The sequence below is a fragment of the Balaenoptera acutorostrata genome, chromosome 3 (assembly GCF_949987535.1).
Source record: "Balaenoptera acutorostrata chromosome 3, mBalAcu1.1, whole genome shotgun sequence".
Classification (NCBI taxonomy): domain Eukaryota; kingdom Metazoa; phylum Chordata; class Mammalia; order Artiodactyla; family Balaenopteridae; genus Balaenoptera; species Balaenoptera acutorostrata.
Window position 1 is genome coordinate 165,539,091 of NC_080066.1, and position 243,793 is coordinate 165,782,883.

A 243,793-nucleotide genomic window follows, 5' to 3' on the forward strand; every position below is an offset into this window, starting at 1 on the left:
TACAGCGAGTGACACAGGAAGCAGAGAGGCGGCAGGGTCAGGGTTGTGCAGGCCAAGAACGAGGGGAGCCTCCTGCAAACAGAGTAGTAATTATGAAGGGGAGGCCGCTGTGTTTCCAAGTCCCTTTTCCTATTTGTCAAGGATTTGCCCAAGGTCATGTTGGACCAAAGTCTTGAATCACCACTTCCATGAAATGACCCAAGTTTTCCCTGCAATAAGTAGCACACCACCACCAAGCCACTTGCCTCTCCCAGGACAAAGGTAGGAAGCAACTCCAGTAGAAAACCCAACACAAGCAACTCACAGGCTCCCCCCTTATTGGCAGAGCTGGGAGCAGGCTGTGCTCACTCCTCCAGCCCCCATATCCTTTGACTCTGTCATAACCACTCTCAACATTGGAGGAAGGAAAAGATTTCTATTTAAAACAATCAGGGGTTGCAACTTCTGCCTTCTAAGGAAGTGGCACGATCCACCTCCTTGTAGCTGATTTTTCTGTTGAGCTGTCAGGTTGATAGGCCTCTTGGGATATGAGGAGCGAGGCCACTGATCTAGTCTACATGTGTGCAGAGTGAGCCAAGGAGAGCTAAATCGCTTTGCTTAATAAAGCCACCAGAATTTTGGAGCCAACTTCAGACACCACCAGGGAGGGGGCTGGGATCTTGGGAGAAATGGGGATGTAGTGTAGTTAGCAGTAATGGCGGGGGTGGGCAGGGGATTAGGGAGGAAAGTGGCAGGCGGAAAATCCCCCAAAGGCTGGGATAGCTAGTGAAATTTGTTTCCTATTCTAGGCAGTGCTAAGATCTCTTCCACTAACCCCAAACCTTCAGATACACAAAGAGAAGTAGCTATATTTCATTCATCCTAGGGTGACAAGGGCAAAAAAAAAAAAAAAGAAGTTATAAGAGGCCAGGAAGAGTGAAAGAGGGAATTCAGTAGGATCAGGAACATGGAGAAAGGAAAGAACCAAAGAAATCCAAGGCTCATAGAAAATCCCTGGATGTATTTGGGAGAACACTAGATCTCTCAGAATCTCTCAGGACTCCACCCTGGCAATTTGGTTACTAAAGGAGAGAGCCCTATTCTGGGGAGACAGGAAGACATGGGGCCCGCATTGCAGAAGGAGGGGAGTTGGCTCATAGCTTTCTCGCTGCCCGTCTTACCCCAGATCTTCTCAGCCATCCTCCCGTCCCCTCGTCGGCCTCACTAGAGTCAGCTACCCTCAAGCTCAGCCAGAAGCCTGCTCTGCTGATTCCATTTTTCTAACTCAGGTGGCCTCTCTCGCCATCACTAGCACTTGCCCTTGTATCTTATTTTGTCCAGACGTTCTTACTTCTGTGGAGCACCCACACCAAGATTCTGTGCTTGACTCTCGGGTTCATGTGGATAACATTCCCTCTTCTTCCCTCCCTTCCCTCATTCCACTCTCCTAATAACTCATCAGAACCAGAGCAGAGAAACAGCCCCCCTCCTCATGCCCTTTTACAGCTGTCCTGTTCAATGCAATTCAATTATAAAGACTTTCATTGTCATGGACATCATATCTTCCCCCAGATTTATTAAGTGGTGAAAACACAGAAGAAGATCAGTCACAAAATGTCTAATGCTGACTTTCTTTTAGAGTTTGTAAGGAGGCATTCCCAAAACAGTCATCCATCTTTGTCATTCTAAAGCTCTGTCCCCTGAATATTGGACAGTCGGGCTGTCAATGGCTGCAGACTGGCTGATGTCAAGAGTCACCAATTCAAGGCAACTTTTATTACTTTTTAGCAGGAAGTATATACTACTTTTATTTCCAAAGTCTTGTTACATTTTTTTAAATTAATTAATTAATTAATTTATGGCTGTGTTGGGTCTTTGTTTCTGTGCGAGGGCTTTCTCTAGTGTGGCAAGCGGGGGCCACTCTTCATCGCGGTGTGCGGGCCTCTCACTATCGCGGCCTCTCTTGTTGCGGAGCACAGGCTCCAGACGCGCAGGCTCAGTAGTTGTGGCTCACGGGCCTAGTTGCTCCGCAGCATGTGGGATCTTCCCAGACCAGGGCTCGAACCCGTGTCCCCTGCATTGGCAGGCAGATTCTCAACCACTGCACCACCAGGGAAGCCCTTGTTACATATTTTTTACCAGCCTACCACAGCTATGTCCGGAATTAGTTCCCTAAGGCTGTCATTTCTAAATATTCTGATCCATCTAGGCAGGACAGACCCCACAGGAGTAGGGCAGAAAACATGATAACAAACGTCAGGAAAAACTGGAAAGCCCCATAAGTCTCTACCTAAAATCTGATTCTACAAAATGCCCTTTCGCTTCCCTCAGTCCCACAACCTGGCATGCTATTTTTACCTCCTAGTCAGGACACAGAAGCAACATAAGAGTGTGCAAAACTACCCCTACTTTCTGGTTCCAGCTAGACTGGGACTCTGCCACTCACTAGCCGTGTTTACCTCAGGCAAGTCCATCTATTTTCTCTGAGGGTCAGTTTCTGCATCAGTAAAATGGAAATAGTTATTCTACCTGGCAAAGTTCTTAGAAGAATTATATTATATCATGTATGTCAAGTACCGAGCTGAGTGTCAAGGAAAGAGTGGATCCTTAGTGAAGGTGACTGTCCTTCCCTCCACCGCCCTCCCTCTTCTCAGCTGACCAGGCTGCACCCACCCCTTTGTCCTTTGACATGAGGATCATTTCCTAATCTGGGGGAGACAGTGGTTGGGAATCAGCTTTGCCTTTTTCTCTTCATCTCCAAAATGTCACATTCAACTCCATCCTTGGATACGAAGGTAAGGAGATGTCTTTAAACCTTCAAATGCCTGACAATGGACAAATGAGCTTATCTTCAAATAAGATGGAAGCTTATCCTCTACTAGCAACACTTTCTGGAGTGCCTGGGTTTCCAATGAGCTTCTAATGTCATCAGAGCTCCTGGGCTTCAAGCCACCATGATGCTTTGTGTCAGCTGAGCTGGATCATTACATCCTCCTGGAAGGAGACCAGGTTAACCAAAACAAGTCCTTTCTTTAATCATTTGACAGCAGACCTTCAGGTAGTCAGAGTACAACTACAAGTTTAGACCTCTGTGAAGCCCTTGAGAAGTCATTAAAATTGGGAGAGTGAAGTTGTTCATGGAATCAACCAATCACATAATGAGGAATCCTGGACTAGGTTTTTCTTAGGCAAACATGTCACAAGTTAACATCAACCCAGCTAAAAGGAAATGCTCCATGCAGGGAACTTATATGGGTCAATTCAAAAACTGTTTATTGAGCACCTCTTTTTCCTGGATCCTGGTGGGGAGAGGAGGGGCATAAACATGAATCAAACAAGATCCCTATCCTCATGGAGTTCCTAGGCTCTTCGGGGAAACAAACACATAAGCAAATAATGATAGCAGCAGAACTGAATATATTAAGTAGCAGAAAACAAAGTTCAGAAAGGTCTCCCAGAAGAAGAAACGTTCACCCATAAAAAAGGAAAAGGAGTTTTCTAGTGGACAGAAACTTGGGCAGGTCATTTTAGGCAAAAGGAAAGCAAGTGCAAGTTCCCAGCAGGTGAAAGAGCAGGACCCATTTGGAAAATGTAAGAACACTGGTAGAGCTGAAGCCCGGGAACCAAGGGGACCAGCGGGCGCACAGCAGTCTGGGGCCACCGGGCAGGAGCAGAGACTTGATCCCATAGGTGATGGGAAACCAGAGAGGGAAGAAGGCATTAGCACCACTGCTTATCGCATTAGCAGCAGTGTGAGAAGTGAGCTGAGGGACAACTGAGTACCACTGTCCCATCTGTAAGGTTCACACTTCAGAAAAGGAAAGCTGGTGAACAAATAAATGCCCAGAGATTCTCTGCTCTGTGACACGGATACTGTGATCTTCAGAAAGCACGGGTGGGGGCGGGGGAGGAATCTATTTTGTTGACCATTCTCAACCTGGAAGAGTTGCTAGAGAGGATGGGAGGGTGGGTGTATGATATGCCCTCCATCTAAAGCTTCGACTGAAGAGTGTTCCAAATAATGTGGTGAAATTAACATCTGAATAATTCAGGTGATGCCCATACTGTCAAGGTAACATGTTACCCATCTACCTGTACTTCGGTTCAGTATGAGTCCAAAGAAATCCACTGAGAAGACTCTTGACTCAGTGTGTGCAGGCAGTGGGCAGAGAGGCCTGACCTGGCCTCTGGGATGTGTGACTCCAAGGAGTCACTGAACATAGCTAAGGTCGGGAGAGCGGACCAGAGAAATAGGAAGCTCTCTTTTATTTCCAAAGTTTATTATCTATCTACATTTGTGTGGGGAAAAGTGGAGCTAGAGAGTGATTTCAAATTCACAGAAATAGTTCTCATTGGAAAGTGCTTTCTGCTAAGAAATGGCATTGCCGGGGGGATGCTGGAAAGAGAGAGAAACCCAAGCCTTCTGCTGGAGGGGCAGGCTGTCTGGGGGGCCGGGGTATAGGAGGTAGGGAGCATCCCAAATGCAGATGTCAATTTCTTTGCCCCCCGAGTTCACTTAAAAGTGGAATATTGATGCAGACAAGAGGCGGAGAATGTGAGGTTGTTAACACCTGGAAGACAAGAAAGAATTTCCCTCTCTCTAAACCCAAAGGGTCCCTGGGTTTCTTGGATGGGCCTCTGGTTTCTCTCTTCCTCTACTGTCTATAGTGAATTTTCTGTCCTTTCACCATTAATTCCTCCCCACCCCCTTTTCAGAATTAAGGAGGCCCTAGCAATCCATCCACATTTGACTCATCCATCCATCTTTTCAGGGCTATTCCCCCACCCCACTACAGCCTGGCCCTGTGTTCCTGCTGCTATAATGGAGCCTTTGCTGGCAAGGGTCTCCCACTGAGTTTCCCCTACGCCCACCTTCCCCAAAGAAGGCAGAAACTCCTTATGGAAATGTGTGATCTTACGTAATTTTGTGTCTGGCAGGACTTATAGGTATATTTATACCACTGGCAGCGTACTGGAAACAGAGACCTTCATATCCTATTGCTCCAGATGCTTCAATCCATGGCATTGGGCAGCTTCTATGCATAAGGACTTAGCCGCAGGTGCTATCAGGGACAACAGGAAATAAACAACAGGGCCCTCTTTATTAGGATCTCACAGTTTAGTTCTACAGATGTTCCCCAGGTTATGAGATACTCATGGGCAAATTTCCCCTTACACAAATGGTTCCTAAAGGCACTGGCTACCATTTAAGAGATGGTAAAAGTGTGCCTTTCTCAAGTAGACACAAAGTAGTCTTGAGCACAGATGCAAACCAAGGAGCAAGAGGAAGGAGGGAGGGGTGGGAAAGGGGGGACTTTTGCTTTCAGCCCCATGTTTCTGAATCGTCTGGATTCTTCCTTCATCAGCTCACATTACTTCTAGGTTTTGTGGATTATTCCCTCTCCATCAACCTAACGTGCATCCTGTTATTGCGTCTTCATTGTTATTGGAGATTATAGTTCAGGGGAAGGTATAAGTCATTTTGAGGACATAGCAAAGAAAACACAGAGATCTTAATTCATTCTGTGGCCAGTCATGGCTGATTCAAAAGGTTTAAAAGCTATTCCCATCTTGATGACGTCAGGGTGATTTGTGGGACATTGGGGTGGCTTCTATAAAATGAAGGCAAAAGAAATATATCTTCTTTGTCAACTTATGGGAAACCTGACTTGTACATGGAAAAGGGTTATTGCTTTAAGCAGGGATGCATCCATACACATTGGCATATAACCAAGTATGCGCACATACACACATCATCAGGTGACTAAAGTATATGAGAAATACCAACTGAGAGAGGCCCATCTGTGTCAGTAAGCGTCAGGAGCTAGGAAGTCTGGAGGACAGCAAGGCCGCATGGAGGAACTGAGTCTTGAGTAAGAGTGGGTGGGATTTACAAGGGGAGGAAAAAACCAGGAGGCTCCTATCAGAGGAGGAAGGCTGCCAAGCATTTCTGCAGAGCCAGAGGAGCTAGTCTCTATGTGAATGGACCCATCTGCATGCAAGGTTAATGTAGGCAAGCGCCATGAAATACGCACCATGAAATAAGAGTAGACAAGTAGGATGGGGACACGACGTGCAGGGCCAAGGACTTTGAAGTTTCTCCAGTGAGAAGCTAGCAGTCACTCATTGAGGGCAGATTCATGATAGCAACTGTGCTCCTGGAAGGTTCTCTGCCATATCCTGACATTCATACAGTCCCCAACTTTCAGCATCACCTATAGACCCTTTTCCAAACTGAATGCAGAGGGAGGGAGACGCAAGAGGGAAGAGATATGGGGTTATATGTATATGTATAGCTGATTCATTTTGTTATAAAGCAGAAACACTCCATTGTAAAGCAATTATACTCCAATTAAGATGTTAAAAAACCAAACAAACAAACAAAGTGAATGCAGACAACGAGAGGGCTGCTCCTTTTTACAAACTGAGAGAAGGAAGAACTAATTTTTTTTTCCTTGGCTAGTTTCTCTCGCTACTCCATAGTAACTTACATATTTAGGCTTTGTGTATGCATTCATCAGGTACTTCTCGGGGCAGATGGAGACCCGGGGGTTGAGACATCTCAGAATCTTGGAACAAGAAAACCTCTGGAGCCTCAAATCATTTTCAGAAATGAGAGACTGAGTCAAGTGTGTGCAGTCATAACAAGATACAAAAACAAGAAACCAAATTGCCGTTCAGTCATATAATTTCCCACTGGAAATGGAATTTATTTAGTGAACTTCAATGCTCCTGGAGGGTTTTTTGTTCTTGTTCCCTATTTAATTAGACCCATAACTCTAGTTATGCCCATTTCTTAGAGGAGCTTAACTACATAGGGCGCAGCCATTAAAAAATCATATAGAAAAGAGTATTTATTAATGTGAGAAAATGTAATGCATTGCTAAATGCAAAAGGACAGTGTGGTAACACTTTTGTAAAAGCAATATAAATATTGTATGCATTTATATATATTTATATATAAATCTGAGAGGGAGAAAAACTAAACCAAAATATTAAGTTATGTTTCCATGGAGGTGACTTGCAGATGATTTTTATTGCTTTTCTTCCCTCTAGTATCACTCAAGTTCAATATTTCGTATGTATTTTTAAACTAGTAAGGAACTGCGTTATTTTTTTTAATTGCACAGGAATTTGGGATGGGATAAGACCCAAGGATTATAGTTTTGATTAGAGGAGATTCCTGAGTCCTTTGCCTTTCTCTTTCTAAGCAATTTGACGATAGCAAGGGTCAAAAGAAGTCCCTGGTTGATTTAAATCTGTTACCATTCCTCCACTACTTGCCAATGCAGGCATTTTTTTAGGGTGTCTCTCTGAGAGAGAAAGAATCCAGGCATTTTCACAAGTGATTAAACTCATCTAGCTAGAGTGGGAGGGAGAATGACGGATACCCATGTAAAAAGACAAATGATAAATAATTCAAAGCATTTAATCCATAGTTTTTGTGTGTCCTCACAGGCCCCCAAACACTTAGTGTCCTACAAGGACTATCTAAGTTTATGGCTGCCAAAGTGATGTACATTTCATTTAGATGACGAATCACCTGTTTCCTCACCTTCCAAATCATAAACAGTTGCACTTAATGCATCTCACCACACTGCTATGCAATGCAGAAGAGAAGAGCTTCTTCGTGAAAGGCAGCTCTATTTCCATGCTGGACATCACTTACCCAGGCCCTCAGTAGGAGACCACAGACAGATAATGCCCTGCCTGCAGCCCAAATGCCACAAAACACACTAATATTATTTCTCTTAATGGTTTCCTTACACTACTGTCCAAAATGAATCTGCTAATATGTAACAGGACTTATCAAAACAGGTTTCTGCTTCTTCCTTAGTACTTATCTTGAAAACCTATTGGTAATTACCATTATTGGGCTTCATTTTGCCTCTGTAAGTCTTAGAACAGAAACTAGAGCTATCATACATGTTCTCTATCTACAGTGTGGTTTTGTTTTCTTGGAATGCAGTGCCATCTAAGCTCACAAGAGATTGGCAGCAGCATGACAGACTGGGACACCAAACAGAGGGGACAAATTTCCGTAATGGAAGGTATCTTCAATATCCCAGACTCCTAATGCTCTCCATTTCTCTCCCTCTCTGAATTGAAAAAACAAAAACAAAAACAAAAACCAAGCAGCCTCTGAGATAGCCTAGCCCTCAATCAGATAAGGTGAAGGTTAAAACAGTATTTGAGCCAATTGGCTTCTCTTAATATGCCATCGCAACCAGTGCTTTTCAAACTTTAATGTGTGTCTGAAATCACCTGGAGATCTTGGTAAAATGCAGATCCTTAGGTCTGGGTTGGGGCCTAGGATCCGGGATTTCTAACAAGCTCTCAGATGATGCTCATGATATGACTGGTCCACAATCCATACTTCGGGCAGCAAGGACCTTGACCTTTCCAACCTTGGCACTTCTGGATCCCTTTGGTTGAGATAACTCATTAAAACCAACTTTGCGTGACAGTGACTCAATATAATCAAAATTTAATCTGGAGTAAAGGGCTCACCCCTGACCAGGGAATATTATGAAGGAAGTCCAGTATCTTTGTGCCCTGAACATTTGGCAAAATGCGGGAGGAAAAGGGAGGACAGCATGAGAGAGACAGGAAGTGACATAGAGTGGAGGACATATCCATGGTGCCTCCAGAAGCTAAAAGCGTTTTTAAAAACCCTTAAAAAGGGTTTTTAAAGTACATTCTTTATTGGACCAAAAAAAAAAGGCACCAAACCAACTCCAGAAATAGAACCAGAACAAATCTGGTTCTGCTGATTTTCTTAACTACTTCCTCTTGGAATCCAAAATGGAAGGATTTTTAGGAAGAGAAGAAAAGGGGATCACACTGCCTGTGCCTCTGTAGGTGACTTATGCCTGCTGAAGGCATTAGGAAACCAATAATGAGGCTCTTTCTGCATTCAATACTAGAAATGCAACTGGACAACCAAATGAACTACAGGGCAGATTAACTGAATCGGTTATGGTAATGAGACTCCTTCATTCCTAATTTCCAATGTTTTGTGACTTATGGGATGTACATGAATTAAGTATGCCTGGGAAGGATACATTTACTTCCTTCCTAGTGAAGCATTTGCACCTGCTCTTTCTCTGAGTCTATCAAAGATGCCCATTCTGCAGTGATTTCCATTTACATAAAATGGATAAGAGTGTACAGGTGTGCTCAGATACCCCCATACCATAGTGCATCAAGGGTAGAAGGGATTGTATACCCGGACTCTCAGATTCACAGACAATTCTGAGGCCCACAGTGACTTGTCCAAGTCCAACTTCCAGTTGAAGGAATATTCTACCAGATCAGGAAAGGGGAGTCATTTATGGAAGAATCACAGAAGCTCCATACAGTCTGGATGTGTGGATTCCACATGGCCCAAATTCAGAGCTCAGAATTCCTTTGCATTTCCAATTTGCAAGCTTTAAGGAAAGAGCAAAAGGCCAAAGAGGGAAATTTTCACAAAAATGTATACTGCCCCTGCTGTGACTGCTTATAGAAAATAGTAGATTCCTGAAAGAGGTGCAGAAGCTGAGAATCCAGCTCTGAATCACAGCCCTGGGGACCGGATGGGGGACCAAACCAAGGACCGAACAACAGGTCCCCATGGCAGGTAAGGGGTGGACCCCTGGCCCCTGCGTGAAAGACTGTGCTTCCACTCGAAGGAAATTATTTTCATTGCCCCAGATTACCATCACCAAAAACAAAAACTTGGACCTGACAAGCTGGGCAAGAAGCTAAGATGCAAGGTAGAGGGGTGTATTGTCAGATATGTAAGGTCTATAACTGCCTGTAATTGCCAGGGTGACCTTTTTAAAAAGCTCTTCAATGTCATAAAAGGAAGAGAAGAAAGACAAAGGGGTTCATACTAGAATCCTTTCATGCTAGGAAAGAAAAAGTGTTTGAGATGCCCTGACCTCCACCATCAAAAGGTTTCTTGGGGAAGTGGCCTGATACCAGCTCTTCAGCCTCATTGATCCTGTGCTCCCCTCCTTCCCTCCCAGCCAATCCCCGCTTCATGGCTTCTCTTCCTGTTCTGGAAGAACTCACAGTGAGACTCATAGTGAATCCTTTCCCGACCCCTTCGGACGTCCTCAAAGTCCTAGTCCCTTCTCTTCCAGCCCCATCTGCCCTATTGCCAACCTTGGATCGGTCCAAACATTCTCCCCCGACTGTGCTTCTTCCTCTGTGCTGCTGAGCACTGCTTGACAAAGTCACCTCACAGGGTCTGCAGCCTCTCCTGGGATCTCAGTGTCCCATCACAACCCTCTCCCATATCCCACCACAGCTACTCCAAAGCTTCACCACTCTTACCAAGTCCCCATTGCATCCCCAACTCCCTGCCCTCAGCAGATCGGCTTGCCTCCTACTTCCCAGAGGAAAATAAACCCACAAAAGAGTCAGGCAAGCTCCTTTCTGCCTATGAATCTATCTAAATCTGCATCCATCCCTCCTCACTCCATCGCCTTCAGAGAACATTATCTATTCTTATGTCCAAGGCAGTCCCACCACCAATGCCCTGCATGCATCCCCTCTCTCCCCTCTTCCTGGCCCAAGACCCTCCCTGGTGCTTCCCCAAGCCCCCTTGTATTCTCAACCTCTGTCATTAGGTTCCTTTTGTACAGCTTTAAATATGCCCCAGCGCATGCCGTACTTGTGGAAGAAGCAAAGGTCTCCACTGATCTTCCCTCTTCTCTTGCAAGTGCTCTATCTTCCTTGCTAAGCTCATCAAATAAATCTGCTATGCTTGCTCCCTTCACTACCTCCTTTAGCTCACTGCAACCGCGCTTCCCACCGCTGCACCATTGAAAATGTTCTGGCAAAACTTGTAGGCACCTCCTAAATAACAAAACGAGGCTCAGTGGACTCCTTACAGACCTTATCGTATGTGAACTCCCTACTACTCCTTTCTCCCTTGCCCTGCCCTAGCCCAGGCTCTGGCTCCCTGTGATCTTCCTCTTCTGTTTCTCTCCCCCCACTCCTGCTTTACTAACTTCTGTTGGTTTCGCTTCTACCTTCGGCATGTGCCAAGATTCTAGGCTTTTCCCTCCATGTACTTAGTAGAGGGCTCTTCCCCACTCTCATGGCCTTATCTCCTGGATGAACTAGTGGACCCAGAATAACCAAGTCCTTTTCTAACCATCTCCTGGTCTGAGTTTTCTAAAGAACCCACAGGTACCTCATTTCCTGACTGATTCTTCCTTTCCCACAATTTCCAAGTACGAAGAGAGACCCACTAAATCCGGGTGCCTTCACAGAGGAAAGGGTCTCACAAAGCGAGAAAGGTTGGAGATGCAAGAGAGAGGAGGAAGGTCTCCACAAAATCAGGAAAGAAGGGGATTATTGAGGGCACAAGTAGAGGGCTTAGCTTTGGAAATAACATTTGTTCCTCTGAGGGAGAGAACTTAGTATTTACTGAGTGCCACCCGTAGGTGCCAGTATTTACTGAGTGCCACCCGTAGGTGCCAGCAAGGACTAAGCATTTGGCTCAGTTTTCTACTCATAATAATCTTATGAGATAGGGAATATCATTCCTGTTTTATAGAAGAGGAAATACATGCCAAACAAGGTTCATTAATTTGCCCAAGGTCACAGAGCTAGTTAAGTGCCAAAGTTAAGACTCAAACTGAAACCAGGTCTCTGCAAAGTCATTGTTCCTAAGGCATGAGAGAGATAAAACAAGGATCTGGGAGAGAAAGAAATATGAGAAGTCTGACAACCTTCTGAATATGAATAGAAATAGAAAGAAAAATAGGATGTCACAAAATTTAATAAACTCAAAAGCCTGGGAGAATATTTCCCTATGTCTTCCCATTGCCCAAGGTCCTTTTCTCCAAAAAATCCAATAGTCATCAAGCTCAATAGTATTTCCCTTCCAACTGATTTTTTTTTTTTTTTTTTTTTTTTAGAGTTTAAAAGTGATCCCTGATCAGATTCAGGGCCAGTTGCTTCTCGGAATGTTTGGTGATATTCTTTTTAAAGTTTAATTTTTATTTACTTATTTATTTATGGCTGTGTTGGGTCTTCGTTTCTGTGTGAGGGCTTTCTCTAGTTGTGGCAAGTGGGGGCCACTCTTCATCGCGGTGCGCAGGCCTCTCATTATCGCGGCCTCTCTTGTTGCGGGGCACAGGCTCCAGACGCGCAGGCTCAGTAATTGTGGCTCACGGGCCCAGTTACTCAGCGGCATGTGGGATCTTCCCAGACCAGGGCTCGAACCCGTGTCCCCTGCATTGGCAGGCAGATTCTCAACCACTGCGCCACCAGGGAAGCCCTGATGTTTTTTTTAATGTGTTAAATCTCATTTGTGGTCTTTTCTTCTTATACTGAATTTTGAGTGGAAAAGAGAGGGAATAGAGATGCTTTGTGCTTTCATCTGCTGACTTTTTTTTTTTATTTTAGTATTATTGTTTTTTTAACATCTTTATTGGAGTATAATTGCTTTACAATGGTGTGTTACTTTCTGCTTTATAACAAAGTGAATCAGTTATACATATACATATGTCCTCATATCTCTTCTCTCTTGCATCTCCCTCCCTGCCACCCTCCCTATCCCACTCCTCTAGGTGGTCACAAAGCACCAAGCTGATCTCCCTGTGCTATGCGGCTGCTTCCCACTAGCTATCTATTTTACATTTGGTAGTGTATATATGTCCATGTCACTCTCTCACTTTGTCCCCGCTTACCCTTCCCCCTCCCCGTATCCTCAAGTCCATTCTCTAGTAGGTCTGCATCTTTATTCCCGTCTTGCCCCTAGGTTCTTCTGACCATTTTTTTTCTTTTTTTTTTTTAGATTCCATGTATATGTGTTAGCATACGGTATTTGTTTTTCTCTTTCTGACTTACTTCACTCTGTATGACAATCTCTAGGTCCATCCACCTCACTACAAATAACTCGTTTCATTCCTTTTTATGGCCGAGTAATATTCCATTGTATATATGTGCCACATCTTCTTTATCCATTCATCTGTCGACGGACACTTAGGTTGCTTCCATGTCCTGGCTATTGTAAATAGAGCTGCAATGAACATTTTGGTACATGACTTTTTTTCAATTATGGTTTTCTCAGGGTATATGCCCAGTAGTGGGATTGCTGGGTCGTATGGTAGTTCCATTTTTAGTTTTTTAAGGAACCTCCATACTGTTCTCCATAGTGGCTGTATCAATTTACATTCCCACCCACAGTGCAAGAGGGTTCCCTTTTCTCCACACCCTCTCCAGCATTTATTGTTTGTAGATTTTTTGATGATGGCCATTCTGACCAGTGTGAGATGACATCTCATTGTAGTTTTGATTTGCATTTCTCTAATGATTAATGATGTTGAGCCTTCTTTCATGTGTTTGTTGGCAACCTGTATATGTTCTTTGGAGAAATGTCTATATAGGTCTTCTGCCCATTTTTGGATTGGGTTGTTTGTAGTTTTGATATTGAGCTGCATGAGTTTATCTGCTGACTTTTGTCTTTCCTCCTCCAATCTCATCTTTCCTCCTCCATCACCTATGGGGATGAAGAAGTTTTGTACACTCCAATTTGCTTTAGGTCTTGGCACCCTGGGCATTCAACACTCACAATAGATACTCCCTGGGAGCCTGGATATATTTTCCTGAGGCTTAATCTTGGTCACTGCCTTTCACCCTCATCACTGACTTTTTTTTAATAAAAAAACTTAACCATTTGTATAATTTGATTGGGCTCTTGTGGGAGGGTGGAGGGGGAAGGTGGAGTAAGAAATCTGTATTATTTCCTTGGCTTTTTCTCTAAACTTACTATGATTTCCTGTCAGCCAAGACAGTGATCCCTCCCTCTTTTGCTTAGTTTTGGAAATATTGTGAAGATCAGCAAGAACTACATTGGATGGTTGGTGGGTGTATGTGGTGTGCATGTGTGCACATTTATGTATTGAGGGGTGGGCTGAGGGCATTGCCTCTGAGGGCATGACCATTGAAAACCACTTCTCTTGCAAGGTTACTTACCCGCCCCCCCACCCTGGGGAATTAAAAACTAAGAAATCAGGCACTCTCTCTAAATATTATAGCGAGAAAGGGAAAATGATCTTGACCAATGGTATCAAAATCCCAACATTAGTCCAACTATTTAAGTTTGACTTCTAAATTTAGCTTCAGCTAGGTGTTCAATAAACACCTTTGCAGTGCAAGAGTCATTCAGAAATTATTTAACGAAAGGACACTATGTTGATGTCCTAATGTTTTTCTCTTTGTCTAATGAACGCATCCAATTAGACTCAAAATTTTGGTGATATACAGTGCAGTAACAATGGTCCTTGTACCCCTCCAGGCTTTGTTCAGCCACAAGTTGCCTAGAAAAATCCATCCATATTTGTGCCAACTCCTCAGAGGAGCTTTCCCCTTGAGCTTGTATTAGAGAACAGGCTACCTGTTCCTCTGGAAAATCTTTGGTCCCAAGTCATCATGAAAATCATACTGAAGAACGGACCAAACCCCATAAAAACCACAGGTAGAAGGAGAAAAAATGATGAGAGTTGAATAAATTGGATCTTAACCTTGAGATTCAAGGTGTCGTCAGACACACACAGGGAGAAGACTGTGCTGTGTCTCTGAAGGGCTGCAAGTGTGGAGAGGAGCAGACCACAGGACAGTTTAACTGAATGGAACCTTGGCGAAGGCAAGATGCCACAGCAACCCTCCAGTATCAGGGGGGAGGGCCTTTTGTGGGATGGGGGTGGGGGGAGGTGGGAGGAGCTTCAGACTTTGACTGAAGTCAAAGTGAACACGTGACTCTTCTTCCATAGTCACTATTCATTTTCTTGTTCCTCTCCCACTTGATTATAAGCCACTTAACTTATCTCAGAGCCCCAGCCCAAGCCTGGCACATAGTAGGAAGCCAATGAATATGGAAGAATGGAAGGAAGGGAGGAAGGGGGGAGGAAGGAGAGAAGGTAAGACAACTGGAAAGCCTACATACAGACACAAGTGAAACAAGAACTTAAAATGAGCAGCAGGGCCAGTCTCAAGTAGACAGCTGAAAGACCCAGAAAGTCTGTTGGAATTTCTGAAAACTTCAGTGGGCTCAGCTCAGTGGAGAAGAGGTCCAAATTTTCTCTAGTGGCCAAGACAAGAAAGCCTGAGGACGGGGACAGAGACAGTGTCCCTTATTCTTTGTTCCCCTGAGGGCCAGGGCCAGAAGTGACCACAGAGCCTGGCAAACAGGCAGACAGGTGTTCCTAAAAACCATGTTGAATGAACGTGGAGCTCATTTCTAAAGCCCTTTCCAGCTCTGACGTTATGGGACTCTGCCTTTCAGGATCTCTTATTTCAGGCAAATCCCTCTGACACGCCTGGCAAAACAGAGAAGGATGAAACTGCATTTTGAAGGATAGAAAGTGGTAGAAGCAAAAGCTTGACCTTGGGAAGCAATCTCCCTGTTCCAGCCTGGGGGACTCCCTGGATTGCTGACCAAACTAATGTTTTCTCCAAGAAAGACCATTCTGCCCACTGATGGCAGCAGATACTGTGTTGGGAGAAGAGCCACAGTACAGAAACCATGGTCCTGATGACCCATTTGATTGATGGGTACACTGCAGAACTCCGTTCCACATTTTCCCCACACTGGAGCCCTCCATATCCTAAGAGGAGGGGTAGCTCCTGACTTCAGGCATATTCCCACTCTTCATTCCATTCCCTTCTGTTCTTTCTAATGAAGGAGCTTAGCCTGGTTGGCCTTTCCTAAGGATGAATGATTTAGGGAAACTGCTCTGCGCCTTAACACATAGGCCATGGTGGGAAGAATTACTAATGTGAGTTTTGGCCTGCATTTATGAATGGCAGTCAATCAGTATAGAAGGAAAGAAGGAAAGAGGGGTTGTAGAGAGAGAGCAAGGGAGAAAGGAGGTAGGAAAGATGGGAAGAATGAAGGGAGGGAGGGATGGAGGAAGGGAGGGAGGGAGGAAGGAAGGAAGGAGGGAGGGAAGGAAGGGCAAAATACAGACGCAGATGAAACAAAAACTGAAATTTAGAGCGGCCCCTGTCTCAAGTCCAGAGCTAAAAAACCGTGAACTTTTTGTTGAATTCGTTTCTGAGAATGAAGACACTGAATCAAATTTCTAAATAACTAGTTTTAGGTCTCAGTGCTGCCACTTTCTAGCTGGGTGAAGAAGTCCCTTTAACCAGATTGTCTGATGTGTGAACTCTTGCTTTTCCTAACCTCACAGGACCGGAAGTCCTTTATAAATCCACAGTACCGTTTGCTCATATGGTTCTGGGTTTGTGTTCCTAGACAGCATTTTAACTGGACCCTTTTCTTAGGCTGGGCTCTTCCTCACAAACCTTCAATGCTCCCCCCACACCCCCATTTGGTCCTTCCATTCTAACAGCATTCATCCATCCTTGAACCCACCTTGACCTGCCCATATCTGTGCTTTTGTTCATGGCTCTGCTCTGCCCAGAACACTCACCTACCCCCACCCCCAGGCCAACCACCACTCACTCAGGCCCCTTCCTGGAACCTGCCACGACCCCGCTGCCAGGTGGCAGGTGGGACCCCTTCTTCTGGGCGTGACTCTTTCATTGCAGTGGTCACATTCTGTGACATTTATCAGCTTTATGGGTTTCACCCACACTAGACGGTGAGGTCCTTTGGGCAGAAACACTATCTCACCTCTATCACTGCATCTCCGCCTTAGAGCCCCAGACCCGGCACACAGTAGGCATTCAATGTTTGTTGGGTGAAGGGATGAATGAATGAACGATCATCTTCTCTCTGCGCTTAAAACCCAGGTGTCCTTGAGAAGACTGAAAACTAAGTTTGAAACCACTCTATTTGTCACTCCCTCCCTCCGTCTTCTCAGTAGGTATATATTTTGTGCCTTTTTCTCCTCGTACCCTCTCTCATTTCTCCTTTATTCCCCTTTGCCACTTTAATGGCATGCCAGCTCCCAGATGCCAAGCAGTTTACAAGGCTGGAAGTCTGGCAGTAGTGACACAAGCAGAAAGCATCAACTCCCAGCGATGGCCTGGGTCAGCTGGGAGCATCAGGAGACAGAGACCCTCCTGAAATCTATTCCTAGGGACTCAAAGTGTGTGCTGGAAGACAGTGTTTTCTATTTTGAGTGAACCAAGGAAAGCCTTGGCATGTAAGCATGGCCGCCACGTCAGGAATGCTGTATTCCAGTCTGGACCCCTCCCCACTCATGCTGGAAGTGGGCAAATAGCAGCTGGAGGGCCCTCCGTCAGGATTACTACAGAGGGGACACGGGCTCTGCAGGACAGTTGTAATACGTGAACTCAACATTCCCTGTATTGGCAGGTCTCAATCTCTGAGGGCAGTTTGGGGAGACTGCAGTGCGTTTTTGACTGGGGCTGTGATTCTGACTTCCTGTCCCATCCCCCTTCCCCTTCCTCCCCCGGGAGGGAGACTGCAGGGTGGGGAGGGGAGGGCTCCTTGGCCTGGCCCCGTCGGAGGGAAGGCGGGGTCTTCTCCTCCCCTGGGTTCTTTCATGGTCCAACCTATGAAAAGGAAAGTGAATATTAGGGTTACAGAGAAAGGCAGTTACCAAAACGCCACAGTACCTTCTCCCTGCTTACTCGGGACGGTGCTGGCAGCAACAAGCTCCATGGCGACAACAGCGACGCTTTCGGCGCCTTTGGCACAAGTGCTCCGGGGCCTTCACGTGATGTACGATGTTAAGCGCCAGCCCCAGGACCTTCTGGCGTCTTCCACGGCTTACCTGCCAGTTTGAATATTGGCACAAGCCCAGATCCCTCGGCCGAAGAGGACAAGGATGAGTACTGCGTGAGAGAGTCACTCTCAGAGACTCTGGGGACGATTTAAGAGACACTTGAGGGGCTGGCGCCCCACAGGGCAGCTGTGGGGGGAAGGGACGGGGCCCGAGGAATGCTGCCGGGTGGCTGTTCCCGCTATTCCAGCTCCCAGCGAAATGGGTGGTTTCCCAGAGTTTCGTTGCATTCGGAACCACTGGACTGAGACGACTCCTGAGGGCAAGTTTGGGAGTAAAGAGAAATGATGACTCCGACTCCAGACCCAGGAAGGCACCCTGGGTGGTGGCGTGGAGCAGAAACCTGCCTGGGGGGACCGGGAGAGTGGAGAGGACCGGGCCGCCTGACAGCAGTGAAGGGAGAGAGGACGACCACGGGGGCAGGAGAAGGCAAAACCGCCTTTGCTCGTAATTATCCAGTGACCGGCAGGGAGGCTTTTGCTGGCCCACGTGGGCCCAGAATACGGCGCTTCTGAGTACTTTGCCAGGCCTGGGGGTCCCAGGGGGTGGGAGGCAGGCTGTGTGCAAGCCAGGGTAATGGGATGCAATGCCACTGCGTGTTACAGCCCTGCCTAAACAGGGCACACGGGCCCTGCTGCAGCCGCAACCCACATGGCGCCCATTTCTGCACTAGCGCCACCACCCTCCTTCCCAGACTAACCCCGCTCAGGGCACGGACCTTTTCATAAAAAACAAAACAAAACTGGAACCGTCCACAGAGCAGAGACTGAACCCCAAAGCACGCAAACACGATTAACACCCCCAGCTACCTAACCTTCCCCACGCCAGCTTTCCTGGCCTCCTCCGAAGGCCGAAGGGAAGAGGGCTTTTCCAATGTGAAATGATCTCTAAATGCCAAGAGGTATTTTTGAATAGGATCATCTAGGACTTGAAATCCGAATCCAGAGGAAACGGATAGATAGATAAAACGGTATTGACCACAGCCAAACCCTCCGGCACTGCAAGAGGAACTTCTTGCTGAAGTTAGCCAGCCGGCAGGAGACTAATCACACCTCGCCAGCAGAATACCCAAGGAAGGGGAACCCGGCACGAGGGGGCGGGGGAGGAGCAGCTGCTCACTTGCATTTTCTCTCTCTCGAGCCAATCGTCCAGGATGGGAGGTCAGTTGTGGCCTTTGGGTGATGTCCCAAATGTCCCTGTGATGATTTACCCACCAGATGGAACTGCGCTCAGCGGCTTCTGAAAGGATGGAACAAGAGACGGAGACAGAAAAAGAGGAAGGAGAAGACACTACCTGGTCTCTTCCATTCTGTACTTGTACCTCTGCTGGATGGCCCAACACGTTTTCTGACAAGTAGAGAATTTTCTGACTTTCCCTGGTGGCGTCACAGCCAGCCCCCCACCTGAGCTCTCACTCTTCTCGGTCCCCAGAGACGGAGGGGGCCGGAAGGGGCAGGGAGGGCACTTTCGTGTATCACTCTTGGAGCCTTACTAATTCAGTGCTTTAGCTGAAACACAGGGAAATGGGGGGGGGGTCTGGGGGGGAGGTCTCAACGGCAGGTGGCGCCCCTGTGATTTGCTGCTCATCTTCCAGCCCAGGGGGAGGACCGGTCCCCTAACTCCCAGGGGCTGGTAGCCTCACCTTAGGAAACTCATCCAAGTGACCGTGGGAAGAGGTGAGGTGCCCTGGCCCATCCGGTGCCTTTGATGACAAAGAGGTGGCATCTCCAGGGGGCGGTTGCCTCTACTAGGGTATGGCTTTCAAGTTTGGATTAGAAGCTTCCCTGCAGGGAGGAGCCAAGGAGAAAGTGGGATCTGGAGCTACGCACATCTTGATTTTATATCCCCGGCCTGTCACCCACCAGTGTGGCCGTGACGTTGGGCAAGTCCCCCCGCCGCAGCAAACAGGAGCTACGTTTCTGTTATTATAGACAAGGGAGACTGTCAAGCTTGAACTTCTCGAAGGGCCTGACAAGCCAGCAACTATTGAAAGGCTCTTCAGTTTCTCTTAGAGCTAAAACATAAATAAAAAGGAAAAGAGAAGTTGAAAAGGGGAAACATACTCCAGAAGAAAAAGACTTGCCAAGACCCAAACACTGGGTCGGATATTTTTTCCACCGGATCAGTTCTATTCTGGATACAGTAGCCCTGGGGTATTCTAACCCAGAAAATTCTAATCTCTAGATTTTTTTTTTCCTTTTAATCTTTTGTAAGAGGTCACCTCGCGCTTTGTTCTAATCGCCTTTGGGACATCTTCTGGGTCTCTTGTCAGAAAAGGCCCGGAAGCCTGGGCTTAAAGACACAGAAATGGGGAAGATCCCCATGGCCACGAGCACAGAACACTGCTTTCATTTAATGAGGACTCACGTTGTACACTTCCCTGCTCCGTCTGTCTTCGAGTTCTCTACACTAAACCAGCCCACAGGGAGATGACAGGGCACAAGTCCTGCTTAGTAAAGTCCCCTGATGCTTCCATACATGCGTTTACCTATCCTGTAACCATCAACAAAATCATTTGCCTCCCTTCAACAGACGGAGCTGTTTGTGCAAAGGCACAAACCCGGACACACTGCTTGGGCTTGGTGTACAAGTCAGTGCCGAAAGACCCCTGAGGACTCATGCTGGCCTGAGATGGAGGCGAGCATTCTCGGGGTCTGGCCTCCAGTCTCCAAAGATCCCCTGGTCGCAGTCGAGTGCGCTTGGCACGTGTTTTCAGACACGGGTGGCTGAGTTGTTCTGTCTTGAGCACACGGTTGAGGGCTCTCAGAGCCGCCGGTCCCATGAAACCTCTTCCCCTGTCCCGGAGCACAGCACAGGGGCAGGTGCGGAAATCCTGGGAGAAAACCATCTCCCAGCACCCGGCCCTCCACCCACCCCATCTGAAAGGGCCCTCCCTCGCCCCTTCAGCTCGGTACCCTTTGGGTCCTTTTTATGGCCTCGGGCCACCTCTTCTTCCTCTAGACCTCTTCTGAGATCATTTTTCCAAAACGTCTCACCGGCTCAGTGTCTGGCCCCCCTCCAGCCTGAGGTCACCTTTAGATCCTCGATCTGTCTCTGTGCCTCGGGCAGGGGGGGAACCCCTCTCCCCCAGGAAGGTCGGTGCTCCCCCCTCACCCTGTACCTGGACACCCTGGAATGTCGTCCTTTGTCCCACCCCGTGCAGAGCCCACACCCCCGCTGGGAAGCAGAGCCCTGGTCCCACAGCCCAGGTACACTTTGCAAGCACCCCCCTCCAGGTCTTGCCACGCTCCTTTTTCCTTTTTTCACTCTTCTCTCCCCAGGCCGCAGGAGTGTTTTTTCCAGAATGAAAAAAAATATTTTGTCTCTTTGTTTCTGGGAGACATTTTTGCCTGGATCTCCATACCTTTTCCTCTTTACCAGTTTTCATTATTCTGTTCGTTATCCCCTAAGGATTCAGACTTTTGAGAAATTTAAAAAGGCAGGGAAATGCTAGGCTCTTTCTGCTTTCCATCCAGTCACATCCTTCTCTTGCTTGAATTGGGGCAGGGGGCGGCGTACGCAGAGGGCAGACTGAAGAAAGGAAAAAGGAAAATTTAAGGAGAGAGAAAAATGTTTATACTGCAGAATAATCATCCAGCCTCATTCATAACCTGCAGTCAACTTTGGGGGATAAAGTTCTTCCCTCTAGGAGCTCCTTAAAGGCCTGGGAAGGAGAGGGGGAGAGGGGATGGGGAGGTGAGAAAGGTCCCACTCCTCTCCTCGACACACACACATGCCTCTTTTCTGGAATAAGTCCTCCCTCAAGTTAGCTGGAAATTGGTCCTGGGTCCCAGATCCCACCATGCTGAGCTGGTAAAGAGAGACAGCCCAGGGGCGGGTATAGAATATGCTGGGTGGGTGGGTAGAATACGTGCGCCTGAGGATGTCTGGAGTTCAGTTCTGTGACCTGGTTTGGCCATAGGGTTATCTGGATCCCTCTCTCCCCACATGGGACCCCCAATTCTGTCCCCGTCACCCCTCCTTTTTCCCTGAGGGGGGAGACAAACTCTGCTCAGCACCACCCTCCCACCCACCAAGGCCGGAAGGGGATAGAAAGCAGGAGCTCAGCCGAGGGTGTTCTTCGCCTCTAGTTAGAGGAAACCGCCTTCCCCATCCTAGTCTCAAAAAAGGGATTATCCAGTCTGAGGCACTGCCCAGATACAAAGTGTTTCTAGCATCGGAATCTTCCACAACTCTTCTGTTCCTGCCTTAGGAACGAGATGATACAGGTTCAAAACAAGAAGATTCATTTAGGACAGGAAAAAAAGGTTTAGGTGTGCAACAAATAGTGAAGCCTTTTATTTTCTGTAAATCATTATCATTTCAATTTCAAGGTCCATCCTACCAGGAATATAGGCAATTTCTACTTGGGTTGATGGTTTGGGCTGGGATCCTGGGACCCTGCACCTGCCCAGAGCGCCCCCCGGCCCTTCCCGCAGGGCTGCCCTGGGGCTCCTCTGCTGAAGCCCATCGTGCCATGTCCCATGTCCTCTGTGTGGGACCCCACACTTCTCTCTGCTCTGTCCCCAATGTAAGGAAATGTCTTCTGACGTGGGGAAGCCTCTTTCCAAGCCCTGCACTCGGAGTCACTGTGCTTCCTGTTAAATGAAATCCTCCTGCGTGCCCGGCTTTTGAAACAAAGAAGCAAGGAATCCTGTTGCCATTGTATTCCTCCCTTGAGGAAATGAAGCCAGAACCTGGGAGCTGCTTGATGTGAGACAAGAGGGAGGGGGAAACACGGGGAGGAGAGAGAGAAGCTGCTATACTGTGTCTTCCTCAGTCACACTCGCTTCCAGAAGGAGTTACAATTCCTGTTGTGATCAGTGAAGGGTAGAGCTTATCTTCTGTTCATCTTTTAAGTTTGGTTTAGAGTTTGTGATTTATTTCAGAAAATGTCTTACAGCAAAGTAATCCCAAGTGAAGATTCATTTGTGATATCCTCAGGACCAACGGATCAATCTCAAATATTATTATGCAGAATTCTGATTGGGAGCCATTCACGTTCCCCCGTTCCCTAACCAGTTGTACTATGTATGCCTTCTTTAAGATGCCACCTCTTACAGGAAGCCTGCTTTGACTGTCACGGTGCATACCAATCCTCACGCTCTCTGAATTCCTAGCACTTTTGTGATAATTCCTTGTATTTTTGAACAGAATCACATACAGTCGTATTACGGTTCTTCCTCCAACCAGACTGCAGGATTTTACCGCCCCAGTGCACATTGCACAGCACTACCTAACTACAACATGAGATCCTTGAGGGCAGGAATCAAGGCTTTGCCATGCCCTGTCACTCTCCCAGGCCCTCACACAGAGTGGGGCTCCGTAAGTATTTGTTAAATGAATGGATGAATGGATGGATGGATTGGACGGATTGGATGGATGGATGGATTGTACAGACTTAACCAATTATAATCACCATTAGCTATTTCTTCTTTTTTTCCCCTCTCAGCAATAATTCAGTGGAGAAATTGGTTCAAATTCACATTCACTCATGGAAAGAAAGGAATGTCCCATTACTTTTCTTCTTTCTATGGAATCAGACAACTACAGAATGTTGTTTAAGGCACAGATTACTGTTCTACATAAAATGTTGAAACTTAGAGCCATAGATTATGCTAGCATTATGTGTATTTCTATTTCATACATTTGCAACTTATGCTGTTGATTCCAGAATGCTGGAGTTGTCCAAGGTTCTTCATTTCAAAACAAATTTCTGTCTTACTGAGGCCTTGCACTTGTTCTTTGCCTCAGGTGTCTGTAAATGACTCAATTTTGAGTCATTCATATAGGCAGTTTGTAGATAACAGATACTGGAAAACATTTTAAAGTTATCATATTCCAAGTGAGGAAAACAAATCTGTATTTATCCTGAATGATTCCAAGTGATGAATCCTTAAATGACCTTTAAAATTCATTTACTAAACATTAACTCTTTCAAATGGGTTATGTGAGACATTTCCAAAAAATTCTTTGTTAGTTTTAGATTCTTGTAATGTATTTTTAAATTTATTTCCTAGAACAAGTCATACATAAAGGCAATACATAAAGGCAATGGGTGAGTGTTGGCTTGTGTGCCAACTCAAATTCACACAGCCATGTGTGCACTGGCATTTTGAGACTGAATAGTTTTGTGTTCAGGGTGTGTGTGCACCACTCTTGTTCCTGGGGTTGATGTCAATTCATAGAAGTGACGAGGTAAAAGTCGCCATTGGGGGTCAGTATTCTGTCTCTAGACCTCTTCCCAGATACTTTCCATATACCTGGACCGCTACCCTCTGCCCTGGGCTCCCCTCACACACTGCATCCTTCCAACCTCCCCTCCAGCTCACCCCAGATTTGGGCTCCCCTCCTCTGCTCCTATTCTCCTCAGAGGCCCTTACGCAACACCATGGTTTTGGATTTGCTGTTGATCCAACAAATATCTTTTGATCTCCTACCGCGTTCCTGGCACTGTGACGGGCCCGTAAAAACAAAGAGGGAAAGAGGTCTCCCTCTAGGGGCTCTCGATGTGCGGAAGATAGACAATGACACAAATGGGGTGACGGTTGATACCAGGGGATCACTGGAAGGCCATGTAGTCCAGTCCTGGAGGCGCAAGGAGTTTTCCAGAAAACTGATCCCCACGGCACAGTGGCCAAGAAATAGAGCAACCATGAGACCTCTCTGGGATTCTCAGGGCCAACTGGAGAGGAATTTGAGGGGCTGGAGCCCCACCGGGCAGCAGGGCAGGGCCAGAGGAATACTGTTTTATGGCTGTTGCTGTGATCCATTCCTATGAGGCCAAGCAGAAAGCCCTTTCCAATAAAAATATCATATCTAGGTACTTTGGGGTTCTCTAAGAAATGCAAGTCCATTTACTATCATTTTGGAAAATTCTTAATCTTCAACAAAGGTATCTAGTTATCCTACCCCTGTTCTCAGAGTGACTTAATGCTACTCAGTTCTAAATGCTGTACCCTCATGAGGCAGTGTGGGTGAATGATGCCTTAGTATTATTCTGAAAATAGTTCTGGCCTCATGGATACCATGAGAGAATCTCAGGGATGTAAGAAGGTCACTGGACAATACTTTGAGAACTGCTAACCTTGAGTACGGTCTTAAAATGGATTCTGAGAATGCACGTGGATTAATAGGGAAGGTATTCTACAACTGATGAAAATATCTGCCTTGGGCATAGGTGTAAGGAGTGGTGGCACATTTGTCATATATTTGACATCCCAACAAAACATAATTTCATATTTCCTAAGGTCATAGACATTCAAACTGTATCTCTAGTAATAAGATTGGTTTTAAAATAAATATTCCATCATCCGTACATCTATATGAGAGCTATCCATCAAAGTAGTCACCTTTAGAGTCTAGTTATTTTAATATCACTGTGATTAAAATTTTGGAGTTCTTTGTAAACCCCAAATACAAATCAAATTCATTACTTTGTAGGCAAACTTGATTTTGACCAAGATGATACTCAAGAATTGGACAAGTCACTTATCTCACCAGTCTTGGCTCCAAATGACTTCCAATTCACGAAGAAATTAGATCTGCCTTGAAGGATGCAAATGTGCTATCATGAAGGGTACTAAAATTATTCCACCAATAATTCGAGTGTCTATATTGTATCAGGTGGTGCTCAGTGCTGGGAATGAAAATGAGAGGCTGAGTTCCTGCCCTGAGGAGCTTATCATCTGCATCAGACAGACAAGGAAACCAGCTGTTAAATCCAGTATAGCAGATGCTCGAGTTGAGGGGAGGCCACTGTGTTAAGGCAGCTAACTCACTCTGAGGGGAAGGGACAAGTGAGGGAAGATTCCCCACAGGTACGTCTCCAGCTCAGTACTGAAAGACTTGAAGGAGTCAGGTGGCGGTGGGACAGGGAAGGTGGCACATAAACGAGGAGGACTTTCAAAAGGGACAGCACGTGCAAAGACCTGGCAACAGAAGAAGAAAGCATGGACCATTGGGGAGCTTGCAAGTAATCCAAAATTGTGGTGGCAGAGACTGGTGTGCGAAGAGGCAGAAATACACGTGGGGCCTGGGCTAGACCAGAGCTTTGGGGTTTTATCTTGAGGGCCAAGGAGATCCACAGACCAATTTGTATTTTGGAAAGATCATTTTGAATTCCTACTACGCACCATGCACCATGCCCCAGGCCCATGAAAATGAAGCCCATGAAAACAATAAAAACATGAAACGGATCCGTCCCTGCCCACCCATGACCAGTTGTCGCATTGGGTTAGCCTGGGCGCAGTTCTTGGCTTTGGCTACTGTGGCAGCCACTTGGCCTTGCTTAGTCCTGCAGCTGGGAACTCACCTTTGACCTCACGGCACGCCTCTCTCACAAACAGGACGGGAGAGACACTGCAGACAAGTCAGAAAGAGCCACATCACCTTTCCTGGAAAAGTGCTCAAAGCACATGTCCCTCGCAGCTGCGTGATCTGGTGAAAGAAACTCAGGTTTGGAGCTGACTCACTTGGGTTCGAAGTGTCTTATTCTCTCTGAGCCTCAAAGTCTGCATCTACAAAATGAAGAAACCCAACTTGTTTCGTTTGGAAGACCAAATGGCATGTTTGTAAACTGCCTAGCAGAGTACCTGGTAGGTAATAGGTGCTCAAAAATGGTGGGCGTTTTATCTCTACCCATCATGACAAGCCCATGCTTGGTGGATGCATAGCAAGGGCAAAATCAAATACAGCTTGAAGTGTTGGCACCCAAGGAGTTGTCCATTTTATACTGGCAGACTTGTCACAATGTCCACATTCAGTGTTTCACCTAGAAAATGTGACATGCTGTCCAACCCCCAACAACATGCAATCAGGATCAGATAAAAATAGGGAGGTGAAAGTAAATGTGCAGTAACCATACTGGGTTAAGATTCCTCTTCTTGGGTTGCTGTGGGCTCCCCCGCCCGCAAGACAGCGAGTTTCCATCAGCTCTGCCCCGATGAAGGCCAGCCAGCAAGCAGCCTGTCCCCAGACGACCTGCGGTCCTGAGTATAGCTCCCAACCCAGCCACTATGAACCACGTTTGGCCCACAAAAGAAAGGAAAACAGGAGAGACATCGGATTGGATCTTCCAGAAGGTCTTTGTTGCAGTTTTCTCCATCATTGAAAAAAAAATTACATCATCAAATAAAGACAATAGCAGCACAGCTTATTGAAATGTTACAAGCAAAGTTGCTTTTGTACTTTTCCTAAGAACGTTACGAAATTCCCTCCTCCCCTGACCCTGCATTATTTTCTGTAAAATGCCTTTTTTTTTTTTTTAAAGCACCATGAAATCCTACAGAGAGAAAAATAGGTAAAACACCTCCACACGTGGGTTCATCGTTGTCACGGGGTCCCCTGCCTATGACTCTGGGATGGGTAAGAGACCAGAGGCTGGCATGTGGGTTGGTTTGCGTATCGCTTCTAGGCACCCCTGCACGTTCTCACTTCAAGCCCTGATGGCAGAGTGGAGGCTTCCCAGCTGTCCCGGACAGCACGAGACCGCTGTATAGATGGAGTGGGAATGCTCTCAAGGAGTTTTTTGGTTTTTTGTAATGCACAGGGAACTATCTGAGATTTTTCACTTAAGAACTGAGAACAGAAAGATTCCAAATCTCTTAGGCACCTGTGAAAACGATCACGTTCGGTAAAATCAGAGACACCTCTTATTTCTCCTCATTGCCACTGCACCGATGTCACATGACTTGGGGACCGCCCTGGGAGGACTGAGGCTTCCGTGGACTGTGGGTGGGGTGGTGAAGTAAGTACAAAGCAGCTGGCTCCTCATGCAAGGACAGAGGCTGGGACTTTATTTACAGCCCTGGAATCAGCATGCTATTCCAGTGTTTCCATACGCAGAATTCACAGCACCCACAAAGCCAAATTAAAGTCACCTGTGTTTCAGAGAGTTGCCATCTGTATTTTCTAAGGCCATTACTAGCTCTTACACTCTGCCACCAAGAGCTCCCTCTGTTCACGCAGCCACTGTCTGCACACAGTTGCATCATAACTGTGAGAAAGAATATCACCCTCCCCCCTGAAAACATTAGTGGGATGCAGGAAGCAGAGACATGAAATGCAGTACTGGCTTTTTGTTATCTTTTTTTTTTTAGAGAGTCTCTGCATGTTTGTTTGTTTTCCTGTGCCTTTCCTGTGGTTCAGAAACCATAGTGCACATTGGAATGGTCTACATTCTTACCCAGTACAGTGAGTAAAAATCTGCCCTACCCAAATTCTGGCCACATTCTCACTAACCCCCAAAACTAAGCATACAAATACATGAGCAGCATCGACAATCGACTCAGCCAAGAAGCATCATCTCAGAGGGAGGCAAGGGTGGTTTGCTAACGTCTGGTACAGCTAGGACTTTCAACGTGGAACAGTCCTCACAGAACCCAAAGCAGCCATTTCCTCTGTGTGTGTGTGTGTAGGGGTCTGAGTAAGAAATGTCTGTCTATAGTATATGAATTCATACGGTAATCAAAGGTAAACTTTACTACAATTGACTGCAAATAATCACAGCTTAAAATTCTTTAGTCTTAACACCATGCAAAAAATGCCCACATGGCATGAGTCCCCTAGGTGACAGTGTGCTGTAAGGTGACAGAGTGAGTCTACACAGGGCACAGACCTAATGTGGATACCAGGCTCCCAAATACATCTGGTCTCCATCAATCACCAAGAAAACAAATCCCAAAGGGCAAGAGACTAAGCTCTCATCTTCGCCTAAAATGAGTGGGGCCCGTTAGTCACTGTTTACAAACCCAGGTAGTAATGTTCTTAATAAATTTAATTAACTCAGGGACCAGGGAGTGTTTGGTCAGAGAACTGCAGAACTAAAAGGGACCTTAACGATTAGCTGTGTTCCACTCCCTTGATGTGCTGATGAGGTAACAGAGATATAGGCAAGGGGCCTGAGGGGCCTAAGATCACAGTCTGGGACTGGGGAGCACAGACAAAGAGTCGCAGTCACCTTAGCTGTAGGTCGGGGACACCCCTACCTACACACACGTAAGGCCCTTCCCCAAAAGTGATAAAGTCCTAGAGTCACTATTGGGTTAGGACTGGGCATTGAGCTGAAGTCTCTCCAAATTGTCCCTTGGTTCTCACCAGATCCGTTGTGGAGGAAAAATTCAATACCCAATTACCAGGAGAAACAACAGACCCTGCACGCTGAAGTTACTGCCCCTGTGCTCTATCCGTGTGCAAAATCAAAACGTTTTCTCCAGGTTGATGGTGGGGTGGGGAGTGCAGGTTGGAAGGACGGGGCTGTGCCTATGCGTACGTAGAATTTGTAGTAGCTTTGCCTTATCCACGCAAATTCTACGTGTTGCTTGGCCCCATCTTAAAAAGGTAACTTTCAAGCAACTCCAGAACAACTGGCCTCCCCCCAGATCTTAGCTTGTACACACGAAGTGAAGTCTCAGCTTCTCCTCTGGAGAGTACGTTACATCTTGTCAAACTCTCTGCCCACAGAGCTAATGGATCAATCTCCACAAAGGATGGGCTCTTCTTCGACTTTATTCATCAGGGCCTCGGCCCCATCTGTACTTGGGGAACTCCCAGGCAAGGGCTATTTTTGATCCCTCCATATTACTGTGATTTGACTCATCTGGGCGAGCATTGACACACACACCAACGCCTCTTCTGTTTGGTAAAGTGTGCAGCTTAGAGCTTTGAATTGTTTTATTCCAGCTGTATGCCGAGTTCCTGCAGGATAAGCAAGTAAAGTGCAAAAGCGTGCGTTCAAAGGGCATTTTTAACAATACAGAAAGGATGCCACCTAGAGCATTCCCAAAACTAAAACCAAAATAATGTCCAATAAGCGTCTGCAAGGGCAACTCGTTAGGCCATGTTTACACAAAGACCTCATATCGTCTTGGTAGTAAAGATCTTCTCCCCACCTCTGTATGCTGTGTCCATGAAACTAGAAAGACACACATGCACACACAAACACAAACACACGCACACTCACATTCACAAGGGTGCATGACATGGACGCTGTAGCAAAGTCAAAAGCAGACTTTGGTCAGACAGACTTTGAATACCAGCTCCACCACCTTCTTGCTATGTGCTCTTAGGTAAGTTACTCACTTAGCTTCCCTGAGCCTCTGTGTCTTCATCTGTATAATGGGTTTGCAAACACTTCCCGGAGAGTATTGCTGGGAGGTTTCAGTGAGCCCACGCCCATAAAGTGCCTCATCTAGAGCCTGGCCCATGGAAGCCACTGGATACAAGACAGGGAGGCCGCTTGGCCAGATTTGCCTATAGGGTCTAGAATTTTAACCCACTATTATAAAGAAGGTACCAAGTAACAGAGGGTGGAAACCCAAATGAATGAGATCCTTGGACAGTTTAATCAGGAAGCTTTTAACTTGACAGAATAAGAAAGTCCCAGTTATCTACCAGTTTTTTAAAACACATTTTATGTCAGGCTGGAATGATTCCCATAGTAAGAACCAACACCCACACCCGCATATACATCGTTTTCCAAGTGTCTATTTATTACTATGTGGACACAGGATGTCACCAGTGAGCCACAGCCCCGTGGAGGCATAAACGGAAACTGACCTCGGACAGGAGGGGTCTCATCAAACTTGATTCTTATTTGGCTCCTTCCCAAAAGCAATGCCAAAACTTTAAATAGAGCTTAAAACGGGGGGGGGGGGGGGGCGGGGGGCAGGAGGGCTGCATGTGCTCTAGACGAGGGAGAGCTGTGCATTTTGGGGAAATGGGCAGAAAGAGGTCTGCCGTGGTTCCAGTAGTCAAGGATGTGGTGGGTATAATTTTCCCTGAAAGTCCAGAAAGCATTAGATGGTTTCTGGAAGTCTCTGCTAGTCCTGTGATCTTGTGATAAATCTACTCTGGGTATTAGTTATGTGACATCTGCGAACAGTGGCACCGACCCTGGAAGGCCCATAACCAGCAACTTCCCAGTGTTGCCAGGTCCAAATGCTTAAGTGTGTGGCACAAATAGCTAAGTCTGAACCAGTATAATGGCCAGCCAACTCTGAAAAAGGCTGAGGCACACACAGGATGGTTGGCCTAGTACATGTTTTTCCCTTTCTGATAAAAATTCACTTAGAATCTTCCTCTCCAAACCTATGACTAGCCACTCCCCCTTTTCCTTCACTGGATGTTCTAACCTCATGGAACAATCATAATTATCACCACGTGTTGGTTACTGTTTGCCTAGAAACAATCAATCCCAGCGGTGTTCCAATTTTAGTGACTAGCAGGTGCGAGGAGAGAAAGGAGCAAAGGAAAATAAGTGATGCTTTCGGAATAAAGGAACACCCACACATGAAAGTGAAATCTTTCAAATACTTCTTTTAAGTATTATTTTTTTTAAATGGCAATAATGGCACTTAAGCTGCAAGCAATGAAAACAATTCAATCTCCTTGTACAAGGGTTGGTTGAGGGATTAATTTTCCTTTTGTTTGCAGATAGCAAGATTGGGCCTCGGATCACTATGTCTACCCTAAGACACCCAAAGGGACAAGAAGCCCTGAGATGGAATGATGCCATGGTCCTCCTTGGTGTGTCTCAGACATGCAGGATGTCTATAAAAATTTAGGATCAGCTAGACAGAACAGCAAGCCACCGGCATCATGCAAGGCAATAGTTTTGGTATTCCCCCCCCCCCTTATCAAAAGAAATTGTAACAGAAGTTCCACTGGAAAAGTGAACATGAACATTTCAAAAGCCAGTTTATTTTCACCATTGCACCCACTGAGGAAAATGCATGATTTTTGCCTGTAACCATGCAGCGTCTGAGGCTGAGTTTTCACCAATGCTTGCAAGTTCTTTTGGACTACCTGCCCCTGTGAGAAAGACAAAATTCAGTAGGCTTCTGTCATTGGTTAAGGTAGTATCCACAGTGTGATATGTTTGTGATGTTTTTTTCTTTTGTAATGAGGAAAGCCATTGCACCTTTTAATATGTGTGCTCTGATTTGCTTCCAACAAATTCCAGGTGCTCCCGGGTCCCAAGGACATTCATTTGGAGCTTAGAAAGGCTAGGTATGCACTGAACGGTTTGTATCAAAACTGGAGCTCAGAGCAACATTCCAAAATGTCCACTCTAACCCAAGTTACAAGTACCACTTCACCCCCCAATCCAGTCCCCTTCTGTGTGCGCACACATCACTAACGGTAGGTTCAGGAAATGACTCCATTTGAAAGACACACCTGTTCCTTTCAGACGGCTGGTCTAAGGAATAGCTGCCCTTTTCTACCCGCCACAGCGGGGCGGCGCTTCACTGGGGCACCGCGTCGCCGGGACGTGCCCTCGACCTCTGCGGCCGTGACCTCCTATGCCTGCGAAGGCTCCCTGGGTGTCCTGCGGTCGGTCGTGATGGAAAGTGAAGCCCTTGTTCTTTGATTCCTTTTGGCAGAGCAAGCTTTCTCAGTCGTTATGGCACAGTGAAATAGACTCTCCGATGCTATGTAATTTCCGACTCACGAGAAGTCTTGTTTAAGGCACGTGTCTCAGGGTGAATTAAAAAAAAGACAACAAAAAACAAAACCCACAACGCTCGGTCAAGTCCAGGGTCCTTACCGTTTAGCTTCTGCCTTCAAGTAACGCGTTGTCCTCGCCCTCCCTGTCTTTGGTGTCGGCGGGGACCGCGCCATTCTCCATCTCGGCCTGCGGCTGGATGCAGTCCGTCAGCACGGCCGTGCTGGAGTGGTCCGGGTTGCACACCTTTTCCGCCTCCTCCTCTTTCTTCTCCTCATCCAGGGAGTAGTTCCGGAAGGTCCTGTAGATCTTCTGAACATCCTCGGGCAAGGTCCTTCTGATGTCCTTGTTCTTCCTCTTGGTGAGTCTGGAGGTGGACCCGAACTTGTTGATGATGTTGTCCTCGGAGGCGCCCTGCCCGTGTTTGCTGAGCTGCTCGGAGCCCTGCAGGCGCAGGTTGTTGGGCCGGTTGTTGATGCTGTCCTGGGACGAGGCCTTGAAGCGGCCCGCGTCCAGCGCGGCGAACACGGAGCGCTTCTCCGGGGAGAGCATGTCGAGCGAGTGTGCCCGCTGGTCCAGGCCCAGGCGCCGGCGCTCCATGCTGCGGAGGGTGGCCGCCCGCTGCAGCTTGTCGTGGATCTCCACGCTGAGCCGCCGCCGCGTCTCCCGGAACTCCGCCGTCACGTTGGCCTTCCACTCGGCCGCGTGCGCCTTGATTTCACCCACCTGGCGGAGAGACGGGAGAACAGCCGCGCGCTGAGGCGGTTCCGCCCCGCCTCCGCGTTTCCACCCCGCCTCGGCGATCCGCCGCAGGCGCGCAGCCCTCGGGTGTCCCCGCGGGAAGGAGGCCGGGGCGGGGTCGGCATGGCCCAGCGGGGAGGGTCGGGAGGCCGCCTCTGCCCTCGCCCTTCCTGCTGCCTAGACACCCACCTCCGAATGGCTCGGGTCTAACGTGGCTCGGGAAGGCACACCTGCTGGGGAACCCGACGGAAGCTTGAGATCTGGAGACCGTGACTGAGGGAGAGGCGTTTGGCATTCTGGGGCAGAGGTCACTGTTTGGAGTCGGACAGGCCTGAGTTCCCGTTGTTTCCGCCCCCTTTTTAATCGTCTGGCCTCGTTCCTCCAACATAACTCCGGGGCGGTCGTGCCTAGCTCACAGGGTTTTTCCTGTTACGTGAGGCAGGCATGCATCTAGCTTGTTGTTCAGCAGACACAAAGCAGGTGTTCAGCAGGTCCTTTGCCCTTCCCTGTCCCTCCAAGATCGATCTCTATCTGGGTAAGGTGACCCACCTGTCCCAGTTAGCCTGGAAATGTCCCGCTTTTAAAAGGGAAAGTCCTCAGTCCTGGGCACACGGGTCAAGGTGGTCACCCTATATCTGGGCCGTGCTATGGCCTTGTGCTAACCCTGGTTTAAGAAGACCCCCCCCCCCAGGGCACATGGTAACCAAATTTCCAGGGTCAAGGTGCAGGAAGGGGGCGTGTTCTGCCAAAGCCCACAGAACACACTGCCTTAGAGTGAAGTTTTGCATGAGGATCAATCCCAAATCTCTGGGCTCTTTTTCAGCAGGGCTATTAGTTAAAGTCTCATGCTTTCCTGTACAGATGAGTAACTCGGATTTTTGCATTGAGGAACGTCAGTATTTATGTTGTGGCTTTCTCTTTTGTTACAGCTGATTTTCAGCAGGTCAGTTAGCTATCTGGGGAATCAGACTGGAGAGTGCATTGACATGGCTTATGCAAGCCAGGAAAATTAAAGCATTGCCCCCAGGAGTGATCTGGGAGATGTCTCCATTCAACAACGCTCTCCTGGGGCCTTCCACATCAAATGACCGCGTTCTGGGAAGGGAACAGTCACCCTTAAAGAGGTTGCCCCTCTTTGTGTTTCTTTGGGTTTTATCTCCTTTCCTTTCTTTAGCACTTTCCTTCTCTTTACTTTGCCCTCCTTCTTTCTTATTTCTTTTCCTCTCTTTCCAGATGAACTACGTGGACATCTTTTTTAAAAAGCAAAATCTACCCTTCCTCCTTATGCCTTCCTTTTCTTGCCTCTGTGTAGGTTTCCATGCACATTTATTTGAGGAAGGAAAGGCTGTGCGCCCCTGGCCACAGAGATATACTTGTTTCTACAGATCTGACAACCAAGAGGGTGCATAAGTGAAAGGGACCCCTTGAGTTCACTTCCCCATGGCCAGCCACAGTTCAGTAACTTCAGTCTCATAGGGAATTGAGAAAATTTCACATATTTGCTGATTGGGGACAATTGCACACCTCCCTCAACTGTAATCTACCTCTGCTATGTTTGTTTGTTTTTCTTTTCATTTCTTTTTTAAAAATAAGTTGTTGTTTACTAGTCTTTCCAGGAGCTGTGGGCTGGTGGGTCATCAGATTTTCGCACCTGCCAAAAAAGGATCCAGAAATAACTGCTATTCCATTTAGCCTGGCGTTTAAAACAATTGCAGGATTCAAAACGAGGAAGCCTAGGAGCCCTCCATTTAGTAGGACACAGTCTAGCCCATAGAATAGAGATAGGTAATTCTTAACACGAGCTTATCTGATCTCAGGAACATTCACAGAATCTGGAAGGGGGTCCTACCTCTTCTTTTGTCTTTTTGGACAGAACCCGTAGCCAATCTCCGATCATACTGAGGACAGCTGCAAAGTAGGCAAGGCCAACAAGGATCCAAAACCACACTAGGGGCTTATACCACTCCCGGTAATTGATGCCAGCGTTTCCCCCTGAAAACAACCAAACGTTACTTTAACCAGGATCTAGCATATGGTCTTCGCAGAGCAAACATACCCCAGTCTGCGTGGCAGAAATGTTGTCCATCACCATCTAACAGCTACTAGGCTTGCTGTAATACACAATGTGACATCGGTGGGATGGCAAGGAAAAGACGTGTCTCTTCCTTAAAGTAGCCTGGCGTGTGGCTTAACTTCCTCTGAATCTTGACTACTAACCATAATACTCATAACAAAAAATATTCAGTGGCCAACTTGATCCACCTAGTCTAAACCTGAGCTTGACGATGAATGACTTGAATTAGAGGACAACAGAGCAGGCCCAGGTGTCAAGTTTTTCTTAAACTGCCTTAAATTTAATAAAAATAAAATATCATTAAATAATCCCGAATGGTTTGGAACTCTTGGAACCATTTCCTTCTTAAGCACACATGCATTTACCAAGAGATGAGTAGACGTATGGAAGTAATATTAGACTTAATGGTATTCCTGAGACTCGGACCCAAGCAATAGTGATTTAATGCTAACCAAGGGATGGTGTTTACATGATGCTAATCCATAGGGTCAGTTAGACTGAGCAATTAGAATCACCGTGCTAGAATGAAAAGGGACCTTCAAGGCCAGCTAGTTCAATCCCTTTACAAATAGGGATTACAGTAAAAATCCATCAGACCAAATTGACTAGTTGCCTGACTGCATTGACTGGCTGTCCCATTGAAAGGACCAGTCATGATTCCAAGTAATTAGCCTATTTATTCTAAGGCCTCCTACAGGCACTGCCTAAGGTAGCCATGCAAAAGGGGTTCCAAGCCCAGCCCCCTCTCCTAAAGAAGTAAGGAGGCTCCATGAAATAACTTCCAGCCTTGCTCTCACCCTGTGAGATGTCGTTGCCCACTGAAGCAGGCAGGTGGCCATTTCTAAGACAACCAACTTGAGCCATGGATTGGTAATTACGGTACCACATGGTGGGTGATCACTGGACTTTCCCAGTGGGGCATGTTTGTAACCTCATCTAGCATCCTTGAATCCATACTGAGCTCTTATGGTATCAAGAATACCTCCCAAAGGCAGCTGGGCAGGCACTGTGGCTTGTGGCTCTTTTCGGGGTGACCAAACCCACTTTGCAAAGCCGCCCGCGAGGTCTCCATAGCTACAGCCACTTCTTAAAATTAGAATTCCAAATTTTGCTAAAGGGCTCTGTAGCAAACCACCCCCCCCCCTCGGTTTGGTGTAGCTGCCTTGTTTTTCCCTTTCGGGCAACTCTCCCCGCTCAGCTTTCTCTAGGATACAGTTGGAGTTTCTGCAACATTAAGTGGGGTTTGAGGTTCATTTCATCTCTGCGCTAGGCTAGAGAACTCTGCAGCTTTCTCCTTGGAGCTATCTAAAAATAAATATTTACCTTCACAAGTCACCATCACCCAAAAAAGATTGTCACTAGGGCGCGCTAGCGAACAAGGCTGCCTGTTCCTTTATCAGCTGCTAGCCTGGGATGCAGAACTCGGTGTGTGCTCTCAGTCAGGGTCCAAAATGCTTGTAATGTTGTTAGACTGTCCTAAGGTGAGTCAGCTACAAAATAAACCAGCACTTGATCCTGCACGGTGATCGCTGTTCTGATAGATATTTCTGAATTGATGCCCTGTCAAATCACAGCAACGATCAGCTCTTGTTAATGTATCTTTTTAAATGACGGGCACCCTTCCCTTTTGCTCTTAAAAGTATTGCCAAAAGGTTGTGACACACTTCCAGTGTTCTAAGGCATGCCATTCTTCAGATTGGTCTATGTAAGCCCTGGAAACTGCAGTTTAGAAGGGCCTGGTCCAATTGCAGTCAGCACCGTGAATTATAGAAGACCCGAGTCTGCGGAGACTTCAGGACAAAGGAAATATGGCTCTGTAATCTGTGGTGAGTAAGGGAATTAAAACAGTGCTATGCAGGGAACCCTGCTCGATATTCTGTAATAACTTAAGTGGGAAAAGAATTTGAAAAAGAATAGATACATGTATACGTATAACTGAATCACTTTGCTGTACACCTGAAACTAACACAACATTGTTAATCAACTCTGCTCCAATATAAAATAAAAACTAAAAGAAAAAAAAAAAGAAAGGTACTCTGTGGGAGACATATTTACAGGTACAACCACCGTTATCAAAAACCCATGGGGAAAACATGTCCATTTTCTCTCACCCAGTTACAACAAAAACAGACTTTAAAACATTCTAAGAATTCTCCGTGTTTATCTGTAGATTTGCCCATTTGCTCCATTAAAATCTTCCACTGTTAAAGATCATTAAAAAAAAAAAAAACAGTGGTAGTGGCAGTCACACCCTTACCAGGTAAGTAAACATCAGGTCAAGTGTGCTGGTGTGAGCTACGTGGTCACAGCCCATGGTGGCTCATAAGGATAAATAATAAATTTAAATCACAAGTAATTTTTTAAATCTCATATTCCCAAGGCTGTGCTATTTGTGCCCCAGATGAACAGATTGACAGATGGAACTGAGCACTTGGTTAGAGAGCAGGGTTTACCATAAGTGCCCTCCAGAAGACGGTCCTCCAGACAGGCCACTGTTAGCACAGGGGGCTGTGCAGCACAACAGAGTGCAAATGATGCTTTGGGGAACTTAAAGATGTTGGTGAGATAGCTCTAAACTGCAGCTGCCGTTACATGTGTTTACCTGGGATCGGAACCTCAGCTGAGTTTTCCCACAGTGCAGCTATGGAGGACGCTAAGGAATTAACCAGACAGTGGTCCTCTTACTTCCCTCATTTCTCTGTGTGGTGTCTTTCCAGAGCTTCAGGCCTCTCATCAAATGGCATCAAGTGACCTCTTGCCCAAGCTGAGGAGCTGCACAATGGTTCAGCACTGTGCATGAGGACAGACTGGTGGGGTCCCAGGCCTCGGGCTCTTTGTAAACAAGTTTTAATCACTTTGATTTTGCAGTTCTTAGTCCTTAGCCAATAAAAAGGAAGAAAAAATTAAAACTGCTCTTTCTACAAAGTGGACTTCAGTCTTCATCTTCCCAGTTGGAATAGCTACAAAATCACTCCAGAATTAACCTGGAGATACCCATGCACCTGCTGACCAGCCTTCACACCCTCTCCAGAATTTGCTGTTTTCCAGATTCCGGGAGAGGAGATCCCTGTCCTCTATAAATGTATAACTTATGATAGAGTTGCTTGGTCAGAGTGTTCACTTCTTGAAGTAGAAAATGATCAACTCTCTGACCACCTAGAACTATTCCGTTAGGAAAGAGAAAGATGGCCTCCTCCTTCTATTCCTGCCTTCCTACCACACTCGGAAAGTGGTACACGTAAGAAGTCAGATCTCATCTCAATTTTCAAGCTCCCAGTCCCTAGATGAATTTGATGGTGGTTTTCTTTTGCTTCCTTAAGCACAGTTCATTGGCATTTATTTTTACAATGAAGGCTATTTCTCCTATATACATTCATGCAGAATCCATTCTAATATTATATTCCCTTGGGGCAGTTTTCAGTTCCTGGTAGTCACCTGAGTCTTAAGCCTTGCATCCGGACATGCCCAGGACAACTTTTGCAGAGACAGTGGCTCTCACCTCAGCGTCAGGCAGCTTAATCTGCAGATCACTGCAGACTAGACTCTATGCTGATTTCTCCAGAGTTTCATATTTGCCACTTGCTAATACAGCCTTTATCAATTGATTCAAGGAGCCTTAATACAATTCAGAAGTCCAAAATCCAAAGAGAAATTCACTTCACTCATAATTCATACGGTGATAAGGGCAATCTGCAACCTGGGGAGGGAGAGGCTGGCTTGCTTTCAAGGCAGCGGCCTGCTGCTGTTTACACCGCACAGGACCACGGGTCTGAAACAAGCCCGGGCACAGCAGCAGTGAGGCTGAGCCTTTTTCATTTGCTTCTCCCGCATCTTTTCTCACGGTTTGGAAAAGCACCGCCAACAGAATATCTTCCCCACCAGGGCCCTGGTAACTGGGATGCCCAGGGTGCTTACCTGCCACAAAATCACCAAAGCCAACCGTGGTGAGAGTGACCACCACAAAGTAAATGGACTCCAGGGCCGTCCACCCCTCAATGTATTTGAAAATGACGGCGGGGATTGTCACAAACACAACACAGCCGGCCAAGATGAACAGGATAGTTGAGATGACCCGGATCTTGGTCTGACTCACTTGCTTTTTCTAAAGAACAGCAAAAGAGAAAGAAAGATAGGCAAGTCAGCTCCATCACCCTGGATTCGGAAGACAGAGGTAGAGAAAAAAACATCAGTGGCTTTGAACCTCTCTTTGGTCATGGGCAGCTTTGTGAGAATCTGATGAAAGCTGTGGACCCTCTCCTAGACAAATGCACATTCAGAAGTTTTCAGGGGGTCTAGGGGTCCTTGGGCAAGAAACCCCACTTAGCTTGGGGTTTAGCAAAAGAATCATGCCCATGGAGTCCAGAGATAGACTGGAGGCACACTGGTGTCCTATTGAATGGCACTCAAGACAACACTGGCATTGCATCTAAACTGAATAATCCCTTAAGGTCTTCTCAAAGCTCCCAATTTGCCATTAGAGACTGTCATCAGGGGACCCTAGCACCATTACTCAACCAAAGCCACATACCATCATAAATATATATTTAACATCAGAGTGCCTGGACCTTTGTACATTGCCTAGATTGAGTTTCTGCAAAAGTACACATTTACGTCGTGGAAATCCTCACCATGTCATCTCTTTTCTAGTCGTTGCCTTCCGGTAACTTAGAGAGCAGAGAACCTCCAGAGTACCGAGAGAACTTTGCATTCATACACCTCATTTTACAGATGCAAAAAGAAGCCAACAAGGGTAAGGAGCTTGCATAAAATGCTGCTAATTAGGGGCAGAGCCAAGATGCGAATTCTGGTGTGATCTCAGTGTGGTGCGCAGTGATGGAAACCGACTTTCAAGTTACTCAATGATTCACCAGTTCAAAGTTGCCAGAGTGCTCCCCTAAGGAAAGAAACCAGACTACCCTCCGTGAAGAATAGGCCTTCCTGATTCCCCTCTCGGAAGGAAGACTGAGAATAAAAACTTGTCACTGAGCGATCCTGTCACTGTCCAGGAATTCCTAAACGTTCATCCCAGCAGGGTCACGTCAGCCAGGTTTCCCAGGACAGAAATGGTCAAGAGAGATTCTTCTACGATCAGCCACTCGGCTCGACCAGGAAATGCTAGGCAATGACTAGGTCTCCAAGATAGGAAGGTTGATGATGATTCTGTTTCCCTTCCTCTCATTCTCCTCTTCCTCCTTGACTTATGGAGACAAACATCAGTAGCACCTCTTCACTGGAAAACGCCAAGGGACAAAAGAGCTGGAAAAGGAGGGAAGAGGCTGCTCTTCTCTGTAATCATGCCTCAAAACCATCCGTCCCACCGGCCTGGGGTCCTGAGTCCCAGGCATGTTCAAGACGGCAGAATGGAATGGGCAGGTAAATGATAGGAATAGTGGAGAATATTTATTTGCACAAATCTCAATCAGCACTATTTACACTCCAGTTCCTGGATCAGTATATTCCCCTAAATATTCGTAGGAAAAGCTAAAGACATACAATCCTTTATAAAAAGGAGTCAAGTTCTCCAACTCCTAAGAGAGTACTCAGTATATAAAGTGGGAACAGGAAAAAAGAAATTGATCCATGCTTTTATATAGTTCCCTCCCCATCTCCTCAGAAAAGCCATCAGAAAAAAAAAAAAAAGATAATTTATTGATATTTTTGAAACTGCATATGAAAACACGATTTTTTCACAAATGCAAGTACTGTGACAAGATAAATTACCTGAGAACCACAAGGAATGTTTTTACCCATTTCATGAATTTCCAAATAGGATATTATAGAACTTAGAGAGGGCAGTTAAGGCCCCTCTGAGAATCCAGGAAATTAGTTATTATTAGCCTAGCTTTGTTTGTAAACATGTACAAAAATCCAAAGCCCAAAAAGAGATTTTTACCATAGATCATTAAGTTAATCTAATTGCCGGCAATGGGAACATCATTTTCTCCCTCAGTAAATCGTCCTCCTCAAATGCATGATGACATTAAAGTGACTTAAATGTTTGGGAGACACTAGTTAAGTCAGAAATTAGGATGCGAATGCAACTGCAATCCAAATGAGGTTGAGACTGGCAAAAGAGAGCAGCGTGGACGGAGGAAGCTGGAGACATTCCCAGGCTCCAGGAGGTGGGCAGAAGGGAAGATGGCACTGGACAGCATTTGTTTGGTAGAGGAGAGGAAGGTGTGTAACAAAGGCTAGATGGTGGAGTCTTAATTGCATCATCTGTTGGAGAGTTTATCTGCAAGATAAACATTTCACCACTTCTCACTGACCAAGCCAACCAACACGTCCCTGGGCTGCTTCCTCCAGACATCCTAGGGTGATGCTCAGAGAATCCTTGGAGAATTTAGTCATCAGAGTATTTTAGGAACTTACGAAATCAAGTGTCTTGCGTGCGCGTGCGTGTGTGTAGGTGTATGAAATCGCGTATACCCATACTTCACTATAAAAGGAAGAAATATGGGTGTAAGATTTTGGCAATATCTGTTATTCTGGATACTCATGTTTTTGCTGCCCTCTAGACACTTAAAAAAAAAAAAAACAGTTGCCTTAATTGAACATTTGAAACTGTAGCTTTCAAGCTGGAACCACAAACACGTCATCCCGTGATCTCTGGGCTTCTTATCCTCATTAGCTCTGCACCCATTCACTACTACGGTAAAATGGTGTTTAAGAACTTGGCGTCTAGGGGCAGCCTGCTTGAGACACATCCCATCCCCGCTGCTAAATGACTGAGTGACCTTGGGCAAGATTCTCAATTTTTCTGTGCATCAGTTTCTTCCTCTAAAAATGGAAGTAAGAGAATCCACCTCATAGGATTGTTTGGAAGATTAAACAAGTGTGTAAAAGCTCAGCACAGGGCCAGCTAAATGCTTGATGATTGTTAGCAATCATCTCTGATGTAAAAGTTAAAGGCTTTCCTTAAATGTGGGCATTCCCGGATTTAATGTTGCCCTTTGCTACTGAGGAATGTTCCCTCACATCTGGCTTAAGATAATCTTTGTTTAGCTTCAGGTGGTCACTGCTGGTTTTCCCTTCCTGGATACATTATCTCCTATAATTACCTCCTTTTCAATAAGAAAAATGTCCTCATTCTCCCTTGGTTCTTTTGTGCTGACTCTGGACTGAGCTCTCAGACAGTCTCAGCTCACAATCTTGGAAGCTTTTTTATTTGCCTTTTAATTAATTTCCCCCAAGTTTTTCATCATCCTTGTGAAACTGACAAGAATTGCCTTTAATGGTTGCGGCGTCAGGAACCAGCTGCAGAGGGTCCCTGAAAGGCACAGCCCTTGGGTTCCTTGAACCACCTCCCTAACTCCCCCGCCACTTAGGGAGTCAAGCTGTGTTTCCATGGTGGGGTTGCTAGGCAAAATCCCACTGCTTGTTTACCGGTAGGCAGAGCAGCTAGCAAAAAGCTTTGTGAGAGCCCAGATCTGACTGAGCTAATGTGTTTTTAGGCTAACAAAATTGCTATCTGGGAAGAGATGGTTTGATACAATATTTGGGCAGAAGTGATAGAATAGTTGTACATATCTATCCAAATCTTGTTTTCACACTTTTTTGATTAGAATAGATGATGTGGTTCTTCCTTCTCCTTATGCAAATGGTATCATGCAATACTATTTCCTGCGTCTGATTGGCACTAACTGTAGGAATTTTTGAGGAACTCAAACCACACCTCCTGTACAGTTCTTTTAGTTGTCAAAATTATGTGCAATTGTTCCAAAGAGCAAAATACATTTCATAAATGGGAGGCAGGGGCGCCAGCTCTAAGAGCTCTCCTTTGAGAGAGGATGCATGTGCTGACAATTCTGGTAGTGTTTACTTGTTTCAGACCTCAGAGGACTAAGCCACACATCCAGTTCTCATCAAGCATAGTGGTCTTCCCCTGTTTGTTTACTTCCACAATCTTATTTTAGAGAACAAGTATATTTCTGTTCATTTGTGGACTATTTCTTTTTTGATTTTTTACCCCTCTCTAATATCTATTCTTCTTTTCACTTTTATGAGATTTCTTAGAATTCTGAGATTAGCAATCCAGATTGTTATGTATGGCTGAGAAACTGTCTATTTGCTGTGATTTTTAGCCAGGACATTGGGGATTTTATTCAATAATAAAGACACTGCAATAAAAACCCTAGGACAGGAGCTAGACATGCAGAGCTCTAGTTTATGGTTCAGTTTTGTTTTGTTGAAATGCAAACACATCACCATGGTAATACAACTGAACTGAGAATGATTTCTCAAAATGGAAAGATAATAGGAGCTGCCTCACAAAAGAGTTGACTTTATTTTCTGACACTATTATGTTTTTCACAAAGATTTATTTTTTAAAAGTCCAATTCTAACTAGTGGTTTCAACATCACAACGAATAGCCGTGTAGTACCAGCAATTCTATGAACTATGAGGAGAGCTGTTAAACACCATTTGCCTATAATCTCCATGGCACAGATACTATAAACACACATTAGTAAGAATCGTGCAGTAAAATCTCCGTGGAGCCTACTGAAAATGTCCTACTCAAAAGCAGGATAGTATCAATACCAAAAAAAAAAAAAAAAGTTATATCTAACATCTGACTCTGAGCCACGTTGCAGCACCCAACAGATTTTTGGCCAGTTCAGTGCTTTGCTGGTATGGCCATGCAAAGTTTTTGAAAAAGCTTTTGGTGTATACAATTAAATTGTTTTTATCACTGAAATGCCAACATAGGTGCACCTGGGATGAAGAAAAATTAAAATCCAGAAATAATCATAATTCTCAGCTGTTCCACTCCGAGAACAGTTTAATTAAAATCTTTGAAAGTTTTCTGTTCAAAAATTCCGTGGCTTTTAACATTTGAAGATAATTCTCTATTGGAACACAAGATTTTTTTGCACTTAAAATTCAACCAGGTAATTCATTCAGCACATAATTTTTAAGAACGTTTTACATGTCAGAGGTTGTTCTAGTTGCAAGGGACACAGGAGTTAAAAAGAGAGAAAGTTCCTTCCTCATGCACACAAAGTCTAGTTGGCTGGGGCAGGGTGGGAACATCTGAGTCTTTGGCCAAAAACAGTCTTTGTGGTGCTGTCCATGGTGCCCAGCCCTGGTCTGACCATTGAAGGCAAAGTTATTACCTAATGACATCCCAGTGATTAAAAATATCACCTGGTAGAGAAGAAAGGAATATTCTTGTAGCTACTGTAAGTGGAATACAAAAGTGTGCCACCTGTAATAGAAGATGTTTGGATCTTTGTTAGCTATGTCCCAGAAATCAGAACAACACATGAGTGATGACACCAATGGAGGAAACACCCAGCTGTAACCATGGCTGAAGAATGTCCTTCTCTTTAACTGAGGTATGAAAGGCAGGCCCATGGTAAGGAGAGGAGGATGGGGACACCTCCTGATGAGCCACATCAACAGAGTAACTCCTGGCAATCCTGATAGATGCCACACCCAGCTGCTCACCTATCCAAATTCTAAATTTATTTTACCCAGATTTCAGCAGCAACATGAGCAATGTTCCCACCCAAAAATGCCCTCTCCACCATCACACACACAAGCATATAATAATAATACTACAGTAACTAGGCTACAGACAGCTGAAAGGTAGACTCACTCTTCTCCCTCCCTTTGCTAACGAGGGTTCAAGGTCATAGTTCATTGGCCAAACAGTCCACAGTAGCCAAGACACAAGAGCCCCCGAATAGAAAAAGTGTTGCTTCCCATCCCTGCTGCTTTTTCCCTTGTTCATGGGGCTCCACACGCTGTAACACACAGGCCTCTCTCCAGCCTCTGACTCTGATGCAAGAACTGAGAACTCAGCCTCTTCCTCTCTTCTTCCTTTCGGGAACAAGCTGCCCTCAAGAAGTACCCCCTTGTGATCTCCTGTCTAATTCCCAGGTTGTATTAGGAAACCCATTTTTCCACAAATATAAGCCAAATTCTCCAGTGTTGAGGGGACATAGTAACATTAGGTTGGAATCTGTCATCTCCTTTGTCTTATTTCTCAACTGGTACATACCTTGGGTGGGAAAGAGGGGATGCTGTTTATTTGGTTCTTTCAAAGACCCCAATCATCTCAACTCTGTTACCATGTTTTTTTTTTTTTAATTTGGCGATAGCTCAGTAATTATTCCACTATGAAGCGGGGAAGGAAGTCAGACCATGTACTGTGGTGCAAAAATAAATAAATAAATAAATTTTTTTTTAATGGTTTTGGAGGTATTAGAAGCCTTTCAGCTGGGCTTGTACCTCTCTGTTTGAGAAACAAAGAAAACAGAAGAGAAAGAGATATACTTGAACTTTTGAGTTAGACTGGAAACAGAGAAGTTTAAATAAGAATGGAACACAGCTTCATAGAAAGTCACCCAGAAATAAATCTTATACTGGGAAGCCCTGCATTGAGGCAACTTGACAGAAGCATCCAGAACAGAGAAATTTTCTTTAGCAGAATATTTCCCAAGCTGTGAGTGAAGTTGAATCCTATAACTTTTCTATTCTTTCATTCAATAAGTATTTATCAGGCACTACTCTCCATCAGTTACAGGGCTAAATCCACGGGTGAGAAGAAACAGAATGGCCCCCAGCCTCACAGAGCTAGTCGGGGCAAGGCAAACATTAAATAATCACACAAGCAAGTATATCATCACAGCTTGAGAGAAGTGCTATGAAGGGGGAAGAATTCACTGAATGAGAGAGTGTAACAGGAAGAACTCATGGCACTGTTTGCCTGTCCTGTTCGCCCATATATTGTCCATATATATGTAATACCTCAAGATTCACCCATGGTAGTAAAGGGGGTTACTGCAAATGATTCAAGGCAGGACACTGGTGCTGGAGAGAAACAACCCTGCAAGGAGGCCAAGGAGGTGCTAAGGAACTCAGACTTGATGTACTTTTTTGGTTGGTTCCTGCTCCTGACAGAATTTTCATTGATAGCCTCATGGCAGAGTCATCCAAAGTGGGTATCTCCACATCCTGATAGACTTGTCCTCTTTGTATCTTACTCAAATTTTATACAAATCCCTCAAGGACTTTCCAAGTTCCAAGTGTGTATGCATTGTGGGCAAATAAATCCATAATTCATCTGTGTTTATTCATCTATCATTCTTCCACGATTATTAAAGAGTAGCATTGTTCTTTAATTTGATTAGAATGGATTTCATTAGAATGTGGATTTGATTACTGAGCCTGCGCGTCTGGAGCCTGTGCTCCGCAACAAGAGAGGCCGCGATAGTGAGAGGCCCGCGCACCGCGATGAAGAGTGGCCCCCGCTCGCCGCAACTAGAGAAAGCCCTCGCACAGAAACGAAGACCCAACACAGCCATAAATAAATAAATAAATAAAATTTAAAAAGAATGTGGATTTGATTAGACATGACCAGACAGAAGCCTATTGGTATTACTAAATGAACACACACAATAAATGTCCCAGTTGTTAGTCAATTGGCATATTTTTTTCCTTTTAAGAGAATTAAGTTATATAGAAACCCTTTAATGGAGCTTAATGTAACGACTAAAGTATACCTTCATCTTTCATGAAATGACTGGGCTGTTTAGCTATGCAAATGATAGCAGGTGTGGACATCACATGCTCTATAAGATAAAATAGTAAACAGTGGTCCACTCTTAGGTAGGAGTTGTGTCTCTGCAGGTAATAATTTCTTTAGAAAAGTATTCTCTTTAAACTAGAAGTATTCTCATCTAGTTTTAGATGACTTCAATCCTGCAAAGTGTTTAGCAGAGACACATGCTTTATTTGAACAGTTCTCCACAGAAGACCAAAAGCGGAGACCCCCAAAGACAATTTTTTAAAAAGACATCCAGGCCTCCTGATGTTCTCCTCATGTTGAAAAAAGACTAGAAAATGGACTTGGACCCACCCTGGTGACACACAGCCTGCAGTGTGCTGTTCAGGACCATCGTGATGCTGCTGAAGGCCAACTAACCACCCTATTATCATGTTGTGATGGAATCAGATCACAGGGCATGACCGCTTTAGAGGACACGGGTCATTCCTTTTTGTCCGCCCATCATCTGAACCTCCTTCTTTTGTTTGGTGAAAGGCAGAGACCTCCCTCCTCCCAGCACAGAAGCTGAAGAATGCCAGCTACACACTTTCCCAGCCTCCCTACTACAAGGACACAAGCATGCAACCCAGGCTTCCCAAACCAGAGAGACGTAAGTCAGACTTTGAACCAGGCACTACTGAGCGGATGTGGCAGAGTGGATTATGAAGTGTTCATCTGAAGCTTTTCTGCGTTTTCCTCCCTCACTTTTCTCTCTCCGGCATCCCAAAGACCACTCCTAAATGAGGGGTGATGATTCTCAGAGACATCTTACAGAACCACTTCTTCATCTCCCAGAGACTAGATAAGACTTGGCTAGGGATGGAGACAGAGAGGGGGCAGAATGGCCACTCAGCCTGGAAAGGGAGGAAGGAGGGAGGGACTGAGTCTTCCTAGGGTCTTCCAAGCACAACCCCCAGTGTGCAGGACCAGAGGCAGAGAGGAAGGGATTCGTTGTAGAGCTCTCCCCTAGGGTGGGCACCACCTGCTTCACCACTTGTGCACAGCCCACCACCTGCTTCACCACCTGTGCACAGCCCACCACCTGCTTCACCACCTGTGCACAGCCCACCTCTCATGAGTTCTGGATCCTCCTAAGTCTCTTCAACAAAGACTGAGGGGCTTGGACACTGAGCGGGGTAGAGATGCGGAGGGGAGAAACTTGCCCCTGATCAAGGTGGAGTTGAATAGGACCAGATGGGGGCTTCCATGGTGCTGGGCAGGAGCGGGAGGGGGCAGGCAGCAGTGAGCACACAGTGGTGTTGTAGAAAGAGGCATGGACCATGTGGACTCCGTTCCGGGACTGTAGCCCCAATGGTGGTCACGAGGGTGGTTCTAGTAGCAGCATCCAGGGCCCAGAATCAGTGGGGTCAGCAGGGCTGGCTGCTGTCTGTGCCAGGCAGACATAGCAGTGACTTCTTTCAGGTCTAGTTCTACGGGTCATTGTTCTTGGCTGGGTACCTTCCAAGTATAGATCTCCATCCACCTCAGGGATGTGAGAGCTATACAACAGCCTTTAAAATTTTTTTCTTTTTTGCTTAACTTAGCCATAGTTGGTTTCTCTTGATTCAGCTAAACTGCCACTCCTGGAGGTGAGGGTAAAACTGGCTTCAGCCACTCGGAGGTGGGTCAGGGACATAGCCCCACAGGGTCCCCTGCCGGCGCCAGAATTCTGGACTCCAAGATCAGCCAGAACTATAACCAGATGTGATTTAACTGCTTTGGGTAATATCTCTCTGACATTCCTAAATCTTCAGAAAAGTCTTCTTAAAAATTGCAGCTAGTTTCGGCTGTGGTACAGAAGAGGCTACATCCATTCCTGGGCTGAAGGGTTATAGGGAGAGCAGTGCCAGCCTCCTTCTCCAGGCCAGCAGGGCAGGAGCAAGTACCAACCGAGGCAGAGGGGTCTGCCACCTGCAGGAGGGGGCCAGGAGCATTGCCAAGAGGGGTCCGTGGTTAGAGGCGAGGTTGGTAATCTGGAGCGGTTGATGGGGGAGGACACAGGTTGTGGTCAGGACAGATATGGGCACACACGAGTGATACCCCCTGCAAGTACTAGAAGAAAAGACAGCTGGGAGGGGCCTGCTGGGGTGCCAGTGAAGCAGCAGGCATTCAGGCTACACATAGATGCAAAGAGAAAAGACTCAGAAGTACAATTATCAACGTCTTAACGGTGGACCTCTTTGGGCAACGGATTTTCATGTGATTTTTTTTTTCTCCTTTGTACCCTTCTGTGTTTCCAAAGTCTCTACAACGACCATCTATTCCTTTTGTAACCTTTACAATGAAAGAAAAGGAGGAGAGGTGGAGAGAACGAGAGGGAGAGGGAGAGGAGGAGAAAAGGGAAAGACAGAAAGTGTTGACCATGCTCACAAACACTGCAATAGTTCCCCAGAGAAATCGCACGAAGCCCTGGAAAACTGTACAGTTTGTCTTTCTTTCTTTGGGGAAGGGGTTGACAACCATGCCTTTGAGGGAAAACTGGAGAGAGAAGGAAAAGTAGCTACTCCCCGTGGTAAAGTAAGAGAGATGGGCCTTGTCTGAGGCTTCAGAATCCCAGGGACGGTTGCCAGAGGTGGCAGTGGAAGCTGTGAGGACGTGGCCTTGTTCCAGTTCAGTAATTGCATCCTGCCCGCTGCCCATGCCACCTCCCCTCCCTCCAGGATGCGGCAACCCCCTTCCTGAGCAAAGCTGTTGAGGAGCCCCACTGTTGGCAAGCACGTGCCATCCCATCTCAACTATAACTCCAGTTATTTTTGCAGCTTAGTCTCTAAAGGGACTGGATCCTTTACTGGTGCCCAAACACTGCACCAATCCATGCTTCTGTGTCTTTTTCAAGGTGGTTCCTTCTGCTAGGATGTCCTTCCCTTTTTTACGCTTGGAAAAGTCCTGTTCGTTCCTCAAAACACAATTCCGACATTACCTCCTGCAGGAAGCCTCTGCCTTGTCAGTTACCGTGTCCTCTTCCCTGCCGTCTTTATTCCTTGCAATTCACCCCGAACTGCCGTCTTCCTGCATGTGTGTCTCCCTACCTTTGCATCCCAGGTGCCCTGCACCGTGTGTTTTTCTACACTTGCTGCCTCTTTCTTGGCACCTGGGGAAAATATGAGAGCAACTGTTTAAGGTAAACTGTTCTATGAAGGAACTAAAACTCTTCATCCAGCAAGAGATAAAGTGTCAGGAGTTTCTAATGTAAGTGGCTCATAAGAGTATACATGACAGGCACAGGCAATGGACATACACACGCACGCACACAGGACGCTTTTGTTGAATTGAATTGAATATTAACAGCACAGGAAATGCCTCAAGGCGAGAGTCTTGACATTTGAACATGGCCATTTACACGAGAATAGAAATTATACATGTATAGTCCTGAAAGTTACACAGGAGCTTCCTGGAAGTTTTTTTATAACCCCGTTTGGTTTATAACACCTGAGGACGTGACTGGTAAATCTGTGAGGGTGTTTGTGGTCTCCTGGCACATAGTAGGTGAGGACAAGAATGTTTAGACGTCCTATGATACAAGAGTTAGTGGCACAAAGCAGAGGATTAGCCCAAATTTACTGTGAGTTTTGTACAACCCACTGAGAAAATTTTATGTGTATGTATAATTACCTGAGCTGAGAATGTAACTCCCTTTTAGGTATACACACACACACACACAATTTTTTGCACAGTTTCAATATAGGCTGAATTTTATAAGACTGTGACTCCAACATCAATCGCAAGAAGGCTGAATTTTGACGAGTTGGAACCTTGCCAAGAGCTGTTCTCCATCTTGGAAACCCCATCACTGGCAGGAAAGTCCCTTGTGGCAGCTTAGTCACTGATACAACACACCTGGACCAGCCTCTGCATCCTACATGTAGATGCGAGGGTCTCACTGCTTCAGTACTTCTCCTGGGGACTCATGACCAAGCACCTATTACAAAAACATGATTATTTTGTTATAAATTACCTTCCTTTTTTTTTTTTAATTTATTTTTATATTTATTTTTGGCTGTGTTGGGTCTTCGTTTCTGTGCGAGGACTTTCTCTAGTTGCGGCAAGCGGGGGCCACTCTTCATCGCGGTGCGCGGGCCTCTCACCATCGCAGCCTCTCTTGTTGCAGAGCACAGGCTCCAGACGCGCAGACTCAGTAGTTGTGGCTCACGGGCCCAGTTGCTCCGCGGCATGTGGGATCTTCCCGGACCAGGGCTCGAACCCGTGTCCCCTGCATTGGCAGGCAGATTCTCAACCACTGCGCCACCAGGGAAGCCCAATTACCTTCCTTTTATTCCTCCTTCATCTTGTAGCTAGAAAATGGTGTGTAGATAAGTTGTACTACCTATGAAATTTGTTTCCACGTAGTAAAGGGGCAGTAATAGTTGCTCTAAAAGGGGGTGTTGGGTATTACAGGGATGAGAACCACTGAGAAAGTTAACTGTACATTGTATTGGAGGTTGACTTGAGAAGTCTGTAAGATCACACTTACAGGTGTCTCTCGATGAGATAAAAGTCCATGTGCAAAAAGCATTATCAGGGCACAGCTCCCCTACTGGACTGCCCTTTCATCAAAATAATTGCATCTCAAAGGTTAAAGCCGTTTGGTTTTTTTTCCCATTGACATTTATTTGCATGCGATACTACTTTTGATTTCAAGGGCATTTTCTATATCAAAATGTATGAGTCTAGTCATTCTCACTCACTCCTTCCCCAGGTGTGGGTGCTGGGCCCTGCGCTGGAAACTGTGCTGAACGGGCAGACAAACCTGTCCTCACGGGGCTGATGGGGTGACAAGAATCAAACATGAAACTCAGATTCAAGGAGATGAACGTTACCTAGGCATGTAAGGTGCTATGGGAATACAAGGTGCTGACCTTATTTAGGACTCAGAAAACCCTCCCTGAAGAGCTGACGTCTATGCTGAGAGCAGGAGGAAGACGGGACAGTGTTTGAAGCACCATAAGTATCACATGCAAAAAGCTGGAGATGAAAGAGGGTGGCACTTCGGTGCAAACACACAGACCCTTGGAATTTCCCCGGTGAAAGCAGAGATTTCTCCCCAAACACGATCATCAAGGATCTTACTCTAAGAAAGAATGTTAACTGTGAGAAGCTTTAAAAATTTTTTTTAATAATTTTTTTGAAGCATAGTTGACCTACAACACTTATATCAGTTTCAGGTGCACAATATAGTGATTCGACATTTCTATATGTTACAAAATGATCACCACGGTAAGTCTAGTTACCACCTGTCACCATACAAAGATATTCCAATATTATTGACTATGTTCCCCATGCTGTACATTTCATCTCCATGACTCATTTATTTTGTAACCAAAATTTTGTACCTCTGAATCTCCCACACCTATTTCACTCATTTTTAAAAAATTCGACCAATATGAATTTTTCACAGAGTCTGGTTGGTGAATTCATTTCTTTTGTTGTTTCCCTAATAATGGGAGAGAATCTGAATTCAAGACATTCCTAAAAATATTATTAAAACTAAAGGCATGTGATCATTTATTAAAAAACTAGAAAAGAGGCAGAAAGCAACATGCCCATTTTTCAGGCAGGGCCAGTCTCATCCACCCTCCAACTACCCCTAGTAGAGGCTCCCAAAAGCAGGTGTCACATGTTTATCCGGCCATCTGGACAGGTCTTCTTCCTCCTCTTCCCTGGAGAAAAGGTTGACAAGCCTCCAAAGGGGAGGTAGAAGAGAAAGACACCTACCAGAAATACAGAATCAAAGGGCTAAGGACAACTGAGACTTTTTTCAAGAGCAGCAGAGACAAGAAGCAAATAGCGATGTAAGGAAAAGGATGAAAGCCAAAAAGAAAGTGGTAATAACACTGCCAGAGCACCATATGGCACTTAGATGGCATGCATTTCATTTTAAATGTTGATATTTGCTTTCTTGTTAGTTTTGGTGCCAACTCTGTTACCGTCCTTGATAAAATTCATTTTGAAAAAAATCACACGGAAGCTTCTGTGCCCTATCCTTAAAATCATACATAAATTCCTTTGCTTTTTTTTTAACTGCATGCTCTAGATTCCTGTTTCTAATTGTTCAAACTAAAGTGCAAAGCATTGATCGAATCAGAAGGGAATGTCCTGGTGACCGATGCAAGATGCCCATCAGATTCATTTGTGCCTATTCAGCAGTGAGATGGAAGCTGGGGGAGGGGGGGAATGTGGATGGGGAGACAGCCAAATATTAATAATAATAATCTGACATGAGCCCTTCAACCATTCCCCAGGCTCAGGTAGAAATATTGTTGATGTTTTCTACAGTAAAATGCATTTCTGCCAAGGAATGGAGAAAAACTAACCCAAGGGACATTGTTCAGTCTAAGCGGAGCCATGGTGGCAGGAACGCAGTATCTAAACACCAGCACAGCAAAACCCGTCTTCCAGGGAGGGGGTCTCTCGTTGACATTTGAGGAGCCATTTATCTTTGGGGAGGAAAGCCTTGGAACTCTTTGATGCTTTATAAAAAATATGTACAGGTCTGTGTGTTCAAGACCTAGTAAGAGCACATGCAAGCTGAGAGGCAACCAGCATGTAGCTAAAATAAATTCTTTTTCATTCTTCAATTTTCCTTTCACCAGCATCTATCTATGTGGTGGAATATCACGGACATGTCTGCGTAAGCAGTTGCAGCCAGTGAAATGCAGTCAAAGATGAAATGCACAACCTCCCCGCTTGCTCAGATGGAACAGCAGACCTTCTGGATTCTTCCTTTGCTGAATCATGGCCGGTGCATCTTTTCCTCCCAAGGCAATGACTGACGATTGGAGCTCTATCCCAGGCCCACGCCCTCCTGCCCATTGGATTCCCTCTGTCTGTTACTGCCCTTTTGCCTCCATTTCTCCAGCCCCACCCACCTCCACATCCATTCCAGGAAGGGTAGCACTGAAACCTGCATCAGTAAGCATCTCTTCTTCAGTCGGGTTTGTTGGAGGGGGATGCATAGCCTATACTCCCTGGGTGTGTGAAAAGGAATCTGATTCATTTCTCTTTCCTCTCCAACAAATTCACCATCAATACTTATTTACTGAATGCCTCTAAAGCACTTAGCACTGAGCAGGTACCAGAGGGGTACAGAAAAAGAAAGGCAGGGTATCCCTTAGCTTCAAAGCCCTTATGTTTTACTTAAAGAGAACAATCCATTAGCTACACAAAACGGGTCCATCATTGAAAAAGTGTGTGACGTCAAATACACAAGCTAGAATTCACAAGGCCCTCCCCTGGGCTCCCTAAGCTAACAATGTGCTTATCATAACAATGAATAACATTTCTTGAGTGCTAACTGGATGCCAGGCATTGCTCTCAGGCATCAACTAAGTGCCCAAAGAGGTAGCTACTATTTTTATCCCCATTTTTCAAGGAAGGAAACTGAGGCACAGCCCGGGGTCACGTGGCTGGTGATCAGGGCTTACGCACTGAGGCCATGTGACTTCTGAGGCCACCTGCCCCAGCCCTGGTCTCACTATGGACACTGGTCTTCATACATGTCTGTTTTCTCCTTGGAAGAAGGGACTGTCTTTGTTTATGGCCACGCCCCCACCCTGTTGAGAACACAAAAGGCGTTATTTGATAGCTGCTTATGAAGTCGACCTGGGGAGAGGTATAAAGGAGCAACCAGAATGGGGAGCTGGGGAGTGAACCATTATGAGGTGAAGAAAGGATTTCAAAGCAGCAGTGAGGCCAGGTGGAAACCAGGCGCCAACAGCACGTGAGGCCCAGGTTGGCCTGGTGGTGAACCACCCTCCCTCCTAGCAACTCTGGTGCATGGCCAGAGCCGAGGAAGCAGAGTGGGAATAAGCGCAGGGACACAGCTGGAGGTGAGAGCGGGAGGAGGGGAGAGGGTTTAAGAGGGACGCAGGGCCCAAGCACAGCCTCTCCACTTTGCCCCCCATGTAACAGAATGACAGTCTTGGAGCAGCCCAGATTTCAGAGGACAATCAGATAGCAAGTTACCAAATGCTGTGTTTGTGGCCTATACAAGTTGAAGAAAAAAAAGAAAAGAACAAGTGCTGGTGAGGATGTGGAGAAATTGGAACCCTTGGGCATTGCTGGTGGGAAGGTAAAATAGTGCAGTTTCTCAAAAAATAAAACACAGAATTCCCATATGATCCAGCAATGCCATCTCTGGGTATATACCCAAAGGAATTAATACAGGGACTTGAACAGATACTTGTACATCCGTGTTCATGCAGCATTATGCACAATTGCCAAAAGGTAAAGCAACCCAAGTGTCCATCGAGAGACAGATGAATAGATAAACAAAATGTGGTCTATATATACAGTGGAACACATCAGCCTTAAAAAGGAAGGAAATGCTGACACACGCCACAACATGCATGAATCCTTAAAGACATTACGTTAAGTGAAAGAAACCAGTCAGGAAAGGAGAAGTACTGTATGAGTCCATTTATATGAGTATCTTGAGCAGCCAAATTCATAGAGACAGAAAGTAGGATAGAGGTTGCCGTGGGCTGGGAGGTTGGAGGGAATGAGGAGTTCCCGTTTAATGGGCAAAGAGTTTCGGTTTGGGAAGGTGAAAAAGTTGTAGAGGTGGATGGTGGGGCTGGTTGCACAACAGTGTGAATGTGCTTAATGCCACTGAGCTGTACATTTAAAAATGGTTAACATGGTAAATGTTATGTATATTTTACCACAATAGAACAAAATAGACATAAAGAAGAAGCTGAAGCAGGCTCTAAAGTATCCAGCAAATTCCTGGGGACACAAATGAAGAGACGCTCACTGAAACAGTGACTATGGCCAGGACCAAAATGTTAATTCCCTGGAAACAGGGCGACTTGAAAAGCCAGGGTTGCTCTGTACTTTCGTACTCAACTTTTCTGAGTACGGGAATCCCTTTTGAACATTAAAAAAAAATCCTCAATCCCCACACAATAATAGGACGCTTGGTACCCATTGATTGTGCAAACCCATAAAGAAAAAAAAAGCTACTATGAATCCAGGAATCATATTATTAAATGAACTTAAGTGACTTATGGATGACTACCCCTCTATGTACATTTGGGAAAGGGTAGTAAGTATATAAAGGAGACGTTATTTATTCTATCTACCAGTAATGCTTGAAGCACAAAATAATGCTCTAATCCTTTAAAATCAAAGCTCAGGCCCCTGGGGACCCACCCCCCACAGGGTGAGAACCACAGCTCTATCCTAACAAGAGACTAAAACTCAGCAGTAAACTTCCAAGATATAGTGCAAAACCATTAAGTCAAAAATGCTATGAGGCACAAATGCAGCTCTCCTCAGAAAATAAAAAAACAAAGCATTTTCTCCACCAAAATACAAAGTGTAATTCCTCTAACAGGAAGGCACGTTTCCTAGGCTCGGTCAGTTTGGGCAGCCCTTCCTTACTCAAAGCCATCAGTCTGCTCTGCAGTGTGACCATACCATGCCTACCATGCTGTCACCCCCAAGGGAGCGGCCTCTTTGGGGTGAAAGTTCAGAACACCAGCACACCTCTCAGTAATGATGTATTCTAAACACTTTCCCTTTCCTAAAACAAAAAGTTCTAAAGCAACTTGGAATTTATCAATGACCACTGACACACCAGTCATGGACCACATACCCTGCTCCAGGATGGGCAGACTCAACGGCTCAACAATGGCATCTCTCAATTTTTAGGAACCTAATTTGTCGGAAGATACACTAGAGTGTTTTTTACTCGCTTGGCTCACAGAAGTAGCATGAGGCTAAGTGTAAAAGAAAAAAAGGATTTTTAATATTGATAAATGTAATATAAAAAAGATAGAGAGTTCTATAAAAGGGTAAAGGATTATTATTCTGTTGTATGAGTGTCCTCCAAAGGACCCAAACTATCCTGTGAAAATTGGTGATGAAAGGTGAACATGGCAAATCATCCACCTATGAGGCTGGTTTTATGATACTAATAAAAATGTGAGTACTAATAAAATTCTTGGATTAAATTCATAACTCAGAAGTACCTGGAAGTTTTAAAAACAGCTTACCATACATACTAAGGCATCACTGGACTTTCAGTAGTTCCAAAATGCAAAGGTATAAAATGTTTTCATCAATAAATCCCCTGGGATTCTAGGAAGTGACCATCTCTTCCATGGGCAAGACCTGGCAGGTAAGGAATGCCCATATAAACGTTCCAGAGACCTTCCTCGTTTGGATGGTGGTTTAGGAAGAGCTTCTTCCACCACTTTCCCTGAGGTTAGGACTGAGTGAAATCCCCAGTGGGAATTAAGATCTTGATGTTGATGCCCTCAAACTCCAGGTTCTCAAAACTGTTGAGGCAATCTGATGAATCCAGAAAAAGAAGAATGCTTTTGGAAAACAAGACCAGCCACCTCGGCTCACCAAAAAGCTTGGCTTAGAGCTGTATGTCCCTCTTATTGTCAACACCGAGTGGGCTGTACACAGTGGAGAAATGAACAGAAGAGTGGAGAACACAGTCTGCCTGGCAACCTGCCTCACAGAGGTGGGCCCAAACCAGTCAGCCATCGAGACAGTACAAGCCCACTTTCACATTATAAGCCCACCTTCACATTAATCACACAGCAGACACGAGCAAGGGGGTATTTATTTAAGTCCTAGGTTAATCTCCAGGAGAAGAGAACACCAAGAAAGAGATGTTTGCCATCGAGGAGCCAGATTAAGGAGCTAGAGCAGGTGCAGAGAGAAGAATCCGAGGCAATGGTCCAATTCAAAGTATCCATAGATGAGATAAAGCTGGAAAACTAAAACCTTTTGAGAGCAGATAAAGACAGGGCCAATATTAGCTTTTTTCTCAACTGGCCATCTTTGTCTGTCCTCAGGTCTTACTAAACCTTTCATGAAAGACTCTACTGAACCATCAGATGCTATCCCTACCTTACAAGAGAAAGAAGGAAGGACGGATAGTGGAAAAACTAAGTCTGTGCATGCACATTGGGATGGGGCAATCTGGCTTGGAATCTCTGCTGTCACTTATGGGCTGGGTGACCTTGGATAGTTCACAGAACCAGTCCAAGCTTTCCAATCTCATAAAACTAAGAAGGCAAGAATGGTCCTTTGAGAGGGTTGTTGTACAGCTTACTCTAGGGAAAGCCCACAACCCAGCGTCTGGCATATAGTAAATCCTCAAACAGATGAGCAACTTATCTCCAGAATTCCATACTGAGCCCCAGAATACTCAGTCTGCTTCAACCAAATCCCACTAGACAAATGACAAATCCAAGTCTCCCTACAAAGATCCCTATATACAGAAGTTTATAAGTGAATGCCCTTCCTAAAGTAACAATCAGATTCCCAGAAGTTACCTGTGATCAAAGTTGGCCAGAAAGAAAGAAAAAAGAGTCTCTGTTCAAGCTACCTTAAAACTATTTAAATGGTAAATGCTATCCAGGCAGTATTTTAAGTAGTTATATTTTAAGCAGATTTGATAGCCTTGCTGTTTATAGGAAACAGTGAAGATGCATTTTAAAGGCCATTAAAACCTCCCATGGTGGGCTTCCCTGGTGGCGCAGTGGTTAAGAATCTGCCTGCCAATGCAGGGGACACGGGTTCAAGCCCTGGTCCGGGAAGATCCCACATGCCGCGGAGCAACTAAGCCCGTGTGCCACAACTACTGAGCCTGTGCTCCAGAGCCCACGAGCCACAACTACCGAAACCCACGCGCCACAACTACTGGAGTCTGCGCGCCTACAGCCCGTGCTCCGCAACAAGAGAAGCCACCTCAGTGAGAAGCCCGCGCACTGCAACGAAGAGTAGCCCCCGCTCGCTGCAGCTAGAGAAAGCCCGTGAGCAGCAACGAAGACCCAAGGCAGCCAAAAATAAATAAATAAAATAAATTTATAAAAAAACAAACAAACAAAAACCTCCCATGGTGATCCCAGATGGCAACAGGAAACACCAAAGGGACACTGGCCAGTTATCAAAGATAGACAAGAAAGAGGAAGAATCATGTATTAGATTAGTCCCCAGTGGGCCAGCTAGAGAGAGTGCTGAGATGGTATGCCTGCTGAAGAGTAGCGGAACCAACTATCTTTGTGTATATCATCAGAATCAAGTCCCCAGGCATGTTCCCTTATTGGTGAGAAATGATCTTATTCCCAGAGTATAAAATTTCTAAAGTCCTCTCCAAGGACCCATCTGAGAGAAGAGAATTCCGAGTGGGAACGGCACTGGCATTGAAGAACTGGACAGGACCGTGGATGGAAACACCAGAGCTTGTGTGGAAGATTCAGCCAGGGGACCAGGGCCCACCCCTTGGGACCTGTGGGGCAATTGATCCCTTAAATCCCAGCAGAATCATGGTTCTTACCTGGATGATTTTGCCCTCAAGGGGATATTTAGTAATGTCTGGAGATATTTTTGGCTGTCATACCGAAGCACTGATGACACTGGCATCTAGTGAATAGAGGCCAGGGAAGCTGCTAAGCTTCCTACAATGCACAGGACAGGTCCCATGACAATTATCCAGCCCAAGATGTCCATAGAGCTGAGGCTGAGCAAGCCTGCATCACAGGAAGGGAGAAACGAAGGACCATCATGGACAAACTGTGTCACGGCTGTGATTAAGAGATGCTGTGTAGTCTGTTTTGTGGATGTCACTTATATAGTTTGTCCCAAGTGCACATCTGGGACAATATTCTTAAATTAATTCAGCTGTTCTGAACCTGGTTGAGAAAGCTTTAAAAATATTTGCCTTCTGTGCATTTAAAAACAACTACCTCGCACCCCCTTCTAGCCCCTGAGGGGAAGTAAGAAAGCAGTTGTTCACATTAAAAACCAGGGTCTTGGGCTTCCCTGGTGGCGCAGTGGTTGAGAATCTGCCTGCCAATGCAGGGGACACGGGTTCAAGCCCTGGTCTGGGTAGATCCCACATGCTGCAGAGCAACTAGGCCCGTGAGCCACAATTACTGAGCCTGCACGTCTGGAGCCTGTGCTCCGCAACAGGAGAGGCCACAATAATGAGAGGCCCGCGCACCGCGATGAAGAGTGGCCCCCACTTGCCACAACTAGAGAAAGCCCTCGCACAGAAACGAAGACCCAACACAGCCATAAATCAAAAATAAATAAATAAAAATTTAAAAAAAAAAACAAAAAAAAACAGGGTCTTCTCTCTGATCAAAATAAACTCACAATATTCATGTAACATTAGTCCTACTGGGTTATTTCTCAGGCATGTTTAATATGGTACACACTAGTGGGGGCATGTCATAGAGGCAGAAAGACACATGTACACACACATAAACACACGCAGACCCTCGGGCGCTCTCAGCCCACCATCTGGCCCTCCCCGGCCCCCCGCTATTTAGGCAAGATGCTGGTTTGCATAACTAGTACCCCAACGAACTTTTCCACTAATACTAGGAATTGGAAATTGTAGTTGAACCCACAGAGCCGAGAATAATACCCAGTTTCCAAAACAAGGGTTTTTATCTTCTTGACATAATAATAATTTCGTTATCCCCATTGCTGCTAGGGACTAGTTCAAAGACACGCTGTGAGAAACAAGTCTCCTGCCAAGGGTGTTCTTCAAAATCTTTCTTTGACTCAGGCCAGGCACATGGCAGAGGACTCCAGGAGTCCTAGGCTTTCTCCACCAGCCCGTTCCTACAATCCAAAGTGATCAATTAGCCCACTAATTGAACATCATTACCAGACTGAAATTGTCATCACCCTGTTGTAAGCATTTGGTGGGTTCTAAAGTCCCCAGGTTATCACAGCACCGATAAGCCTAGGGTAACATGTTACTATTTGTCAGCTACACCCAGGCTCCTTTCGTTCCAAAGGCAAATACACATTTCTGCTGTATCCTTGGGAGGGAAGCCAAAGAAGAAAAAAAGTGTCCCTTGGTTTTAGAGATAATATCAGAAAGCCTGCTGATCAGCCAGATAAAAAAAGGCAGCTGCTTCCTACCAGAGGCCAAAGTCCAGCTCAGAGCAAGAAAATGGGATCCAGTCCAAAATCTGACCAGGTTTCCTACAGTATCCTATCAAGTGACAGTCGGCCCAGCCCAGAAAAAGAGCCAGCCCACAGAAGGGGAAGAAGAGGCTGCCCACTTCCAAAATCTGCTTTGGGGGCTTCCCTGGTGGCACAGTGGTTAAGAATCCACCTGCCAATGCAGGGATACCGGTTCAAGCCCTGGTCCGGGAAGATCCCACATGCCGCGGAGCAACTAAGCCCGTGCACCACAACTACTGAGCCTGCGTTCTGGAGTCCGCAAGCCACAACTACTGAAGCCCGTGCGCCTAGAGCCCGTGCTCTGCAACAAGAGAAGCCACTGCAGTGAGAAGCCTGCGCACCACAACGAAGAGTAGCCCCCGCTCGTCGCAGCTAGAGAAAGCCCATACATAGCAACGAAGACCCAACAGAGCCAAAAATAAATTAATTAATTAAATAAATTTTTTTTAAAAATCTGCTTTGGAACCCAAGTAATCCCTGCTCAATCCCAAGTAATTACCCTTCCTTGCTAACTGCCCAGATTTCCTGCTGGAAACCTAGGAAGAATTATTTTTACTTTATGTTATATAAATACTTATAAATTATCCCAAGTCCAGGCTCACTCACTCAACTCACTGTGTGGTTTTAGGCAAGTCACTTAACAAATCAGGGGCTCCATTTTTGTTGGATGCGATATGAGTTTCACTGGAGATGTGTTCCCCAAAGAGTGATCCATGGGCCACCTGTATCTAAATTCCAGGGATGCTTGTCACCCTAGAGCGGAGCCAACAGGTAGTCCCAGGGAATCTGCACGTGACATTACTAGTACTCACTTATTTTCCCATCCCCTCCCCTTCCTGGAGATCAAACAATGCATTCCAGGCCCTCTTTGCAATTGGATAGAGCAGTGTGACTTGTTCAGGCCAGTGGGCTGTGACTGGAGGCCAAAGCTTTGAAGAGCCATGCCATACCTGGCTCTCTTCCCCTGAAAAACCCTGAAGTCTGGAGAATTGCCCAGGCAGCAGCAGACCTGGGGGAGAGGGGTGAGTAAGCTGGTGGTGTTTGTTAGGTATCGTATAAGTTAGCCTCTCCTCAGTCAAGGATCCCAAAGGCCACCGAATTTATCGATACGTAAGGGGGAGAGAGGGCGGCATCACTGTGAGTGGTCTGTGTGGCCAGCAGTTGACTGACACCTGTGGCAGATGCTGTCATTTGCTTACCCCAACTTCTCCTTTGCTCCCAGCATTCTAACTTTGCTCATCACAGCCGGAGATGAAACATGATTCCTCTGTGCCTTGGGGTTCTGAAACTTTAGCAGGCATCAGAATCACCTGGAAAGCTTGGCAGACACAGATTGCTGGGCCCCAACTTCTCTAAGAATTTCCACGTCTAACAAGTTCCCAGAGGACGCTATTGCTACTGCTGGTCCAGGGACCACACGTTGAGAACCAATGGTCTAAATCAATCCACCCCATTCTCCTTCGTCAATTACTCACTTTCCTAAGCTCCCTGGTGGGTAGGAATGGTCATGCAACCCAGTTCTGGTCAAGGAGACAGAAGAGGAAGTCTGCAGGGAAAATTTGGGGCAAGATTTTTCTCCCATAAAAGGAGCCCTTTTTGTCTTACCTTAAATGTGGTTGAGTAATCAGAGAAAGTCAAATACTATATGATATCACTGATATGTGGAATCTAAAAACTACAATAAACTAGTGAATATAACAAAAAAGAAGCAGACTCACAGATACAGAGAACAAATTAGTGGTTACCAGTGGGAAGAGGGAGGGGGTAGGGGTAGGGGATTAAGAGGTACAAACTATCATGTATAAAATAAATAAGCTACAAGGATATATTGTACAATACAGGGAATATAGCCAATATTTTATTATAACTGTAAATGGAGTATAACCTTTAAAAATTGTGAATCACTGTATTGTACACTATATTGTAACCTACAGTATTGTATATCAACTATACCTCAACATAAATAAATTTTTTAAATGTGGTTGAGTGAAAACATGCTATTGGGTCCTGAGGCAGCCATCTTGCAAACAAGGTGGTCACAAGCCTGAAGATGCAAAGCTAAGGTGCCAAAGACAGCAGAGCAGAAAGAGAACAAACCTGGGTATATGCATGTGATATTGTGATTGAGAACAAGAAATATGTATTTGGTCTTGGTCTTTCCTGGCACAGGGCTCCTAAAACCCTTGGAATTTCCTATGATGAGAGCCATAAAGGTTCTTTTGTTATGTTAATGAGGTAGCTTTGGAATCCCCTAAAGATGGGGGTTGGTTACCAGGGAAACCAACCAGGAATAGAGGGCTGGAACTTTCATTCCCACCCCACCCCACCTCCAACCACCAATTTCCCAGGAGAGGAGAGGGGCTGGGAGTTGACTTGATCACCAATGGCCAATGATTGAATCAATCACGCCTATGTGATGAAACCGCCATAAAAACTCAAAAAGGAGGAGATCAGAGAGCTTCCAGGTTGGTGAACCATAACACCCCACATGCCACCATGCCAGGCCCCAAATTCCCTGGGGACAGAAGCTCCACTGTTTTTGGACCTCACCCTGTGTACCTCTTCATCTCACTTTTGATTCATATCTTTATATATCCTTCGTGATAAACCAGTAATCTAGTGAGTAAGCTGGTTTCCTGAGTTCTGTAAGCCACTCTAACAAATTAACTGAACCCAAGGAAGGAAGATGCTGTGGGAACCTCTGATTTTTCGCCATTCATCAGAAGCACGGGTAACAGGCTGGACTTGCAGTTGGCATCTAAAGTGGAGGGCAGGCTTGTAGGACTGAGCCCTTAACCTGTGGGATCTGATGCTAATTCCAGACAGATAGTGTCAGAATTGAGTTGAACTGTAGGACACCCAGCGGGTGTCAGAGAACGACTTGGTGGTGTGCGGAAAAATCCACACATTGGAATTGGCACCAGGATCCTTAACTTGTCACTGGGAAATGGATGCACCAAACCTGAAACAATCTTCCCCTAGCCTTCTTGCTGTGCGAGATAAGTAAGTGTCAAATTCTTAATCCACTGTAAATTGACGTTGGGGGCAATGTCCATTTTCATGTTGCACGTAGAAGAACTCCAGCTAGAGTAACACTCCGTATCTCTACCCTCACTGCTCAGCCAGGCGGTGGCTTACCCAGTGGACTCAGCAGAAGGGACTGAGCTCCCTCAGCTCAGACTCTTTCATCTCTTGTTTGAAACCATCTGCTGCAGAGAGCTGCACTGTTTTGCTCTCTATGATGTAGCAAGGTCAGTGGAGCAGACCCTGCCCTCACTGAGGAGGCCTGTGCTACCAACGACAGAGATGGAGTGGGAGGCAGATTTTCTAAAATGACCATGGAAGATGCCCCTCCCTAATCCCCAGAACCTGTGATATGATGAGCGATTACTCCCATGACTCTGTCATGTTATAGGGCACAGTTCACGTTAAGATAGGGAGATTGTCCACGTGGGTCTGATCTAATCACATGAGCCCTTAAAAGCATAGTGCTTTCTCCAGCTGATGGGAGAGCGCAGAGGGGAAGTCATAGAGATAGAAGAAGGGTTCCATGCTGGTTTTGAAGATGGAGGCCAAGGAATGCAGGCAACCTCAAAGGTAAGAATGGCCCCCACCTGACAACCAGCAAGGAAACAGGACTCTCAGTCCTACAACCACAGGGAACTATTCTTTGCCAAGACCTGAATGAGTGTGGAAGCAGATTCTTCCCCGGATCCAGAGCCCAGCCCGGCCAGCACCTTGATTTTAGCCTTTGATATCCTAATCATAGAACCCTTGCCAAGCCTGCCCAGACGTTTCACCTACACAACTATGACATAATAAACTAGTGTTGCTTTAAGCATCTACATTTGTACTAATTTGTTACACAGCAATAGAAAACTAATACAGCAGGGAAATTCTTCGAATTCAGGGTGAAAATGGTTAGTAAGTCCTTTTGGCATCAAAGCTAAAGCTACATTCTCTGATGAGCTTATCAGCAATAAAGCTGACCTTTTAATCTCCATCTGACTCCTGTGTCTATTTCTCAATTAGTTCTGAACTCCAGAGGGGAAAAAAAAGTTTTCATTTATTCACTGCATAAAAACCCCAACAGTCGGGCATTCAGGAATGCTTGTGGCATTTCTATATAATACAATAAGTCTCCACAATTCTTTAAAATGAGGCTCAGACGTGGAATGGGATAGAAGAAACCAAATCATATCACCTCAGAATATAGGCACCCAGATTTTATATTTTATCTTTACTCCACTAAAAATCCTCTCCTTCCTAGAGCTGAGAGAAAACACACCAGATGAATGGAAAGACTTAATCAGTGAGCAGGTGAAAAGATAAATAAATAAATAAACCTTCCTCATGGGAACTAAAACTTCACAACCCCAAGCTTTGTTGGTTTGTACAATTTTCAGTTCTCAAATAATCACCTAAGGGTAACGGGCCTCTTAGATGTAGTTTAAATGAAAAGAAAAAAGCTTTGAGATTTTCCACCAAAACTGCATGCAGCAAGCAAACTGCTGCAGAATCAGTTGTTTGTAGTTTCAGGAAGTGCACCCATGTTCCTCCTGGAACTCAGACACCCCTTCCACAGCCCCCTCCAAATGTTCTGCAAACGCATACATAGTGTGCTGCCAATTCGGTAATATACTGCCGCTCCTTCCTAAAAGACTTCCAGTCTTTGATGGCACTGCAAGGACCTGAGTGGGCCATCAGCATAAAAATGAAACGTGAGGGGCTTCCCTGGTGGTCCAGTGGTGAAGAATCCGCCTTGCAATGCAGGGAACACCCGTTTGATCCCTGGTTGGGGAACTAAGATCCCACATGCCACGGGGCAACTAAGTCCATGCGCCACAACTAGAGAGCCCTCGTGCCACAAACTACAGAGCCCACGTGCTCTTGGAACCCATGGCACAACTAGAGAGAAGCCCACGCGCCACAAGGAAGAGCCCGCACACCGCAACGAAAGATCCCGCTTGCCTCAACGAAGATCCCACGTGCCTCAACTAAGACCTGATGCAGCCAAAAATAAATAAAATAAATAATAAACTTTAAAAAAAAAATGAAACGAGATTTTGAAGGCTCTGTCCCAGCGTCCTGTGAATGATCCATTTGAGAGACATCTTTAAGGGGAAGAACAGTCCTCTGTACTTGCAGTCCGAAATTCGTTATGGGAACTAAGTCCCCAGTTTCGGTAGCAGATGTCATCAAAATGGTTGCAACTTCTTCCCTCATTTAGAATACAGTAACCAAATTTTATTTTTGCTAAAGGGGGATTTCAAACGCCTGTAGTCTGTTCCTTTCTTTCTACAAATAAACTCAGATCTAGAGAAGCTATATAAAAATAGAAATGCCAGATCAGTCATTTCTCCATTTGACTCCTGTTCTTCTGAGTGTTTAATCCGCCAGATTCATTTTTCTCTAAATCAGAAGCCAAGAGGACACGGCTAAAAGGGTACCTCTGAGAAGTTCAAAACTGCTCTTGGAGACAAGGTTGCCACATCTGGTTTAGGGAGACGAGCATCTGAGAAGCACAGAAGCTGAGCACTGATGGTTTCCATGGTGATCACGGGGCCCAGGTGCATGTTCTAATGAGGCCAGCCAGCATTTCGGGGCAAAGACTGTGGAACATTCCAGGAAAACCCCCATGTCACCGAGCTACTCATGAAATTTGAATGGGTGGCTAGCCTGCCAACAAGTGCTTCTTTCAGGAGACACACAGCAGCACTGAACTCTGTGTCTGGCCCTGTACCAAGCTCTTTTCCATACGTTATTTCATTTAATCATCACCCAGACCTTAAATTTAAATTCCATCCCATTTTGGCGATGAGTAAACTGAGGCAGCTCACCCAAGATCACTGAGCTTATAGAAGGTGGCTCTAAGCCAGCTCTAGTGCCTTATTCCTCCACTCAACTCTACCAGAATTTCTGAAACTGGTAGCTCTCGAGGGGAGAGCTACCTTGCATTCTTCTAAGGAGAAGTTTATGTCATGATTTCTTGTCTCAGAGGGGAAAACAAGCGCAGCCTTAGAACTTACCACTGATCTATCTTTGCCCATCATTGCCAGATTCTGAAAAAGATCTCAAATTATCATTTTTAAATATGAAGTCATCATGAGAAATAATTCCCTGAAGAAGGTTTGAAAGACTTGAGAATTATGTCAAAACTGAGAAAGAGAGCAGAAACGACCTTACACCTAAGTAAAACTAGTGTTCTGTTAAACTATGTGAACAGGTGTGAGCTAAAGGGCTTTGGAAACCCCAGTCCAATCACGTCTACTCCACATGCCTGTCACTGATGCCAGGAATGCCATCTGTAGAAAATAAATAATTCCAATGAGATTTTTGTCCCTTGTTTAAAGGTGAGTATTCTCAAGAGGAAAAACCTAATTAAGGCAATAGCAATCATCAACACCTTAGTATGAATTAGTATGTTAGTGTACTACTGCTGATGGAGCACTCAGCAGTGGGGGGGGGGGACCATGAGGAGACAGATACATAGCACAAAGCAATGTCTAGAAAATGCAGGCTTCTGGAAGAGGTCTTAGAAGCCAGAATCAGCCTGAAGATGCTGTGCTTGGAAATAAAGTGAAGGAGCTCTAAAAACAAAATGGATGGATTTATAATTCTCTACTTTATTGCCAACACACTAAGGAACCCATCTTCCACCTTTCATAAGAAATTGCGTATGCCTCACCTCTTCAGAAAATCTGTGTTGGCAAATCTATACTTAACCCTCTTGTGTTGTGATTCCAGGAAGACCGACAAGAGACAAGAGTTTAGGCACAGTACCTGTGACTACCATGGGCCAAAATTAAAAATACGACCATAACATTGAACTATTCCCTTAAAAGTGCTAATGATACAATAACACCCTGGTAATTCCTTCTGGATCCTGTCAGGCTAAAGCCAACTGGACCACAGAGGTTAGGGTTTAAATAGATGGCAGTACTCACTCGAAAGACCTTCTCCACTCTTGCAATGCTCTTCCCAAAAATGGTTCCAAGTTGGTCTCCAATTCCAGCCAATAAGAAACCAAAAAGTGGAATTCCAAAGATGGCATATAAAATGCAAAAGATTTTGCCTCCTTCAGTGCTTGGAGCAATATTCCCATACCCTGGTGAGAAACAGTAAAAAGAGAGAGGGAGAATGGTGAGGAGCCAGAGAAATTACAGCACTGAACGAAAGAATCCGGACTTCTTAAAGGGTTTCTCCATTCCCCGCCCCCCACCCTCCACTTCATGAGTTTTAGGAGCAGAACTTCATTTTCAAGGCCCTATAAAATTCAGAACATTGTTCCATTGCTTCTCTTCCTTCTCTCCCCGTAAATACTTTCAAAAGGATCCAGGTTTCCAGGATCTTATTGTGTTTCGTTAGATGACATTTTAGGAAATCTATCATCACCCAGAATTGCATTTCTGATGGGAAATGGTACAGCCCATTTCAGAAACATCAAACATCTAGGATGTGTGTGGTTTAGGGATGCTGAACACCTGAGAAGGGTTCAGCATTGCCTTTTTTAGATTTAAAAAGAGCTTCTCCCTTACAGCCTCATCCCATGGCCATCCCCTCCACCTGACAGGCTGTGGTTGTCTCCAGCATTTGCCTTCTTAGGGTGATGGGTGCTCCACATTAAGGAGGATGTGTGGTCTAGTACAAATTCAGAAAGGACCCATGGATCGTACAGCCCTACCCTGGGAAAACGGTAAAGAGTGGAGGAGGGAAGACTTCGTGCTCTTGCTCACACTGACAGTGATGGTTACCTCTGCCCGGATTGCTTTCTCTCTTTCCTGGGAACTCCGTATCATCTGAGTCCTGCCTCTCCTCCCACCAATTTTTTTTTTTTTTTAACATCTTTATTGGAGTATAATTGCTTTACAATGGTGTGTTAGTTTCTGCTTTATAACAAAGTGAATCAGTTATACATATACATATATCCCCATATCTCTTCCCTCTTGCATCTCCCTCCCCCCCACCCTCCCTATCCCACACCTCTAGGTGGTCACAAAGCACCGAGCTGATCTCCCTGTGCTATGCGGCTGCTTCCCACTAGCAATCTATATTACATTTGGTAGTGTATATATGTCCATGCCACTCTTCCACTTTGTCCCAGCTTACCCTTCCCCCTCCCCATATCCTCAAGTCCGTTCTCTAGTAGGTCTGCGTCTTTATTCTCGTCTTGCCCCTAGGTTCTTCATGACCACTTTTTTTTTTTTTTTTTAGATTCCATATATATGTGTTATCATACGGTATTTGTTTTTCTCTTTCTGACTTACTTCATTCTGTATGACAGACTCTAGGTCCATCCACCTCACTACAAATAACTCAATTTCGTTCCTTTTTATGGCTGAGTAATATTCCATTGTATATATGTGCCACATCTTCTTTATCCATTCATCTGTAGATGGACACTTAGGTCGCTTCCATGTCCTGGCTATTGTAAATAGAGCTGCAATGAACATTGTGGTACATGACTCTTTTTGAATTATGGTTTTCTCAGGGTATATGCCCAGTAGTGGGATTGCTGGGTCGTATGGTAGTTCCATTTTTAGTTTTTTAAGGAACCTCCATACTGTTCTCCATAGTGGCTGTATCAATTTACATTCCCACCCACAGTGCAAGAGGGTTCCCTTTTCTCCACACCCTCTCCAGCATTTATTGTTTGTAGATTTTTTGATGATGGCCATCCTGACCGGTGTGAGATGATATCCCACCCACTTCTTGCACCAAGGATTATCAGGTGCTAAATAAATGTCTGTTGGTGGAAAGTATGTTTAAATACAAAAGAATCCTTTTATAGCCAGGTCTATTCATATGTTATGTCAAATAGTGCTTTGAAAACACCAACACCTGCATTCTCAAGAGTTCTGCAATTAGGTAAGTAACTGATGTCTAGTGAGTATTCGGCTTACTCTGTATGACAGGACTGAAGAAAGTGGTGCTGGAAGAAAAAGGCTTATAGCATTAGCACAAATTATACAGAGATGAGACTCTAAATTACTTGTTACTCACTTTCATGCCAATGAATCTTGCAATATTATGCTAACTAGTGTCTAGATAGTCACCTAACTATTCTCCCATATAAGGCAACTCATGTGGAGCCTATTTCTAAATCCATGCAAGAAGTGAGTTATTGGGCTCATGGCTTACTGGCATTTGGGGGATGCAACAGAGTAAAGATAATGTTGATGGTTGGTCCATCATTCATCCCTATGGGCCTGGAGAACTCACTGTCGCTATCTGCCTTTGGGTGATGAGTCACCTGGTTATTTTCCCTTTCAATTTTCCAGTCACAATCATTCAAACCTCTTATCAAAATTATCTAAATTATAGCTTCTATTTCTTAAATGACTGTTCAGGCAAGCCTTCCTAATCTTGCATTTCTTTTATTCACCATGATTTTGATTTAATTGTGCAAAAAAAAAAAAAAAAAAAGGCTCTCAGAACTTTTTTCAGGTGTTTTCAGGAACTTGGACAAAATCATTTTGTAAGCATTTCCCTCTAGAATAATCCAATTTACATTAAGATAGCCCTATTAAAAAAGGAATAAAGGTGCCTATACAGCTCCACTTTATGCAGAATTATGGTGACTCTTGGAAATATTCTGGTAATTTGTGGAAACATGATTCTTGCTTGCCTGTCTCATAACTGCCTGATTACTGTCAAGGAATATAGGTTTTCTTTTAGTCTGAATATCTCAGAAAGAAGCACATTGCAGACACAGGCAGACAAACTGAGGCTTTGAACTTGCTTAATAGGCCTCTTATTAGCCCTAACAGGGGCTGCACCCCTTCCTCCAGCTTTTAGAGAGGATCTGCCCCACCACTTGGGTAAGGATTGTGCTCAGGGGACATTCCAGTGTCACCTAAGGAGCATGAGAGAAAAGTGGGAAGATGAGGCTCGAATCCAATACCACCTCCTTCTACCTGGTTGGCCTTAGGCTCGCTTCACCTCTCCAATCCTAGTATTAGAGGGGTTCAAGGACAATGTGGGGAAAATCAGTGAACTGTAAAGTGCTACACCAATGCAAAGTGTTAGTAGTAGTATTACAATCAGCTCCTTACTTGTACAGTGTTTCACAGAACTAAACACTAAAATAAAATTAGAGCAAAGTTCTTGGGCACTAGTGAAGTAATATTCAAATTGTAACAGGGAAGAACCAAATCTGACTACATATTGGATCTGTTTCTTTTACTTTAACCTTTGCTTCCTGTTGCTTTTTTTTTACAATTCACCTATTTAATGTGTACAATTCAATGAACTTTTTTTTTAACATCTTAATTGGAGTATAATTGCTTTACAATGGTGTGTTAGTTTCTGCTTTATAACAAAGTGAATCAGTTATACATATACATATGTTCCCATATCTCTTCCCTCTTGCATCTCCCTCCCTCCCACCCTCCCTATCCCACCCGATTCCTGTTGCTTTTGTTCACTAAAAGGATAGTGTCTGTACACAATGGCTTGCCTCGGGGAACCCTGCCCCTCTGCCTGAATGTTAAACCCAAGTGCCTTTGTTCAGGGAAACATCCAGACCCTGTCCACCTGTGGATGGCTACAAGAAAGGAGAAATTAACACATCCCCACCCTGAGGCTGGCCATTTCAGGGGACATTTGCAAGTCTTATAGCCTTTTTACTTTACTTCCTCATCTCCTCTCCCTCTCTGTTCTATAAAAGAAACTGGCATCCAGACCCCCAATAAAGATGGTTTATTGGAGACACTAGTCTGTCATCTTCTAAAGTCAAAGTCGTTATTCCTTGCCTCAACACCTCGTCTCTGATTTATTGGTCTGTCGTGCGGCAAGCAGAGCGAGCTTGGACTTGGTAACAAAATCAGTCTTTAAATATATTTCAGGCCGTCACTTCACATTGGACATAAAGTAATTGCTGTTCTTGAGTAATGCTGTATTTTGTGTGTGTGTGTGTGTGTGTGTGTGTGTGTGTGTGTGTGTGTGTGTATCTGTGTCCCCTGCCTCTGATGAACTATATGGAAAGATGGTTCTCCAGTTTGACCCTCAACCCTGTTACTCTGAGAAAATTCCATAAATTACATTTTAGAGCTTTGCTCTAAACAGGAGGCAACAAGAGGGCCACATTCCTGGATTTTTGCCTCTATTTGTACTGGGCCTGCTAGACTTCCCTGCCCATCCTTCCAGAAGGCTTGATAGAACTTTGAAGTAAGGTATAACAGTGGCTCTAGAACTCGAGACTGCAGGGATTCCTGTTCTGATTCTTCCACTTACTAACTCTCAGATCCTGGGCAATTTACCTTTCTGCCTCGCTTTCTGCGACTGAATGATGGAGCTATTAATAGCACCTACCTTATAGCTTAAAGAGTTACATGTGAAGCATGAGTAACCTGTGGAGATTAAATACATGTGAAGCATGAGGCGAAGAATAAGCCCTCAGTAAGGGTCCACAATTATCATCTTGCCCCAGGTTTTCTGTGGGAAGGAATCATTTCTAAGCCATGTGTCTCCAGGAGAACTAAGCCCCAGGAGAAAACAGGGTTGGTTCCTATTTTCCCTCTGGAAACTCCAATGTTCTCCTATAGCACCAGGACAAAGGACAAAATGCCCGTGCCCCAGGCTGGGCTGACTCAATGGCTTGGGTGGGCCCACAGCTGGATTTGGGTTGTGGGTATCCATGGGGCAGCAAAGGCTGGGAAGTGAGAGGCAGCTGGTCGGGCAGAACTAGCCCAGGACGTTAGAATTGGATTTCATAAAGCAGAAGAAGTCCCAGGAGCTCCTCCGCCAACTGGCTTCTGGTGACTTTTGGCAGGAGATGACCAGCCCAGAGAGAACATTCTGTTGTGAACGAGAAGGACCAAGGCAGTGCTTAGCTCTGGTCACCCCTGGCTAGAAAACAGCCCAAGCCCTTTCCAAAGAGAAAGCTGGTGTTTAAAGAGGACTTAGGCATGAGTAGCGCACATGAAACTCTTCCATTTGCTGTTTACATGCCAAAGTCAAATCTTGGGCAAACCAGGTGCTATTCAGCTCTGGTATTTGGTTTAGAGTACATGTTCTCAAAGCCTACTGTCTGTGCATTTATGGGCGTGTGGCCTGTGCAGTCACACGGAACCCCACACTTAGAAGAGTCCCATGCTTGGTTTAATGCTCTGCCCTGGCCATTTTGTCATTCTTAATCTTTTTTTTTAGCAAAAGACTGAATTTTCATTTTGCACTGGGCCTTGTGCCTTATGTAGCTGGTGCTGGTGAATAAATCTAGGCTCCATGGCTTACCGACCTTGAGATACTGAACAAGCTACTTGACATCCCTGGGTCTCAGTCTTCTCATTAGTAAAATAAGGCAAATAAGAGTACCTACCTCATGCGGTTAACGTGAAACTAAGTGAGATAATGTATGCGGAGCACAGTTCCCGGCACCTAGTAAGTACCCAGTAAGTGTTAGCCGCAGTGACAGCTATTCCCAAAGCCATGGGCTAAACATCCAATCCAAGTGCTCATCAAGTAGAAATAGCTGCCTCGGTCCCTTGGCAAGTACAGTTCTTAACTGAGGCCACCAGGCAAGGAACACAGTTACTGACTATCGTCTGGGACCTGATGAGGGGCTCTCTAGGATATGGGTAGAGCCAAGTGACTTAATCCAAAAATGCCTCAAATGCAGAATTCCCTGGCAGTCCAGCAGTTAAGACTTTGCACTTCCACTGCAGGGGGCATGGGTTCCATCCCTGATCAGGGAAATAAGATCCCACATGCCACGCAGTGCGGCCAAGACAAAAAAAAAAAAAAATGCCTCAAAGATGAAATCTAATTGCATTCCATAGCTGTTGGTGAGAACTCAATCATTTTCTGCCCTTCCACGAGTGATGGTTTGTGGGAAAGAATCTGCACACAGGAGTATCATTCCTCCAGCTTAGAAAAACTAGTTGCTGGAGACCCACCAGCAGAGTCAACAACTGAGGCAGGTGGGACTTTCTCACATCAGAATTAGTTACTGAGAAAGGGAACAGGGTGCACAATGGCCTCAACAAAGACAACAGTCTAGTCTTCTGGCATGGCTCCTGGTTTCAAGAAGAGCCTGAATGTTCTCCCTTTTCCCATACACTTGTAGATCTTTCTGTATATCTGAGCACAAGAAAACCTTATTTTTTAAAAAAAAAGAAGCTTTGATATTTTCAGATCAAAGGGACCTCTGATACGGAGTAATATCACTGCTTCTCAGGAAAAGACTATTATTCCTAAGATCTCTCTAACACATTCTAAATAATGAGCACATTTTTTTGTGTCTGAATAGTACATAGTACATAGTACTCAAGAGAGTCTTTCTGGAGAGCAATTTGGCAAGCCTTTAAAAGGTCCAGGCCCTTTGACACGGCAAGCCCTGGGGGATCTTTCCAAGGAAACAGCCAGAGATGACGATCACCATTCATGAACAAAGATTTTCATCGTGATGTTACACTATCACAAAAGTAAAAACTGCATAAGACTCCAACAACATATGATTACAGCATTGATAGTAGAGCCAATGGAACCCATCAAAGCCTATGTTTTTCAAAGAACCTTAGTAATATGGGAAAATGTTTACCGAATTATGTCACACATTATGTGAAATCAAGCAAGCGTGCTAATGTATGCGTATTTCACAAATAATGAAAACGCTCCTCAGCTCCAGCTGCTCTACTGCCTGTGTCCTAAATGACGGAAAATTTCTCAGCACGAACGGGAAGAATTAGCAGGCTCTTAGTTTTCTTATAAGCCTTGCTACCACTTGTGATGAATGAATTTACCACTAAATAATTGGGGAAAAAACCTTATTTCCTCACTTCATTATTCTTACTAACATTGTACTTATGTTTTCCTTAGAATTCTCTAATGGTATGACTCTCTAAAGACCCTCCGCCCTGGAGTCAAAATTTAGCCAGCTAAATGGTGTTCAACTCACAACACATTATTTTTCAATTAAGACAAAGTGAGAGAGAAAATAGCGTTTTCTCCATTGAATAGAAAAGGACCCAATCTCTAACACTAACACTGAGCCATGATACTGAAGCGGACTTGTGGTTTGGGTTGGGTTTTATTTTTGTTTGTTTTGCTTTACGCTTGTTTTGTAGTGGTTTCCTGTTCAGCCTCCACCTTCTTTCATATTTTGGGAAAGGTCTCTGTCCTTTGCCCAGATATGACACAGTGTCCTGCCTCTCACTATAGAGGCGACAGCATCCCAGGTTGCCAGGACACCAGCATATGAACTTAGGGGCTTACCCAGTAGGAAGCTCTAAGACTTTAAATCAAGAGCAAGTAGCCCAAAGAAGGTGGGACACTGCAGCTGCAGTGGCCAGCAGGGTCAGGCACTGGCTATGATGTCAGAGGATACTTACTGGCCCTCTGTGATCTCTGAGCCATAAGTGTGCATTGGCTAGAATTTTTCAGTCTTAGGCGAGATAAAACCCAATGCACACTTGCTTAAGGAAAAAGAGAAATGTACAGAACCCAGTAAATAGCAGGATATTTAACATGTATTTCTTAATTCTTCATGGGTAGCTTCATTCCAAGCTCAAAGGATGCAAGCTGGACCCCGCTTATCACTCCTCTTTTGTTACTCTGCTTCTTTACTGTTAGCTGAATTCTAGGCAGAAAAACCCTCAAGGGACGAAAATGAATGGTAGGGTCCCAGGCTTATCCTTTTCCCAATTTACATCCAGTAAGAAAGAGAAGTCACTTCCTCCAAAGCTCAAGCAAAAGCCCAGGAATTGGCTTGCTTATTGGCCTAATCCAGATCTCATGTCTGTCTCTGAACTCAGGGCTGTGGCCACGCACATGCAAGGCACTGGATTTCTTTTTTTTATGGTTCTAATCTAATTTTAATTCACATTTTTAAATTTAAGTATAGTTGATTTATAATGCTGTGCTAATTTCTGCTGTACAGCAAAGTGATTCAGTTATATATATATATATATACACACACATTCTTTTTGTTATATTCTTTTCCATTATTGTTTATCATAGGATATTGAATATAGTTCCCTATGCTATATAGAAGGACCTTGTTGCTTATCCATTCTATATGTAATAGTTTGCACCTACTAACCCCAAATATCCAGTCCATCCGTGCCCCACCCCCTTCCCCCTTGGCAACCACAAGTCTGTTCTCTATGTCTGTGAGTCTGTTTCTGTTTTGTAGATAGGTTCATATGTGTCATGTATTAGATTCCACATGTAAGTGACATCATATGGTATTTGTCCTTCTCTTTCAGACTTACTTCACTTAGTATGACAATCTCTAGGTCCATCCATGTTGCTGCATTATTTCATACTTTTTTTATTGCTGAGTAGTATTCTGTTGTATATATGTACCACATCTTCCTCATCCATTCATCTGGCAGTGGACAGTTAGGTTGCTTCCATGTCTTGGTTATTGTAAACAAAAGGCACTGGATTTCTCAGTCTAGACAAGGTGATTCTTCCCCTGTGGCCTGGGAGCCAAGTGTGGGGAAGGCGACCATTAGGGAAATGGTTGTCAGGACAAGAGTGAGTAAGTGAATGGGTGCCAAGCAGGAGAAACTGAGTCATTTGCACAAACTCAAAGATTCCAGTGTAAGCACATTAAAAAGGGCAGAAGATGTTACACATCAAATGTTCCTCATTAGGCGGTTGGAACCACCATTCCTCAGTTACATAATGTCACGTGGGTCAATGAACACAGTTGTTCAATAAACCAAGCCCTTGGGATCTTAATGAGTTAACACGATAAATGGGTGCGCATCCCAGCGTAGCTATAATGTTTTTCAGTGCATCATATAGGCCACTGATTTAGCCATCTTATAAAAATAAGAATATTAGAATTTTCTTTTTTATTTAATATACACTAATGTCTCATGGGTCCAATACTGGGCACTGGAGTGCACTTTCCAAAATGTACTTCTTGAAGTGGCCTAGACTTTCTCAATTTCAATTATTTTACTATAAATCCCCCTAAAACACATGACACATTTCCCCATCTTAATAACCAGACTGTTGAACACAATCTAACCTGACATTGGTCTTCTCTGATCTACTACAGTGATGCCCTCGGGGGATGCTGAGGCGTATAGCACTTTTTGCCATTACACCAAATGGTGCCATGTCATCCTGCTTCCTTTGTTGGATGCTGTGGGATTGAGGACAAATATGACCTAATCTGGTCTGGAGTGTCTGAAAGGTTTCTAGGCCCTAGACTCACTAGCGTAATGCACACCTCTACTAATTGTATAGTTGATCTTAATGTATTTGCAGATTTGCAAGCGTGAACCTAGTACATCATATGATTAAGAGGCATTCTAAAAAGGAATGACAATTCTCTCTCACTCCAGTTTTCTTATTGCACATAACTTTCTTGATTGCACCGATGTAAAAAGAACACAGGTCCTAAAGAGGAGGTCTATAACCATAAACAAAAACCTGCGCCTCTAAACAACGCTTAGCTTCTGAAACTTGTGCCAATAGGAAGTCAATCGTCAAAGATGCATCCCCCAAAAAAGGCATACTCTCCAACACCAAAAAGTAAGGGAGAGGGAAAAACCTCCCAGAAGGCAAAGCTGGGCCTCAGAGAGCTATGAGATTTGAGAGATTTGAGCTATGAAAGAGATTTCCTCCCAAAGAGTATAAACAAATGTTAATGAAGGAATCCTCCCACTTCGAGGGCAGAAGAGCCTCCCACTGTCTGTCCAACATTGCTATGAACCGGTGACTGTTGTGTGTCTCCCATTCTTCTGAATGAGAATTTTTATTGTAGTGTGACTTCACTACTTTACTACTAAATGAGGGCAGATAACTCTCAAACTCATTTTCAGCAGAGCTGGGAGAGGGATGCAATCTACAGATTCCACCATATATGTAAGGATTACCAAAAGAAGATGAGATTGCACAGAAGCAATATGGGAAAATAATACAGAGAAGAAGTACAGAGAATGATGAGAGGGTCCATAGGTGGCAAATCTCAGAAAGTGCCAGCAAAAATCCAGTTATGAAAGTGAGTGTCTCACCTTGAACTTCAAAAAAGATATCCCTATATGTACCAAGTATAGAATGTAGGGTGAAGAGGGAGAGCAGCAGAAGCCCCCCTAAACTTGATCTGATCCAGAAAAACAGAAGAGGCAGAGCTATACAGAGAATAACACAGATGGGCCATATTTGCAGGAAGCACTCTGTCTCTTTGACAATAGGAAAGAGGAGAGTCTTGGCATGTGCTACCAGAAAGGTTACCTGCTTCTCCCTGCTCTCCTCTCCCCAGCCCATGGAAATGTTCCGCAGAGAGCTGGTCCAGGAATATCCAGTTAATTTGGCATCAAGTATGTGAAAAAGAAACTGGTCCAGGGGCTTCCCTGGTGGCGCAGTGGTTAAGAATCTGCCTGCCAATGCAGGGGACACGGGTTTGAGCTCTGGTCCGGGAAGATCCCACATGCCACGGAGCAACTAAGCCTGTGCGCCACAACTACTGAGCCTGCACTCTAGAGCCCACGAACCACAACTATTGAACCTGCACGCCACAACTACTGAAGCCTGCGCACCTAGAGCCCGTGCTCTGCAACAAGAGAAGCCACTGCAATGAGAAGCCCATGCACCGCAACGAAGAGTAGCCCCTGCTCACCATAACTAGAGAAAGACCACACACAGCAACAAAGACCCAACGCAGCCAAAAAAATAATAAAAAAGAAAGAAACTGGCCCAGCATAAATATAAAGCTTCCATTTTTTAAAAACGTGAAAGAGCAGCTAAACTTACCAGTGAATGTGAGACACTCAGCAGAAAAATGTTGTCCCAACCAGACGAAAATTGGAAACAACTATGAAGTAATCACCTCTAAGAATCATCACAGAGAAACCACAAAGATGCAAGAAATCAGGGAGGAAATGGTGAGATAACAAGTGCAGATGAAATGTGAGCTGAGCTAATAGAATGCAGGGAAAAAGTAGGAAAGAAAAAAGTCCCCTAATGATCACAAAAATGAAAACAAAATTGGAAGAAGCACATGGCAGAGTAGGCACTGTGAAAAAACAAAAAAAAAAAAAGAAGAGAAGATAATACTAACAAGTTGAAAACCAAAATTTAAAGATAAAAAGAAGTAGAGGGAAAACACTAGACATAGAAGACAAGCAAAGAAGTGATGATAGGTGTATAACTGGAATCCCCAAAGAACAGAACCAAAATCATACAGCAGAGAAAATGTTTAAAAATAGCAATCAAGGGGCTTTCCTGGTGGCGCAGTGGTTGGGAGTCTGCCTGCCAATGCAGGGGACACGGGTTCGAGCCCTGGTCTGGGAGGATCCCACATGCCGCGGAGCGACTGGTCCCGTGAGCCACAACTACTGAGCCTGTGCTCCGCAACAGGAGAGGCCGCGGCAGTGAGAGGCCCGCACACCGCGATGAAGAGTGGCCCCCGCTCGCCACAACTGAAGAAAGCCCTCGCACAGAAACGAAGACCCAACACAGCCAAAAATAAAATACATAAATAAATAAATAAATAAATAAAAGATTACCAAAAAAAAAAAAATAGCAATCAAGAAAACTCTCCTGAAATAAAAGGGACAAAACCTGGTAGTGTTATCAGATGAAAGATAAAGAAAGAACCTTTTGAGTAGCTGAGCAAAAAGATCAAGTCTCTTATAAAAGGGAAAAAATTGTCTGGCATCAGGTTTCTCCACAGCAACATAAGCATTGGGAGAAAGTGGAGATCCAACAAGCTCCTTAAAAAAGAACATGTGAGTCAAGGGTTTCATTTCCAGCCAAACTGCCCTTCAAGTATAAGGCTACCATTTTGAACAACACAAGAACCCAGGGAATATTGCTCCCTGGAGCCATTCTCAAGGCAACTACCTGAAGAAGAGTTTCAGCCAAGCAAGTGATGGTGACAAAAGCTATAGCAAAACCATGATGAAAACCAGGGCTAGAGATGAACACCAACAATACTTAACTGTAGAACTATTACTAAAACAGATGGGAGGGCTTCCCTGGTGGCGCAGTGGTTGAGAACCTGCCTGCTAATGCAGCAGACGCAGGTTCGGGCCCTGGCCTGGGAAGATCCCACGTGCCGCGGAGTGGCTGGGCCCGTGAGCCACAGTTGCTGAGCCTGCGCGTCTGGAGCCTGTGCTCCGCAGCGGGAGAGGCCGCGATGGTGAGAGGCCTGCGCAGCGCGATGAAGAGTGGCCCCCACTTGCCACAACTAGAGAAAGCCCTCACACAGAAACGAAGACCCAACACAGCCAAAAATAAATAAATAAATTAATTAATTAATTAAAAAAAAAAAAAGTAACTGAAGTGAAAACCAATTGAGGACACAAAACAAGGCAAAAATATAAAAAAAAAAAAAACAAACAAACAAACAAAAAAAACAGATGGGAGTACCCAGGTAGCAGAACAGAATAGCAGAATGTGAAATATACACCCTGATGTTACAGAATGATACAATGAGTAATAATTGATAGTGGAAGAAGAAAAGAAGTTGAGATGCTGAGTAAGTTCCCTGACTGCATTATATATAATAGCTGAGAGCCAAGAGTTATTAAAGTGGGCAAATCTTCTAATGGTAGCCTAAGCATATTTAATAATGTAAAAGTAAACATTAAAAGGATGGTGTCAACTAAAATTGCGTGGTGGAGAAAGAGAAGAGATGTCATCCCCCATAATAAGGAACTAATAGATACTACTTAAAGAATAGAACACTAAGGTTATTATATGCGATTATAATTATAAAGTTAACCCCTATGACAAATCGTTTAATCCCTATGGCAAAAATACAAAACTCCCCAAGTATCAGAAAAAAGACACACACAAAAATTGACAAAAGACAAAAATTGGTGCAGGAAGGAAGTAATCATAGCTCGCCTTATAATCAGTTGTGAAGAGGAGCATTTACCTAGCAAAATAATGCAACTATTCACATTCACTTTTGATCTAATTAAACTATACTGGGAAGGAAGGAGGACGGGAAGAGAGCCCTTCTACAGTGGGGTGGGGAGGAAAAAGAGAACTAATTCTTCATCTTCCACAACAGGAAGTCAAGAAATCATCTCTAAAATAAAATTCGGGAAGTGTAATACCAATGTGACATTTAAAGACACGGAGATGAATTTCAAAATAATCATGCAAAAGAAATGAAAGGGGTTGCCCCAGGGGAGGTGAAAAAAGAGGAGAGGGGCAGAGACTGCTGTTTTACATAACAAACTTTGTAGAACACAGTTTGGCTGTTTAATGTATAACTTCAATAAAAAGTACACTTTTTAAAAAAGAACTTGAGCTCAGCTGATCAGTTCAGAGGTTCATTTTTTACCCTAACCTTTCCATGAGGTCCTTTCAAACGAAAGTTTCCCAGGTCTTTCATTTTGAAAAATGAAATTCTTCCTTGTGCTCTACCTTTTATTGAAAGCCACCACACAAGTACTGCATTAATCTGACAGTGTTTCATCAGCCTCCTTTGAACCTCCAGCTGCCATGTATTCTATGAGGACAAAATGTTGACTTCAGTGCCATTACTCAGGAGGGCCTGCAGAGGAAAAGATACTTGCAAATACATTGATACCTATGGTGGTGATGACAGTTCCAGCAAAGAAAAAGGCACTTCCGAGGTCCCAGTGACTGCTGTTGTTAGAAGAGTTTCCTACGGGGCTTACTCCTGCGTTGTCAGCGTCAAGAGCATGCTGCAAGGAAAGTGAGAAAGCATGAGGTTCAGTGGAAAAGCTTACCAAGGGGCTTCCCTGGTGGCGCAGTGGTTAAGGATCGCCTGCCAATAAATCCAGGAAGATCTCACATGCCGCGGAGCGACTAAGCCCATGTGCCACAACTACTGAGCCCGCGTGCTGCAACTACTGAAGCCCACGCGCCTACAGCCCATGCTCCGCAACAAGAGAAGCCACCGCAATGAGAAGCCCACACACCGCAATGCAGAGTAGCCCCCGCTTGCCACAACTAGAGAAAGCCCACGTGCAGCGACAAAGACCCAAGGCAGCCAAAAAGAATAAATAAATAAAATAAATACGTTTTTTAAAAAAGATTGCTTTAAAAAATAATAAGAAATGAGTGAACAAACTAAAGTAATAAATATAGGCACATGATCTTCCCAAAGGTGTGAGAAGAAAGCAATTTAAAATAAATAAGATTATAGAAAAAAAAAAAAGCTTACTAAGATTTCCTTGCTCAAGAACCTGCAATGATCTATAAAGGACTGGTTATGTGGATGAGGGTACAGTCATAAAATGAAATACTATTGTTACAGAGAAAAGCACAGGCCCAGATGGCACAACTTGTGCTAAAGTCCATCGTATCAAACCTGCACTTAATACCTGACTTTATTGCAGTTATGACCTTCCCCAGAAATGTAATCTTTTTTAAATATTTATTCTTTTCTTTTAGTGAAGTATAGTTGATTTACAATATTGTGTTAGTTTCAGGTGTACAGCAAAGTGATTTAGTTATTGTTTTTCAGATTATATTCCATTATAGGTTATTACAAGATACTGAATATAGTTCCCTGTGCTAAATCCTTGTGCTTATCTATTTTATGTATAGTACTTTGTATCTGTTAATCCCATACTCCTAATTTGTCCCTCCCTCCCTCTCTCTCCCCTTTGGTAACCGTAAGTTTGTGTTCTGTGTCTGTGAGTCTATTTCTGTCTTGTATATAGACTCATTTGTATTATCTTTAGATTCCACATACAAATGATATCATGTAGTATTTGTCTTTCTCTGTCTGAGTTACCTCGCTAAATATAATATTTTCTAAGTCTATCCAGAAATGTAATCTTAATCAACGAGTCTGGAATTTTCTGGTCAGCACCAATGAGGCAGCCTGTCTCATGGACCTGCTCCATCCCCCAGAGGAAGAAGAGGTAATGTGCATGATAAAACCCCTGCTATTCCTTCCCCCCTCTACCCCCAAAGAAGATGTCCTGACCTAAAAAATAATCCTTTCTTTTCTTTGATAATAGCTCCTTTGCCCCACTCTCTTCCTATAAAAACCTTCCATTTTGTACAACCCCTCGGAAGACCCCTCTAGCTGCTAGATGGGATGGTGCCTGATTCATAAATCATTGAATAAAGCCCATTAGATCTTCAAATCTATTCGGTTGAATTTTGGTTTTTGTTTTAATTTTTTGGCTTCGCCGTGTGGCACGCGGGATCTTAGTTCCCCGACCAGGGATGGAACCCACGCCCCCTGCAGTGGAAGCGCCAAGTCTTAACCACTGGATCACCAGGGAAGTCCCTGAATTTTGTTTTTTAACACTATACATCCACTTGTTAAAATTAGAAAATTAGTTTTAAATTGGGAGAAAAAATCCATATATAGTATGTTGCCATTTATGTAAAATTTGCAGTCATAGGATTTACCCAATCCTGGCAGAAGTTATGCAAAACGCATACATCTTGTTGTGCATATGCATAGAAAGATGTCTAAAAGGACTGGCGCCCAAAGTGGTCCCTCCCGGAAGGCAGGGCTTCAGTTCCTTTTCACTTTCCTTTTTTCTGTTCTGTTGGAATGTTTTACACTGAGCTTGTTTCAGGAGTTAAGAGCTTGGGCTCCTGGGTCAGACTCTCATGGTTCTGCTCGTTAATCATCTCAGACCCTTGGGCAAGTTATTTTAACCTCTCTAAGCCCAAATTTCCTCATTTGCAAACTGGGGATAACAATGCCTTCCCCCACAGAGTCGTTGTGAGGATTAAATGAGATGATTCATGTAATACGCTTAGCCCAATGCCCAGCACTGTGTCAGGGTTTAACAAATAGTTGACAATTTTGTGACTGTCATTTCACTGTCCCCCCAACACACACACACACACACACACACACACACACACACACACACACGGCTTCTTTTAAAAATAAATAACAATGACTCCTCACTGGCTACCGGATTTGGAATTCCATACACCTTAAAATTCCCAGTGACTTGGCCACATTGATGTTCCAACCTCATCTCACACTATACTATAAAAGCCTCCAGCCCTGGGCAGGAAACTCTATGAGACATCCCCTCATACTTCTGGAACTTTGCTTTGCCCTCCCACAAAGGTGCCCACCCTTCAGGGTCTAATCTGGGCCCCATTTCTTCCAGGAGGTTCAGTTTGTACCTTGTAGCCTCCACGAAATGCCCCCATCCCAGGACTTACGCTTCTGCCCCCATACATTTAACGGGCTTTTTGATCACACACTCCCTTGCCAGAAATCCTTCCCTACTCTCAGCATGCACAGAATAAGGTGGAAAATTCCTCAGCAGCCCTTCCTGAGCTGACCCTGCCAAACTCCTTCAGGCCAGGGGAGAGGGTAGGAAGAGATTTCAATCAGGTGAGCTGTGGTGAGGAAAGTAGGGGCTTCAGACGGAGGTGACAGAAATATGAGCTACTTCTAGAGTCTCCATTCCCTGGACAAAATTGTAATAACCCCATGTGAATATTGCCAGACACAATTAAATATTGCAATGGGATTATATTCATCCTAAATAATGCCCATAAAGCTCTGTTAAAACAAGCAGACAGTGGTTGCCATAAATTAGATTAGAACTGAAAAAGTCAATCATTGTTAGTAACATTTTGCCTTCATTGATATGAGATATTTCCAACTCTTTAGACCAGGGATCAACCCTTTTCCAGAAAAGGTCGGACAGTAATTGTGGGCCACATATGGTTTCTGTTGCAAACCCCCTAGACAACCGACTGGACAAAAGAAAAGATCTCTTTTGTTTAACTCTTTAGTTTATTCTTTCCTGCCTCTAAGAACATGAAATATTATACTGACCACTGTTTCTAACATAAACCCTGGCACCTCAGAATTTGAAATCCAGCTGCATGGGATGTGTCTTTGCCTGTGGTTTAAATCGGCCTAATCTACAAGGATCACTTATTCATCGGGGGCTATGCAATTCTCTGCTTTAGAGAAAAGACAGATGCCAAGTCCTTTCTGCTGGTAAAATATCCATTGTCACTATACTTTGAGCGCCATCAGACCAAGCCCCAGGCCTTAACTAGTGTTTATAGCCTCATAGTCTATTCAGCTCTGATGGGACCACCTGGAAATAATACCTCAGGGACAGCTCCAGGCCCCAGTCGCTTAGGTAGCCACAGATCACACCATCAATACCTAATATTTACAACTTCTATGAAGCTGCAAAAAGAGTTTGGGTTCAATCAGGTCTCACTGTGCTGAGAATTACACATAAATATCCTAAGCAGACCAAGTGCTGCGTATAAAAATACAGATTTGCAGCAAAGACAGGCAGGGATAATTATTTGCTTCATCAAAAAATCCAAAGTAAGATTCCTTTTCAAGTTTCTTTTCTTTGAATTATGCAATTTATAAATATTTAATGTTTACATATGTAACCCTGAAGGAAAGTGTCTATCGGTTGAAAGGAAAGGAAATTAACATTTGTTGAGTGTCTACATTGAGGCAGGTGTCTTAGAAGTGTTCTTCCATTTTATCCCTTCCACAATGTGTGTGTTATTCAATTTTATCCTTTCTACAACTTGCAAGAACTTACGGAATATTATCGCTCTTTCGAGATCAGGAAACAGGCTCAGGAAAGTTAAGGAACTTGCCCGAGGTCACACAGCCAGGAAGTGGAGAATCCAGAATTCAAGCCTTGACTGGCCCAGAGCCACGGTTTTGCCCTTTCCTCTGCATATGGTACCCAGGACACACTCCCCCTCCCCCACCCTGTGCTCCCCTCCAGACAGAGATGAGGGAGAAGTCTTGTCATTGCCCAAGAATTTAGACAGAAGGGACTTCACAAGCGATCATTTCTAATTAGACTACTTCTTTGAACATGTCAATGGGGGCACCAAACTTTATTTGGCTGCTGGAGCTGGTGAGAGCTTAATAGCTCAGCATTAAATTTTAAATTAAAAATAAATAAATAAAAATGGAGAAAGGTTGATTTTATAGCCTGAAAGGGAGGGAACAGAGAAAAGAGAGAGAAAGCCCCGAAAAAAGAAGAGAGGAAAGCAAAAGAGACAAAGTGTCAGTTGAGCTCAGTTACAGCAATGCCCAAGACTTGTGAAAAGCAGGTCCATCTAGGACCCAATTTTAACTTGCTTCATATGTGTGATATAAATTCCTCTCTCGCACCCCCAAATCTTCAGTAAAGTGGGCTATACAAGCAAATGCCCTGGGGAAGTGGTTTTAAATATAAGGACTGTTATGGGCACTGTGGGCCAGAATGTGATTTAAAACTAGAAGTAAGAAGGAGAAAAATAAGGCCTCTCACAAGTCACCAACCTCTTGGTAAGACTTTAGAGGATCCCCAACCCCAGGAATGAGGTCTGATTCTATCTAGATCATATAGATCAGAAAGACTCCAGCAAACAAGCAGAATTAAAATGAATTAGCAAACTCAGGTTACATACCTACAGGGGAAACCCAGTATAAATGGACTGTTATCGCTTGAACCAATAGCATAATTTTTAACTCAATAGTTCTGATTGAATTCATACTTCTAACATTATTAATTTTCTAAAGTATTTTCTAATAATCTTAACTGTTTGAACTCAAGTAAAGCCTTTTAAAATTAAATGCATTTGCTTTTAAGTGTGTTTGTTTTTTTTCTCTCCATTCAGGCTGCAAAAGTGAAGATAAGCCAGCCCATTAGAAGTGTCCAAGCACGTAGATAATGAAATGACGAAACAGAGCCATGTACAGTCTGTCTTAAAGGATCAGTTATAGGGTACAGGTTCAATCAACATCAGCATCATTTTAAGCCACAATCTCAGACTTAATGAGCATCACGTGTTCAATTACAAGATCAACCACTACCAAGCTCAGAGAGGTCTTCTGAGGATCAAAAAGAAAAAAATTAAACTACATGTTATGTGAGAGTTTCAAGCTTCAGGAAAAACATACTATAGATAAGAGCGACTCATTTGAAAATTTAATTCCACCCCTTTTTGAATTTCCTTTTTAGCCTGTCAGTTAGAACTTCCAGTTCCTACCCAGTAAACAATTCATAAATGAATGTTTCAATCAATAAGAAATGAGTGGGGCTTCCCTGGTGGTGCAGTGGTTAAGAATCCGCCTGCCAATGCAGGGAACACGGGTTTGAGCCCTGGTCCGGGAAGATCCCACGTGCTGCGGAGCAACTAAGCCAGTGAGCCACAACTACTGAGCCTGTGCTCTAGAGCCCGCGAGCCACAACTACTGAGCCTGAGTGCTGCAACTTCTGAAGCCCGCGCGCCTAGAGCCCATGCTCCGCAACAAGGAGTAGCCCCCGCTCACCGCAGCTAGAGAAAAGCCCACACACAGCAACGAAGACCCAACACAGCCAAAATAAATAAATAAATAAAATAAATACTTTAAAAAAAAAAGATTGCTTAAAAAAAAAATAAGAAATGAGTGAACAAACTAAAGTAATAAATGTAGGCACATGATCTTCCCAGAGGTGGGAGAGGAAAGCAATTTATTTCTTTGTAATACAGACAAACATAAGAAAGTAGTCCAACACAAAGAAATATAATGCTTGTCCTATTTTTTAAAAAATAAAGAAGGAGGAGGAAGAGTTGGTGACAGTGGTAAGATCTAAAAGAATCTGTTTCTAACTTACTTACAAAACAGACTCACAGATCTCGAAATCAAACTTCTGGTTACCAAAGGGGAAATGTAGGGGGAAGAGATAAATTAGGAGATTGGGATTAATGTATACACACTGCTATATATAAAATAGAAAACTAACAAGGACCTACTGTATAGCACAGAGAGCTATATTTGACATTCTGTAATAACCGATATGGGAAAAGAATCTGAAAAAAAAATGGAGATATATATATGTATATATATCTGATTCACTTTGCTGTACCCCTGAAACTAACACAACATTGTAAATCAACTATACTCCAATAAAAATAAATTTAAACATCTGTTTCTCACAGAGAGTAGAATGGTGATTGCCAGGGGCTAGAGGGTGGGGAGGGCAGATATTGGTCAAAGGGTACAAACTTCCAGTTATAAGATGAATACATTCTGGGGATCTAACATATAGCGTGGTGATTTCAGTTAATAATACTGTATTATATACTTGAAGTTACTGAGAGGATAAATCTTAGATGTTCTCACCACAAAAAAGAAATGGTAATTATACGACATGATGGAGATGTTAGCTAAGGCTATGCTGGTCATCATTTTGTAATAAATAAGAATATCAAATCAATACGTTGTCCACCTTAAACTTCCCCAATGTTATATGTCAATGATATCTCAATAAAACTGGAAAATAAATAAAACAATCTCTTTTCTTCCTGCTTCCTCTATCCTACTTCCTCCCCTGCATTAGGACCACCAGAAAGGTATAACAGAGAAACTGCAGCCTCTCCCAAAATGAGAAAGGGATAAAGAGCCCTCGAAGACCGCCCCCCACCAAACTCCCCTGGTGCTGTCATCCCATGAGGCAATGCTGGGCTGCATAAATCACTGTTCCGGGCAGCACAAGATACCATCATGAGTGCTAGCGCTACTCTGGGATGAATGATGGCCCACGGGGGACCACTAACTGTCTGTGGCTTTTCTCCTATGATCTGTGTACTTGGTGAGACAATCTGTTTCTCTGTTTCCTCATATGGTACCAAAAAGGAAGACAAACAAAGGTGGAGCGGTAATCACTCAGCTTGTCTGAGATTGAAGAATGTAGCCGATTGGCACCATATACACGGACGCTAATAACCATGGCGATGGTTTGATTTACTGTCCAAACCAGGACACTTGCAGAGGGAAAAGGGCCTTGTTCACTATTATGCCTGGACTGCAGGACAGGCATAAGACAGGACGTATGATCCTTTTACTAACAGCCCACACTACGGGGACAAAAGGAAATGACCTCATCTGAGGGCACAAAGGTGGCTCTAGGTCTACAACGTTCTTAATCCCGAGAGGGCACAGCCAGCAAAAGGATTTATGAAGGAGGTATTTAGCCAGGGGTCGAGGCAAGAGGAGGGGGTCATGGTGGAAAGTGGCTTCATAAATGCATTCAAAGTGGGCATACTTTCAGCCATTAATGGACAGAAGGAAAGCCACAACCCCTGGGAGACAGAGAAGGGCAACTGGCAGACCACATTCATTACAACTCACAAATGCCCCTAATGACTCAAACCCCTGACAACAGGGTAGCAGCATCCTTCCACCGCCTCACACATTTGTTGCGGAAGGGCCTCAGGTGAGAAGTGGAAGTATGATATTAATTTGTTCGCCGCAGTTGCTTTTTATTTCTCCTGCTTCAGAAGCATTTCACATATACATATTTCACAGCAGCAGAAGTGACCGTGCTGGGGCTGGGGCTGGGGGCAGGGGACGGGGCTCCTTCACGTCCAAGTGCAAAGCCATATCATATACATACTTCAGACAACAGTGGGAGGGCATCAGAGAGGAAACTTGGAGCCACCCCCAGCAAGGCACTTCTTGATTCCAAGAAGTCTTCACTTCAGTACAGAAAGAGAGAGAGTATAAGCACCTCATATCTTCCTCTTGCAACAGAGAAAGTTCATGGATAAAGTGCAAATGTCTAGCCTGTGCAAGGTCCTCAGCTTCTGTGAGCCTCAGTTTTCTCATCTATAAAATGAGGTACCCCTCCCTGCAGGGTTGCTGTCAGAATTTGTTTTAATGTATACATGACTTCAGGCAGCGTGCCTTGTCATTTCATATGTGATGAGGTTAATAATAACAGGAATCCTGAGTACTTATCAGTGCATAGATTAACTCAGTTAACCCTCGTGGTAACCTGTGAGATGGGCATCCCCATGGGACACGTGAGACGGATTAGTGAGTACCTTGCCACATCTAGTGCCCGGCAAAGCTAGCAAGTGGATACTCTTTGCATTGTCAACAGGAAGATCATCGTCCTAAATGCTAGAAAGGCAGCTTCTCTCTGTGTTCTTCTTTCTCCCCATCTCAGACCCTCTTAGCCCAGCTCCTTGCCTCTCTGGAGAGCAGGCTGGCTCCCCCCCTAGGCTGGGACACCCCAAGTGTCTACAAGAGGTCGAGGGAGAGGGGGACTGATGTGCACAGGTCCTCACCTCCCACCCAGGCAGATGGCCAGTGTGGCAGTCAGGCCTGTGCCGGCCCACAGACTCACCACCTCAGCGTCTCCCACAAATAAACACTCACAGAAACCAGGCCAGGCCATAAAAAGGCAAAGAGAGAGGCACCTTCCGTGCCATGGGGGATATGGTGATGGTGTTTATTTTCCTGCTGCCCTAGGTATCTAATTGTGTGCAAATATTAGCCTTTCCTCTGTCCCCGGGGATTCAGGCAGCAGGCTTTCATCGGTGCTTTACGACCCGGTTATAAATGTAAAGTGAAGGTCACCTGCAGATTGGACAGCGAGAGTGGAGAATTTGTTTGAAGAATAAGATAGAGAAACCCAAGATGAGCTAGAGAGCACATCCAGAGCCTATGGTCTGAGGAAGCTAGCTTTCCTTGCTACCACTAGTTAATTCTTTGGGGAGAAAATGTTCTAAAACTCAGTTCCTTAGCACCTGGGTATACACTAATGACTAATGTAGCCAAACATTGTCATATGGGACCAAGCCATATTGGCAGGAGAACTTCTACCTTCCAAATTGTGCCTTACAATGTAGAATTACTTTTCTCTGTCTCTTTGACTACCTGGAAGGATGAAATAAGAGACATTTTAACGCATCAAGTCCACTAAGGAAGCAGAGATATATGTGTGTGCTCTGATAAGATCAATAAACTTTCAGACTAACTAACTGTCGTCCTTTCATCTCAGGTTGGACTCAGCCTCTACAGGCTGAAAAACAAATCTGCCAAGTGATGTTGAAAAATCACCTTGGTCCTGAGGAGAATGCTTGACGTATGCACCGCTCTCTCTGCACTTGAGATTATTCCTATCAGAGATGAGTCTCTCCAATTTCTGGGGAAAAAAAAAATTCTTTTACTGGGCTACAAAAGCAGCTCCAGGAATTCTGATTCACTGCCGTGTGAGCTAAACCCAAGATGACTATTCCTTCCATCGTCACTGCATTGGAGAGAGCTTGAAATTTAACAGATGATTAATAACATCATGAAAACGAGATGCTTCTGCTATCTTGTTTTCACTGTAGCTTTTCACTTGGACTCTTTCTTACTTTTGAGTGCTGGATATTAATCCCAAATTAATATTTCATTTCCTGCGCCCCTTAGAAAATGCATCAGCACCTTCTACCAGCACCTCAGCTCTCTCTCCAGTTTGCAAACCTTTTTTCTAATGCTCATCTGTTATGTCACTTTCTTCCACCTGAAAAAGGACAATATAGGGAAGTAGGAATTTGTACTTCTGATCCTCATTTTTCAAAGAACAAAAGGTTAAACCCTCCCTTCCTCAGTAAGGCTAACCCTCATCCACAAGCTTTCCGTCTCTTCCGCCCATTTCTACCAAGAATGGAGAGAAAATACATGTTCTCAATAGATACGGATAAGCGACTCTCAACTGCAGACCTGAATGACACATCGTGTACTGTGGTTTTACATAGAATCTATTGGCCCAGTTCAACACCTTATGTGGAGATGCAAAGCCATGTCCCTCTCGAGCACAACCAACAGATAATTATTATTCTCCGTAGTCTTTTCACAGGAGAGTGAAGGTCCTTCTGGGGGTCCCACAGATTGAGTCAGAGACTCCTGCTCCGTGAATAAGGGCCTGAGTGTTTCCTTATCTTCTGGCACCAGTCACGCTGGACTTTAACTACTCAAGCCACGTCGGTCTCCCCCAGCAGGAGCAGAGCATCCTGGTGAAAAAGCGTGGGTTCTGGAGCCAGGCGGCCTGTGTCCAGATCCCAGTTCTATCTGTCACCTAAGCTTGGGCAAATTATCTAACTTCTCTGTTCCCCAGCTGCTTACCCTTACCTCGAAGGATCACTGTAAAGACTAAATAACTTAATGAACATGAAGCATTTAGAGCAGTGCCTAGCCACAGTAAATACCACGTAAGTGAGCTAGTGAGACAATGGATTCTGGAGGACAGGGAGTAGACATCTTGCATCATTTTTTATTTTATTTTTCTAATCATCCATCTAACACAGCACCTGCTTCATGGCAGGCATTCAGCAAATATTAGTTATTAAAATGAATACAACTGATTATGAGTAATGAAAATAATTGTATGAGCCACACACCACCAAAACCGTGTTAAATTAACGAGTCACAGATGTAGAAAACAAACGTATGGTTACCAAGGGGGAAAAAGTGGGGGAAGGGATAAATTGGGAGATTGGGATTGACATATACACACTACTATATATAAAATAAGTAACTAATAAGGACCTACTGTATAGCACAGGGAACTGTACTCAATACTCTGTAATGGCCTATATGGGAAAAGAATCTAAAAAAGAGTGGATATATGTATATGTATAAATGATTCACTTTGCTGTATACCTGAAACTAACACAACATTGTGAATCAACTGTACTCCAATAAAAATTTTTAAAATAAAAAAATAAATCTTGTTAAATGAGATTTTTGCTTCACCTTCAATGAGGAGCAAACACATGCACATTTGTAGATAAATGTGGACACCGACACCATAGCATTCATTTCTGGATTTTGTTTTATTTTTATGAGAGTTTTTTAAGAACATGGACTTCTCATTTGCAAATTCATTTTCCTAGTGTCATGCCAATTGCCATTAGCTCTTTAATTTCTGGCTTAAAAGCTTTAGATCTTCTTCCCTAAACAGTGATGGAATCAACAACCCCAGGGATAAAAACAATAATAATAATGAAGTGTAAGCCTATAGAGACAGGCCAGGGGCCGCAAGCCCGATCTTGCACACATTGAACGATCTTCTGCATGACCACTTATCTGAAGACAGGGCAGTGCCTCTGACTTCAGGGCAACAGCCAGGGGAGTTGCTTCAACTTGCCAGAGCTGCATCTTTGGGCACAAAGATGCCGATCCTGCGCTCACCAGAGGTCACCTGCTGCCTCGGCTGTGGTCCAAACTTCCTGCACAAAAGGCTGCTTGGAGGAAGGGAGGGCTCAGGGCAGGGAAGGAGAAGGCTTATCTGGCTTTGCACTCACTCACAGCAAGGATTTCCACTGGCTGCTGAGTGGATGGCTCAGGCACCATCTTTTCCTTAAAACCATTACGTTACTAAATATGTAAAACTTTGGGGCTATGGACACCAAGGGAATCTGCTCATGCATAAAGAACACGGAAGAAATACTCTTGACAACCAGACCGAGAGGAAAGGTCTTCTAGAGCACAGAAACAAAATCACTTTCTGCTTTGCTTCTGTGAAGGTTCTAAATGAAAGGGGAGTTCCCTGGCGGCCCAGTGGTTAGGACTCGGCACTTTCACTGCCATGGCCTGGGTTCAATCCCTGGTCAGGGAACTAAAATCCTGCAAGCCTCAGGTGCAGCCAAAATAAAATAAAATAAATAAACGAAGGGCTCTTGGTCTCCGAAACAGATATACAAGCACCATTCATTCATTTCTCAAACTGTAAGCAACTTCTACGGGTCAGCCACTGTGCCAGGCAGCAGGGATATAAGGATAAAAGACACAGACTCAACCTCAAAAAGCTCACAATCCTGGGAAAGAGACAGGTGAGAAAATGATGACTAGCTAATAGAGTCTAATAAGCATAGAGGCAAATGTGAGTGTTTGATGCTACCAGGCCAAGCAAGTAGCATGGAGGGTCCACGAAGGCTTCTTCCAGGCCTTGAGTTTTGGCACCTCTGAGGATAAATCAGCTCAGAAATCCAGAGCATAACACTTAGCAAAGTGCCATAGTTGGCACTCCATAAATGTTTAGCTGATGAATGGATGAATGTATGACTAAAACCCAGCTCATAACTACCACTGCTATACTCTGGGTTTCTATGAGGGGCCAAAATGGCAATGGACTGACTGATCGGATCACGTCACCCTGCTGCTTGAAACAGCCAGAGCTTCCCAGGGCTCTTAGCATAAAATCCAACATCAGGCCCTGCAGGGTGTTGCCCTTGCCTGTCTCCAACCTAAATGCCGACCAATCTCCCCTTGTTAATGGACCTCCGGCCACCTACACTCCCTTTCTCTCAAGTTCCCAGACATCCCGGCTTCCTTCCACCCACAGGGGCCTGACAGCTCCCTCCGCCCAGAACCCTTGTCCTACTAATCAGGTCTGCACACGTGCCTCACAGCTCTAGCTCCCCCACCCCTTTGCAGCATTCATCTGGTTTTATTTACACTTACTTCTGTGATTATATGCATAAGGTTTGCCTCTCCCACTACCAATCAGTAGGGTGACCATATAATTTATCTTTCAAACCACATTTGAGAGGAAAAGGGCCACTGTTCACAAATATTCCAGGTCCACAAAAGCTGGGATGTTTGCCCATCCTAGCTATAACACTCCAAGAGGTCGGGGACCACGTCTGCCTTTTATTCACCATCATGGCCCCAGTACTTAGCATTGAGTAAATCAATAAATTTGTCAAATTAATAAACGAATGAGGGAGTGAGTAAGCAGATGAGTGAGGGAGTGATTTGGGGTTTGGCAGAAGAAGAGAATGGTAAGTGTCACAGCCTTGGGAAATGTTCGTGGGTCATGCGAATTAACCAACATCTCCTGCTTGTGGGGAGAAAGTTTGACAGCTCAAGATCTCTGGCCTTCCCTTTATCTGCAGAATAGCAGCTTCGCTCACCATGACAACATCAAAGGCCCATGCCCAGGACCACAGCATTGTACCCAGTCCTCTCCTGCAGCCGCCCATATCTCAAATTAACTCCTCCTCCACCAGTGAAATGAGTCACTATACCAGGGGCCCACAGTTCAGCACCTGGCCCTGGCACAGATGCTCTCCGTATGTTGGGAGGGTTAAAAATCCAGGGGAGAAGGAGGAGAGGGATCTGTGTCAGAAAGCAAGCACTGACTCTCAGGAAGGAGCTTTCCCACTCTGTGGTTTAAGCAGATTTTCCCTTAGGAGGAATTTGTCCTGATACAATTACACACTCTCCAGCCCCATTGTGTCGAGCCAGGGATAGAAACTGATGAAGAGACCATGGGCTCTGGAGTTGGAAAATCCAGATTCCAGGCCCACTTTTGCCACTAGCTAGTTGCAAGGACTTAGCCAGGGCACCTAGCCTTGGTAAATGGGGACAGGAACAGCGGCTACCACTTGGAATAATGGGGAGTGAAAATGAGGCTCAGGAACACACGTAAACTGCCTGGCCCCAAGCCTGCACACAGTCAGGGCTTAATCAGTGGTGTCAAACAGTATCCATCAAATACATCTTGAGGCCCCAGCACCGAGCAAAGGATCCAAGACTCTAACCATTTATTAGCAAAGGATAAAAATCCCTAAGCGATCATACAGTGAAAACCAGTGGCAAAGATCCTACCCATCAACATAAAAAGTCACAACCTGAAAAATGACCACTACAGAGCCTCATCCACACAGGCTGAAGCATTCTTCCCTCCCCTGTCAGTCAGCGAAGCCTCATGATTTTGTCCCTTGACGGTTACAGAGGTTGAATGTTTTATTGCTTTCTCCAAGATGAGTCATGTGGGAAGTTTCTAAAACAATTGCACTGAGGGCAGGGAAGTAAGGAATTGTGGCACGTGAGAGCCTGGAGGATAAAGAAGTCCTTGGGATGGACTGACTGTCTAATTGAGTTGATGGAAACTGCGACTTCCAAAACCTATTCAATGTATTGGCTGGGCCAAAAGAGTTTGTTGGGGTTTTTCCATAAGATGTTTGGAGATGAAAGCTGGACAGGGGGAAATAGTGTTTCCTAAATGCCAACTCTATGCCAGGCACTCTGCTGAGTACTTATGTGGGTTAACTCACTCCCTCCTCCCATTATGCCGAATGAAGAGGGACTGCCCCATCCCCATCATAGGAAAAGTAGCCTTAGGCTTAATAGCGTTAAAGACCTAGTCTATCTGACTCCAATGCGCATGCTCCTTCCCCTCCTTGACACCCCCTTCTTTGAAAACGCTACAGTCCATATTTAGAGTGCTGTAGTACCGTGTCAGCCCACATTTCCCTAAAAATTTCTCTTTCTCCCTCCAATCTTTTCCTTGGGGTAAAACCTTTAAGAAAAGGCTCAGACGTAGTGTAGGGGGTACTGACCGTTGACACAAGTGAGCAGTCTAGCACAGCGCTTAGACCTATGGGCTCTGGAGTCCGGCATTCCCAAGGCTCAAATCCCAGTTTAACCACCTATCAGCTGTGTGGCCTTGGGCAAATTACTTAATTTCTTAGAATTTATTTGTTCATCCATGAAATTGAATGATGGCAATAGATCCTACCTGTAGGTTTGTTGCAGGGGTTAAATGAATCAAAGGATTGAAGCACTCAGAACATGCCTAGAGGAACGTAAACAACCAATAAGTGGTAGCTATTTTTTATTATTACAACAGCTCTGCAGGAAATTTCCCTATTACTGTCATCTGCAGACTCTCTCACGGAGTCTCAAGGGTAAGATTCCAGAGATGAATGGGTCTTCTGTGTCCTCTGTGGACAGAACTGCTGAAGCCCAGCTCAGGTTAATCAGCCTGCCCCAGGGCACCACACTAAAAGATGGACGTGCCTCACTGAGGGATAAATAGCAATCAGGCCCAGAGGATGCAGGGCCTTTCACTCAGTCACACTCTGGAGTCACTGGTCATCCCATTGTCTGGGTGACCCACTCCTTGGGGCTGCCTGAGCATTCTGGGTCCCTGAGGTTCTCCAATATGTGTTTCAAACCACACAGAGGAACAGTCAGGGTGCACAGAGACCATGGAGCCAGCCCCAGTGTCTACTTAATAGATCTGAGGCCAAGTGTCCCCATCAAAGCTGCGATGATTATCTAGGCGGCAGGGTAAGCCCTGTAAATGACACAGAAAACTGCTAGGTTACTTCCCTGGGCTCAGGCCACATCAACACAGCAAATGGTGTTAGCAGCCCAACTCAGCACTCAGGGGAGTCATTTCTGCGAAGGGGACTTTACACTTTAACAGTCGAAGCAAATCAAATTTAGTATTTGAAGCCCCAAAGTGCACTTCAGGAGTTTTCTTCTCTTTTCCCTTGGCAGAACCCCAGGATGCGCGTAACTTAGAGGCTTTCTACTCCCCACAGCATATCCTGCTGAAATAACAACAGAAGTCATGCTGGGGCCCTTAATGAGACAGGGCGAGAGCCCCGTGACCCCAACTAGGTAGGGTCTACGAGCCCCATGCCAGCCTGAAGAAGCTACAGAAGACAGACATTTGCCCTTCATCTTCCTAATAAAGATTTCTCGGGGTCTACGTCTCTCAGGGAGGATTTGAGGCAGGAGGTAGATGGGCCCCAGGCTGGGCAGCTGGAGTTTGTCCCCTGTGGACAGATACGCCAAGATGAAGATAATATTTAGCAGGAGAATAATAGGAGAGGCTGAGCCCTGCCCAGAAAAAAGATAAGAGACCACATATTTCGCATTGTCGAGGCCGAGGAGACCTTCCCGACTGCACATGCACAGAAAGGCTCCTTGGAGGTCAAAACGGGAGTGATGTCAACCTACCCATAGGCCTCTTCCCTAGAATCCAATCTTGGCTAGGAGATGCATGCACACGCTTGGGAGGACCCTGAGATAAACCAAATACGGACTCAGAACCAGGCAAAGCAAGATGACTGGCCAAAGGAAACCTGGAAGAAATGCCCCATATAGGTGATTCAAACTACCGTGAGGGCGCGACTCTCTCTCTGAGTCCGCCCATGTGTCTAGCCACACGTACTCTTTTTCCTCCTAATAAACACTTTGTTTCACTAAAAATAATAATAATAATTTAGGGGTTCTCTATATTTCTTTTTCCTGCCTTCCCTAACAAATAAATAGTAGCGATCACAATAGCTCAAAGTAGCTGAGCTTTTTTGTTTAATCTTCAGACCTCCCTAACAAGTGGACACTATTATCATAATCGTCACTTTACAGAAGGGAAGCTGAGGCCTGGGGTGACTCTCTTGCTCACCCAGGTCACACAGCCCACGGGCAGAAAAAAAATTTAACACAGGAAGATTAACTCCAGAGTGTGGGTGCCGCTCGCCGGGCTACCACACCCACATGGCCTCTGCTTGAACAGGCAGGGAGGTGGAGCGCAGGGCAGGCACTCCAGACATCTTTGCTGAATGGGACATGAGTCGTTTTCAAGTTTTCTTTGTCAGACTCTCTTAAATGTGGCCCCTTCACTGTGTCTCAGCATGGCCCACCGATGAGGTCCCAATATGCTTCCGAACTGGTCTTACTTCCTCCAATTTCTCCTTCCTCCAACCCTACATCCTCATCGCTAAAAGAGTTACCTTTCCAAAGAAAGTTTCCATCGTGTCACTACCTTCTTAAATCTTTCAGTGACTACCCCCACTTCCCGCAGCACAAAGCCCAAACCGCTCGGCAAGGCTCTCTGGGCACCTCTCACATCCAGCCCCTGCCCCCATCCCAAGCTCATCTCCCACCACCTGCCCACACCTCTCAGCTCAAGGCACACGGACCACCTGCACCTCCCTCAACGGGCTCCACATGCCGCTGGGATGCCCTTCACGGTAGGTCCTGAATGATGAACTCCTTCCGTATTCCACGTTTCTGTTTCAATGCGTGGTGTTTAAGAGAACAGGACAGTGTCAGACTGCCCAGGAGTGAATCTGAGATTCCACTCACTAATCAGGTGTCCTTGAGTGTGTGACTTCACCTCCTGCTGCCTCAGTTTCCTCCTCTGCAAGTGGCACAAAAGACTATCCTCATAGAATCGTTGCAGGGACTAAAGGAGACAAATAGCCACGAAATCTTCCCTGACCTCTGTTTGCCCCACTGGGGCTCCACTCCAGTGATCCTCGAAAAGACAAGAGATCACAGACGCTGGGGAAAATGTGGAGAAAAGGGAGCCCTCGTGCACTATTGATGGGGTTGGAAACTGGTGCAGCCACTACGGAAAACAGTACGACGTTTCCTCAAAAAATTAAAATCACAACTACCAAATGATCCAGCAATTCCACTTCTGGGAACACATCCAAAGGAAACAAAAACACTAACTCGAAAAGGTATCTGCACCCCCATGTTCATAGTAGCATTTACAGTAGACGAGACGTGGAAACAACCTGAGTGGCCATAGATTAATGGATAAAGAAGTTGTGAGTTATATATATATATAATGTAATATTATTCAGCCATTAAAAAATGAAGGAATCCTGCCATTTGCAAAAACATGGATGGACCCTGAGGATATGCTCAGTGAAATAAGTCAGATGGAGAAAGACAAATGCTGTATGATTTCACTTATATGTGAAATGTTTTTTAAAAATATTCATAGGAAAAAGGATCAGAGATGCGGGGTGGGGAAAGGGGAGTTGGAGGAAAGTGGTGGAAAGGTACAAACTTCCAGTTATAAGTCAGTCCTCGGGAGGTAATGTACAACTTTATGAGTATAGTTAACACTGCTGTATGCTATATATGAAAGTTGTTAAGAGAATAAATCTAAGAGTTCTCACCACAAGGAAAAAAAAATTTTGCCCTTTATTGGATCTATATGAGGTGATGGATGCCAACTCAACTTTCTGCAGTAATAATTTCACAATAAATGTTCAAACCATTATGCTGCACACCTTAAACTTATACAGTGATATGTGTCAATTATATCTCAATAAAACTGGGGAAAAGGGCTTCCCTGGTGGCGCAGTGGTCGAGAATCTGCCTGCTAATTCAGGGGGCACGGGTTCCAGCCCTGGTCTGGGAGGATCCCACATGCCGCGGAGCAACTAGGCCCGTGAGCCACAACTACTGAGCCTGCGTGTCTGGAGCCTGTGCTCCGCAACAAGAGAGGCCGTGATAGTGAGAGGCCCACGCACCGCGATGAAGAGTGGCCCCCGCTCGCCGCAACTAGAGAAAGCCCTCGCACAGAAACGAAGACCCAACATAGCAATCAACCAATCAATCAATAAATAAATCTTAAAAAAAAAAAAAAACCAACCTTAAAAAAAAAAAAACGGGGGAAAAAATAGCTCCATTCCAATGAATTCTAGTTATTGGTTTATACGCCTCTTCCTCTAGGGTTTCTCAATCTACTGCCATGTGAAGCTGGATGATTCTTTGCTATGAGTGGCTATGCTGGGCATTGTTGGATGTTGAGCAGCGTCCCTGGCCTCTACCCACTAGACATCTGTAGCATCTCTCCAACTGTGACAATTGAAAATGTCTCCAGACGTTGTCAGATGCCCCCTGGAAGCAACCCCCGCTCCCCACTAAGAACCACTGCTTGAAATTCTGAGCTCCTTGAATAATACTATAAACAGCAGCAGCAATATCTATCTTTTTTTTTGAGTGCTCACCACGTGCCAAGAGCAGTTCAAAGCCATTCTCATGAATTCCAGAATTTAATCCTCTCAATATCCTGAGGGGGAGGGATTTTCGGCACATTTTATTGATAATGAAATGGAATCACAGAGAAGTTCGCAACTTGCTCAAGGTGTATTTTATCTTCACCTTTTCTATCCCCAGCACTTAGCTTGTTACCTGATGTAACAGAAGCTCAGTAGCAACTTAAAGAACGCGTAGATGAATTAATTAATGAAACAGTCCCCTCCATAGCAGCGTCTGGGTCAGGGATGGTGACCTATCTGTCACCTTCGGAGTCCCATGATACCTCATAAAAGTAGTTTAAGTCTTTGGAAAATCCCTCCCCAGCTATGGCCCTTTTAAGCTATCCAGGCATTTCACAGGGGTTAAGCTGTTCCAGGTATTCCGTTTTTATTATTCATAACATGAATTACACCTTCCAGATTAGCTTTATGAGGGGTTCACTCAATCCAGCCAAGAGTCCTGACACTACCAGATAAATACCATTGACCAGCCAGATACAACAATAAAAATATCGGTGAGATACAATAATACTAATTCTCCAGCTTAGAACACACCACACTGAAAACCCTCCCAAACACTGTGTTTCTTATGAGCACTACACACAGTGCTGCTCAGAGGTGTGGAGTGGAGAGGATGCCCCCTGGTCCAAAAGTGTGGACACTTTCATCCTATGAAGGAATCAGTGAAGGGTAAACCATAATAAATTTTTTTAACATCTTTATTGGAGTATAATTGCTTTACAATGGTGTGTTAGTTGCTGCTGTATACAAAGTGAATCAGCTGTACGTATACATATATCCCCATATCTCCTCTCTCTTGCATCTCCTTCCCACTCTCCCTATCCCACCCCTCTAGGTGGACACATAGCATGGAGCTGACCTCCCTGTGCTATGCGGCTGCTTCCCACTAGCTATCTATTTTACATTTGGTAGTGTGTATATGTCCATGCCATTCTCTCACTTCGTCCCAGCTTACCCTTCCCCCTCCCTGTGTCCTCAAGTCCATTCTCTACATCTGTGTCTTTATTCCTGTCCTGCCCCTAGGTTCTTCAGAACCATTTTTTTTTTCAGATTCCACATATATGTGTTAGCATACGGTATTCGTTTTTCTCTTTCTGACTTACTTCACTCTGTATGACAGACTCTAGGTCCATCCACCTCACTACAAATAACTCAATTTTGTTTCTTTTTATGGCTGAGTAATATTCCATTGTATATATGTGCCACACCTTCTTTATCCATTCATCTGTCGATGGACACTTAGGTCGCTTCCATGTCCTGGCTATTGTAAATAGAGCTGCAATGAACATTGTGGTACATGACTCTTTTTGAATTATGGTTTTCTCAGGATATATGCCCAGTAGTGGGATTGCTGGGTCATATGGTAGTTCTCTTTTTAGTTTTTTAAGGAACCTCCATAGTGTTCTCCATAGTGGCTGTATCAATTTACATTCCCACCCACAGTGCAAAAGGGTTCCCTTTTCTCCACACCCCCTCCAGCATTTATTGTTTGTAGATTTTTTGATGATGGCCATTCTGACTGGTGTGAGGTGATACCTCATTGTAGTTTTGATTTGCATTTCTCTAATGATTAGTGATGTTGAGCATCCTTTCATGTGTTTGTTGGCAATCTGTATATCTTCTTTGGAGAAATGTCTATTTAGGTCTTCTGCCCATTTTTGGATTGGGTTGTTTGTTTTTTTGATATTGAGCTGCATGAGCTGCTTGTATATTTTGGAGATTAATCCTTTATCAGCTGCTTCGTTTGCAAATATTTTCTCCCATTCTGAGGGTTGTCTTTTCGTCTTATTTATAAACCATAATAATTTGATTCTTGACTGACACAGGTTCAGCATTTTTAACTGCTTAGCCTACAAAAAACTGTGGGTAAACACCAGTATGAATCCTGACATCAGAGTAGATGGAGATCTTAAAGTATCCCATGTCCAGGATTGATAGTCAATGGGTATAAAGGGAAAAAAGAGGAAATGCTTTTTGTTAAAGAGCAAGGAACTCCAATGCCTTTTGACTCTGCTAAAATTCTGGAAAGTGTTGAACATAAAGCAAATGTTTAAGAGAGAATCAAGCTTATGCTAAAGTAAACACTACTTCAAGGGCTGTAGACTCATTGGGCAAGGCAGGGTAGAGCCAGGCAGACCTCACTTTGAATCCCAGCTCTGTCATGTTGGTGGTTGGAAAGTTACTCAACCTCTTTTAGCATCAGTTCTTTACCTGTAAAATGAGTATAACTATACCAAGTTAGAAGGTTGTTGGAGAGATTAAATGAGATGATGGGTAGAAGGGGCCTAGCTCATAACGGGTGCCTACTAAAGGGTATATGTTTTAATTGTTTTAAAAATGATCTCAAGGGCACGTGCACACACACACACACACACCCTCATTTCATAGAGAAATCTTCGAGGTCAAAGGATAGGTCTTAACAGCAACACCAGAACTAGAATCTCTACCCTCCTCCATCCTGTCCTTCATTCTGGCCACTGAATTCTTTCATAAAGGAGAAGGCCAAAGAATGGACAATAGAGAAATACTGAATTAATAAATAAATGCATGAATAAGCTCAGATGTCTCATGGCATCACCAGTGTTATAGATTTAGTTTGATAGCTCATCCCAAAAGCATTTCTCTATTGGGTAATAATTAGATGTAAAGCCATGCAGAGGCTACACATGGATGCAAAGATAATAAGATATGATCCCTTTCCTCAAGATCTCATTGTCTAAGGAAAGAAAATTCAGGCACAAGTCTAGATTCAATTCAGACCACCGTTTAGGTTATTACATGTATTGCAACTAAATAAAAAGTATCTCACCACATATCACCAAAACATGTATAAGTTCCTTACTTAAAATTACTCCAGAATTATTTCCTCCATTCTCTACGCCTTTATGAGCCTTAAATCTGGCACAGATTAGTGCCAGATTGGTAGCATTTTACCATGAAAGGAGAAAAAAAAAAAAAAAAAGACAAGGCCATCTAAGAAAGAGTGATACGAAACACTGCCCCTTGACCTTTAGAATTGTAAGGTTTTATTTTTTAATAAAAACTGTAGGATATAGGTATGAAACTATATGTATTCCCAGGAAAAAAATGTATATTTCTATTAATCTAAGAGTCAAGTCAGATTATAGAAACTAATTTAAAAAACTACAACTACGGGGCTTCCCTGGTGGCGCAGTGGTTGAGAGTCTGCCTGCCAATGCAGGGGACGCGGGTTCGAGCCCTGGTCTGGGAAGATCCCACATGCCGCGGAGCAACTAGGCCCGTGAGCCACAACTACTGAGCCTGCGCGTCTGGAGCCTGTGCTCCGCCACAAGAGAGGCCGCGATAGTGAGAGGCCCGCGCACCGCGATGAAGAGTGGCCCCGCTTGCCACAACTGGAGAAAGCCCTCGCACAGAAACGAAGACCCAACACAGCCAAAAATAAATAAATTAATTAAAAAAAAAAAAAGACTACAACTACTATGAAGGGGCCAGATCACAAGCAGCCTCAGAATCCCCCTACCCTATCAGCGTAGCTGGAAATAGATAAATAAGCCAGCCCAGACTTGTGAATCCTACAGAATCCTAATTTGTAGTAGCCATTAGAATTTTTTTTAGCCATTAGAATTTAATGCTGGTGGGACTTCCCTGGTGGTGCAGTGGTTAAGAATCCGCCTGCCAATGCAGGGGACACAGGTTCAATCCCTGGTCCGGGAAGATCCCACATGCCACGGGGCAACTAAGCCCGGGTGTCACAACTACTGGAGCCCGCAGCCACAACTACTGAAGCCCGCGCGCCTAGAGCCCGTGCTCCGCCACGAGAGAGGCCACCGCGATGAGAAGCCCGCGCACTGCAACGAAGAGTAGCCCCCACTCGCCGCAACTAGAGAAAGCCCGCGCGTAGCAGCGGAGACCCAATGCAGACAAAAATAAAATTAATTACTTTTTAAAAGAAAAGAATTTAATGCTGGTAATCCCAGAGCCAGAAGGAATTGTGAAAGTTGTCCTTTCCATCCCTCTGTCTTCCAAACTTTAGAACCCCCAGAAAGATGGGACTCTCCCTTGCCTCCATAAATGTCACCGCCCCCCACCACTGCTCCTCGTGGCTCAGGAGGGCGTGTAGATTGGAGGCTGCCATCCTCCCTCACCTCCAAGGTGAAGCCCATCTGCTGGGCTCTAAACCACTTCCCTTCCCTCTTCCCAGGACTCGGTCCTCTCCACCTTTCGCTCACTTCTCAAGCCTCCAGTTTCGCTTCCTCCTGTCATGCCACCTTAGATGACTCCCTGTCTCCCACATCCCTTCCCAGCCTCACATCACCCCTGCCAAGCCGCCCCACCCCTTCCTCTGCCTTGTTTCTGTAGGCGGGGGCCCAAAGTTCTCTGCCTCCATTTTTTATGAACATTTTTTCCTTAATATCCAAGGCATGGAAGGGCTTTAGTACAGTGCCTGACACACAGTAGGTGTTCAAAAATAGCAACCTTGATTATCCCTGTTACTGTTATCCTTATTATTTCATCCTCACAAATCCACCAAAGCCTCTTTCAAGTCACTAACACCCTACCCATCCCACAGCTGGTGACCTTTTCTCTGCTCCATTCTCATTCACCTTCGACAGGTTAATACATCCCTGCTTGTTTAAAATTCTTTCTTTCTTTGGCTTCTAGGCCACCCTCTTACCCCAGCATCTCACACAGATTTAAAAGTTAATCAGCATATATAAGTGGCCTTGAATTTGAAAATCCAAAGCCCTTTGCCTGCTGCAGCCTCTGGCCACCACATGCAAAAGCAGGTGATACAAAACAGCCTGCTCCTACGTTGTACATGTGACCCCTCTTCCCCCACATTGTCACGGGTCTCCACTCAAGTGTCACCTCCCAGAGAGGACCTCCCTGACCATCAGGAGCACCTCAACCAACGGCAAAGCTCAGTGAGCCAGAAAGACAAAACCAATGCCACGCTCTCCCCCCCCACAGGTGATTCTACTGTTGACTCACTCCGTGCTCACCTGAATCAACGTCTCCAGCTCCTGTGGGCTCACACAGATATGATCCCGCAGGAATTCTGCCTTCTCCAAGGCAATAGTGTTCTTTTGACTGCTCTCAAAGGGCTGTTCCAATGCCCGGAAGACGAGACCGCCCGTCACGAGGTAGACCACCACGACCACGAAGATGGCAACCACTGTTTTCCACTTCATGACGGTCTGCAGGCCCCCCTGGGAGGCACCTTCCATTCTGGCTACCACCGTGGCTCGGGAGGAGATGGAGAGGCGTGGGGCCGCGTAATGCCCGTTAGTGGCGCCCTTGGGCTGGCACACCGGGGGCGCTGCTGCAGGAACGGCCACTGAGAAACGGGGTGGGTGAGAGGGGAAAAGAGAGTTTGTTTATAAACACAAAGCCCAAAACTTGTCGGAAACAAAGCACAGATGTCTTTCTCAAGCCAGCTTTCAAATGTGAGGATTAAAAATTGGTTCACCAAGCCTGCAGTGAGGGAATTCAATCAGTTGCTAGGTGCCTGTTGAATTCTAAAAAAGCGAGCACCAGGAGTTCTAGTTTTCACCAAAAAAATAATATTAATTGAGTCTGAAATGTTTATACTTCTCTACAAGGGTCCAAATTTGAAAGCCATGTCTCTGTTATTTCTCATTCATTTTCTCCCTTAGGTTCCTTGTTAAGTGTTGTGTAAGATACACAACAACCCATGATATTTTAAAAAGAGACATATTCTTCAATTTGGAGAGGAAAAGGTAGGAGAAGGATACCCAGCAGAATTGTCCAAGTGCTGAGGGCTAGGTAATACCAAGAGTATAGAAGAGATGAGCATCTAGCAAGTTTAAAAGTTCTTTTATCCAGGTCTATGGTCACAAAACAAAAGAAGGGTGAGCTTGCTATAACGAAGAGTCAAAAACCAAACCCAGTGACTCTCAGATCAAGATAGAGAAGCAGGAGGACATGGAACTCACCTCCCCCTACGAACACATCAAAAATACATCTACAGCTTGGGACCTGTGCTCTTGGGACGGCACTCAGAGGAGAAGGGAGATTTCATGGGTGGAGACTCTCCCTGGGAAGTGAGTGGTTCAAGCCACATATTGGGTGCCCCAACCCTGGGGTCCTACAAAAAGAAGACGAGCCCCCTGGAGGGCTGGCGGGACTAACAGGAGGGCTGTGGGAAGCCTGGGCTCAACTCAGGAGGAGCGTGCTTGTGCTGGCTTGCTCCTGAAGCAGGGACGAGAGGGCACATTGAAATCAAGCAGGTGGCTGACTGGTTTCCCATGACTTCCCCAGTGTGTACACCAGCCTGATCCAAGTGAACATTCCAGCCTTGCTTGCCTCCCATCACAGCTCCACACTGGAATGAGAGCTGCCATGACCAAGGAAAGACCTTAGTCGTGAGGCACTGAGGTAGCTCAAACCTGAAGCAGCATCTGAGGAGGGCCGAGGCAGCCATTGCTGTCACATACAAGTGGCACGTCAGAGGCAGTCCAGATCTCTGATGGTGGCTGGACCGGCACAGACTGTACCCCAGCCCTCACTGAGTGCCCGTGCTAGCTCCTCTTGCTCCAGTACTGTTCTACTCTGGAGTGAGGGTGCCAGTGCTGGGAGAGGGAGAGCACGTACTTGAAGGGAACTGAGCCAGTTTGGAAGCCCAACCCTCACGGCTTCTGCTCTAGCAACTGGGAACCTGACCCTGCTCCCCCATAGGGTGATGATGGACACTTAGCACAGAAGATTCAGCTCACACCTGCTCCAGCCCTAGTCCCTCCGTCTCCATCCCCACCTCCTACCAAGGTGATAGCTGCCAGCACAACCTGAGGAAAGATATGACTTGTGTTCACATCAAATCCAGCTCTCCCACCAAAGCCACTGGGCAGACTCAGACTGTAAAAGAATGCTCCAACATAAGGAGCAATAGGTAACAGTTCTACCTAATTTCATAGAGACAGAGAAAGATAAGGAAAATGAGAAGACAGAGGAATTTTCTCAATTGAAAGAGCAAGAGAAAACCCCTGAAAAAATAATTAATGAAATCAAAGTAAACAAGTTACCAAATGAAGAATTCAAAGCATTGGTAATAAGAATACTAACTGAATTAGGTAAAAGAATAGATGAGAATTTTAACAAGGAACTAAAAAATGTAAAAAGAAGAACCAGTCAGAACCAAAGAATACAATAACTGAAATGAAAAACACACTAGAAGGAATTAACAGCAGATGAGGTGACACAGAAGAACATAGAAGGGATCTGGAAGATAGAATAACAGAAATCACCCAATCAGAACAGCAAAAAGAAAAATAAATTAAAAAATGAGAACAGTTTAAGAGATCTCTAGGATAACATCAAGTGTACCAACATTCACATCATTGGGGGCCCAGAAGGAGAGAGAGAGAAGGGGGTTGAAGATATATTTTATGAAATGATGACTGAAAACTTCCCAAATCTGAAGAAGGAAACAGATATCCAACTCCAGGAAGAACAGAGAGACTCAAACAAGATGAACCCAAACAGACCCACACCAAGATATATCATAATTAAAGTGGCAAAACTTAAAGATAAAGAGAGAATTCTAAAGGCAGCAAGAGAAAGACCTAAATGTAAGACCTGAAACCATAAAACTCTTAGAAGAGAACATAGGCAAAACCCTCTTTGACTTAAACTACAGCAATATTTTTTTGGATCTGCCTCCTAAGGTAAAAGAAATAAAAGCAAAAATAAACAAATGGGACCTAAATAAACATAAAAGCTTTTGCACAGCAAAGGAAACCATTGACAAAACAAAAAGACAACCTACTGAATGGGAGAAAAGATTTGTAAATGATATGATCGATAAGGGGTTAATATCCAAAATAGATAAACAGCTCACACAACTCAATATCAAAAAACCAAAAACCTCAATTAAAGATGGGCAGAAGACCTGAACAGACATTTTTCCAATGAAGATATACAGATGGCCAACAGGCACATTAAAAAATCCTCAACATCACTAATCATCAGAGAAATACACATCAAAACCACAATGAGGGCTTCCCTGGTGGCGCCATGGTTGAGAATCTGCCTGCCAATGCAGGGGACATGGGTTCGAGCCCTGGTCTGGGAAGATCCCACATGCCGTGGAGCAACTGGGCCCGTGAGCCACAGTTACTGAGCCTGCGCGTCTGGAGCCTGTGCTCCGCAACAAGAGAGGCCGCGATAGTGAGAGGCCCGCGCACCGCGATGAAGAGTGGCCCCCGCTTGCCACAACTAGAGAAAGCCCTCGCACAGAAACGAAGACCCAACACAGCCATAAATAAATTAATTAATTAATTAAAAATAAATAAATAAATAAAATTTAAAAAAAAAAACCACAATGAGATATCATCTCACACCCGTCAAAATGGCTATCAACAAAAAGTCTACAAATAACAAATGTTGGCAAGGATGTGGAGAAAAGGGAACCCTAATACACTGTTGGGATTGTAAATTGATATAGCCACGATGAAAAACAGTATAGAAGTTCCTCAAAAAAACAAAAATAGAATTAGCATATGATCCAGCAATTCCATTGTTGGGTATATATCTGAAGAAAATGAAAACACTATTTCAAAAAGATACTTGCACCCCAATGTTCACAGCAGCATTATTTACAACAGCCAGGATATGGAAGTGTCCATCAACAGATGAATGGATAAAGAAGATGTGGTATATACACAGAATGGAATATTACTCAGCCATAAAAAAGAATGAAATTTTGCCATTTGCAACAACACGGATGGATTTGGAGGATATTTTGCTTAGTGAAATAAGTCAGACACAGAAGGACAAATATTCTATATCACTTATATGTGGGATGTAAAACATAAAACAAACTAGTAAATACAACAAAAGAGAAACAGACTCACAGATATAGAAAACAAACTAATGGGCACTTCTCTGGTGGCGCAGTGGTTAAGAATCCGCCTGCCAGTGCAGGGGACACGGGTTCCAGCCTTGGTCCGGGAAGATCCCACATGCCGCGGAGCAACTAAGCCCATGCGCCACAACTACTGAGCCTGCACTCTGGAGCCCGCAAACCACAACTACCAAGCCCACGTGCTGCAACTACTGAAGCCCGTGCACCTAGAGCCCATGCTCCGCAACAAGAGAAGCCACCGCAATGAGAAGCCTGCGCACCGCAACGAAGAGTAGCCCCAGCTCGCCACAACTAGAGAAAGCCCGCGCGCAGCAACAAAGATCCAAGGCAGCCAAAAATAAATAAATTTTAAAGAAAACAAACTAGTGGTAACCAGTGGGGCAAGGGAAGAGAGAAGGGACAAGAGAGGGGTACAGGATTAAGAGGCACAAACTACTATGTGTAAAATAAATAAGCTACAAGGATATATTGTATAGCATAGGGGATATAGCTAGTATTTTATAATAACTATAAATGGAGTATAACCTTTAAAAATTGGGAATCACTATGTTGTACACCTAAAACTTATACAATACTGTAAATCAACTAAACGTCAATAAAAAAAATTTCAGTGGCTTAACATAATAAATAAATAAATAAATAGATAGATAAGCAAGCAAGCAACAAGGATGTATTGTACAGCCCAGGGAAATACAGCCATTTTTTGTAATAACTTTAAATGGAGTATAACCTATAAAAATATTGAATCACTGTTTTACACCTGAAGCTAATATAATATTGTAAATCTACTATACTTCAATTGAAAAAATCAATCAGTGTAAAGAAAGTTTGGGGGCTTCCCTGGTGGCGCAGTGGTTGAGAATCTGCCTGCCAATGCAGGGGACACGGGTTCGAGCCCTGGTCTGGGAGGATCCCACATGCCGCGGAGCAACTAGGCCCGTGAGCCACAACTACTGAGCCTGCGCGTCTGGAGCCTGTGCTCCACAACAAGAGAGGCCGCTACAGTGGGAGGCCCGCGCACCACGATGAAGAGTGGCCCCCGCTTGCTGCAACTAGAGAAAGCCCTCGCACAGAAACGAAGACCCAACGCAGCCATAAATGAATGAATAAATAAATAAATGAATAAGAAAGTTTGGGTTTCTGACAACTACTAAAGGTAAGGAAAAAGAAAGGTGGTGATAATGAGGGAAGGAATCAAAGACTGGTGTTATATTCTGATTAACTTGGTTTCCTGAAAAAAAATAGAATAATAAAATAGACCCTAAATGTATTTCTCAATAGAAAATGCAATGACTTACATGTAATCACTCCTGATCTATTAATGATAGAATTTTTCTTCTATTTTCCTCAAATAATAAGTTATTGGAAAAGAAATTTCCCCTAGTTTGAACACATCGAATTCTCAAAGGTCCCTGCTCTCTGTAAGGGCAATTTCATTACCTTGGATATAAATATGTTAATTTGGGGACTCTTCTGGAACGGCAGGAAGTTCAGCGCAGTGTCACACACAGAATGGTATCACACATTTCAGAAATCAGCCTGGTGCACAACGAATGGCCATTTTCCTTCGCTTTTGTTCTCCCTTTATAATACTAATGCTTATTATGGCCTCTGTCAAGGTGCAGCTTGGCTGTTGTGTAAACAATGTATATTAGGAGATAACAAACCTAATCACCTAAGTGAGACAAACAGTCCCACGCGTGAGAGTTAAACTGCTCTATCTCTGCCTTGGGGAACTCAGGGTAAATAAAAGTGTAGGAATGTCACTCCTCCTCACTCAAAACACCAATGACCCTGACAACACCTGGAAGAATCTAGTTTGTTACGTCTGCCTTTCCTCGTAGAACCTCAAAATCAGATTTTCTCTTTGGAAACCAAAGTTGAATATCAGCTTTTTATTATACATTATTTTATCAAATAAGTCAGTAAATGTTACATTTCCTTCTGACCTACATGAACACAGAACTCTCTGGAATCTCTGACCGAAAGACTTAAGAATTAGAATTAGCACCCTGGGCATTATGTTCTTGCTAATATTCCCTAAAGGCATTACATTCAGGTTCCAACTTGCCCTTGTTGATACAGAGAAGTCTAGCCCTGCCCAGGCCTGCTTTCTTTCAACTTTGTCCTCATTTCCTATTCTTTCGCCCCCCTTCACTGTATCTTAATCCCTTGCGCCTCTCACCATCACCATGGCCACCAGCCTCATCCAGGCCACCATCACATCCTGCCTGGTCTAATCCAACAGACTCATAAGTGACCTCCTTGCTTCCACTTTCACCCACCTTCTGACCCATAAGTCTGGGGGTTAAATACCACTTCTAGAAGCACCTCCTACCCTTCCCCCTGCTCCCTCTGTGGTCGGCAGAATAACAGCCCCCAAAGATGCCCATATCCTCATCCCTGGGACCTATGAATATGTTACCGTACATGGCAAAAAGAACTTTGCAGATCTGATTAAGTTAAGGATGTTGAGTTGGGGAGATTATCCTGGGTTATCTGGGAGGACCCAGTGTCATCACAAATGTCCTTATAAGAGGAATGCAGGAGGGTCAGAGAAAGAAACAGATTTAAGGACAGAAGTAGAGGTCCAAGTGATGTGGCCATAAGACAAGGAATGTAGTCCATCCCTAGAAGCTGGAAAAGACAAGGAACAGATTCTTCCCTAGAGCCTCCAGAAGGATCCAGCCCTGCCTAGACCTTAATTTCAGCCCAGTAAGACAGATTTTTAACTTCTGACTTCCAGAACCATAAGATAATAAATTTGTGTTGTTTTAAGCCACTACGTTTGTGGCAATTTGTTACAACAGACACAGGAAACTAATACACCCCCCACTAAATGAGGTCCCCCTTGGCCCCCAGTCTCTGCACTATGATGTTAACAGAACCTGATTTTTCATCATCCGACTTAGAGCTCCAGGAGGGCAGGCACCGTGTCGACCCCCTCATCTCTTGTACCCCAGTAACCTGCCCAGTGCCTGACACATAGTGGGAAGCCAATCATTGATGGCTGATTAAAAGAACCTTCTAATGAAAAATGAAAGGCAGGAAGAAATGTTGGCACTTCCAAACCATGCCTACAGTGGTGGATGGCGGGGTCATACGGAAAACAGCTTGACATTCCAGCAGCACTGGACAAGTCCTCCAACACAGCAGTGCTCTGTTCACACCTCCACACCTTCACGTGTGTTCCCTCTGCCAGGAGCCTCCTCCCCACCCCCATCTGCCTGGGGAACTCCCGTCCTCCTCAGTCTCAGCTCCAAGCTGCCTCCTCTGTGAAGCCATCCTGGCCTCTCCAGGCAGACTCGACGTGACCGTCTCCCCACAAGACTATGAACTCTTTAGAGTCAGAAGGCTTGACTTTTCATCATTGGATCTCCATTTCTTGGCACAGTGCCTGGCCAAGAGCAAATATTTGTTTTCTGTTGTTGACGACGATGATGATGATGATGACTCCTTCGGACTATAAACAGAAGCCCCATCAGAATCACCACCACCCTCAAGAGCAAGCATTTATTTAGCACCAGTGGGCTGTGCTGTGGTGGGGATAAGGCACGGTCCCTCCCAGCCTCACGGGGTTGACAGTCTACTTAGTGAACATGCTCCACAGTGTCGGGTAAAAAACATTAGGAGGAAGCCTCTCTGGGTGACAAATGATGGCCCTGAGCATAGAGACCAGTTTCCTTCACTGACCTGCATCATGGATGATTCCAGGGCTTCTAGCACCCCTGAGGCTGGGCAGAATTGGGCTTGAGACAGGTCTTTCCGGGCCAGTTCCTGGTGCCAGTTTGCTAAGAGACTGAGCCTGGGAGCAGAGTTTGAACAGAATCCACCAATCCCTGAGTTTCCAAAACACCAGAAACAAAAACCAGAGAGTTTTTGTCCCAAACCCACCAGTGTCGGGGTGACCTTGAAACCGACACTTAGTTTCTGTTTCCTTATCTGACATATGTGAATAACAGCGACCACTTTTTTTTTTTTTTTTTTTTATCCCCTCATGGTTCTTGGGAAATGCAAGCTGCCCTGACTTAACTGATTGGAGTATATTTGTACATATCACGAGTATTGGCAGGGACCTCAGAATGTTACAAAACCTTTTGTGCGTTTGATGAAAAATGGAGGAGGTTGCTTTAGCTAAGATGACTGCACATTTCAATGGTTAGAAAAGGGTTTGGTTTGTGTCTTTTCCTTAACTTGGATAAGTTTACAAAGGATTTTTTTTTAATTTTTTAACATCTTTATTGGAGAATAATTGCTTTACAATGGTGTGTTAGTTTCTGCTTTATAACAAAGTGAATCAGCTATACATATACATATATCCCCATATCTCCTCCCTCTTGCGTCTCCCTCCCACCCTCCCTATCCCACCCCTCTAGGTGGACACAAAGCACCGAGCTGATCTCCCTGTGCTATGCGGCTGCTTCCCACTAGCTATCTGTTTTACATTTGGTAGCGTATATATGTCCATGCCACTCTCTCACTTCGTCCCAGCTTACCCTTCCCCCTCCCTGTGCCCTCAAGTCCATTCTCTATGTCTGCATCTTTATTCCTGTCCTGCCCCTAGGTTCTTCTGAACCTTTTTTTTTTTTTTTGTAGATTCCATATATATGTGTTAGCTTACAGTATTTGTTTTTCTCTTTCTGACTTACTTCACTCTGTATGACAGACTCTAGGTCCATCCACCTCACTACAAATAACTCAGTTTCGTTTCTTTTTATGGCTGAGCAATATTCCATTGTATATATGTGCCACATCTTCTTTATCCATTCATCTGTCGATGGACACTTAGGTTGCTTCCATGTCCTGGCTATTGTAAATAGAGCTGCAATGAACATTGTGGTACATGACTCTTTTTGAATTATGGTTTTCTCAGGGTATATGCCCAGTAGTGGGATTGCTGGGTAGTATGGTAGTTCTTTTTAGTTTTCTAAGGAACCTCCATACTGTTCTCCATAGTGGCTGTATCAATTTACATTCCTACCAACAGTGCAAGAGGGTTCCCTTTTCTCCACACCCTCTCCAGCTTTTATTGTTTGTAGATTTTTTGATGATGGCCATTCTGACTGGTGTGAGATGATACCTCATTGCAGTTTTGATTTGTATTTCTCTAATGATTTAGTGATGTTGAGCATCCTTTCATGTGTTTGTTGGCCATCTGTATAACTTCTTTGGAGAAATGTCTATTTAGGTCTTCTGCCCATTTTTGGATTGGGTTGTTTGTTTTTTTGATATGGAGCTGCATGAGCTGCTTGTAAATTTTGGAGATTAATCCTTGGTCAGTTGCTTCATTTGCAAATATTTTCTCCCATTCTGAGGGCTGTCTTTTCGTCTTGTTTCTTGTTTCCTTTGCTGTGCAAAAGCTTTTAAGTTTCATTAGGTCCCGTTTGTTTATTTTTGTTTTTATTTCCATTTCTCTAGGAGGTGGGTCAAAAAGGATCTTGCTGTGATGTATGTCATAGAGTGTTCTGCCTATGTTTTCCTCTAAGAGTTTGATAGTGTCTGGCCTTACATTTAGGTCTTTAATCCATTTTGAGTTTATTTTTGTGTATGGTGCTAAGGAGTGTTCTAATTTCATTCTTTTACATGTAGCTGTCCAGTTTTCCCAGCACCACTTATTGAAGAGGCTGTCTTTTCTCCACTGTATATTCTTGCCTCCTTTATCAAAGATAAGGTGACCATATGTGCGTGGGTTTATCTCTGGGCTTTCTACCCTGTTCCACTGATCTGTATATTTCTGTTTTACAAAGGATGTTTTAATTAATCCATTTCTTCTGCTCAGAAACCACAGTTGCTCTCACTCGAATACTAAGTTGCCTTGTGACCTGGGATCTGCCACTGGGGCTCTCTGTGCCTGGAGCCACCAGAGAAGCAAAATCGGCCAGATGGTGGTGACAGTGGTGGTGCAGATAATAGGAGTTCCTGCCACTTATGGCACGGTCACTTCGTGCCTGTCACTCTGAAAAACACTTGTTTACATTGTTACATTTGGTCCTCACCATGAGGTATTATCTCCCCTGTATGAGTCCAGGTCCTCCCAGAAGCAGATGCCAAGAGGAGATTAAATGTGCAGGGCAGAAATAGAGACACAGAAGTAGAGAACAAACGTATGGACGCCAAGGGGGGAAAGTGGCGGGGGGGGTGGGGGGGGGTGGGTGGTGATGGTGGGATGAATTGGGCGATTGGAATTGACATGTATACACTGATGAGTATAAAATGGATAACTAATAAGAACCTGCTGTATAAAAATAAATAAATAAAATAAAATTCAAAAATTCAAAAAAATAAAAATAAATGTGCATGGATTTTATTAAGGGAAACGCAGTCAGGTGGCGAGGACAGCCAGCAGACACACTGTGAGTCTGACCCCGCTGATGGAGAGCGGGAAGGAAGGGTGGGTGTGGGAGTCCTAGACCACCTGCAGCCCAAGAAGCCTCAGCACGGCCATCAAGGAGTTCTTGAGCCAGAGTCAGCCATCTGAGGAGTCCTGTGTCTCCCAGGAGAGGCCTGCTTTAGGGTCCCTGCTGCCCTCGGCCACGGGCTGGAAGCAGCCCACAGGAAGTGTGTCCACAGAGGATGTCAGAGCCGCAGCCGGACTTTTACTCAGTTATACTCCCTCCAGCTGGAGGCCTGCGTGGCGCATGCCTGCTCACGGCCACTACACATGCCCACTTCACAGACAAAGAAACTGAGACCCAGGGAGCTTAAAGGACCAAGCCCAGGTCAGGTGGCCAGAAAGTGGTGGAGCCAGGATTAAAATTAGAATAACCTGACCTCATAGTCAGTTCTCTGGACCGTAGGAACAGAAAACTAGGAAAAAAAGAAACTCCAGGTGGAAAGAGCCCTTTCATATAAAATGTGTCAATAATGGATGAGGTATATAAAGTAATGGCCTGTCGGACTTCACAACGCCAACAGAAAAGGATTTGGCAGCAAAAGTGCTGCCAAGACTTGATGAGAAAGAAAATGTTGGAAGACAGTAATTTTCATTTTAAAATGTTTCCTCCCAAACAGTAGCCCGTTCCATTTTTTCCGTAAATGTGGGTGGATATGGGGGCACATGTGGAAATCTTTTTCTTCTTGTTTGAATTTGTTCAGTTTTATACTATTCAGGCTTTCCCAAGCCCCGTACACTTTACCGCATCATCCATTCATACATTCAATCAACAAACACATGAGTTCACCAGGCACCATGCTCGGCCCTGGGGACGTATACATGAATAGGACACATCCCTGCCTTCAGAGGGAGTGGGAGAGTTGACAAAGATCTGATGCAAGATCCAGTTTATCTTCACAAAGCCTTCTGTGGCGGGCCGTGGTCATTATCTATCCCCCTTGGACAGGTGAGGAACTGAGGTCAGGGGAGGTGACACTGACTAGCCTATCACAAGCTAGTAAGCAGTGGCATCCTTGGATCCAGCTTCAGACCCCTAACCCCGAGTAGCCCCACTCCTCCACAGCACCTGGAACAAAGGGCATTCGGGATGCTGGGTATCGAACGGGATTCGAGGTATCCCAAGGACGTGAAATGCAGCCACCTTGGAGGTACCACTGTCACATAGCAACATGACTCTGCCTATCAACCCACGCAAAGTACAGCTGTGACTGCAACACGCTGGTGAGAGGCAGGGAACACTTGTCTCCCCTCACCAACCACCACCAACCCCCTCGGGTCTGGAATTGTTCCAGGGCCACCTGCATAGGCAGCTCAGAGCTTCCAGAGAGCGCCAGGTTAAAGCTGAGCCTGGAATCCCCAAAAGGCTTCCTTGGCTGGACCAGAGGGTGGGTGTTGGGAAGAGGGAAGGAGAGACGAGGAGGAGACCATTCCAGCCCCATCATCCCACGGTTGTCACAGCAGCTGGTTTCAGCCATGATCTGCCTCTAAGAACAGCCAAGAGAATGTGTGTGTTCCCTCTGATTCCACATACCTTGCAGCCAAACCTTGTTTTTCCTGTTTCCATGTGACAGATTCACCTTAGACATGATCAAGCTGGTCCTGGTAAGAATGCAATGACCATCACTGTAACAGCCTTTATTTTAAAATCCAATTATTAGAGAAATGCAAACCAAAACTACAATGAGGTATCACCTCACACCGGTCACAATGGCCATCATCAAATAATCTACAAACAATAAATGCTGGAGAGGGTGTGGAGAAAAGGGAACCCTCCTACACTGCTGGTGGGAATGTAAATTGGTACAGCCACTATGGAGAAAAGTATGGAGGTTACTTAAAAAACTAAAAATAGAGTTACCATATGATCCAGGAATCCCACTCATGGGCATATATCCAGAGGAAACCGTAATTCGAAAAGATACATGCACTCCAATGTTCACAGCAGCACTGTTTACAATAGCCAGGACATGGAAGCACCCTAAATGTCCATCAACAGAGGAATGGATTAAGAAGATGTGGTACATATGTACAATGGAATATTACTCAGCCATAAAAAAGAATGAAATAATGCCATTTGCAGCAACATGGATGGACCTACAGATTGTCATACTGAGTGAAGTCAGACACAGGAAGACAAATATCATATGATATAGCTTATATGTGGAATCTAAAAAAAGGGTACAGATGAACTAATCTACGAAACAGAAAGAGAGGTACAGATGTAGAAAACAAACTTATGGTTACCAGGGGGTAAAGAGGGGGGATAAATTGGTAGATTGGGATTGACATATACACACTGCTATATATAAAATAGATTACTAATAAGTACCTACTGTATAGCACAGGGAACTCTACTCAATACTCTGTAATGACCTGTACGGGGAAAGAAGCTGAAAAAGGAGTTGATATATGTATACGTATACCTGATTCCCTTTGATGTACAGCAGACACTAACACAACATTGTAAATCAACTATACTCCAATAAAGATTTAAAAAAAAAAAAAAGAATGCAATGACACTCAGTCTAGACATACTAAGTAACCAAGCCATGTCCCCAAAATGCCACCACAGACGAGGCTCACCCTTTAGGTTTTATCATTGCCCTCTCCTTCTAGCCCTCCTTAAAAACTTCAGGCTTTGTTTCCAGATGGAAGAGGCCACGGTATCGTGAAATTTCTGGGACAGAGAGCCACAACAATGGGAAGCAAGACTGAAAGGGGAGGAAGAAGGAGGGAAGAATGTGCTGCCACCTTGACTCGGCTCTGTCCTCGCCTCCTCTCACCTGAATTGCTGGGACAGCCTCCCCCCTTAACTGCATCCTCCACATCCTCCAGGGGGCCTCTCCAAGGCGTGGATCTGATCACATCCACCTCAGCCTCAAGCTCCACTCCAGGCACCACGGAGCTTCAGAAGAACATGCAGGCTCCATGGCTTGCGGCAAGACTCCCTTCCAGGACCTCGTGCCTGCCTGTCTCCCCAGCCTCACCGGCTGCCACACCCCACACACAACCTTTGCCCCAGCCAAATCAAGCAACACCCAGGCCCCTGCATGCCGAGCCCAGAGGAACAGGTCTTGCTTCCCAATTCCTTTCTCCTTCTCGCTCTTTATCTGGCCAACTGCTCCTCATACTTCAAAACTCTCTTCATGTGTTACCACCTCCAAGAAGTCCTCCCTGACTGCCCACCCCCCAGTACAATCAGATGCCCTTCCCCTTGAGATTTTCTCTATGTCTCAATGTGGAGCTTAGCACAGTGCCTACAGCTGGAAGGCTCCTAGGTACAGTTTGCTCGTTCCTGAATTCATTCATCCATCCATCCATAAATCTGCCTTATGCCAGCATGTATGATATCAAGTTTGCACGCGTGCCCAAAGGAAAGTTTGACTGCTGAGTTCACTGAAGCTGGTGCTAGTGGTTGTTGTTGTTTTCCCACAGACAGACATCCTGAGTCAAGGTGTTAAAGTTCTCAGAAAGCAAATAGTCCAAGGAGAGCTTGTAATCCACTTCACTGTGCTCCAAACGCTCAGTTCTGAGCTTTCTTGTTCTCTTCACAAAGGGCTAGAAGGTTCTCTTTTACTCATGGGTGCAAAATATTTGGGGGGGGGGTTAAAAAAACATCCGTTGAATGGAATGAATCACCCTTGGTGAATCACCTCTCTGGTAGCAAGCAGGCAGAATTTCCCTCCAGCCTGGGGTTCCTCTGACTAGGACCAAACAGCATAAATTTGGGTTTGAGGACCCAAAGGCCGAAGCCCTGGCCCATTAGTGCACCCCCAGCCTGAGAAGAAAACACAGGTTGCTGGATTCATTCGGAGCTCAAAGGATCACTGACTTCTTTCTCAGGACTAGTAAGCAGATGGTTTCTCCTCATCTTCCCCAGCTCTCTTGTTGTATTTATAAGCCAATGGCATGGCACAAAGCCAGGGGTCTTCACCAGCAGACAGGGCCTGGAGAATGAGGCTCTTGGCATGGAAGCCTCAACTCAGGCAGTAGCACAAGGCATGGAGAGGAGGGGGTCAGAGACAAGGGGTGTTAAAGAAGTAAAATCCACGGGTCCTAGTGATTGACAGAAAGTGAGAAGTGTGGAGAGGGCAGGGTCCAGGATGACACCCAAGCACCTGGCTGGAAGAGCGTGGTGTTCTCCAGGACAGAAGAGGCAGGAGGCCTGGGTTTGCAGCTTCTGGGCACATCCAGGTGGCCATACCCAGCAGACATTGGACTTAAGGGGCTGGAACTCAGGGACAAAACCTAGCTGGAAGCCTAGGTTTGAGAGTGACGAGAATACAGGTGATATTGAAGCCACAGGACTGGACGAAATGGTCCAGAAGGAGATGCAGAATGAGAAGAGAGTAAAAGATGGTGCTCAAGGGAGCAACATGTAAGAGACAACAGAGAAAGAACTAGAAAGAATGAGAGAGCAAAGGGGGAGCACCAGGGTGTGGCTTCCTAGACATCAAAGGTGGTCAATCTTTTTTTTTTCCTTTTTTTTTAAATCAATTAATTAATTTATTTTATTTTTGGCTACATTGGGTCTTCGTTGCTGCGCATGGGCTTTCTCTCTAGTTGCGGCGAGCGGGGGCTGCTCTTCGTTGCGGTGCGCGGGCTTCTCATTGCGGGGGCTTTTCTTTGTTGCGGAGCACGGGCTCTAGGCGCGCGGGCTTCAGTAGTTGTGGTACGTGGGCTCAGAAGTTGTGGCTTGCGGGTTCTGGAGCACAGGCTCAGTAATTGTGGCACAGGGGCTTAGTTGCTCTGCGGCACGTGGAATCTTCCCAGACCAGGGATTGAACCCGTGTCCTCTGCATTGGCAGGTGGATTCTTAACCCCTGCGCCACCAGGGAAGCCCCAAAGGTGGTCAATCTTATTCCACTCCACTCCCAGCATCATTCCCAAGGCCTGGTCTGCGAGAGGTCTCAGGGTGTGTTTGATGAGCTGATTACTGTCTCGTAGGATCATCCTGCCGCTCATTAATGGCCTTCTCATAGACCACTTTCTCTCCCTGGCTTCCGGGAAACTCTCTTCAACAGACCTCTGTGCCAGAATTCCTGGGCATTATAGGTTACTCCTGGTAGCAAGCGAGATGCCGTTATTGCTGCGGTGAAATGAACTCTCACTTAACGCACACGAGCACAGAGAGCCAAGAAGCAGAGCTATTTCTTGTATGTGCTGAGCTGGTCAGAACAGCCCCGGCATTTCCCACAGGTCTGCTCACCTTTCGGGATCCAGGGCTGCCTACCTTCTGGTTCTGCCAACAGACCCCAGACTCTGCCATGTTGGCGAGATGCACTCATTTGTCTTGACTCCATGGTCAAGGCTGAAAGGTGCACAGCCACAGCTGGGGTTCCTTTGTTCCAAAATGCTTCATGAATAATATATTTTGTCTCCTGCTGTAAGTTTTTCCTCCACAATTTAAATTAGCTAGAGCACTTTTAAAAGGAAAGATTTTTTCCCCTTCCCTTTGGGATTAAAAATAATATAAACAGCTGCAGTTCCCAAAATACCTCCTTTACCCTGGGGCCAAGCGTTTGAAATCCTATTGTCAGGACCCATTCCTTCGAGCTAGGTTTGCCTTTCCCAGGTGTCACATCAAAAGCAGTTAGTTACCTCTCCTGCAGCTCTCTGCAGGGGACCCCTCCCAACCAGGCTGGAGCCAAGTGATCCTTCTAAAATTCCAATCTAGCTCCTTCTTAAACCCCCGCAGTTACAATGCCACGACTCTTTACATGGCCTCAGGGTCCGTGTTACTTCGCCAGCCCTACCTCGCCCTCCACACGCATTCCTCCAGCCTCAATGAAGTCCCTTCGGTATCAGTGGTCACAAACACATAGATCCTGAGTAGTTGTATTCATTTAACCAATTATTTTTACAGATCCACAGCAGAAAGGAAAACCAAAAACATAGTGTTAATCCATTAGGGAGAAAGATTCTGTGACTTAAGTCCATAACCCATGCTAGTGCCTAATTCTCTAACCTCAGGAAATCTGTTCATTGCATCCCACCCTATGATGGTGACAGAGGTGGCTACAGGTACCTTGATAAATTCCATATCTATCAGAGCATTAAATACCTTGAAGTGATGTGTGCACTAATGTTTTACAATAACGAAAAATGAAGGGGTATTTAGAAACTTGATGTGTCATTTGTTCACTTATTCAGCCAATACATGCCAACTTTGTGCCAGGAATAGTACCAAACTCTACACTCAGAGTTCGGGCTGCCAAGCCACCATCCACCAGGAAGCTGAAAAGGATCAATTCTTTTAAGAAGTGCAAGGCCAGTGAGGCCTCCATGTAGCTTTGATCTGTCTTCTACTCTCTGCTTCCTCTGCTCTGATCCAACCTGCCTTTCCTCTCCCATTCCAAACCTTTCCAAAGATACCGCAGGAACCCCTGCTGCGGAAATGAAGACTTCCCCTACTTCCTCCACATTCTTCCCTGACACTTGGGCTTCCCCTGAGGATAATGCCCTCTAAGGGTGGCATTCAGGTAGAGGTTGCTCAATCTCCCTCACCCACAACATCAGGACCAGGCTGTCCCAGAAAACCAATACTCCACACTCTGTCAAAGCCCCTGTTCCTTTGAGACCCAAGCCCTCTGGCTCCTCTACTTCCTACTCTGCTTTATGGCTGTCAGTGGTAGACCTGACTTCTCCCCGAGGCCTTCCACCATCCAGGTCCTGCTTTCCTCCTGAATGATTTTAACATCCCACAGAGAACCCACCCAATACCCACACCTCCCATTTCCCTGATTTCAGCACCATTACCATCTCCATTCCACTTCAACCACTGACTCAGGTCAGGTTCCCCAGAAGCAGATCCCGAGATGAAGATTGGTTTGTAAGCAATTTATTTAAGCAGTGCTTCCAGAAGAGCCCACAAGGAAGTGAGGAAGCAGGAAAACGAAGGGCAAGAAACCAAGCAAGGGTGCAATTCCAGGTGAAGCCCCTGGTCTCTGCCTGAGCCCGCGGGGACTCTGCAGCATAAATTACGTCCCTGCATTTGTCTCGTCCTAAAGCAAGGGAGCTAGGCTTTCACTCCTGTGACCTGTCACTGGCTACAGAAAACCCCTAGGGGAGACAAACACCCTGAAACACTGCTGAAAAGAGGCACCAGTAAACCAAGGGAAGTCCTCTGAAAAAGGCTGTGGGCACGCGCTACAAGGGGAAAGGACACAGACGCTGGAGGACGGGTGCGCAGGGCCGGGAAAGCGCGCCGGGAGAGCTCGTGGGGCACCAACAGCACCCACGACCACTGCCTCCTCTTGGGCCACATCCTGAACCTCGTCATCATCGTCACGAGAAATGTCCCCGCCTCAGAAGTACTCAGTTAAGGAAACCCGCTGCTGACTTGCACATCGGTTCTTCCGCCTCTCTCCCTTAATTACTCCCCCATCACATCCTGCCTCTACTCTCCCGCCCTCTCTCATGCCCTCCCCACGTCCTCTTTCTTCCTACTCCACTCAGCTTAGACTCCAGGTTCAACACTACGCCCTTCAGCTCACAGACTCAACTCCCTTCCCTCCTGTCCTTTGCTGGAACTACCTGGAAGTAGCCCCTTCTACATTATTCCTCTTCTCTGCACAAGGTCCTCATCCAGGCTGCTGAACGCTGCCAGGGAAACAGAACAGGCTCAGGGATTGCTGCCATTCTAAATCCAGAGTGTCCTTCCTCAGCTGGCCCTCAGTGCCGCGCGGCAAGCTGCCCTGATTCCCTGCTCAGAGATGGCAGTCAGGTTACATGTCTTGAAGATATTCAAGTGTATCTCACTATAAACAAACCTGGAATTGTATATGAAAATCCCTCTGCAAGATGTATATTTACTTTCCAAAAGGATTTCTTGCAAAAAGCATTTAAAAAGCAAGCTCTGTGTGCCTCTAAAATGGGCTTTGGTTTATGCTTATCTATTTTTAAGAACAGTTTATGTAGAATGAGGTGTGCCCTCACTGTGCCCTTCTCCCAGGGTCTTTGAGATGGAGTCTCAACGCCCCAGTACATTCTACTTTGCAAGCAGCCTCAGCCGTCTTCACTCGCCAATGTAGCTAGCTGCTCAGTGTACCCTGCTCATTCATTGTCACTTAAACTCCAACAAAAAACTTAGATGGAGAAAAAATTGGTTTAGGTGTTTCTTCCTCCACTGTGCCTACTAAGTTGCAAAAATGAACGAGACCTGTCAAAGGGAGAAAACGGTTTCTACAAAACACCCTACAAAATGGCTCTGCGTTTCAGCGTCACCCTCTGGATAATTTCCTCTACAGCCGCTCCTCTAATGCAGTATCAGTGCTGCTGACATCAGCAACATTTCTGTGATTTACTGCAAATGCAGCTCTCAAAGGCTGGGAGTAAGCGAGGGCGAGAGGAAGAGAGAAACCTGAAAGAGAAAAGAATTAGTCCTCAAGAGGCTGGGGAGACAGCGACGCAGAAAAAGTACCAATCCAGTTCTCTGAAGAAGTGTTTTGAAATATTCTTAATAGCTCTAATTAGTGAAGTCTTCAAGGAATCAGCAGACTTACTTAAAAATTGGGGGAGGAGATCTTTAAAAAGTGAGGAAGGGAATCTTCAATAAACCTAGCAACACCTAGGTTTGCGGGGGGGACCAAATGGGATCTGAGGAAGGCAAGAGTCAGTGCTGCCAGGGAAATCCTAGGGCTAAACCAGCTTCCACGGGAAATTTCCACACCAGAGAGCTGCTAAATGTAGGTTGGACCTTCCTGCTAGACCATCACCTCACTCCACCCCCAAAATATCTAGAGGGTAAATGCCTCCAGAGACCCCGTGAACATGAACCCTTCCATCTCTGAATGGTCCACAGTCCCAATCCCAGTGCACAGTATACAATAAGAGCTCAATTCATGTTCACAGAATGGATTTAACAACTGTTTGTCAAAACCTTTTGTGCTCAGGCACCAGAGGGCACAAGGTGATGGAACGGAACCCTGCTGTCTAGGAGCTAACAAGGTAAAAGGATGGATGAATGGGGGCGGCGGGGTGTTATCTTCTCTTCCACTCCCATGTCATTCAGAAAAGGCCCAGCACTCAAGGATCTAGAGAAGGTGTCCAAAATCTCAGAGAGCAAGCAGATCCTTGTACGGATCACACGGCAATCTACCAAGCTGCCATGCTGGTCCATAAGCTGCTCCCCAAGAAGCAGGTCATAAAGCAAGGGTGTACAGAGTTTGCTTTGACATCCTTTTCAAGGGTTAAACCCCTCTTCCACACTACCAGCTTCTTATAGACCCTCAGACCCAAATCTGTTACCCAGGCAAACTCTCCATGTGATGAATCAGTCGCAATTACGCAGCCACTGTAAACACATTTCCTTTCAAGGAACTGCCCTGTTATAAGAACCATGGGACATTATTCAAAATCCTATAGCCAAACACAAATTAGATATTGAATACTGGCACACATTAGGGCTCAATAAATTAGTTTAGAATGTAAGTACTGCATTCAGCTTGCCATGTAAAGGAATGTTTACTGTGGGTGCAAGATCCTCGTAAATGGCAAAGCTTGGGGAAAACCACAAGAGAAAAGAAACATTTTCATAGAGAGTTAAATCTAACCTTTGGGTCCTCCAGTCTTAACCAAGGAATAGAATCTTCATAGAAAATCCTAGCTGATATTTAATTTGACATACACTTTGGGTTCAGCCTGTACTTAATTGCTTTGAAATTGCCTCTGAAGAGGTCATTTGAAATACAGTCTTGTGGTTATGTCTCCTTCACCTCGCAGAAGGAGAAAGGAAGGCATAGAAATTGGTCTGACCAATTAAAATAGTGAATGGCTCAGCCCGGCTGTCTTGGAATTTGTGGGCATTTCCAAGAGTTCCCTGCTATTTAAAGATTTTTAATGGCCCCTCACAAGCCAGATGCATTTAAGCTGCTCTAATTGCGAGGTGCCGACCTCAGCATAAGCCATATGCTCCACAGCCACAGTGCTAAAGTAGGTTATGTCATGAAGTACTTGGTTTCTCAAGCACAGCCAAGAGTGCCACACCACTTAATTCATTGAGAACCTCCATGTGAGGCCCATTCATGGCGTTCTCTAAGTAGCATCACAAGTACAGGGGTAGCTTCTTTCCATTCAAATGTCATTGTCAGCTACGTTTCCCCACAGCACATAATGCAGTCTCTCTCAAACCAGCATTTGATGAGTGCCCACTAAGTGCAGTGCACAACCTGCACAGCTGTGCATGGCAACCCTGCCTCCCAAGGCAGCTTCAGCTCGGTCAAGTTTGTGATCTCCCTACAATCTGGACATGAGCTAGAAATGTTCTTGGGCCTGAAATTTCACATTTCCTTTTATCACAAGTGAACGATTGCTGGATGCATCTATCAAACTCTGCAGTCTGTTAAAGGAAGAGGGCGATCATCACATTTTAAGGCTATTTTTAAAATCACTTTCCATCAAGAAAACCCAATGTGAAAAAGTAAACTGAAAACAAAGATCACAATATGATCACTCTTTCTGGGACATATTTACATACTACATCAGTCAGGATAATCTAACAGACAGATGATCTAAATCTAACTGAACTTTTTAAAAATGGAATAAACTCTTTCTCCCTTTACTATGACTTTTGGTTTTATGGATTTGTGCTTGCATGGGCACTTTAAAGGTTATTTTCTACAGCAGATGATAATGCAGATTTTACCGGCAGAAGAGGTTTTAACTAGTGACTGAGCTCTTGAGCCTGGAGTTAAAATAAAGACAGTGATACCGCTTACAGACCAAATCTTTAAACTAAAAATATCCAAGAACGGTGTGGAATACATCAGAGGTGTTCAAACTTTTAGAACAAAACTCTTCCATCAAAGGGTTCTGTTCTAAAAGTTTGAATTTTCAGTGGAAATTCAATTGAATTGAATGAAATTTAAACTTTAAGTGGAAATTATAGATATAGATACAAAATTCCATTTGAAGGAAGGCGTCAGTCAGAGAAACCTAACAGACATGAGATACAAATCAAACTGAACTCTCCTTCAAGTGGAAGGGTTTTGTTCTAAAAGTTGGAATTTTGCGTGGAAATTCAATGGAGTTGAATAAAATTCAAACTTTAGGTGGAAATCACATAGATATAGATGTAGAATTCCATTTGAAGGGAGAATTTTGTTCTAAAAATCTCAACGCCTCTGATCTATTCCACACTGGTCTTGGATATTACATATTGTATTATATATTACTAATACAATATATTAAATATTAGATATATTAAATTATATCATTATATATCGCATTGTGCATAATATAATGTAACATAATATAATGTCTCAAAGCAGACCAAATAGTTGGAATTTAGGGCACTAGAGTCATACCAGCTTTACCTCCCTCTCAATCCCTGCACTGGGTCCCCAGACCCCCTTGTGACCCAGAAGATTCATGGAACACAATTGGAAACCACAAATCTGGAGGAAAGAATCTGGAGAAAGAGAACCACAGAGAATATCCAGAACTTGCGTTCTAGTCCCAGCTTTGCACCAACCAGCAGCCCTGCCACCTTCAGCATCTACTGTGGGAGCAGAAGACCTGGGTACAAATGCCAGCCTGTGTCACTTAACCTCTCTACTACTCTCTCCCTTACCTATAAAAGGGGTACAGTAAAGTAACCTGCCTCATTGGATTACACTGCAAATAAATGATATCATACTCATAGGGTGCTTAGTATATCAAATGGCTGCAGTAAGTATTTAATAATTGCTGGTTATAATAATAATTAATTAATAGATAGGGTCTACAGAATGAGAAATGTGTTCCTGAACATTGAACGTAATGCTAACTGAATATGTTTGCATTAAACTCATTTTGTGTCTTGTTTTGACTAGTTTTTTTTTTTTTTTTTGGCTGCATTGGGTCTTCATTGCTGCACGCGGGCCTTCTCTAGTTAAGGCGAGCAGGGGCTACTCCTCGTTGCGGTGCGTGGGCTTCTCATTGCGGTGGCTTCTCTTTGTTGCGGAGCACGGGCTCTAGGCACGCAGGCTTCAGTAGCTGTGGCAGGAGGGCTTCAGTAGCTGTGGCTCGCGGGCTCTAGAGCGCAGGCTCAGTAGTTGTGGCACACGGGCTTCGTTGCTCCGCGGCATGTGGGATCTTCCCGGACCAGGGCTCGAACCCATGTCCCCTGTGTTGGCAGGCGGATTCTTAACCACCCCGCCACCAAGGAAGCCCTTGACTAGTTTTACTGTAGCTATCATTAGGGATTGTCATTTCTCCCTCTCCAGAGACTACTTAATTGAAAGCCAACAGTATCCGTTTTCACCTTTTAGCTTGTTGGCTTCCTGCGGTATCTCGAGTTGCCCCCACGGCAATTAACACAGGGCCCTGCACAAAGTCAGCATTCCATTAGGGTTTCTTAAATGAGAGAGGGCTTACCAGTCCTAACAAGTCAACCTTTGAATTCTAACACAACTTGGGTCGAGAGGTCAAATCCGTTAATAGATAAAGGAGACCCTGACTTCAGAGCATGTCCCAAATGTAGAAATGTATTGGATCCTTTAAGCCAATCAGCCCCTCATAATTGGCCTCCCGGTTAAGCCTCAAGGCAGACTGTAATTTTTCAGAACCAGCCACAATATCTCCCATACCACAAACTCTTCTCACTCTGTGACTTTGATATTCCTCCCTTGTGAAGGTGGAACCTATGCCCCTTTTCCTGGAATCTGGACAGGCTTGTGACTAAGGCAGAAGGGACACTATGGGACCTCCAAAGCTGTCATAAAAGATCACAGCACTTCTTCCCATTTCTCATGGGACACTCACTGTTGGAACCCAGCTGCCCTGCTGTGAGGAAGCCCAAACAAGGCCATGTGGAGAGACCACTCGGAGTGGTCCTGTGTAGGTGTTCCAGCCCACAGCCAAGCTAAGATCCCAGCTGAGGGGCAGTATCAACTGCCAGTCACGTGAGCAAAGATGCTTCCAGTTGATTCCAGCCCCACCCCCAACCATTAACACCCGTAGCCTTCGAGTCTCCCCAGGTGAGGCCCCAGACGTCATGGACTAGAGACATGTCATCCCTATGAAGTCCTGCCTGATTTTCCAAACCACAGAGTCTATGAGCAAAATAAAATGCTAGTTTCATGCCAGTAAGTTGGGGTGGTTTGTTATACAGCCATAGCAACAGAAAGTGGTTTTAATTCATATTATAGAAGAGGAATTGCTCATAAAATTGAACCATGGCAAAACCCAGGAACAGAACCCAAGCATCTTACAGATTGACCAATAAACAAGATTCTAAAATAATGTTCTTATTATATATAACACAATTCACTCTTCCATCTGTTGAACACACCATATACAGAGCAAATAGTAACATTCAAATCATTACCATTTATTGAGTGCTTATTATGTACCAAGGACCATTCCAGATACTTTACACATATTAACTCATTTAAAATTACTCTATGAAGTAAGTACTAGTATTACCCCATTTTACAGATGAGCAAACAAAGCACAGAAGGACTACTAAGAAGCAGGGCTGGGATTTGTCTTGTTTAGTTTTGTTTTGGCCACGCAGCTCGCAGGATCTTACTTCCCCGACCAGGGATAGAACCCAGGCCTACTACAGTAAAAGCTCGAAGTCCTAACCACTGGACCGCCAGAGAATTCCCAGGGCTGGGATTTGAATCTAGCAATCTGATTCCAGAGTGGGTACCAGATTGCAGTGCACTTAGGGATGCTTCTCAAGCCTTATGCCATGAAAAATACTATATGTGAAGCAACTAGCACAGTGCTTGGTACGTAGTCAACACAATGAATACTACTTCCTTCTCCCCCCTCCACTGACATAATTTAGGTGTCACATTTTCTAAAGCAAAAATGATGCTCTTCTTAAGCCAAATGGACACCTCTCACATTTTGTTTCACTCCTTGTTCATCTGACTGATGATTTCTACATCTTCATCCCCAGCCCTGACCTTTATCCAGAACTTGTGGATTTAACTGTCTATCCAATCCAGCCAACTCTTCCTTCCAAGAATATCCTGATTTCCACCCTTCTCCCCAGCCCAACCCCACTGCCCAGTCCAAGCTGCACAACAGTATCCTAACCAGCCAGCCTCTTCCTCTGCTGACCCTGTTTCTGCCCACTCACCACACCGCAGCCCACAGCCCAGGAGACTTCTAAAATGCAAATTCAACCCCACCACTCCCTTGCTTAGAACCCTCCTGAGGATTCCTGTTACCCTTCCACGAGCATCCACCTCCCTCCCTGCCTCTCTCTCCAACCTCACCTCCTTCCTCAACACCCTCCAGCCTCACTCGTCCTCCAGTTTTTTCCAAGTTAGCTCCCACCTCTGGGATTTCCCGTTGCTGAGCCCTCTGGATGGAACATGCTTCCCCCGATCCTTGCAGGGCAGCTCCTTCTCAACGCTCTGGCCCTGCTCAATGCTACCACCCCAATGCAGAAAGGCTACTCTCCACTCTCAGGGCCACTGACTCTCTAGCCCACTGCCTGACCTTATTTTCTTCACAGGTGAAATTGTATTCTGTACTTATTTGCTTGGTTATCATGTGTCTCCCCCACTGAAGTATAAACTCACCATCTAGGGTATTAGATCTGATCTGTTTTGTTCATCGTTGCATCCCAGCAGCACCTAGATTAGTGCCTGCTACATCACAGATGTTCAATAAATATCTGTTGGGTAAAATGAATGAATCCAGGGCTTCCCTGGTGGCGCAGTGGTTGAGAATCTGCCTGCTAATGCAGGGGACACGGGTTCGAGCCCTGGTCTGGGAAGATCCCACATGCCACGGAGCAGCTGGGCCCGTGAGCCACAATTGCTGAGCCTGCGCGTCTGGAGCCTGTGCCCCGCGACGGGAGGGGCCGCGATAGAGAAAGGCCCGTGCACCGCGATGAAGAGCGGTCCCCGCACCGCGATGAAGAGTGGCCCCCGCTTGCCGCAACTGGAGAAAGCCCTCGCACGAACTGAAGACCCAACACAGCCAAAAATAAAATAAATAAATAAATAAAATCAAGTAAAACTTTAAAAAAAAAAAAAAATGAATGAATCCATTTACTGGACTATAAATCCTTGGCAGTCAGGAAAGAGTAATTATTCATCCTTGTATCCCAAATTTTGAACCCAATGTCTTTCCCACAGTAGGTAGTGAAAGAAAGAAACAGAGAAGGGGGTAGGGAGGAAGAGTAAGTGAGAGAGAGTAGAAGAGAGGGAGGGAGGGAAGGAGGAAAGACAGCCACGATATACCACTGAATTTTTCTGATCTGTGATTTTATACATGTAAAACCTTACAAATATCCAAAATTTAAGTCCCACACAGTATGCATTTAATCAGTCATCATTACTGAAAAATAATTACTCAAAATGGAGACAGTCTTAAAAAGCCAGAATGCATGGACGCCCTAACTCTATCTGCCAAAATTTTTTTAATACATTTATTGGAATATAATTGCTTTACAATGTTGTGTTACCTTCTGTTGTACAATGAAGTGAATCAGCTATAAGTATACATATATCCCCATATCCCCTCCCTCTTGAGCCTCCCTCCCATCCTCCCTATCCCACCCTTCTAGGTCGTCACAAGCATTGAGTTGATCTCCCTGTGCTATGAAGCAGCTTCCCACTAGCCATTCATTTTACATCTGGTAGTGTATATATGTCAATTCTACTCTCTCACTTCGTCCCAGCTTCCCCTTCCCCACCGTGTCCTCAAGTCCATTCTCTATGTCCACATCGTTATTCCTGCCCTGCACTAGGTTCATCAGTACGTTTTTTTAGATTCCATACATGTATGTTAGCATACAGTATTTGTTTTTCTCCTTCTGAATTACTTCACTCTGTATGAGACTCTAGGTCCATTCACCTCATTACAAATAACTCAATTTCATTCCCTTTTATGGCTAATACTCCATTGTATATATGTACCACATCTTCTTTATCCATTCATCTGTCGATGGTCATTTAGCTTGCTTCCATGTCCTGGCTATTGTAAATAGTGTTGCAGTAAACATTGTGGTACATGTCTCTCTTTGAATTATGGTTTTCTTAGGGTATATGCCTAGTAGTGTGATTGCTGGGTCATATGGTAGTTCTCCTTTTAGTTTTTTAAGGAAACTCCATACTGTTCTCCACAGTGGCTGTATCAATTTACATTCCCACCAACAGTGCAAGGGGGTTCCCTTTTCTCCACACCCTCTCCAGCATTTGTTGTTTGCAGATTTTTTGATGATGGCCATTCTGACCAGCGTGAGGTGATACCTCATTGTGGTTTTGATTTGCATTTCTCTAATGATCAGTCATGTTGAGCATCTTTTCATTTGTTTGCTGGCAATCTGTATGTCTTCTTTGGAGAAATGTCTTTTTAGGTCTTCTGCCCATTTTTGGATTGGGTTGTTTGTTTTTTAATATTGAGCTGCATGAGCTGCTTGTATATTTTGGAGATTAATCCTTTGTCAGTTGCTTCATTTGCAAATATTTTCTCCCATTCTGAGGGTTGTCTTTTCATCTTGTTTATGGTTTCCTTTGCTGTGCAAAAGCTTTTAAGTTTCATTAGGTCCCATTTGTTTATTTTTTATTTTATTTCCATTACTCTAGGAAGTGGGTCAAAAAAGATCTTGCTGTGATTTTTGTCAAAGAGTGTTCTGCCTATGTTTTCCTCTAAGAGTTTTATAGTGTCTGGCCTTACATTTAGGTCTTTAATCCATCTTGAGTTTATTTTTGTGTATAGTGTTAGGAAGTGTTCTAATTTCATTCTTTTACATGTAGCTGTCCAGTTTTCCCAGCTCCACTTATTGAAGAGGCTGTCTTTTCTCCATTGTATATTCTTGCCTCCTTTGTCAAAGATAAGGTGACCATATGTGCGTGGGTTTATCTCTGGGCTTTCTATCCTGTTCCATTGATCTATATTTCTGTTTTTGTGCCAGAACCATACTGTCTTGATTACTGTAGCTTTGTAGTATAATCTGAATTCAGGGAGCCTGATTCCTCCAGCTCCGTTTTTCTTTCTCAAGATTGCTTTGGCTATTCGGGATCTTCTGTGTTTCCATATAAATTGTAAAATTTTTTGTTCTAGTTCTGTGAAAAATTATCTGCCATAATTTAACAAGCTTTTTTTTTTTTTTCTATTAGCCAATCTGTGAACATGTCTAAAATGATGTTATGTCTCCTAAGCTCAAGGGTGCAGTCCAACGGGTGGACACAGAGTTGTCCTGGCAGGAAAACAAGATGGGTAAAAATCCACACCCCACCCCGCACAGCCTGCCCACCAGCAGGAAAGAATCCAGGGACCCGCACATGTGGTGGCACCACAGCTCAGAGCGGGGGGCAGGGGGAGAGCACTTTCTGGTTTCAGGTCATCAGCCCAGTGCAGACTCTGGGTAGACCCTCATAACCTTCTTCCTCTCCTTGTCTGAGCAGTGTCTAACCTGTTCCAGAGGAGCTCACACTGGTCAACCCAGCAGTTGGTTTGGGCATTATAACCCCACTCAATCTGGAGGGCAATCTTCACCTCTGCCCTTCATATAAATTTTCCATTTCCACTGAAGGTAATTCTGGCAAAGATCAAGAATGATGTGGCCTTTAGTATTCAAATGTTTCCCTTCAGATGCACCTAAATTTACCTTCTTTTTGCCCTTTAAAATCACCAAGTGGTTTCTACATGAATCACTAAAGAGGAATTCACTGGGCTCTTCCTTTTCTATTCACACACTACCTCAGGTTAAAGCAAGACTCTGTGAGCATGATGTTAAATGATCTTGGGGAGGGACCAGTTCAGTGGGATGATTAACACATGCTATTAGATTCTCCTGAAGACAAGGAAGCATTTGCCCAAAGGTCAGGGCAGGTTTGACCAAAACTTGCAGATTTGGACCATGGCAGGGACGGAAGAGATGTAGCCTCTTCCTCCCCTGGGAGCTCTGCCTGCTGGCCCTGGATCACAGCCACTTGTGTGATCTGCTCTACTGAAGCTGGTCAACCTTTATTTACATATGCGACTAAGAAGAGAGCCAGAGGTGTACCCATGCATCCTTCTAGGGGCATATATAGTACAGTAATTAACAATACAAGCTTAGAATCAGACATAACCGGGATCGTGTCATTAGCTCTTGGATGTAGCTAATAGCTATTAGTGGCTTTTAGAAAAAGTACTTAAACTTTCTAAACCTTTTTATCCTTAAAATGGGAATAACACCTTTCCCTTAATGCTGTGATGAGACTTCAGCAAGATAATTCACTTAAAGTGCCTTGCATAATACCTAGCATATAGTAAATGCTCAATAAATGCCAACTAGTATGATTATCACTAATATCATCATCAACATATATCTATTTTGGCATAAACATTGTATCTTATTCATTTTTTTATGCCCAGCACTAAGCAGAGGATCTGGCACACTGTAGATACTTAAAAGATAATTTTTTTTTTTTTTTAAAGGATTTTCTTATTTATTTATTTATTTATTTATTTATTTTTGGCTGTGTTGGGTCTTCGGTTCGTGCGAGGGCTTTCTCCAGTTGCGGCAAGCGGGGGCCACTCTTCATCGCGGTGCGGGGACCGCTCTTCATCGCGGTGCGCGGGCCTTTCTCTATCGCGGCCCCTCCCGTCACGGGGCACAGGCTCCAGACGCGCAGGCTCAGCAATTGTGGCTCACGGGCCCAGCTGCTCCGTGGCATGTGGGATCTTCCCAGACCAGGGCTCGAACCCGTGTCCCCTGCATTAGCAGGCAGATTCTCAACCACTGCGCCACCGGGGAAGCCCCTAAAAGATAATTTTTAAATAATTGGTGTGGTAAGCAGAAAATGACAATTAAATGTGTCTATGTCCTAATACCTGGAACCTGTGAATATTTACCTTACATGACAAAGGGATTCTGCAGATATGATTAAGTTAAGGATATTGATATGGGGAGATTACCCTGGATTATCTGAATGAGGCCAAAGTAATTACAAGGTCCTTATAAGAGGGAGGCAGTTGGGCCAGAAGGCGATGTGAGAACGAAAGCAAAATCAGAGTGATGCAGCCACAAGCCAAGGAATGTAGGCAGCCTCTAGAGGCTGGAAAAGGCAAGGAAAGAATTCTTCCTTAGAGCCTCCAGAAGGAACACAGCCCTGTTGACACCTTGATTTTAGCTCCACAGAAGCCATTTCAGACATCTGACCTGCAGAAGATATGATAAAAAATTTGTCTTGTTTTAAACCATCCAGTTTGTGGTCATTTGTTACAGTAACAACAAATACAATCAGTGACACGTACAGGGTGCTTGCTCTGGGCCAGGCACGGTGTATGTCTCTTTTTTTTTTTTTTTGCTATTTATTGAAGTATAGTTTATTTACAACGTTGTTTTAGTTTCAGGTGTACAGCAATGTGATTCAGTTATATATATGTATGAATGTATATATATATCTATTCTTTTTCAGATTCTTTTCTCATACAGGTTATTACAAAATATTGAGTACAGTTCCCTGTGCTATACAGTAGGTCCTTGCTGTTTACCTATTTTATATATAGTAGTGTGTATATGTTATTCCCAAATTCCTAATTTATCCCTCCCCCCAACTTTCCCCTTTAGTAATGTGTACGTCTCTTGTATGCTCTCATTAAGCCTCACCAAAGTCCAGGATGGAGGCTCCACTCTACTATGGGTGAAGAACAAAGCCTTTACAGAAAAAAAAACTTAACAGAAAATTCTTGCTGACTTTCCTACAGGAACAAAGCCCTAAGTTACATGGACACAAGAAAACAGCAAAATCAGTTCTGCACATTGGGCAGTTGCTATTTTCAGAGCCGGAGGCAGATCTTTTCATTCACAAAAAGGGCACCCACCAAGCCAGTATATGCGGAAGCTTCTAGGTCAGTGTCAGGAGACCAAGGAGGCAGGCGCTCACCTGGCAGAACTGTGCCCTGAGAAGGCATCCATTGTCACAGCCTGATAGGTGGCCCTCTGCAGCCGAAATGGACAGCACCCAGATGCTCTTCATTCCCACACAACACGCACAAACTGTGTTTTTCACCAAAAAATCATGAACAGGACAAGCACTGCAGAACTGTGAGGAGTGGGAAACTCTCCGTGTGGTCGACACCGAGGCTGGCTCTCCAGGCACAGTGGTTTCACCGTGTGCACAGGAGCCAGCCTTCAGCATCCAGACTCTCTCTGCCCCACCGTCCATCTTGTGCGCCACGTCTGTCTGCTTTATGTAACGGACCGCCCTGCGAGGTTTTATTTGAAGAAACAGTTTCTCTGCCACAAGGCAATGTTAAGTGGAGCCTTTTCTGTGGTCTCGGGGTTTATACTGAGGCCCCAAGCACTTATCTATGCAGAAATTGCTAAGATGAGGTCAAGCTAGTTCATAAACCCCCTGCCACCTCTGACCCATATAAGAGAGTTCTCATTGGAGAAAAGGCATTTCTTAGAAGAAAAAATATAGCATTGGGGGGCACTGGGGCAAAAGGGCAACAAGAGAACTGCTCAGAGAGGTCAGAGAGGGTCCCAGGAGCGTGGCCCCCCAGCTGGGTGCTTGCTGAGCTACAAACGTTGCAGGTCTGCTTTGCACCGTTCCAGATAAGAGTATGAGACATTTGTTAGAATTCCAGGCTGCTATATTAATTGCATGACCCCAGAATGCATGTGAATGGTGCCCCCTGGAGGTGTGCAATGAGACAGGCCTGAGAAAATCAGCCCTGGGTTCCCAGAGTTTGGCCTGTAGTGGCTGGTTGAGGACAGAGGGCAGCAGTGGAGCGGCCTGTTCTCCCCAAGTTTGGCAGCATGAAGATACATGATTTCTCAGGGGCCAAGTGGGCACTGGGACGGCGGGGAGGGTGGCTGGCTTAGAGCCTTCATAAAAGGGCCTTCCCCAAGAAGTCTACTCACTTGAGAAAGAAAAAACTCAGAGTGTACTCGGGGCAGGTGCCCGGGGCAGGAGGCGGGGAGACCAGTCAGGGAGGGCATCACTCACATCTGCAGCAGGAAAGCTTAGAGGTCTTCACGGGTGGGGCCGGGTTGGGGGGTGGCCAAGAACCCACAAAAGCTCTTGAATGCCTGTGAGACAGAGGGTAGGTATCCCATGGCTACAGATCAGCCAGGTATCATAAAACATTCTGCCTTCTCACCATCCCTCTCCCTGCCACCTGACTCTGGAGGAGCCAGAGCAGCAACGCAGGCGGGCAAGGAGTGTGGACAAGGAAAAAAAGAAAGCAAACAAGGCCATTCTTGTCCACTGCTGTGGCATCTCAGGCAGGCCTGACCTGCAGGAAAAGGAGAGCTTTGAATTGAAGGAGAGACTGATGTTTGTGTTTATGTTAAACTGGACTTTTGAAGGCCTGAAAATAATTTACTTTTTATTTTTATTTTATTTTATTTTATTTTATTATTTTATTTTATTATTTTATCTTATCTTATCTTATCTTATCTTATCTTATTTTATGTGCCTGGAAAAGCTGTGGGATATTTCTGAGATATCATCCAGGGTTGGCCTAACAGAACAGAGTGAAGGTAGCAGCTGAAGATGAATAAAGCCATTTTCTCTTTGTACTCCCGACAAGTCCAACCCATTTCATAAACCGATTACACAGCTTTAAAAAAAATTAAAAGTTCTGTAGCCACCCGCTTCTTTTTACAGATTCATATGCCCATTCATTTATATTTCCAGCCCTATCCTCTAAATTCCAGTCTCCTATCTCCAACTGTCTGGTTAAAATTTCCACTCAGATATCTGACAGGCTTTTCAAATCCCACAGAGTCAAAATAACAGTTGATTAAAATTAATAATAACAAAATAAAACAAAAACCCTCAAGTCTTCCTATCTCAAAAAATGGTACCACTGTTCTCCCGAGCTGCTCTGTCCACAAACCTGGGAGTCACGTTTAATTCTTTTTCTTACAACCCTCGACACAGCTTCCATCAGCAAATCTTGTGGATTCCATCTCCAGAGTATAAATCAAACCTGTCCAGCCGTCTCCATGTCAACTGCCACTCTCTTTATCCAAGCCACCATGATTCCTTGCCTGGACTTCAATAACCTCCCCACCAGTATCCCAGCTTCCATTCTCATCTGCCCTCTCTCCCCACCTCATCCCTTCTCTCAGCATCCATGAGCAGCCATGTTGTAGCAAAATCACCCTGATTTTTTTTTTTTTTTGGCCGCACAGAGCATTTTGTGGGATCTTAGTTCCCCAACCAGGGATCGAAACTGGGCCCTTGGCAGTGAAAGCGCGGAGTCCTAACCGCTGGACCGCCAAGCAATTCCCCACCCTGATATTCTTTAAGGCAACCACTCCAGCCCAACTCTCAGCCCTTGTGCTGGACTTTTCTGGGCTCCACTCCGAGCCTCTAGGCCTGAAGCACATGACCCAGGCCAAGCCAATCAGCACATATGATCCCTGCCCTCTCCCACTATTGGTGAAAAGATGAGTCTCTGACCCTACACAGGCCAGTCAGGACCAAGAATTCAGATGCAAGCTTTTCATTTGAGCCTTAGAGAATTTAGCTTTCTTTTTCCTGAAGGATATGAATCTGGAAGGATGAAGCCCAGGAGCCAGTGGCAGCCACCTTAGAACCACCAAGAAGGAACCTGCCCAAGAACAGAGCGATGCAAAAAAGACAAAACAAGAAATGAGGAGACACTCAGTGCTGGATGCATTTAGTCCTGAGCCCTAGATTGAACTCTACCTGGACTGTTCAGTTATGAGACTCGATAATCCCCTTTTGAGCTGGATCCCATTGGGGCCAGGTTCTCTGTCATCTGCAATAGAAATTATCCTAACAGACACATCGGGTTATCCAGCAGCTGTGTTTATGCCCATGAAGCTCAGGTCTCAGTCGATCTTGACATCTAAATGGCCTCATACCCGCTACATGGGCAAATCCCACAAGAGGTTCTGATTGGTCTCCAGAGCACCAATTCCAGCATCACCATTGCCAGGTCAGCATCAAATCCTGACCCCCAAAATTACTGGCCTTTCCTTTCTCCACCTAAACTTAATAAGCAACTTAAAGAATACTGTCCCAACTTTCCCCTCTTCGTGTCTTAATAATGTTGCTCAGGGCTTCCCTGGTGGCGCAGTGGTTGAGAATCTGCCTGCCAATGCAGGGGACACGGGTTCGAGCACTGGTCTGGGAAGATCCCACATGCCGCGGAGCAACTAGGCCTGTGAGCCACAACTACTGAGCCTGCGCGTTTGGAGCCTGTGCTCCGCAACAAGAGAGGCCGCGACAGTGAGAGGCCCGCGCACCGCGATGAAGAGTGGCCCCCACTCGCCGCAACTAGAGAAAGCCCTCGCACAGAAACGAAGACCCAACACAGCCAAAAATAAATAAATAAAATTTAAAAAATAATAATAATGTTGCTCTCTACCCTTAGAAAACATTTAAATACAGTCACCTATGACCCTGTAGAGGTTACAAATTTCTCACTATGCATTCATTAATATTCTCACTCAGAGTACTCTAAATCTTTTCAACGTATTTTTATGTGTGTTTCCTCATTGTTCTGTTCTTATATTGGAAAGTGTAAAAGACAGGGAACAAGCCTCCTTGTGGGACACCTCGCACAAGGCAAGGAGTAGTTACATACTTAAATGTTTATGATGACAAAGACAGTGGTGACAAGAGTGATATCGTTTGTGTTGCGTGCAACATTAGAAAGACAACTGTTCTGACCATTCAGTGGAGCTATTTCCTCTATATTAATAAACGGCTACTTTATTCTGTCACACCTATGAGAATAAATTAGAAATACACGTAGGTGAACAACTTCAAATTCTTCTTAGTTCCCATATTTGAATAGCTACCCTTGGCGTTTGGAAGACTGGACTCTTTCTGATCATATGTAAAATTCTTCTTGGCTATTCAATAGCTCTCAGCAAAATAACACAGTGATTTTAAATAATGAACCAAAACATTTTAAATTTCCTCGAGATCTACATGGAATCAAAATCTAAAAGGAATCCAATGATGGCAGAATATCTCCACAAATACTAGAAACATAATTAAAATTATTAATCAGCCCTCAGCTATGGAGTGTGAGCTCATCCCTACAGCAAACTTCTCTTGGGATCATGGGCTTTATTAAAATACCCATCACAGAGTTCTGGAACCTTAGCTACAATAGCACTTTTGCTCTTTGGAGGTTTGATTAGAGTAAAGTAACAAACCTCAGCACTTAACTCATCAAGCTCCCAGGTACTTCCCTGGACCTGCTGGGCATCTGTTCCCTCCCAATCTGGGCCAGTCCATGCACCTGGGCTACAGCACACAGGGAAGTTACTCAAGACATTGCTAGAACTCTGCTCAGTGGCCCTAATTTTGGATTCTGATGCTACTATATGTCATCGTCCATGTACTGCTCTGACCCTGGTTGGCTTCTGGAGCCTCTCTTGACTGGACATAAATTCACTTCATGTTCTGAGACTTTGGATGCCGTGCAGCATGTTGAAGTGGAGTAGACTTTAACACTCCATAGATCAAAGCCTAAATCTCAGTTCTACCATTAACTAACTGTATGATGTCACTAACCCTCTCTGAGCCTCAGTTTCACACATGTAACAAGGATAAAAATGATGCTCTGTGAATGCCCATCTCGCAGGATTGTTATTTTTTAAATAGTGTATTTGATTCAAAATCACAATGAAATATCACCTCACACTGTTAGAATGTCTATCATCAAAAAGACAAGAGGGGCTTCCCTGGTGGCGCAGCGGTTGGGAATCCGCCTGCCAATGCAGGGGACACGGGTCTGTGCCCTGGTCCGGGAGGATCCCACATGCCACGGAGCGGCTAGGTCCGTGAGCCACAACTACTGAGCCTGCGCGTCTGGAGCCTGTGCTCCACAACTAGAGAGGCCGCGATAAGGAGAGGCCCGCGCACTGCAATGAAGAGTGGCCCCCGCTTGCCAGGAGTAGAGAAAGCCCTTGCACAGAAACGAAGACCCAATACAGCCAAAAATAAATAAATAAATAAATAAATTTATAAAAAAAGAAAAAGACAAGAGATAACAAATGCTGGTGAGGATGTGAAGAAAAGGGAACACTTCTGCACTGTTGGGAATGTAAGTTGGTGCAGCCACTATGGAAAACAACATGGAAGTTCCTCAAAAAATTAAAAATAGAACTACCATATGATCCAGCAATCCCACTTTTGATATATGCCCAAAGGAAATTAAATCACTCTCTTGAAGAGATATCTGTACTCCCATGTTCACTGCAGTTTTGTTCACAATAGCCAAGGTATGGAAACAGCTTAAGTGTCCATCAATGGATTAATGGATAAAGAAAATGTGATATACAGATATATAGATACAGATATACCATTTAGCCTTTAAAAAGAAGGATAGCCTGCCATTTGCAACAAGATGTATGAACCTAGAAGACATTATGCTAAATGAAATAAGCCAGACATAGAAAGATACTGCATGGTATCGCTTATAGATGAAATAAAATTTTTAAAAAGTAAAACTCAGAACAGAGAAGAATGGTGGTTGCCAGGGGGTGGGGGAAATACTGAGAGGCTATCAAAAGGGCACAAGCATATAAGATAAATAATGTTTGATCTAATGTATAGCATGGTGACTATATTTGAGGATATTGTATTGTATAATTGAAATCTGCTAAGAAAGCAGTACTTAAGTGTTCCCACACAAAAAAAGGTAAATATGTGAGCGGCTAGATGTCTTAATTAACTCAATAGTGGGAATCATTCCACAATATATACATATATCAAATCGTCAGGTTGTACACTTTAAATATATTACAATTTGATTTGTCAACTATATCTCAGTAAAACCGAAAAAAGAGCGTATTTTAAATGGGCAATAATAAGGCATTTGATAAATGGAGTGTCTCAATAAATGTTGTTGCTGTCCTTGTAACTTCCTTGTTCACTTTACCCTCATCAGGTACACACACTGACCCTAGCCTCTCTGGGTGCCAGTTCCCACCTCCCACGCTACAGCCGTTAAGTGTCATTTCTCATTCCTCCTGCTCTGTCAGTCTGGCAGAGTCATGCTGCACTGGATTTACGTAGCAGACCAGAAAAGGGGAGAAGATGCAGAGACGTGAGGCATTGGAGAATTTCTCTCCAGCCTGCTGTTACTGCCTCTGCAGCTTGAACCCCTGGCTCTCCATAAACCTTCTGACTCTACTCTCTTAGATGTGGACATCTGGGCATCTGAGTTCTAGCATCCCTGAACCAACTTCAATGCCTAAAACTAGAGGCTTAACATTAGTACGGAACTCCAAATGGCCCCATAATGGTGGTCAAAGCATGGTATCAGTATTAGTATTGTGTAAATATCTCCTATCAAATCTAATACACCATCAATTACAAATGCATCATTATTTTATGTACCTCTAAAAAATTAACATCGTCAATAAATGATTACATATCTTTGGTAGTAAGACACATTCTGATTTCAGACATATAATGAAAATAATGCATCCTGGGATTAATGTTGTACAACAGAGCATTTCTCTTGGAGAAATGTTAAAAAGTACAAAACATGGCTCTTGTCCATATTTTTAAGAGTCCTGCACAGAGCCTGGCAGACAGTAAATATATGTTTGTTGAATGAATAAATATATGCATGAATGAATGCGTTTCCTAACAGCCACATTATAATAAATGAACGCATTTCCTAATAGCTGCATTATAATGAGGTTCCATCATTTAAAAAGAAAATTTGATGCAATAGGAAATTCATGCTAAAAATTAAATACATCATTTCACCAAACCTTCCACTTAAATTCATTGAAAAAATAAACAAGCTTCAGTCTAAACAGTTTGTTGCCTCTTCAGCGAAATGGAGACCTAGATACAGTAATAGATTCTAAAAGTTTACTGTCTAGCTAATCGCTAATTTTAAGGTAGACACTATTTTTAAGTATGCAGTATCTGGGACCATAAAACATAAGGCCTGTTCAGAAACATCTAGCACCATCCTCAGGGCACACTTTGGGTTCCTATTAGCCAGGAGATAGCATTGGCATCTTTGATAACTGGGAATACAGATCCACTTAACAGTGACTTTTCCTTTCCTCTGTACGGCTAACTTGGCTATAGAGTCCCTGGAGCTCGACCAATCCCTGCGCGGTGGTGGGGTGAGGGCAAGTGAGTCAGGTTCCCTATGCAGTTCCCATTAGAAGGATTCAGTCTCCACTGCCTGTCCAGAGCAGCCCCCAAGAGTCACTATGCCCTATTCGTTACAATTAAAATTGGTGCATTTAATTCTGGGTACTACAGAGATAGATAGGCATTACACGAAAAAGATAAAAGAACAGGAACTATAGCAGCAAAGACTAAATGAAAATAGATGGACTTTGGAGATTCATAAATTTAAAAGGTTCTCTGGGAAATTTTCCGGTGACAGTTGCCACCAGCATCAGCGAGTCACTCTTCTCTTGCTCTGCAGCAGAATGCCAAATTCCAAACCTTGCTCTCGTTAAGCCTTCATCTGCTGTTTGCTTAAACGTATTCATATTAGACTCCTCTTCGTGTAGAGGCAGAATTGCATCCACAGCCAATGGACATCAGATCCTTTTCAGGTGGAAAACAAGGAGTTGGAAGAGAAGAGTCCTGTCACCTAAGTTTCCCCAAATGTAGAGAGATTGCAGGGGGAAATGACTACATACAGATAAAAACAAGCCACTCAAATGACCTATCACAGAATATGATCTGCCAGTTTCCCAGGATATGCTACCCACATAAAGGCCAAGAGCAATAATGTCCTTTTCCAGTGTTGACCTAAATGCTTCTAGAATCCACACCTAAATTACACAGCTATTTCTCCTGTGTATACTTAAAGACAAAATAAAAGGAATTAACAGAGCCTGGACTGCTTCTGTCCTTTCACAGCAAAGTATTTTCTGTAGGACACATCCTCCCCTTCCTCCATATGTACTAGAACTGCAATCATTGTCTTCTTGCCCCATACATTTCTCTGATGACTAGTGATGTTGGGCATCTTTTCCTATACCTGTTGGCCTTTTGTATGTCTTCTCTGTAGAAATGTTTATTCAAGTCCTTTGCCCATGGGCAGCCTGTGTTGGAAGGAAGAGAGGTCATCTTACCTGTCACCAGAGAAGCAGAGCCCAGGTGGGCCACAGAGTACCATTTTTAGTCTAGTCTTCTCAGTTTTGTATTTAGTAAATATTACTCTCATCATTTGAAAATTAAAAAAAAAAAAAAATCTCATACCTAGTGGATGAACCGCTCTCCTTGTAATTTAAGAGAAATGATTGACTCCACTATGCCGATGGCCAGTTGATCCCCAGGCCTCTGTACTGACCCTCTATTTAGACCTTTCTTCTTCACTTCCCCATTGGTCCCTCTACCCCAGACCTCTGCCATGATGACCATTCAGGACCTCATTGTTTCTCACCCAGATTACTGCAGTTTCTTCCTAATAGTCTCCTGCTTGCTGTTATTCCGCCCTCCGGTTGAGATCCATTTAGATTTTTCAGAAGGTGCAACTTATCACATATCATAGTCTTCAATGGCTCCTGATCACTTACAGAAATAAATCCATGCTCAGCCCAGCATCTAAGGGGCCCACAAGACCCCAGCCTGCTTTTCCACCTTCATCTCCCCAAGTTCCCACAAAACAACTGGAGACTTGCCCTTCTCCCAAACAAACGCCTCAGTTTTCCTCTTTGGTGCCTTGTCGATGCCCTTCCTTCTGCGAGAACCCCTCCATCACTGCCTTTTACATCACCTCATCCTTTAAAGCAGGGGTCCCCAACCCCCGGGCCACAGACCGGTACCGTCTGTGGCCTGTTAGGAACCGGGCTGCACAGCAGGAGGTGAGTGTTGGGCAAGTGAGGGAAGCTTCATCTGTATTTACAGCCACTCCCCACTGCTCGCATTACCACCTGAGCTCCGCCTCCTGTCAGCATTATGGTGGGTTGTATAATTATTTCATTATGTATTACAGTGTAATAATACTAGAAATAAGGTGCACAATAAATGCAATGCGCTTGAATCATCCTGAAACCATCCCCCCCACCCCAGTGGAAAAACTGTCTTCCACGAAACTGGTCCCTGGTGCCAAAAAGGTTGGGGACCGCTGCTTTAAAGTCCATCTGAAACGGCACATCTTCTAGAAAGTCTTTCCTGGTCCCCAGAGCTGGCTCGGAAGCCTTCCTCTCGTAAGCCCTGAGCATACACTCACTGCATCTCTCTTACGGTCCTTACCCCACTCTGCCTCCCACTTCATCCTTTGGTTGCTGGTTTATCCCTCCCTAAAACACTATACTCCCCTTCATAGTTGCAAAATGCATCAGGAAGTGTCTGGAAAATACTTGCTAGAGTGAAATGGATTTGAGGAGCGCTCACCCAGTCTCGTTCCATAGTGTTGCCCGGTTGACAGAGTTGATATCAGATGGCATAATTAAAAGCTGTTCCACATGGTTGGGATTCGGTTCATCAAGCCTACATCTCACCTTCTTATTGGTATGCCATTCTCTCCCTGCTTCCCTCCAAATCCATTAAGAGCAAAGACTGTATGTAATTCATATTTTCATCTCCTTCAGCCAGTAGTTTGTACAAGGTAAGTATTTAATAAATGTAGGCTAAACTCCATTTATTCAATTCCATCATGTCCCAGTAGAGAGCTGTAATGCCCTGAGTGTTCCCAAAAGCGCAGCACATGAACGATTGGTGGTAAACAAGATGACTTCAAGTGACATACAGAAAAAAACTTTTTAATGGCCATGGGTTTACTATAATGTGCACTAGGAAAAATATAAGTAGTACAGAATACCTATGATTTTAAAGGTACTAGTGCTTGGGGTAGGGCTAAATTTATTTAATTTTTAAATGAGGGTCTCAAAGAAAAATATTAACTAAACAGTGGTAGGTATTACTGCTTAAGGGCTAAATTTATTTAATTTTTAAATGAGGGTCTCAAAGATAAATATTAACTAAACAGTGGTAGGTATTACTGCTTAAGGCAAAGCTAAATTTATTTAAGCTTTTAAAAGTGAAATCTACTTACAGAAAAATATTAAGTAAAGAGTGGTACAGATGATATTTAAATATGGCAAAAAAAATTAAAAATCAGAAGTGACATAGGAAAGACTGAAATTAAGAAATCTTGCCCCCTAACTAGTATTTCCAGTTTGAATCTTGTTTGCTCCCAAATGTCCCACACCCACTGCAAGATTAGTCCCTTACAAATATTCCTTCATGTTACATCAGGTCTCAGGAGCCCCAAGTAGCTCCCCACGGCCAGTCACATCCCACCTCCTCTATTGACAGTTCTCATTTCTCTAATCCTTTCTTCCAAACCCACCTCTGATCCCTCTGCAGGGAAATTCCGCCCATTCTGCCCCTTGGGCAAATCTTGCAGATGTACACCATCTTGCCTGTGCTTAGAACATTCTCCCCCCACTTTCCTCTCCACCAGTCCATGAGCATCCCTTCCCCCTGTGTGATGGAAGCTCAGAACCATCTGCTTCTTCCATCTCTTATTCCAATCCATCTTGTACCGCACATTCTTCATCCATTAGAGTAAGGTTTTCACTTGTGACTTTGCATTCATCCACAAGTATGTTTCATCACCCTGATTAGACTGTGAACTCAGCCAGGGCCAAGACTATGTCCTTAATGTTGTGTGAAGTCTTGGTCAACCTACAAGAGTGCTGAACAAACCACAGGCACTAAGTGTATGTCTTGTATTAACCAAAAGCCGACACATCCAGAAAACGTATAGCACGGGGTGCTCTACTAGCTTGTCAGACATGAACTTGGTGTAGAATGTGCTCAGCATCTACAGTTGGGGTTCTTACTGCACTCATCCCAAAGACCGAGTTTTAATAATTCCCTGCACAATGAACCTGGGTGTAACATTAGAATGCATCCTTGAGGTGTTTCAGTAAGGAAATCAGGATTTCCCAGGTGGTGCAGTGGTTAAGAATCCGCCTGCCAATGCAGGGGACGCAGGTTCAAGCCCTGGTCCGGGAAGATCGCACTTGCCACAGAGCAACTAAGCCCATGCACCACAACTACTGAGCCTGCACTCTAGAGCCACAACTACTGAAGCCCATGCACCTAGAGCCCGTGCTCCGCAGCAAAGAGAAGCCCACGCGCCGCAAGGAAGAGTAGCCCCCACTCGCCACAACTAGAAAAAGCCTGCATGCAGCAACGAAGACCCAACACAGCCAAAAATAAATAAATAAACAAATATAAATAAGTGCTAAAAAAATAATTAAAAAAATAAGGAAATCACTCTGTGGGGAAAAGTGAACTTTTGTACATTGTTGGTGGGAATGTAAATTGATGCAGCCACCATGGAAAACAGTATGGAGGTTTCTCAAAAGACTAAAAATAGAACCACCACAGGACCCAGCAATTCCACTCCTCGTTATATATCCAAATAAAAATCCCAAAAACATTCATTCTAAAAGATACATGCACCCCAGTGTTCATACCAGCATTGTTTACAACTGCCAAATATGGAAGCAACCAAAGTGTCCATCAACACTTTGAATGAATAAAGAAGCTGTGGTATATACATACAATGGAATAATACTCAGTCATAAAAAAGAATGAAATTTTGACATTTACAACAAAATGGATGGACTTGGAAGGTATTATGCTAAGTGAAATGTCAGAGAGAGAAAGACAAATACTGTATGATATCACTTATACGTGGAATCTAAAATACAGCAAACTAATGAATATAACAAAAAAGAAGCAGACTCACAGATATAGACAATAAACCAGTGGTTACCAGTGGGAAGAGGGAGGGGGAGGGGCAAGATAGGAGTAGGGGATTAAGAGGTACAAGCTATTATGTATAAAATAAGCTACAAAGATATATTGTACAACACAGGGAATATAGCCAATATTTTATAACTATAAATGGAGTATAACCTTTAAAAATTGTGAATCACTATATTGTACACCTGTGACATATATAACATTGTACATCAACTATACTTCAATTAAAAAAAAAAAGGAAATCACTCAATCTGGGTTCATCCCTAACATTTTTTCAAAACTCTTATTATCCCTTCAAAAGAATTTGATGGAGTCCAAAATTCAGAAGGTTTTTGGTCCAAAAATTAATTTAATTTATAATGTTTTTAAAATAAATAAGTAATCATCTATCCTGTACTATACTTCTCTTTCTCAATCTGTTAAGGGGTATTTCAGTATTTCAATCGCCATCTGAGGAAATATAGTCCGGTGGTTATAAACATGGACTCTGGTTTCACTCAGACCTAGGTTAGACTCTCATCTTCACCTTTTGGAGCTCCAAGACCTCGGGAAAATGCATTCACTCACATAGCAAATATTAACTGAAAGCTACCATGTACCAGGCACTGTGCCTGACCTCCATAAGCCTTGATGTTCTCCTCTGTAAAATGGGAATGATAACATTCCCTGAAATAGAGACATTGTCAGGATTAAATAAGATAATGTATGCAAAATGCCTAGCACTCTGCCAGGTTCATAGTAACAATAAATGGTAGCTGTTACTATCATTATCATTATCATCACCATTACATTATCTTCAGTCTTTGTAGAGCATTTAACACTGCTCATTATGTTTCCCTTCTTAAAACTCTCTCTTGTCTTCATGGAGATATCATTTTAGTCATCTTAGTTTATTCATTTTTTAGTTTTCACTTATTAAATTAATAAACAGAAAGAAAAACATTTACTGAGTGATAGGCATAATGCAGAGAAGCATAACAGTGTGCTATGACCGAGAATGACCTGCACAAGTGACTGGTTAGAAAAGCATCTCTGAGGAGGTGGCATTTGGGCTGAGATTTCAGAAGTGAAGAGGAGCCCATCACATGAAGATCCAGTGGAAGAGAATTCCAGGAGGGTCCTACAAAAGCCCTCGGATAAGGAGGCACACGGTGTATTCAAGGAATGGAAATAAGTCTAAAGAGGGCTAGGCTGTAGCTGAGGTTTGGAGAGGAAGTAAGCAACAATCATCACACGGGGCTTTGCAGGCCAGCATCAGAAGCTCGGAATTAATGTGGAAAGAGACACTATTCAAGAATTTTAAGCTCTGGGTATGATAGGATCTGATTTACATCTTTAAGGATCATTTTGGCTGCTCTGTGGGGAATGGAGTATAGCGAACAGGAGTAGAAGTAGGGAAACCAATAAGAAGACTATGTCAGCCATCCAGCTGAGGATGCTAGAACTAGAGAGGTGAGAACTAGACAGAAACAAACAGATTCTGGGTATGTTGTAGAGGTCATAGCTGACATGCCTTGCTGATAAATGGGGTGTGAAGTGCCAGAGGGCAGGAAAGAAAGGACTCGCTCATCACGCCTAGATTTTTGTTCCAGCAACTGTACAGATGGCAGTGCCATTTATTGGGATGAGGACGTATCGCAGAGGCACACGTTTGCGATAGGAAGTCCACAGTCCTGTTTCAGTCTTTGCAGACATGTGAGTGGAAACACCAAGGATACAGGTGGCTGTGCAAATCTGGAGAGGCACCCTTGGGAGGCATTAAGGACTGCTGACATCACCTGGGGAGAACCAGACAGAGACGAGAAGGCCCTCAAGTCCAAGTGCCTGGGCATCCAGTCATTGAGAGGGAGAGTACTGGAGAAGGGGAAAACAGGAAGCTGAGGAGTGGCCACAAGGGTAAAAGTAAACTCAGAGGAGACAATGTCCCAAAGCAAGTGACAGAAGTAAAATGCTTCCAGAAGGAAGGAGTGGTCAATTGTCAAAATGGCCTTGAGGTGTCAAGGAAGATGTGGCAGGTGCTACCTGTGCTTTCACATAAGCCCCTCCCCCCTCCTCACTAACAGACCCAATTTTACTTAAATGTTGGTTAAATGGCAACACATTCAAAAAAGGTGGGCCCCAGTCACAGACTCAGGGGATAAATCTTAACTGGTCCAAGCCAATAATGATAATACCATTCCCCTTTGACAGTGATTGGTTTAGGGGTTGATGTAAGGAGAAGTAGGCTGTGGAGTTCCTAGGAGGAAAAATCCTCCATGATAAAAAGAGAAATATAAAGAAAAAGACCACTCCACTTCCCATGCTGTGTTTAGACAACATAATGCCTGCTGGAGTGTCCGCAGCCCTCTCACCACCATTAGGGAGCTTCTGCCCAGTGATAAAGGGAGGCAGGGCAAGAAGCTGGACAAACCTGGGCTCTTAGTAGCATTACAGAGCAGCTGAGCCAGCCCGGGAGCCCCCTTGTTCAGTGAGATGATAACTCTCTTAACAGTAAATGTCCATATTGTTTGAGCCTCTTCAAATGGGACATGCTGCCATGTTCAGCTGAAAGCATCCTCACTGACACTTCAGATAAAAGAACAGAAAGAGGATGCAGCAGCCACTGGTGACCTCGGTAAGAGCAGCCCCTGTGAAGTGGTGATGGGTAGAAAGAAGAGGGGGTGGAGACCGTGACTCCAGACGACTCTTTCCAGCAATTTTGCTGTGAAGTGTGTACAGGAATTAGGTGGCGGCTGGAGGGGATGGGGGGGTCAAGGGGATGGTGGGAGATACTGAAGCACGTGTACCCGTGAGTGGGGATGTTCCAGTGGAGAGGGAGAGAGGGTGGCTCAGGAGCAAAGCGGAGAAGCAAGAGAGCGTAGGTGGGGGGCCCCCGGCACAAGTGGAGAGGCTGGCCTTGGACAGCAGACACACTGCATCCATAGAGGGATAAAGGCAAGATGGCAGGTACAGATGCAGGGGGTCTGGCAGACTTGGAGGGCGTGGGGGAAATGACGTTTTCTGACCAGTTGCTTCGTTTTTTTCAGTGATGTAGGAAATGCTCAAAATGCGAAATGTCTCTTCAGACCTATCTAAGACTCTCCCGCTACTGTGAAGTCCATCCTGACTTGTACTCTCAAATCCCCCCCCTTCACACTCCCATGAAACTGTTTGCCTCTCTTCTGGAGTATGTGTCCTGTCTTGTGTCGTAGTTTTAATCCCCTGTGCCAGCAGGATGGAGACTCCTGGAGGGCGGGGAGCATCTCTTAACATCTCAGAATCTATCACAGAGGCTGGCACACATGTGTAATAAATATACTGAATTGAAGTAGAGCCTTAATGCACTGGGATGAAAAGAAAGTTGACAGATTCCACATATGCAAATTCTCCTACTTGCTAAAATTTATTTATAACCCCAAAATCAATACTCATGGCATTTTCACAGTCATTCGTGGACAGGTGCAGAGCAGCAAAAAAATTGAGTCTTGCAACACTCACGTTCCCAACTGAGGTCAAACAAGGAAATGCTCTGCCTTCTTTGTGTCAGTTCTCATACTGTAAGCAAGTGTCCTTTCTGTGGTCTATTTAGTGCCAAGTTTTTCATATTTTTGTGCTTTCTGTTGGTCATTTCACTGCTTAAGATTGCACTCAAGCATAGTGCAAGGCTGGGATTGCACTTACGGAGAAAATATGTGTGTCAGGTAAGCTCCCATCAGGCATGAGTAACAGTGCCATTGGCCGAGAGTTCAATGTTAATGAGTCAACGATATATGTTAAGTAAGATATCTTTAAACAGAAACACACATAAACAAGGTTATGTATAGATCAGTTGATGGAAATGTGGTGACCAGAGGCTTGCAGGAACCTAACTCTAGATTTGCCCTAGAAGCAATGGTTCAGTGTTCACTAATTCAGTACTCGCGGAGACTTTATAGAAGGTAACTACTGCAAACAACAAGAATCAACTGTATTTCATTTTGCCATCTCCTGAGAAAGGGAATTATGGAAACAAAATGATTTGATGAGGCTGAGATGAGACTCATCAAGCCTTAGCTCTCTTTTCATGCTTTTTGGATTACTCACCAGCACCAGGATTTGTGTTAAAGAGAAAGCTGCTGATTAGCTATAGATAATATCCCCTGAGAGCCATTAACCTGCCTGAGAAGCATCTTGGGGCCCTTACCCTATCCTCTCACTCAAAGCCAGCTGGCGGGGGAATGAGGTAGAGAAGCAAGGGAAGGGTAAAACATTACCATATGTCTTAATTTGGGTTCCCCCAGAAGCTGATCCTAAGATAAAGGACTGGAGCACAGTAGTTGTTTGGGAGGTGAAGAAAGCACCAATAGGGAAATGGAAAAGAGAGACACGGGTCAGAAGGCAACCAAGAAAACCCGTAGAAAGTGCAGCATCAAGCCAGCTGTCACTATGGAAGAATGGAATTTTTCCCACTGCAGAACATATTCCTGATTTATCGTACCCAGGCCTGAGGGAATGGGGTATTTACCTACCATCTCCCATCAGTCATTGGTTGAGGGCTGCTCTTGGGGCGTTCTAACTCCCCTGCACTTTCTGCTTTCCATGGGAGCAGCAAAGTAGGCTCAGTTAAGGAAAAAGGCCAAAAACGCAAGAACTGGCCATCAAAGTTAGCCAGTTTGCACTGAAGGGGTAAGGATGGGCACTGGCGCGTCTGCCACGTCACACAAGGCTCAACGTCTCACATGAACTGAGACCAGGAGTGGGGCCACTTCCACGAGAAATCTACCAAACAAGCGCATAACCAAGTCCTGGGGCCTTAACGTACTTTCAGCAACTTGCTAATCCAAAGATCAAGTGCCACTAGTTTTAAGTCAACATAAGGTTTCATGGTGTTTCTAAAGAAACCTAGAGGTAATACATAAGGTTACATTCCTTCTTCTTTGGTAGAAGCAAGATGGAAAACTCACTTGCATTTTTAATTATCAAATGGAGCCTTTTTCCCTAGAATAGGATATGAGAGAACAATAATACAGAAGCAGTTTGGGGAAAACATGGGAATCTAGTACTTCATAGGATGTGCTGTCTCACCATCATAGACTAGGTAGGTCCCCATGGAACATACGACAAAGACACATGTCCCTACCCAAGAGCCAGCTGGTAGTAGGCCTTTTCCTTCCACAAACACCTATGCCCACCACCCCGATGCTGTCACAGCAGCTGAGAAATGTCTACTCCATCTCACATGTCTCAGGGAAAGTGCTGGGGCCGGGACAGGAGAGCTATCATACACTTCATAATGTTTAATTACAATCTACTGCTAAAGACAAGGCAAGAAAGATGACATTTCCTCCATTACATCAGGTGACTGGATTGTTGGGCTTTGAATCCAGAAAATATATTTGTCCCTTCATTTTCACGTCTATAACTTTTCCAGTTCATGTCATTACCCTTGAAAAATGGACAAAAGAGCTAGACTGGCCAACACAAGTCCTGGAAGTCACCCTGTGGGTATCCAGCCACAAAACCATATCCTTCTCCATCAATCAGGTGGATGGAGAATATCAGGGTCCTGGGAGGAGGGACTCGCACAACCGCCGCAATGAGGAGGGGCCAGGCCTGGGGCATTCACACTCTTCTCGCTGGAGATGGTGCACAGCATGATGCAGAGGCCCAATCAGAGGCCAGAAAGTGAATGACAAGGGAATGGCCTTGGATCCAACACAGACCTGGGTGCAAACCCCAGCTCAAACACTTTCAACTTGGGTGGCCATTAGCAACTTTGGTTTCTTCATCTTCAAAATGGACCTAATACTACATGTCTCAGATGACTGACATTCATTCAAAAATAGATAAGGATGCTACGACATGAATGAGAAAATTACACTAAGTGAAAGAAGCCAGTCACAAAAAGCCACATGTTATACAATTCCATTCATATGAAATGTCCAGGACAGACATATACGTGGAGACAGAAAGGAGATTAGCGGTTGCCTGGGACTGGAAGAGAATGAGGGAAATTAGGGGTTGACAGCTAATGGGAATGAGGTTTCTTTTTGGAGTGATTTAGAAAATCTTCTAACATCATACAGTGGTAATAGTTGCACAACTCCATGAATAGAGTAAAAACCACTGAATTGTACGTTTTAGATGGGTACTTTTTATGTTATGTAAATTATATCTGAATAAAGCTGTTTTTAAAAAAAAAAACAGATCTGGAGCCCTCACTCTGTGCAGGTTCTTTGGAAGACCTGAGCATCTAGGTCACGTGGCCGAACATTAGGATTTTAACTGGAAGAAAAAGCAAAGTGACTCAGGTTGCTGTGAAGAATGTTACGTCTTGTGTGTTATGCCCTGAGCACTGCGCCTGATGCAGACCCTCAGTAAATGGGTGCTACCAGTCACATCATCACCATCATTTATCAGGTGCCTCCTTGTGCCTGGCACTATGCTCTGTCCTTTGTGCCCATTGTCTCATTTAAGTTTCACAACATCGAAGGGATGGGTGCTGTGATCACTTCTGGTTCTCCGGTGGAAAACCAGGCAGAGAGAGGTTAAGACCAGCAGCGTGGGAGTGCCGGAGCTGGGGGTCAAATCCGAGCTCTTGCACACTTTCTCATCACACACCCCTCCCCTCCAGCAGCACATGGCCATCACTACCATCACCAGGCATCACAGGCAGGGCTCTCTCGATCACTAGAATTGGTTTAAAATAGAGCAGAAACCTCTGTTAGCTGCCAGCAGGATGGCTCCTACGGGTCTCTCCCAGCCACTCGGCTGAGAATCCTGGCAGTGGCGGCGCCGCTTCACCCCAACCCTGCCTGGAACTCCACGTAAGGCTCCCACAGCCCGCTGGATTTATAGTGGACACCCCAGGCAGTCCAACCAGATGCTGCCTCCTTAAGGCCTCCTGACCCAGGCTGGCGCCCTTGACTCTGTTGGCCTCAGTCTGCCCCAGCATCCCAGATGTAGCAAAGAGACCTCCAGACTCATAACAAACCAACTGGAGCCCCAATTTCCCCCTATTCAGAAGACGTGTAAATTTAGATACTTCGGAAATCATGTGTAGCAAAAAGTTCCCATCTGCCAGAGAGAGTGAGTATTTAATTACCGAACGTCTCAGCCTCTTGCAATTCCTCTGAGATTAATTTACATGTCATCATCATGAGGGAGACTCAACCTCCCGTCCCAGTGATACACACACAAGCCACAGAGTCCTAATTAACAAAGGTTCTTAATAAAATTTCAATATAAACTAGGCCTTCTTTGAAATCACTGCATTTTCTAACAGAATGTTGCTGCCTTCTGCAAGATCGACACTCACTCTCTACAAAATTAACAAACTAGACATTTTTTCAAAGAGCAATGTAACATCAGAATGGCCTCGTTTTCACCCTTATCATAAAATTTTTTAAGCCCCTTTATTTGTCAAATGTGTGCCTAAGAGAGATTTCTGAAATGCGCAGGAAATCGATCTGAGTGTCTGTAAGAAAGGCGGAGAGCGCTGGCCAGGTGGTAAGTTTGAGGAGGGCAGGGACTCTGTGTTGTTCATCTCTTACCTCCAGGCCTGGAATAGTGGCGGGCACAAGGAAGGCACTCGGTAAATATTCACTGAATAAATGAATGAACATCTTCTCCAAGAGGCTGAATATACACCCATGTCCATACTTGTTATAGACTTACAGAAGATTTAGCTTGGAATCTCAGAACCAATATGTTCCAGGATCAGGAGAGCCATAGCTCTTCATCAATTCTTCTTTCCAAAGGAAGAAGAGAGACAAAGGCCCCTCCCCTGTTGGCATTACTGTGAGAGGCAGTATTGCTCATGGAGGTTAGATAAGGATGCAAACACGTGCTTTGTTCCCTCTTCGCTGTCTGGGCAAGTCACTTGACTTCTCTAGACTTCAGCGTTTTCCTTTGAGAAGCTGCAGAGAGTTTAGATGTCTCAAAAGTCCTTCCCAATTTCTGAAGTGAGTTTAATGTGAACTGGGCTTTTACACAGTCACGGTTGGCCTTCAGTGACTTCCCCTCTCATCACCGCACATTCTGTCCCCTGCTTGGACCTGCGGCACCTCCATCCCACCTGCCCCCATCACACAATTCTATCCATGTCCAGTCTGCTCCCTACACGACTCCTCCCAAAGTCTGTATTCAACGTTCCTGACTTTTCCCTTCCCCACTTTACGCCAACCCATCAATACGTTTTGTTCTGTGTTCCATTCCCTCTCAGCTCACGTCTCTCATAGAAACTTGATTAACTTGGCTGTACCAATGGGTAATTGAGAGTCTGTAAATTATCTGGAGAAGATATATTTGCATTTTAAAAAGATGTGTTCCGGTGAGTCTGGGGGTAAATGGTTACATGTACATGTATGGCTGAGTCGCTTTGCTGTGCACCTGAAACTATCACAATGTTGTTAATCGGCTATACTCCAACATAAAATAAAAAGTTTTAAAAAAAAAAGATGTGTTCTGGAGATGATGTTTTAATCCATGTTGACTTGCACCTGTCTCAGTGGCTAGACTGTGACTTTCCTGGGTATAAAGCCTCAGATCTTTCTCATCTTCCTGTGTCTAGCCCCATTTCCGCTGTCACTGACTCACAAAATGTTTAGGGAATAACCCCAAGGATGAATGAAAGGTTGCCGATGAACAGAGTAACTGATAGGTTTTAGGCAATCCGATGGTCACGGGAAGGAGTGCTGTGGGTCAGCTTGTAGACAGGGACTTAGAGGGGCTCCTCAAATCCCACCCCCTGTGCCGTTGGCTCCACTTCTCTTTAGAACTGAGTCTGAATACGAAGATTATTGCCTAATAAGCAGGCATTCATGCTCCTAGAGAAGCTGTGTTCTCACCCGGCCAGAGAAAGGGACCAGCACTTCATAGCTTCTCATTAATTCAGGCTTTGGGGAGGCCTTCCAAGCTGAGGCCACAAGGACTTGACAAGCAGGGGGTCCCATTATAGTCAAAGGAGAAATACCCCAATGCCACAATGCCTCCCGACACTCCAGGAACAAAGTGACAGCGGGTATGGAGGAGATGCTGGCAATTTTAATTAGGTCCATTATGCTAAACTGATAGCTGAATGCTTCTGAAAGGTGTTTGAAGTACAAAATATTGAATGCGCCATAGTTTTTGGTTTATTGATTCACTGACTCCAAATATAGAAATTATCACAGAATCAAAAGCCATGTAACAAAGCCAAGGAAAAGATTATATTAATTAAAAGAGATTGAAAATGCGGCAGCCATTGCTTTAAGATATACCTCCCCCTGCAAAAAAAGAAAGAGAAAGAAAAAGATACTCTTCCCATTTGCAACCAGAAGTTTAGAATTGGTTGTCATAAACCAAAGAGGCCAAGGAAAGCTTCTTTTCCTCCCCAAATGTTTCTCAAAAATTCCTTTGATTCCTACAAGACAAGGAATCCCCCAGGTAAGTCCCACACCCAGCACCATGCCTGGCACATAGTAAGTATGTTCCATAAACATTTGCTGAATCAATCATTCGATTACAAATTATAATCATTTATAAGTGGTTTAAATAATCTTTAAAAATACAAATCTGATTGTGTCATCCCTCCTACTTTAAACTATTCAGTACCTTCCCATTATTCTCAGAAAAAAAAAAAAAAAGCTCCTTCATATGAGCTACTATCCTCTGCATAATCTGGCAGCCACCCACCTCCCCATCCTCATGCCACCAGGACACACCTCACACTCTAACCAGAGCCACAATCCAGGTTTTCTGGCCAGAGACCAGTGGTCTATTTACTGTGCCTCACTGGCTTTCTCTGTTCTTTTATAACATATCCCCCAAAATCTAAGATCTAACCACGCAGTAAGTGCAGGAGTGTTATTCGAAACAATGAGTGTCATGAGCCACCATCATTATGCATGACTACAGTTAAATCTAGAGTACGTTCACTACATAACTATGCCTAATTTTTCATAGTAAAAATGGAAACGCTGAGGAAATGATGTGCATGTGGCTTAGTCTGGGTCACAATGAATCAGCTGTAGGTCCAGGAATTGAAAATGCGGGCTCAGGAAATGAAGAATCAGTCAGAAGTTAAAATCACCAGTGTAGAATCACCCTGAACATCAGTCACTGTTCAGGGGTGAGGGTGGGGGTAGTTCCTGGATGAAGGAATAGAGGGGAAAGCAAGGGAACCAGAAGGTGGATACAATGGCATATCTGCATCCTGAGAATTTTTCAGCCCGTGGTTGCTATGGTTACAGACGCCATGAGAGTTGGCTCTGGAATGTGACAGGGTTCTCAGGCAGCCTCATTCAACCCACCCTCGCCCTGTCCTAGGGCCTCTCTTTGCCATTTTGTGGGAGAAGTAACATATTCAACAAAGCCCATGGTGGCACTCAAAAGACACTGTGTTCACTCTCCTCCACCCAGGACACAGAAGCTTCAGAACTGTCCTCAGACCATAAAGTCGTCTCCGGAATAATCCAGGCGTGCAATGTTTGGAAACGTGGGAACCTCAAAGACATCAAATGCATTCGGCTTCCTGGAAATCATTTTCTCTTCAAGAATGTGCAGAAAAAGCAACAGGGTGGTTAAAAAAAAAAAGTGTGTTTACTCCAAATACAACAGAGAGTGGCTTCTCCCCGTGTGCTGGGTCCATCACCCCAGGCACACCATCCCTGCCGTCTTGGCTACATTCTGGTTTCACAGTGAAAAGAAACTGGGTATATCATGTGGCCATTTTTTGGTGAATATTTTATTGTGCTCCCTCACACATACAGACATAAGGTCTGCTGCAGAAACACACCAGACGCCCATGCCCTGACATTTCTACTGCCCAGCCTGAGGGATGTCCCGTTCTTCTGGCTTTATCCAAGGAGGTTGGGTTTTCAGTCCCTGAACGTGTAAAGGAAGAGGGCTGTCAAAGAAGGGCAATCTGTAAACGAAGTGGGTCCCTGAGTTGTCTCACTCAACCTCTGGTATCACAGTGAAAAGAAATTGGGTATATCATGCAGTCATTTTTTGGAGAATATTTTACAGATCCACATGCAGAATGGTGCCCACCCAAAAGAGGCTGAATACATGCTTTTTGTATTTGAAAAATCTGCTTGGACTGGTTGGTATATTGTGATCTACTATAAGACCATATATTCATATTTTATATAAATCATCATCATACTCGCTGTCTTTCTAAAATACCGTTCGGAGCAGTGGGTGATAAGAGGGGTAAATGGAATTCAGTGACTTATGGTTCTGTGGGTAAGTGGGAAATGCAGGGTTAAACAAAATCAGCCTGGTCTCTGCACTGCAGGATTGATTCTCAGGGGAGGTGTACAGGGTACAGGTGAGATTCTCAGGGGTGTAGAAGGTACAGGTGAGATTCTCAGGGGAGGTGTAGAAGGTACAGGTGAGAGCTCCAGCGTTAACACACCGCCGGCATCAAGTCATAGAGCTACGAGGTAACTTTGGGCAAGTTGCTTAAGCTCTGCAGGCCTCAGCCTCATCATTCAGAAAGCAGGGATAATCATTTCACCTGTTTCTTTGGACTATAAAGAGGACTACATGAGATTATGACTCTAAAGCACTTTGCACAGTGCCTGGCACTTAGTACGTATTCAATAAGAAAAAAGGGGAAATGCTTATGGTGATTTTTAAATATTTCCTCAAACTGTTTGACACTCCCTCCTTCCAAAGTGAGCTTAATCACCCCTCCTCCCCAAATGCGGACTAAATTTAGTGACTCGCATCTAATGAAAAGAATGAGATAGCAAATCCATTTGTGACAACACAGATGGACCTTGAGGACATTATGCTAAGAGAAATAAGTCAAACAGAGAAAGACAAATACGGGGTGATCTCACTTCTATATGGAATCTAAAAAAACCCAACTCATAAAAATAGAGAAGAGACTGGTGGTTACCAAAGGCAAGGGGTGGGGAGTGGGCAAAATGAGTGAAGGGGATCAAAAGATACAAACTTCCAGCTATAAGATAAATAAATCCCAGGGATGTAATGTACAGCATGGTGACTATAGTTAACAATCCTCTATTATATATTTGAAAGTTGCTAAAAGAGTAGATCTTAAAAGTTCTCATCATAAAAAAATTGTAACTATGTGAAGTGATGGATGTTGACTAAACTTACTGTGGTAATCATTTCATAACAGATAAAGATATCAAATCATTATGTTGTACACTGAAAACTAATACAATGTTTTATGTCAATTATATCTCAGTAAAACTGGATGAAAAAACAAAGCATGTGGTGGTAGTAACAATGTATGATTTCTGAGGTTAGGTTATAAAAGGCATTCAATTCCACCTTGTTCTCTCTTGAAGCACTTACTCTGGAAGAAGCCAGCCATGTTGTGAGGACACTCAAGCAGCCCGTGGAGAGATTCACATTGGCAGGAAATGAGGTCTCTCCCCAACAACCAGCGGCAATTTGCAAGTCACATGAGAAAGCCATCTCAGAAGCAGATCCCCCAGCCCCAGTTAAGCTCTCAGATGACAGCAGCCCCAGCCAACATCTGACCATAACCACTGAGTGACTCCCAGCCAGATGACACAGCTAAGCCATTCCTGATTTCCTGATCCACAGAAACTGTGAGATAATCAACACTGATCATTGGTTTAAGCCACTAAATGTTGGGGTCATTTGTTACACAGCAATATCAGCTCTCCAGGAGGGAATGAGCATGCATCATTCTGCAATCTGACATGACCCTGAAAACATTTTCTTTCACACAGCATCTGGTAAGACTAGTTTGTATCTCACAGAACACACCTTGGGAAATGTTGGTCGAGAACTTAACAGTTTATAAAGCTTGTTCACATTTATTCTCTCATTTGATTATCTCAGCAAATGTGAAGCAGGTGTTACTGTGCTCTTTATTTTACCCAGGAGAAAACTAAGGCTCCAAAAGCTTAAGTGACTTGCCCAGTTTCACACAGCTAATAAAATTGGTAGAACAGTAACTCAGTTTGATTATTATGATTCTAAACCATGTTTTTTCTCTGTTCTTTTCTCTGGTTTGACTAGAACAGTTTAGGTTTTTTAAACCTGGAATAAGAATATGGGGAGTCTAAAAGAGTGCCAGGAAGGGGGGTGCTCTGTGGAATAGGCCACCCTCCCAAATGATCTGGAGACTGAACCAGGTGCTTCTGAAGCATTTGGGAGCTAGAGCCTTCCCTGACTTCTACAGAACAGGGACTCCTTCAACCGTGATAATAACATAATGCAGGTACCACTCAGGGGGCTCTTATGACAATCTAGCACTCTTCTGAGAGCTTTGTATATATCACTTCATTTAATCTACATAACAAATCAAGGAAGTACAGGCTGTCATCATCTCCACGTTACAGATGAGGAGACCAAGTCACAGAGAAATGAAGCAGCTTGCCCAAATCAGCCACTAATCAGTGATGGAGCTCAAATTGGGACCCAGGCGATCTAAGACTATCACGGCATGAAGGGACCTTATCAAGCAATGTCCCAACTCTCTCCTTTTCCATAAGAGTGGAAGAGCTGGAAATAGCACCTAGATCCTCCCACCCTAAGCTCCTATAATGTACAGAGGGTGGCATCTAGCCCAGAGGCTAGGTTCAATGAATATAACATGCATTTATGCCTGTCAAGTTATTTTAAGGAGGTATATGCTGAACCCACTCTACTAAACTGCTTCCCATATAGCCTCAAATTCCACCATGAGAAATGAATGCCTTTGGACTAAAGCAATATTCTCAACTGGTGGACTGAATGTTCAATTGCCCAGTATCACATGATACTGAGCGTCTCTATTTAACCTGTCAGGCTCATATCACATTAAATTTGGTAAGTTACACTATCTATCTTTATCCTAAAATATTTAATGTGTTATTTGGGGGACCCACAGGGCTGTTTACACATTCGAAACTCATTTCTTGGTAGTAAAATTGTTGCTAGTTTGTATGTCAGAATTACAAATATCAGCATTTTAGCCCATTCTGCAAAGGTCACCATGACTTTCAGACTCTATCTCTCGAGCAAATCTGCATTGACTCTTCAAGTATCTCTTTTTAAACTGTAAACACTACCTTTGCCCCTACATTGGGTAGTTGAATGAAAAAAATTAGAATCCTTTGCATAAGAGATAGCATTTGAAATTAGAACTCTGTAGAAATCGGGGGCGGAGGGAGGGTGGAAGGGGGAGAATAAAGGAAGGAAGGAAAAACAGAAGGGAGGGAGGAATAAGGGAGTTCCCTGTGATCCCATGATTTATGTATGGCAGGGGTTGACTCTACAAATCCTATACTTTGCCACCGTTCCGCTTTGCTTCAAAGTTCCCTCTAGGGAAAAAGAAAGTAAAGTTATTGGTAGTACAGAAATTGGAATCCCCTGAAACCCTGCTACCTACCCCTCCACACAACCTCTTCTGCCCACCCCTATCTGCCTCCCTGGCTCTGGGAATAGAGGAAAAAGAGAATACAGCTCCCCTGTGACCACCCCCTCCCATGCCAATGGTTCTGGCCCTCAACCCCCAGTCCAACCCTACAAGGAAGATGAGAATGCCAGCTTTCATTTTCAATTCGTAGTACTCAGTCGCAGACACTTACAAGGGAGAAAAAACATCTCACACTGTGTCTGCAAACCACAAATCAATGTTCTAGGAAGTAAATATGAGGTTTTTGTTTCTCCATTTTCTCTCATTACTCTGGATAACAGTAATTAATGAGCCTGATACAGTAAAGTCTCTGCTGAGAGGACCATTAGGACCAGAGCCCAAAAGTGGTCAAAAGCCCTTTGACTTCTGTGAGAAACCTGCCAGGTGGGTGTGACCAACATGGTGTTGGTGCCACGTTGAGGTAGATTACATAACCAAGTCATGCAGCGCTGAGCCCCTAACCAACGCTAACCCTTGCTGGCTCCTCCAGTAAGTGCCCTTCATAACAGAACCTGAGCACAGCAAAAGACGGTCACTTTTATTCACTTTGCTGCTTCAGCCAAGGGAGCTGTCCAAACTGAAACTTGCTAATTGGCTTCCAGTAAAATGGCTTCCTTCTATTTCTTCACTGAACTCTCTAATTCCCCACGGACTAAAAGTAAAATGAATCCACTACCTCAAAAAAGGTACATTTTACTTTTTCTTACCAACGGTGGGCCCCTAGCACTGTGCCTACATTAAACACCATATCTCAGTTGTGGTGAAATGTCCCAATTTGGGGCAAGATGTGGATTGTGTTTTTTTAATGCATCTGATTTAAGATGATGCTCATATAGAGCCTTCTATGGACTGAACTGTGTCCCACACACCCACCCAAAAAAATTCATATGTTGAAACCTAAACCCCAAACATAAATGAAGTAGAGATAGGGCCTTTAGGAGGTAATTAACATTAAATGAGGTCATAATGGTGGGGTTCCCATTCAATAGGGCTGGTGCCCTTTAAGAAGAGGAAGAAACATCAGCGTACACTCTCTCCGTCATGTGAGGCAAGAAGGTGGCCATTTGCAGCCCAAGAAGAGAGCTCTCACCAGACACCAACCTTGCTAATACCATGGTCTTGGACTTCCAGTCTTCAAAACTGTGTGAAAATAAATTTCTGTTGTTTCAGCCACTCCGTCTGTGATATTTTGTTATGACAGCCTGAGCAGACTCACAGAGAGCCAAAGTACAGATGTTTCAGAAACGGGGTGGAATAGCAAAGTCGACCGACCCAGTTTTAATTCCACCCAGTGATCACTGGGATTGGCAAAAGAATGATGAAACTCCCTTGGACACTGCTGAAAAAGAACCTGAGCCAATCTTGGCCCAGACAGTCTTCGGAACATCTTTCCTCTTTACTTTCTAGGATAATTGTGATTTTGGCACATTATTAATCCCATTTGGAAAGCTGATCTCCTGAAAGTTGGATATTAAATCAAAAGATTACTTTCTTTCCAGAAAATCTAAGCTATACAAATTGTGTTTGGAAACACATTAACAAAGATAGCACTCAACTGATCTTACAGGTTGAGCATGAATCATATTCACAAGAGAGCAAAATCTCTTTTTAACCAAGAAAGCAGAAGCGGGATCCAAGGGTCTTCAATGAACTCATGGGATAAATTGCTGGCCAGTGCAAGTACAACCTGAAGAAAACCACCATCAGCTAAGGGCTCACTGATCAACCGAAAGCCTTCTTCCTCTAAATCTCTCAGAGAAATCTCTGAATACACTTTTGGATAGGAAAGAATGGGAGAGTGTGGAACGGACAAAAATCCTGGGAGGGAGGAAAGCTTGAGGGAAATTTCCCTGGACGTAAGCATCAGAAGGCCTGGGTTTGCCCCAGCACTGCCTGTTGGCAGCCTTGGGCCCCCAAATAAATCATTTACTTGTTCTATTCCCATCAGTAAATCTAAGACTCCAATACTGACAAAACTAGAACAAATGAGATAATTTGTAAAAAGCGTTCTATAAACTGAAAGGTGATACACACATAAGATACAGGCCTCTCTGGAATTTTGCACTAAACTATGCACTAAAAATGCAGCTTTAAAAAAGAAATCCAGCTCCAGATCTAAGGCTTTGCTTCTTTCTTAAGTGGATTTAACTACCTAAAATGAGCTGCACACCAGTGACCAACATGCACCAAATTATTAACTGGACACCAACCGTATCTTTGTCAGGCTACATCTGCCCACCCACCTGCCCCCACCTCACCTCCACTCCTGGTGAGAAGGCAAACAGAAGGAAAACAGTCTGCTAGAGGCTCTGGAGAGCTGGGAGCTTGCAAGGAAGTGGGAATATCAGTGTCCTTTCCAATACCCCATTAATTAGGGATATTATTATCCTATTCTTATTTGTCCTTTGCCATGTGTAGCTTAAAAGAGTGCTGGAATTTCCACCATGCTCGAAGCCTTAGAGATCCTCTCTGATCCATCCTACGTACATTCAGCAAAAGGTTATTGAGCATCCACTATGTGCCAGGCACTTGCCAGGGCCTGGGATTAAGACAGTGAACAGGACAGGGAACATTCCTGCTTGTTGGACTCATGCGCTAGCAAGGGAGGCTGGCATCAAAGGTGACACATGAGCAAGTAAGATGGTTTCAGATCATGACAAGTGCCAAGAAGACAACTGAACAGGAGACGTAAGAGAAAGCGATAGGGCTGGGGAACGAGAGGCGAGGCCTTCAGATGGGATAGGGAAGCCCTTGCTAACAAGGTAATATTTGAACTGAGATTTAAAGGATGGAAAAGAGCCAGCCACGCTAACATACATTTATAAGCAATGGAAAGTGCAAGTGCAAAGGCCCTGAGACAGGAACACGTCTGATCTATTTGAGGAACAAAAGGAAGCCAAATGGTCCAGAGGTCAGCTCAAGGGGGATGTTGAAGAGATAGGATCAAAGAGGCCATGTCAATGGCCTCCTTGCACATGGGAGGAAGGTTAAGCCCAGAGAGGCTAAGTGAGCAGCCCAAAGTCACACAGCTAATTATCGCTACAGCTTGTTTTAGAAACTAATTCTTTTGCCCCAAAACTGAGTTTTTTACACTATAATGATCTGATTGCCTCAAGCTGTAGGGATATTGTTTGCTGATCTTACTGGTTTTTAAAAGCTTTTAACATATATCAAAGCAGATAGCCAATCCCAATTTTCAGCAGAAGATCATCAACAAGTGATCCCAGTGATTTAAAATGCATATAAATTCTGCTATGAAAGCCAATACTTAGTGCCAACCCACTTTTGTGTAGGTCCTCCACAAACAGTCACTGTGTGCTAAAGGCTTAGCTTTACAAATATGGAGGAAGGCCATAGCTCACCAGAGAATAATCATTTTACACTTAGGTCTTATTTTTGCACCTAAACCTCTTAACAGTGCTTTGCTTAATTCACCCAAGTGCAATCAAAACCACTCTGTTCTCAAACCACCTTCATTTTGTGCTATTAAATTGTCAGGTAATAGGGCTGTAAGCAAAACATCATAATTACAACTTCCTTCCAAAATCAGTGAGCACAGCCACCTGAAGGTGCAAGTCTGTTCATTCCCGAATTCTAAGGAACTGTCCCTCCTCTTTTCTATTATAATGTTAGGTTCTCCTTCATCTTTCCCTTGCTAAACACATTTGGTCTATGTAAACCCAAACTTCCAAAGAACAGACCCAATGTCTGTCCAGTAGCCAGTGACTGCCCGCCCCCCAGAGGTAGATGCAGAGATAATATTTGGTTAGACGGGTTAATGGAGAAAGGAATGAGTGAGAAAGACTGATTCACTGCTTCACCCTTCTCTTCCTCTTCCCCCTCCTCCTCCTCCTCCTCTCTCTTATGCTCTTCCTCCTTGAAAGAAGCTTCTCCAGTCCCTGAGCTCTGGGAACCTCACCAGGCAGGAGCCAGAGGTGCAATAACATAAGGAACAGATGGGAAGAGTGTTTAAGGGCCCATATTTTAGTCTGACCCCACCACCCACTAGCTGTGTGGCCTCAGATAAGTTACTCAACCGCTCTGTTCCTCAATTCCCTCACCTCTAAAATTAGGATCATCTCTTCTGTCTATGATTAAATAAAGAACATTAAATTAATCTTCTGGTTAAATAATAATTAATAATAAATAATTTAATTAATAATTTAATTAATTCATTAATATATGTGCACCTAGTTCTATGCTGGTGTGAGATATGGTACCCTCATTCCCCACTCTCTTCCTGCCTCCACCCCCTGGCTAGGAAAGACTACTGTCACCCACACCTCCAGGAACAATTGTGCCTCAAGTCAGAGCACACTACTAAAAAGGCAGCTCAGTGGTGTCCTGACAGCAATCAAGGGTCAAACGGGGACAATAACACTGTGCCATCAGATAAGTATTGTGAGAATAACTGTATGAAATTACGTACATCAAACACCTGGCATGCAATGATTGCTCGCTGAATGCTGTGACTTTTATCAGGGTCTTTTCATTTTTAGCATCATTAGTTGTGACTATAGACACCACTTGCATGCTTCTTCACTGTTTTAGGCTGTAAACTGTGGGATTCATCTGTGTTTATCACTGTGACATAAATAGATAGAATGATGATTATATAGAAATGTATTTTAAAAGCCAAGGCAAGCTTCACAAAATCAGCCCCACAGCCCTCCCTATCAGAGCTCCTTGAAAATAACTGATCTGATATTTTAGACAACAGCCCACTTGACCCACCTCTTGGATGACTCTGAGACGTCTCCCACTCAACAAGTCCTGGGCTGAAATCCTGAGTTTTCCCTCAAGACTACTCCTGCCCTGGCTGCCTTCCCAATCATTCCAACTACTCCACCTCCACACTTTATTCACACAAAGCCTGTAGATTTTGTACCCTCCCTCGCTCCCTACTCCATCCATTTCTCCATCTCCACAGCCACCACCATGGTCCACACTACTATCGTATCTGGTCCCTCACATCCACAAGAGCCACATAGCACTTGTTTTGAAACTTAGTTCAGATCATGTCGCTCCTCAGCTTGAAACACTCCAACCTCCCAATCCACAATTCCCCCCTACCTGCAACAACACGAGGCTTTGAACTGAGATTTATGGATTTTTGGATTTATGGATTTATGAGACCCTATGGATTCACCAGCCGCACCTCAAAACACATGTTCTCTTGCTCTCTGCTCCAGCCATGGAAATTTCCTTTCAGGTCGTCAAATATACATGCTCCCTCTGCCTCAGGGCCTTTGCACTTGCTGTTCCTTCTTCTGCAAGTTCCCGTCTTCGTTAGCCAATTAATCCCTACATATCCTCCAGGTCTCAGTACAAATATCTGACTATCTTCCCTGACTATCCGCCTCCTCTGGTTCTTGTCAGTCTCTTCCATCTGATGCTTTCTTAAAACCTTGATGCTCTTCTTCATGGAACATGTATAAACTTGTAATTATGCACTTCTGTGCCATGATTGATTTAGGTCTGTCTCCCTCACTATAAACTCCAAGAAGGCAGAGCTTTTGTCTGTAGTATTCTGACTGTTTCCTGTGCCTGGGACAGCATTTGGTTTGTAGTAGATACTCAATAAATATGTTTTGCAAGGATTCCTCCCCCCAAAAAAAGAAAACAAACAGACAAAAAACAGGCACACTTCCATATTTCCAGAGATCTAGAGACAAAATAAAAGGTCTGGGTTGTATTTAACAGCACTGGTTGTATTAACAGCACTGGTGTTAGAATAGGCAATGTCTCTTCACTCTGTCTTCAGTACCCAGTCAATTCCTAAGACATTTATTCAACAATGACTGGGTTTCCTCTCTTCCAGTCTGGAGAAAAGAAGAAATGCACTCATAAAAAAAACACTAAACACACACGCACGCACACACACACAGATACATACACATCAAATAAACAAATTTCAACCCCAATTCGCACAGCGGCGTTGCCTCGCCCAACTCAGCCTTCAGATGAGCTAAGAGAAATGCTTGTCAAAAGCATGACAAAAGCAAGAGCATTCTTGTCAAAACTGGACACGAGGTTTCAACTTGTTCTGCTCCCATCGTGATCACTCACGAGAAGCCTTAACATCTATATGCTAATTACAGACACCCTGGACGACCCTAGGCACACACAAATCTGTCTAAATCACTCCCTTTTGAGCCCAGGGACCACTGTCTAACATTCGTAAAAGCTTGTAAATGACACTACTACTCCGGCGTGCTCCCCTCCCCGAGCCCTCACCTGCCCCACCCTTTCCGAAAACCACTCCCCTCTCCCCCTTCTACTCCCATCTGAGCCAACCTAGCTACGTGGTTTGGTAATAAGATTGAGCGAAGATTTGGAAGGCCCCGTGGGCTTCATTATTCCGCATGCCCTAGAGAAGGGCCACCTCCAGGGGCTGTTGCTGCGGCTCAGAGCCCCACTTGCTGCCAGGAAACCTTTCCCGCTGAGGACACCCTGCCAGGCGGTGCAGCTCCAGGTCCAGGGGGAGGCACCCCACCCATCTGCCAGAGACAAAGATTACTAGAAACAAAGGACACACACACACACACACACATACACACCCACAAAGTCAGAAGGAAATACCGACACTTGGTGCGATTTCAAGCCAAACACCCAGCTTGGTGTATCTTTAAACAGATTTTAAAACAATCCAGGAGGGACACTGATTATGTGATAATGACAGGCACTATCTGGGTTTGGCACCCACGCTGCCTCCGCCCTCCTCCCACCCGCGCTGCAGTTCCCAGGCGAATTTTCCAGCCTCAGGACACAGGCTGCCAGGAGCAAGAGTGCTTCCAGTCAAGGAAGCGCGCACACGCCGGAGACAGAGGTAGGGCCAGGGCAGTCAAAAGTAGGAAATACCAACCTTTAGGATCCCAGTTCACCTGTTTTCTTGGAGTCTCGATTGGAAATTTCATTGCTCCGTTGCCCAGAAGGGGAGGAAATGAAAAGGATCAAAATAATAATAAAGTCCTCAAGCTTTATACGCCTCGGTACAGCAGTCCAACAAAACAATTTCCAAGGATGGGGGAGCCTTGGACTGGGTCGTGGAGGAACCCCAGAGAAAGACAAGTGGAAAAGATTTGGCTTAGGAGAGAACTGGAGACTGCTTGGGTGTTTGCACCGGGTGAGGGGTGGCCGGCAGCAGCCCCTCGGGTAAAAGGGAAAGTAAGACCGGCGAGGGGTGGATGGAGAGGGAGGCTCGGGAAGATGAAAGAGCCAAGCTGCTTCGCAAGTGCTGTGCCGGCAGGTTGGGGGCAGAGGAGCCGGAGGGCCGGCGCGAGGGAGAAGCCCACTGCAGTGTCACTCCAGCCCCTGAAGGCGTGTGCTCACACACTCCCGCACACACACACTCGCACACACTCGCCCGGGCGCGCGCTCGGGCGGGCACGTCAGCCTCGCTCGGCCGCGCAGAGCGCACAAGCCCCACCCCGGCCGCGGCTCCTCGCCCCCGAGCGACGCCCCCAACTCCCCACCCAGCGAAAGCCATTGGACGTAGGGGTGGCGCGGCACCCGGGGAGCGCGCGGCGAAGACTACCCTCCCCGCGGCGCGCCTCAAAAGCCGCGCCACGCTGGAGGGCGCGCAGCGGGTGGAGGGGCCCCGCCAGGGAGGCGCACTCGGCCACCAGCGCCCAGGCTGGGACAGCGGCCGGCCGTGGACTTGCCGGCGCGTCCGCTGGAGGTGGCGGGAGGCGGCGGGCGCGGCGGCCCGGAAGCCGCGGTGGGGCGGGGAGCCGGCGGCCAGCGCGCCGCTACTTACTGGCTAGACCCGCCGGCGGGCGGGCGGGCTTGGAGGCGGCCGCGGCGCGCTCCGTGGAGTTGCAGCCGGAGACACGCTTGGCTGCTTGGAAGGCGCTGCAGGAGGCGGAGGAAGGGCCGCGGCGGCCCCTCCGCAGACCTCTGCCTCGAGGGAGACCTCCTGTCACCGCTTCCACCCTGGGCGCACCCCCATCTGCTTTTCTCACTTCATGTTTTCACTCCAGTCCCCTCCCGCGCCTGGCCCTCCCGCCAGCACCCGAACCCACGTCCCCAGCGCGCTCCGAGGAGGCCGGTGCCAGCCATGAGCCTTTTGTTCTGGGACCGCTCCGCGTCGGCCGCGCTCTCCCCGCCCCGGGAAGCTCGCTCCCCAGGCGCAGCCCGGTCCCTTCCCCAACCACCTGCAGCCCGGCTGGGGCCTCTGCTCGGAGGCCGGGGAGGGGGGCTGGAGAGAGGCGCCGCCACCCCTGAGGACAGCGGAGTTGCCAAGACTTGGCGGCCCCGGGAGCCCGAGGGCCCGGCAGGGGCAGGTGCAAAGGAACCCCAGACATGTTCCCGGAAAGAAGCTAAACCTGGCGCATTCCCTCTTCCCCCACTCACACTGCCCGCTCCTGAAGCCGCACACGGGCTTGCGGTGGGACCTCAGTGTCCAGAAGAACCTGGTGGTGGTGAGATGCTCTTGAATGGGCTACTCGAAGTACCAATAAAAATAATGTTTACAACTTACTTCGGATACCTAACGACAGAGACTTGCACAGAGTAGATGCTCAAGAAATGCCTGCTAAATGAACGCATGAACTGCATGAAGCAGTGTTGGACCGGAAGTCGTTTAAGTCACCGTCCAGTCACTGCCCATTTTACATGTATCTTGAACCCCTTCTATGTGCCATCACTGCGCTAGGTGCTGGCGATATGGCAGAGCAAGACTGACATGGGCCTTGCCTTCATAGGGCTTACTGTCTAGTGCCAGGAGGTCGGGTTAGATCATCGTTGCCTTTACTTAAGAAAGGGAAAGTGACTGTTCAGCCTATTCCCAAGCCTGCCTTCTATGGCCCTAACTGCCTACACGAGCATTTGCTCTCAGAATGCATGCCACTCTAGGGCACCTTGAGGCTTCGGGGGAGCCCTGTGTCAGCAGCATCTTTCTCATCATCCATCTCCCACTGTCACATCCAGGCTTCAGAGTTACACGGCAAGATCCACTGAGGTCCACTGTCACCTGTGAGAAGGGTTGGTAAGTGCTTTGTAACTGACCCTACAGGCTGCTGGGGAGTTCTCTGCAAATCCCGTCAGGCAAAACTGGTACTAATCTGATGGCACTATTCTGACTCAAACCTTTAGGCAGGTGCAGGTTTCCTAGGTGCTTCAGAGCTACCTTCTCTGGAACTCTGTTTCCACACTTTGCTTCTCTCTACTAGAAGGCTGAGAGGATGGATGAGACTTGGAAATAAAACAAAGAATGACCGCTTCTCCAACCATGCCCCCAGAGACACCAGTATATATGTAAATTCTACTCCAAATCCCAAAGGAAGCTGCTTCCAAGCTCCTACGGAAGCCTTCAGAGCTTCACTCCTCCTCCACTGCTCACAGGCAGAAAGGTGCCAGCCCAGTCACTGCAATGCAATGTTATTACCTGCATCAGAGTCAGAGAGAGGTCTCCACAGAGAAGGATACCCTCTCTCCTGAATCCTCTGAGGATGGGGAGGCAAGACTGACATCTATCAACTGTCCTTTCACCTTCTCATGCTTCTCTCCATTCATCTTCCCTATATGGCAGAGAGGACGCTCCAACTGGCCTCATTTTGCAGATGAGAAGAGCAAGGCTCAGAGAGGTAAAGGAACACGCCCAAGGTCACAGCACAGAGATTCAAACCCAGGTGAGCTCATCTGGTCCCTGGACCCATGAATCTGACCTTGAAGCTGTCACATGGGTACTTTTGGGTAATGAAGATCTGAGTACAATATTTTCTAATACTCCAGATCCGCCTCCTTTGCAAAATGAATTGGACTAACTTAGTGCCCTGGGGTCTACATCAGGGAATTAGTTCACTGTCCAAGGCAAATTCCCATGGCACGAAATGCAGCTTAGGGTACATCATTCAGCCAATCAAGAAACATTTATTGAGCATCCCTTGTGTGCAAGACAGTTTGCAGGTTTTTGTCAGAAGTTATTTGGTCCCTGGAGAACCTTGCCCAGAAAAGCATCAGCAGGATGATTATTTGGGGGGCCAGGCGATTTGGAGCAGAATCAGGGGTCTGGAGTTCCTGATGACTTGCACTAGTCATCGGCTCTTAGGATCATCTCTCTGCTAAATCACTCCCCCCTTTCCGGTCCCCAACCTCTGGGGCTTCCCTCACCTCCAGTTTTTCTCCCTTCTCAGAATAGGGACAAAAACGAGTTTGTGGGGGGGAAAAAATCTACCAAAATTAATTAATTAGCTAATCCCAGCACTCCCTCCCCTAACGTGCCTGAAATCAAGCCCAACTCCTAAATTACGTATTTGGAATGGACGTGGGGCGGAGGATGAGGGAAAGGGAGGGTGACTCGGGGGAGGAGGTTCGGAAAGGGAGGGGGCAGGGAGGGGAGCCCCCTCCCAAGAAAAACATCTTAGCACATTAACCGTTTGTGCTCCGCAATTCCCTTCCATCGCCTTCAGTTCTACCTCTTGGTTATTACAGACTTGATTACACTTACCCCAAGAACGAGGAAAAAAGTGGTCTGTGTAGAGAAAAAACATCCAAAACAGATGCCGCGCGGAGCGGTTCCCTCTCCTTCTGTGCCTCCGCAACTTTCATGGCTGTTGCTGCGGGAGGGTTAAGTCTGGTGGAAAGAGACCGCCTCGGGCTCCTGCGGCAGGAAAACAAAGCATCCTGGCGCTAAGTCTCCCTGCACCCGCCGAGCCCCGCCAGCGGCCCCGGGCTGGCGGCCACCGCGTCCTGGGCTCATTCGGTGGTAAAGGGCGCCGTTCCTTGCCGGGGACGAGCTTCTGCGGGCCGCCCGGGTCTCTGCAGCTCAGAACCTGCAATAGTTGTAGCTCCACTTTATTGAGTGCCGTGGGGCCCGGCGTGGAAGGGCTGAGGAAGCCGGGAAACCCCAGTCATTTCCCGCGAGAGAAAGTTTCCCGCGAGTTGGTGGCTCCTTTACCCCCTCCCCACGCCGCAGCCCGGGATGGGTGTGAGGGCGGACGGAGGCTGCCTGGCACGTGGGGAGTCAGCCTCTCCGAATGACTGGCAAAGAACAGCTCTGCCAGAGGCGAGGTGAACGCGGGATCGGGGTGAGGCCGGAGCGAGTCCGGGACAGCGAATCGCAGGGAGCGATGGAACAGCTTGGGAAATGCTGCTTAGTGTTGGTTCGGCAAACAGAAGGGGGAGGAGGACAGATCTGATTAGAATCTACTTCGAATTCGTTCATCTGCCTTGGATTGTTTCCCTTTGGTTTCACCATTCCGCCTTGAGGTCCAGATGAAAACCCAATCTTGCATGATCTTTCTCATTCCCAAGACACCTGCAAGCCAGTCCTCTTCTCAAAAGAACTGCAGAGAAATGTCCAGGTCATTTTTGTGAAGATATTCCCGCACGCACACACCCACCCTGTGTAGACCCACTCAGTGGTAAAACTGACAGGATTATGCATTAAAGTTAAACTTCTCCTACCAGAAATGTTGTCTTTCCTCAGCGAAGTTTCCACTTTGTTCTCAGCATTTAATCATTCCTACATTTGTCTTCATGTCCCAACCAGCATCTGCAAATACACACCCTTAAGTATATGTTGCTCTAATCTTAGACTCTGCTTTTACCTTGGAAAAGCTGGAGATGACACATCAGCAACTAAAGGGCAAGGGGGTGTCATGTATCATACTGCTCAGTAATAAACTCTGTATGGGTAAATCCTGCAGATTTATTTATGTGACTCAAACCTCCGATTGGGGATTAATGAAGACAACATACTATGAACGCCAAAGAAGTTGTAATTAAAGCACCAGGCTGATGAACACATTTCATAACCAGGAACTACCTCTGCTTCCCTTGTAAGTTTCTCTACTTTGAAATTTTTTTATTGAGATATAATTGATATATAACATTATATTAGTCAGGTGTACAACATAATGATTCTATATTGATTGGTATGTATTGTGAAAAGATTACCACAAGAAGTCTAGTTAACATGCATCACCACACATGGTTACAAAATTTTTTTCTTGTGATGAGAATTTTTAAGATCATCTCTCTTAGCAACTTTTAAATATACAATACAGTATTATTAACTCTAGTCACCATGCTGTATATTACATACCCAGGACTATTTTAAATTTGAAGAAAATATTATTTAAGGTCCCATAAGGCATTGTGCCAAACATTTTACTAAAAATGTGCAGAGCTAGAATCCTGCTTATTGTGAAACAAGTTTTAAGGTGATTCCCTCTCTCTGAATTAACACCAAAGCATAATCCCAGGTAATTTCTTTAAAGAGATGAAGCTGGACTTTTTTTTGGTTTTCCCCTCAAATTTTTATTTTGAAAATCTTCAAACATGCATAAAAGCTATAGTTGTCTGATAAAAACCATAGTCTTGGGGTCCAATGGGAATCCAATCAAAGATTTCATTTGGGTGTTATTTCTACTTAGTGCATTTTATTCTAGAAAACTCCATCCATCTTTTTTTTTTATGACATTGATTTTTTTTTTAAGAGTCCAAATTCATTTGCTTTCTGGTAATGTTTAATGTCATGATGTAGTTAAAGATAACTTGAGTCAAAGGGAAAAGCAAACAATTTCCTGACCACAGCAGGTCGTTAAAATAACTCAGCACCTTCTAGTTGAATTCAGTGTCTCTGCCAATATCCATGGAATAGAAGGCAGCTATATCCCCGCTCACTCAAGTTTCTCCCCTAGACTCAGCCCTAGCCTTAGTCAAAGAAGTTGTATTTGTTTCTCATCCCCCAGTAGTCCATGTTTCAGGGATGAATGAGTGTTTTCACACATCCACACAAAGTTGACAGGCACATATGGTGTTTTACTGAATTCAAAAACAAGAACTCAGCAAGGTTACACACCATAATGAATAATTTTCATGTCATTCTAGGAAGGTTTTAATGTGAATCAAAATTCAAGGCATGTGGAAGGCATGCATGCTTTCAAATAACCTGTTTATTTATGGGCGAGTCTTATTCCCAGAACCTTTAAGCTTGGCAAAGAGTTGAAAATCCTTTAGAAGGATCTACTGTCTCCAAATATTGACAGACGATTCTCCCAACCAGTCAATGAAAGACTTGGGATAGTCTGACTCACGGGAAAAGTTTTGCTCAGTAAGGAATGGGACATAGTCTCAGGGTCCAGTGGGAATGTTTGAAATATATTCATTTCATTTTTGCTGCTTTTGAAGCAAGTATTTGTTTGGTTGAAAATGATTGGAACAAATGTAGTGTTAGAACTTTCCTCTCCTACCACTAAGTCATCTAAATGTTTGCTGAATCATAGAACCAGATTTGGAAGAGGTCATTTCAAGATACTTCCTAGTTCACCTTTCCACCTCTGAATAGGATTCCAATTTTTTTTTTTTTTTTTTTAAAGACAGCTTCTGTGCCTCCTTTTTTTTTTTTTTTTTTTTAGGATTTTCTTATTTATTTATTTATTTATTTATTTTTTTTTTTTTTTTTTTGGCTGTGTTGGGTCTTCGGTTCGTGCGAGGGCTTTCTCCAGTTGCGGCAAGCGGGGGCCACTCTTCATCGCGGTGCGGGGACCGCTCTTCATCGCGGTGCGCGGGCCTTTCTCTATCGCGGCCCCTCCCGTCGCGGGGCACAGGCTCCAGACGCGCAGGCTCAGCAATTGTGGCTCACGGGCCCAGCTGCTCCGCGGCATGTGGGATCCTCCCAGACCAGGGCTCGAACCCGTGTCCCCTGCATCAGCAGGCAGATTCTCAACCACTGCGCCACCAGGGAAGCCCTAGGATTCCAATTTATATGACCATCCAAGATTTCTACATACAGCTAGTGAAAGAGATTCCAAATTCTGTATTGATAGGCTTCCCCCAAATTTAAGAAACTTTGGTGAGGTCAAATCTTTTCTTACTTCCAATCTAAATCTCTTCCTTCCTTAAGTTTTTAAATACTTGAGTGAGGATGAAGAGCAGCAAGACCCTTACAATAACTTTTAACTATTAGAGATTAAATTGTGCAACAGCCTCTTCTTCATGTCAAGTAATTTTTTTCACCCCTTTACCAAGACATTCAAGCCTTTGGCCAACTCATACTTTTCTTAAAAGCATCTTTTTCACTACAAGTGTCAGAAAAGAAAATCAAAATCTCTCTAAGCCTTCCTCAGTTTCTCCAGCTATAAAATAGACGTAAGTAATGAGTACAAAGTATTTGGCCAACTGACACCAATCCTCTTCAGTAGGAAGTACAACTAAGCAAGTGAATTGTGCCAAGTTTCATTCAGTTTCTTCATCTATAAAATGGGACACTAAGTATCTGGCTAGTTCCACCTACAAGGTCACTTAAGGGGATAATAAATGTGAAAGTGCTTTGTAAAATGTGCAGGGATTCACAGATATAAGGGATCATTGTTATGATTACTGGCTCCATAAGGTTCTTCTTACTCTATGCCAGGCCCATAGCAAGCACTTTTTAAGATCACCCCATTTATTTCCCATAACAATCCTAGAAGATGGGTACTCTTATCATCATGATTTCATTTAAAACAATGCCTGACATGTATTAGGTACTTAAATATTTGTTGAGGAGGAAATTGGAACTTGGAGGGGCTAGTGGCTTATCCAAGTAAACATGGCTAGTTAAAGATGGAAATAGAAATCAAAGCGGGCCCCCACCCATCTCTAAGTCAAAGTACCATTCCTTATGCAGAGCTAGTTACATAAAGTGATTTTGATCTCTGGAGTAGAGTCAGTTCCACTTGAAATTGCATCTGAAACTGTCTCTACCTTTTCCCTGTCTCCTTGGCATCTCCCCGCCTTCTGGGTCCCTTACATTCTTCACCCTATCAAAGTGTGCCCTCTTTGCTCTCTGAAAGAGCTAATGAATGTTCTTCCCATCCCAGAACTATTTGCATTTTAACAGCAGGTGAACCTTTAAGCCAAAGTAGTGACTATGAATCTTAGATCATTAGCATCATCAAACAAATAAATGAAGTGCTGGAGAAGAGGTGAGCAGGCAGGGAGGTGGGAAAGCCTTTGTTATGTCCCTGAAGTCGCACCTAGTGCGTGGCCATCTTAAAGTATTTATTCGGATAAGCAGTCTTGTTGGTATTACTTGGACTTTGCTAGGTCTTACCCAGTTCTCCACAACCACACGATGTTGGCTAGGCTACTCTACTCTTTCAGTGGTCGATTAATAATGCTGATTATAGAAAAGAGGATCTCTGTCCAGTTTATGCAGTACTACTATATTTAGATTCTGATGTCATTTAAAATAGCTCTCTAATGCTTCTGACACACGCTGAAATATTGACCCACTTGGACCTGCGAAATAATTAATGATATGCACCACTCTTTTCGTCAGGAATCAAAGTTAAGCTGACAACTAATTTCTAGGAGTCTTATTGTATCTCTTATGGAAGATCATTCTGTTTCGTTTATTTGCAAAAATGGGGCATTATTTTTCAAGAAGAGGTTCCAAAGAGCTGTATCATCAGGTTCCAAAAAGTTGTAAGTGACCATAACCTTTAGTTCGAAAGAATGCAACATTTTTAGAAAACCACCATCAATTATTACCCCACTATCCATCACACCACTGTAAAATCTTGGCTCATCTGAACTTACTAAGTTAAATCTGCCCCCAGCAGCATCCTGGAAGAGTCAAATATTACATTTCCTGGTATATAAACAAGGTCACTTCAAGTCTAGATGGACACTGCTATCCTACCTGATAATTAGCCTATATAAACAAGGTCCCTACTAGCTTATATGGCAGCTAGAGAAAGGTACTCGCTCCAGTGGAAAAAGCACCATGGCATTGGCTTGATTTTCAGACAGTACCTTTGTTCAAGCCAGAAGACACTCCTTGGGAGTACAGGATGGGGGTTGGGGAAGATATGCTGAAACCAGGAAGCCCAGTAGTGTATCCAGAACTTGGAATGGATTTCAGCCCCCACTCACCCATCAGCCTCATGCCCATATGCAGTGCACAAACCACACAACTGTATGCTCTTGCCTTCTATATAAAATACATAGATGGATACAATGAACAGGAGTATATGATGGGTTCCAATTACTCAAGATCAATTTTTGGGAAAAAAAATTAAGTACTTTGTCACACATGAATTAAAATTAATTTTAGATTAGTTTGGTAGGAGAAAAATGTATTATTATGTTTGTCATTAGACATTTTCAGCTTCTCTTGTTTGCCTTATTTGTCTCAGTTTGTAGAAGACCAAAATATCATAGCTCTGCAACATCATAACCATGTTCTTTCTTGAAATAGATAAAATTAAGTTTGAACTTAATATTATAGTGATGCCTCCGTTGCTTTTGAGCCATGAATGATGGAAATAATAGATTTAATTCTAAAATATCAGGGAGGAAGATCCACACTCTATCTCTGACCAGCTGGGCAACTTGTTATTTTATTGGGAAAGCTACTGAGATGATGCGAAGTTCTTACACTTACAGTGATGTTTCGCTTTTCTCTACTCTCTCCCTAGAAGATAGCATCATCTATTGCTTTCTTCTTTGGTGCCAAGACTTTTATTTGTAATACAGACACATTGGTTATAGAGATTTTTTTCTGGCAAATAGACTTTTAGAAGCTGACATCAGAGAGCTCATCTATTAATTTTTTTTTGGCTGTGTTCGGTCTTTGTTGCTGCGCAGGCTTTCTCTAGTTGGGGCAAGTGGGGGCTACTCTTCCTTCTCATTGCAGTGGCTTCTCTTGTTGTGGAGCTCGGACTGTAGGTGCACGGGCTTCAGTAGTTGTGGCACGGGGGCTCAGTAGTTGTGGCTCATGGGCTCTAGAGCACAGGCTCAGTAGTTGCAGTGCATGGGCTTAGTTGCTCCGCGGCATGTGGGATCTTCCTGGACCAGGGCTTGAACCCATGTCCTCTGCATTGGCAGGCAGATTCTTAATCACTGCGCCACCAGGGAAGTCCCTCATCTATTAAATTTTATATTCAAAAGAGGGTAACCCGGAGTTAGTGCATTTATCCATTCTTCTGCGCTTTCCCCATGGAAAGCTACAGGTCCTTATAATGTATCTGATATTCTCAGTGATTCCAGTCCATCAAACACAGATGCAATTGCTTTAGAAATTTTGAGCTTATTCCAGTGAGAAAGCTGAATCATAGAATGTAATCAATACTCCAAAGAAGATATACAGATTGCCAACAAACACATGAAAGGAAGCTCAGCATCACTAATCATCAGAGAAATGCAAATCAAAACTGCAATGAGGTATCACCTCACACCAGTCAGAATGGCCATCATCAAAAAATCTACAAACAATAAATGCTGGAGAGGGTGTGGAGAAAAGGGAACCCTCTTGCACTGTGGGTGGGAATGTAAATTGATACAGCCACTATGGAGAACAGTATGGAGGTTCCTTAAAAAACTAAAAATAGAACTACCATACGACCAGCAATCCCACTACTGGGCATATACCCTGAGAAAACCATAATTCAAAAAGAGTCATGTACCACAATGTTCATTGCAGCTCTATTTACAATAGCCAGGACACGGAAGCAACCTAAGTATCCGTCGACAGATGAATGGATAAAGAAGATGTGGCACATATATTCAATGGAATATTACTCAGCCATAAAAAGAAACGAAATTGAGTTATTTGTAGTGAGGTGGATGGACCTAGAGAATGAAGTAAGTCAGAAAGAGAAAAACAAATACCGTATGCTAACACATATATATGGAATCTAAAAAAAAAAAAATGGTTCTGAAGAACCTAGGGGCAGGACAGGAATAAAGACGCAGGCATAGAGAATGGACTTGAGGACACGGGGAGGAGGAAGGGTAAGCTGGGACGAAGTGAGAGAGTGGCATGGACTTATATATACTACCAAATGTAAAATAGATTGCTAGTGGGAAGCAGCCGCATAGCACAGGGAGATCAGCTCCATGCTTTGTGTCCACCTAGAGGGGTGGGATGGGGAGGGTGGGAGGGAGATGCAAGAGGGAGGAGATGTGGGGATATATGTATATGTATAGCTGATTCACTTCGTTATAAAACAGAAACTAACACACCATTGTAAAGCAATTATACTCCAATAAAGATGTTAAAAAATAATAATAATAGAAGGGATTTTAGAGATCATGTGGTGAGAGCTTTCCAACTCGCCAGGTGACATGAAGCAGATTCCATGGTCCAACTGCTGCTTCTTGAGATCCTGTTTCAGTGGGTCTAAGGACTGGGGATTTATTTCTTTAATAAGAGCCCCTGGTGACTCTTTCATGCAAAATCTGGGAGTCTTTGACATCCTGGAACCCTTTGTGTTACAGGTATGGTGATGAGGTCCTGAGAGGTAAGGTGACTTTCCGAGGCCAAACAGCTAGTCCATGGTAGAGTCAGGACAGTCACAGAAATCTCCTGAGTGGCCTCAAGTGGCCTCATAAAATGGACTAATGTATTTGACTTAACACTTCAACCATGGAGGGAGTTGGGGATTGTGGGGAAAAAAAGTTACATTTCTGAAATTTCAGTTATCCAAAACTCCTCATTTCAGAAGCATTCTGGTTAATCAAGCACGTATGACACCTTTGTCCTTTACTTGGTGAACACATTTCTCCAACCTTTTCTTTGACTGGTCCCATAAGCTTGCATATGGTTTACGGGGCTCCCTTCATATAGGTAACTTTGGACCTATCAACACCTCTGTCTTCTTCTGGTCTCTTGGTCAGTAGTCTTCTTCTCCTTAAAACTTTTATCAAACCAGGCATGTGTCCCTTGACTCACAGTTTCCCCCCATACCATTCACTTTATCATCCTTTCATTTTTACTGCCCAATTTCTCTAGTTTTCTGTGTCTAACTCTAGTGCATGCTTGTTTATATAAGTGCTAAGTTTCACAGATGAGACAACTGTCGCAGAGTGGAAAGTCCACCGTGATGGAGAGCAGAGCCACTCATTTCTAGCCCCCTCTGTCACTAGTAAGCTGTATGACCTTGAGCAATTCACTTAGCCTTTCTGAGCCTCTGTTGTTCAATGAAAGGGTTAAACTCTGAGCTTCTGAGTCCTTTCTTTCTATATGTCTGCTCCATCTCTCTAAGAAAGGAAGGAACCATCTTTTCTCAATTTATTTTTCTCTCCGCACTGAGCCTATTTCATAAGACTACCTAAAGTGCTCAATCACTCAATAAATACTGACACTTCCTCCCTTGGTCCGGTTTGACTTTTCTTCTCCTGTCACAGAGTGGTGCATGAGCCACATATCTGACCACAGCTGACCTTTGTTTTTGTCAAAGACTAGATTTTTTTTGTAAATAGTACAAACTGTGTGTCTTTCCATTGTCATCCCTTCCTTCCCGTGAAATGGCAGATCCTGTTCCTTGGCCCTCCATGTTTGCCATTAAAACAAAACATTATTTCCACATGTCCCTTGTATCTTACAGATTTTTTAGATGTTATGTTTAGCACTTCTGATTTTTTAAATGTATTTTGCCATACTATTTATTCATATTCCTGATGGTCTGATCTGATCACCTCTTTCTTTAGAATTTCCATTTGCAGTTAGGTCTCAACTCTACCTATGGTTTGGGTCATATTGGTTTATGATTTTGGCTTTGTTTAGAAGTTACTTGGTCTCACAATCACAACCATAAGCACATTTGTTTGATTTGATGATTTATTTATTTATTTTTAGAAGAGTAGCTCTTAAAACATATGGCACTCTATCACATACAAAATTGCTCTATTCAGTCCATTGATCCACATTCAAAAGTAATAACTTTAAACATACATGAAAGAGGACATAAGTATGGAATGATGGACAGCCACTTGGAGTTCAAAATAATACACAGGATTGTAGGATAAAAATATGTGAGATTTCAGGACCTTGGACAGTTAAGAGTACTCTTGCTGTAATGCTTGATATCACCACATGAGCAAGCTTGTGGTACATTTGAAAATTTACAAGGTCATATCAGACATGGTACCGTGAAATTTTTGCTGGTATTTTTTTTCAGAGATGCAACATAAAAGAGCCTGTCCAGGGGCTTCCCTGGTGGCGCAGTGGTTGAGAATCTGCCTGCTAGTGCAGGGGACACGGGTTCGAGCCCTGGTCTGGGAAGATCCCACATGCCGTGGAGCAGCTGGGCCCATGAGCCACAACTACTGAGCCTGTGCGTCTGGAGCCTGTGCTCTGCAACAAGAGAGGCCGCGGTACTGAAGAGGCCCGCGCACCGCAATGAAGAGTGGCCCCCGCTTGCCACAACTAGAGAAAGCCCCAACAGGGCCACATATTCACATCAGCTAGGGCTCTTTAGGTCTCAAGTGTCAGAAAAACAATCCAACCCATCTTAAGCAGACAGGGAGTTTACTGGCTCACACTACTGAAAAGTCCAGATGTAATTGGCTTGATATAATGGGCTCCCATGTCATTCCAATTCCATTTCTCTGTATCTCTCAGCTTCACTTTTCTGGGCTGGCTCTATTTTCAACAGGATCTCCTTTCAAGGTTGCAAGGTGGTCATGGAGGTTCTACTTCACATTCTCGTAAAGTCACCTCCAGCGTGGAAGAGGATTCCCTTCCCTCTGCAGTCCCAGCACCAGTCTCGTTACATGTCATTGGTGATGGGTCACATGGTTGTCCTTGAACCAATGACTGCCCTCAGAAATGTGGTGCTTATTTGGCCAAGTCTGAGTCAGTGGCATCTGCTCTCTGCTGGAGCTGATGGTAAAGTCAACACATCTGGACTTACTGTGATCAGAGTGGCTCTGAAAAAATACTGGGTGCTGTTACCAAAAGGAGGGTACTGGATGGCCAAAACTGGCAAATGTTCTCCCCAGTATTAATAATCTCAAGGCTATTTTGACTAACGAAAGAAACACTAGTAAGTTGCAAGACTGAAACACAAACCAGGATTTTTTAATCTTTTTCTGAATTTCACCATAGATGTTTCGCAAAATGAGACCTCATGGTCTATTTTAACAAGTTCAAAGGAAGATTATTATCGCCTCATGTTTTGGGTGTTTTTTGGTCCTTCTTATCTTCATATTCAATTTTAAACAATGATTCAAACAATATGAAAAACTAAAAATAATATAGATCATGAATGTAAAATGTCATTAAATAATGATGATGCATTTTTGGGTAGCTGATTGCATATAGAACTTTCAGTTCTGGAATAAGGTTACTTTTTCTACCCGAGCGTCATTAGAAACTTTCCAGACCTGAATATGCAGTGATCTAAGATTCACAGTAAACAGAATACCTGAAAACATTTTTTAAAATCCTAGCACAAATATGAACACTAAAAATCACTTTGTACCTAAGAAAATCAAGAAATTATCCAGTACCCATAAATAACTCCTACAAATCAATAAGAAAAAGATAGACAACCAACTGAAAATTGGGCAAAAACCCTGAACAGACATTTCACAAAAGAAGCTATCCAAATGACCAATACATGTGTGAAAGGGTGCTCAACTTTTTAGTTATCAAGAAAATGCAAATTAAAAGCATAATATGATACCACTACCCACCTGCCAAAAAATAACAAATGTTGGCAAGTATATACAGCAGCCAGGATTCTCATCAACTGCTGTTGAGAGTGTAAATTGGTACAACCATTTGGAAAGCTAGTTAGCAGTACCTATTATGTGCTTGTCCTATGACATAGCAATTTCACTCCTAAACATGTACTCAAAAGACATGATCAAGAATGTTCATTAGAAGCACAATTTGTAGTAGTCAAAACCCAAAAACTACCAAAATGCCCACCACCACCAACAGTGGAATGGATCAGTAAATTGTACAGCTGCACAATTTAATGCTTGGCAGCATGATGAATAAATAACATGGATGAGTCCCACAAATATAAAGTTAAACGAAAAAATTAAAATTTTTAAAAATTTAAAAAATAAAAAATAAAAAAAAATTTTAAAAGTTAAATGAAAGAAACCAGCCACAAAAGAGTACATATTGTACCATTTCATTTACAGACAAGTTAATACCACACTAAACTAACCTATGCAAGTAGAAGACAAGATCCCAGTGACTGGGAGGAGGACAGTGAATGGAAGACTTAGGGGTTTTGGGTAATATTCTGCTTCTTTATGAGCACTAGTTACACAAGTGTGTTACAGTTGTGAGAATTCAGCTAGCTGACATTTATGTGCATTTCTCTGAATACATATGATACTTTAAAGGTTAAAATAAAAAGGGGAAAAGTCAATTGTCTCCAGCCTGTCATTTCCAGCCTATCATTTCCTTCCATTACCAATCCCCTTGATGTTTGATAAGTTGACTTTCAGTCAACCTGAAAATACTTGCTCTGTTTTAACAAGTGGTGGGTGGCTGCTGTGCTTTCTCTATAAATAGTTGGTAGAGTGGTTTTGGAAGGTACAGTATAAATGTTAGTTCTAAGCATTTGGGGGTGTGCACAATACTTTTTCCTCATAGAGATGACATTATTAAGTCACTTTTACTCAGCTTTTTTTTTTTTTTTTTTTTTTTTTTATTTTTGGCTGTGTTGGGTCTTCGTTTCTGTGCAAGGGCTTTCTCTAGTTGCAGCAAGCGGTGGCCACTCTTCATCGCGGCGCGCGGGCCTCTCACTATCGCGGCCTCTCCTGTTGCGGAGCACAGGCTCCAGACGCGCAGGCTCAGTCGTTGTGGCTCACGGGCCTAGTTGCTCCGCGGCATGTGCGATCTTCCCAGACCAGGGCTCGAACCCGTGTTCCCTGCATTGGCAGGCAGATTCTCAACCACTGTGCCACCAGGGAAGCCCCTACTCAGCTTTATTTTATCTGTGTAGCACAGCACCTGGAAGCACCCATGGTTGCCAGCTGCAGGTTATACCACAATTGATTCCTATGCAGATCTCAGCTACTAGAGACATTAAGGCAAGAATCAGATAAAGTCTTCATTGCTGATCCTGAAATCCTGTTTGAAATAATGAAGAAATTCTGAGAAGATGTGCTGTCTTTTTTCATACTATTTCCCAGTAGTGGTTTATATCTAGTAGGTAAAGAATAACCAATGGTCAGGTTTTAATAAAAATCATTTTGGAGCCCAAACTCCAGCTTCCTCCACAGGAACCCACAAGTCTTTGATCCAACCAGAGCTCTTCTCAGTGTTGATACTTCCTCTGTAAATAAAAGCAAAAGAGTTCTGCATAAATACAGAGAGAGGCTGGATTAACATTGAGAATAAAAAAGTTATCCCTATAAGCGGCATTCTATTGTTCAGAATAATGGAGTTCGTGGGCTATGCGAAGCCATAAAAAATCCAAAAGAATATAAAAACTTTTAAATTATGAAATGATGAGTTAATGGGTAGATATTTACCCAGCAAAATAAACAGACAAAGCAGCAAAGGGAACGCATCAAGCAGTTAATCGTTTTATTGTAAGTTATAACAAAATAAACACTGGGGAGAGGACTCACATCAGTGTCCCTGAAGGTCAAATATCAGGAGAATCAAGGCAACAGTGCTTCTAACCCATAATGTTAAAAATAATAATTCCTGTCTTTTGGAAGTTGCTATGCTTTGTTTTTATTGGTGAAATATGGAGAGTCCAAACTTCTATTTATTTATTTTATTTATTTTTATATTTATTTTTGGTTGTGTTGGGTCTTCGTTTCTGTGCGAGGGCTTTCTCCAGTTGTGGCGAGCAGGGGCCACTCTTCATCGCGGTGCGCGGGCCTCTCACTATCGCGGCCTCTCGTTGCGGAGCACAGGCTCCAGACGCGCAGGCTCAGTAGTTGTGGCTCACGGGCCCAGCTGCTCCGCGGCATGTGGGATCTTCCCAGACCAGGGCTCGAACCCGTGTCCCCTGCATTGGCAGGCAGATTCTCAACCACTGTGTCACCAGGAGAGCCCCAAACTTCTAAAAATTTATGACATTATTTTTTGAGATTTCTCAGAACCCTAGACTTTTAAAATTGAATAAGATATTAAAATTTATCATTTATATATCTTTGTTATGAGGACCAGTTGTCCTCAAATGGTGCTCTAAGGAGCCCTAGTGGCTCCTACTTAATATGTCAATGGTGGCCAGGGATTAGTTGGAGAAGAACCAAAAGAGAAACACTCAGGACACTCCCAACCTTTGGCCAACATTAACAAGTGCAACTCCACTTTCCTGGTTTTCACAATGGGCTTCCACCCAGGTTTTATTTAAAGAAAGCCTTCAACGATCTTAAAATAAGAAATAATTTAAAAATTTTAAGTAGACAACTCATCTGGTCCAAGTATTCTCAAAGTTGATGAGTTTACAGTTAAGGAAACTGGGGCTCAAGCAGATTAAGTGATTTGTCCCAAATCTCAGAGCCAACCAGGGGCAGGACTGTAGCTGGAACTTTTGCTTTCTGATTCTGATGGATGGACTTTCCAAACTACCAGTGCCCATAAGGAGCCTCTGCAGTTTCCAAAAAGAGGGGTTGGAAATCTTGAGTTGAAATTAGTTCGTGCTTATTTTTCCAGCCTTTATGGATTCCTTTAATGTCAGTGTTAAAGCCCTTGATACAGAGACCATCTGTATTTTTTAAAATTATGCGTAGCATGCTACATGAAATAATGTGAATAACAGAACCAAGGGTAAACTATTAAGAGTCCATTGCCTGCTTGCTCCAAAGTGCTATTTGCAAACAGAAAAAGAAATTAGCTGCTAAAAATGTTTAATTGGTTACAATCTAGAATCCTTCAAGAGTACAACTGCCATGGGAACTGACTAGCTGATTTTTAAGCTTAAAACAGCCTTTTAAAGTATATATATACATATATATATATATATATATATTCAGGTTTTTTTAATATCAGGGTTTTTGTTCAAAAATGCTACATAACTAGACACCAGCTTTCTCTCTGTAAAGCCAGCTTTATTTTCTAAAGATAATCTATTCATTTCTTTTTTCCAGTTTGTAGCCAAAGGGTTAATTAAAAATAGGGACCTCTTTTTTTAGCTGTTACTATAGTCAGCTCCCATTCAATCTAAATAAACCCATACCCTTGCACCATTTTTAACCCTACAAAGCTGAGACTCATGTCTATCCAAATTAAGGGTAAGCTTAAATATCCTGTCCTCAGTTGAAACTATGGCGACCAGTACACAGTACACATCCTGCATCTTGCCCAGTAGTCCTTAAAATTCTTTTATCACAAGACAGGAAATCTGTTTTGTTTGGTTGTCATTTAAGGACAGATTTACACTATAGGATAGTCAACCATCTGCTTTTATTTAGGAAAAAAGGGATCTATGATAGGATAAGCTTTAGAATTACGGAGAGACAGAGTCATTTTTATTTATTTATTTATTTATTTATTTATTTATTCACTGCCTTATTTCAAAAAAAGATCTATGGTAAGTCCCAGAACTTCCAAAATGGGAGATGGAGAAAATGAGAAGAATGATTGGAGTGTGGGCTTTCTACAGTTATGACCATGTAAACAAGTGGTTTGTCAGTCAGCTAAATAATAAAAATAAAATTGGATTCTGCACAGTGACACTGCCAAGTAGCACAATTAAATTGTGAAATATGAACGAATGTTTACTTTTCTGACTTTTGTTTCAAATTGAAAATAACTTTATGATTTTTTTTCTGATTATAAAGTCAATACATGCTTAAGTAGACAATCCATTCATTTTAGAAAGGTATAAGGAAGAAAGTAAAAATCAGCCCAAATCATCTGGAGGTAACTGTTTAAAATTGTGGTGACCCTCCTCCAACATCCCTCTGTGTATAGACACATGCATGCCTTAATAAATCTATATAAATAAAGTGGTATTCTGCATGATGTTTTGCGACCTGCTTTCCCACTCAATTCATTGCAAAGATCTTTCCATACCAGTTAATATAGATTTGTTATATATTCTACCACATAGATGTACCAAAATTAATTTAATTAATATCCTTGTTAGGAATATTAAGAGTGTGTCCAGCATTTTTGTATTATGAACAACACTACAATGAAGATTTTTTACATACATCTTTGTGCAATTGATCAATTATCTCCACAGGATAAATTTCTAGATGTGAGATTGCTAAGTCAAAGGGTATATATATATTTAAATGTTTGGTCCATATCATCAGGACTGCACCCTGGAAAAGTTGAGCCATTGTATACATAAACAAGGCATGAGTGTAAAGTTTCTCTACACCCACACCAATATTGGATATCTCTTCTTTATCTTTTCCTATCTAATAGGCAAGAGGTCATTATATTTTGATGGTAGCAGCTCTTCTCCCATCAATTCATAAATCTAAGAAAAGGAGAAATATAATTCAATTCAATGAGACAATTTAACTATAATAGATGATTTTGAAAGGGTCTTCCAAATTTAACACTGTATAATTCTACGAAATGTCCTCAGTTCTTTTCTCTATCAAGCATCCACTATAAGCAAGATCCCAGGGGAAGAGAAGCTAACCTCGAGCATCTAATGTGTATGAAAACAACCCTTTGAGATCATTGTTTTAATGCTCATTTTATAGAGCAAAAATATGGGAGTTCAGAATGGGTTAAATAAAAGTAGAATCAGAGCAAGTTATCTGACAAGAAAGCTGGGGGTGTTTTCCCATATCATGCTGTATCTCACTGGGGTTCCTGTCCTTCAGGAATATACAGTCAACTCTGAGGCAGGGCTGGGAATTGTAGGAGAGACCAGACTCACATAAAAGTAATTTTAAGTCACATCTTCTGATAACTAAGGTCAAGCCCTTGTCTTCCTCCACCCACCCCTATCACCAGGTTGTGTCATTCCCTTAGCATTCAAAGCGGTGCCTTACGTATCATAGATGCTCAATAAACATTGTCCATGCTCCTCCCCCTCTGTCTGACTAGTCCAGGAGGGTTAAAATGTTCTCATTGTGAACAGGTATGGTAGGGTGGTCCTACCATATGATAGTTGACTGACAGCTAGAAAGCTCTTAGTCTCTGATTGGTTGTAACACCTAACTGGTAGCCCCCTTCCCCTACCCAGCCTGACCAGGCTTGGAGCCATGAGCCCATAGAAACAGAGTGAGATCCAGCAATAGAACGCGCAGCTCCAGGGCACAAGGGAGGCACACTGTACTCAAAGTTCTGCCTTTATCTTTCTATATAATCTGATTAAAATATTATTATGCCTATACTTTTGACATTTTCTCCCTGGCCCTTTGACATTTTTAGAGTGTCTTTAGACTTTATCAAGATTATTATCATAATTATCATTATTGCTATCAATCACTAGCCATGGGTAACTCACATTTTCTATGGTTCGGTGTTGGTTTAAAATAGCACATCTCAATTACCACTATTCTAACTTAGTTACTAGTTCTGAGAGCTAACATACAGTATGAGAGACAGGTCAGAACCAAAATATTACTGAATTCTTATTGGTTACATTCACTTGGGGTCAACAGGTCCAAAAGTCAGGGGCTGATGTGCATTCACAATGGTCTAGGATCTAGACTCTTCATAACCATTCTTGCAAAGAAATCATATAATGCATGTTTCATATTTCACATAGTGCAAAATAGCTTTTTAATTTGTTTTGTGTAAATATATGACAAGCTGCAATTCAATGGTTTCTGCAGGTTAAATATCCTCAGAAAACAGCTGGAAAGACATACACATTTCCTTTGTAAAGCTCACATAAACCTCACTTAGTGTATAAAGCTGGGCCATATTTCCAAACAATGACTAAGTGTTCCATGCGTCTTGGTTAAGCTGAGGAAATGTTGATTTTGATCAATGCCTATGTTTTTTGCAGGCTCTTCAATATGACAAGCCTTCGATGGTGGTCTACCCCACTGTAAGATTAACCTCTGTATAAGAGAGCATCATGGGTAAGGACACGGGCTGCAATGACAGCCCATTCCCAGGGATAAAAGTGGGCCTATTATATTTGCTACAATAGACTCATGCTCTCCTTTCCAATTTGCCATCTTTTTTCCCCAAACAAACGTGTTATTATGCAACAACAAAGGGTCTGACAAAATGCCGCAGAGCTCATACTGCAGAGCTACATAAAAGCAGGAGATGATAAATGTTAAGTGCATTCTGGCTTGATTTGTTTTAAAGAGATCACTTCTAAGAAACACCTGGGATCAGTACTTGCGGTATTAGAGATGTGTCCTGACAGCTGGAGTTTGTTGGAACATGGGTGGCTTTGTTCTCTTTTATGTCTGTTTATGCCCATGCATTTGTTGTCAGTCACTGCTCATGGAGAGGGCAAAGCAGAAGATGACACAACAGAGCAACAGCTAAGAGGTGAGAGATTTTCTCTGACTAATGCCGAGAAGGAGGGTTGGCTGCCACTAGTTCTATTTTTAGTAGTTGCTGCTGTGATAACTTCTGGAATTCCAACCTGTCCCTACAAATGACTTCCTGTCTGGGCATCAATATACAAGTGTACAACAAAACCCATAACCTCTTCTTCCTGTGCACATAGCTAGACTCTTCTTCCCAGCCTCCCTTGAGAACAGAGCTAATGGAATGTGAACAGAAGTAATGAGGGCCACTTCCAGGCCGGGCCCATAAAAATTTCCATGGGTAATCCTCCCCTCTCTTCTCTCATCTGCCAGCGGGAGATCCATGCCCAAGTAACCATGAAGTCATCTTGGAAGAATGGTGAAGCCTCCGGAAGCCAGATCCTTGAATGACTGTTTGAAGATCAGCTGGCTAACATCAATACCCCTGTCAACTGGAATTTACAAAAAGAAAATACAAATGTCTATAATATCAGGCCCCTGAAATGTGGGTGGGAAGGTGAGGGAGGTTTTTTACAGTAGTTATCTTACTCTGACTAATGCAGCATGCAAGAGCCCAGGAAAAGTAAATGATGCTCAGTCTGAATGTGCCTGTTCTGACCTCCATTCTGGTCACCTTTTCTTTGACCTCCCCTTCTGCTTGCTCTCTAATAACTGACCCTGAGCTAGAGAATGATGGGGAAAAACATGTTGGGTTGTTCCATACTAGCATGTTAATCTGACTTTGGAAAAGACACTATGAAGATAAGAGAAGAACATGTATTCTTGAGGAGAGTAATGCTATCCTAACCAACAAATGTGTGTTGGACACATTCTCTAAAGGATTCATTCTGCTAGGTGCTAGGAATACAAAGGCATCAAACCTCATCTCCACCTTGGAATTAAAACAAAAACAAAAGATACAGTCATATCTTTCTACAAGCTTACAAATTTGGGGGGAAAATATGACTTCAAAGATAGTTGGCTAATGAAAGAAGACATGCTTTAGAGTTGAACAGAACTGATTTGACATACCAGATATGCCATTTATTTGGTTTACGGAAAATGAATCAGTCTGTGCCTCAGTATACTCATCTTTAAACTAGGATGATACCTGATAAACATGGTTAAGTTTTTATTTCAAAATAATTTTGAACTTATGGAAGAGTTGCAAAAGAGTTCCCACTTACCCTTCACCCAGCTTCCCCTAATGTCAACAATTTACATAGCCATCACATAATTATCAAAACTAGGAAATTAACATTGGTACAGTACAAATAACCAAACAACACACCTTATTGGGATTTCTCCAGTTTTTCTGGAGAAACGTTCTTTTTCTGTTCCAGTGTCCAATCCCCAGACACCACCTTCCATCTGGTCATCATGTCCCTCAGTCTCCTTCACTCTATGACAGTTTTTTTGTTTTCCTTGTATCTTGTGACCTCACCACTTTCGAAGAGTACCAGTCATGTATTTTGTAGAATGTCTCTCAATTTTAGTGTTTTCTCCTGATTAGATTAAGTTTATAGATTTGGGGAAAGAATACCATAGAGGTAAACTGTCTTTCACATCACATCATGTGAGGAGGTACATAACATCAACAAGACTTGTTACTGGTGATGTTAACCTTGATCATTTGGTTAAGGTGGTGTCTGCAATGTTTCCCCACAGTAAAGTTACTGTTTTTCCCATTCAATAGAAGTGAGTCATCCTTATATATTCTTTGGTAAGGTGTATATTCAGATCTTTTGCCCATTTTTAATTACTACTTAGTTTTAAGAGTTTTTTATATATTCTATATATAAGACCTGCATCATACATGTGATCTGAAATATGTTTCCAAGTCTGTGGCTTATCTTTTCATTCCCTAAGAATGTCTTTTGCAGACCAAATGTTTTTAATTTTGATAAATTCCAATTTATCAATTATTTTTTCTTTCATTGGCTATAGTTTGGTGTCATGCTCTGTCAAACCAAAAATGAGGCAAATTTTCTCCTATGTTTTCTTCTAGAGGTTTTATAATTTCAGGTTTTATATTTAGGTTCATAATTCATTTTTGAATTAATTTTTGTATAAGGTATGAGATATGTGTCTAGGTTAATTTTTTGAATATGGACACCCAATTATTCCAGCACCATTTGCTGAAAAGACAATCCATTCTACACTGAATTGCTTTGCAATTTTATCAAAAATGCATTGATTGTATTTGTGTGAGTCTATTTCTAGACTCTATTCTGTTGCATTGATCTGTGTTCTATCCTTTCACCAATACCATCCTGTCTTGATTACTGTAGCTTTATAGTAAGTGGTCAAATTAGGTAGTATGTGTTTTCCAACCTTGCTTTTATGTGACAGAATTATTTTGGCTATTCCAACTCCTTTACTTTTCCATATAAGTTTCAGAATCAGCTTGTTGAGAGCAGCAAAGAGGAATAAGCTGTATCTCATTTTTTATCTAATCTGAAAATCTCTGTCCCTTAATTAATGTTTAGATCATTCACATGAAAAATACATTAAAATTTACCTTCTTACTAGCTGTTTTCTATTTGTCCATGATTTCTTAGGTTTTTTTCCCCTTTTTTTTCTGCCCACTCTCAGGTTCATTGAGTATTTTTTAGGATTCCATTTGATCACCTCTATAGACATTATTTATATCTGTTTCTTAAATGTACAAAAAAGCTCATAGAAAAAGAGATCAGATTTGTGGTTACCAGAATCAGGGGGTGGGGGGAGAGAAAATTGGATGAAGGTACAAACTTCCAGTAATAATATAAATAAGTACTAGGGATGTGATGTACAACATGATTAACATAATTAACACTGCTGTATGTTGCATATGAAAGTTGTTAAACAAGCAAATCCTGAGTTCTCATCACAAAAAAAGTATTTTTTCTCTATTTCTTAAATTTTATGTCTATATGAGATGATAGATATTCACTAAACTTATGGTGATAATTATTTCATGATGTAAGTCAAATCATTATGCTGTACACAAACTTATACAGCGCTGTATGTCAATTATACCTCAATAAAACTGGCAGGGAAAAAAGCCATATGCAGCCCCCCAAAAGTGTTTAGTGTTTACCCTAGGTTTACAGTATGCATCTTTAGTTAATGAGAGTCTCCCTGCAAATGTATTATACCACTTTATTTGTATTTATTTGTAGTGTAAGCAACTTATAGCAGTATATCCCCAGTGCTTTTCAAACCTAAGCACATGAGTATCGGCAGAGGAGATGCCATATATATATATATATATATCAGTGTCCAAGCCCAACCCAAATTGAATTAAATCAGAATTGCTATGGGGGAGGCCCAGGCATTAGTATTTTTCAAAAGCTCTCCAGGAGATTGTTAATAAGCAGCCAGGTTTGGCCACCAATGCCTGAAGATCATGGGTTACCAGTTGGTGCTTATGTGTGATGTGCAGCCAGTGGATGTGTTTGATTATGTCTGTTGTTGAAAATGCAAAGTACCCAGGCAGTGGTTACACCTGGCAGCAGTACCAGTGTCCAAGCACCTGTTTTCCTCACACGTTTATGTCAACTGCCCACTCACTGCAGGCTTTGTGATTTCTGATTTAGACTGTAACCACTAGAGGACACTGAACTATGGTATAAGGAATATGTAAAAACATACCTAACAAAAGAGGGTAAAAGAAATCAGTTTCTTATAGGTTTAACATAAGATGCCTCACTCCAATCAGTCAAGAAGATACCCAGCAGAATAACTTCCTCACTCTGAAACTCTTCCATTTTTATAAAATGGTAGTGTCAACAATCTGGATGTTTAAACATGATTTAAGACCATGAATAATTTTCTAAGAACAAAATATCAGTGAAATCACTAACAATAAATCTCCCATCTTCCATAAGCAGCTTGATAGCATGGGTCCTAAAATAACTCCAAAGTTTTAGAGATTTGGTCTTTGTCAGAACACTAGGAAAATGATACTCTTAAAAAATACCCATTTTTTTCATGGAATAAGGACTGGAAGCAAAACTTATTGTATTTTAACTCTTTTATTTTAAAGGTCAGGAAACTGAGGCTCAGAGAGGTGTCTTGTTCAAGTTTACACGACTAGTTAATGCCATGTAACTCAAGGATTCCCATCTCATGTCTTCATTCTATAATGTTTCCATGCTATCATAAGCCAAATTTTTAGAGATGTTAAAACAATTATTCTGGATGACACCAAGAACAGAGAATACAGTGTGGAAAAGGCAACCTTTATATAAAATTTGAATGTGGGTTTTGTTTATTTCAAGTCAGTTCTCAAATTGCTCATATTAGAAATAATGAAAATACCCATATATATAACAGTAAAAATACTGTTATAATTTCAGTCTAATCCAGGTAGACATTTCGAATTGATTGACTATTCCAAGGGGTCAAAAAAGTTACTTTCTAGGAGAATCCATTTCCATAGTGTAGTTTGAAGTCTACAAAAATTCTAATTATGTTTGGCTAGGATTACGTATAACAGTGGATAAGAGAAAACGCCAAAGTTTAGTTTTTTCTGTTATGAAAGTCTGACTCCAGGATTGGTATGAAAGGCCACTGTGTCAGGGACTCATGCTCCTTCTAGCTTGTTTCTATGCTGAGCATTGCCTTCATTCCCAGGGCCACTTCATGGTCTGAGATGGCTGCTCCAGGTCCTGCCATCACATCCACATTCCAGCCACTGGAAAGGAGCAAAGGGAAAAAGAAAGGCACATTCTCTGCTTTAAGGACACAGCCCTAGTGTTGCATGCATCTCTTCTACTTTACACACTAACCAAATTTTTGTCATCCTCCTACTTACAAAGGAGGATGAGAATTGTAGTTCGTTTCCACGTGGCCCAGCTAAAACTTGGGAGTCCTATTATTATATAAGGGAAAATCGACTATTTGGGATCAAATCGTTGTTTCTGTTATAATTTGTGAGAGAATCTTCTGTTTGTCATATATAAATGAAAACCAACATTCTCAATCGCCTGGAAAAGCAACAACAACAACAACAACAACAACAAAATTTAAATGACCATGCTGGGAGTTAATGGTGATGTTCTTTTTTGGAACAGGATGGTGTTAAGTGCTTAGTGGAATTTCTTTCCTGGGCTCCCTATACCCAGAACAAAAGACCCAAAATCAGAACAAAAAGTTACAGGTCCCCACATTGTTACTTCTGAGAAATGCCTGTCTTGATGACAGTCAGTGAGAGGCATCATTTCAGCAAAGAGTGTCCTATCCTGCTATATTAATTTCCTAGGGCTGCTATAACAAATTTCCACAGTCTGGGTAGTTTAAAACAACAAAAGTTTATTCTCTCACAGCTCTGGAGGCTAGAAGTCTGAAATCAGTATTACTGGGCCGAAAGCAGAGTCTCACTACCTCTGGAGGTTCTAGGGGAGAATCCATTCCTTGCCTCTTCTGGCCTCTGATGGCTGCTGGCATTCCTTGGCTTGTGACTGCATCCCTCCAATCTCTGCTTCTATCTTTACATCATCTTCTCTTTTACCGTCTGAGTGATCTCCCTCTGCCTTCCTCCTATAAGGATACTTATGATTGTATTTAGGGACCACCTGGATCAGCGGTCCCCAACATTTTTGGCACCAGGGACCGGTTTTGTGGAAGACAATTTTTCCACGAACGGGGTGGCGGGGTGGGGGGCGGGCGATGGTTTAGGCCATAATGTGAGCGATGGGGGGTCGCAGGTGAAGCTTAGCTCACTTGCCCCCTGCTCACCTCCTGCCGTGCAGCCCGTTAACATTAACTGTCCGAGGCCCAGGGGTTGGGGACCCCTGACCCAGATAATCCAAGTGAATCTCCTCATCTCAAGATCCTTAATTTAACCATTTCTGCAAAGACCCTTTTTCCTTATAAAATAACATTTATAGGATCCAGGGATTAGGACCTGATATCTTTGAGTGGTCATCATTCAGCATACTACATCCACCAACAAGAAAATGTGAGGCTGATTGGAGAAAAAAGAAGTCACCTTTTGGTGGAGGGCATTTCTTATAAGGAGAAGCCATTCCCTGTCTCTCTTCTTTGTCGTCAGGAAAGGAAAAGCTGCTCCCACTCCTGGAAACCAAGGGAGGCAGATCCCAAGAGAGTCATTAATTGGTGAATTCATAGGTGCCTACAGAAAGGGGTATTCTGTACAGATGCAGACGTAGGGAATGGACTTGAGGACACAGGGAGGGGGAAGGGTGAGCTGGGACGAAGTGAGAGTGGCATGGTCATATATACACTACCAAATGTAAAATAGATAGCTAGTGGGAAGCAGCCACATAGCACAGGAAGATCAGCTCGGTGCTTTGTGTCCACCTAGAGGGGTGGGATAGGGAGGGTGGGAGGGAGACGCAAGAAGGAGGGGATATGGGGATATATGTATATGTATAGCTGATTCACTTTATTATAAAGCAGAAACTAACACACCATTGTGAAGCAATTATACTCCGATAAAGATGTTTAAAAAAAAAAAAAAGAAAAGAAAGGAGTATTCTGATTCCATTCTCTGGTTAAATGTCTGTTAGTCAGTGAATCTGCTCACCTGCCCCTGTGATCCAGGCAGAAGGGAATGAATTAAGAAGACAAGGCAGGATGGAGGGTAGTCAGACAGACAGGGGCATGCACTTCTCCCATAGTTCTAGTTCCCCCCAAATACAGAAAAGGATCCCACACGCACCTGCAAGTCCATGCAACCGGAGTCTATAGTCTGGCTGGGGATTGCTACAGCAGGGGCCAAACAGGCAGGTGCATTGAATCAGTGGGGAAGGACGCAGCCAAATGGGATTCATTTGGAGTCAAGTATTGCAGCATATTACCAGCATCTGAGGAAGTTGCTTGGGACTAAAATGCCGTCAGAAGGGCATATTGGAGGTAATTCCCTGGAGGTCCAGTGGTTAGGACGTGTACTTTTACTACCGAGGGCCCAGGTCCAGTCCCTGGTTGGGGAACTAAAATCCCATAAGCCGCACGGTGTGGCCAAAAAAATTAAAAGGCATGTCGGAGCCACTACTCCTTCACATTGAGCTCTTAGACGAAGAGCTAGAAGAACAGAGACAGCCATGCAAGAAGAGAGAAATAAAGACATTCCTTCTGCCTCTCCACCTCAGAATCAAAGGAACCAGGACAAGGAGGTAGGGAGAAGGGGTGTATAAAAGCTGATAGCATTTTGAGCCCAAAATGCTACAAATACGTATTAGATGCTCTGTTAGGACTCACTCATTTCAAGTGCACCTCCAGTACCAGCCCCTGGAGCCCCCAGTCTAGCCAGTTCTGGGAAAGGGGAAGAGAAGAGCCTTAGATCTGACAAAAGGTTACAATTTGTTTAAAAAGCAGAACTGAGTCTTAAAAACTGAACGTGCTTTTAATTACCAAAAATGACAAAAAGCTAAAGAACCAGGCCAAAGTGTCTTTAAGAGCCCCTGTGACCCAGTGGGGAAGGGACTTCATTAGAGCACAGGTGAAAACAGTGACTGGAAAAAATAAAGTTCTTCTATGTTTTTACCCCCAAATGAGTTGAAACTCCCCAATAAGCCAATTGTGTCCTTTAATCAAAATCACATCAGAGAATTAGCCTATGCAAATCTGAATGGATCCTTGTCTATGTAGCCTTTCTCTTTTCCCTGTGGAAGCAGGGATACATTATAATAAGCCAATGCTTCCCTCAAATTCCCAAACTTCAGTCTTTTAAATGCCACCCACGACTTTTGCCATATTGTTACACCATCATACTATTATTTACTTTATAGTTTTCCTTTGAATTTACTCATTTTTTAAGTTAAACATTTTTAAAGAAAACTAATACCTCAATTATAATTGGAAGGATGGTAGTAATTGCCATAAATAAGCGCAACAAAGGCAAAAAATGATTCCCTCAAATGCTATGGCCTGAGCTAGAGCTTCAGTACTTGTTAGAAAGAGAGATTAGCAAAGGTGAGAGGAGCTAAAACCACACTAGTCTCAAACTGAGACTTTCTTCTTGATGTGCTCAGGAGTGAAATAACTTTCTCCTGGGGCAATTCAAAGTTGGTTAATGGGGCTTCCCTGGTGGTGCAGTGGTTAAGAATCTGCCTGCCAATGCAAGGGACACAGGTTCGAGCCCTGGCCCGGGAAGATCCCACATGCCACGGAGCAACTAAGCCCCTGCGCCACTACTACTGAGCCTGTGCTCTAGAGCCCACAAGCCACAACTACTGAGCCCACGTGCTACAACTACTGAAGCCTGCACACCTAGAGCCTGTGCTCTGCAACAAGAGAAGCCACGACAATGAGAAGCCTGCGCACGCAACGAAGCCTGAAGCATGCAACGAAGAGTAGCCCCCGCTCACAGCAACTAGAGAAAGCCCACGCGCAGTAAAGAAGAACCAACACAGCCAAAAATAAAAAAAAATAATAAATAAATAAATTTATTTTTTTTTAAAGTTAGTTAATGATGTGACTGAGACATGAAATGCTAAAACCTCAAATGAGGGGAAGAATTTTCTGGAATATAAAGATACTGTCAGTACACACCTGTCTCCAACATCTTGCTAAGCAGCTTTCACAATTACTTGGGAATTTACACTTAACGTGACGTATTAAAAGATAAGTCTTAGCATTTTAGAGCACGAAATGCTACAAATACGTATTAAATGCTCTGTTAGGACTCACTCATTGCAAGTGACGGCAAAGAATTTATTGGCTCATATAACTTGAAGGCCAGTTCAAATATACAATACTTCAACCAGAGCTGTATTTGGGGGCTCAAATGATGTCTTCACAGTCTCTCTCTCTCTCTCTCTCTCCCCCCCATACCACTCTTCTCTATCTCTTTATCTGTTACACATGCTTTCCAAATGAAGCAACATAGCTGTCAGCAGCCCAGAACTCTACCCAGCTGAGCAGACCCAGCAGAAAGAATCAGTACCAACAGCTCTAGCAGCTAAGTCCTAGCGAGGACACTGATCAGATGGGATGCTGACTGGGGTTCCGCACCCACCTTTGAACCAATCCCTGAAGCAGCTGGCTGGATATATTCCAGCCAGGCCAGGGTCACGTTCCCCCTTCCTGTGATAACAGAGGGGCAGGAGAAGAGAGGGGCCTGGAAAGGAGAGAAGATCAAGACAGTATTACCCAAAGGACAAGGGATGCATTTCCCAATGGAAGAAAAGGGAAAGGATGCTGGGCAGACACAAATAACAGGTGTCCATAACAAATGCCTTCTTTGTGCCATGCATATTCAATTTGAAAAGAATGTAATAAGTCACTTAATAATAAGAACATTTAAACACAAAAAGAGTAAATGTGTGTTGAATGGCTACTGTCAGTCCTCAGCTCTTGCCACTTCCTTGCACTCCAATCCCAACTTCAACAGTCAGCACCTGCCCCTTATTGCCCAGCGCTTTCTCTGAATACTGAAACCCACCTTACCCGCCCATGGGGAATTAACCACCCACCCCCAGTAGCCCTTAGACAAAGACTGACAGTAGGTGATGGATAAATACCCCAGCTCCCCGACCTTCGGGGAGAATAACCCCGAGGTGTTCTGTACTGTTTCACAGAGTTCCTCGTCCACTTGCTTGATAGCATCTCTTTATGGCTTCCTTCCCTTCTCTGTGTCACTTATGTACCCCCCTACTGGTGTTTACTGGATGACCTCCTAAATAAACTACCTGTACTTGAATACATGCCTCAGGGTCTGCTTCTGGGGGAACCTAATTTATGGCATCCAGGCACTGTGGAAGGCTATTATATTATCTTGTGTCGTTCTCACAACAATCACATGAAGTAGACACTATTATTGTTATTCTGCAGATGAAGACATGCAGCCCTTGGTCAACGTTGCAGAGCCAAGAAACAGCAGACCCAGGACTCAAAAGTAAGTAGATTCCGGGCTTCCCTGGTGGCGCAGTGGTTGAGAATCTGCCTGCCAATGCAGGGGACACGGGTTCGAGCCCTGGTCTGGGAAGATCCCACATGCCACGGAGCAACTGGGCCCGTGAGCCACAATTACTGAGCCTGCGCGTCTGGAGCCTGTGCTCCGCAACAAGAGAGGCCGCAATGGTGAGAGGCCCGCACACCGCGATGAAGAGTGGTCCCCACTTACCGCAACTAGAGAAAGCCCTCGCACAGAAACGAAGACTCAACACAGTCATAAATAAATAAATAAATAAATAAAAGAACGTGAATTTCTAAAAAAAAAAAAAAAGTAAGTAGATTCCAACACACATTTAATAGCTATTCTATGTTACCTGACACTTTATAATAGTCCTATAGATGTCCAGCTTTCAGTGATTCTGTTCAAAGCAGGTAAAACCCAGAGGATCACTGAAGGTGTTGCAAATGACCTGGAGAAGGTAGGGTTGTGTCCTGTAGGCTCTAAGGGGGGAAATGTGAGCTGAAGAGCACGGGCCTTGCACATAGTAGGTGCTCATTAATATTAGTTGAAATAATGTATGGCAGTTTTTAGTTTACAGGGAGAGTCATGAATGTTATTCTTTTCCGCCATCCTTGCAAAAGAAAAGCTACCCCTTCTGAGGGGTTAATTCTCCAATGAAAAATGATCCCAAACTCCATGTGAATGACAGATTATCTCTGGATTATGGTAAAGTAAACATCTCCAGGGTAGGAGAAAAACTGGGCTCAACTGGGCTCACTTTCATTTTGGAAGAATCATATATGCTGGTCTTTTAGAAAAATGTATGACTTTAAAATATACATATTTGCATTTCTCTCAGACAGCTTAAGTACAGGTTTGCCTAAGACAAAGGACTTAAGCAAATTCTCATCTACCTTTTCCATTTTTGTGTTCATGATTGCACAATAAAAGAAATTTTCCATCGTTTTAGGTAGTACATGCATAAAAGAGCAAACATACATAATGGAATGTCACTGAGATAATTGTCTGGTTATCTGCCTGTTTCTTGATTTAGTGGAATGAGCACTAAATCCAGAGTCAGAAAGCTGAGTTGCGTGGGCTAATTACGTGCTCTGGGCTCTAGCAGTCTTTTCTGCAAGATGAAGCTTTTGGCTTGGTGATTACTGGCATCTTTCCAGCCCCCCCCCCCCATTCTCTGACATACAAGGAAAAATATTTGTTTACTGCCAGCCTTGTTTAGAAAGTAAATTAATAAGGCTCAGTGCATCACTTATTCTACCTTATATGTCCAGTTATCTCACATAAGGATCCACTCTGCATGTTGTAAAGGAAATCTTTACAACAGAGGAAATCTTTCTGTGCCCAGCCCATGACCAAAGTTTCTAGACTGTGGCTTCACTGTGGGAAAGGTCTCCTATATTCATTTCTTGACTCATAATGTTTTTCTTTAAAGTTGCCTATGGGTATAAACTTCAGTGGACACAATGTTACATAACAAGAAGCTGTTTTCATTACATATTTTCATAATGTTGGAGAATTTCGATTTTTGTTTTAAAACACGAAACACAGTGAACACTGAACAGTTGTTTGCAGAGCAGGAAATGGAAGGACTCAAAGAATGTAAGAGAAACCTTACAGTTCAGCCAATCAAGTCAGAGATTGAGCGTGTCTGACAGGGTCAGTAACCCATCCCCATCTCCATTGTCTAAGCTTATTTGCTCAAAATTATAAAGAAATAATTAATGCAATCTAAATTTAAATATTCCCGAATGTCCTTCATTTCTGTCCTTCATTTTGTCTGGAGTGGAGACTGAATCCCTTAGGAAAACTAGGTAGGGCATTAAAAAAGGATGCTTTTCATTGGTGGCTTACAAACTCAGTTTTTTTTTTAACTGATTTTATGTGGCTATTTGTGATTCATAGATGCACCTATAGGAGCTTTATTGCAACTTCCCAGAAATCCACTAATCGTTAGAACTCCAAACTCTATTTTTTTAACTGAAAGAAATAATATCAGGATAAACTAACAGCTCGGTTATGTTTTTTGCTTTGCTTTCTTTTTAATGGTGAAGCCACTTGTAAACAGAGAATGCATTAGGTGGAGATGATCAAAACTTCAGTCTGAGCCTCCACCCAGATATATTGTGCGCAACTGATTGGCAGTGGAAAAATAGATACAATGCTCTTCTTAAGCTATAGGGACAGGTTACTTAGTAACCATAGAATGTTTAAGTTCTGTTCACAGAGACTTCTTCTCTTAATTGGACAAAAAGATTTAAGGAACACAGCTGGGGAGAAATTGGAGCTCTGGAGGACTATTACAGTTACTAGCTGGCTTAATATCTGCAATTCTGGCAGCCTTTCCAAAGGGTCACGATATGAGTGATTCTTTTCTTAGTAACAAGAAGCCAGCTAAGCTACCTCCAGAGTCATAATTTTGTGCTCTTTTAAAATATAGGAAAAATGAAAATAAAGTGTGGAATGGAGTGTAAAAAGTGCAGTGAACTCTGTGGTGTTACAGCTCTGATTAATTTCTATGGACAAGATGATATTTGTGCACAGATATCAGAGTTCTTTTTCTTATGAGAGCTCAAAATGGTCATTTGGGATCAGTTTATCCTATTATCACTCTTTTTTTGTCTATCTGTCCTTTTTTTCTATCTGTTAAGCAGATGTTGCTTTATAGAGAATTATGGTCATTACTGTTCTCTCCAGCTTTAACAATAAAATTAAGAAAAATCAAGTTATAGCTTGACAATGATGAAGATTTTTTATTCATGAAGGGCCTTCAGATAATACAGTAATTTCCTGTGCTCAAGAAAGAACTCGGTATATGTGTCACTAACTATTTTTGGAGAAGCTCTACCTTGAAGTCACGTTTCAAAATGCTTTTCACTCCTTACACTCCTTGAGTAAGATTTGTAAGTTAATATTGCCTCCTATGGCTTGATTGTCTTCCTCATAGAGATGCAGCTTAAAACTTTCCTAAAGCCCCCTCTAGTGACAAACAGCAAATTAATCCATTACTTCATAACATGCTAATACCGCCAAGCTCTGAAGTTCCATTTTCTCATTTACCTATTAGATGAATGAATAGCTACAGTATTTTGATTGGAGAATGACTGAGAAATAGTCAATAGTTCAAATTTCCACCAAAACCTAAGGGATTTTGTTTTGAGACTGTGGCCAACCTATAGGGCACATTCATCATTTAATTTCTTTTCTCTGCCCTGATAGGTACACCTTAAAAAATATTCCCTAAAAAAAGTCCTTCATTTTTGTCCTTCAGGGACTTTAAAGATGAAAATATGTTCATAATTAGCCATTGAATGGGAAAAGATTATCTTGGCCTTTATCTCTTGGTGCTTTCACTGCATTTACTGGATAATTTTCATTGATGATACTGAGCATGGCCAAGCAGACAAATATAAATTCCAGGAATCCTCTGAATTATGCAAGTAATGGTAATCTATAAAGATACAGATTAAATGTAAATGTAATATAATATGTTTTAAAATAATATATAATAAAATAGAATAAACGAACTTTATAGTATATGTATTAGGCTATATATTATGGTATGTAATAATACATAGTTTATTTTATTTATATCCCCATTTCCAAAGGGCTTCAAACTCATCTAATTAAAAATAGGCTTGATTAGGGGCAAAGGCGCCGACCGTCCCCGTGGCAGCTGTGCTGGAGCCCGGGGAGCCCGGGAAGGGGAAGCCGTTTAAGCTCCTAGGAATTTTAGATGTTGAAAACATTCCCTATGCACGGGATTCGATATTATATGGTTCATTAGGATCTGCTGAGGCTGGCTTTGGACATTTTTTGTCAACCAGTAGAATTAGAAGATCATGTTGGAGTAGGAGGATTTATCTTGGTGACTTTAGGATGCTGGTTCCATTGTAGGTATAATTATGCAAAGCTAAGAATCCAGGAAAGACTTGCCAGAGAAGGAATTAAAAACAAGATTTTATATGGAAGTATCCACCTTGATCCTGAAAGAAAACAAACCAACGGTGGCAGCGGCAGCAGCAATTGAGCAGTCTTGAGCTTAGAAAACCTGGATACAACTCACTTCAGTGTGAACAAAGCTGAGATCAACTACAGAAAGCATTTTATGTACCATAAGAAGTCTTTCAATCAAGTAAAGAAAGTATGTGTAAGTTGCAGTCTTTTTTACACGTGTATGAATATTTACAAACTTATTCTGGCCCTGTATCTGCTGTCAGTATAACACACAGTGGACTCGTACTTAAAATAAACCTCATGTTTAACATGCTTAAAAAAATAGGCTTGATTAAACCATTAAATAAGAGTAGAAGAATAAAAGCCACCTGCCTAATAAAGGGAATTAAAGAGATAAATAGAAAAATAGGCTATGAATATTTATTGCAACTGAACACAAGTCTTAGTTTTGAGCTGACAAGCTAAGACAAAAAGAAGAAACTCAATAATAAAAGTAAACATAGCAATGCATTAAGGGAGAAAATTGTTTTCCTTCTAAAATACAGATATACAAGCCTCCAGATATCAATAACAAAAATGTACCATTGGAATAATTTCTTAACAATGAGAACTTCATGTTTAAATACTCAACAAAAGGTCTTCAAGAATGTCTATTCTCCAAGACTATTGCAGCTGGTGGTGATTCCCCAGTGGAAGCGTGTTCCTGGAAGCTAAATCTACAATAAGCCCATATTAGCTGCATGCATCTGCCTATGATCATGGGTTATCTCCTGGGAACAGCAACCAGAAAGGATCTTCCCTCTCTTCTTTATACACATAGAGTGAAGGCCAAGGACAAATTAAATTGCACTTATGATAATATGTTCTCTGCTAAAATTGGAGAGAAAAAGACCCTATTGTCCACTTCTTGAAAGAATTGGAATAAAATACTTAAAAGAAAAATAATGAAATGAGGATGGCTTCAGCTGAAGTTGGATAGCAAGCAATACAGTCTTCAGAACCCTCTCCCACTTTGCTGTCCTCGCTTAATCGTGGAGCCCCTTTCCTATCTGAAACTAAAATTTACTTTTGATACCCAAAATCTAATTTCACAAGAGAAGCTGGCATCACCTTTGTGTGAGTCAAGTCACTGTGTTGCTTCTCCCAGGGGCGTTTGCCCTTTATGTTTTGGTTCTAATTCAATTTAACAAATGCTTACTGGAGGCCTATTTTTTTTTTAATTAATTAATTTTTTTTTAAAATTTATGGCTGTGTTGTGTCTTCGTTTCTGTGCGAGGGCTTTCTCTAGTTGTGGCAAGGGGGGGCCACTCTTCATTGCGGTGCGCGGGCCTCTCACTATCGCGGCCTCTCTCGTTACGGAGCACAGGCTCCAGACGCGCAGGCTCAGTAATTGTGGCTCACGGGCCCAGTTGCTCCGCGGCATGTGGGATCTTCCCAGACCAGGGCTCGAACCTGTGTCCCCTGCATTGGCAGGCAGATTCTTAACCACTGCGCCACCAGGGAAGCCCTGGAGGCCTATTATATGCAAGATATTTTCCAGATGCTAGTAGTGGAATGAAAGGCTTCATGTTTTTAGACAGGGATTTCAAGCATTAATGAGTAGGTAGGCAAGAGTGTTTTTGTTCTCTGGGTAACACCTGACTCTCTACCCCTGCACCCTTCTAAATGACTTCTGCTGTTGGGGGCCACAGAACCATCACACACATTTCCACATTTCTCAGATTTTGAATCTCATTTTCTCCTTTCCCTAGAGTCTTGGAGAATCAGGAGTTCAGATGAATTTCTGGCTTATTCCCCTTTCCTTTTCATAATGTTCCTGACTTACTCCCTTATGCCTGAATTTCCTGATACTCAAGTTCTTCTGAGACAAAAGTCTTAGAAGAGAGAAAACTTTTATTTTCTGAACATCTCATTTTGCCAGGCACTGTATGTGTTAATCCTTACAACTACAAAGTTAGTAGCATCTCTTACATCTTAGAAAAGAGGGGCTTGAGGCTTGGAGAGGTTTGGAAACTAATTCAAGAAATTTACTCTGACATAAATCACAGCAAGATCTTTTTTGATCCACCTCCTAGAGTAATGGAAATAAAAACAAAAATAAACAAATGGAACCTAATGAAACTCCAAAGCTTTTCCACAGCAAAGGAAACCATAAACAAGACGAAAAGACAACCCTCAGAATGGGAGAAAATATTTGCAAACGAATCAATGGACAAAGGATTAATCTCCAAAATATATAAACAGCTCATTCAGCTCAATATTAAAGAAATAAACAACCCAATCCAAAAATGGGCAGAAGACCTAAATAGACATTTCTCCAAAGAAGACATACAGATGGCCAAGAAGCACATGAAAGGATGCTCAACATCACTAATTATTAGAGAAATGCAAATCAAAACTACAATGAGGTATCACCTCACACCAGGTAGAATGGGCATCATCAGAAAATCTACAAACAACAAATGCTGGAGAGGGTGTGGAGAAAAGGGAACCCTCTTGCACTGTTGGTGGGAATGTAAATTGATACAGCCACTATGGAGAACAATATGGAGGTTCCTTAAAAAACTAAAAATAGAATTACCATATGATCCAGCAATCCCACTACTGGGCATATACCCAGAGAAAACCACAATTCAAAAAGACACATGCACCCCAATGTTCATTGCAGCACTATTTACAATAGCCAGGTCATGGAAGCAACCTAAATGCCCATCGACAGACGAATGGATAAAGAAGTTGTGGTACATATATACAATGGAATATTACTCAGCCATAAAAAGGAACGAAACAGTCATTTGTTGAGATGTGGATGGATCTAGAGACTGTCATACAGAGTGAAGTAAGTCAGAAAGAGAAAAACAAATATCGTATATTAACGCATGTATGTGGAACCTAGAAAAATGGTACAGATGAACCGGTTTGCAGGGCAGAAGTTGAGACACAGATGTAGAGAACAAACGTATGTACACCAAGGGGGGAAAACCGCTGTGGGGTGGGGATGGTGGTGTGCTGAATTGGGCGATTGGGATTGACATGTATACACTGATGTGTATAAAATTGATGACTGATTAAAAAACAAACAAACACACAAACAAAAAAACAAGAGAAAAAAAAAAAAGAAATTTAGGAACTAACTGTGGCAAAAGACTCACAATTAAGTTCCACATATCTGACTCCAAAGCCAGTACTTTTTCCATTACAGCAGAGGTTGGGGGCAGGTGTGTGTATGTGTGTGTGTGTGTGTGTGTGTGTGTGTGTGTGTGATTTTGCCTCTCAGGGGAACTTTGGCAACAGCTGGAGACATTTTTTTGTCACAACCAGGGGTGGAGTGGGTGGGTTGCCACTGGCATGAAGTGCATAGAGGCCAGGGGTGCTGCTAAACATCCTACAGCGCACAGGACAGCCCCCCCCCCCAAGGCAGAGAATTATGAATCCAGCCCAAAATGTCAATAGAGCTGCTGCTGAGAAGCGACACATTACCATGCTCCCCGCCCCATTCTGTTCTTCTTTCCAAGGATTCAAAAGTAACTGCTTAAAAATTAAACAAATTCTTCAGGGCTTCCCTGGTGGCGCAGTGGTTGAGAATCTGCCTGCCAATGCAGGGAACACGGGTTCGAGCCCTGGTCTGGGAGGATCCCACATGCTGCGGAGCGGCTGGGCCCGTGAGCCACAATTACTGAGCCTGCGCGTCTGGAGCCTGTGCTCCGCAACGGGAGAGGCCGCGCGCGAGAGAGGCCCGCGCACAGCGATGAAGAGTGGCCCCCACTTGCCACAACTAGTGAAAGCCCTCGCACAGAAACGAAGACCCAACATAGCCATAAATTAAAAATAAATAAATAAATAAAAATTAAACAAATTCTTCAAAGTCACGGATAAATCAACGCCTTGTTCATGTTGCAACTCTCTTCCATCATAAAGGAAAACGCATTGGTGCCTTAAGATAAAAAAGGCGGAGGGGGGTGGTGGAAGAGGAGGGAGGAAGCTCAGTAAGCAGAAAGGAATTGCAAACTGATTATTGGGGTTAAGAATTAAGATATAAATATGTAGATGTTTTTCATCCCCAGGATTTTCACTAATCCAAATGTTCACGTACTGCTTGGAAATTTAATTATTTGGAACTGGTTAAGTGTTACCCTGACCTCAACCAACAATTGAGTTTGACTTCCTTCCGGGACCCAAGGGACATGGATGCCAGATGAGACTACCATCTCTTCCCGCTTTTCCTGCAGGGATGAGGCCTGCCAGGTGCTGGTGGCTCGACTCCTGACAGGCGGCCGCTCTGTGGACTACTGGCAGAGATCCAGAGCAACAGACTGGCGCTTGGGGCTCTTTCCCCGCCCAGCCCGTCCTCCCTCGCATCCTCTGCGGCGCGCCCGCCCTCTCCGGGTACCCCCGGGGGCGGGGCTGCAGGGCCGCGGGAGCGCACGTCCCTGCGCCGTGACGTCACAATCCCGGCGCCTTGGAACCCGCACTTAGCAGCTCGCTTTGCGTCAGTCTCCAGCCCCTGTCGCCGCCTTCGGGCACTTTCTCGCCAAACGTCTGCTGCGGGGATTGGCCCGGCCCCGGGAAAGACCAAAGGGGACCCAGAGTGTCCCCACGGCGGCTGCAAGAGGATCTAAGCATGGATGGCAGCCGGAGAGGTAAAGGGCAGCTGTCGCGGGCGACCGCCATCTCGCGTCGGCCCGCTCTCCGACCCTCGGGTCTGGGGTCCGGGTAAGGGGCCGCGCGGGTCGAGGCCGCGCGCTGGGCGCTCCCCGACCCCTGCTTAGTCGCCGGTGTTGACCCGAGTGTTGCCCCGAGCTGCCCAGGCCTCTCGCCAGGGATGAAGCCCTGCTTGCGGGGTTCACAGGTCCACTTCTTGATCAGAATTTGTTGCCCTGACTCCAGGAGGCCCTGTCCCCTGAATTCGGGGTCGGAGGCAGAGGAACCAAATGTGGTCTTTGGAGTCAGACCTCCCTGGGCCCCAAATTAAGCCCCGCTGCACTCCCGAGGGGTGAGCCTCAGTTTCCTCATCTCGAACCATGGGTGGTGGTAAAAACACCCATGGATTTTTTTTTTTTTACATTAAATGGGTAAAAACACCCAGTTAATCTTGAGGATTAAATGCAGATAATACATACAAAGCTCCGGGCACATTGTAAGTACTCAGTAAGTACAAACTCTTCATACGGTAACCCTGTCCCCGGCCCCCCGCAAAAAAAACACCATTGAGTAACCCAGGGATTCTCTAACTTTTGTGCAAATAGGAATCACCTAGGAATCTTGTTAAAATGCTGGTTATGATTCAGTAAGTCTGATGGGGGGGTGAGATTTTGCATTTCTAATAAGCTTCCAAATGATGCAGGGTTGCTGGCTACAGTTTTAGGAGCAAAGGACTAATCCATAGTCACTATGTATACCTGCCCTTGACTGAATACTCTGGGTTAAAATGGACATCACTGTGGAACAATTGGAGCCATATAACTTTAAATCTCTAGGAGTCTGCCCAGTCCAAATAATCTGCGTCTTCACACTTTCTGAGCGAAGCAGATAAGGCAATCTTCAGACCTCTTCTCCCAATTCAGTGTTCTTATCTATTTAAACTGTACCTTTAAACCAAGCTGCTAGATGGTTCCTTGCAACAAGTCTTGCTTTGAATACAAGTGCGCCTCTATTATGTAATCATTGATCAAAATAAGTGCTGTTCTAAATGTAGGAGATAACTATTCATTGATCACCAAACTGTATACTGACACCTTGCCACCTGAGTTCCAGAAAAAGCAAACGAAAGTGCTGTTAATGGTTTTCAGAAGTTTTACCACATAGGCTATCATTACTCATGCTGTGTACCAGAAACTATTCCCAAGTTAACGGTTTTTAATCCACAGAACATCTTGTACATAGGTATTCTCATTTCACAGTGAAGAAACTAAAAGATCATAAGTAACTTGCCAAGGTCACAGGAAGTGGCACAACAGGCTTTGAATCCAGGTGTGATGAATGTGAAACCCTAGAGCCATTGTTTTACTTAACTATCCCATGGTAGAAGTGGGAGCATGGGAAAGGATATATGTAAAATTTGGAATATAATAGACTTAGTAAGACTTAGTGTCAGTATTTATTAATTAAATTATTTTTAAAGTCAGGCTCATGTCAAAATGTAAAAAGGTTTCTATTTTTATAACTTACCCAATTTAATTAGCTTCATTTTTAGGACATTATATAATATATAGTATCAAACATTGTTTTTTATTTTGAGTTTTTAAGCAAAATGTAATATTCAACAGAGATCTAGGGTAGTCAGTTCTCCTATACCATAATTATTAATAGGAAACCATAAGTAATTTTAGCCAGAGCTAAAATACTTAATTTTAACTGAAAGTATTGCACTTTCTAAATTTCTTTGATTTCATTAAGAGGTTACCTTTGATGCTTTCAAGAGCACAAAATATTAAGACATCTAACATTATAATTTATTTATCTTCTGTCATTTATTCTCTCTGACATTGTGCTCTCTAACTTCTCTAGATATACCTGCTTTTTCTTTTTCTGTGAACTGAAGGGAAACACACATACATTAGAAAGGAATTTGGAGGGAATAAACTGCATACAGGGAGTAAACTACATACTTCTTAGCCTGTTTCATATGATATAGTAGCTTGGAGCATGGTTTGAGTCCTAAGCAATTTATATTGATCAAGATAGTGTAATGGTTGACTCAGAAGCCAGACTGCCTAGGTTCAGACCCGAAATCTGTCACACAGTAGTTGTGTAATCTTGGGGAAATTACATGCTTTACCTCTTTGTGCTTCATCTATAAAGTGGGTATAATGATAGTACCTCTCATAGGATTGTTGTAAGGATTAAGTGAATTTGTTTCTACAAAGTGCTTAGAACAGTGCCAGTATTCAGTAAGTTAGCATTTGACTACAAGTGAAGAAGCAGGCACAGTTAGCAGTATTCAGTAAGTTAGCATTTGACTATAAGTGAAGAAGCCCAACTCAAGCTGGCTTAAGCTAAAATAGGATTTTTTGAGTTCATGTACAAAATAGGCTAGGGAGGGTAGAGCTTCAAACATGGTTAGATCCCGATACTCAGACGATGTTACCAGGGATCTCATTTGGTCTTGGTTACACTTTCCTCTGTGTAGGCTTCGTTCTCAGACAGGTTCCCATTGTGTTGTGCAAGATGGCCACTAGTAGTGCCAGGCTTATGTATGTTCTAGGAATTTCCTAATAGTTCCAGTAAAAGTCCCATGATTATGTCTCATTGGCTGGGCTTGGGTCACATAGTCATTCCTGATTCAGTCAACATTGCTGGCCAGTTTGGGGTGATATGCCCACCTCTGAGCAGTGGGATCCACTTGAACCAGCTGGGCTAAGAGAGGGGGGGAGTGGTTCCCCAAGCAGGTTGAGGTCCTGTTTCCAGATAAAGGGGCATTGGATTCTGGGCAGGCAAAAAGTCAACACTTTTTTCCCTCTGGAGAAATAAGGTTTGCTTGAGAGTTTGTTGGTTAGTTTGCTCTTTTTATGTTTAGTCTCTCTCTCCAGGCGAAAACGATGCTAATTTCATGACTGTCTTCATTACCAGCTCAAGTGGTATCACCTTGACTTCTCTTGTCCTAAATAAGTTAATTTTTTTCCTTCTTGCTCTCTGGCCTGTGATGTAGAAGGAGCTTCTTGGGTATTCTGATCTCAGATTGTTGTTTGTTTTAGTCTGTTCTGGCAGGCTTTGTTCTCTGATCCTGGATTTTAGTTCTACTATCTCGATATCTCTTTTTCTGTTTTCAAACATCATATTTCTTCCAGACTTTGTGTCTTCCCCACACCTTTATAGCTTATAAAAGCCCACCTGATAGCAGACTGGCCATTTTACCCACTTAAAACATGTCTTGGGATACACTATATTTTGCATGTTAAATTCCATTAAACTGTAACTCAGCCTTCCTATCTTGCAGGTTACCCCTCAAAACACAATCACTTTTTCAGGAGAGAAGTTATTTTGTGATAAAGTATATATCTAGTTTTCTGACAGCCTATCTGGTCTGAAACATGAGACACTGACTTTAGGGAACATAGTGAGTTTTCCATCACTAGAGGTGCTTTTAAATATAAGATGTTTAGGGACTTCCCTGATGGCTCAGTGGTTAAGAATCCACCTGCCAATGCAGGGGACACGGGTTCGAGCCCTGGTTGGGGAAGATCCCACATGCTGCAGAGCACCTAACCCCGTGGGCTACAACTCCTGAGCCTGCGCTCTAGAGCCCACGGGCCACAACTACTGAAGCCCGGGTGCCTAGAGTCCATGCTCCACAACAAGAGAAGCCACCACAGTGAGAAGCCCACGCACCGCAACAAAGAGTAGCCCCTGCTCGCTGCAACTAGAGAAAGCCCATGGGCAGCAACGAAGACTCAACACAGCCATGAATGAATAAATGAATGAATAAATGAATAAATAAATAAATTTATGAATATAAGATGTCTAGATAGAATCCAAGCAAGAGGGTAAGTGGGTTGGACTAGATGAACCTTAAGACATCTTGAATCATTAAGTTCTGATTCTGACATTTTTATATGCTTATATATAATAATATTACACCGTATAATTTATAATTTACCAAATTACTTTGTGAGAGGATTACTTAAAATTATTTTTAAGGACAGACCAGCCTATGATTAACTGAAATAGTTAATCATATGTATCAACTGAAAATCTAGTTTTGTTCTATCTCAAAATCATTTAAAAACCAGTAGGTCAGTGATTTACTGAATAAAGTCAGTATATATCAAATAACATAATTAATGCGTTTATCATTTTATCCAGTGAAACTTAAGCCTCAAGGCACAACTGTTTTGAAAATTACTTATTTTCTTAAAAGAGAAAGCCTTTTACCTATGGCCGCCGAATTTTTGTGTGATATATCATTGCTGGTTGGTAATATGAATAAAATTTTAAACAATTTTGGTAAAGATAAATTTATTATTTTTTTATGTGTTCAGTAGTGTCTTTGTGAAAGTTGTGTTTCATTTATCCTAATTCATGTTTTTTTGTTAAAAGTCAGAGCAACCTCTGTCCTTCCCAGATATGGTCCACCCTGCCTATTTAAAGGACACTTGAGCACCAAAAGTAATGGTAAGTGAGGTACTTAAAATGGTAAAAGATTGCTAAAAGACTGACCAAGTGTGTTTCCTTTATTTGTAAGTTATATAACATGATGAAAACATACTTCATTTAATCAATATTTGAACTTCATATTATCAATTATAATTACATATTATAGGAATTCTTGAGATTAGAGAATTTAGGAGCCCATCATGCCCTGGGTGTGGACCTCACTACCTCATGCTCCCTGCTGCAGCTCCAGCCCAGCTCTTCTCTTTGCTGGCTGACCACCCTGGCTGAAGGCATGCCTTCCTTGTTAAAATGGTGATCAGCAGATTGTTAAAGACACAGCACTGAAAAGGAAAAGCTGTGCAGAGGAAAAGAGCCCTTGAAAAATGCATTTTGTATCAGGAGCAAACACTTACCCAACTGGGCCTCTTTATCCAATTGGACTTCTAGATCCTATGAAAACGGAATCTGTATTCTGTAGATGTTTTCACGTTTTAAAGCCTTTAAAGTAAATTTTAATGTACATTTAAAGTATTTTTATAATTATAGCTTAAAATGTTTAAGCCTGGGTTTTTAGGCAAAATACAAACTGAAAGTCTTTCTTTCCTTATTTACATGAAAAATCCTTTATGCTGATCCTCCAAATGTGAAAGAAGAATTATTTTCCGTTACCTCATTTATTTCTTTGTAATAAAGCATATATACACATAGAGCCAGAATCATAAACTTTGAAAATCCATTTTTAAATAAAAATTTTGAACTAGTTTTAAAAGATACATGCAGGATGAAGAACAATATGTCGTATACTAACTTTTTTTTAAAGAATATATGTGCAGAGCTGGTATAGGAATAGTGATTGTAAGTATGAGGTTGCCTTGGTTCACATCTAAACTGCATCCTTTATCAGCTGTGTGACCTTGAAGACCTTACTCACATTTCTCTGCCTCAGTTTCCATGTCTATTAAATGGTGATAATAATGACTAAATGAGTTTTTACAGGTAAAGAGCTTATAGCAATATATGCATGGTACCTATTCAATAAATGTTTTTAGTAGTAGTTGTAGTATTAGTGTCAAGATTGTCATTATTGTATATACTTTTATTATGTATAGAATTTCCTCGGAAGGATACATTAAAAAAGTAGCAGAGTATACTTCTGGGAGAGGAGACTAGGGGTCAGGGCAGGAAATTCACTTATTTTTCAATGTCTCCATGCCACTTTACCTATAATTTTTAACTACATGCATGTATTACTTCTCAAAAACTTTTTAATATTTAAAAAAGTTATGCCTACATTCACATTTTATACATTTATACTCATATATACATGCTTAATTCTAAGATTTCTTTTAACAGTTTAGATGAGGTCAAGAAGTTTAATGTCATCCAATTTCTTTGTAATTATACTTGTCTTAAGATAGTCCTAATACTTCAAAAAGAATGCAGTAAACCGATTTGTAGGTCTCGTTTTCAGATATAAAATTAGAAGTTTGCATCTCAGAATAGAATCTTTGCCTAGAGTTTCAGAGTTTGGGATTTGTTTAATTTCCCAGACTCCATGTATTCAAGTGTTAACAATGGTAACATTATTTTATCATCAGGCAAGCAGCTAAACATTTTTAGTTATGAGATTGAGAGCTGTCGATAAGAAATAGTTTTGTAGATGTAATGGTAGATTATATTTCTCAATCTCTTCCCAAAACTCTCAGGCTTGTAAAACTTATTCCTAGAGAGGTTTGAACCCAAAGTAGTGAATAGCTCATCAGTTATCAGTGCAAGGTGACAGCTAGGACATATTCAGCATCACAGATATAATGTCAGTATCTCCATGGTTAAACTTCAGAACATTTTATAAAAAGGAGCTTAATAATCAGTAACTTGTTTATCTCATGATGACTTTTATATTAATTTTAAATATATAATGATTAAATATGTTTTAATTTTTAGCTTTTTGCACTGACTCCTCCTCTCTCAGACTAAGTACCCTCCAACTGGTCAAGAATCACATGGCTGTTCACTATAATAAAATCCTTTCAGCCAAAGGTAAAAACGTGCAAATGTTAACTTTCTGTACCCAATTTAAACCCTTCTCAGCTTCACTTCTAATTAGTGTAAATCTGTAGCAAAAATGAATGCATTATATACCCATGGGTTTGTGTTTGGTGTAGTAAGATACCAACCACAGACTCTATATACCTAGCAAATTCGGAATGCCATTTTTATTAACTGTATTTGAATGTGATATCTATGTTGTTTCATTTTACCTGTTATTCCTAATATATTTTTGCGATTAGATGCTGATCTTAATATAACAAAAGTTTATGATCTTCTCTTTTGTTTTCAAATTTGTTTGAAAGAAGCTACACAGAGAAGATGGTAACTACAGTTTTTTTCCTTTTTGTCAGCTTTATTGAGGTGTAACTTAAATATAATAAAATGCACTAATTTTAAGTGTACAGTTGAAATTTTTGAAAAATATATACATTTTTATGATCACCACTACAGTCATGCTATAAAAGAAGGATGGGCTAACTACAGCTTGCAGGCCAAGTCATCCTGCCACCTGTTTTTGTACAGCTCCTGAACTAAGAGTGCTATTTATATTTTTAAATGGTTGAAAAAAATCAGAAGAATAATATTTTGTAACATGTGAACGTTACATAAAATTGAAATTCCGTCATCCATAAATAAACGCAGTCACATTCATTCTTTCACACATTGTCTATGGTGGCTTTTACACTAAAAGGCAGAGTTGACTAGGTGTGACAGAGGCTGTATCACCCTGCAAAGCCTGTAGAATTAGCTCTCTGTTCCTTTACAGAGAATGTTCACTGACTCCTGGTATAGAACATTTTCATCATATCAAAAGGTTCTCCCTAGTCCTTTGTAATCACTCTCTTCCCTCCAGTTCCTGGCAACCACTGCTCTCCTTTCTCTCACTATAGTTTTGCCTCTTCTAGAATTTCATATAAATGGAATTATACAATATGTATCATTTTGGGTCTGGCTTATTTCAATTAGTTAACACTTTTGAAACTAATCCATGTTCAGTATTTCTTCCTTGTTATTGCTAAGTAGTATTCCATTTAATGAATATACCACAATTAGTTTATCACTTCACCAGTTGGTGGACATCTGGATTGTATTGACTCACTTTTGGCAATTAGGAATAAAGCTGCTGTAAACAGTCACATAGAATCTTTGAATGTATGTTTCCATTTCACTTGGATAAATTTATTTACTAGGAGTGGAATGGTGGCGTAATATGGTAAGTGTGTGTTTAACTTTATAAGAAACTGCCAGACTGTTTTCCAGAGTGACATTTTTCATTTCCGTCACTTCCACATCCTCACCAACACTTCCTATTGGCAGTCCTAGTGGATATGTAATGGTATCTCATAGGGTTTTAGTTTCTGTTTCCCTAATGTCTAATGATGTTGAGCAACATTTTTTTTCCTTTTTTTTTAAATTGAAATATAGTTGACATACAATAGTGTGTTTCAGGTGTACTGCATAGTGATTTGACATTTGCATACATGATGAAATGATCACCAAGTCTACTAACCACCTGTCCCCATAAAAAGTTAATTGCAATATTATTGACCCTATTCCTTATGCTATGTAGTACTTATCCGTGGCTTATTTATTTTATAAAGGGAGGCTTGTACCTCTTAATCCCCTTTACGCGTTTTGCCCCCCATTCCCAGCTCCCTCCTTTCTGGCAACCACTCGTTTACTCTTTGTATCTGAGTCTTTTCATTTTGTTTGTTCATTTTGTTTTTCGGATTCCACATATAAGTGAGATCATACAGTATTTGTCTTTTTTGTCTGACTTATTTCACTTCTCATAATACCCTCTAGATCCATTCATGTTATAGCAAAAGACAAGATTTCATTTTTTATGGCTGAGTAATATTCCATCGTATATGTATGCCACATCTTCTTTATTCATTCATCTATCAGTAGACACTTAGCTTGCTCCCATATCTTGGCTATTGTGAATAATGCTGCGGTGAACATTGGAGTGCATATAGCTTTTTAATTACTGTTTTTATTTCCTTCAGGTAAATTCCCGGAAGTGGAATTACTGAATCATATAGTAGATCTATTTTTAATTTTTTGAGGAACCTTCATACTGTTTTCCATAGTGATTGTACCAATTTACAGTCCCACCAACAGTGCACAGGGGTTCCCTTTTCATTGAGCAACTTTTCTTGTGCTTATTTGCCATCTGTGTATCTTCTTTGGTGAAATACCTATTTAAATCTTTTGCCCATTTTTAAAAAATGGATTGTTTGTCTTCTTAGTATTAAGTTTTGAGAGTTCTCTTTATATGAATAAGGGTCCTATGTCAGATACATATTTTGCAAATATTTTCTCCCAGTCTGTGACTTGTCTTTTCATTTTCTTAAGTTTTTATTATGAAATAACTTTAGGCTTATAGAAAAGTTGCAAAAAAAGTACAGAATGTCACAGAAACCCTTCACCCAGCTTTCCCTGATGTCAAAATCTTACAAAGCTATAATACAATTATTAAAACCAGGACATTAATATTGACACATTACTATTAAATACAGACCTTATTTGAATTCCACCAGTTTTTCACCAGTGTCTTTTAAATTTTTTTAAATTTTATCATTAGAAGAGCTAAAGTTTTTAAATTTTGGTTCATGTTTTCTGAAGTTTATATTTTAAATGATTAAAAAATCTAAAGAAAAATATTTTGTTATATGTGAAATCAAGTCCAGCTTTTCAAATTTTTAATAGTTTATGCTTTTCATATCCTGTTTAAGAAATCTTTGCCTAATCTTAGGTCATTAAGATTTTCTTGTGTGTTTTCTTCTAGAAGTATAAGTTTTAGCTCCTACATTTAAGTTTATAACCCATTTTGGGTTAGTTTTTTTATATGGTATGATATAAGGATCACTTTTTTGCCTATGGATTTCTAAATATTGAAGTACTATCTGTTGAAGAGATTGTCCTTTCCTTATGGAACTGCCTTGGCACTTTTTAAAAGACAATTGACCATATGCAAGGGTCTGTTTCTGGACTTACTCTTCAGTTCTGTTGATCTGTTTGTCTATTAGAATACCACACTGCCGTCATCACTATAACATTACAGTAAGTCTTGAAATCAGATAATGTAGGTGCGCCAATTTTGCTCTTTTATTTTCTCAAGCTTGTTTTGGGACTCCAGTTACAAGTATGTTAAGTGAGTGATACAGGTAGGTTAAGTCAGTGATGCTCTGCACATTTGTTTTCCAGTCTTTACTCTGTTTCATTTGGAATATTTATATTGCTGTGTTTTCAAGTTCACTAATATTTCCTTCTGCAGTATCTAATGAGCCGTTAATCCCAACCAGTATATTTTTTATCAAAGATACTTTTCATCTCTAGAAGTAGCATAAAAATCAAAACAAGGAAGTGCAAGTTCTGGAACTTCTTGTGATTTTCGCATTTGATATTTATTGTCATTTATAAAAATTAAGAGTATTATTAAACAACTGATTTTTCTCTTTCAGCTGCAGTAGACTGCTCAGTTCCACTAAGCATGAGTGCCAGCATCAAATGTAGGTAATTTTTAACATATTGCCTTTTTAAAAAAAAAATTATGGTAAACTACACATAACCTAAAATTTACCATCTTAACCATTTTTTTTACTTTATTTTTTTTATAAATTTATTTATTTATTCATTTTTGGCTGCGTTGGGTCTTTGTTGCTGCGTGTGGGCTTTCTTTTTAGTTGCAGCGAGTGGGGGCTACTCTTCGTTGCGGTGTGCAGGCCTCTCATTAAGGTGGCTTCTCTTGTTGTGGAGCATGGGCTCTAGGTGCGCAGGCTTCAGTAGTTGTGGCACATGGGCTCAGTAGTTGTGGCTCACAGGCTCTAGAACGCAGGCTCAGTAGTTGTGGCACACGGGCTTAGTAGCTCCACGGCATGTGGGATCTTGCCAGACCAGGGCTCGAACCCATGTCCCCTGCATTGACAGGCTGATTCTCAACCACTGTGCCACCAGGGAAGACCCCATCTTAACCATTTTTAAGTCTACAATTCAGTGTCATTAAGTACATTCATATTGTGGTACAACTATAACCACTATCCATTTCCAGAATTCTTTTCATCTTGCAAAACTGAAACTTCACACCCATAAAACAGTAACTCCCCATTCACCCTGCAACCATCGTTCTATATTCTGTCTCAATGTATTTGACTTCCCTAGGTAACTCATTTAAGTGGAATTATCCAGTGTTTTTCTTTTTGTGATTGACTTATTTCACTTGCACAGTGTCCTTAAGGCTCATCTGTGTTGTAATGTGTCAGAAATCTTCTTGCTTTTTAAGGCTGACTAATATTCCATTGTATGTACTACCATATTTTGTTTATATGTTCATAAGTCAATGAACAGTTGGGTTGTTTCCACCTTTTGGCAATTGTGAATAATCCTTCTATAGACATCGATGTACGAATATTCGTTTGAGACCCTGCTTTCAGTTTTTCTGTGTATATACCCAGAAATGGAATTTCTGGACCATATGGTAATTCTGCTTTTAATCTTATATTCCCAATTTCCAATTTGAGGGTTCCAATTTCTCCACGTCCTCCCCAACACTTGTTCTCTATTTTTTTGATAGTAACCCTCCTAATGGGTATTGACATGCTGTGTTTTGAGGAAGCATTTACTAACTTTTAAAAATCACCCATAAAAGAAGCTTGTATTGTATTTCTCAGTATACGAACTTACAGTTGAGCCCAGGCTCTGCCAGTAAATCACTTTGTAACTTTGGATAAGTTATTTAACTACTCTGGGTTTCATTTTTCCTGTATATAAAAATTTGGATAGTACTGAAAAGCTTGCCAAGGTTTAAGTTCTAGAATTCTGTGATTCTCACTGCCCTCAGCTTGTTAAGATTACTGAATTAGGGACTTCCCTGGTGGTGCAGCGGTTAAGAATCCGCCTGCCAATGCAGGGGACACAGGTTCGATCCCTGGTCCGGGAAGATCCCACGTGCCACCGAGCAACTAAGCCCCTGCGCCACAGCTACTGAGCCTGCACTCTAGAGCCCACAAGCCACAACTACTGAAGCCCGCGTGCCTAGAGCCTGTGCTCCGCAACAAGAGAAGCCACCGCAATGAGAAACCTGCACACTGCCATGAAGAGTAGCCCCCGCTCACCGCAACTAGAGAAAGCCTACATGCAGCAACGAAGATCCAACATAGCCAAAAATAAATAAATAAATAAATAAAATTTTTAAAAAATTACTGAATCATTCATTGAAAATACCATAACTGGCACTTTTCTTCAGATAAATATTATCTACTATTTGCATCCTAATAGCTAACTGATAAACATGGTAGTTATTTGTATCTGAAAAGCTATTGACATATATTATTATAGAATCATGATATATCTCCCCTTTGTATGTACATATATATGGTATGGACATAGAAAAATATTTCTATTTTTAGAAATCTTTACTAAGGAAATAATCCGACCACAAAATTTGAAATTCCTATTTTAAAACGTTCTGAAAGATACCATTTAAGACCTTTTGAGGCCTTTGAGTCCAATCAAGAAATGCATACTTTAAAATAGCCAAAGAGCATGGATATCACAGCCTGTGCTTGTCTTATTGTAATTATATAAATATCAAATATTATAAACTAAGTTTAGTATTTTCTTAAGCTGCTGTTTGAACTTAATTGTTATTTATAGTTTGAGAGAGAATTTCTGCATTAAAAAAAATAACAGCTTCAAGTAGTGCATGCTAAGTGATAAATGAATGAGAGCATAGATAGGAAAATGCCCCTTATGCGCAATCTGGGAAAGATCACAGGCAACGGTTGTTCTCTGCTTGTACATTTTATTAGTGGAACAGGTAGGAACGGATGGGACTTAAGCTGAGCCAGTTGCCACCAGTGAGCACAGTGTCTTTTTTTTTTTTTTTTTTTAATTTATTTTTGGCTGTGTTGGGTCTTCGTTTCTGTGTGAGGGCTTTCTCTAGTTGCGGCAAGCGGGGGCCACTCTTCATCGCGGTGCGCGGGCCTCTCACTGTCGCGGCCTCTCCCGTTGCGGAGCACAGGCTCCAGACGCGCAGGCTCAGTAGTTGTGGCTCACGGGCCTAGTTGCTCTGCAGCATGTGGGATCTTCCCAGACCAGGGCTCGAACCCGTGTCCCCTGCTTTGGCAGGCAGATTCTTAACCACTGCGCCACCAGGGAAGCCCGAGCACAGTGTCTTTATCAGGCCCTGTGCTTGGCGCTTCGTATTCTCCCTCTTCTCTGACCTTTATGTTTGCAACAAGCCTTTGTGTAGGTTCTCATATCTTTGAATGAGTCTTAGGGTTCGAATAATTTTATAGGAAGGGTAAAGGCATTTTAGGCAAGAGTACAGTGTTGAGTATATATTTTTAAAGACCAATTTCACCATAGCACACAAGCTATATGGACTAGTCATTTTATGTCTTTCCCTCCTCTTTTGTAAAATGAAAGATAATCTCTAAGGATCCTTCCAGTTTTTTAATTTCTATGCTTTATATTTCTTCTTCTGTATCGTATTAGTAACTTTTTATAGCACAGAAAACTGGTTCAATATTTATAGGCTTTCAAAATCTGAATCATTTGAATTAAGGTGGTTTTACCCAGTTGACATTAGATCAAATAATCCTCTTTAACTAGGCTCTAAATAGGAAAGTTTTGCTAAATTTTCATACTGAACAAGTTCCTGAACAGTAGATGTATAAAATAAGATTATCTCTTTTTTTATTCAGGTTGTGTAATTAAAAAGCCTGAATGTATGTATTAATCCTCTTACTGAACCAAATTCACCAATTTAAAATCCAAATTCACCAATTTAAAATAATCAGGCATTTTGCATATTTTGTTTAGTACACTAGAGTTTATTCAGTGATTAATTCAGCAAATATTTATTGGACACCTACTGTTTGCCTTTATAGAGCTTACATTCCAGTTGAAGGAGACAAACAATAAGCAAATGCAAAGAAATAAGTAAATATAGACTATATCAGATGGTGATAAGTGCAATGAAAAAGAATGAAGCAGGATAAGGGAGATTAGGACTTTGGAGAAGAAGGCCTCACTGATAAGGTGAGCAGAGACCTGAAAGAAATAAGGGAGAAGCAGGTGGGTAAAGGAGGGAAGAGCAATCAAGATGGAGAAAACAGCACGTACAAAAGCCTTGACATGGCATTATGATCAGTGTATCCAGGAGAACAACAAGAAGAGCTGTATAGCTGGTGTGAAATAAGCCAGCTGAAGAGTGACAAGCAATGAGGTCAATGAGATGGGACAAAGAGATGCAGACCACATAGGGCTATGACTATTTGCAAGCACTTTGGCTTTCACTCTAAATGAAATTGGAAGCCATTGGAGGGTCTTGAGTAGAGGAGAAGGAACAGAGCCAGTTTAACTTTAAAAGCATCTTTCTGGCTGGTGAGTTAAGAATAGTCTATAAGGGGCAGTGGTAGAAGCAGAATGACTAGTTAGGAGACAGTAATTCAGATGAGAAATAATGGTGACTTGGACCAAAGTGCCTGTAAGTAGAGGGAATGTGAAATGGCTGGATTCTGGAAATATTTCTGATGTGTGTCAACAGTATGTACTGATGGACTGGATGTAGATAGAATATGAGAGAAAAAGAAGAGTGAGTCAAAGATGACTGCCAAAACTTAGAGTCCGTCAACTAAAATGACAGTTATAATTTACTGAAATGAGGAATATGATAGGAAGATATTTAAGGGAGGAAGTGAATCAAGAGTTAAGTCTTGGTCATTGTAAGTTCAAAATAAATACCTATTAGAAATCCAAGTGGAGATGCTGAGGAGGCAGTTGGAATACAAAGTCTGGAGTTCAGGCGAGAGTTCCAGGATGGAGATAAAAATTCAGAAATTGATGGCATATAAGTTGTATTTAAAGAATTACTCCAATTTTTTGTTTTTAGAATTTAGACTTAGCTAGTGCTTATTTATCCCATGATATTTTCTGCTTTCAGTCAGTTGAGACGGGAGTTTTTCTTTTTGGCCACGTAAATGAAGAAAATTGTGATGGCTAGAAGAATTGCAAAGATTGTAATCACCAAACCAAAGTGTAATTAATAATCATTACTTTGTGTGTTACAAAGCTGATGCTCATTATAATCAGTATGAACTAACTTAGAAACAGGCTTTAAAGACATATTTTAAAAAAGAAATAGGGCTTCCCTGGTGGCGCAGTGGTTGAGAATCTGCCTGCCAATGCAGGGGACACGGGTTCGAGCCCTGGTCTGGGAGGATCCCACATGCTGCGGAGCAACTGGGCCCGTGAGCCACAACTACTGAGCCTGCGCGTCTGGAGCCTGTGCTCTGCAACGGGAGGCCGCGATGGTGAGAGGCCCGCGTACCGCGATGAAGAGTGGGTGGCCCCCGCTTGCCGCAACTAGAGAAAGCCCTTGCACAGAAACGAAGACCCAACACAGCCAAAAATAAATTAAATAAAAAAATTTAAAAAAAAAAAAAAAGAAATAAATCTGTGGTTTTGAGTCATCTCTGTTTTTATAAGATATACTCTTCTGTCATAGCAGACAACTGACTTGATAATTTGTCTTTATCAAAACTAGAATATCTCTATATACTTTGTTGAATTGTCTAAAAAAATGCCATATTCTAAGGCATTAGAAAGGCTTTATTTTTTATAGGTTTTATTGACAAATAATTTTCATACCATAAAATTCATGGATTTTTACTAAGCTTACAGAATTGTGCAATCATCACTACAAACCAGTTTCAGAATATTATCCTCACCTTAAGAAGATCCCCAAAATGATAGCTTTGCAGCTGCTTCCTCATCCCACTCCTAGCCTTGGAAGCCACTAATCTGCTTTCTTTCTGTATACATTTGCCTTTTCTGGACATTTTATATAAATGGAGTCATATATGTGTTTTTTTGCATTAGACTTTTACTTAGAATAATGTTTTTGAGATTAACCTATGTGGTAACCTAAATTAGTACTTTGTTCCTTTTTAATTTTTAAATAGTATTCTGTTGTATGGATAATGCCACATTTTGTCTATCAATTGACTGACACTTGCACTGTTTCTGTTTTTGACGATTATGAATAGTGCGCTATGAACATTCATGTACAAGTCTTTCGTGTGAATATGAATTTTCATTTCTCTTGGGTATACACCTGAGAATGGAATTGCTAGGTCATATGGTAAAATTATATTTAACTTTTTAAGAAACTGCCAAACTGTTTTCTAAAGTGGCCGTACCATTTTATATTCTCGCCTCCAACATAATTAGGATTTCAGTTACTCCATATCCTTGGTAACCTGTTATTGACTCCTTTTTTGATTATAGCCATTCTAGTGGGTGTGAAGTGGTGTCTCATTATGATTTTAATTTACATTTCCCTCATGATTAAGGATGTAAAGCATTTTTTCATAAGCTTATTGGCCATTTATATATCTTTAGTAAGTGTCTTTTCAAACCTTTTGCCACTTTTTTTCCCCCCTAAATCAGGATGATTTGAAACTTGAAATTATCTTGTCCATTAAGTTGATATAGATTCCAATTAAAAAGTATATGTTAAATTTTAAATTTTACATGAAAATACAAGTCATTTTACTTATGGTTAGCCTTCTTTTTAACTCTAAAACTTGACTAGCTTTCATTTTGCCATTTTCAGTCTTTGATAATGACTCAATACCTGACTTAACGCACACTAAAATGTGAAACCCCCTTTTTCGTTTGTATTTTCAAATGACTAGCAGTTAAGAAAAATGGAAATAAGTTATCCTAATTAAAAATAATGTTTTAAAATTTAGTGTCATTTTTTTGACTCATATAAAGCTTAAATTTTTATAGCATATGGTATTGACAATAATATTTCATTTGCAGGGGAGTATATGGATTAATTCAAACTCTGCATTTGGTGATTACAGTTGGAGACAACATGGTCAAGCATTTCTAACCTTTATATGTCTATATCTGCTAGGAATTGCTCCCTTGAGCCCTTAGGTTTAATCAATTTGTCATATCTTGTTTGTGCTCTTTAAATAGTCAATCCATTTGAAGTTTCTATAAATTAAATATTTGTTATCTTTATACAGAAAAGTATATGGATTTTTATTTACATATCAGTAGTATAAACATTTTTAGCAAGAAAAAAGTGCCCTTGGGGCTTCCCTGGTGGCGCAGTGGTTGAGAATCTGCCTGCCGATGCAGGGGACATGGGTTCGAGCCCTGGTCTGGGAAGATCCCACATGCCGCGGAGCAACTAGGCCCGTGAGCCACAATTACTGAGCCTGCGTGTCTGGAGCCTGTGCTCCGCAACAAGAGAGGGTGCGATAGTGAGAGGCCCGCGCACCGCGATGAAGAGTGGCCCCCGCTTGCCACAACTAGAGAAAGCCCTCACACAGAAACAAAGACCCAACACAGCCATAAATAAATAAATAAATAAAATTTAAAAAGACTTACTCTTTCAAAAAAAAAAGAAAAAAGTGCCCTTTACTAGTCGTCTAACACCAAAAAATTAATTTTTCTATTTTATTCTGTATTTCAAAAGATCTTTTTCCCCTCAGATGCAGACCAACAACGAAGAGAGAAACTCAAAAAGGAATTAGCACGGTGTGAAAGGGAATTGAAATTAACTAAAACTGCAGTGCAATCCAATTCTAAAAGTAATTCCAAGTCATTACTTAACACTCTACAAAAGGTAAGATAGTATTTTTACCTTTTAAAAGTAAATGTTTCTAAGATACTTCATTGGTGGTGCAACCTGACTTTTTGATAATGTTTACTATAGTTCAGAATTGGTAAGCTTCCCTGTAAATAGCCAAATAGTAAATATTTTAGGCTTTCCAGGCCACACAGTCTCTGTCACAACTATTGTGCCATTGGAAAGCAGCCATAGACTGAACGTAAATGAATGGATGTAGCTTTGGTCCAGTAAAACTTTATTAACAAATAAGGTGGTGGGCCAGATTTGACCTGTAGGCTATAGTTTGCTGACCCCTGCTTTAGGTTTTTTGTGATACCCTTTATCATCTGATTAAGGGAATTCTTTTCGATTCCTAGTTTGCTAAGAGGATTTTTTTATTTTCTCATGAATGTGTGTTAATTTTATCAAATTCTTTTTCTGCATTTTTTGAAATGATGGTACAATTTTTCTTTTTAATCTATTCAAATGTAGTGAATTATAATCGAGTTTCTAATGTTAAATCAACTTTGCATCCCTAGTATAAACACAGGTTTGTCATGATGTAATTCCTTTTTTAATACATTACCAGATACAGTTGCTAATGTTTTGTTTAGGGTTTTAGCATCTATGTCCATTATTGATATTGGCCTGTCATTTTCCCTTTTTTCTGCTATGTCAGGTTTTGCTAGCCTCATAAAATAAACTGGGTGCTCTTTCCTCTTTTTCCATGCTCTAGAGTAGTTTATGTAAGTTTGGAATTATTTGTTCCTTTAAGTTGATGGAACTCAGCATTAAAATTATTTGGACCTAGAGTTTTATTTGTGAGAAGATTTTTGACTGCAATTTTTGAAATCATTATAGAACTATTTTCATAAGTTGTACATATGTAGAAAGTTGTCCATTTCATCTAAATTTTCAAATTCTTGGCATAGACTTGTTTGTAATATCTCTTAAATCATTTCATAATCTCTCTTGAATATGTATTAGTTCCTCTTTTTATCCTAATGTTGTTTATTTGTGCCTTCATTCTTCTTTTCTTTATTATTCTCACCAGAGATTTGTCAGTTTTATTAATCTTTTTAAGGGCACATCTTTTACTCCGTTGATCCTCTCTGTTGTACTTTGTTTTCTAGTTGGGTAATGTTCATGCTTTATTTTCCTCTTTTGGCTTTCTTTGAGTTTATGTTACAGTACTTTCTTCTACTTTTGTTTAGTTTATTTTCAGCCTCACTTCTTTCATAGTATGAACATTTTTAAGGCTATATATTTTCCTTCAAGTGCTGCTTTAGCTGCATTCCACAAGTTTTGATACATGGTATTTTTATTATGGTTCAGTTCAAAGTATTTTACAGTTTCCATTATAATTTATTCTTTAACTCAAGTGTCTTTTAGAAGTGTTTCTTAATCTCTATTTTTTTTCCTGGTTTTCTCTTTGTTACAGATTTCTAGCCTAATTGTATTTTGATCAGGGAACATCTGTATGATATCCATTTCTTGAAATTTGTTGAGGCTTGTTTTATGGCCCAGTAGGTGGACAGTTTTTTTTTTTCTTTTATTTGTTTGGACAATTTTTTTTAATGTACTATGTCATATGTGTTTCAAAAGAAAATATATTCTGTAGCTGTATGCAGTATTTAATATATAGTGTATGCATTAGATTAAGTTTTATATCTTTTAGATGTCCAAATCTTACTGATCTTTTTGTCTAATTAGTCTTTTATTAAGAGAAATCTTTCACATGATTATGTATTTAGCTATTTCTCCAAGAATTAGTACTAGCAATTTTTGTTTTATATGTTTTGAGTCTATATTATTATATACATACAGACTTAGAGATGATATATTTTCTTGGTGAATCTAACCTATTGTCACTGTGGTTCGAACTTCTTTGCCTTGATGCTTTTTATATTAAAGTGTTTTCTGATAGTGATATAGTTAAACCAGCTTTCATTTCATTAGTATGCCTTTGGTATATCTTTTTCCATTTTTTAATCCTAATATTTTAGATGGGTTTTAGGTGGGTCAGATTATTCACTCTGATAATCTTTGCCTTTTAAAGTGGAGCATTTAATATGTTTTTATTTATTCTTTCTCCTTGTGTACTTTCTATTTGACCCACAGTAGTAGGCAGGATTCTAAGCCCCACAGTGATCCCCACCCTTAAACAATCCCCTCGTCTTGAGTGTAGACAGTACCTGTAACTTGCTTCTAACCCATGGGATGTGGCAAAGGTGATGGACTATCACTTCTGTAATTGTTATGTGGCAAAGTGAAGGGAATTTCCCCCTGTAAATTGAGAGAAAGGAAAAATAGGTCTGGGAGTAATTTCTGCAGTGGGTGCTGTTCCCCTCCCCTAGCCATGCCAAAGAAACAAGGGAAGGGGGACATTTTCTCAGGATTCTTCCTGCTCTTCACTGAGAGCTTTTGGTGGAAAAGCTCTTTCCTAGAGGAAAAGCCTGCAAGAGGGTACTAACTCCCCAAGTCTCAGAGGCTTCACACTCTTACACTAGTCCACACTCAGTCCTTAGCAATTAGCTAAAAACTTCTAGCATAATCTTCTTACCAGTTTATATGTCATTCAGCAGCATCTGTCCCAAATAAGCAAATGCTTAGGTCCCGTTTCTCCCTGCAGGTACCTATATCACTGTGGATTTTAGGTTAGTTGTGACCTTAGTTCTCTCAATAGTTCAAGAAAAATCATTAATTTGCTGTTTGTCCAGCTTTTTTCTTATTATAATGGTGAGAGCTATGCTCTTTCCATTTCTCTCCATCTGTCAGCTGAAACTGGAAGTCTTTTTGTGTGTGTGATGGTCTCTTTTTAAACTTTTTAATTTTGAAAATTTTAGCATCTATAAAAATTGAGTGGTATAATGAACCCACGTGTTCTTGTCCCCCAAGTGCAACGATGATCAATTCAGGGCCAGACTTATTTCATATATATCCTCACTCACTACCCCCATCCCAGATTATTTTGATGCAAATACCAGATATATAATTTTATCTATAAATATTTCTGTATATATCTAAAAGATAGACCACCATACCATTATTATGCCTTAAAAATTAATAATTCCTTAATATCATCAAATATCCACTGTTCACATTTCCCCATTATCTCTCTTTTTTTTTTTTTAAGTTTGTTAGAATTGGAATCTAAATAATTTCAACTAATTGATACATTTCTTTTAATCTATAATTTCTCTTTCCCCCACCTTTTTATCCCCCTACAATTTATGTGTTGGAAAAAAATTGAGTCATTTGTCTTGGCTTAAGGTTTTTGTGGACCATCTGGGTAATGCAAATTTAGGCTGCAAGCTTGTGTGGAAGCAGCGTATGATTTCGCATTCTCAAAGGCCACTGTTCTGTCAGTGCCAGTGTTCAAGATGGGCAAGTTTCTTTGTAAGTCATCTAATTAGAGGGTAGCCGTTGAGAGGATCCCAGATTCATGAGCATGGTCTCCTAGACTGTCTAGATTAGGCCCTGAGCTTTGTTTTCTGTCCCCTAGCAACTGTGATATGGAAAAACTATTGCCTGTTGGTGAAAGCCGTTTCATTTTTGACTCCAGCTCTTTCCATTGTACATGAAGGTGTGACATATCAGTAGGCAGGGGTAAAGACTAAGGGCATTTGTGAATTAAGAGTGAACCTGGGTCCTTTTTCTCTGAGAAGTGTGGCAGAGCCATAGACCAGTTTTTAGTTGGGAAGTTATGTCATCATATTGACACTTTACAAAGACTACACTGGCAGCAGGCAAAGGGCAGACTAATTGTGTGACAATTGCAGTATGGGGAAGAAATGATTAAGATATGATCTGTAAGACAGCAGAAGGAGCACAAGGAATATATATTTAGGAGACATTTAGAAAGTAGAATCCCCAGGACTTGGTGACTGATCAGATGATATGAAGGGCAAGAGGCAGGAATTAAAGAGGTTTCCAGGTTGCTGGCTTGGGCAACTGGGAGAATGGTGATCATTCACTGAAGTAATGACAGCAGGACGAAGTGCAGTTTTTTCTTCGGGAGGCAGATAACGTAAAGTATGAGTTTACTTGTTCGGACCTGCTTAATTTGAGATGCCTTTGGAACATCTAATATATTCAGTAGAGAGCTGGATGTAAGTATCTGTGTCAGGAGAGAGGTCTGGGCTGAAAATAGATTTGGGAGTCATCAGGAAAGCTGTAAATATGTTTAAGAGTCCCCAAGGCTGTTATATAGATAAAAGGACTAGGAATAGAGCTGCTTCCTTTAGAATAAACCTGCTCTACACTGTACCATCTGGGAATCTGTTCATCAGTATTTGACTCATGTATGTATTTTCATTTTTAGTGATGGTACTTTTTAAACATTTTTAAAAATATGTTTCTATTATCTAGCATTTTGTTGTTTTTTTTTTATAGCTACTTTATTTATTTATTTCTTTAATTTTTTTTTTTTGGCTGTGTTGGGTCTTCGGTTCGTGCGAGGGCTTTCTCTAGTTACGGCAAGTGGGGGCCACTCTTCATCGCGGTGCAGGGACCGCTCTTCATCGCGGTGCGCGGGCCTTTTCACTATCGCGGCCCCTCCCGTTGCGGGGCACAGGCTCCAGACACGCAGGCTCAGTAGTTGTGGCTCACGGGCCCAGCTGGTCTGTGGCATGTGGGATCTTCCCAGACCAGGGCTCGAACCCGTGTCCCCTGCATTAGCAGGCAGACTCTCAACCACTGCGCCACCAGGGAAGCCCCTAGCATTTTGAATATAAATTAACAATTCTGTTTTGAGGTAAGGATGGGATTTGTTGAAAATAAAATATATAATTAAGTCTGTAAATGGACGACGTTTTCCATTCATTTTTCCTTTAGTCACTGTAATAACCCTGTAACTTTTTGCCTCTAAAAATATAGTTCATTTATGCTTTTATATAAGTATATTTTTTACTCCATTTAGACTTAATAGTAATTTGCAATTTGCTTACATTTTTTATAATACTTGATGATAAATATTTAGATACATTCAAATTAAAATTATTATTTGGGGCATAATATTTTGATAATTGGGTGGGTTTTATGGTTAACAGATACCTGTAGTTATAATCTGCATTTACTGAAAAGTTTGCTACAATTCAAAAGAAAGTGGTAACTTTAGCCTCTGGACATATTAGCTGTTTATATACATGAGATCGTGTAATCAAAGACTTTTTCTTTAATTGCCCACACTGTAATATGGGCTACTTATTTTCTCTTACATTTTGACTTACGTGCTATCACCTCAGACACTTTTAAGTCTGCACCTTGTACCCCACACACAGTTATTCATCACTCACTCACATCACTGGTGCAGCACATACCATGTGATATTAAGATTAATTGGATATATGAATGTCATTCGTGTTCTTAAATAAATCTATTTTAAAAGCACTATAAAACAATGAAAATCAGAAGCTATCAGTTTCTTTTGTAAAATACAATTTGAAGCTTTTTGCAAAACAAGTGTTAATCACATCTTTAAATAAATTGTATCCATCCTGTTCTGCACTTGAATTGATTCCTCAGCTGTTTTAAAACCTGACAATTGGAAAGTCTTTGTATACCATTTCTTCTGACATTATCCCTGAAAAAGATTGATTTAATACTCAGTTGTTCTGTGATTGTAAAATTGGATAGGTATTCTTGACATAAAAACATGTATGTGTAAACTGTCAATGATTATCACTTTACATAAATTCTTAAATCACAGAAACAGTTTACAACAAATTGCATTAAACTGAAAGTGAAAGTGGTCAGATTACCACCAGAATTTTTGTTCCATTGACAATAATTGATGAACACTTTTCTGATTTTAGAACTTTACAGTGATCTGCTATTTTAATTTTGGTGAATTTACCAGTGTGTTACACATTTTCTGTGAAAATCATATCCAAGCTTTCTGATATTCATAGTTAAAAATTACATAATCTCAAAAAAGCAGATAGGTACAGTTGGTTTTGTACTGTGTTCTACTGGTTTCCAAGGAAAGAAGAAGTAGGATACAGGGTAGGGATTATAAGATATAAAGATACAGAAAAGTTTCATGCCTTCAATTGATTCAAGAGCAATTTTCCCAGCGCATTTCAGACAGATGAGAATATATTCCTGCCTTTAAAGACTTTCTTTGGTATTTCATTTTGTTTATTAAATAACCGTTACTGGTAAGAATTTTCTCACAGGCAATCTAATGCCTTAAGCATTTCTGCCTGCTATGATCCCAATTTGTTCTGTTCCCCAAGTGTAAATAATTCCTGTGATTATTATTTAATAGCCCTAAAAGATTTTTCAGATCATACTTAGAAATTGCTTTCCGGGGAGCCAGACTTCTCTGGTACATAAGCTGCAGCGTGAACCTAGTTTGGGAACACTTTTTACAACTAACGTGTTAAAGTCATTAACTAAACACTACCCTAGTGACTCACAGTTTAATGCCAAAATACTTAGTTGCTTTGAGTAATTCTGCCTTATATTTGGGATAAAGTTAGAAAGCACTTGGAAAGGAAATAGGTGACTTGACCTATTTTAGGCTGTAGTCACAATATCTAGTTATCTACAATTTCCTTGCTGAGGTAAATCAATATGTAAGTTAGCTGACTTGTTCATTACCATGAAAGGAGTTAAAATCAGCTTAAGATTCCTGGTGGTGTAAAAAAAATCTAAAAATGTATAATTTTCAGATGAGTCTGTAAAATAGATAGTATGACATAATGGGAAGAGCATAGGTTCACCTGGGTTCAAATCTATGAGACCCCGCCCCTCAGATTCTTCATCTGCATAGTAGAGGTAATAATTGTACCACCACCCAGAAGTTGATGTGATGATTAAATGAGTCGTACATGTAAATTAATTAGAACAGTACCTTGCACATAGTATGCACTCCATATGTAATAGTAGCAGTGATAATAGTAACAGTTCTTACTATTCCTCTTTTATTTCTACTCAAAGGCAGTAACAGTACCTTGTGCACAGAAAGCACGCAGCTCCTTTCTTATTCAGCTTGTTTATCTTCCTCTTGTTTTCCTCCCCGTGAGCTTGTAGGACAGATATAACCGGCTAAATCCCAGCCTTTTTCACCCCAGATTAACTTCCATGTAACTTCTTCTCTACCATTTAATAAAGTGCCGCAGAGTTCTGTAAAGGGTACACACAGGTGTCCATAAAGTCTGGAATCATGGACAAGGCATCTAGTCTATGGGCATCTAGTCTGTAAAAGAATAAAATATTACCTATACTCTTAAACCTTATGAATACCCTGTAGAAATAGTTCTTCCAGAGTTAAACCAAACATATATACAATGGAATACCACTCAGCCATAAAAAAGAATGAAATAAAGCCATTTGCAGCAACAGGGATGCAACAAGAGATTATCATACTAAGTGAAGTAAGTCAGAAAGAGAAAGGCAAATACCATGTGATATCACTTATATGTGAAACCTAAAATATGGCACAAATGAACCTATCTACGAAACAGAAACAGACTCATAGACATAGAGAACAGACTTGTGGTTACCAAGGAGGAGGGCGGGTGGGGGAGGGATGGATTGGGAGTTTGGGGTTAGTAGGTGCAAACTATTACATATAGAATGGATAAACAAAAAGGTCCTACTGTATAGCAGAGGGAACTATATTCAATATCCTGGGATAAACCATAATGGAAAAGAATATTAAAAAGAATGTATATATGTGTATAACTGAGTCACTTTGCTGTACAACAGAAATTAACACAACATTGTAAATCAACTATACTTCAATTTAAAAAAAATTTTTTTTAATGGTTAAACCAAAAAGAAATAGAGCAGGCCAAAATGCCTTCCTTTCAAAGCTTTCCCCACTCATGAGAAGTTGCAAAAGAAACATATATGAACTTCCCTATGGCATAAATCTTTCTTAATTATGTTTAAAATATCAGTTACTTAAATCAGGGCTCCATACATCCATACATTGTGAAGAGAAGTTCCTTTTCATTCCTTCAAAGCCTTTAAGTCACAGAGGAACTGCTGGCACTGAAGGTGGTCATGACAAGGCAGGAAGGGGTGGATTCTGCCACCAGCAGTGGTTGAGAAGGGGATTAGTACTCACGATTGGTTTGGAAACTCAAATAAAACTGAGATCTACCTCAGTACACAGGTTCAAGACCACAAATATGGATATATGTTATTAATCATTTTTTTAGTTTCAGAAAGAAAAATGATGGCTATTGCTTATATTTAGAATTATATTTTTATATATTAATAACTCAAAAACTTGAATATAACTTCATATACAAATTTTCAGGAACAGACACATTATATTTGTAGAGCCCTGAGGCTCTACATTTTTTAATGTGTAATCTGGAGGTCCCCAATTATCTGAATTTGTAAATGTAACTGATCACTGTTAAACCAAATGTTCTTAGCCTCCAGGAGAACCACAAGATGAAGATGCTGTGTTAATGGAAGAAGTGAACGGATTTCCATCCTTTAAAAGGTCACCAGTAACTTCTTCAGAGCGACTACACTTAAGTCCACCTAAATCCGGTAAAGTCCTCACAAATGGTACTGAGAAGAACTCCAGTTCCTTCCCGTCCAGCATGGATTACGCTGCCTCTGGGCCCCGGAAATCATCCTCTGGAACCTCCTACGGCAGAAGGCCCCGGGGCACATCCCTGAATTCCCAGCGGTTTCAGTTAGTTGTTTCAAAAGCACCCAGTGGGGACCTTTTGGATAAACATTCTGAACTCTTTTCCAACAGACATTTGCCATTCACCCCACGCACTTTAAAAACAGAAGCAAAATCTTTCCTGTCACAGTATCGATATTATACACCTGCCAAAAGAAAAAAGGATTTTACAGATCAGCAGATAGAAGCTGAAACGCAGACTGAATTAAGCAGGTATGCACAACAGCCAATAGTAGATCCTTCAAGATGTGGTGGAAATTAAATAATATTCCTTACTTTATATCATGTACCTTATGTGCCGCACTTAAGGTCTGTTAAGTGCCCTTTTGATTAGAATGAGATTAATGTGACTTTTCCTTCTGCATGAATCACTAGAACTATCAGAGTAATTGTTGAAAAAGTAAATAGCTATTAAACTTGTCAAGCTCCTTATAAACATGAATGTTACATATTTTAATTTATTGTTTCAAACATGGTACTAGAACTTTTGTATGTTTTTAAATATTATACTTTCAGAGAATCCATAAAATATGTCATCAGACAGCATTTGTGTAAATATGTTTATTGATTTATGTTAGAAATGGCAAAACAATGGGCTATACTGGGGGAGAAGAAGCAACTGTTTGTCTAACTACCCCTATGCTTCCCTCCCTGCAAATACTCAGCAACAACTCCTCAGGTATAATGTAGACCATTGGGATAATTTCTGGAAATTAAGTATAATTTGCCTCAATAATATTTTCATATACAGTAGTGCCTGGCACATAATGAATATTCATTAAAGGTTGCCAGATGATTGAAGAAAGAAACAAATCTTGTAAAGTATTGAGTGTTAGCGGATTTGTGATTGTTTTTCCTAGTGTTATATAAATGAGTACTTACCTAGTGCTAGGTTTTAATTATTTTTAAAAGTAAAAAACTATTTATGACTAGTATTCTTTTCCCTGGGTAAAGATAAGAGGTATAGTAAGATCAGTCTGTTACATTTAAAGAATTAAGGAATTAAATCTAATGGTAGAATTTTTAAGTGAAGAAGAAATGAGGGAAGCAAATACAACGAATACTTTTCTGATTATATTTTTGACAGCTTTTGAAGATAATGGTTTGCATTTCCCTAGTCCCATTCTGTCCAACTGAAATCTAGCTGCTATTCAAAAAAAGGAAAAAGAGGCATATGTAATCCAAACCATATCTATTTCCCGATTATATAATTAGAAATTACACATTCTACAAGAATAGATGCATTTTATCGCTCATGTTTGAAGTTTATTTTTTTCTAGCCAGTAAAGCTTATTATCACAGTGTTTATATTTTGAAGATTTAACAATAATTTCTTTTAAAATATTACAGCTTTCAATCTGATTTTGAGACAGTTGAGATTAAGAACTCCACAGATTCAGAAATGAACATAAAGCAGGTAATAAAAATGAGATTTCTTTGTGTCCCACATTAGAATTATAGCTGCTTTAACAGAACATGTGTAGCTATTTGGACTGTGAAGAATAATCTCTTGGTGACACTTCCTGCATGTGATACAACCAGTATACAGAAGTATTGCTTGTTTGCAGATGGTTATAGCTCTCTGTGTGTGGCCAGGTGGATCCTGCCCAATCCGGGAAGTCATTTTTTGTTGGCATCTTTTCTAGGTGGTTGGTTGGCTGGCTGGATAGAGGGGTGGATGAGTAAAATACCTTATATGTTCTTTTCAAAGATGCAGACTTGGATCGCTAAAGGAGCCAGAAAAGTTGTGCAGAAGTTATTTTAGTTTCTATGCCTGTATTTTTTTTTTAAAGAATTGCCACTGATTATATTATTGGAAATTATACATTTTATAAAAACAGATGGATATCATTCTCCTGTGCTTGCCTTTACTTTTTTCTAGACCGTAAAGATCTTTTTTAGTGTTTGTATTTTGAATGTTTAGCAATCACTTGTTTTAAAATATTACAGCTTTAAGTCTGACTTTAAGATATAAACTGATTATTTTTATTTTAGGGGTATTAATCATACACTAATTTAAATTTATCTAAATTTATTGTTTGAGAAAAAGGTTCATCTATTAAAATGTCAAACAGATTCAGGGATAATGTAAGCATACTCAGCTTCCCTCTTCCCTTCTGAAAATGGGTAGAGGATCGTAGTTTTCCATCCCAGCCATTAATAGCTGTTTGACATAGGGTTCTGCCATTTAAGGCCCAAGGACAAATCAGTTCCTCTGACAGCTGAGTTTCCACCTCTAGAAAAACTGTACTTAATGTGCAGGATCATTGGAAGGACTAAATGTTATAGGTAAAGTACCTAGTCTGACCCGGGCTCAGTAAATGATGGCTATGACTAGCTTGAGATTTAGGAAGTGGGTTTTTAGCTCCACAGATAACTAAATAAACTAAAGCAGAAGTCCATTTTTATGACATGGTGCTCCAAATGTTTATCTATAACCCTGTAAGAAAACGGCGTGTCCACTTACTCCATAATCTACTTGAGGAAGCTAGTAAGAGTATTAGCTACAGTAGATAGACCATCCTAACAGCACTTTTAAAACTGTAAAGCACTACACATAAATTAGCATTCTAAAGATTAACTCTGATAATGCAAGTAAATGCTTGACACAGTATCTGGCCCCTCGTAAGCATTCTATAAAAGTAGGCTGCCATTATTTTTGTTTTTTTTCTCTGTATTGTTGTTCATACTGCCGGAGCTACCACTGCTTCTACAATACATATTTGATAGGTTGGCATTTTATATGTTTATTTGTGGTATTCTTTAATGTCATTTAAGATATTCGTCATTAAAATATAAGAAATTGTTTTACCTTTAAATAAATTTAAGAAAAAGGTCTTGATTGTATGAAAAGTGAATTCTGAAACATCCTTTGTCCTGATATATCAGTCACTTTTATCTACTGGGTATCTCTACGCTCTTTCATCAACTATTTTTGGAAATTAGCTGTTTTGCTTTAGTTCTGCTTTCATAATGTATTTTTGAAGCAAAATAAAGATATATTCTTCTCATTGCATCCCCAGGCATCTAGCTGTATGTCGTATGGTACCAAAGGAAAAATAACCCCTTTACCTTTACAAGGGCATGAATTACCATGGGATGAGGTTAAAGACGGTGCTCTTCAGTGTTCCTCATCAAGGTATTTCACCTGTTTATATCTAACTGCTTTCCTGTGTAACAGACGTACAGACTTTGCAACATGAGGGGACTTCCCTGGTGGTCCAGTGGTTAAGACTCCGTGCTTCCACTCCAGGGGGAGAAGGTTTGACCCTGGTCAGGGGAACTAAGATCCCACGTGCCGCACGTGCTGTAGGGGGGCGGTGGCGGGGGACAGACAGTTCAGACTTGGAAACATGAGTACTGTTTTAACTGAATGCTCTCCCATCTGTTTTGGTATTACACAATTCAGTGGCCCTGTTAGTTTTACTAAGGAAGTATTACAGAGTAGGTAGTCACTAAAAGTGTAAATGAATTCATTTTGCTAATTCATTAATAAAGGGAAAAGGGACACAGGCTTGTATTATTTACTATCCTTCTTCATATGAGAAAGGATTTTCCCCAAGACAGATCCTCCGGTAGTGACGCTAACCAGTTTACGTGGCACAGATAGCACTGAAGAACCCTACCATTTGAGGATTCAGCATTTGTGGTTTTGAATATTCCTCATGTGCTAATGCTTTATCTGTCCGTGCTTTGTAGAGGAGGCACTATTTTTTAAAACGACTCCTCATGTTTAGGAATTATGGAACACTGTGCCTAAATAAAAATGATAGGTTAGCAGGTAGTATAGAAACTAAAAATTGCCTTTGATAGCTTCAGCTGTCAAATGTGTTTCCAGTGTCAGAGTTTGGATATGAGATGAAGGAGGTGGAAGGAAAAAAAGACTAAAGAGCAAGAATGAGACATCCTGTAGCAGACTGGAAGCAAGCACACACAGTGCTTCAGGGCCCAGGTCTTCCCTCAGGCCTTTCCTTAGGGAGATGTCACCTGGCAAGGCTTTGTGGGGGGAGGGAGTGGCAAGGGGGGGTTATTGCTAACTTCTCTGTCGGGAAATTCATGATGCTTTAATATTCATAACTTAAGATACTCTCTTGAGCCAGTTGAGCCAGTCTGCAGTGAATATAAAGAATGACCTAAAGAACTGGATAGTTATCTTTCCTAGTAGCTTCTCTCTAAAAGAAGTAAAGTAAAATATTATAATTGAATATACCTGAATAGGAAGCTTGGAATTAACTAATGATGACATAACTGAATAATGACAAAATTTTTCGTAGTTAACAGCTTAAAATTTTTTTCTATAGGGAGATATGTTTCCAAATATGTTTCCAACATCATTTATGTTTTAATCTTAGTCAAACTGATAATTGTTTATACGAGGTAAGTTTCATAGTACAATTTTTAAAAGGATCACGAATTTGTAATTACAAGACTAGTTTAAAAATCTATCTTTGCTACTTACTAACACATGACCTTGGCAAGTTACTTAGCCTTTCTGCCCCTTGGTGAATTGTTCAGTAAGTGGAAAAAATAACACCTACCCAATATACCTGACAGGGTTTTTCTGAAGATTAGATTAGATAATGAATGTGAAAAGTGCTTTAAAATTCTGAAACATATTATTACTAACATATTACTGTATGCCAAATCATTGTTTTGTTCAAATACTCCAATTTTCTCTTTCCAGGGCAGTATGTCAATGTTCCCTGCAGCCTTCTTCAGGGAGAAAAATCTATTCTGAGTAAGATATTTTTGACTTCTTCATTTTGCTTAGTGGAAATGAAGAATTAAGACTCACACAAATTATTATTAAATTAGTCAGGATTGAACACTAATCTTTCTTTACAACCAGCTTTGGGGTTCAGTCATATAATGCACACCAAATCTGAGAGAATAACCAGAATTTTCTGAAATAATTATTAATCACTTCATCTTTATGTCCAGTAGAAATTTGTCCCTAAGTTAATAATGCTTGCTATTTTTTTATAATTAGTACCCATAATTTTTATTTTTATAAATAAAAATAATAAAGAATAATAAAGATGAGTTTTAGAGAAATGCAGGCTTGGTAGCTCAGGATACCATTCTTGGAGGTTTCTAACCTCACCAGTTTTTTGCAGATAAAAAACCCTCTTCTGGGTTTGAATGTTGTTTTAGTTAAGCTGCATTTTTTCAGGGAAAACAATCTACTTTTATAGAGTTTCATTTATTCTCAAACTTGCTGCCTGTGAATTGGTTTGAAAGCATAATTTTTATGCAGTATTTTAATCTTCTATTTGATTTGCTAATTAACTCTTTCCCTTGTATTTACTTATTCAGTAATTGAGTAGTTACTTGCTGTTTACATTTTCTATCATCACTGATTTTTAGCTAATTAAAATCAAACTTATAATAGTACCCTAATTTTCTTGTAATAACTAGTAAAATATAGTTAACTCAGAAGATAATATAACAGAGAAATGTGTCCAAGTAATTAAAAATTATCACTGTATTTATATACACAGATTTTTCTTTTAGAATATTTTTCCTCATCTCCAAACCTTTTGAGGAAAAAAAATAATTATTTCTGCTCAATAAATTTCTCAACCTTAAAACAATATGCTCTCCTAGGAGCAGGAGAGGATTTCATCGTTGAAGTTCCTGCTTCTCTGGATGACTTTCTTCCTTCCCTTCTGCCATGCAGAGGGACTCACACGTCTGCTGCTGGACATGGTCAGGAGCCAGAGGAAATTTAAAATGCTTGTCAAGGACACGTGCCCCCAGTGGGTCACACCTAGTTGCCCTCTTGGCGCTGCCCCTGGTTGCTTTCTGTTCTGTTTTGTTTTGTTTAATCCTTGCTTATTTTTTACTTCCTGATGAATGTTTCAGACATCTATGAAATTTTACTCTATTAGGGAATATTGTCTCATCTTTAATATCAATAAATATCCTTGCATAATTTGAGAAGGTAGATGTAACGTTTGTTTTATAATATTCCTCTTAATAATGTGAGATGGAAGTACATTTGTAATAGTACAGATATTTCTAATTAGGTACTCAATGTTTCCTATCATTTTCAGAGTAAGTAAGCAGTGATTTTTTTATGCTGTATATCACTTTGCCTTCACAGTGAAGAAGAACTGTTGTATCTGAGTTTCATTGAAGATGTAACAGATGAAATTTTGAAACTTGGTTTATTTTCAAACAGGTTAGATTTTTTTAATTGTGTTATGGTGGTTGAATGATACATTAAATACTCTTCATTTGGTGTTAATTTTTTAAAGTTATTTCCACATATTAGGAAATGAAAATTATATTGCTTTCTTAGGGGATCATGTTCTTATAATTGATGTAATTGTTCTTATAATTGATAGTAAATTATAAATGATGTTTAATTCATACTCTAAGGCGAGTTCACAATTTGGGGAGTTAGAGAAAAGAATAGAGAGTTTATTCATTAAATACTGTTATATCCCTTAAATACAGAGAACAAATTGCCAGAGGTGGGGCAGGAGGGGCAAAATGGTTGAAGGGAGTCCAAAGGTACAAACTTCCATTTATAAAACAAACAAGTCATGGGGATATAAACAAAAACCAAAAAGGTTGGCATGAAAAATGTGTATTTATGCTTAAAAACCTCACATTTTTCTTTTAGATTATAAGGCTGTTTATTATGGCAATTTTTATAGTAGCACCGACAAATGGAATCAGACTACATGTTGAATAGTAAAGGTTCAGCTGAATAAATTGTAGAATATAATAGTAAGTTCTTTTCAGAGATTTTAAATGATGTTGTAGAAGTGAATTTATTGATGCATAAAGATGTTCAAAATATATAGTTGATTAGAAAAAACAATATAGGTATCAAAACAGTATGTATTGTTTAATCCCAATTTTGGTAAAGAAATATATATGCATAGAACAGTGCCCAGAAGTGAATGGTGCAAACATTAATGATGGTTGTAAAATACAGAATACAGATTTCTTGGACTTTTTAAACATTTCAAATAATTCAGAAAAACTAAATCTAAGATTGGCTCATAACCTAACTGAGAGTAACAAATGGTAAAATGAAACCGGTTGATAGTCACACTCCTGTGATAGCTAGACAAGCATGGTGTAGTTGAAAGAATGTGTCTGGAGCCAGACATATCTGGGTTTAATTCTCTTAATTGCTTGTGACCTTAGGGGAGAGGAAACCATCATCTTAGAGATGTCGTTTTCTCATCTTTTAAAATGGATTTTATAATACCTTTGTCTCCCAGTATTGGTCATGATTAGAGAGGTATAATGATTATTATGTGTCCAGCACAAATGTCTAACACTTAGTGGTGCTTAATAAGTGATAACTTTAGGTTTTTATGTGAATTTACAATGAGTGGAATTTTTTTCAAGTACAATTTGGAAGCATTGTAAGGTAACTCTTTGTAAGAGTATTTTCTTTAGGGGTTTGCTTTTGGTGGGGGTGTGTATGTGAAAGAGAGAAAGGGGGGAAGGCTTTTGATGTTTGTGTATGTGTGTGAGAGAAAAAAGATAAAGAGCTTTTAGTGTGTGTGGGGGGGGGGGGAACCTCACTGAAGATATTTTATTAACAGAAATGTAAGTAGCATGCAGTCTTTACAGAAGAAACATTGGCATCTGTTACATAACTAAAACATAGTGGAAGCCATACTAGCTTCCAAATTGGAGAACTTGACAGAACAGGGAAGGATTAGTGTTTATCTTTGGAAAGAAAAAGGGTAATCTAAAACATATTTTCCAACCTTTAGTAGTTTATTTATTGCATGGCTATTTTATATTTAGTTGATTTTCTGATTTTGAGACATTAACATTTTTATTTATCATTTGTAGGTTTCTAGAACGACTGTTTGAGAGACATATAAAACAAAATAAACATCATTTGGAGGAGGTTTGTTGTCTTTAGAACTTCATTAGAAAATTTCTAATATAGAAAGAATTTTAAAGTTTTACCATACTCTCAAACAATGCATTAAAAGCAAGCACTTTTTTTCCCTTGTGCTTTTTTGTGTACTCTGGGGGTGAGGGGTGCGGGCAGAATGTGGAAGAAGAAGTATGAATCCTGCTGAGGTTAGCAGCACTGCAGACAAAAGTAATTCAATTTGACTAGCTTAATTAATATTATTATTCTTGTTTTTTTTTTTTAATTCCAGGGAAAAATGCGCCACCTGCTACATATCCTAAAGGTGGACTTAGGCTGCATGTCCAAGGAAAACTCAGTAATGCTAGATGATGTTGGTATGTTGCATTTACTTGATTTTGAAAAGGCTGAGAATTCAGAACAAAATGAATATAAAAATGAACAAGATTTAGCCATTCAACAGGAACATCAAGAATACCAAAAAGCTTTGACTATGTTATTGTCTGTTCCAAAGGATGAGAACAAGATAGTCTCTTCACCAAATGACTTTTTCCTGCCTGTCTATAAATCAAAGTATTCAGAAGGGGTTATAATTCAACAGGTAAATGATGAAACAAATCTTGGAACTTCAGTTAGGGATGAAAAAAATGTAAGTATGTCAGACAGTTTACTAGACCAAGAAACTTCTGTGAATGTCATTGAAGGAGACAGTGACAATGAAAAAGTTGAGACTTCAAATGAATTGTGTTGTTTTAGCACAGCACTCTCCCCATCTGTTCAGTTATGCAGTGTCAAAGATGGTAATCAGGACATGGAAAGACCAACTCTTAAAATCATGGAAATGAGCATTGAGGACTGATCTTTGGATGCTTGATCTTCATTAATAAATATCCCAAATGGCCAATACTTCAATATTCCTTTCACTTTTTTTTTACTTTTTTATATTAAGATTTCTGTATTTGTTTTCTATGTTGTATAATAAATTACTGTAAATTTAGCAGCTTGAAACAACACACATGTATTATTTATCCCACAGTTTCTGTGGATCGAGAGTCTGAGCACAGCGTAGATGGGTCCTCTGCCCTTGGTCTCACAAATCTATAATCCAGATGTTGGCTGGGGCTGTGGTCTCATCTGGAGGCTGGACTGGGGGGTAGATTCTGCTTCCAAACTCTTTTCAGGTTGTTGGCATAATTTCTTTCCTTGTAGCTTTAGGTTTGAAGGCTTTAGATTCTTGCCAGCTATGGCCATTGGCCGCCCTCAGTGACTAGAGGCTGCCCGCCATTGCCTGTTACTTGGCCCTCTCCATAGACAGCTCACAGCCTGGCTGCTTGCTTCTCTAAGGCTAACAGGAGAAAGAGGACAGACTCTGCTAGCAAGATGGAGTCTCATAAAACATAATCATAACATGATCACAGGAATGACTTCTATCACCTTTGCCATATTCTTTTGGTTAAAAGCAAGTCACAGGTCCTACCCACACGTAAGAGGTAGGATATAAGGGTGTGAATGCCAGAAAGTGAGAATCACTGGAGTCTCCTTAGGATCTGTTGGCCACAATTTCTAAAGTTCCTTTATATAGGGGAACATATTTTGCTCAGACATAAGTGATTTTGTAGGCAGTGGGAAAGGGCCTATGATCTGGAGTGGCTCTTGAAACATTAAGCCTTGTCTACAGTATCTTTAATGTTCTTTCTTCTCACTCTCCTGCATTATCTAAAGCGTCAAGGCCTTTCTAGTTATCAGTGAGCTAGGATGGCCTATCAGCTATCTGAAAAATCATCCCTTCTTGTGAGGGGAAACATTCTACCAGACCTAGTCTGATACCCTCCCGTTGCCCTTGTAGTTCATGAATGGGATCCTAACTATTCCAATGTGCCTCAGAAGACTCATCTCTACTTATGTCTTTTCAACCACTCACAATATTGTAACTAAATATTTGAGTGCCTGTTATATACGAAGTTTCATGCCTAGGCACCATGGAGGGTAAAAAGATGAAACAGAATAATGACGATAACCCAAGTGTTCTTCTGGAAACTTGGCAATTTCCTCCAAGTATCGCGTTCCTCAGGCTTTTATCATGCTTTGCCCACACAAGTGTTTCCCAGAAGATGGTGCCTACCACTGGAGATTTAGAGCTGATTTCTGGTGGTAGATGGGTGACAGGTTCGTCTCATGTGTGGGAAGCTGTGGTCAGGATCCAGGCTCAGGGACTACCTGCAAAATATAATATGCAAGTACATGTCAAGTACTGCAAACTTTTTCCATCGATTTTCTCTCAAACACTGAAAATCATGATGCTCTGTTCCGTGAACAGCCAAAGCTAATATAATATGGTGGGGCTGGGTGCCCAAGCCAATTCTGCCCCAATATCTTGTGCCCCAAGTCAGGCTGCTGCAGTCTTTCCTCGGCTCCACCTACCCTCTGCTCTCACCTCTGGAATTTTTACCTTACCCCCTAAACAGCCCCGCCTTTCCCCACCCTGCAGTCCTCTTTCACCGGCTAAAATATCCCAACACTGTTCTTGGCTCCCAGCCTGGGTCTCCCCATCAGTCATACTTCACCCCTCTGC

The 243,793-nt window shown here is 42.9% G+C and overlaps 2 protein-coding genes, 1 long non-coding RNA gene and 1 pseudogene across 6 annotated transcripts; 3 read left to right on the top strand and 1 right to left on the bottom strand.

Moving 5' to 3' along the window:
- Positions 1-31,338: 31,338 nt before the first annotated feature.
- Positions 31,339-168,346, bottom strand: KCNK10 (potassium two pore domain channel subfamily K member 10). The gene is made up of 7 exons (XM_007188715.2): positions 167,863-168,346; positions 104,721-105,055; positions 80,966-81,083; positions 67,407-67,567; positions 38,876-39,062; positions 34,736-34,878; positions 31,339-32,871 (listed from the first exon to the last, which is right to left on the bottom strand). Exons 1-7 carry the CDS (start codon positions 167,912-167,914, stop codon positions 32,251-32,253), a joined length of 1,617 nt encoding a protein of 538 aa, XP_007188777.1. The 5' UTR covers positions 167,915-168,346; the 3' UTR covers positions 31,339-32,250.
- A 1,997-nt stretch (positions 168,347-170,343) lies between these two features.
- On the top strand, positions 170,344-191,565 carry LOC103012072 (uncharacterized). Its single transcript, XR_451589.2, has 4 exons — positions 170,344-170,629; positions 172,649-172,780; positions 188,621-188,696; positions 189,435-191,565. It is a non-coding gene; the product is annotated as an uncharacterized LOC103012072 (long non-coding RNA).
- A 4,375-nt stretch (positions 191,566-195,940) lies between these two features.
- On the top strand, positions 195,941-202,996 carry LOC102999409 (cytochrome c oxidase assembly protein COX20, mitochondrial-like; annotated as a pseudogene).
- A 4,391-nt stretch (positions 202,997-207,387) lies between these two features.
- Positions 207,388-242,214, top strand: SPATA7 (spermatogenesis associated 7). 4 transcript variants are annotated; one of them, XM_007188716.2, is made up of 12 exons: positions 207,388-207,563; positions 211,960-212,034; positions 213,961-214,056; positions 217,536-217,583; positions 224,589-224,722; positions 233,104-233,579; positions 234,717-234,783; positions 236,390-236,505; positions 238,051-238,104; positions 239,473-239,550; positions 241,194-241,251; positions 241,514-242,214. In XM_007188716.2, the coding sequence occupies exons 1-12, from the start codon at positions 207,545-207,547 to the stop codon at positions 242,078-242,080; spliced, it is 1,788 nt and encodes a 595-aa protein (XP_007188778.2). In that variant the 5' UTR covers positions 207,388-207,544; the 3' UTR covers positions 242,081-242,214. The 4 variants fall into 4 exon arrangements, with proteins under 4 accessions (XP_007188778.2, XP_057400179.1, XP_007188779.2 ...); XM_057544196.1 differs by having other exon boundaries at positions 211,964-212,034; XM_007188717.2 differs by lacking the exon at positions 213,961-214,056.
- The last annotated feature ends 1,579 nt before the right edge of the window (positions 242,215-243,793 follow it).

Coding starts and splice junctions, on each gene's coding strand:
- KCNK10 (XM_007188715.2), bottom strand. CDS start 167,914: ATGAAATTTCCAATCGAGACTCCAAGAAAACAGGTGAACTGGGATCCT. Junction 81,084..104,720: donor AGCTGGAGACGTTGATTCAG/GTGAGCACGGAG, acceptor CTTTCCTTGCAG/CATGCTCTTGACGCTGACAA. Junction 34,879..38,875: donor CTTTGGTGATTTTGTGGCAG/GTAAGCACCCTG, acceptor GGTTGTTTTCAG/GGGGAAACGCTGGCATCAAT.
- SPATA7 (XM_007188716.2), top strand. Junction 224,723..233,103: donor TACTTAACACTCTACAAAAG/GTAAGATAGTAT, acceptor AAATGTTCTTAG/CCTCCAGGAGAACCACAAGA. Junction 239,551..241,193: donor CTTGGTTTATTTTCAAACAG/GTTAGATTTTTT, acceptor TATCATTTGTAG/GTTTCTAGAACGACTGTTTG.